Below are 243,793 nucleotides of genomic sequence, written 5' to 3'. Positions count from 1 at the left end.
CAGGAGCTGTATTATTGATACTGCTCCAAACTCGTCCTGCTGATGGGTGAAAAGTGTAGTGGGTTAGGAGTGGATTCACAGTAAGACAACCACCTTCTTTGAAGGGGGAAATGGAGCAGTTGATCATCAGTCTCTGGGCAACCTTTACATAGGTTTTAATGCTTTACAATTATCATTTTGTCATTGCTGTTATGTGTGCTTTTAATGTAGAAATTATTATCCACAGCATGTGATTGCATATCAGCATTTTATTAAAATTGTTATTGCAAATAGATGAATATGGCTGATGCTTCTATTACTTTTAGCTCCTTTTCTGTTTGGGAGCTAATTTAACACAAGACAATCTACATGTACCTGTATCTCTAAGTCTTATCATTCCAGCCTCTAATAATGTTTCTTCATGCTTAACAACATCCAACTATCTGCACACATGACTTGTAAAATGAAGATCAGATAGTTAAAGAGGGAGCTTTAAAGTTACCACAGTAGTTGTTTATTCAGCAAGTTTTTTCCAATCCCCAGTCTGTGCAGAATTAATTGATCTCCCCAGGAGAGCAGTTGTGGGCTGCAATTGGCTTCAGAGTCTGCCTGTATGCATTTATTTTTAAAGGAACAAAAATTAAAATACTTGAACTGGAAACTGATTTTTTTTACAGTAATGTTTCAATTAGGTTAAAAAAGTTTGCTCATTCTATTTACCTTAAGTTTGTTAAAAGAGAGAGTAACAAACAATTCTGCAGTAAAAACCTGCATCTGCTACATTAGTGAAATGAAACCTGGAAGAATCCTGAAGTGTGTGCTAGCTTAATGGAATTGCAGAGTTGCCTTTTTGGGACAGTCTGTGTGAAACAAATTCCTATCTGGTCTTTGTAACACTTGTACTTTTTGCTTCAGATTTCAGTTCATGTGAGTTGGTAGTGATACATACGTATGTTGTAATTTATAATCTTTGCAGTTTTTGTTGAATGTTTCTGATTTGTTCCAGTTTCAGTAAGGTGGTAAGGTTTTGCTGTGGATTTTAGCATTAGCTCCTTCATCCAGTGCAGTTAAGGTATCTCCATTTCCTAATCTGTGTTGAAGTACTTGATCTCAGCTGGGTGGTAAACCATCTTCCCATATAATGAATTGCAGTGACTGTTGTGGCAGTCACTGTGATTTCAGCAACATCTCACAAAATACAATATGATGAATGAGCAGTAAATAAGATGTATTTTGCTGGTGTTGGTGAGGGAGGAATATTGGCCAGGATACTGGGAGAACTCCCTGCATTTCTTCTAGTAGTGTCATTGGATTTTTCATATCTACTGAAACAAGGCCTTGGTTTAAAGTCTCATCTCATGAATGGCACCTCTCCCACCACAGCATTGGAGTGTCAGCCCAGATTACACAGAAGTGGAGTTTGAACTCACATCCTGATTCAGAAGTGACATTGTTATCAATTGGGTCACACTAATAATTTCTCGACCATGTGCAACCCATTGCTCACAGTTGGAGGGCTTGCATCTGCTCAAGGGGATTGGGGAAAGAGGTTCCCCTTGGTTCGAACAAGTTCCAGGCAGAGTTTTATTGTGCACATTGCATTCCAGTGGTGTAGGAGCCCTGCAGGTATATTATGACTGACGATTGCATTTGTAACACTTGCTTATAATTTTTTTAAATACTTACTTTGATTTTACAAAAATACTACTTCCAAGATATGATTGTTTGCAGTCTGCCAATTTGTTTCTCTTCTGTTTTTGATTTGCACCACCAGTATTGCTGAGGAACTGTTCCAATAAATTCTTACTGATGATACCTGCAATGTATGCCTCAAGCCGTAACATTTTTAAATGCAATTCTGCAGTAACTGATATTGGCATATCACTAACTATATGGAGCAATACCCAGAAATAAGTTCATAAATAACTTAAAGGTCTGAAACATTAATGCACCAAACCACACTATCTGAAGAGCAGATATATTAAATCCCTTGCCAAAAGATGGGATTTCTTGTTGTGGTCTATTCCACATCGTATCCTTTGCGAGAAAGATCTTGGCCATAAATAACAAGTTGCATTTATTGTACAGCAGAAGTTTCCTTTTGAAAGCAAACTTCATACATTCACCAATAATTCAACAGCAGAGATGCAATTAGAAAAAAAAACATTTTATATGATATAAAACATCTGCAGTGGTGGAATATTTATAGCTATTCATTCCAAGAGACAATTTTAAAATAGGACTTTTAAAGTAGTCTGGTAGAAGGGGGTCCAAAAGTAAAGTCTGAAAATGTTGGAAATGCTCAGCTGGTCAGGAAGCATTCGTGGAGAGAGGAAGGTAAGGTTAATGTTTGAGCTTCATGATCTGTTGCCAGAACCCAAAAGGTCATCGACCGCAAACATTAACCTACGTTCCTCTCAACAGATGCTGCCTGACCAGCTGAGTATTTCCAGCATTTTCTGATTTTATTTCAGATTTCCAGAATTTGGAGCATTTTCCTTTCAGTTCCATAAGTAAAGTGTGTGAGCTCAACCATACGGAAAGTTTGGGATCTTCAGGTTGACATTTCTGAGCAATGGCTCGATTTGGAGAAGTTTCACCAGTTGGCTGGACTGCAAAGCGAGGCTTTCCATTTTACGGATGGAAACTAATAGAACTTGTCCTGCTCTGGAAAACACACCTCCTCTTACTAAATCCTGAAATGGTACCACGTAGTTTGTGGCCTAGGTCTGTTGCTTCCAAAATTTTGAGTGGAGAACCCCTTGCAAATATTGATACTGTTGGGAACCACCTATTCTAATATCTGAAAGACAGTGTCAACCACACAAATAGAAAATGATAGAGATCTGGTTTCTTTTCCTCAGTTTCTCGGCTGACATCCAGCCAGATTGAGAGGCAGGCTGGCTGTCAGGTGGGAAGGCCTGCGCTAGAAGGCCACAGCCGGGAACCGGAGAGGAGGGAAGAGATCGCGGAGGGAGATTGTTGGGATGGGGTGGGGAAATCTCCAGGCTGGGGTTGGCGGAGTGTGGGACTGGAGGCCAATCACAGCAGGATGGCTTGGAGAGTCGCAGAGAAGCAGCACTCCTGCTCCTCCTGGCCCACAAACCGTGCTATAAAAAGCACTTACCTACTGGATATGGCAGTTCTCTCCTCCCTTTAGCTGTCCGATTTCCCAAGCCCTGGCCCACAGCCGTCAAAATCTAATTGTTTGATCTGAGGCATGGAGCCTCATTAACATATTAAATTATTGATCTGCAATTACTTGCCCTCCCCCCAACCACCGCCCCCCACAGATAAACCAGAAATAGGGGCATTTGTGGTAGGTTGGGGTTGGATTTCAGATTATTAAGAATTTAACTCCCACCCCTCATCCTGAGGGGTTAAAATTCTCCCCAATGACTTTATGAAATGGAGGTCCTATATAGGCTAATTCAGCTCAAAACAAATAAATCCCCAGAGATAGATCATATTTATGCCAGAGTACTGAAAGAGATTAGAGATGAGATTTGTGAAGCATTGACAATCATTATGAGGAAGGCAATGGACACTGGGGAAGGACCAAAAGATTGAAAACCTGCTAATGTGATGTCCATATACAAAATGGTGACAAAACAAACACAGTTAATCACATTCCCTTCTATTCCATGTAAAATAATCAAACTGATTATCGGGAGTAAACCTCAGGATTATCTGTACCGCAATAATCTGGTAAAGAACAGCCAACATAGATTCAGAATGGGAAGATCCTGCTTGGCCAGCCTCCTCGACTTCTTTGAGGAAGAGACAACCCAACTGCACTGTGGTAAGCCCGATGGCGTGATATTCTTGACTTCCGAAGGCATCTGACAAATTTACTGCTACTTTGGTGAAATTAAGCCTGTAAAATTCCTGAAGTGTGTGGTTGTTTTCAGGAATTGTAGAGTGGCCATTTTAGGACATTCAGTGTGAGAAAAAAATCTTGTCTGTAATTTGTAACACTTATATTTTTTGTTTCAGGTTTTGGTTCATGAGAGTCTTTAGTCGCGTATATTGTAATTTCTAATCTTTGCAGTTTTTGTTGAATGTTTCTGTTTTGTTCCAGTATCAGTTAAGTGGTGAGATTTTGCCTTGCTATGGACTTTAGCTTTAGCTCCTTGCACGGTGTACATTGGTTCCATTCCAGCTTTCTTTATGGCAACAGTGTCTTGCGTTGACGGCATCGATCCCGTGTTATTCCCAAGCTTTCCTGTACCATCATCTAGAAAAAAAACTTTCATTACAAACCACAATTTTGAGTATGAATAAAACAGTGTTTTCCCCATCAGTTACTTATTTAGTAAATTAGTTTAGAAGATTTCTTATACTGCCCATTATTACACAGGAAAGAATGTTAAGGCCAGGTGTTCAAAAGGGCAAAACTGAAAATTCAATGAATTGCGATACAATGGAATAGTGTCCAAAAATAGTATCTGTCTGCTGCATTCAGACATTTCACTCCCTGCCCAAATCTTTTAGTAATAATTGTAACCTTGGAAAACAGTTGAAAGTTTTCCCCTTTTCTCCTCCTAAGAAAAAGCACCAATTTTTCTTTACAGTAAAAGTCCATGTGATTCTTTGAATACACTTTTTTCAATGATATGCTGATAAGATATATGGAGCTAGCCATAATGTGCAGCACCTCGAAGAAGAAATGCTCTCAATATGGAATATCATTTTTTGTAGATAAAGCCTTTCAATTGTAACTAAATTGCATGAGACATAATTCTTGTTGATCACAAGAAAGCACCCAGTGTGACGGTTTATGTACGGTGATACTGTTTAAAGGTAAGGAAACCGGATCATTTCTCAATCTTTGGGAATGTTGATTTAATTTATTCATTCTCGGGAAGTGAGCGTAAATGGCAAGGTTGGCGTTTACTGCCCATCCCGAGTTGTCCTGAGGAGGTGGTAGTGGGCCTTCTTTGTGAATTGCTATTCTTTGCAGCAGTTTGATACAACTGAGCAACTTGTTAGGCCACTTCAGAGGGCAGCCACATCAGTATGAGTCTGGGGTCACGTATAGATCAGACTGGGTAAGGACGGCATGTTTCCTTCCCTATTACGAGGACATTAGTGAACCAGTAGGTTTTAATGACAATCCATCAGCTTCATAGTCACTTTTCCTTTATACTGATAGCAACTTTTTATTTCCAGATTTGATCATTCAAATTCTCAAACTGCCATGTGGAATTTGAACTCATGTTCTCTGGATTACTAGTCCAGTAACATAACCATGTTCTCTGGATTACTACTCCAGTAACATAACCACTATACTAAGTTCCTAAAATCAGTAAGATTGAAACCATCCATTCTACCCATGCCGTATCCCTCCCTTCCCCTAACCCACCAAGGCTCCTCCTTTCCTATCCCTGAACCCACATCTTCCTCTAGTTTCTCTTACATCTCCCCTCGTGCCCACTCTGAGCTCATCTTGTCCATGAGGCCCGCCTCTCGATCCTATTCTCACTAAACTGCTGACCACCCAATTTCCCTTCTTGGCCCCCATGATAGCTGATATTGTAAACAGTTCCCTCTCGTCAGGTATGGTCCTCCTCCTTTTCAAATCTGACATCATCACCACTTCCTCAAAAAAAAGACCCTTGACCACTCAGTCCTTGAAAACTACCATCCATTTCCAACATCCCTTTCCTCTCAAGTCCTTGAACGTGTTGCAACCTCCTAAATCCATGCTCACCTTTCCCAAACCCATTGTTTGAACCTCTGTAGTCAGGTTTCTGCCACTGCCACTGCCACAGCACTGAAATGGTCCTAATCAAAGTCACAAATGACATTCTATGTGACTGTGGCCATGGTGCACTATCCCTCCTCATCCTTCTCAACCTGTGTGCAGCCTTTGACACGGTTGACCACAACATCCTCTTCCAGCGCCTTTTTCCATTGTCCAGCTGAGAGAGGTGTCCTCACCTGGTTCCACTCTTACTTATCCAATCATAGCCTGACTCCTGCAATGGATCTATCCTCGGCCCACTCCTATTTCTCATCGACATGCTGCCCCTTGGCGACATCATCCGAAAACAGAATGTCAGATTCTACATTTACGCTGGCGACAACCAGCTTTACCTCAACATCTGCACTGCCTCTGTGTTGTCTGATATTCAGTACTGGATGAGCAAACATTTCCTCCAATTGAACAGTGGGAAGACCGGAGCCACTGTCTCTGGCCCCTGCTACAAACTCCGTTCCCTAACCATCGATTCCATCCTCTTCCCTAGTCACTGCCTCAGGCAGAACCTGAATGCTCGCAGACTCGACTTCCTATTTGACCTGAAGCCGAGCTTCTGACACCATATCTTCTCCATCACTAAGACTGCCTACTTCCACCTTTGTAATATCCCCCATCTCTGCCCTTACAAACATACATATGAACAATGACGGACAGGTAAAGACCACCTGATTCATCGAACCTGTCCTACACAATTGCGATACCTTATGTATCACAACATATGCACTCCATCCTAACCGAAACTATGTGATCTCCATGTGCCTCAACCCATCTGCTGCTGAAACCCTCATCCATGCTTTTGTTACCTCGATTATTCCAATGCTCTCCTGATCGGCCTCCCACAAGCTTGAACTCATCCAAAACTCTGCTGCCGTATCCTAACTCGCACCAAATTCTGTTCACCCATCACCCCTGTGCTCGGTGACCTACACTGCCATCCGGATACCAAATGCTCCAATTTTTAAATTCTCATTTGCGAGTTCAATTCCCTCCACAGCCTCACGCCTCCCTATCTCTGTAACCTCTTCTATCCATACAACCTTCTGAGAACTCTGCGTTTCTGCCTCTTGTCCATCCCCCACTTCCTTCACCCCACCATTGGCGGCTGTGCCATCAATCACCTAGCCCGGAGGTCTGGAATCCCTCCCCGAAACCTCTCTGCCTCTCTCCTCATTTAAGACCCTCCTTAAAACCTACCTCTTTCACTAAGCTTTTGGTCAACTGTCCTTTGGCTCAATGTTAAATTTTGTCTGATAGCACTCCTGTGACGAGCCTTGGGATGTTTTACTACATTATAGGTACTATATAAAGGCCAGTTGTTGTAGTTGTTGGCTAACAGAGGCAGGGGCTGCCAGGACAGTGCTTGAAGTGGACAGAACGTCCGGTCTCTTGTTCCAGGGAACAGCCACACTGGTATCGTAGTACCTTTTAAATCATTTGCTGTTTCCTTCTTACCGGAAACAATAAAAAAGGCATGCTTATCTTACAAGCTCCTTCCCTAATCAGGAAAAATAATTTAACACCAGCCATTCTACATGTATCTCTAATCTGTTTTATCACTGCAGTGTTTGATAATAAAATGCCTTTATTGTTAATGGCATCCAACCAATGTAGATCATATCACTTGAAAATCGAATAATGGAACTTTAAAGAGGAAGATATAAGGTTTACCAATAGCTCAGATTATCCAATGAGTGACTAAATTATACCCACTTCCCAGTCTGTACTGAGTTAGTTCATCTCACTGGGATGAAAGTTGCATTTCTCAATACCAAGGAAAAGGAGGATTAGTCAGATTTATGTTTCAGTGACCCAGCTGAAAGTGCATATGTATGATCATTAGGAGAGGATCAGGCTCCGTTGTGACCGCTGCTTTGGTTGAATAGCCTGCTTGACACACACTGTCAACACTCACAGGTGAATAGTGGCAGCTTGAGTGAGGTATTGAAGTGTGACAGCTCTGATGGAATTGTACTCTGACAAGAAGTAGCTTCCTTCAGGACAGTAGGTGAGTAAATGACTGATAAAAGAGGAGTAATTCCATCAGAAATCTTAAAAAATATAAAATGAACAATGCCTAAGAATTAAGATTACCATTAACATACTAGCCCAGAATTTCCTGGCCCTCAGTGGTAAAAAAACAGTCGTTGTCTGAGTGGGGCACGAAAAGATGAGATAGCACCAGATCTCCACCCTTTTGTGGCGGGGACTGAAGACAATGCTTTCGGTGTTCCCAATGTTTAATTGGAGGAAAGTTTGCCTCATCCAGCTCAACGTTCCCATGAATTTATTTTTGGGTGCGCAGCCCATTCAATGTTTTTCCCATTGAAGAGCGGCTGCACGGGAGGTCGAGAGCGTTGTGCGGCTGCACAATTTAAAGGGAACATTGATCCAGCTCTGCTTCTCCGACATTTCTCCAAAATTTCCTCCAATTAAGCATTGGGAAGATCAAAGCCACTGTCTTCGGCCTCCGCCACAAACTCCTCTGACTCAATGAGTAATGCCATGGGAGATTCACTAACAATATATTAAATCTCTTGCATATAGCATGCATTGTCACACACTTCCTTTAACACTTTGGTGCTTCTCTGTAACAAGTCTCATTCACACTCAATCATAGTCAAATTTAACTTAACCTAGACAATCTTATTTTAATGCACCTCATTGGGAGGTCATCATTCTCATGTGATTGACCCCCAAGCCTTGGTCCCACCAATCCTGATTTCCACTTTCTCAAGAGCTGCAGCAGATAAGATAAACAAAGTAAAACAACTGAAAAGTTCCAAACTTGGTCCTAATGTGGGAAAGTTTAAGCTTTTAAACAATGATTCTTACATTTTAACTCTGCTCTTCAAATGACATCATCGCGTTTGCGATCTGCTAATTTAACCTGAGGCCTGAGTGGGGGAGTAGTGATGGCTTTCCCAACCGGGCTAAACCTACTGGGAACAAGGTTAGTTTTTTAAAATTTTTATTTGTTTCCTAGTGCGCCAGAAAGACCAGGAATGCTTTTCTAGGCATCACAAGAAAGTCTTGGGCCTCCTCTGACCCAGCCCCCCCACCCCCTTTCCTTCCCTCCATGGACCGTGATTCCCTTGTCGAGCCACAACAATCCAACCAACTTGTGCCAGGGACCATTTCCCTGGGTGCCCAGTGGCGGATTCCTGCCATCAGATTTTAACGGCCAGGCAGTCGCTTCCCGCCATCTTCCCGGCTGTTTTGTCGGAAATTCGGCATGCTAATAAACTCTGGCCATTAAGAATTGGCCAAGCCTGCCTGCTACTGTTCCTACACATGCTCACCACTCGCTTTGCTGCATTCCCACCTGGGAGTTAAAAATCGAGCGCATAAGTTCTGGGTGTTTGGATTATGCACAATTGGCTAACTACGTCTGAGTAAGTATTTTCTGCATACTATAATTCACCACCTGTCACCAGTTAGCACTTTCCACTCATTTATTTACTCAGGGGAACTCATTATTTTCATGATCCCTTATTCCTGGATCATCAGGCACATACTCTTCAGGTTTATGAATCAGTTCTACTTTTCTATATTGTCAATCTGTTCACATAAAATTCACAGCTGCCACAACTTAATTTCCAAAACAACATTTCCAGCTGCATTATTATCTCTGTTTAGTTTTTAGATTTGTTTGAAACAGAAAGGAAATCACCAGCAGTCAGATTTCTCTTCGGGTTTGATGTCTTTTTGAAGAGAAAAAAATACCATCTTTATACCCCTTCAGATTGCATAAGTTTTTGGATCAAATTCTGCATTTTCTCTCATTTAACTTCCTTCTGGCCCACGAGATCTTGGTCAATAAACCCAATGTCTGGTTGTTTCTATATTGACCACCTTCTTCACTCCTGTGTCCATTGGAAATGTCTAGCTCAATCCGAGCAAGACTTCTTTCAAAATGGATTCCCGATTACCAGAATGCACAGCATTTTCAGGTTTATACCAAATCAAATAATTATCTATTTAATCTTATTTAGTAAAAATTGTGCGTGACAAATAACTTAAATTGCTGTGCTTGTGGTTACAAAAAAAATTGAAAATAAAATCTGTATATTTGATGGAATCCAGCTATGTAGATACTTGCAGGATTGTATGGCGACTGATTTTAAGCTGTTAAATGGAAATGATTCAGGATTTTAATAAAAAGACATAAAACAAAAATCAGTTTCTGAATGTCACCTTGTTCAATTTTTCTGTCCGTAGAATGTTGCAAAAATTATACTGTCTGCATAAGACAGGATAAATGAAATGCCGTGGAGCATTTAATTGAAACTGAATTTATACACTTGTGAAAGGGCTAATTTGAAATAAATGATAACTGCAATTGCTTGTGAGAAAGTTGGAGTAGATGTAGTTACAAAATTGCTTGATCTGAATTTGCAATGTTGTTTTTCAAATGTGAAAGAACTCTAACTGTAATCTTACTGTCTGAAATTTGTTGCAAAATCCAACCAGTGCAAGTAAGGGTAGTCTAGATTGTGGTCACCTCATGTGCTGAACTGCTGATTTCTGCTAGACTTACATTGTTGGTTAATCATTTATTCAGTCAGGTTGTCTGCTGATAGGCAGCAATCTAAAGTGTCATCATTATTTCAAATCGTTCCCAAAACAGATAACCTTTCCACCCAGTCAAGAGGCAGTGGTGTGCAATCAAATTGTTCCCAAGATAAAAGTCCCTGTGGTGCCTGATCCAAAATATGCAACAAAGTAAAATTCGATTCAATCCCAGGAATAAAGTTGCAATTTTGTTGCAGAACTTTTCCTTGAAATTCAGCAGAAGTGTTGCATGAATGGCTCAGTGAGTAAACGCACCATTCAGTATATTACTGAACCATTGGATATATTCAAGAGGGAGTTGGATATGGCCCTTACGGCTAAAGGGATCAAGAGGTATGGAGACAAAGCAGGAAAGGGGTACTGAGGGAATGATCAGCCATGATCTTATTGAATGGTGGTGCAGGCTCGAAGGGCCGAATGGCCTACTCCTGCACCTATTTTCTATGTTTCTATTACAGACCAGAAGGGTTCAGGCCTCATTCAATACTGAGCCAATCTCAGTCAGGAAGGTTGCTGGGTTCCTCCAGCAATCTGAGCTATGGAACTAAAGAAAGTTAGCTAGGGTTCCTGCTCACGGTCGCTATCCATTGACTGTTACTGGAAAGCGTGTGTGTGCCTGTGCATGTTGTGAACAGGGAAAAGGCTTGTCTATAATGTCCTCTATAGTCAAATAGTCTGGTGACAATGCCTAGGTTCACACATGAATGCCCAACTGGGCAAGATACACACCTACAGATATTCCAGCAGCAATGACTCTTTTTCAATTTACAATATTGCTGTGAAATTGACCAATACTGTATATATTGCTCAATGATATCATGTGAGATTGCCAGATCTGCTCAGCACACTCAGCAATTACTTACATCCTACATGTTATTTCAGCAACATGCTGCCTCGAAAGATGTCCTGTTACAACACTAACATTTGTGTCACAATTTGAACGAGATCTCAGCAGCTATCCTTAAAAGACCTCCACTATTCTCTGGGTCTGGACATTTACAAATTAATATTCCTCTACTCAGAACAGCCAAAAAAGCAAAAGTACCCAGAGCCATCAATTTCAAACATGCTGCCGGGTGAAAGGACAGGTGTTGAATTGCAGTGAAGGGGGAAGAGTAAATTCAGGTGCTCTCATACATCAGTTAGCAACTGGCCATAGAGTTGCATATTACTGGTCATAGAAATATTGGGGCACGGTGGGAGGAGGGGAAATTCTTCTGTTTGAGTCAAGAGTTCCGGTACGGTAGGACTTCCACCTGCCCCTCTGTATTCGCCCCATTTTTCTGGGTCTGGGCATATTGCATATGCATGGTGGGCTTCTGGCAGGATTCCCGCCATGGAAGAAGGAGCCTGTCAGTGTAACCAAGTACTGCAGTAGGAACCAGATGAGGTGGTGAGGGACCTAAAAGGGGCATAAATGCTGCAAAAATCAAAATGAAGGCTCTCACTGAAGATCTCAGCCATACCAAAGCCTTCAACAGTCAAGTGTTTGTGACTACTGGACGGAGCAGAGGCCACAACAAGACCCTCTCCTTTGGGGGCTCTTGGGGTGCTTTGCCACTTTCCTGGGCCTACTGCCATCTTCAGCCTGGAGGCCCTGGGATCCAGCAGTAATTGGGCCGGAAAGGAGAGAAAACTAGGCACCTCGGCCCTGCCTCCACACCATCTGTACACAGTGGGCAGGAAGGGGTGGCCACCACCAAACCCAGTGGAGGGGGAGGGGAAATTCCAGTTGAGGCACTGAGGCAGCAGTAGGCCTCACCATCCAAACTTTTTGACATTTCTCCATCGCAATGGGATTGCGGAGAAAGAAAGAAAGACTTGGATTTATATAGCGCCTTTCACAACCACCGGACGTCTCAAAGCGCTTACAAAGGAGGTACATTCTCTCCTATTACGTCCTCAAAGTTTTATTTTTTTTAAATGAAGGACTTGCATTTATTTAGCACCTTATCATGTCTTTCTGAAACATCTCAAAACACTTTGTAGTGAATTATTTTTAAAGGCAGTGAAGGTAAACAGGACAGCTATTAAATATTCAGTTGATTTTTGTTCCTGTGAGATAGTAGGCCTGGAAAACATTTTCTGGAACTTTTGCCAGGCCCCATTATCTTGTCTCTAAACTTTAACGGAGCTCAGGTGGGATCTGCAGAAACAATTTGACAGAACAAGATCGTTGGCAAAGCTCAGAGTGTATTTTGCTATCATTTGTCCTGAAGCATCGCGGCAATGACTCATTTTGGGGCGTGGTTCCAGAGGAGCTGACAGCTCTCCAAAGTGGCCATTCGCCATTTGTGAGACTTTATAGTGAGTGTCAGCAAACTTTTGGTCTCGATATTAACGCGCACCCCTGCCTCCCCCAACAATGGGTGGGAGATGTTCGGGGGCATTACCTTTGTCGAATCTCCCATCATCAACAACCTTGGGGGTCACCATTGACCAGAAAATTAACTGGACCAGCCACATAAATACAGTGGTAGGTCAGAGGCTGGGTATTCTGCAGCGAGTGACTCACCTCCTGACTCACTAAAGGCTTTCCACCATCTACAAGGCACAAGTCAGGAGTGTGATGGAATAGTCTCCACTTGCCTGGATGAGTGCAGTTCCAGCAACACTCTAGAAGCTCGACATCATCCAGGACAAAACAGCCCACCTGATTGGCACCCCATCCACCACCTTAAACATTCATTCCCTCCACCACTCTCGCACCGTGGCTGCAGTGTGTACCATCTACAAGATGCACTGCAACAACTTGCCAAGGCTTCTTTGACAGCACCTTGAGGAAGCTGGGATATGCTTCCGGAGATCCTATGAAAAGTACTTGATAGTAGAGGTAGGTGAATAAAAAGCATGCAGTCATCCTTTTGATGCTTCATTGTCTTTTTCCCCCCTCCTGATGGTGAAACCCAGTGTTTCGTAGTAAAAACGGGACAGTTTCACCAAAAAGTGGGCAAGTTTTTAAAGCAGTTCTGAGCAATTACAAGAAACTGAATGGTTCTTCAGAAGCTTATCCCAGCAAAATTAGTCAGCGAGCAGGAGCTGCACACAGATATGGGGCTGGTTGAAGAGTGAAAAATAGAAATTATCAATGTTCCCAACTCATAGGGATTGTCGATCTGATAGAACTAAGATATCTTCATGAGCCTGATTAAACAAATTCTAGTCAATGTCTAGTTGGTACGACATCTTTATTGATTACCTGAACAGCAAAGTCAACAGATTGATTGCTGTTAGATCTGTAAAAGCAAATGTCAGATAAGCAGGAGGTGGAATTTCAGTGATGGCTGAACTTTGCTAAAATGACGGACAAATACGTTGAAATTCACCATCAGCATTATTGCCTCCCCATCTGCCCTAAAGGTATTGATTCCTGCTTTGCTACAATTCTATGGGACAAACTATCCTCCAGTATGCAAACAAAGTAATATTCCTCCCAGACACAGAGTATTGGCATGCTATTTTGTAAGCACCATAGCTGAGGTGTGTGGTGTATGTAGCACACAAATCACTGACTCCACACGGTCTGGTGTAAGTCTAACTGCTGTGACCTTCGTCCTTTATTGTTCAGCTCCAGAGTGCCTCCCAGGTGTGGTGGTCAGCCTTATATAGCCCTTGTTACAGGTACTACCAGGGTTTCCCACCACAGCGCCCTCTGTGGTGTGGCATAGTACTTACATTACATTTAAGGTACTGGGACGATACACACATTATTACATAACATCACCTTCCCCCCCCCCCCCCCCCACCTGGACGCAGGACAACGATACACACATCATTACATAACATCACACTTGTCCAACGGAAGGCAGGTGGGCATAGACAGTGCGTTAGTATGGTACATATTATCTGGTACATTAACTGGTTATTGACTGGTAGCGGAACCTTGATTTCCTTGTTAGCCGTTATCATTAATTGTACTTCATCCATTATTTTACACAAATACAGTGGCCATTCAGCATAAAAAAAGTAATTCTTATTATAAATTCACTATCTCACATTAACATAGCTCATTTTATACTCGCTCTGCCAAACAGAAGTTCTTTGTGGGGACCACCTCTTTGTAAGGCCCTTTTAAGACTCCCGGGTGCATTTCCTTTTTAAGGCGCCATCTTTGATGCAGGAGGATTCCACGAGGCTTCTCCTTGGGCGCCGCCATCTTTGATGCTCTGCAGCTCCGACACGATGCCGCCGCCATCTTCTTCTCCGCCGCTCCGGATGCCCTCCGCCGTCGCAGCCTCTCCTCCCCTCCGCTGCCACCTGACTTGTCGCCTCTCCTGCGGCCGTCGTGGCCTCTCCAGCGGCCGCACTTGCCGCGTCCCCCGCGGTCTCCCCTGCGGCTGCCCTGGCCGCCGACCGACGCTACCAGCTCCTCGGCGGGGCCCGCCCAACGGCCTTTTCCTCTGCGGGGTCCTTCCGAACCGCCGGCCCCTGGATCCCTCAGCACCCCGCCCGCAGCGCCCTGCCGGCTCAACCCCCACCTCCCACTAGGCCCCTCTGTGAAGGGCTGCTTGCCTGTGGGGGCTGGGGCTGCAGGGTCTCTGTGTGAGATCCGGGCCTGGGACTTGCCTATGGGGATTAAGGCTGCAGGGTCTCTGTGTGAGGTCCGGGCCTGGGGCTTGCCTGTGGGGAGATTGAGGCTGCAGCTCCAGCTCAGTTGGCGCTGCTCTCTGGGGACCCGGGGCACGGCAGCACCCCAGGGAGCAGCAGCCTGTGGGGTGATGAAGTCTTCCCAGCTACCACGGACCGTCCCCATCCACCTCCGGCCGAGGAGTGTCGGCCCATCGCCTGCAATGACCCACAGAGGTAAAGCGTGCGTCTCGTCCCCTTGGGATACCTGCACCATCGCTCTGCCAAGAACAGGTATTAGTTCCCTGGTGTAGGTACGCAGCTTCGCCATGACTGGGACCAGCTTGGGTCGTGCAGCTGGGTTAATCCACAGTTTATCTAAAGTTCTCCGACTCATCAACGACGGACCATAGCCCGTGTCATAGAAACATAGAAACATAGAAAATAGGTGCAGGAGTAGGCCATTCGGCCCTTCTAGCCTGCACCGCCATTCAATGAGTTCATGGCTGAACATGCAACTTCAGTACCCCATTCCTGCTTTCTCACCATACCCCTTGATTCCCCTAGTAGTAAGGACTTCATCTAACTCCTTTTTGAATATATTTAGTGAATTGGCCTCAACAACTTTCTGTGGTAGAGAATTCCACAGGTTCACCACTCTCTGGGTGAAGAAATTCCTCCTCATCTCGGTCCTAAATGGCTTCCCCCTTATCCTTAGACTGTGTCCCCTGGTTCTGGACTTCCCCAACATTGGGAATATTCTTCCTGCATCTAACCTGTCTAACCCCGTCAGAATTTTAAACGTTTCTATGAGGTCCCCTCTCATTCTTCTGAACTCCAGTGAATACAAGCCCAGTTGATCCAGTCTTTCTTGATAGGTCAGTCCCGCCATCCCGGGAATCAGTCTGGTGAACCTTCGCTGCACTCCCTCAATAGCAAGAATGTCCTTCCTCAGGTTAGGAGACCAAAACTGTACACAATACTCCAGGTGTGGCCTCACCAAGGCCCTGTACAATTGTAGCAACACCTCCCTGCCCTTGTACTCAAATCCCCTCGCTATGAAGGCCAACATGCCATTTGTTTTCTTAACCGCCTGCTGTACCTGCATGCCAACCTTCAATGACTGATGTACCATGACACCCAGGTCTCTTTGCACCTGCCCTTTTCCTAATCTGTCACCATTCAGATAATAGTCTGTCTCTCTGTTTTTACCACCAAAGTGGATAACCTCACATTTATCCACATTATACTTCATCTGCCACGCATTTGCCCACTCACCTAACCTATCCAAGTCGCTCTGCAGCCTCATAGAATCCTCCTTGCAGCTCACACTGCCACCCAACTTAGTGTCATCCGCAAATTTGGAGATACTACATTTAATCCCCTCGTCTAAATCATTAATGTACAGTGTCAACAGCTGGGGCCCCAGCACAGAACCTTGCGGTACCCCACTAGTCACTGCCTGCCATTCTGAAAAGTCCCCATTTACTCCTACTCTTTGCTTCCTGTCTGACAACCAGTTCTCAATCCATGTCAGCACACTACCCCCAATCCCATGTGCTTTAACTTTGCACATTAATCTCTTGTGTGGGACCTTGTCGAAAGCCTTCTGAAAGTCCAAATATACTACATCAACTGGTTCTCCCTTGTCCACTCTACTGGAAACATCCTCAAAAAATTCCAGAAGATTTGTCAAGCATGATTTCCCTTTCACAAATCCATGCTGACTTGGACCTATCATATTACCTCTTTCCAAATGCACTGCGATGACATCCTTAATAATTGATTCCATCATTTTACCCACTACCGATGTCAGGCTGACCGGTCTGTAATTCCCTGTTTTCTCTCTCCCTCCTTTTTTAAAAAGTGGGGTTACATTGGCTACCCTCCACTCCATAGGAACTGATCCAGAGTCAATGGAATGTTGGAAAATGACTGTCAATGCATCCACTATTTCCAAGGCCACCTCCTTAAGTACTCTGGGATGCAGTCCATCAGGCCCTGGGGATTTATCGGCCTTCAATCCCATCAATTTCCCCAACACAATTTCCCGACTAATAAGGATTTCCCTCAGTTTCTCCTCCTTACTAGACCCTCCGACCCCTTTTATATCCGGAAGGTTGTTTGTGTCCTCCTCAGTGAATACCGAACCAAAGTACTTGTTCAATTGGTCCGCCATTACTTTGTTCCCCGTTATGACTTCCCCTGATTCTGACTGCAGGGGACCTACGTTTGTCTTTACTAACCTTTTTCTCTTTACATATCTATAGAAACTTTTGCAATCCGTCTTAATGTTCCCTGCAAGCTTCTTCTCGTACTCCATTTTCCCTGCCCTAATCAAACCCTTTGTCCTCCTCTGCTGAGTACTAAATTTCTCCCAGTCCCCGGGTTCTCTGCTATTTCTGGCCAATTTGTATGCCACTTCCTTGGCTTTAATGCTATCCCTGATTTCCCTTGATAGCCACGGTTGAGCCACCTTCCCTTTTTTATTTTTACGACAGACAGGAATGTACAATTGTTGTAGTTCATCCATGCGGTCTCTAAATGTCTGCCATTGCCCATCCACAGTCAACCCCTTCAGTATCATTCGCCAATCTATCCTAGCCAATTCACGCCTCATACCTTCAAAGTTACCCTTCTTTAAATTCTGGACCATGGTCTCTGAATTAACTGTTTCATTCTCCATCCTAATGCAGAATTCCACCATATTATGGTCACTCTTCCCCAAGGGGCCTCGCACAACGAGATTGCTAATTAATCCTCTCTCATTACACAACACCCAGTCTAAGATGGCCTCCCCCCTAGTTGGTTCCTCGACATATTGGTCTAAAAAACCATCCCTTATGCACTCCAGGAAATCCTCCTCTACCGCATTGCTTCCAGTTTGGTTAACCCAATCTATGTGCATATTAAAGTCACCCATTATAACTGCTGCACCTTTATTGCACGCACCCCTAATTTCATGTTTGATGCCCTCCCCAACATCACTACTACTGTTTGGAGGTCTGTACACAACTCCCACTAACGTTTTTTGTCCTTTGGTATTCTGCAGCTCTACCCATATAGATTCCACATCATCCAAGCTAATGTCCTTCCGAACTATTGCCTTAATTTGCTCCTTAACCAGCAATGCTACCCCACCTCCTTTTCCTTTTATTCTATCTTTCCTGAATGTTGAATACCCCTGGATGTTGAGTTCCCAGCCCTGATCATCCTGGAGCCACGTCTCCGTAATCCCAATCACATCATATTTGTTAACATCTATTTGCACAGTTAATTCATCCACTTTATTGCGGATACTCCTTGCATTAAGACACAAAGCCTTCAGGCTTGTTCTTTTAACACCCTTTGTCCTTTTAGAATTTTGCTGTACAGTGGCCCTTTTTGTTCTTTGCCTTGGGTTTCTCTGCCCTCCACTTTTCCTCATCTCCTTTCTGTCTTTTGCTTTTGCCTCCTTTTTGTTTCCCTCTGTCTCCCTGCATTGGTTCCCATCCCCCTGCCATATCAGTTTAAATCCTCCCCAACAGTCCACTTCCATACTCACTGGGACTCTGTTGATTTTTACTTCACTTATCACTGGGGGCGAATCGTCGGTGCACGTATACAGTCCAAGCACCTCATCTCCTTCTACCTGCTCCTCGCTGAACAGTGGATCATCCCCCATCTCCTCAGCCATACGGTGAGTCCGATTTCTTTTACACATACGCTGAAGGTGGCCTTTAACGTGGCAGGTATTGTACGTATACTCCGCAAACCTGCACTGGTGAGCCCCATGGCTTCCTCCATAGCGCCAGCATGGTGCTGCTTGATTGGCCCCCCTCGGCGGACTCTGAGTTCCAGGATCCCGAGGTCCGTGCTCTCTGCCCCGGGCAGAGCCACCTTCTGCAGTTTTGTCCGTGGTGGGCGCTATCCTGTGGACAGTGCCTGCCGGGTTCGAGACTGTGTGGATTATTTGCTTGGTGCTGCAAGTCGAGGTCATATGTGCCCGGCTGATGGTGATGGCCTTTGTCAGAGTGACTGTGGGTTCCGTGGCCAGCAGCTTGTGAAGGAGGCCCTTGTGGCCAATCCCCAAGACAAAAACGTCCCGCAAAGCCTCGTCAAGGTGTGCGCCAAAATCACACGGCGCCGCGAGTCTCCTGAGGTCCGCAGCATATTTAGTGATATCCTGGCCCTCGGGTCTGCAGTGATGGTAAAATTTGTATCTGGCCGTGAGGATGCTCTCCTTCGGTTTCAACTGGTCACGAATGAGTTCAGTCAGCTCCTCGTATGACTTGTCCCTGGTGCTCCCAGGTGCCAGCAAATTCCTGACGAGACAGTAAACCTCATCTCCACAACTGGAGAGTAATATCGCCTTACGCTTATCTCTCATTGCATTCGTGTCCTCCGTCAGGTCGTTTGCTGTGAAGTATACTCGAGCCTTTCCGTAAAGGCCTCCCAATCATTGCCCACGGTAAAATCCTTTAGCGAGCCCAGAGTAGCCATGGTTGCGTGGAGTTCGTCCGCTTCCTCGTTGCCAATGTGGTGTATGTAGCACACAAATCACTGACTCCACACGGTCTGGTGTAAGTCTAACTGCTGTGACCTTCGTCCTTTATTGTTCAGCTCCAGAGTGCCTCCCAGATGTGGTGGTCAGCCTTATATAGCCCTTGTTACAGGTACCACCAGGGTTTCCCACCGCAGCACCCTCTGTGGTGTGGCATAGTACTTACATTACATTTAAGGTACTGGGACGATACACACATTATTACATAACAAGGTGAATCCAGTTCTGATCCAACTTGCACATAAGAGAATTTTTCAGTGAATGTGATCAAGCGTGGATTCATCTATAGAACATCAAAAGATCAATCCCAGCCTATGGAAATTACTAAAACAGAAAGAAAATAACTTATTCTTCTAACTTGCAGAGGATATTGTGACTATACTTCCAAACAAGAAAATTGGCTGCGAAGCATTTTGGGATTGTTTTGAGGATGTGAAAGGTGCTAGATAAATGCAAGTTCTTTCTTCTTTCTAAATCACCAATAGAAAACAATCTGGAAGCGAGATATTCAGCTAGTGCAGGGAGGGAGAAAAACTGCAAAGTGGGGGGGGGGGGGGGGTGGTGGAGGGAACAGGCGGGAGAGAGAGAAATCAGGCATATGTTTCTATGTTTCTATATAGAGTAACAGAGGAGAGTTGACAGTGAGGAAATGAAATTCAGAAACTTGGGGATGAAAAAAAGTTTAAAGAAGGAGAGAAGTTTAGAAACACTGGAAAATACAAGATCAGACACCGAGGGAAGTTCAGACACAGAGAAAGATGTGGAGTAAGAAAGAGATTTAGACAGAACAAGAGAGAGAGATGCGTTCAGATAGAGGGAAGATTGGGGGGGGGAGAGAGAGAGAGAAAGAGAGAGAGAGATTCAGACATACAAGGGGAGAGGGAAGGAAAAATAACTTCAGAAAGATTGGGAGACCAAGAAGTTCAGATACACAGAAAGAGAGAGGAGTTCAGATAGACAAGGACAGAGAGAAATTTGGATTTATTGGGGGCGGGGCCAAAGTCCAGACACACAAGGCGAGAGGGATCTAGACAGAGGGTGAAATAGTAAGTTTAGGCAGGGAGAAGGGAAGGAATAAAAACACAAATTGCTGGAAATACGCAAGTCAATCAGCATCTGCAACTATAGTAAGCTCCTTTGTAGGGTGGAAGAAAAAAGTTGGTAGGGGATGAAATTAATAGATTGAACGACCTGCAAACGATTTAGTATTTTAGCAGAAATCCATTAAATAACACAAAAAATCATTTTAGTGAAGCAATGAAAAGGTTTTAGAAGAACCAAAGAAAATGCAAATAATTGAAAAGCCCGGGAAAGGAGGTTAGAAGTAAAGGTAGAAGATTGAACAATGCCATCTGAAAAGGAAGACCTGCCAGAAAGCACAGCAGGCGGTGGGGGTAGTTTGTAGTGAAAACATGAGATAGAGCAAAGCTCAGACATACTGGGGAGAGAGAAAGAAAGAAAAGTTCATACACAGAGAGAATGAGAAGTTTGGGTAAGAGAGAGAGAGAATGTTCAGAAATAGTAGAGAGAAAAACTAACAATATGCACAGGGATCGAAAGAGAATAGCCATAAATATAAATTGACTCACACAAAAGGAGGAGATGAGAGAGAAAGCAAGAACCATGGACACTCACAAGGACAGAAATTGATTTTGTTCATTCCTGCCATGATGAACTGGTCATGCCCATCAGCTGCTCGAGAGTGGGTTCACAAAACATGAAAAGTACAACATTTTGGGGCCAAGTTTCGGCCTGAGTTGCTCCTGTTTTTTTGGAGCAACTGGTTTAGAATGGAGTATCTTAGAAATTGCAATTCTCGGCATTTAGTTTGCTCCAGTTCTAGTCAGTTCGAACAGTTTCAGTTTGGAACAGATTTTTTTTTTCAAAGGGGGGCGTGTCCGGCCACTTACGCCCATTTTGAAAGTTTAGGCAGTGAAAACTTACTCCAAACTAACTTAGAATGGAGTAAGTGTAGATTTTTGTACGCTCAGAAAAACCTTGTCGACACTTAGAAAATCAGGCGTAGGTTACAAATCAGGCGTCGGGAATGGGGGGGGGAAGGCTTTAAAGGGAAGTTTACAAACATTAAACACTTCAGTTTTACAAATAAAGAGCCATCATCAATAATAAATGATAAATACATCAATAAATCAACTAATAAATCAATCAAAAAAATTAATAAAAAATAAAAAAATTTAAAAAATCAATAAATAAAACATTTTCTACTTACCGACTGCAGCAGCGGGAGCCCTCCAACCGCATCCTCCCCCCACCCCCCCAGTGTGTCTCTGTCAGTGTCTCTATCTCTCTGTGTGTGTGTGTGTGTGTGTCTCTCTCACTCTCTGTCTGTCAGTGTCTGTGTTTCTGACAGCGAGAGGAAGGAGGGGGTGGAGGGAGTGAGAAGGGAGGGAGGGAGGGAGAGAAGGGAGGGGGGAGGGAAGGGAGGGGGGAGAGGAGAGGGGGGGGAGAGAGGGGAGGGGAGGGGAGGGGGAGGGGGAGAGGAGGGGGAGAGGGGAGGGGGAGAGGGGAGGGGGAGAGGGAAGGGGGAGAGGGAAGGGGGAGAGGGAAGGGGGAGAGGGAAGGGGAGGGGGAGAGGGGAGGGGAGGGAGGAGGAAGGGAGGGGGGAGGGAGGGAGGAGGAAGGGAGGGGGGAGGGAGGGAGGAGGAAGGGAGGGGGGAGGGAGGGAGAAGGAAGGGAGGGAGAGAAGGAGGCTGAACGGGCCGGGCCCGGCCGGGCCCAAGACTTCGGGCGGGGCCCGCCCCCAGCACCGGATGGTGGCGCCACGTCGGGTCAGGTCCGGGGTCTGGGGCGGGGAGGGGGGTGGGAGCGCGGGTCAAGGGGGGGGGGGTGTGTGTGGGTGGGGGAGCGCGGGTCGGGTCGGGTCCGGGGGGGGGAGGTCCAGTCGGGTCCGGGGGCAGGGGGGGGGGTCGGGTCCGGGGGGGTGTCGGGTGAGGTCGCGGGGGGGGCGGGAGTCGAGTCGGGTCGGGAGGAAGCAGGAGCTGGGCATGGGAGGCAGCCTTATCCACGCAGCCCCAGTGAGGCCATTCGGCCAGGGCGAGGTGCTGCGTGCTTCGGGTCCCTCCCACACAGTTTTGGGCGCACTGTAGCGCGCATGTGCAGAGGTCCCGGCACTGTTTTCAGCGCAGGGACCTGGCTCCGCCCCCCACAGCTCGTGCTGCGCCGCACCCAGCTCCAGAGGACCTGCAGGGAGCCGGAGAATAGGCAAGTATTTTTTAGGCGCACTTTGTGGCGCGAAAAATGGGCGTCCAGGTGGGGGCTGCGCCGTTCTAGGCACGGCCCGAAACTTGGGCCCATTACTCCAGAGCTTCAAGATTTTGCTCCAGTAACATTAGCTGTACTCACTCATATTAGGAGGCCACACAAGACAGTAAATCACTTTGTTACAAGTACCTGTACTCCATCTTATGCTGACATTTCTCCTTACTGCTAAAATAACCTTTGCCATTCACCATTTTCCATATTTGCCATTGAGCAGATGAATGAAACTAATGCTCTGCACTTTCCCTCATTCCCCACACATCACCTGTTTCAGTGTTTTTCTGTGGAGTAGATACAGAGAGACTGGGCCCTCCCTCCAACATCTGCCAGATATCTTGAATAGAACTGTCAGCTCCGTAGGATGACATTAGTAGATCTGACTGGGTGGATGGATCGTGTATCATTGATTGGGACTGGCTAGTTTCTGGTACGAGTAGACGTGACTGGCTAGTATCGGAGACTGTGATTTCCTTTGTTTTGCCATTCACAGTTTTTCCTGTTGACGCTACAGCTGGGTCCTGCAAGTCAAAACAGAAAAAAACAGACCAATCAAATTCAGTTCAAAGAATTGAACACACCTTTCCTTTTAATCGCTTATCAATTTTTTCCACTTTCCCATCTGCTGAAGATGTTGACTCCTTGCTGGGATATAGTTCTACGAGCACCAAATACTTTCCCAAATGGCTATTATTTGTGTGATCCTTCACAATGAGTTTTGACAGGCTATTTGACCATTGGAATAATAGCCAAGTCAAATTTTGTCCCATCCTATGTCCACAGCTGTGTATATCCAGCAGGAATACATGAATAGTAATCAAGAATGGGAGCCCTAATTGACTCCTCCTTCCCAACTCCCTAACCCAGGAATGTTGAGGCTAATTGTACTATTGCTACTCCTGCTCTGACTACAGACAAGTTAATTCAGCGCAGACTGAGGATTGAACATGGAACTTTCCTGGTCTGTATGGCTCAGATACTCATGTGTAAACTCACTGAGCCATCAAGCAACCCTTTAAACATACCTTTTCTACACAGTTTAACTTCCAGATCATGCAAGAGGAATACTCTTCTTCGCATGCAGTATATAAATTACTATTTTTTTCTCTACCAATTTATCCCCTTCTCTCTCTTTTTGAATATCAGCTGTGGCTCAGTTGGTAGCACACTTGCCTGAGTTAGAAAGCTGTGAGTTCAAGTCCTACTTCAGAGACTTGAGCACAAAAATCTAGGCTGACACTACAGTGCAGTACTGAGGGAGTGCTGCACTGTCGGAGGTGCTGCCTTTCGGATGCAACGTTAAACCGAAGCCCTGTCTGTTCTCTCAGGTGGACGTAATAGATCCCATGACATTATTTTGAAGAAGAGCAGGGGAGTCCTGGGTGTCCTGGTCAATAGTTATCCCTCAATCAACATCACTAAAAAAAAACTGATTATCTGGTCATTATTACATTGCTGTTTGTGGGAGCTTGCTGTGCTCATATTGGCTGCTGTGTTTCCTACATTACAACAGTGACTACACTTCAAAAGTACTTCATTGGCTGTAAAGTGCTGGGAAGTCCTGAGTCATGAAAGGCACTATATAAATGCAAGTCTTTCTTTTCTTTTTTCTCCTGAAGGCCTTAGCTCCTTAGTGGGCAGCAGCTCCATGGGTGCTGGGTGACATTCTTATTTTGTCAAACTGGCCATTCTTCATGTATGAGCCTAGGTACGAAGTGTTGGAAAGCTATTCCACCATGGGAGCTATCACTGTTGAGCCCAATTTTCTCCTCACCCAATGTTCACAGAACTACCAGTTGTTTTTCCCCTCCCTAACCAAGGGGACACGGAGGCCAAATGCAGTTTGTCTAGATCAGCTGAAAATGGGGATCAATCCTGGGGCCTCCTGGTTTATTTGGCTAAGCTACTCAGTTTTAATCATTTGGGGTGGGGTGGGGGGACATGCAAAATGATACGGCACAGAAGGTGGCCATTCTATATTGTGGAGAGATTTACATAGCAGATTTTATATATTTTTTATTTTATAGATCAGCAAAATGAAAGCAAGCAGAAGAATAATAATCATTTTTCCCTCCAATATTACTGTTTAGCTTGGTAAGATGGTAAGATGCCTGAGGGAGATCAGCCTTGGATTTGTTGACCTGGCAAACCTCTGGGCTTGAATATCCAGAAAGTAAAATTCCAACTTGATACCCGAGGGTTAGTTTTTCAGCATCACGTTTCCCGTACGGAGCCCCGCCCACTGGCTGCGCACATTGGGAATTCTGGTGCATGCAGCGCACAATCTTCTAACCATTGATTTAAATGGTCGGACAATCATCCACAGGAAGCACAATGTCGGAAAAAGACACCTTTGGTTTTTGTGAGCAGAATCCAGAACCACTGCCTGGAATTTCAGCAGTTTCGAACACTGCTTGAAAGAACTTGGCATTTGATGCCATCTATTGGCGAAAGTGGTAACAACATCCAGAAATGGGTGAAACTGCAAGTAATATTATCATGGAATGAACCCAAACTAGATATGGATGAGGATGGCCATCTTAGCTCATCTATTCAAATAGACCGACTGCTTCTTAAATTATTTGAGGATTTTCACCTGCAGTAACCTATCAGGAAATCCATTCCACGTGTTGGCTGTTCCAAGTGTGCAGAATTATCTCGCAGTCAGTCTTGAATTTGCTTATTAGTTTGAATCAGTGTCCCATGCTTTTGTATCATGGGTAGTTTGAAGTAGAGTTTCAGATTTACCTTTTCTATATCTCGTGTACCTCTATGATAGGGTTGCCAAGGCTCCCGGATTGTCTGAAAGTTTCTCGGAATTCAGGGCTGCTCACCCGGACACAGTAGCTAGCCACCTGGGAGAAAAACGGAGCTTTGCGCCTCTGACTCGAGAGGAGAGAAATCCCAGGAAATATTGTCACAAAGAGGTTAAAATCCAGCTGATATGGTGGGAGGGTGGGAATTGACTGGATTTATAGCTGAAAAATTAACCTTCAATCCAGCAGCATTCCAATTCTCCACTCATTTTAAATTACCTGTCCTGAAATAGGGATCGGGCCATATCAGTCACATGGGGATAATTGATAGACAAGGAAAGGAAAGGAGCGGGGCCAGGATATTGGACAAATGCAAAGGCTGGCAGCAGTGAGAAGTGATGGAAAATACAGGTAATGTGAGGATAAAAAAATTTTGGAACAGTGGACGGCTGTCTCCTGGTAGAGAAAAAATGTTCGGCGGTAATCCAAAAACAGCTGAGGAGATGGGTTACCCAGACATGCTTTGATTTATAAATGATCACAATGAACTTTTGTTAATTTTCTTCATCCAATTTACTGTATTATTGCTCACAACTCTCAAGTGCTCCGCAGTCCCTGTTCTATCGTCATGCTTGTTTGACGATGAACTTGTCTTGGATGAACCGTAATGTTCTCCAGCCAAATACTGGGAAGACCAAAGCCATTGGGGTGAAATTGCCCCTTTTTTATAGCACAGTTAGCGCCTCTGGAGAGTGCTATAGGGGTGAAAAGGTGTTTTCGCCCAGGGGAGGAGGGGGGGGGTGCAATCGCCTTGCGCGAATAGGCCCAGAGGTTTGGGGCGCGCTGTTCTGGCAGCGCCGCGGTTAACACCCCGGGCCGGCACGCAACCAGTGGTGACATCATCGCCGTGCACGCCAACCCCTCAACGCCCCACGCCAACCCCTTTCCCGCGGGGGAAAATTGGTCCGCGTGACGGGAAGCTGGCGGGCATCCGCTGCCGGCGCATTATTTAAAGGGGAGGCCTTGGGGGAGGCCTTTAGCACCCCGGGCCGCCATCTTTATTTGTCAGCTGACTCCCGAGTCGGCCCGACATTTGCGGCCCTCGCAACAACCAGGCCGCCATCGTGCATTCCGTTTTGTGTGTGCCCGGTCAAACTCATCCCTGGTGGCCACAAAAGGATCATGCAGCGTGTTCAGCGGCCCTCACCTTTAATGGAAGGGGACGGGCGTTGTAGCGCATTAACGCTACGTGGAGCATCCGCATAGCGCTGGCCTACTCCGTGTAGCTCTAGACTCAGCGCCGCGCTACTGCCCAGGAGCGCCCCTCAAAGGAAGCAGAGTGCCAGAGACAGCGCTCCGCTTCCTTTGAGGGACGTATGGACCAATTCCATTTCAGGGGCGGGACTTTCGGGCCGGACGCAGGAAGTCTCGGCCCAGGAAGGTTATCGCCCCCAATCGGGGCGAGGGGTATTTTCAGCCCCATTGTCTTTAGTCCATGCCACAAACTCTGTACCCTTACCACTGGTTCCATTTCCCCTTCCTGGACAATGTCTCAAACTGAACTGGACCACTTGCAACCTCGGAATCCTGTTTGACTCAGAGTTGAGTGCCCGATCCTATATTCTCTCCATCGCAAGGACCACGTACTTCTACTAACATTGCCTGCCCCCTCCCCTACCTCAGCTCATCTGCCACTGAAACCCTTATTTTTGCCTTTTCCACCTCCTGCCTCAATTATTCCAATGTTATCATCCTCTACCCTCTGTAAAGTTCGGCAATACCCAAAACTTTGCTGCCTGTATCCTATCTAGTATCATGCCCTACTCATCCATCACCCCTGTCTTCGCTAGCCTACATTGGCTCTAGGTCACCCCACACCTCAAATTTAAAATTCTTATCTCTCCATTTCCTCACCCCTTCTTATCTTTGTAACCTCCTACAACCTTCTCACCTCAATTATTCTCCATTGCTCTGACTCCAGCATCTTGCATAACCCCCTCCTTTGCCCGATTATTAGTGGTTGTGCTTTCAGCCACCTAGGACCCATGTCTGGAATTTATTTTCTAAATCTCTCTGCTCTGCTCCTTCAGAGCTCTGCTTAAAAGCCTCCTTTTGGACCAAGTTTTTGATCACGCCTGCTAATCTTTCCTTCTTCAGCTTGCAACCATTTTTCCTTATGCCTTTGTGAGGCAACTTGGGATGTTTTTGAAACCACGGGTGAAGGACCAAGTAAACAGATTTGCTACAACTATGCCTGGGACCAGCAGCTTAGTACAGGAACGACTGTATTGACTGGCTAAAAAAAACTTTTAATATCAGATACAATTTGGACACATGGGCTAATTTACATTGTGCACCATATCTTGTGTTAAATCAACTTTTTGAAGCAATTACCCAATTGGCAAAAAGACTGATGATCTCATTCTGCAGTGTTCTCTAGCACCTTACCGTATTCCTGGTATGTTCTCTTGTTCCAGTTTTCCTATTCTGGGCATTCTGGCCATTTTCACTCTCCGATGAACTCTGCTGCACAGTGATGGGAACTTGTTTGAAGTCTTTCAGCTGTGCATACTGCAACTCCTGAAATCATACAAGATTCCGCTGTGGTTAGTTCTGTATATAAAGACAGCGGTGAACCGATGATGGGAATAACTAAATACTAGACTAAATACAAATGTCAAACAGAACCAGATGCTTCTCAATAAGGAAGGAGGTAAAATTCATGGTAAAGTTACTCAGGCAGCAATTTTATGCCTATTAGTAGCAAGTGCATTGCATGATTGGCAGAGTAGCCATGGGAGTGGTGGGTGGCTAAGGGCACCTAAAGGTTAGCCAAAAATGACAATAAAAAGAGGCGATGGGAAGAGAAGAAAGTAAAATTTAAAAAGAGCAGATTTATGATCAAATGTACGGTAGAGAGGAACTTTATTTCAGTAAGGTAGAGAAACATTACATACACAGAGAACATCATCACCTGGGTAGTGAGTTGGTACTGTAAGTGCTCCAAAGCAGACAGACGATGCTGCGCTTCCTGTGCTAGCTCTCTGGGAGACTGAGCAGGTAGGACTGAATTTCTTACACCAACAGAGGGCTGAGAAGCTGCAAGAGAAAGGCATAGGTACAGATTAAATACAATATCTGAGAGATAATATAAATATGATCATAATATGTACATGGCAGTGAACAGCAGAAAATGATATGGAACCGAGCTGTGGACTTGACATTCTTCTGTGTTGACTGACTTTCTTACATACTACTCTACAGATTATAATTTTTAAAAATCTAAAAGCAATTAGTGATGTGGCTGGTGACGTACCATCTAATCCAGATCTAACCAGTTCTGCACGAAGTCGATTCCCCATCTCAATCAATTGCTGTTTGTCACGGGATAGCTGACTGATGTAGCGAGCTGCCTGCTTTAGTTTGGCTTGTAAGCTTTGCTGTTGTGAGGGGCTGTTACCTAATCGTGAGTGAACCAGTTGCTGTCGTAGTCGGAGAATTTCTCCCTGAAGCTCCTTGACAAGTTCACTCTGGAATAGAAACGAGTAATCACCCACTCATTCATGAAAATACTATAATAGAGCATTTGATGGGATGAAAACAATGAAGGCTTGTGTGTAGGTTTGACATTTTTTTCCTGGTATACTTGATGACCCCATTGCTTCCAAATTATTCCAAAGCAGAAGGATATAACTGGACTTGTACGCCTCAGGACAGATACTTGTGGGAGTCTATCACAGCCTATTGAAAATCTCAATTTCCTAGCACCTTTTACAAAACCCTCTAAACAAGAAACGGAGATGTTTCCTATAAAATACGAAGCGCATTGATATAGTTCAAAAGCATTATAGATCTTCAGTTCCAATAGGCTAAATTGAAAACGAAGGTGAATTGTCAAAGCCAAATAGTGCAGGTACAAGGTTAGAAGAGAGAAAACAAGATTTTAATAAAATCACGAAGTAGAGAGCCTGGGTTTTAAAAGACTTGGGGCTGGATTTTCGGCTTTTCTCATTTCGGGGCGGTAATGGAGGCGGGGTGGGAAAGTTTGCGCCCGGGAAAAGTTTGCGCCTCAGTCAGCAAAATTCGGCAGCTAGGCCCTGAGTGTGGGGTAGAGCGGTAAGGGAGGCACTGCACACCTCACTTAGGGTTGAGCATGCGAAAATCCCATAAACAGCAGGCCTCAGAGGGGAGAAAAAAAAAACTGGAAAAAAACCGCCATAATCATTTCCAATAAATAACTCACACATAAATTGCAAAAAAATTAAACAAAAAACAGTCACACTTACCCGAGGTCAACATTACTTACCTCACTGCAGCCGCTACAGCTCGGACCGCACACTTTCACAGGCGGTCCCAGCATAGCACTTGGGAGCCAAATATTGAGCCGGTGTCACAACCAGGGGCTGCTTTCATCAGGGTAAGGGTATTTATAAGGCTTAAATAAAACATTTAAAAAATCCAAAAAGATGCCTATACATTTTAAATGAGTTTATACAAATATTGGCCCGATTAAGATGTTTAAAATTATTTATCAAAAAATTTAATTTTTATTGAGGTTGATGCACTGAAGGATATGAATAAGGGGGAATGATGCAAGTGGATAAGGGGGAACCAGTGGATGTGGTGTATTTGGATTTCCATAAGGCATTCAATAAGGTGCCACATAAAAATTTACTGCACAAGATAAAAGTTCACGGGGTTAGGGGTAATATATTCGCATGGATTGAGGATTGGCTAACTAACAGAAAACAGAGAGTCGGGATAAACAGGTCATTTTCCAGTTGGCAAACAGTAACTAGTGGGGTGCCGCAGGGATCGGTGCTGGGGCCTCAACTATTTACAATCTATATTAATGACTTGGATGAAGGGACCGAGTGTTAAGTATGCTGATGATACAAAGATGGATGGTAAAGTAAATTGTGAGGAGGACACAAAAAATCTGCAAAGGGATATAGACAGGCTAAGTGAGTGGGCTAAAATTTGGCAGATGGAGTATAATGTAGGAAAATGTGGGAGGTTATCCACTTTGACAGAAAAAATAGAAAAGCAGATTAAGGGCTAGAACCTCCACTTTTTTTGCATGCTTAACGCCCACTTTACCGCTGAAATTACATATAACGCCCATATATCGCCCATTCTGGCACAAAATGGAAACTGATGGGCTTTTTTAGGAGACATATCGCCGAATGTTATTTTCTCAATGGGCTTAACGGCGATAAAAAATCACTGCTCGCCCATTTCTTGGAGGCGGAATCAGCAGAATGGGCGAATTCAACGCCCATAATATCGCCCAGCTTTACTTTTCGAACGGAATTAACGCAGAGATTCAATATTGATGCCCGGAGACTGTTTTTTGTCGTAAAGAGCATATTTACCCAAATTAGCAGCCGTGGAGATCGCCCATCTTCAATTTCACCACCTTGCACACATATCGCCCACAAAATCGTTCGCTCAAAAAAACGCCCACAAAAAGTGGAACTAACCGGAGCGAACGCCAGCAGTGTGGCTGGCATTTGTTAAATCCCACTTTTCTGTGAGGAGCTGATATCAGAAAGATTTGACTGAAAGAGCGCTAATGTGAGTGACAACACGGACACACTGCTGTGTGTGTGCAGCTCAGACATCACTGGTGCCCATCACCTTAGTGCCAGTTAAAGTTTATGTTAATTGATGTTAAGTTGTATTTAACCCTTTCATGGTAAGGAATCACCAGTGTGTAATGGTCCAGCTAGCTCAGACAATGCTCAACAAGGTTATGTTTAAAAACAAAAGTTTAATACCAACATTGGTCTGAAATCATAAATATCACAGCCAATAACACGCAACCCCCACCCACATCCCACTTTTTCCACCATTGACATCAATCACATGTTCAACATGTCCAGCAACACAGAATATAAAGGCAAAGCAGGAGCGTGGTTCCCAGGCCACATACATTGCAACAAATTGCATACACCCAGATGGAGATATAACACAGCCATCACCTGTGCACATGCACCTCACTTTCCTTCCCCCCTCTCCTTCTCCCCACCTCCACCCCTTCCCCTCCTCACTCCACGGCTCCTGACTGAGGAGCTCCTCAGGTGGTGCCTCATTGGGGGGGGGGGATGAAGACAGATGCGTTGGTTGGACGGGTATGGGAGCGGGGGTTGCCAAGGGGGCAACATTCTCTGATGCAGAAGCAGGATCTTGGTCCTTGCTCTCATCTGTCATTTGCAGTGGTGGTGCGGGACCTAGGGGTGGAGTGCCGCGCTCTGGGACCACTGGGAGGGCTGTGGCAGCAATGTTCCTGGCTATCGCATCCAGGGACTCCGCCATGCACGGAATGTACTCATCATGGTGGCCAGGTGGCGGGATATGCCCCCCAAAAGCTTCGATGAGCTGGTCACCAATGTCTAAAGTCCTCCTGGACAACTGTACCATCTCTCTGCTGTCATGTCACGCTCGTGGAACAGACCTGGCGCGTCTACGAGACCTCCATGGGGTCGGTGCCATCCTGGGGACAAATGGGGGGCCCTGTGGAGAAGTGCTTGGGGCTGGCACTTCCAGAGTGCGGGAATGACTGGAAGACTAATAGATGGCCTTGGGGTGGAATGGGTTCTGAAGCATGGTGATGCAGGTTCTTCGAAGTCTGCGCTCTCATCCGTCGAGAACAGACCCAGCGGATTGACAGGTGACAATCGGAGCTCCTCAGCACCAGATGTAGTAGAATCGTCCGCCGACTCCTGCCCCACGCCCCCACCTTCTGGCCTCTGTGGCCTTGCCTGGGGCCACGCTGAGCTGCAAGACACAAATGAGGTTGTTAGAGGAGATGGGGGTGCTAGGCTGACAAGGTGAGTCCAGCGCTCCACACAGCATATGCACGACAAAAGCACCACCGTTCTCTCAATCATCGCAGACATCATATTTGATCACCATCAACACATTGTGCATTGCAATGATTTTCATTCGGCCAGCATTATTTCTATGAAACTTTTAGAAATCATCTATCATATATGATTGGTCGGATATAAGTTGTTGTGGCATCTATTGACTTTGCATCACGCAATGGTATAAGCTTTACTCACGTGGCATCACTTTAGGGTCTGCAGATACGTCCATGGCTGTTCGGGGGTGCTTCCCCACAAGTGCGAGCACTCGCTTCTCCATCTCTGTGATGTCGCTGGGGACTGGTGGCCCCCCACCCATTCGCCTCTGCACGGACCTCATCGTCGATAGCTTCTTCTGTAAAAGGTGACAGGACGACATGGCATGAGATCATTGCGTGATATCATTGCTAGGTACTGTCACAGAGACTGATACAACACATAACCGACAGATGTAATCATGATTATTATGATTATCATTCTTTAACTAAAGACGTTCACCGTGACCGCAGGCTTTGAGTAAAACATTCTCGGTAAAAGTGCAAGACCTCACATCTGCTGAAAGTCACTCATGACTGTTCCAAATCAAATTATATAAATACATAAGTACATGTAAATCAATGTAATACTTACTCTTGCGGATCCCACAAGGTCATTCCATCTTTTGCGGCATTGGTTGCGCTCACGCACCTCGTTGGTCACCGACGAGACCACCTCCGTTATCTCGGTCCATATCCTCTGATAAGCCTTTGGGGTGGGCTTCCCACGACCTCCCTGTGTCAAATCACCCCAGCGTGACTCGACCTCCTGCAGGAAGGAGGCATTTGCCTCGTCCGAGAACCTCCTGGCTCTTTTGCGACCTCCAATGTGCTCCTCTCCCACCTCACTGCTGGAGCGTCAGTCTCCACAGCGTGCTGTGATGCCTCCTCCTCTCCCTCCATTATAGGGCAAATTCGGTCAAATATGTGGTTGGTAACAGCTACTTTTTGTTTGCCTACTTGCTGTGAAGCTCCAAAGTCTCCCCCCTTCCTCCCAAAGCAGCCACACCACACCCAGCCACACCTTCAGTCCCTCTGAGCTCCCTCTCTGTCTCCTCTTCTGCACATGTTATTGTGACCCTTGACTTCCAGAATCACGGAAATCGAGTGTTGCCATGCCGTTGCCAAGGACGGCCACACTTTACAGCAGAAGGTCAAAAAAATTTAACGCTACCGCCCATTTGATATCGCTCGCGGTAACGTCCATTTTCAAAAATGTAAACTAGATGTTTTGAGAATGGGCGAGAAGCTGGCGCTCTGAAAACCCTTTTTTACCACCCACGCCGGAAATAACGCCCATTTTTGGGCAATAACCTCAAAAGTGAAGGGTCTAGCCCTATAATTTAAATGGAGAAAAATTGCAAAGTGCTGCAGTACAGAGGGACCTGGGGGTTCTTGTGCATGAAACACAAAAAGTTAGTATGCAAGTACAGCAAGTAATCAGGAAGGCAAATGGAATGTTGGCCTTTATTGCAAGGGAGATGGAGTATAAAAGCAGAGAAGTCCTGCTACAACTGTACAGGATATTGGTGAGGCCACACCTGGAGTATTGCATGCAGTTTTGGTCTCCGTATTTAAGGAAGGATATACTTGCATTGGAGGCAGTTCAGAGAAGGTTCACTCGGTTGATTCCGGAGATAGGAACAGAAGAACATAAGAATTAGGAACAGGAGTAGGCCATCTAGCCCCTCGAGCCTGCTCCGCCATTCAAAAAGATCATGGCTGATCTGGCCGTGGACTCAGCTCCACTTACCCACCCGCTCCCCATAACCCTTAATTCCCTTATTGGTTAACAAGCTATCTATCTGTGACTTGAATACATTCAATGAGCTAGCCTCAACCACTTCCTTGGGCAAAGAATTCCACAGATTCACAACCCTCTGGGAGAAGAAATTCCTTCTCAACTCGGTTTTAAATTGGCTCCCCCGTATTTGAGGCTGTGCCCCCTAGTTCTAATCTCCCCGACCAGTGGAAACAACCTCTCTGCTTCTATCTTGTCTATCCCTTTCATTATTTTAAATGTTTCTACAAGATCACCCCTCATCCTTCTGAACTCCAACGAGTAAAGACCCAGTCTACTCAATCTATCATAAGGTAACCCCCTCATCTCCGGAATCAGCCTAGTGAATCATCCAGGTGCGGCCTCACCAATACCCTGTACAGCTGCAGCAGGACCTCCCTGCTTTTGTACTCCATCCCTCTCACAATGAAGGCCAACATTCCATTCGCCTTCCTGATTACCTGCTGCACCTGCAAACTAACTTTTTGGGATTCATGCACAAGGACCCCCAGGTCCCTCTGCACCGCAGCATGTTGTAATTTCTCCCCATTCAAATAATATTCCCTTTTACTGTTTTTTTTTCCCCCAAGTGGATGACCTCACATTTTCCGACATTGTATTCCATCTGCAAAACCTTAGCCCATTTGCTTAACCTATCTAAATCTCTTTGCAGCCTCTCTGTGTCCTCTACACAACCCGCTTTCCCACTAATCTTTGTGTCATCTGCAAATTTTGTTACACAACACTCTGTCCCCTCTTCCAGGTCATCTATGTATATTGTAAACAGTTGTGGTCCCAGCATCGATCCCTGTGGCACACCATTAACCACCGATTTCCAACCCGAAAAGGACCCATTTATCCCGACTCTCTGCTTTCTGTTAGCCAGCCAATTCTCGATCCATGCTAATACATTTCCTCTGACTCCGCGTACCTTTATCTTCTGCAGTAACCTTTTGTGTGGCACCTTATCGAATGCCTTTTGGAAATCTAAATACACCACATCCATCGGGACACCTCTATCCACCATGCTCGTTATATCCTCAAAAATTCCAGTAAATTAGTTAAATATGATTTCCCCTTCATGAATCCATGTTGCGTCTGCTTGATTGCACTATTCCTATCTAGATGTCCCGCTATTTCTTCCTTAATGATAGCTTCAAGCATTTTCCCCACTACAGATGTTAAACTAACCGGCCTATAGTTACCTGCCTTTTGTCTGCCCCCTTTTTTAAACAGAGGCGTTACATTAGCTGCTTTCCAATCCGCTGGTACCTCGGGGGGTTGACTTATGAAGATAGGTTGAGTAGGTTGGGCCTATTCCCATTGGAGTTCAGAAGAATGAGAGGTAGAAGATATAAGATAATGAGAGGGCTGGACAAGTTGGATGCAGAGAGTATATTTCCACTCATAGGGGAAACTAAAACTAGAGGGCATAGTCTCAGAATAAGGGGCCGCCATTTAAAACTGAGATCAAGAGGAATTTCTTCTGAGTATTGTAAATTTGTGGAATTCTCTGCCCCAGGGAGCTGTGGAGGCTGGGTCATTGAATATATTTACGGTGGAGATAGACAGATTTTTGAGTGATAAGGGACTAAAGGGTTATGGGGAGCGGGCAGGAAAGTGGAACTGAGTCCACTGAGATCTTATTGAATGGCGGAGCACGCTGAAGGGGTCAAATGGCCTACTCCTGCTCCTATTTCTTGTGTTCTTGTGCTGCTTTTACCAGCTGTAATGAGTTGCGTGGGCAATTGCTGGGCAGTTGTTGGGCAAATAGCCTAACTCTGTGCCAGCAATACTCATTTTTTATGTGGTTCAGATGATCTGTCAAGGTGTACCTTGACAGATAGCAAGTTCCAGATTTCGCACATGCGGAAATCTGGAACTTCCGGAGCCTTTGAAATGGATTACGAAGAATGGAACACGTCGTCACGGAGATCGCAATTTATGCCCCAATATCACTATACATAACGACCAGAACAATTCTACCCCATGGGCAATAGTCTGTTAAACGATTCCATTGCAGGAAGCTGTGTAGAGAGGGAGGGAGGGAAAGGCTCTACTCATTATAGGATACCTTGTTAAATAATAGCAGTGAAATAACCATGTACCTGTTCAACCACTACTGGGGCACGGCCACTCACCAAATCCAGCTTCAGAGCCGAAACCTGCAAAGAAGAAATCACTTTTTAAGATGATATTTTTTTCCTCCCTATCCTTCCAGCACTATTCATAAGTTTCTAGGAGTAAAAGTGGCAGGCAACCTGCTCTCAGGTCCTTCTCAATGGCACTCACAAACCAAACACGAGATGTGCTGTAGTTCATGGTGACTTCTTAAGGAGATACATCTGACATGCATTAAGTACCTCTCCTAACCAAGGTTAGCAACTTTCCAAGAGGGGACCGTGCCTCTGGAATTACAACAGTACCTGTAGTAGGTATTGAGTGGACTTGAAGCACTTATTCCAGAAACAGGAAATGCTCATTCTCTTCCTTGTTGATATTTCAGGACTAATTTTGGCCGACCCAAAGAATAAAAGAACTAACTACCCTGATAGATGGGAAATAGAATCATAGAATGGTTACAGCACGGAAGAAAGCCATTCGGCCCATCAAGCCTGCGCTGAATATTTTGTTTTCTGACCCAAGACAACTTGCATTTATATAGCGCCTTTAAAGTAGTAAAATGTTTCAAGGCACTTCACATGAGTGTTCGATGCCAAGCCACATAAGGAGATATTTGGACAGGTGACCAAAAGCTTGATCGAAGAGGAAAGGACAGAACTTCGTCATGGGCGGTGGCACACAAAACGGGCGATATCGGAATGGCCGCCCATTATGTGCAGTGCCTGATATTCAGTTCTATCGCAGTCAATGGGACTGAATATCAGGTGCTGTGTATAATGGGCAGCAGATCCAATACCGGCATTTGCCTCACCACCAGAGTCGTATTTGTACGCCAGCGGTTTTAAGGAGAAGAGAGAGATAGAGTGGCTTAGGGAAAGAATTCCAGAGCTTAGGGCCCAGGCAGTTGAAGGCATGGTACAAATTATGAAGCGCTTAAAATCGGGAATGTGCAAGAGGCCAGAATTGGAGGAGCACAGAGATCTCGGAGGGTTGTAGGGCAGCAGGAGGTCACAGTGATAGGGAGGGGCGAGGCTATGGAGGGCTTTGAAAACAAGGATGAGAATTTTAAAATCGAAGCCCTGCTGGACCAGGAGCCAATGTGGGTTAGCAAGCAGAGGAGTGATGGGTGAACGGGACGGTGCGAGTTAAGATACTGGCAGCAGAGTTTTGGATGAGTTCAAGTTTATGGAGGGTGGAAGATGGGAGGCTGACCAGGAAAGCATGAGACTAGTCAAGTCTAGAAGTAACATAGGCACGAATGAGGGTTTCAGCAGCAGATGAGCTGAGGCAGGAGCTGAAACAGGTGATGTTACAGAGGTGGTCTTGGTGATGGACGTAAGCTCAGGGTCAAATAGGATGCCAAGGTTGCAAATGGTCTGGTCCAGCCTCAGACAGTGACCGAGGAGAGGGATGGAGTGAGTGGCTGAGGAATGGAGTTCGTGGCAGGGACCAAAGACCATGGCTTTGGTTTTCCCAATAGTTAATTGGAGTAAATTTCTGCACATCTAGGACTGGATGTCAGACAAGTAGCATGACAAATCAGAGACCGTGGAGTGGTCGGGAGAGATGATGGTGAGGTAGAGCTGGGTGCTGTCAGCGACATGTGGAACTTGACGTTGTAATTTTGGATGATGTTGTCAAGGGGCATCAAGCGGATGAGAAATAGGAAGGGGCCAAAGATAGATCCTTGGGGCACTTCAGTGCTAACAGTTCAGGAGCGGGAAGGAAAGCAGTTGCAGGTGAATCTCTGACTACGAGTCGATAAGATAAGAATGGAACCAGGCGAGTGCAGTCCCACCCAGCTGGATGACGGAGGAGGCGTTGGAGGCACATAATAATAGGAAGAAAAATGAAACATGTTTATTTTGGGGTTCACCCAGAGCTAGGATTTACCTCCTTACCTCATTTCCTAAAGCCACTGTTTCCAAGTTTTGTTGAAGATTACCCTTAAAGTATTCGTCTGCCTCTCTGCGTGTTTCTACCAACTGTAACTCCAGTTCAGCAATTCGCTCATTTAGTCTCAATATTTCCATGTTAGTTCGCTGTTGCTGACTGGTTAATTCATATCGCAACTGGTCAATTTCAACCTGCTTCCCACGAGCCTGTGAAGAAGGAGAAACAGTACAGAATTCCACACTTAGCAGGCAGGTAAAATGGGGCAAACTTGGACCTCCATATGTCAATCAGAGCACTACAAGATTCCCCTGCAATATGGTTTGCAATTGACATTGAGTAACATCTTGCACTGCACAGTGGATTACATCATCATCGAAGAGCAGTTAATAACTGTCGGCAGACATAGTAAACCATGAAGTTATATTATCCACCTCTGCTCACGATATCAATAAGACATTTAAAGGTTTATGCCAGAGCATAATGTCACCCCATCATTGGAGCACACAGGTGTAAGCAGGTGCTGAACTCTCTGCACCAGTTTGCAATTGTGCCCAAGTTATGCAATCTCTTTGGATGGGAAGTAAGCACGAGTCCCAATCGTTTGTTCCAGAATCTAACATAAAAAGAACCTAAAGGACGAGATAAAAAACAAACACAAGATAATTCTAGTAACTGTAAGTATAGGAGCAAAGATACTGGGGTCTAGTTTGACTATTGGCAGAGTGGCCCCCATGATTTTGAGGCTCCAGCCTCATTTACATTTGCCAGGCAAACTGTGGGGCGCTAAACAGGTGTTGTGATGCAGCTCCCCAGATTTAGCAAAGGCAAAAGCTACTGCCAGCATGATAAGTCCTGGGAGCATAATCCCAGTGCGGCAGCAGCCCAGATTATGTTTGTGGGCCTCAGACTTACCTTTGGTGGACATCTTCCCTTCCATCGCCCGTAGAACTAGTCGAAGCCTGCACTGCCTAAATTGGCAACTGGGGTCTTATTTAGGTCATAGGGCCACGATTTCCATATTAAATGGAACGTCTCATCTGAAACAGGTGAGTGCTTTGGGCACCCAGAGGTAGGCCCTTTTTAAATGGTATCGGCCACATCACCGGTGTTAACAGGGCGGTAAGGCTACCAAACCTATTTTGAGGCTGTTACCAGCCAGTTTACACCAGGCAAATAGGGTGAAAAGCAACCCCACTGTGTTAGAATTTTGGAGAAAGGAAGAGAGAATTAATCATTCTATGTCAAAAGCACAATACTGCGGATGCTGGAAATCTGATATAAAAGCAGAAAATGCTGGAAATACTCAGCAGGTCAGACAGCATCTGTGGAGAGCAAAAGAGAGTTACTGTTTCAGGTCGATGACCTTTCGCCAGACCTGAAACATTAACTCTGTTTTTCTTTCCACAGATGCTGCCTGACCTGCTGAATATTTCTAGCATTTTCTGTTTTTAATCATACTTTGCGCTATTTTTCAATTTATTACAGTTATTTAACAACAGTAAAAACAAAAATGATAATTCATTGCCTAAGAGAATCAATGGATATGGAGATAGGGCAGGAAAGTGGAGTTGAGGTAGGTCATCAGTCATGATCTTATTGAATGACGGAGCAGGCTTGTGAGGTGGCGGGGTGCATATGGCCTACTCCTGCACCTATTTCTTACGTTCCAATGTCTATGTTCATGCTCACATTCTGTGATCTTCCATTTTGGAGGAAGTCAGATCAACTGTGCAGTCAGTATACGCAGACACAGATTGTACCTACAAATCAAATGGTCAGCTTCATGCCATTCAGTGGCTTTAGTATGGCTCCAGTGCATGTCATTATTTGGCACTATGTCAGCTCCTGCTGCTAAACTAAAGCAGATATGTTGACTTGGGTGGGTCTCAGTGGAATCAACTCAGTTTTGGATTGAGTGGCACAAAATGAGATTTCTGTGCCTCATTTATACCATTCCAAGTGTAAATGTGGCATGAAATCTTAGTATAACTTTTCTTACAATACAACAGCGACTACATTTCAAAAGTACTTCATTGGCTGCAAAGTACCTTGGGACATCCTGAGGTCGTGAAAGGCTCTATATAAATGCAGTGGATGTGGTGTATTTGGATTTCCAGAAGGAATTCGATAAGGTGCCACATAAAAGGTTACTGCACAAGATAAAAGTTCACAGGGTTGGGGGTAATATATTAGTTAGCCAATCCTCTATCCATGTTCACAGAAAACAGAGAGTTGGGATAAACGGTCATTTTTCGGTTGCAAACAGTGACTATTGGGGTGCTGCAGGGATTGGTGCTGGGTCCTCAACTATTTACAATCTATATTAATGACTTGGATGAAGGGACTGAGTGCAATGTAGCCAAGTTTGCTGATGATTCAAAGATGGGTGGGAAAGCAAATTGTGAGCAGGACACAAAAAATCTGCAAAGGCTAAGTGAGTGGGCAAAGATTTGGCAGATGGAGTACAATATGGGACAATATAACTTTAGCAGAAAAAATAGAAAAGCAAATTATAATTTAAATGGAGAAAAATTGCAAAGTGCTACAGTACAGAGGGACCTGGGGGTCCTTATGCATGAAACACAAAAAGTTAGTATGCAGGTACAGCAAGTAATCAGGAAGGCAAATGGAATGTTGGCCTTTATTGCAAAGGGGATAGAGTATAAAAGCAGAGAAGCCCTGCTACAACTGTACAGGGTATTGGTGAGGCCACACCTGGAGTATTGCGTAGGTTTGGTCTCCGTATTTAAGGAAGGATATACTTGCATTGGAGGGTGTTCAGAGAAGGTATACTCGGTTGATTCTGGAGATGAGGGGGTTGACTTATGAAGATAGATTGAGTAGGTTGGGCCTATACTCATTGGAGTTCAGAAGAATGAGAGGTGATCTGATCGAAACATATAAAGTAATGAGGGGGCTTGACAAGGTGGATGCAGAGAGGATATTTCCACTCATAGGGGAAACTAAAACTAGGGGGCATAGTCTCAGAATAAGAGGCCGCACATTTAAAACTGAGATGAGGAGGAATTTCTTCTCTCGGAGGGTTGTAAATCTTTGGAATTCTCTGCCCCAGAAAGCTGTGGAGGCTGGGTCATTTAATATATTTAAGGGAGAGAAAAACAGATTTTTGAATGATAATGGAATAAAGGATTATGGGTTAGGGCAGGGAAGTGGAGCTGAGTCCATGATCAGATCAGCCATGATCTTATTAAATGGTGGAGCAGGCTCGAAGGGTCAAATGGCCTACTCCTGCTCCTATTTCTTATGTTCTTAAGTCTTTCTTTCTATGTTACCATACAAAGCACAGAATTCCATTGTTCACAAGCATTATAAAAACAAATGCTCAGTGGAAAAATAGGTTATGAAGCTTCACTGCAATGTTAATATTACCATGGATTTAAAACCTTAAAAAGATGTTTATAATTATTCCCATTCAAATGTTTGGAGCAAAAAATATATGTTTATATAGCCTAGACATGTGGGGTAGATATCGGACAGCACCCAAAATTGGGTGTGATTCTGGCAGGACGCAGCAGCGGCTGTAGTTTAGCTTGTACAAAGTACTGTAACCTTGTGATCATTTTCATTGTCCACATTGATAGGAGACCTTGTGGACATTCCAGGTATTCTCAAATAATCAATTTAATTGTTAAACCTGGGCTACATTAACTCAATATGCTGAGAGAATAATGACTCGGGTTTCAGTTCATAGGTGACTCCGTGTTTATGGAAACAGTTGTTGAGCTGCTTACCCTGTAAAGAGATTCAAATCTGTGAAAGCAAAGCAAGAATGGTTTATAATGTCACCTCAACTCTAAGATGTATTGTTGGCACAGAATACACTGCAGATCTCCCACAATGGCTCAGCAAGTTTATCCAGTGACATCTGCGTCATACAGGCAAGGAAAGTGCCAAATTCAATCTCTGGTCTGTGCTGAGTTAGATGTTCTCAGCCAGGCTGCACCTGACCTCAGTGTCCTCTGGTTTAGGGAAGGAGAAATGAATCAGCCAGAGTTCCTGATCATATGATCATTATAGTGGTCTTGCTGGAAATGCATGTGACTGAATAAGGAGAGGATTAGGCTTTGCTGTCATGCCCCTGTGTTTGAATGGCCTGCCAACATTCATCAAGACTCACTTATGAATATTGGCCACTTGCCCTTGGAACTATGCCCCAGAAGGGAGAAAAATCAATCTCACTCCAGAGTGTGTTAATCTAAGTAATACATAGAGGGGCTGAAATTGCCTCTTTTTTTGCACCCGGTTAGCGTCTCCGGGAGGCACTAGTGGGGCTAATGCCCTTTTCACCCGGGGGCAGGCGGCGGTAGTGTCTTGGGCGAAATTGCTCCTGAAATTTTGGGGGCGATTTGCCTGTAGCGCCGCTCCCCACGGTTAGCGCCCTGGGGCGGCACGCAACATGCCGTTATGTCATCGTCGTGCGCGCCGACCCCATTGCGGCCCGCGGGGGAAACTGCCCTGCAGGCCGCGATGCTGGTGCGGGCTGACGTCTGCGCCAGCTTTGCGGGGCACTGTCATCGCCCAGGGTGCCACTTAAAGGGGAGGCCGTGTGTGCCCCGGGCCGACATTTTATTTTGTCGGCCAATTCTTCGGTCGGCCCGACAATGATGGCCCTCGCCTCGACCGGGCCGCCATCATGCAGCCCAGCATTCCCTTTTGGTGCCGGTCCACTGGCCCAGTCGATGCATCCCTCGTGACCCAGTGGCGGGAGATTGCGCAGCGGCACTCCCCTTTAGCTGGAGGGGAGAGGCGGTGTAGTGCTACAGCACTAGTTAGAGCTTCCGCGTAGCGCTGACCTCTTCAGCATAGCGCTGAATGCAGAGGCATGCTGACGCCCCGGGAGCATCCCTCCAACGAGGTGGAGCGCCTGAGACAGAGCCCAATTGCATGCCGGCGTGGGCTTCCAGCCCGGGCAGTAAAAGATCCGGGCCCAGAAGGTTTCCGCCCCCAAACAGGGTGTGGGGCAATCTCAGCCCCAGAGACATTGGGGCTGAAATTGCCTTCTGACCGAAAGGGGGTCATCCATGGGGTAGAGAGTAGAGTGAAATTCAGCTCTTTGTATAGTTTTTTTTTTATTCCGGGCGGTGAAGGCAGGTTGCGGCGGGGCGGAAGTCCGTGGGGAGCGGGGTGGATGTTGGCATGTGTCATCAGCGCCGCGCTGATGTCAGTGCGACGCAGACGTCCTGCATCGCGCTGACGCGTAGCAACATCCCTCCCCTTCAGTTAAAGGGGATGGCCGCTGTGAACTTTGCAGCCACGTTAGTGGCACCCATTGGACCACCAGGGGGTGCCGGGCTGACTGCTAGCGGCCCGGCTGAATCCGTGACCTCTGAGTCGGCCGACAATTAAAATAAAATGGCGGCTGCAGCAGTGGGCCCTCCTCTTTAAGGGCCGACTCAGAGGTCACGGATTCAGCCGGGCCGCTAGCAGTCCTGCAGGGGAAAGCTGTCGGGGGCACTGAGCGACCGCCGATCCACTCCCATGGGACAATTTTCCTCGGGACAATTTCCCATGCTGGGCGGAAAGGGGTCACCACCGGTTAGTAAGGGGTCGACGAGGCAGAAACACCGGCAGGCAGGAACCCGCCTCTTCGACCCCTTACTGACCGGCGGCGACCCCTTTCCGCCCTGCATGGGAAATTGCCGCGCGGAAAATTGCCTCGCGGGAGTGGATCAACGGCCAAAAAAATGAGGGCAATGTCACGATTGTCAGCGACTCTGCGCCGACCAAGCGGTGAGTGCTTTCTGCTCTGTCGGTAACAGCTCTTTAAAAAAGGTGCAATTTTGGCCCCTTTGATTTCCTGTCACAAAAGATAGCAAGCATCTGTGATCAAGACAAATGATTTTGTAGGAAGCGATATCAGGAATAGTTAACTTATTAACATAGGGAACTATCATAACATCGATATATTTCAAACCAATAATTCAAATATATATGGAGTAAGCTTAACCAACTGGTGTCAACCTTGGCTTAGTGGTAGCTCTCACCACGAAGTCAGAAGGTTGTGAGTTCAAGACCCACTCAAGAGAATGAAGCACATAATCTAGGATGTGAATCAGTATTATAATGAGGGAGCAGATGAGATTTTAAACCAAGGTCCCTTCCACCCTTTCAGGTGGACATTCTCCTGGTGTCATGGGCAACATTTATTCTTCAACCAACATCACTAAAAATAGATTATCTGATCATTTATCTCATTGCTAATTCTGGGACCTAGCCGTGTACAAATTGGATGTTGCATTTCCCACATTACAACAGTGATTACACAACAAATTTACTTAATTGACTGCGAAGCACTTTGGAATATCCTTGGGTCATGAAAGGCACTATATAAGTGCAAGTTCTTTCTTCCTTTTCTTTAATAGTAAATGACTGTATAGATTTTCACTGGAAGCACTTAAAAGTTATGTTAAAAGAATGTTATGAAGGGGTATAGTCAACATTAAGTATTCTCTTCTTTCAGTTATTCAGTAATTTCGATAACCTCCTATTTGATTACAGAAATCTATTTCTTAAGTTCCCCTTCCTATAACCTTGTGAAGATGCAAAGGGTTTGGAACTGGCTGAATGAATTGGCTTCGACAACACACAGTTAAACTCAGCAAGACTGGGCATCCTTTTCATTCCTGCCAGTGATTCAGAGTGGCGAGTAATTTTAAAACCATGGGCTGGCAGATGGAGAGATTTGTGCATTTGTTTGAAGATAGATTCATTGTATGCTTCCATATGAATTATCAAGCTGTTTGCAGAACATTACCTGCTGTGTGAGTTGTGTTACCATCGAATCTAAATGCACAATCCTGGCTTCATGCTTCTTTGCAGTAGCAGCTGTTGAGACCTTTTCAGCACGAAGGCCACCTAATAGTAAGGAAAGGAAGTGATAGATGAATAAAACACTCTGCAGTACAGAAAGAAATATTACAATGTTTTTAAGGCACATTTAACACAATCAAAGTTGTGTTCTGATATCTTAGTAAAAGGTTATGGCTTCAAGTTCCACATTGGAGAATTTGAGCTCATATCATTATGAATACGCCAATAAGGGCCGTATGAATGTGGAATGCCATTCCGTAGAAAGCCATAAATTCAAAATCAATTGAGGTGTTTTAAAAAGAGTTAGATTCTTTCTTTATAAGTAAGGGTTTTAAGTGTATGAAGAAAGGGCAAATAATTTGGATAATAGTGATAGTGGTAATAATGATAAAAACAATTTGTGATAATGAATTAAGAGTGTCACACAACATCATTATGGACTCAATTTTCCCCAAGACGGTTTTTGGCATACTTGAAGAGTTACATCCATTTTTTTTGGGCCCAACTACGTCAAAAAAAATGATCCAACTTTCCCCGTTTGAATTGTTTATTTTGGCGCCGTCTAAGCCTGTCCTTTAGCTTTGGGAGTGGAGCCAAAGATCTATGCTAAAAACATCAGGCTGCCAGGGTAACGAGAGACACACTGCGGGCTGAGGCTGGAAAGTGAAACATACAACACATTCTGACCAGCTCTCAGCAACCTGCACAAGCACCTTACCCATTACACCCTCATTCCAGCATTAAGTTATTAACGTGTTTATGCCACAAGTCGATCCCCCCCCTGCTGCACCCCCCCCCCCCCACCCCCACTCCCGGTGCTGCTCCTAACCCTGGCCGAAAGGCCCCCCGGTGCCGGTTACCGCTGTTAGCCCTGGCCGAAGGGCCTCCCCCTCCTGATCCTGGTTACCGCTCCTAACCCTGGCCAAAAGGCCTCCCCCCCACCTCCTCCTCACTCTGCTGCTGCTGTCTGGGCCGTGGAACTGCATCTGCTGCGCTGAATTTTTTTATCTGCGCCGATTTTCTTAACTGCCCAGAAGGTTTTTCCCGAACAGTCACACGCACTATTGTAAGAAAAATTGGAGTAAATCGGAGCTGGCCAAACTTGCTTAAATGGTCATAATTGGCGCGGGTGGCAGGTTACGCCCCCAATGACGCAAAAAAAAAACTAACATAAAAAAATCGTAACTAATTGAGTTACACTGGTACACAATCTTTGGGGAAACTTGGGTATTTTAATTTAAGCCAAAAAAAGTGGCGCATGCCAAAATAACGGTGCAGATACTGGGGAAAATTGAGCCCAAAGTGCTGGCTTAACTATGGTTTTCCTTTAAAAGGATCAGTACCAATACACTAAATAAGGCTGCTGGAAAATGGATATATATTGTGTGCCAGTGGATTAGAGGGTCTTTGTCACTAATGAAATTTTAAAAATTGTATCATCTATGATTCTATATGTTCCAAAAAACAGTTTTTCCCATAATATAGCATTCTCACCAATAGTCTCATTCAAAGTACGGATGTGGTTCTGGAGGTAAGCATTGTCTGCAGTAACATGGAGGCCTGGAAGGGGAGCCTTGATCTTATTGGAAGCTTTTGAAATGTCCTCGAGTTGTTCTTCCAACTTTCTGCATTTCTGTTTCAGTTCATACACCTCGCCTTCCAAAGATTTAACATACTCTGCAAATGTACAGAAACAATATTGCACTAATTTCAATCTGAAATACATTGGAACTTTTCTTTCAAAAGAATATTGCATCAGTTTGTTCACATTGATGTACATTCGGGGCAAAAGTAGAAAATTTACCTCAACAAGGTGCTGTTGGTTGAGAGAACATGGAGCGAGCTAGTACATGAGATGTAAGTGGATACGATTCCTGACACAATCTGAGATTTTAGGCAACTCCTCTATCCAATCTATTGACCCAGAAATCGCAGCCTCCCCGGGTCCATATGGAGTTTCTATGGACCCGGCAAGGCATTGCAAAAGCCGGTTTTCGGCGCGCAATGCGCATGCGCTGAAAACCGGCTTTTCCAATCTGTCAAGTTTCTGGCTTGACAGCTCTCCCGCATCTCAGGAGTGAGGACATTCCCACGGCAGAGACTGGGCTATTTGCCCATCTCTTGCCCTGCGAATGTCCTTAAAACTCTTGCACCTGGTGAAAAAGCAGGCGCATAACCTACTTTTACCAGCGTAAGAGTTTAAAAACATATCAAAAACATTAAAATAAAATTTAAAACTACATATTTATGTTAACAACCCTGCCCACTCAGGTAATTTTATTTTAAACCGTAATTAAAACTTTTTTTTTTTAAATCGGCAAATATTTTTTTTTCAAAAACATTTCTATCATCTTTAATTTCTATAGTGTATTTATATGAGATGTCTTTTTAATATTTTATGTAGTGTTTGGGTGTTTTTCTAATTCATAGTAATAGGAGTTTCTGACTTACGAAACTCCTATTATTATGGATGAGAATGTACTATACCTAATTGACTGCCCAGAGCCATGTGACTCCAGCTCCAGGCCTGCGCACATCCCAACGTGCACGCGCTGCGACACGCAGTCAGGAGAGGACTCCGGACCGGGATCTCGCGTGAGCGCAGCAGCTTCAAGCAAGTGCGCTTTTTTCCAAAATCCAGTCGAACGCCCGCGGGAAGGAGAAATCGGGATTTCTGGGCCATTATGTGTAACAGAATTCTACTCTAACTGCTATCAAATCCATTTTGATTTTATTAAGTGGAACAGTAAAATCAGACCGAGATAGGAAATTATCTTGAACCACAATGAATGACTTATAGTGAAAAGCCGCTAAAATCACATCATCCAGACTGGCTGAATTTGTGGACCAAAGAAATGCAAGGGTTTCAGGGCTTCATATCACCTCTCCAGCCCCCACCCCCACCCCAACACACTGTACTGGGCATCGGTCTGTACCAACCGACTTCCCATTCACTGCACTGAGCATCGGTCTGTACCAACCGAGTCCCCATTCACTGCGCTGGGTATCAGTCTATACCTTAAAAGTTTAATATAAAGCAATTTGTGATATTATGTGTATGTGATCCGTTCATTACACAGAAATACCTTCACTGAAACAATATGTTACTGTTGGGACAGGAACAGGCATTGCAACATGATACTGTGATACTGTCTTCAAATTTTAATTGCACTTCAATTGAATTGTTGAAAGGGCTATGTGGTCACAGGGCTAGAAATGTAAAAGCTCCATGACGATAAAAAGGGTACTCGATGTGGAAGTCTTTCGAATATAAAATTCTTCCTCTTTCATGTCTCAGCCATAACTTTTATAAAAATACAAATGTGAAGATTAATCCTTCTTACCAAAACCATTTCACATCCCAGAAAGACAACAATTCAGTGGAACAATTAACAAGTTTAGCTGATGTCTATCAATGACTAACAAATAGGAGATTTATAATCCTCTTTAGTTGAGTTGTTAGGATGTGAGAATTGCAGTGGGAGATGGAGTTTGAATTTACATTGTTCTGAACCTCAGTGGGTAAATATACTGCAAGGTGCGCAACTGAGCTGTGCGTATTAAAAAAAAAAATTCAATCCCTGATCATGGAACGTTACTGATCACGACTGATTTGTGGACTTCTCAAACTGGAAAGCTGCCAAATAGGCCATTTAATCTAGCTGTTTGGGGCAGCAGGAAATCAGGCCTCTTCCAATGTCACAGGATAGTGAGGATTGGATGATTTTTCCTTCCTTGCCCAGAGGAGCTTGAGGAAACTTGTAGTGCTCTTGCTACCAGTCTGGTTGAACAACAACAACTTGCTATATAGCACCTTTAATGCAGTAAAATGTCCCAATGCACTTCACAGGAGCGTTATCAAACAAGGAGAGGTTTAGGGAGGGAATTCTACAGCTTAGGGGCTCGGCAGCTGAAGACAATGGTAGAGCGATTAAAATCGGGCCCATTTAACTGTGCTCAGTTGAGATCATTTAAATCAGCACAGACCAAGAATAAAATTGGGTTCTTCTGATCTGTACTGCTCAGTTATACACTGCTTTATAAACTGAGTATTTGAGAAAGAAGAAAGACTTGGATTTATATAGCACCTTTCATGACCACCGGACGTCTCAAAGCGCTTTACAGCCAATTTGAGGAAGCTATGAAGAATTTCTTTGTATGTTTGCATGTTTAAGGTTTACCTGGAGTATATGGGGTTATAACATCTTTAGATGTCTCTTTGGGGCTCTTGAATGATCCTATGTCGTCAAATGATTTGTCTCTGCTTTGGTTGGCAGGTATTTGCTCACTCAGCATCTCCATCTCTTTCCTCATTTGGGCAATAACTGTACGCAGGTTTAAGTTCTGCTCCTGGAGCTTCTGAATAACATCTGAAGGGAATTCTGCATTATCCTGACCTCCTGTCTCAAGCATTGCAGCCTGTCAGGATGAAGACAAAATGTGGTAATTGTACAAATTAGGTAAACCAAGAAAGACAAACAGATCAAAATCCTCATGTAAAGAAATGCATATATCAGAGGCAGAAGTAGCCCCCTTGTGAACTGACTAAAGTGGCAGCTGGCAAAGAGCGGCTGCAACAGTCTTTGCAATTCATGAGCAATCTCAGCAAATGCAAAAGTATGCTGCAACATTGTATGAATATATTTTAAAGATGCAACGCAGCACGCCTACCACAGTTGTGAATGATGCAAAGTGCACACATGGTACAGATAAACACTCAGACCATCTGCAGTCATTCTGACTGGGCTGGAGAAAGAAAAAGAAGAAATATTGAATGCTAAAGAGGCAAAAGACTGAGGGGGAAAAAGGAGAGACTGGAATTCACAACACTGAAAGGCTAAAGAAAAAAAGACTTAGCAGTAAGAGAAGCAAAGTAATACTTTTGTGCAATTGAGTAATTTTTTCTGTATCTTTTTCCTTCTGTGCTATGCATCTCCTCTTTTGAGAGGACAGGCTGGAAACCTTTAGGCAGGCCGGCACTGATATTGCTCAATCGCCAGCCACAAGATTATTCAGGAGTTGTTTGGGGTGACTAAATTTTTGCAGCATTCTAGAACGCTATTCCCGAAACGGTATCGAACCATCCACACATAAAACACTGTGAAGATGTAATTTCGATTACCATTCCTTCTGGTATTTTGTGGTACATCATTAGCAAATGCAAAAGTATGCTGCAACATTATGTGAATATCTTTTAAAGATGCAACGCAGCATAGCCTACCACAGTTGTGAATGATGCAAAGTGCACTCATGGTACAGATAAACAATCAGATATATGTATGTTTATTATGAATCATTGTGCTATGTTAACTAAAATTAAGTTTCTGTAGAAATTGAAATACATGGAAATTAAAAAGAGTTTGTGCTTGCAAAGGAAGAATATGGATTGCAGCTGCAACAGCTTCCATGAGATTGAAAATAATGAACTGTTGAAAAGTAAGCAAAAGACTTTGAGAATGGTTAAAAATAAGGCAAGGAACAACCATAAAATAGTTTTATTGGGCCTAAAATTAGCCAGGAGTCGCTCCATTTTTTTTGAAGCAATTTGATTTTTCTGGAGTATCTTAAAAATCCCCATTTTGCACATTCAATTTGCGCCCGTGTAAGTGAGTTAGTAGGATTTTTTTTAGTTTAGTTTAGTTTTTTTCAAAAGGGGGCATTTACCAGCCACCTACACCAGTTTTGGCCATTTAAGCCACTTTGGACAGCTAATAGTTGCTCCAAACTAACTTAGGCCAGCGTATGTGGCCACTTGTGGCAGCACAGAAAATCCTTGCGGAGAGTTAAGAAATCAGCGCGGGTAGCCAGAGATAGGGGCGGAAAGGGAAGCGGAGAGGACCTTACAAAGCACAACAACATTCAAGAAGCATAAAAACCATCAAGAAGAAATAAAAAATAAAACTTAAGTCCTACCTTCCTAACTCGGGCCCGGGAAGTCAATGGGCCAGCCGGTGTGAGAGGCCACTCGGCTGGGGATAGGTGCGGGCGGGACGACCGGGCGGGAGAGCACAGAGAACTGACTCTCTCTCTGACTGACTCTCTCTGACTATTCCAGCGATCTGACTCTCTCTCTCTGACTATTCCAGCAGCCATTCCAGGGATCTGGCTCTCTTTGACTATTCCAGCAGCCAGCCCGGCGGCGTTGTGAGGTCACTCGGCTGGGGATAGGAGCGGGACACAGCGGGTCCCACACTGCAGCACGGCTAGGGGCAGGAGCTACTGCTCATGTGCGAAATCTCCAGTGCGCATGCGTTGAGCTGCCGGACTGTTTTTCGCGCAGGGCCCTAGCTCCGCTAATGGACAGACCACGCTGCGCCAAGCAATGGGAGAGGCCACAGAGCGGCCAGAATCCGGGGAGATCTTTTCGGCGCCGTTTTCACCCTAGGAAGTCAGCGCATCTCCGGTGAGTGCACCAAAAAAACGGGTGGGACAAATTTGCGCCCATTAATCCCCCCACATTTTTTTAAATCTTTACCTATTTAACTAGCAAAACTCAAACAAGCAGCCTTTTAGAAATTAATGAGGTAACTGCATTGTTTCAGTGTCTTCCACTTCAATTAATTATAAATGTTTTACTCATTTACCTATGATTTGAATTCTTGAGGTGACATGAATAGCAACCCTTATTCAGATACCATAGCTGAGATGTTCCACAGGGCTAGAAGTGTGGCAGACAGGATTTTTCTTCCCTTGTAGAAGGAATTAGGTTCATATAGAATCATACCTTAAACAAGGCAAGATGAGTCAGGCACACGAAACAAAAGCAAGATACTGCGGATGCTGGAAATCTGAAATAAAAACAATGCTGCCTGACCTGTTACGTATTTCCAGCATCTTCTGTTTTTATTTATTGTACTAAGCAAGTTTCTCACTTACAATGTTGTTGTTGCAATGATCTCTCTCTCATGCTGTGTTAAAATACTTAAATGGCTTATCATCAATGCCTAGGTGGTACGTGGAGCGCTTTGCATCCCTAGCCTCGACCTATTAAGTGTTCCCCTCACTGTCAACTCCACAAAAGCCTTTATGTAACTGCTTGTCGTATGTGCCTGTCATCACACTTTTTATCAGCTGCATGCAGACATCTGTGTTTTACTGCACATCATGGCCAATGACAGTAATTTGGGCCTTTTGTGTAGTTTGGCTCAGTTGATAGTACTCTTGCCTCTGAGTCACAAGCCTACTCATGAATTTGAGCACACAATCTAGACTAATGTTTCAATGATGTACTGTGGGGATTGTGTGCAGGTGTACATTAACATACAAAATAAAGAAAAACGGCATTGCTATCTCTCCTGCAGTTTCTTGTTTGAATCCCTCTAGTCAGCTTTCTGTCCCTTCCCACAGCACCAAAATGATCCTAAGCAAAGTCATGAATGATATTTTCTGTGACTGTGGCACACTATCTTTCCTCATCCTTTTTGACTTCCCTGCAATCTTCATCCACTGGAATATTAATTAGCAGACCACAACATTGCAAGCCACCTAGCAGGACTGTACAAGAGTACTGTCCCAGATTGATGTGGGAATCTGAAGTGTGTCTTCAGAATCGTTATGGTTCGGGGCCCAGAAGGGGTAGAGGGCCCAGGGGCTGCACGGGCCAGTCCACACTGCGATATGTGTGAGCACTAGGTCTGTGCAGCAGAGCTAGTCTCCAGTCGTCTTAGTTAATCCTTGCTACTGGACCAAGTCCTAGCTCTGTCAAGCCCGTGTGGTGACTGGTGTGCAACGGCCACCACATGTTAAAAAAATCCATGCACAGGCATCTTCCACCCTTCAATATGTAGTTCGGGACCTGGAATATTAGGTCCTTCATTGAAACACCTGTGAACTCATCCTTTTTGGCGTGGAAGCAAGTCATCCTCGATATGAGGGACCGCCTATGATGGGAGTCCCTGGCCAAAGACCGCCCTAAGTGGAGGAAGTGCATCCGGGAGGGCGCTGAGCACCTCGAGTCTCATCGCCGAGAGCATGCAGAAATCAAGCGCAGGCAGTAGAAAGAGCGTGCGGCAAACCTGTCCCACCCTCCCTTACCCTCAACGACTATCTGTCCCACCTGTGACAGAGACTGTGGTTCTCGTATTGGACTGTTCAGCCACCCAAGGACTCATATTAAGAGTGGAAGCAAGTCTTCCTCGATTCCGAGGGACTGCCTATGATGATGATGGTCTACTCAATGACAAGTCGGGTGGCATCAATGGGCACCCAAGAGTGCTCAGGTTCCAAACCAGTGTCATTAGGCACTGAGGCAGAGGGTAGCCTTAGTCACTAATCAGCCATCCAGAAACCTGCCTTTGGCTTATGAATAGCGCTGACATTAGGGACTGTTTTAAAACAAAGGAATAACAGTAGCTGCCTGAATAGTTTGCATTCACATGCATAATGAGGTGCTTTGCATTACACACCAGCTGTGCATTGGGAGAATATACTGTTTCCTGCTCAGAAAACAGCTTTTTCAAAATGGGGAAAGAATGGTTTTGTGGGTCTTGTCAATGGCAGCTGTCTGTAAAAAAAGAAATGAATTGGACAGCTCACACAAGCAAGACTTGCTTGTCGCAGTAGTGGAAGCTGATTGACTGAAATTGTAAACGACCCCTGAGGCTGCCTTGCCTGAAAATCGCAAGGTATAGAAAGAAGTGCCCCAGTGACTTTGACATGGTAATGCTGAGTTTCTGGTGTAGGTGTGCACCAGATCCGGGGTAAGCAAGTGGCGGATGCCCCCAATGGTGCCTGATCAGCTTGTCCTCCCCGAGTTTCTCCTCCTCATTCTACAGTTCGTCCTCTTCAAAGCACAAGTATAGTGGAATCCCTAATGGAAAACCATAGGCTTTATGCCTAAAATAATCTCCCCAGCAACTGAGGCAATGCTGACTATTGGTAAACTGGAGAGAGTAAAATCCCCAAATATGCTTGAAATATTTTTAGCAGCAAAGTTTAAACAAGTAAACTATCCAAATAAGAAAAACTTTGGCAACATTTCTGGCTCTCTAACACTACCGAGCAACCAGCAATGCTTCTTTTTTTACAGGCTTTGATTGTTTGAGGCAAATCAAAGGCAGTAGGGGAGGGTAAGCCAATGTGGACTAGTATATTATTTAAATCTGATTTCCATGCAGCAGGTAGGATTTTAGAGGGCACAATCCTGGCACAGGAATATCAAAAAGGGATTTTTTTTGAACTGGCAGGGGACCGTGACCATTCTTGTCCAATTTTCCTCCACCATCCATCCCGAATCTGCCACAAAATGGGCAATAAAATGCAGTAAAATCTGGGTCTACTTCCACCCCAATCAAGTTCAGATAACTCTCTCCACCAGAGGGCATAATCATTCCATGTACTTAAAAGTACAGGGCACATAACTCCAGCATTTAATTTTCAAAATCTGACAATCTGCCACACAATTTTGTTTTTAGGTGTACATTTCCTTCTTCACTAATTTTCTCTTCTCCTGTCCTAAACACACCGACTCCTTGGTGATTTACAGTTCCACGAGCAGCAGGAATTATCCTGGTAACTTGTTCAAGTGGTCACTATTCACGTGTGATCCTTGACTGTGAGTGTTGGCAGGCTATGTGACTGAAAGCGCGCATGAAAGAAACTGCGACATTCTCCGGCTCCTCGGGGCTCGATCTCTGCTTGGCGCGGCGCGCTCTTCACAGCGGGGGGGGGGGGGCGGAGCCAAATACTCGCACCGATTCTGTCAGCAGTGGGGGGACGGGTCTAATTTAAATGAGCCAACGTCATGCCGGCAACCCTGCGTGTGCGCGTTGGAGCGTGTGCGCACGCGCAGTGTCAAACAAACATTGGCACTCGGCCATTTTTAAAGGGACTGGAGAAAAAGTGAAGATTTATCTCTTGGACCCCTGGAAAGGCTTGTAATTTAATTTTTGTGATATTTTTGTGTGTGAGGGAGTGCTTTTAGCAGCACTGTTGAATAAATCACCTGCTGAAATCAATGAGTTCAGCTTTTCACTGCTAAACTTGCAGAACCGGTGCTGCATTGGTGCATGCAACTTAAGGACTGCGTGTTTGGAGAAATAAGAGTGCCAATTCAACTTTGGAATGGATCAATGTCCACCAAGAACAAAGAATTTCTTGTCAAAGTAATTGAGCAGAGATGGCAGGAGCTAGATATAGAGGTCGCATAAAAGTGCCACCAAAAGAAATGAAGAAACGCTGGAACCAAGTTGCAGAAGATTACTGCGCAGTGGTGCATACCAGGAGATCTGGAAGCCAGTGTAAAAAGAAATGGCACGACCTTGGTCAAGTAGTTAGTGTAAGTAATATTTTCCATTTTTTATTTAATCGTAATTGTAACCTGGCTATCTGTTTGTCCCACCTTGCAAACTGACACACTCTGTAAAAAGTTATATTTTACTCTTTGCAGAAGAAATTGGCCCACAACAAAAGGGAGGCAACTCGGACAGGAGGAGGCATGCCCAATCTGCATCCACTGACATCCTTGGAACAAAGGGTAGCTGCTATGATGAGTCGTACATGGAGAAAAGCAATCAGTACAGCACAAGCTGGGCCCACAAGCGAGGAAGAGGATAAGTCCTGAAAATGCATCATGGCCCTTTAAATCAACCTGCTGCCTAACCTGCTATGTGTGAGAGTACTCATGCCACCCATCCGGCCCCCTCCCTTGCTGTTAAACATTTGACTGTTCTGATGTATTTTGCAGAACATGATGATGATGATGATGACGATGTTGCTGCTGCCAACCCTGAGGATCCTGAGGATACAGAACAAGAACCAGTACAACCAGCTACGGACAGTCAGTGCACTACTGTCCGAGCCTGCGCTTCCCTCTCGCATAGGTTCTGGTTCCACCTTCTATGGTTTTGATTCCAACGCTGCGGGTCCCAGTGCTGCTGCTGATATCATGGAGCAGTTTACACCCATTCGTCCAACATCCCAGCCCATGGCTCGCACTCGAGTGCTGTCGTCTGGAACACCGAGCGCCCCACTATCCCAGCCCGAGCCTCTCTCTCTAGTACTGCCGTCTGCAACACAGAGCATCCCACCGTTCCAGCCCGAGCCTCTCCCTCTAGTTCTGCCATCTGCAACACAGAGCATCCCACCGTTCCAGCCCGAGCCTCTCCCTCCAGTTCTGCCGTCTGGAACACAGAGCGTCCCACAGTCCCAGCCTGCGCCTCCCTGTGTAGTGGTGCCGCTTGCAACACCGAGCGTCCCACCGTCTGTGCCCGCGCCTCCCACGAGGCAGACCCAGGCAGAGGAGAAGGAGATTGGAGACACGCTCTACTGAGATGCAGTGTGCAACAGATGCGACTCAGGTTGTGGCATTGGGTATGGAGACCAATGAGCTTACCCGATCATTCATCGGTGGCGTCAGTGCAGTGGGTGAAGAGTTGACGGTCCTGACGGGAGAAATAGCAGTAATGACACGGGAACTTAGGGAGGGAATGTCCGAGGGAGTGCAATCGATGGCACAGGCCATCAGTGAGGGCATGCAAGTGTCGGCACAGGCCGTCAGTGAGGGCCTGGTTGAGGTAGCTGCTGCAATAAGGGCACACAGCCCAGCCAATCAAATGACACCCCCATGAAGAAGTGAACATTCACTGAGATATGGATGAAACATGGTTGCAGCCTTTCTTTGCTGCTTTTGTTCTTGTTCTTGATGTAGCTGTAGTAACGTTTTTCAAATTGAAATTGTTTTGTAAGTTTTGTAACTTTACAACATATAAGTGATCTCAGGGTTTTCAAGTGATCTTATAGTGTAAATGCTCTCACATTCTGTAACTTATTTAATTTTGCATCTAAAAAGTGATCTTGAAGTGTAAGTGATCTTAGAGTGTAAAATTTTTCACATAGAAATTGTTTTGTAACTTTACAAGTTTATAAGTGATCTTCAAGTTTTTAAAGTGATCTTCAAGCGTCATATTAAAAAGTATAGTTTGATACAATAAATATTTTATTACAGTGATGTTAACTTTTCAATAAAATATTTTTTCATTAAAACTGTTTCATGTTCCATTAACACAACACAACGTAGGAACAACTGCAAAGAATAAACATGTCCATGCACAAACGTGATCGCAGAGCCCTCAGGCATCAGTAGTTGAAGCGTTCACGGATGAGCTGCTGGCGCAAGGCTCGAGCAATCGTTAAAGGGGCACGATAAACGGCCCTCTTCCGACCTCGTGCTCTGGCATCAGGCACTTGCATGCTTTCCTGCTCATCATTATCATCCACATCCTGCTCTTCCGTAATACTATTATCATGCACTGGACCCTCTAGTAGGTCTTCTGGTTCCACTACTAGCTCCTGCTGCCTCATGATGGCTAAGTTATGAAGCATGCAGCACACAACAGTGAAGTGACCGACAATCTGAGGAGAGTATAGCAACTGTCCTCCGGAATGGTCCAGGCATCGGAATCGCTGTTTCAATATGCCAATGGTCCTCTCAATGATGCTGCGCATCGCAATGTGCGCCATGTTGTATTGACGGTCAGCTTCTGTCCGTGTCACGCGTAGGGGCGTCATGAGCCAGGAGGTCAGGCCGTACCCTTTCTCTCCCAGTAGCCAGCTCTGCCCTTCTGGCTGCTGGTGAAACAGGTCAGATATAACGCTGTCACGTAGGATGAACGCATCGTGGGTGCTGCCAGGGTATCTCGCATCGACTGACATGATGCGCTGCTTGTCGTCACACACGAGCTGCACATTGATAGAGTGGAAATCTTTCCTATTTTGGTACTGCTCAGAATCCTCCACAGGTGCTCGCAAGGCTATGTGGGTACAATCAATGCAGCCCTGTACCTTTGGGAAGCCGGCAATCCTGAAGAAGCCCACAGCCCTCTCATGGATCGCTTGTGCGGTCATTGGGAAATTGATGAAGTTATTCCTTCGCGCATACAGTGCAGCCGTGACCTTGTAAATGCACGCATGTATTGCACGTTGAGAGATGGCACACACATCTCCAGTTGTAGCCTGAAACGATCCAGAGGCATAGAAAGAAAGCGCAGCTGTTACCTTTACTGCAACAGACAGGGCAATTGGCGTTCTGCTTCTGGGCTGCAAATCTGCTCTCACCATATCACAGATCTCAGTGACAACTTCTCTGCGAAAACGCAGCCTTTTCACACAATCAGCCTCGCTCATGTCCAGGTACGAGCGCCTGGTTCGATATTGTCGACGTGGGTAAGGTCTACTGCCCATCAACCTACGGGCTATGACGTTCCTGGTGCGGTGAGCTCTAATCAATTCTCTCCTATGCAGTGAATTGATGGCGAACCATTGAATAATACGTGGTGTTTGACAATGCAGCACCCATTCTGCAAATTTAAGTATAAAACTGTCGATGTGGCTGCCTCTCCCTGTCCAAATGGCCTCAGTCCCCCTCACAGCTCGAAGGCTGCTGCTGTATCTTCGGCTGCCGGCGAGCCACTGACGCCGCCCCTAAAGCGTGGCCGAATGGCCTCAAGCACCTTAAAGAGCTGCGTCGGTCTGGTGTTGATTCTTCGGCTGCCGGCCAGCCGCTGACGCCGCTGCTATCCCATGGCCTAATGGCCTCACGCCCGTCCGGTGTTGATTCTTCGCGGCCAGCCATTAAGAGAATGACGGCCTGCCTGAAGCACCGCAGCTCAGCTCGAAGGCTGCTTGCTGCCGCTGTTGGGGCTGCCGTCGAGACACTGACGCCACACCCCTGCCTGTCTCCAACATGAAAGGCCTGCCTGAAGCACAGCAGCTCGAAGGCTGCTGCTGTTTCACACAGGTAGGAACATGGTTTATTTAATCTGTTCTTTGCTTATAAATTTTTATTCAGGTTGGATTTATTTGTATAATATTTGTATAAGTATAACTAAGGATTGATTGTAGAATTGAATGACTTTCCTTCCCCTCCCCCCCCCTCGTTCCCTACGCCTGATTTGTAGCCTACGCCTGATTTTCTAAAGTATAGACAAGGTTTTTTCGAACGTACAAAAATCTTCACTTACTCCATTCTAAGTTAGTTTGAAGTAAGTTTTCACTGCCTAAACTTTGAAAACAGGCGTAAGTGGCCGGACACGCCCCCTTTTGAAAAAAAAATTCTGTTCCAAAGTGAAATTGTTCTAACTGACTAGAACTGGAGCAAACTAAATGGCGAGAATTCAAATTTCTAAGATATTCCGTTCTAAACCAGTTGCTCCAAAAAAACAGGAGCAACTCAGGCCGAAACTTGGCCCCATAGTCTGCTACACTGAATTCAAAGTTTCCTAACTCAGTCACTTCATTTGAGTTGTTGCATAATTTAATTTATTTTCACAACTAAATTATCACTTTAATGTGTTGCTTAATTCGAATTATTGATTCGATCAGATTTTTCTCAATGCAACAACTTTGAATTATCAGGGGTGGACAATCCGCACATTTCCACCAGGGGTCATCATTGAATAGAGAAATCAATTAACTCAGTACTGAATGGGGTTCAGAACTAGGGACTTTGCTGATCAATATGATCTGTCTAAATTGAGTTTATCTTCTCTATGTGCTCCTGATTTATCATGTTCCTTGCACCATCCAATTATACTCTGTAGTTTCTCCTCTTCATGGTATTTGAATATGTTATTGCAACCCAATTTTATGCTCTCTAACCACACTGTTCGACTGCCTTCAGCCTAGTTTCTGGCCCACTCTTAACAATGAGATTGCCCTAGTCAAAGTCACTACTGGCATTCTGTGTCCTCCACCTCCATGACACTACCTGGTTCCATGACCTGTTCCAACAAAATCACCTCATCTTTTCCATAGTTTCTCCTCTGAAGCTCATGAGGTCAGTTATGATTTGCTCCAATTTTGCCTCCTACAATTTCTTATCTATATGCTGCCCCTTTTCCACAACCATGGGGTCAGCTTGCACATGAAGGCCAATGACAGTCAGCTTTACCCTCCATTCCATGGCCTGCATGCTGGACCTGCAACTTAATAGCAAAACTAAAATCATCAATTTCATTTCCGCCCAGCAATTCTACACCGCAGGTGCCAATTCCACATGCCGCTCCAACTGCTCTCTCAGATTCAACTGACAGCTGCACAACACTGATGTCCTGCTCAACCCAGGGCTGAGCTTCAAATCCCACACCTGGTCCTCTGTCATGAACTTATTTTCACCTCAACAACATGGCCCATCAATGCTGCATTCCTACACAAACTCTAATATCTGCAAAATTACACAGCTCGCACCCTGTCCCACACAAAGTCCTACAAAGCTATCTTGAGGACCTCCACTAGTCCCCAATTACCCAAAATACCAATTTCAAAATCTTCTTCTTCATCTTCAAATCCCTCCAAAGCCACATTTTACTTTATCTGTACAATCTTCTTCAGTCCTACATCCAATAATATTGGATCACAGAATCGCACAGCACTGGAAGAGGTCATTTAGCCCATTGCACCTGCCCTGGCTCGAAAAAAGAGCAATTCATTTTGTCCCGTTGCCCTGTGTATCCTTTGAAAATGTCCTTTTCAAATTTTTATCCACTTCTCTGTTAAAAGCTATTATAGATTTGTTTCCATTATTATTTCTGGAAGGGCAACCCATGCCCTAACAGTCTCTGAAAAACAATTCTCTTCACCTCTCCTTTTGGTTGTGATCTTAAATCTACACCCTCTAAGTATCAACTCACCGATCCAGTGAAATGGGTTTTCCTGACATACCTTCACAAACCCCCCAATAATTTTGCATGAGATCTCCTCTTAACATTTTTTGTTCTAATGAAAAGAGCCAGTTTCTCTAGTCTCTACTCATAACTAATGCCTCATCCACAATATCATCTCCATGAATCTCTTCTGCACCCTCTCCATAACCTTGAAATCCTTCCAAGGCTCCAAAAGCTGAACACAATGTTCTAACTGCAGCCTAACAAGATTAGTACAGGTTTAGCATCACTTCCTGGCTTAAGTACACTATACTCCTATTTATGAAACCACACAACCTCTGTTGTTCCAACTCTGACCTACTGGGAAACCCTCCCTCCCCTCTGCTCCACTATCAGTGGCACAGCCTTCAGCCCCATGTCCTTGCACTCCAGAATTCTCCTCCTAAAACTCCTCACTTTGCTACCCATCTTCTCACTTTTGAAAAACCTCCTTTAAACTTAATTATTTGACCATGCCTGTGGTCACCTGCTTTACTCGAATTTCTTATTTCCTGCTTGGTGTCCATCACTCTTATTGTAAAGTATCTTCAGATGTTTTTGTACAAAGAAGGCACTATACAAATGTAAGCTGTTGTTGCTGTAGTATCATTTGAGAAAGCAATTTGGTTCAGTTGAAGAAGAAAATGAGTGCCTCAGGGCAGCACAGTGGCCAGACACTGCCAGACATGTATATATATGTCCGACCACAGACGAAGCGACATTTGATCCATACCAATAAAATTGAGCCAAAAATGTGAAGATTGCTGGGATTTTATCTTTTTTCGAACTAGCTTTTCCCTCATTCTTAAGTTTCCCAGCACGTTATCTGATCATGATAGGTGCGGACCTGCTCCTTCACCTCTCTTACTCTGAAACTGGAGGTGCACGGGTATCAGTGATCCAGGGGAATTTTCGTCCTATTCTCCTTCCTTCCGGGTCATTAAACACCTGACCTCTGCTGAACCCCTACACTTGAGAATGGAAAATCCAAGTATAAGACACTTATTTCTAATAGCTCAGTATAAATGTTCCATTTGGATTTTTCTGCCATCATAAAAGTAGTAAAAGTGAGAATTCTGAATCTAAATTTCTAATCACAACCACTGATATTTGCCTAGTTTCTGTGAAATGTTTTGTGCGGATTCTGTGATCAATAAAGTGCAGGAATTTGGTACTGGGGAACAGAATACTTTAAACAAGCTGTACAATTTTAAACAGGGTCAAGTATGTGCATGGTATGAATTAATTTACACCAATATTAAATTAGAACTAGCTCTGAAGCAAATGATCTGGAATCAGGCTGGTGTGGGGAGCCTTGCTTGAAAATCTGCTCCTCTCATGTGAGCTTTGTGAGGAGCTTTGCCAACTTTGCCAACTTACATTAAAGAAGCTGCGGAGAAAGCTCTCTAGTAGTTTCAATATCAAAAGCAAAGTTGGATATAGTCGTGCCCTTTTAAAAAAACGAGAGCGGGGAAGGAAACAAACGATAGTAGGGAAGCATCACTAGCATTATATTACATTAATAATAATAAAAAATAATTTTCACCTGTGACTCCCGCTCTGGAAAAACACCATGCTTCTGCAGTGCTGCTATTGCTCGGTCTCTTTCTAGGGTCAATGCTCGGACTAACATCTCCACCTCCTGTAGTTCACGCCCCTTTTCTTGTAGTTCTGCTGTAACCTACAGAAAATCACATGGCCAGACAATCACTTTCAAAACCTTGCTGAAGAAGCTGGGCCAAGATCTACAGAATGATAAAATTACCCAGGAAGTATCCTTTACTGCAGTAACACTTAGCAGCTGGTCTGATTTACCTTATTTTTCTTGCCAATTTTTTTAAGCCAAATGTGTCCTTTTGTCATCTTCTCCTGAAGGTCTTACCTTTTTACTGGGATACAGTTCCAAAGGTGCTTGTCTCATTATGGTACCTCACCCAAGTTAAACCATGATGGATGTCACAGCCAAGTCCAATCCTGGCCGCACGAGATGTCTACAAGAGCACACTTGCAGGAGCTGTCACTGAATAGCAATCAGGAGGGGAATCCTGGCAAATTTACCCTCCTTGTCCCTGGAGCGCAAAAGCCAATGTGGTACCCCTACTGCCACCCGGCTGAGACCAGGTAACTCAGCACAGAGCAAGAATTGAGCCTTGGGACCTTCCTGTTCTGCACAACTCAGCTACTTATTGGATAAATTTGCTGACTCAAACCAGGAGATCAATACTTCTCTGGCATGACCATAGGTTTTACATATCTATTAGACTTATCAGGGGAAGGAAAAATACTAGCAGAAAAAAATTGGATGTCCAATCTATGGATACCTTCACAATTTGCATCAAAGTTTTTCCCATAATCATCCGGAGATGTACAATTGAAATAGGGTGAGCCACACCCTCAGCTCCCTTTTCATGACCATTCTGCCTCACAGTTTGTGCTACATCTTAAAAAAAAAGACTCCTGATCTTTCTTGCATTTTTTAACGCAACAGATATATCTGATAATCTACGTAAAACAATTATGAGTCGAGCAGCCAGACTACTTATTGCACCACAGAACATTTTGGCTCATATTCAAAGGTTACCCAATAGTTAGGTCTGTAGCTGTTGCACTTTTAACTATGGATACAAGTGTTGATTTCCTTGTCTTGGAATTGATATTGTGAGTAGCTGGGCCATACAGACTATGAAGGCCCACCCCTCCACAAAAACAACCAGAAAAAATATTTTTCTAATCTGAGTAACTCACATGAAAACTGGTTAATTATATTGCAACTGAAGCTGGCAGACTCACGTTGTTTTGATATTATAGAACCACCTCTTGAAGTTTCCCTTGCTAATTAGTCACATAACCTGTCCCCCAGATGCAAAGAGAGAACAGGCATCCAGAACCGTTCATTGTAGCACAAATAACAACAGCGGTGAAAGACCTCTATTTTGCTCAAACTGCTCATGTCTGTCCGCTGTCTCTCCAGTCTGCTGCATGAACACTCAAGTGGATCCAGAAACTGGCAGGAGAATATTACAAAATGAGGCTGACTCCTCTGCAAGGGTACAATTACAGCTTTCCAGCAGCTCGCAGACAAATTCCATTTAGTTCATCATAACCTTTTCCACATAACCTCTCAATAAAGCTCCATGTTCAGGACCAAGAGCTAATCGTTAAACTTCAAAGTCAATCTCACCATCCCTACAACAGTGCCATAACCTAAAAGATATTCAGACATGCCTTCAACTCCCACGCCATATTTGTTTCCCTGTCAACAGACAACACAGACAGCTTAAAGAAGTCTTGGGAATGAGACTCAGAACACTGGATAACAGAGGAGGAACCGAGAGTGGTACTGAGATCTTGCAGTAGAATGCTGAATGGTCAACTCAACATCATATCGCAAATGTTCTGCACACAAAACAAATTCCACAAATTCTATCCCTTGATAACTAATGTACAGTGGAGGGGCTGTGGCCAGGAGGGTGCACTTGCTTGAGCATTTTGGGTATGTTCTACATTCAATGATCTGGACAGCGGTGCAGGAAACCACTAGGTCACAATTCCCACAAAATGAGTCTCATTTCCATGTGTCTGCTTACTCGAGGCAAGACTTCACAGGACACAGCCTAGCACAATACTTCCTCCTCAAAGCAAAGAGGTGTATTCCCCCGCTGAGCTGATAAAACATACATGTGGGTAAACACCTATCATGTGCGAGTCAGACAAGGCCTCATCTCCTGGGCCTTTTCTGGCAGGCTGTGCAGCAGCACCTTTTCAAGATTTCACGATAACCACATTTTCTTATCCTTGCAGAAAGAGGAAAATATATGGTGCAAAAGGGGAGATGTACAAGTGTCAATAATCCACTCAATGCACGAGAGAAAACAATCTAAACCAACCAGAAACATACACCATCACTAGACAGGTTGAGCCCTGGACAAAATGTTTTGTCTTGTAAATACTTGCTTTCTCCCTTGATAGCTCAATGTGTTTATTCCGTGATTAGTTGAGCCAATAGGAAGATCTCCGATGCAATCCCCAGTATATGCAGAGTTGACTGATCTCAACCCAGGCAGAGGTAGCATCAATACTCAAGTCTCTGGATTGTGAAGGGGAAAATTAACCAGGATTAGGGTTCCAATTATTATCAAGTAGCCTCTGCTGGAAGTTTGTGCACACAGACGTAAGGTGAGAACTGTGAGTATTGGGCTCATCTGTAATGCTTTCCCATTAAATAATCTGCTAAAACTCACCATTGGGGCTTCTATATATATGAATAACTACGTTTGCAAGGAACTAGAGAGTCTCATCTGTCTAGGATCCATCAGGAAGGGAGATGAGGAGAGAAAAATGAGCAAGAAAATTAAATGTACACACAAAGCTTTCAAACTATGTACACCCATGACAACAAACTATCAGTATATATTGCTGCAAAAATTGTAAACAATGAATCAACCAAATGTGAAAACTTCTGGGAAAAAAAACTGTACAGTTTAATCCAGTTGATTTTGTTCGTAATGGTATTGCTTGCAACGTTTACGGATTGACGTCCAACCATACAAATTGGAGCTGACACTTAAACTAGACATCCCAAAAACAATAATCTGAGGGAATGGACTCAAATATTTCAAAATGGAATGTTGAAGTGGAGGTCTGGTCTGAAAAACTGTTCTCATGCATTCAATTTTCTGTGACTCACCTGGTCTCTGGCTTGGCTCAGGCTTTGAATAAGATCTTCTGATTTTAGGTACTGACTTCTTTCAAGCTCCTCACAGCGTCGTTGCCAATCCAACTCTCCCTGTACTTTCATTTGTTCCAGACCTCGCTCTCTCTCTACTGCTCGGACAAGTTGCTGTTTATATCTAAACCCAGAACAGTTTCAGTATGAGAGAAATAATAACTTTTGCAAAATAATTATCCATTAATCTATTGAAGACTGTGATTGATGGCTGGCCCTGAATGTGGAACAGTAATTCATCTGCTGCCAATTGTGAATATCTGACAGCATCAGAACTGCTCAAGTGAATTAACTTGAAACTTGTTGCAAGATGTACCAAGCACGGCTTGTCCTTCACCCTTGCCCTTGCTACCCTACATTGGCTCCCAATCCCCCAGGCCTTAAATTTAAAATTCACATCCTCGTGTTTAAGTCTCTCAATAGCTATGCCTCTCCATATCTCTGCAATTTCCTTCAGCCCTACAACCCGTCCATAAACTCTCCGCTCCTCTGACTCGAGCCGCTTGTGCATATTTCCCTCTCTTTATCCTATCACTGGCGACCATGCTTTCAGCTGTTTGAGCCGCACGCTCAATTTCCACCTAGAGCCTTTTGCCTCCACCTCCTTCAAGTGACTCCTTAAAACCCACCTCTTTGACCAAGCTTTTGGTCACCCCTCCTAATCTTTCCTTTTTAGTTAAGAACATAAGAAATAGGAGTAGGCCATTTGGCCTCTCGAGCCTGCTCTGCCATTCAATAAGATCATGGCTGATCATGCACTCAGCTCCACTTCCCTGCCCGCTCCCCATAACCCTTTACTCCCTTATCGCTCAAAAATCTGTCTATCTCCACCTTAAATATATTCAATGGCCCACAGCTCTCTGGGGCAGAGAATTGCATATATTTATAACCCTCCGAGAAGAAATTTCTCCTTATCTCAGTTTTAAATGGGCGGCCCCTTATTCTATGACTATGTCCCCTAGTTTTAGTTTCCCCTGAGTGGAAATATCCTCTCTGCATTCACCTTGTTGAGCCCCCTCATTATCATAAGTTTCAATAAGATCACCTCTCATTCTTCTGAACTCCAATGTGTATAGGCCCAACCTACTCAACCTATCCTCATAAGTCAACCCCCTCATCTCCAGAATCAACCTAGTGAACCTTCTTTGAACAGCCTCCAATGCATGTACATCCTTCCTTAAATACAGAGACCAAAACTGTACGCAGTACTCCAGGTGTGGCCTCACCAACGCCCTGTACAGTTGCAGCAGGAATTCTCTGCTTTTATACTCTAGCCCCCTTGCAATAAAGGCCAACATTCCTCTGTGGTTCCTCAGAGGTTAAGCCTCTGTGAATTTCCTTGGGATATGTTTATACATTAAAGCTGCCATTAAAATGCTGTTTATAAGTTGTTCTACAGTATTTAGGTCAAGCGGGATGAGAAGACAGTGGGATAAGTGAAACTAGGCGGGGAAGGAGGGAGGATGCAGACGAGAGGCAAGGGAAGAACAAGAGATGGGAAGGGAGAGAGATGGATGGGGAGGATAGGTGCAGAGGAGGGAGTGGGGAGAGATGAGGAATATGGAGGCATTGGGGTCGGTGGATGGGGAGCAGGTCAGAGAGGAAAACAGGATGGTGAAGAAAAGTAGGATGGGGAGGGTGAGGAAGGCGAGGAAAGGAGTCAATGATAGATATATTCTTGGTCAAGCCTCCCGAGTCATACCCTGAAACGATGGCATGCATGCGTCCCACACATCGCCCCTCTGTCCTGACTGAAATCTCCCCGGATAACATGCTGAACCCACAGTTAGCAGCATGACTAATACTCAGACCCGTGTTGACCTGCAAGGCCATTGCCCCCTCCCTCATTGAGCTTCATCACTCCTGCAGGGTCATTATTCCCTCCCCCCAGTGATTACAATGGCCAGTACTCGCCCGCCCTGCCATTGATCATCATTGCGAGCATATTACCACTGCCCCCCCAACCCCTCCATCAGGCAAGCAGCATGACAAGTTTTACAGCAAGGTTAGCACCATGCAAGCCTCGCTTCTTCACCGTCTCCTCCTCCCTTTCCTCTCTCCCCGCCCCTCCCTTGTGTCTGTGCGCACTTCCTGTCAACTTTTTCCATTCTACAGTGCCACCACTGACAGAAGGGGGCAATTATAGAGTGACTAATGTACATAGGCATTTTTCATTGAAAATATGGACACAGAAATTTAGAATAGAAATATAAAAAAAGGACAGAATGGATGACTTTAAGGTGGGGACTGAATGCCTGCGAGCATTGGTCCAGCTATTAGCCAGTCCTCCAAACCAGTTCAGCTGAAGACTACATTAGGTTTCAACATTCTCTATGCAAAGTATTTTTTTTAAATTTGTTCCTGGGATGTGGGCATGGCTGGCAAGGCCAGCATTTACTGCCCATCCCTAATTGCCCTTGAGAAGGTGGTGGTGAGCCGCCTTCTTGAACTGCTGCAGTCCTTGTTGTGAAGGCACTCCCATAGTGCTGTTAAGGAGGGAGTTCCAGGATTTTGACTCAGCGACGATGAAGGAACGACGATATATTTCCAAGTCAAGATGGTGTGTGACTTGGAGGTGGTGACGTTCCCATGCACCTGATGCTTTGCCCTTCTAGGTGGTAGAGGCCGCGGGTTTGGGAGGTGCTGTCGCAGAAGCCTGTCCCAGGCGATCAATTAGTAATTTAAAATCTTACATCCACGCTAATTTTCTGTCAACTTTTTCCATTATAAATTCTGATGTCCAAATTCTGAATTTGGACGGTCCATGTAAACCTGTCATGCTGTAGTTACACTCTCCTGCCAATGCTGGCACTGTACCATCTCTCAGTCATGCACCTTCCAGCTCATACTGGAGAAACATGCCAATGTTCCAACTAACTCCACTTCTTTGCTCCCCAAATATCTGTTTTACTATTTAATTATAAATAATAAATCATAGTTGTACATTAAAATAAGAATGGAATATACAACTTTAAAATGGGAACTGAAGTATGCTTGCGTGTCCTGACCTAGTTATTCCCTGTGATCTTACCCCATCACTTGAAGACTATAGTTGATCTTAATTCCCCATCTGCAACCTCACAGGGGATTGATTAGTAAACATTATGCAGGTATTGAGCATTGTACATTATGTACCCAAGGTAGAATACAGCAAAGAAGACTTGAAAAGCTAGTTGTCTCCCTCCCCCTAGACATCTTATGTTTCAATATGTGGTGGCTGATGTGCAACGGCCACCACACGTTAAAAAAAATCCACGCACAGGCATCTTCCACCTTTCAGGATGTAGTTCAAGTCCTTCATAAAAACACCTGTGAACTCATCCTTTTTTGGCGTGGAAGCAAGTCATCCCCGTTTCGAGAGACCGCTTATGATGATGACACATTCACATTCTCCCCAGTGGTGCCACTCAAGATTATACATCCAATTATTGGCAGGATGTTCTCGGTTGTAGACTTTCTCGCAGTGCATCAGTGCCACTCCAGAACTGTTAGCAAGGGTGTAAATCAGGTTTTGTGATGCAACGCCTTACCTCCCTGAGGCACTCAATCTTGCAGCCTCATCCAGAGCTCTTAAAAAAGGCAGGTGTGCTCAAGTGGCAATTTTGAGAACTCTAAATACTCCTTCTGTTTGAGCTTCTGGGCCACCAATCATGGACTTAAAGAAAACCAGAGTTTAAGTTTACATCCTAAAAAGTCCTCAACGGAATAGAATTTCAAATCCCATGGCGCTTTATAAAGCTCCAAGTTTCCACACGCTACAAAACGGGCACCCCTCCGAGCTGGGCACCCGTTTTTCGCGGCGAAAACAGCGCCGGAAAAATAACGCGCGATTCTGGAGCGCCCTGCAGCTCCATGTCTGCTTGGCGTGGCGCCCAGGGGGGCGGAGCCTACCACTCGCGCCGATTTTGTAAGTGGGAGGGGGCGGGTACCATTTAAATTAGTTTTTTTCCTGCCGGCAACCCTGCGCGTGCGCGTTGGACGCGCAGTGTGAAGGAAACATTGGCACTCGGCCATTTTTGTAGTTCTTTGTAGCTGTTTAATTTTTGAACATTTTTTAATAAAAGCACATTGCCATCAGCACTGAGGCTTCTTGCAGCAGTGAGAAGGCTGCAGGAAGCCTCAGAAAGTTGAGGCAGCCGTTTCCCGACGGCCTCCCCGCCCGCCGTCGGGAATGGCTGCTCAACTTCTGAGGCTTCCTGCAGCCTTCTCACTGTCTCCTTCCCCCCCCGCCCGCCGTTGGGAACGGCTTCATCCTCCCCCCCCCGCCCCCCGCGGGAACGAACGGCTTCCTCCTCCCCCCCCCCCCCCGCGGGAACGAACGGCTGCCTCCTCTTCCCCCCCGCCGTGGGAATGGCTGCCTCAACTTGTGAGGCTTCCTGCAGCATTCTCCCTGGCTGAAGCACTTTCACACAGGTAGGAAGATGGTCTTATAAATTTTTATTCAGGTTGGATTTATTGGTATAATATTTGTATAAGTATAAATAAGGATTTATTATAGAATTTAACGACTTCCCTTCCTCCCCCCACCCACCCACCTCGTTCCGGACGCCTAATTTGTAACCTGCGCCTGATTTTTTAATGTGTAGACAAGGTTTTTTCAGTTCTACAAAAATCTTCACTTGCTCCATTCTAAGTTAGTTTGGAGTACGTTTTCACTGTGGAAACTTTGAAATCAGGCGTCAGTGGCCGGACACGCCCCCTTTTGAAGAAAAAATTCTGTTCCAAAGTGAAACTGTTCTAACTGACTAGAACTGCAGAAAAAAAATGTGGAGAATTGCGATTTCTAAGATAGTCCGTTCTCCACCAGTTGCTCCTAAAAATCAGGCGCAAATCATGTGGAAACTTGGGGCCTAAGAAACTCCAGGCCTTATTCCAAAAAAATAACTTAACAATGATTGATCTGCATCTTTTCAAGTGAGCCTGATGTGCCATTTCTCAGCTGAACTATAATGCAGCTTACTTTTCCACATCCTCCTTGAGTCTTGCTAATTCAGCTCTCAGCTTTGAATCCTGGTCCTGCAACATTTTAATTTGAATGTCCTTAGCAGCGGTCTCCTTGGAGATCTGTGTTATGTGACTATCCCAGCCAATCTTCACTGTTGAAAACTCTCCCCGTAACCTAGAAAAACAGAGGACAAAAAAAAATGAAAATTCTGCAAGCTTGTTACAAAATAAAATAAATGATCCCTCTTCAAGCCACTACAAGCTAAACAGCTGCAGTGTGCTGCTCTATTAAATATGCCACTGTGTCCATTCAGCAGCAACTCCAAACAATTAGAGTAGTATAGGACCATTTTCTGTAAATTGCTTTGTCCCGGTTTTATCTCTATTTAAAAAGTGCACTTAGAAACAGGCCCAACTTCATTAAGATAAATGAGGGCTCTTTCCATTCTACTTCATCCTGAGATATATTAATAACTGGACAGTTCTGTTATTCAAAAGCCTGCTTCTTAGCAATCTAAACAATTATTCCATCTGTCAGTCTGGTCTCTGTATAGCTCTGCATTCAAAGTCACAATTAACAAAGAGGTTTCAGAAAACTCCTTTCTCTCCTTGCAAAGTTAATTTTCCCATTTACAACCAAAGGCTCCCAACTCAAATTGACATTTTAGTGGGTAGTAGTATATCATAGGAGGACACTCTTAATAGTGAAGATTTTTTCTTCTTTTGATTTTTATTTAAGTCTCTTGTGTATAATACAGATTTGGTCAAAAATTACATTGAGTCCTTTTTAAAAGAATTTCTAGAAACTCACAAAACAATTATCTTCTTTAGGAGAACTTGTCTCCAAATGATGTGTTTGACAGAATCAAGTTAAAAGCAAAGGATTTGGCAGTGAGCCAAATAACGTATCAAAGGCTACTAATTCAAGGAGTCAGTGATAAATGGATCGGAACTAATTTTTTAAAAAACTTTCATTTTCTCTTGCAGGATTCCACAGGCACCAACAATCAAATGGCCATTCTTCATGTGTGAGCCTGGTCTAGAGTCTTTTCAAGATATTCCCCTAGTCCTCATCTGACATTAACATACCCACACTTTTCCACAGAAGTTACTGGATAGTGATCAGGAGTGGAAATACTATCTAATATTTCTCCTCCCGAGCCCAGGATCAGAGAGGATAACTGTGGTGGCTCTCAAAACCACCTCAGCTGCATGCCAGCTACCTCTGCACAGAAATGGAATTGAAATTGGGACCTGCTGGTCATAATGGGGCAGGAAGACACTCCATGTTGCATTAACCTTCTGAGCCTTTGTGGAAGGGTATTTTTTACACCTACACAAAAAAGGCAGAACATGTGACCATAAAGCAGAAAAATTTAAGGATTTTCGTACGCAGTCTGTAAAAGTAAGGATTTCTAAGAACAAGACTTTATAATGCATACATAAAATCCTCTATACACGTGTATACATTTGCTGCACCTCAAACAGATTCACACACATCTAGAAATTTCCATATGCATTTTATAGTTCTAACCCTCAGTTTTTCTCTCTCTATAATTCTCTCTTCCACTCCCCGTCCCTGGTATCTAATATTGTGAATCACACTGGAGTATTATCTCACAGGTGCAGACAGTCTGCTGGTAACTCACCTAAGTGGCCATTCTACGGGCTCAAGTTTCGTCTCGAGTTGCTCCTATTTTTTTGGAGCAACTAGTTTAGTATGGAGTATCTTAGAAATTGCAATTCTAGGCATGTAATTTGCTCCAATTCTAGTTAGTTAGAATAGTTTCATTTTAGAAATTTTTTTTTTTCCAAAAGGGGGCGTTACCAGCCACTTACGCCTGTTTTGCAAGTTTAGGCAGCGAAAACTTACTCCAAACTAACTTAGAATGGAGCAAGTATAGATTTTTGTATGCTCAGAAAAACCTTGCCTACACTTTATAAATTAGGCGCAGGCAGCGAGAGATAGGGGGGAAGGGAAGTTAGATGGAAGTTAGGTGATTTTACAAAGCATAAAACACTTCACTTTTAACCATAAAGATGCATAGAAACCATAATAATTTTTAAATAACAATAAATGAACATTAAATCAAGTAATAAAAATTAGAAGTCTGACTTTGCCGACTGGAGCACGCACTGGAATTGGCGTATTTTGTACCTAGACATTTATTAATTTAGGTATTTATTAATTTGGTGCTTCCAGATTGCAAGAATTCCAACCAGTACAGAATAAAAGCAGGGCGTTTCTCCCCCAGTCTGGGCACGCTCCCCACGGATGTGGTCTTGAAGTGTCATCTCCTTACTTTGCCGAAATCTGTGGTCGTCAGAGAATGTTCAAAGTCCAGCTCAGAGTCGTCAATATCGGGCAGGTTCCACATCTGAGCTTTTCAGTCACGAGTCCGTATCAGCCAGTTACCTGGAGTGTTTTCTCACAGCCAGAACATAATCTTGTTAAATCGGGCAAGCTGCGTCTGTCAATAGGAGTTGTGTGCGAGTTTTCTGCCCGGTTACAGATCATCATCACAGCGATAATCGGTGTGGGTGTTTCTAGGAAGCCCGAGCCCCGATAACTATTTAAGCACATCTTCAATGCCCGGGGAGCCCATTCGGCCAAGGCTAGGGGAAGCATGCTTCGGACCCCTCCCACGCAGCGTCGCAGAGAGTCGGGCTGCGAGGAGCTACTGCACATGTGCGTACACTCTAGCGCGCATGTGCAGAGGTCCAGGCACTGTTTTCAGCGCCGGGACCTGGCTCCGCCCCCCCACCCCTTGTGCTGCGCTACACCGAGGCCGAAGATGTCCTGAGGAGTGGGGAGAATTAGAAGGTAACTTTTCGGCGCCCTTTTTATTCTAATGAGGTGCGCCGTTTTTACAGGGGGCGGAAACGTGGGCCCTTCATATACAAATGTAGGCATGTTATCTGACTATGTGTCCATCAAAGTAGGAGCCTGCTTTTGTTCAATAGCCAAGCTATTAAACAAAAGCCTACTGTATCTGAATTTGACTTGACAATCAAAGGCGATGGTGTGCAATAAGAAGTGGCATAAAACAACTGAAGAACATTGGAGGATATGATCAGTATTACAATTACATTCTCCCTCTGAATTTTTTTGAAAAAGTACACATTAACTCACATTGGTCATTGGTGTTACCCACGCAATCATTCTGGAGAAAATTACAATAAAAGTTTGAAAGTTACATTTGTTCATACACGAGAACATAAGAAATAGGAGCAGGAGTAGGCTACTTGGCCCCTTGAGCCTGCTCTACCATTCAATAAGGTCATGGCTGTTCTGATCTTGGCCTCAAATCCACTTCCCTGTCTGCTCCCCATAACCCTTGACTCCCTTATCGTTCAAAAATCTGTCCATCTCCACCTTAAATATACTCAATGACCCAGCCTTCACAGCTCTCTGAGGTAGAGAATTCCAAAGATTCGCGACCCTCAGAGAAGAAATTCTTCCTCATTTCCATTTTAAATTGGCGACCACTTATTCTGAAACTAAGCTCCCTAGTTCCAGATTCCCTCACAAGTGGAAACATCCTCTCTGTATCTACCTTGTCAAGCCCCCTCAGAAATTTATAGAAACATAGAAAATAGGTGCAGGAGTAGGCCATTCGGCCCTTCTAGCCTGCACCGCCATTCAATGAGTTCATGGCTGAACATTCAACTTCAGTACCCCATTCCTGCTTTCTCGCCATACCCCTTGATCCCCCTAGTAGTAAGGACCTCATCTAACTCCTTTTTGAATATACGTTTCAATAAGATCACCTCTCATTCTTCTAAACTCCAAAGAGTATAGGCCCAACCTGCTCAACTTTCTTCATGACAAATCCTTCATCTCAGGAATCAACTTCGTGAACCTTCTCTGAACTGCCTCCAATGCAAGTATATCCCTCCTTAAATAAGGAGACAAAAATTTTACACAGTACTCCTAGGTGTGATCTCATGTACAGTTGCAGCAGGACTTACCTACTTTTATACTCCATCCCCTTTGCAATAAAGGCCAACATTCAATTTGCCTTCCTAATTACTTGCTGTAACTGCATGCTAACTTTTTGTGTTTCATGTACAAGGAAGGACCCCCAGATCCCTCTGTACTGCAGCATTTTGTAATTTCTCCCCATTTAAAGAATAATTTGCTTTATTTTTCCTACCAAAGTGGATAACCTCACATTTTCCCACATTATACTTCTTCTGCCAAATGTTTGCCCACTCACTTAGCCTATCTATATTCCTTTGCAGATTCTTTGTGTCCTCCAACTTGCTTTCTCACTTATCTTTGCATCATCGGCAAATTTGGCTACATTAATATAGATTGTAAATAGTTGGGCGGCAGCACTGATCCTTGTGCCACCCCACTAGTTACAGTTTGCCAATCTGAAAATGATCCAACTATCCCGACTCTCTGTTTTCTATCCATGCTAATATATTACCCCCCAACCCCTTGAGCTCTTATCTTGTGCAGAAACCTTTTGTGTGGTACCTTATCAAATGCCTCTCCAGAATCCAAACACACGACATATACTGGTTCCCCTTTATCCACCCTGCTCGTTACATCCTCAAAGAACTCTTGCAAATTTACCAAACATGATTTCCCTTTCATAAAACCATGCTGACTCTGTGTTATGATTTTTTTAAAATGTCCTGCTACTACTTCCTCAATAATGGACTCCAGCATTTTCCCAATGACAGATATTCGAGTAACTGGTCTATAGTTTCCTGCTTTCTGTCTCCATCCTTTCTTAAATAGGGGTGTTACATTTGCGGTTTTCCAGTCTGCTGGGACCTCTCTAGAATCCAGGGAATTTTGGCAGATTACAACCAATGCATCCACTATCTCTGCAGCCACTTCTTTTAAGACCCTAGGATGCAGGTCATCAGGTCTAGGGGACTTTGTCCACCTTTAGTTCCATTAGTTTGCCTAGTACTTTTTCTCTTGTGATAGTGATTGTTTTAAGTTCTCCGTTCCCAATAGCCCCTTGATTATCAATTTTTGGGATGCTTTTAGTGTCTTCTACCGTGAAGACCGATACAAAATATTTGTTCAAAGTCTCTGCCATTTCCCTGTTTCTCATTATTAATTCCCCAATCTCATCCCCTAAGGGACCAATGTTTACTTTAACTACTCTCTTCCTTTTTATATACCTGTAGAAGCTCTTACTGTCTGTTTTTATATCTCTTGCTACTATACTCTCAAAAACTATCTTCTCTCTCTTTATTTTTTTAGTCGTCTTTTGCGGCTTTCTAAAAATTTCCTAATCCTCTGGCCTTCCACTATTCTTCGCAATATTGTGTGCTTTTATTTTTAATTTGATACCATCCTTTACTTCCTTAGTTAGCCAGGGATGGTTGATCCTTCTCTTAGAGCCTTTCTTTCTCACTGGAATATAAATTTGCTGAGAGTTATGAAATATCTCCTTAAATGTTTGCCACTGCTTATCTGCCGTCTTACCCTTTAATCTATTTTCCCAGTCCACTTTAGCCAACTCTGCCTTCATATCTTTGTAATTTCTTTTATTTAAGTTCAAGACACTAGTTTGAGACCTAGCTTTCTCACCCTTAAACTGAATTTGAAATTCTACCATGCTATGATCACTCTTCCCAAGAGGATCCTTTACTATGAGATCATTAAATAATCCAGTCTCATTACACATTACCAGATCTAAAACAGTCTGCTCCCTGGTTGGTTCCACAACGTACTATAAAGGATTGATGTAAAGGATTATTATGGGGTTGTGCATCCAGAAATGCACTTTGTTTTGAATTAGAGTCTCAAAGTTTATTAGGTTTAAATTTAGAGTTCAATGTTTGAGTCAATTTATACCATGTAGACCCATGAACTCCAGATACCTGCACGCGAGCTCCAGTCTGCTCTCCCCATATCTGTCAGAGATGCATCTGACATAGAATCATTCTGGAATGTAAAGATAAACCAAGGCTTCTATTCTCCACTGCTAACTGTGAACCCCTCTCCCCAGTCTCCACCCTCACCTCTGACAATAAGTATGAGGCCGCTCATAGACTTCTTTGACTCTAAGACTGAGACCATCCATTCAGCTGCCACAGCCCTTCCTTCCCCTAGCCCACCGGGCCAAACTTCCTCTAAGGAAGCTCCCTGCCCTAGCCCTGACCTCACATCTTTCTCCAGTTCCTCGCCGATCTCCCCTCATGACCCTTCTGAGCTCATCCTGTGCACGAGACCCACTTCCTGCTCCCTTGACCCTATTCCCACCAAACTGCTGACCACCCAACATCCTTTTCTGGCTCCAATATTAGTTGACATTGTTAATGGTTCGCTCTCCTCTGGTGCTGTCCCCCTCTCCCTCAAATCTGCTGTCATCACCCCTCTCCTCAAAAAAACAACCCTCGAATCCTCTGTTCTTGCAAACTACCATCCCATCTCCAACCTCCCTTTCCTCTTCAAAGTCCTTGAACATGTTGTAGCCTTCCAAATCCATGCCCAACTCTCCCGCAATTTCATGTTTGAATCCCTTCAATCCAGTTTCCAAGCCTGCCACAGTACCGAAACGGCTCTCATCAAAGTCACAAATGGCATCCTTTGTGACTGTGACAAAGGCAAACTATCCCTCCTCATCCTTCTGGACTTGTAATGCGGCCTTTGACACGGTTGACCACTCTATCCATCTCCAACTCCTCTCCACCGTCGTCCAGCTGGGTTGGATTCCACCTGCCTGGTTGCATTCTTATCTATCTAATCGTAGCTAGAGAATCACCTGTAATGGTTTCTCTTCCCACTCCCGCATCGTTACCTCTGGTGTTCCCCAAAGATCTATCCTTGGCCTCCTTCTATTTCTCATCTACATGTTGCCCCTTGGCGACATCATCTGAAAACACAGCGTCAGTTTCCACATGTATGCAGCTCTACCTCAATACCACTTCTCTCGACCCCTCCATGGTCTCTAAATTGTCAGACTGCTAATCTGACATCCAGTTCTGGATGAGCAGAGATTTTCTCCAATTGAATATTGGGAAGACCAAAGCCATTGTTTTCGGTCCCCGCCACAAACTCCGTTCCCTTGACACTGACTCCATCCATCTCCCCAACTCCTATCTGAGGCTGAACCAGAATGTTCGCAACCTTGGTGTCATATTTGACCCTGAAATGAGCTTTCGACCACATATCCGCAGCATAACTAAGACGCCTTTTTCCACCTCTGTAACATCGCTCGTCTCCGCCCTTGCCTCAGCTCATCCGCTGCTGAAAGCCTCATCCATGCCTTTGTTACCTTTTAGATTTGACTATTCCAGTGCACTCCTGGCTGTCCTCCCACATTCTACCCTACATAAACTAGTGGTGATCCAAAACTCGGCTGCCTGTGTCCTAATTTGTAGCAAGTCCCGTTCACCCATCACCCCTGTGCTCGCTGACGTACATTGGCTTCCGGTAAAGCAACGCCTCAATTTCAAAATTCTCATCCTTATTTTCAAATCCCTCCATGGCCTCGTCCCTTCCTTTCTCAGTAATCTCCTCCAGCCCCACAACCCCCCCAAGATGTCTGTTGTCCTCTAATTCTGCCCTTGAACATCCCTGATTATAATCGCTCAACCATTGGTGGGCGTGCCTTCTGTTGCCTAGGCCCCAAGCTCTGGAACTCCTTGCCTAAACCTCTCCGCTTCGCTACCTCTCTTTCCTCCTTCAAGACGCTCGTTAAAACATACCTCTTTGACCACCTGTGCTAATTTCTATGTATGCAGCTCAGTGTCAAATTTCTATCACATAATACTCCTATCACATAATACGCCTTGGGACATTTCACTACGTTAAAGGTGCTATATAAATACAAGTTGTTGTTGTAAAGAAGGAGCTGAAAGCCTCAACTTGCTCATTGTTCCTGGGACCATCACATCTCCTGAGCTGCAGCTCAATCTATTTTCGCATTAACAGAGATATTAAGAATTGGAGTGATTCATTTGAAGACAATTAGGAGAAGAAATTAAGTAGCAGAGGTCTCAAAAAATGACTGCCATCAGACCAAAAACTGAAAGATAGAGAAAACATGTTGTTTTGCTCCCTGAGCAGCCTTCAGGCAAACTGCTCTTTCAAGCCAATGTGAAAAATTGCAGCTGTGAATGGCCTGCAACACAAACAAGCATTTTGTGAAAATTGTAAGGACAGATGTAGGGCCAATGGAAATCTCTACTGGTCGATCTTTCCCTGAAATTAGAACCCCAGGAGATTTTGATTCTGTTGTCCAAAGGCGATTTGAAAGTAAGCATCAACAAAGCTGTCTGAAGGCAGCTAGCTGCTCCTCTGGACAGACTGCCTAGATAATTGAGACAAAGAGCAGTTTGAATTTCTTTCTGTGAAGTTTATTCAGTTGGCTTAATTCCAGGCTTTCGACTGACACTTTGGGCTAACAAAGTAAAATTCCTTTTTCTAACCTGTCACAGCTGCCTGAGCAAATCGGTGACTTTACCAAATATGCTTCTTAGCACAAGGTCCTTGATATGATTCCAAATTTTTTGGCTCCTCACTCAAATTTTAAAGAGTAACCTCAACAGATTTCATGGGCTAAATGGATGTGGTGATGCCCTCGTGTAGGCTACAGAAGGCTGTTTTAGGGTCTTAAATGTATACGGGCAAAGTGTCATGTTGAATAAATATGGAGGAGCCACCTGGAGGGATGAGCTTTGTTCCTTTCCTTTGTTTCGGGACCAGCATTTAGCCAGCACAGAGATCTGGTGCTGCTACTTTATACTCACCAAAATCTTTAGATTTAAAAAAAAACAATTCAACCAAATGAACCATTGCTTAAAGGCCATACAGAATTTGGGAAAAATTTGCTTTTGGAAAATTCTGTAACACAAACCTAAATAAATTACAAAAAACATGGTGAAACAACTACTTAAATAAACTATTAATCATGTGGGAACAGTATTGCTGTCTAACGGTCAACAACAGAGGAAAGTAATTACAGTACCAATTCATGGTTTGATACAATGCAGAATGGAACAAGCAGGCAAGGTTCTTAGCTGAAAACATCTTAATGGCTGCTTTGATGGGTCAGTGAATTTATCCAGTAAGTCGTTCAGCCATAAAGATTGGAAGAGTACCAGACTTGATCCCCAATCTGTGTCGAGTTAATTGTTCTCAGCCAGGATGGTGGTAGAGGCTTTACAATTGGTCTGCGTGCTCATGGGTAAGGGAGAGGGAACAATCACCCAGAATTCCCACTCATGACCAAAGTTCCCTCGAATTTTTTTTCCTCCCTCCGCGGGCCCTTTAATTGGCTGCGCGGTCATTCAAATTTTCGCACATGCAGTTTCTTCAATATGTGCGCGGGACTTCCAGATCGCTGCGTAGGCACACAGCTTCGTGGGGACATTGCTCGTGAGTGCTAACCAGCAAACCTTGCTGGAAGTGCGTGACAATGGATCCCAGGTGAGGACGTGAGCAGGCTTGGCTATTATGGCTCTCAAAGTCAAATATCGAACCAACACTAACCATGGCTGTTCATGTTTAAATAAAGGCCACTCACTTTTGGGCAAGGTGCCAAAGGGCAGATAATATTTATAGAACTGTAACCCAGCAAGAAGCTTACATATTCAAAAGAGGGGAGAAAAAAAGTCTGAAAGGGGAGAGTGCCCCTCACAATCTTCGCAACTGACGGTATAGGCTAATTCCTGTAGTATGTGGAAACTGTTGGACTTAGGAAGAATAAACAAAATAAATGTCACTTGGGCAGCATTTACATGCACTTTGGAAAAACAATGGAAATGACCTTTTGTTCAATTAATGCACAGTGTGTATCTTAGATACTATGCCAGTTGTGCATATCAGAAATGGGTATAATTCAATACATTTAATTATATTCAAAAAAATTAGTTGAAGGAACAGGAGATCCAAACACTATTCTGCAGCCGTCAAAATGTAGTGCTGCACAGACAAAGTGAAGATGCGAGAAACATTGGTTGAAAGAACATTAAACTATACATTACACAATAGAAACCAATTATTGAAAAACTCTCCTGGAAAGAATAGAATGCCTCTTCTATTCTAATCATTCCTATGAAGCAATTTCTGTAGAATGCATGTAGAACCAAACCATGCCTGGGCAACTGCTCTATTTAAACTGATGATTCTATTAATAGGATACCCATCAACAGGATTTTACGGTATTAGGAATATAGTCCACATTGTAATTGGCATTACAATCCTTGGTAGGTCGCACCAATAGACACAGTTGTGGTTCATCATGGGCAGTCCCTTGAAATCGAGGAAGACTTGCTTCCACTCAAAGTGAGTTCTCGGGTGACTGTACAGTCCAATACAGGAATTAGTCTCTGTACAGGTGGGGCAGACAGTCGTTGAAGGAAAGGGTGGGTGAGGAGTCTGGTTTGCCGCACGCTCCTTCCGCTGCCTGCGCTTGTTTTCTGCATGCTCTTTGCGACAAGACTTGAGGTGCTCAGCGGCTCCCGGATGCTCTTCCTCCACTTAGGGCGGTCAGGGATTCCCAGGTGTCGGTGGGGATGTTGCACTTTATCAAAGAGGCTTTGAGAGTGTCCTTGAAACGTTTCCACTGCCCACCTGGGGCACGCTTGCCGCGTAGGAGTTCCGAGTAGAGCGCTTACTTTGGAAGTCTTGTGTCAGGCATGCGGACAATGTGGCTAAAGGAGCAATGACTATTTCTAAGTTTCAAATATTTCATCTGATAAACATTCGCTCTAAATGATCCTCTCTGTTCTTTATCGAACCTCATTTAAGCATACCCTATCTAAAGCTTCAAAGAGGCATTCTGCTTATTCTGGATGCTGGCCAGGATCTAGCTCCTGTCCTATTCACAAAGCTGTCTGCATTTCATTGCACCAAATTTGAAACTTTAAGTTTTTGGCAGACCTTCTGTGATGTCTGTACAGGGCTTCAATGCAAAACTGGTCGTGGTATATCACTGGCAACAGAGGAGAAAACACATCTTGACACCTAGTGCCACCATAATTGTCTTATCTACATTATAAGTCTGTTTTCCAAAGTCAGGACTGCGCTTTCGGCAATGCGAGAATGCAACGCAAGACTCCCATCAAGGACTGTAAATCCTGTTCTACTGAGTCCGAATTATTTTTTGGAATTATAAGTTGCCCATGCAGATTGTTTCAGAGTGATCATAAGATTCACCCTAGGTATAGCATTACCCAAGGGTTTTCTACATGCAATGCGATACCTGTAATACATAATGAATACAACCACTGTGCTGGTGTTTTTTTGCATCATTTTTGTCAGGGATATAGAACCATGGAAGCTTACAGCACAAGAGGAGGCAATTCAGCTCATAATGTCTGTGCCTGCATTTTGCTAGAGCAATCTAAAACTAACCCCACTGTTATGTTCTCTCCCCTGTATCTTATTCTAATTCAAATAGTTATCCAGTTTTCCCTTAAAAGCTACAATTGTCTCTGCCACAACTACTCCTTGTGCAGCTAGACACTAACTCTTATTAAGCTACAATTTATTTTACTAGGCTCCTCATTTTTTCAATCCTTTTGCTTATTTTGGGTACTTACTTGTCTCTTCAAATCTTTATCTCATAAAGTGCTAGTAGTTAAATGCTAGTATACTGTTCAGGTCTGTATGATGGGTGTAGGGACACGATGGAGAGAATTCTCGCAAGGTTCTTTCACTTAACGTCCACAAAAACTCCAGAAATAGCAGTTTTTAGCCATTTACATCCAGAGCTTCTACCAATCTTCTGCTGGAGAACCCCAGCAGTAATTCCAGTGATGCATGTACCTACTGTCATGATGATCCTCATGTATTCTTATATTGTCATGTTATCTCTGTGTTTCTATGCAGGCAGTTGTGGCAAACAGCATATTAACTTCATCATGCATTATGTGCTCATTTTCTGTGACGTGACAATCTTGACTGGGCTCATTGGGCTTAATAACCTTTCCCTATTCCTAAACATTCTTATGTTAAGGTGGTGATAGACACTTTTCAAAATTACAAACTGGTGAGTAATTGTTAGCTTGGCTCAGTTGGTAGAACCCCCATCTTTGAGTTATAAGGTTGTGAGTTCAAGTCCCAATTTAGGATCTGAGCACATAATTATGGTTGACACTCCACTGCAATACTGAGGGAGTGCTGCACTGTTAAAGGTGCCATCCTTCAGATAAGATGTTAAACTGCTTGTCCAGTTTGTAAGAATAAACGTGTTTATTAATGATTAAAATTGTTTCTGTGTATGTAGAAATGTTAAAAGTGTAGGTTATACAGAAAGGCCTGTTTGTGTTGAAACAAAATGAAAGCCCACAGTTTGCCAACGTGGGCTGAGTTTTGAAAGAAACAAAATGAAAGCCCACAGAGCTGCCACATGGGTTTTGTGTATTGGAAAGCCATTTAAATTAATCAAGAGATGGCTGAGCCAGGCCAGACAGCCACATGAGGGAGGAGAGCCAATAAGGAACTGCCCTGGAACCAAGGTCCAATTGCGAGGCTTTCGGAGGGACGATGGCTTTGAGAGGTTTAAAAGAACTCAGCAAAAGACTTTCCTCTCTTTCCTGAACCAGCCAACCAAAGGGAAGCAACGTGTATCACTCTTTATTATAACCTCATTGTATCTGTTGTAACTAAGGTGGATGTGCATGTGTGTATGTGTTTTTTTTAAAATAAACTATTCCAATTGTTTTAAAAGAATTGTCTCGCTGTCAAATTTAATGCCAGAGATTTAGAAATCTTACAAATGGTTTAGCTGGATGCCACCATTCAAGGCAAGGAAATTCTCCTGATGTACTTTTGCAACCAACAGCATCAAAAATTGGTAATTCATCTAAGTGCGGCTTGTGAGATCTTGTGTACAATGCTAAAAGTTTTAAAGGAGTAAGTGAATGTCCTACAAAAAACAGTGATGGAAGTAAAATCCATAATAGTTTTTAAAAGGCAAGTGGATGAATATTTGAAAAGGGAAAATTATAGGTAATTTAGAAACAAAGGCCAGCGAATTGGTAGCTCTGTGAGAGAGCCAGCACAGACAAGATGGGCCAAATTGAAGCATGTGTTGTAAAATTCTGTAACTGCAGAAAACATATATATATATAAAAAATGTTGAGTCATCTCAAGATTGTATTTAACCTGTGGCTACCGCTGTGACCGTGACATTACCAACCCCACCCCTTGATGAGCAAGAGTTCGGCTTCCTCCCCCGAACCAAATTTCAATCCTCCCTTGATCAATAAGATTTTGACCAACCCCCCCGCCCCCGCCTGCTGGATGCATCTTCCAACCCACCCACTGGCTGCCAATTCCCCCTCACAGGCCACCCCATTCCTGCTTCATTTCCCCTTTTACAGTAACATACCTCCTCAACTGCATTTCTCATCTGCAGCAACCCCACCCGCCACTGACTGCATTTCTTCTCCCCCGCTGTTTCATGCCCCAATCCCTCAACCCCTGCTGATCTGAATTCCCTTGCCTTAAGCTCTCCCTTCCATGTCCCCTCTCCTCTTTTCTTTTCCTACTCTCTCCTCCCTCCCCTCATGTCCCACTCTCCTCATCTCCTGTCTTCCTCTCTTTTCCCCTCCCGGCTGCCTCTCCTTTCCCCGCTTCCCGACCTCCTATTACCTTCTTCTCCTCCGTCTATTCCTCTCTCTACTCCCCCACAGCGATTCCATTAGCCCCCACCCTCTAACCCTGCTTTAACTGAAAAATTCAAAATGGTCTTGACTGCCCACATGCAACAGAAGATTATAGTTATGTATTAAATTCTGTACATGGGCTGTGCATTTCACTGAAAACTTTCATGGTAACCATTCCCATATGGGCAAACCCATTATACTGCCTGTAGTAATAGTTAGGCCTGCAGGTGGTACTGCAATAGTTTTTAATAGGATGTGTCTATTTGTATTAACAAAATGACCACCATTTCTCTGATTGGCTCTCCATTATCACATAACCTATTGCTGATTGGTCCCCTTGGAGGATAAGTCACACCCTGAAGTTTCTCTGGAATGTGCAAATGAAACTGCCCAGCCTAAGATGTGACTGACTAAGCAAATTGCAATTTAATCCATTCTGACTTCAGAAACCAAAAAAGGACACATCTCGAACAATCCCGCAAAAGCCACCAAGTTCCAGCCAAAGTCCCTTACCCCAGCGCAAGTGCTGCCTCCCCCATCCGAAGTGCCTTACTCCAGAGCAAGTGCTGCCTCCCCCAGCCAAAGTCCCTTAACCCAAAGCCCTAGTAGCTGGCAATAGCCACTGACCCAAATGACATGGAAATAATGTAAAAAATTTAATGAAATTTATTGACAATAAAAAACAATCAAGTTGAATTTTACAAACTTTCCAAACATGGTTAATATGGTCGGAGGCTCAGCGGGAGGCTCGGGGCTCAGCGGGAGGCTTAGGAGGCTGGCGGCCCAATTGGACAACGTGATCAGTTCAGAATGAATGTGTTCGGGGTCCCACTTCCGGTTCTGGTTTCTGGCGTGAGGCGTCGGGGAGGTTGCGGGGAGGCAGACGGAGTCGGGAGGACACATGCGCAGAAAGCATTAGTACAAATAGTCAACTCGTTTTTAATATCAAGCCTAACCTAGTGTCTCACACATTAGACGTGTCTGTAATGGTAGGGTTTTAAATTGTATTTCTTTCTCTAAAAGGGGAAGGCAAAGTTTAACCTACATCAAACCCTCTCCTCCCTAACTGAAATGTCATGTTGTGGTGATACAGAAGGTCTGGGCAGCTCTTCTCCGAGGTGATCATTTCCCTACCTTTGTTCTTCCCATGCCCCATCTATCCCACCCCTCCCCCGTCCGTCTTCCTTATACCTGTTATGTATATAAGCATTGTAACTGTACAAGACTTGCCACCAGAGGGCGGAACTGTTGGAGGCCCAAGAGTCACCTGCACACCTCGTGCAAGGGAGTATAAAAGGTTGTTTGCCATGCTACTTAGGCACTCTGGAGTTGTATTAAAGAGATTAAGGTCACATCAGTTTTAGCTCACAGTACCCAGTCTTGAGGAGTTCTTCCATACTTAACAATTGGTGACGAATAACAGATTACGAACTTTCACACGGTCATGGTTGCCGTTGGTATTTTAGAGAGATTTGTAGAGGGCGACGATTGGGAAGTCTTTGTTCAGCGTCTCGACCAGTTCTTCGTGGCCAACGAGCTAGATGGGGACGAGACAGCGATCAAGCACAGGGCAATTCTCCTCACCGTGTGTGGGTCCACAATATACGGCCTCATCAAGAATCTGCTAGCACCGGAGAAATCAACAGAGAAGACATATACAGAGTTTTGTATGCTGGTTCGGGAACACCTCAAGCTGAAGGAGAGCGTCGTGATGGACAGGTATCGCTTCTACATGCACCACCGCACCGAGAGCCGTAGCGAGTTATGTCGCCGACCTGAGACGCCTTGCGGAAACTTAAGAATTTGCTGGATTTTTGGGGGAAATGCTGCGGACTTTTTTGTGCTTGGCATCGGCCACGAGGTCATTCTTCGCAAGCTGCTGTCTGCCGAATCCCTAGACCTTAGCAAGCCCAGGCATTCATAACCACGAGCGATAATACCAGACAGATATCTTCCCAGCATCGAAGCTCACCGGCAAGTACTGTGCATAAAATAACGTCGCTAGCAGGCAGAACTGCATATGGCAAAGCCTACACATCTGCAGTTGCAAGACCTAGGATAACTCAGAGTCCGCCATTGGGTGTGAATGCAAATCCATTAGTATCATGTTGGCGCTGCGGGGGTAATCATCGAGCCCATCAATGTCGATTCAAGCACTACGTGTGCAAAGGCTGCGAAACAATGGGGCACCTCCAGCGAATGTGCAAGAGTGCTGCAACTCACCACATGGCAGTGTCGGCAGAGAATGATCGATCCGGCGTGGATCATGCAGAACAAACAAGAGAGGCAACTCAAACCGAGGAAGAAGTGTATAGGGTACACACCTTCACCACCAAGAGCCCTCTTATTATGCTGAAAGTCAAACTGAACGGTATTCCGATATCAATGGAGTTGGATACGGGGGTGAGTCAGTCAATTATGAGCTAGAGGTTTTTGAGAAACTGTGGGGCAACAAGGCACAAAGGCCCAAACTGAGCCCGATTCAGACAAAGCTGTGCACCGATACCAAAGAGCTCATACCAGTCATTGGCAGTGCGGCAGTTAAGGTATCGTACGATGGAGGTGTGCATGATTTATTACTGTGGATTGTACCAGGCGATGGCCCAACGCTATTCAGCAGAAGCTGGCTGGGAAAGATTCGATGGAACTGGGACGACATCGAAGCACTATCTTCAGTGGATGATGCCTCGTGCGCCCAAGTGCTGAGCAAATTTCCGTCGCTATTTGAACCAGGCATCGGCAACTTCAAAGGTGCAGATCCATCTCATCCCCGATGCAAGGCCCGTTCATCACAAGGCTCGAGCGGTTCCATATATGATGAGGGAGAAAGTCGAGATCGAACTGGACAGACTTCAACGAGAGGGAATCATATCGCCAGTCGAATTCAATGAGTGGGCTAGTCCGATTGTTCCGGTGTTGAAAAGCGATGGCATGATCAGAATCTGCAGAGACCACAAGGTAACGATCAACAGAGTCTCGTTACAGGACCAGTACCCACTACCCAAGGCGGAAGACCTGTTTGCAACGTTAGTGGGGGGAGGGGGGGGGGAGTCGTTCACTAAGTTGGACCTAACCTCCGCCTACATGACATAGGAACTGGCTGAATCTTCAAAAAGAGTGACTTGCATCAACACGCACAAAGTACTGTTTATATACCACAGGTGCCCTTTTGGGATTCACTCGGCTGCTGCCATCTTCTAGAGGAACAGTATAGTCGAGAAAGAGGCGTGAGCATGTGTATATGGGATTAAGAAAATGCACCAATATCTATTTGGACTTCGGTTTGAGCTTGAAACCGACCAGAATCTGCTCAATTCGCTGTTTTCAGAAAGCAAAGGTATAAACACCAATGCTTCGTCCCGCATCTAAAGATGAGCACTAATATTGTCCGCCTATGACTATGTTATCCACCACAGACCAGGCACGGAGAACTGTGCTGATGCCCTCAGTCGGCTACCATTGCCCACTACCGGGGTGGAAATGGTGCAGCCTGCAGACTTGCTTCTGGTGATGGATGCTTTTGAGAGCGAGGGATCACCTGTCACTGCTCGCCAGATCAGGACCTCGACCAACCAGGATCCTGTGTTATCACTTGTAAAAAGTTTGGTCCTTAATGGGAGCTGGTTGGCCATTCCCGGGGTGATGCAAGATGAAATTAAGCCATTTCACCGACGCAAAGATGAAATGTCCATCCAGTCAGATTGTCTTTTATGGGATAATTGCGTGATTGTGCCAAAAAAAGGCAGGGAAACGTTTATTCGCGACCTACACAATACCCACCCAGGCACTGTCATGATGAAGGTTATAGCCAGGTCTCATGTTTGGTGGCTCGGCATTGACTCAGCCTTAGAGTCATACGTACACCAGTGCAACACGTGCTCACAACTGAGCAAGGCACCAAGGGAGGCTCCATTGAGTCTGTGGTCATGCCCCTCCAAACCGTGGTCCAGGATCTACATAGATTTTGCTGGCCCCTTTCTCGGAAAGATGTTTTTAGTTGTAGTGGACGCATATTCTAAATGGATTTAATGCATAATCATGTCATCCAGCACATCCACTGCCACTATTGAAAGCCTCCAGGCTATGTTCGCCACCCATGACTTGCCCGATGTCCTTGTCAGTGACAATGGAGCGTGTTTCACCAACTCGGAATTCAACGAGTTTATGACCCGCAATGGCATCAAGCATGTCAGGTCTGCCCTGTTTAAGCTCGCATCCAACGGTCAAGCGGAACGGGCAATCCAAACTATCAAGCAGAGCTTGAAACGCGTGACGGAAGGCTCCTTGCAGACCCACTTATCTCGGGTTCTGCTCAGCTACCGGACACGACCCCACTCACTCACTGGGGTTCCCCCTGCGGAATTGTTAATTAAGAGAACACTCAAAACCAGGCTCTCCCTAGTCCACCCAGATCTAAATGATCATGTGGAAACCCGGCGTCACCGGCAAAACATGTACCACGATCGCGCGGCTGTATCGCGTGACATTGATGTTAATGATCCTGTGTTTGTCCTGAGTTACGGTCATGGTCCTAAATAAGTTGCTGGCACTGTCTTGGCCAAGGATTGGAATAGAGTATTTATAGTCAAACTACTGAATGGATAAACGTGCAGAAAGCATTTGGATCAGACCAAACTGCGGTTCATCAACAACTAGGAACAACCTGAAGAGGACATCACCATCATCGATCCACCAACACACACCCAACCAGCAATCGACCTCGCTATCAATCAAGAGGATGAACCCACCATTCCCAACAGTCCTGTCAGACCAACCGCGCCGCAGTGCAGCAATGGTCCGACCAACTCACCTATGCCAGAGTCTGAACTCAGACGATCAACCAGGGAGCGTAGGGCCCCGGATCGTCACAACTTGTAAATAATTTGTATCAAAGACTTTCGGAGGGGGAGTGATGTTATGTATGTAAACATTGTAACTGTGTAAGACTTGCCACCAGAGGGTGCAACTGTTGGAGGCCCAAGGGTCACCTACACACCTCGTGCAAGGGAGTATAAAAGATTGTCTGTCATGCTGCTTAGGCACTCTGGAGTTGTATTAAAGAGACTAAGGTCACATCAGTTTTAGCTCACAGTACTCAGTCTTGTGGAGTTCTTCCATACTTAGCAATACCCATTCTCTCCAGTCTCCACCACCATCCTCCTCATCTCTCCTTCTTTCCTGAACCTACCCTCTCCTCTGCCTGGGTCCAATTATTCCCCCACCTGAATACTGTACTTGTCCTAACTCCTTATGTGCAATGCCATGAGAGATCGACTAGATCAAGGAAAAAAATAATAATGTCACTTACTTCTCAATGACATCCTCTTTCTCTTTTGTAGCATCTGCATGGCTCCATTCCATCCGCCGTTTCTCCATTTCGACTGTCTCCAAACTTATTTGCAGTTCACGTACGTTGTTCTCCAGCTCCCGAATCTGTTCTGCATGTACTTGCTTTGCAGTAGCAAGCTTTGCATCTCTCTCACGAGCAAAGCGATCCAACTCACAATGTCTAAAGAAATATTAGACCTTTTAATTTTCTTTTAACATAATAAAGCAGTTATTCAAATTAGATGCTTTTCTTCATTTTGAACAATGTGCCCAACATTGTTGAAAACATCTCCCATTTTGTCCACAGTGATTATAGCAAGTTCCTATAGGAAAAACACAATTCAAAACTCTCCTATGTTGTTTGAATAATGCACCTTTAACATTAAGCACAGAATGAGACCCTCTTTATAAACTCTTGTTTCCCAAAGAATGGCTGCCAAATTAGCACTAATTAATGCTGAATATGAAGTTAATTTGTGTTGTAGATTCATATAAAATGGAAACGGTATTGAACTTCTCAAAACTGCTCACTATTCCAGAATCATCCTGGAATGTAACAATAACCCCCAGCTTCTTTTCTATACTTCTTAAACCCCTCTTCCCTGTCTCATCCATCCTCACCTCCAACAAGTGTGAGGAGCTCATGGACTTCTTTGTTATTAAGATTGAGACCAACTGATCAGCTGCCTCTGCCACTTCCCTCCCTTTCGTCAGCACACCGGACCAAACTTCCTCTAGCGATCCCCCCAGTTCTAGCCCTGAACTTGCATCTTTCTCCAGCTTCTCTCCGATCTCCCCTTATGCCCTCTCTGAGCTCATCTTGCCCATGAGATGAATTTCCTGCTCCCTCACTGAACTGCTGACCACCCAATTTCCCTTCCTGGCTCCCATGTTAGCTGATATTGTTAACTTCTTGGTACAGTCCCCCTCTCCTTCAAACCTGCCGTCATCACCCAGCTCCTCAAAAAAACCTTGACCTCCTCCATTCTTGCAAACTACGTCCCCATCTTCAACCTCCCTTTCCTCTCCTTGAACATGCTGTCACCTCCATGCTTGAATCCCTCCAATCGGGTCTCCGCCCATACCACAGTACCGAAACGGCTCTGATCAAAGTCCTATGTAATTGTGGCAAAGATAAACTATCCCTCCTCGTCCTTTTTGACTTGTCTGCAGCCTTTAACACGGTTGACCACTCCATCCTCCTCCAATGCCTCTCCACCATCGTCCAACTGCTTGGGACTGCACTCGCCTGGTTCCATTCTTATCTAATCGTAGCCAGAGAATCACCTGCAATGGCTTCTCTTGTCTGCTCCCATACTGTTACCTCTGGTGTCCCCCAAGTATCTATCCTTGGCCTCCTCCTATTTCTCATCTACATGTTGCCCCTCAGCGACATCAGCCAAAAATACAGCGTCAGTTTCCACATGTACACTGACAACATCCAGCTCTACCTCACCACCACCTCTCTTGACCCCTCCACTGTCTCTAAATTGTCACACTGCTTGTCTGACATCCAGCATTGGATGAACAGAAATTTCCTCCAATTAAATATTGGGGTGATCGAAGCCATTGTCTTCGGTCCCTGCCACAAACTCCGTTTCCTAGTCACCGACGCAATTCCTCTCCCTGGCAACTTTTTGAGGCTGAACCAGACTGTTCACAGCCTTGGTGTTATATTTGACCCCGAGACGAGCTTCTGACCACATAACCGCACCATCACCAAGACCACTTATTTCCACCTCCAGAACCTTACTCAGCTCATCTGCTTCTGAAACCTCATTTGTGCATTTGTTACCTCTAGACTCGAATATCCCAATGCACTTCTGGCTGGCCTCCCATATTCTACCATCAGTAAACTTGAGGTGATCCGAAACTCTGCTGCCTGTGTCCTAACTCACACCAAGTCCCGCTCACCCTTCACCCCTGTGCTCGTTGACCTACACTGGTTAAGCAACGCCTCGATTTTAAAATTCTTGTCCTTGTTTTCAAATCCCTCCATGGCCTCGCCCCTCCTTAACTCTGTAATCTCCTCCAGCCCCAAAACCCTCTGAGACATCAGCACTCTTCCAATTCTGAGCTCTTGCGCATCCCTGATTTTAATCGCTCCACTACTGGTAGCCGTGCCTTCAGCTGCCTATGAACTAAACTGTGGTAGTTCCTCTTCTCTCTCCTCCTTTAAGACGCTCTTTAAAACCTATCTCTTTGACCATGTCTGTCCTAACTTCATCTTATGTGGCTTAGTGTCAAATTTGATTTGCTATGGCTTCTATGAAGCAACTTGGGATGTTAAAAGTGCTATATAAATGAAAGCTGTTGTTGTTTAATGTTATGGGAAGTGATATAGCAGAAGTTTAAAAACAATTTGGAAACACTATCCTGTTCAATCACACATGTCCTGCAGAATAATTGATTTTACATTGACCTACAGAGACCTCAGGATCAGTAGTTGGGTGTCGGGGATTGCTGGGATCAGGTCAGGAGCGGTAATGCGGTAATGCGGATTTGGGGGGGGGGGGAAAGAGGGTCCTGGAGTTGCACTTGGGTCCTTTAATGTGGGGCCAGAAGCAGCACTCCTGTTCCTCCCAGTTCCACATTCCAGTATGTTACTTACCTGTGATGGCGCTGGATGCATCAACAACAACAACTGGTATTAATGTAGTAAAATGTTCCAAGGCGCTTCACAGGAGTAATAAATAAAATAGATTTTGACGCCGAGCCACATAGGAGATATTAGGGCAAATGACCAAAAGCTTGGTCAAAGAGGTAAGTTTTAAGGAGCGTCTTAAAAGAGGAAAGAGAGGTAGAGAGGCGGAGAGGTTTAGGGAGGAAATCAGAGGGAACCAATCTTGGAACGGGCCCCTTATTTGCATATGTAGAGGGCCTGACTCCTGCTTCAGGCATGGGTAAAGGACGCCTCCTTTGTCTTTGCCCAACATGGAGAGCAGCGTTTTGAGACCTTAGGTGTCCAGCAGCTCCTGAAGAACGGGTGCTGCACAATGCAATTTCTAGGCCAAGATATCCATATACAGGAGTGACCACTGAACCCAAAAGAAGGGAATCCCTAAATTTATAACACAGGTATCCTCCTGAAACTATGACTACTGCAGTGACAAATGAACAAACATGTTTTAAGAATTAACTATCACTTCCCTTTGGTAAGTATTACAATTCTTAGTATATATCTCTATACTATAGATTTGCCTGAATAAATATTGGTCTTAGAAACTTTAAATATTAAAATTTTTGTCAGGGACAGCACAATGGCCCCCATTTTCCCCAATGAAAATTTCTGGTGTCCACTTACCTGTACACATGTTTTTCTCACCACCGTCAGCACCGAAAAAAACCCCGCTAGTCTCTCCGAAACGAAAGCTAAATATAGCGCTGCGCTACCAGAGTCCATCTCTGGGGGGCGGAGCTAACAGTGTGCACCTAAAATGCACTGCGCATACACTTAAATTTAAAAAAAATTAAAAACCTCTGCGCATGCACTGTAAAAAAAAAAAATCGGCACGTGTTGGGTCTGACTGGGTCACCAGTGAGAATCCATTGGTGGCAGAGGCGGATTTGCAGGTAGGAAATGCAGCTTCAATCAAAAGATGGATGCAAGGGAAGGGCGCAGAGAAGGCGAAAGGGTCAGAGACGGAGAAGGGGAAGCTGTAAGGGCCAAGAAATTTCTCGCGGAAGAAATTGAGCCCCTGGTAGACATAATTGAGAGTAAATGGGAAGTTCTTGAAAACAAGGGGAGCTTCGGTAAAAAGTGCTCGCAAAAGTTTGAGGCCAGGTCACAGTAGAGTTTAATGCATTGTCCATTGTCCATTATCCCGAGAAGCGATGCACAGCTCAGAAAGAAGTGGCAGGACCTCGGACAAGCAGTGACTGTAAGTAATAATATTAATTTAAATTTATCTATGTTTTTAATTATATTTATGCACTGCAATAACATCTGTAAATGTGATTTGTGTGTGTGTGTTCAGAAGGACCCTCTCTTAAAAAGTTCCATTTTCATCTTTGCAGAAGATGGTGTCACAGATCAACCGAGAATGGTCACAAACTGGAGGAGGTCCAGCAAGTAGGCTGCAACAAACAGCCGTGGAGCAGAGGATAGCTGATATGATTAAATGATTAAAAGGAGACCAACCATCAACGCGGAAGCTGGGCCCAGTTTCCAAGAGAGGGTAAGCCCTGCAAATTGCACAGTCTGGGTTTGCTAAATGTTACGAGCTGCATGTACTGGCTACGTTTCTCCTTCCTCCCTGCTGCTAACCAAGCATCCCTGTTATGTTTTGCAGATGTTGCACATCAGGAGGAGACAGAAGGTGCACCTGAAGTAGAAGAAGAGCATGCTCAGGAAACTGCCATTCTAGATATTCTACATCAGGAGAATGAAGGGCAGCAGGAAGACTTCAACCACGAGATGGTTACATTGGATTTGGAGATGGTGAACCCCTTGAGGATTCCAAACCCTTTCCTGAGCGAATCAACCGACGGGACATTTCTAAGTGTGCCGTCTGAGGTTGCGGGTCCCAGTGTGTCGCAGCAAGCCACACCTGCGAGACATCAGAGGAGGTTGGAAGAGAGAGCTGAAGCAGAAACACAGATGCAGAGAACATAGGACATCTCATGGGGATGAGTGGGGAGAACGTCCAACAATCGAGATTGCTCCTGGAAACCTTCGGCGGGGCAAGGGTAGAATTAGTAGGACTGACACATGAAGTAGCAACACTGGCTGGGGGAATAGGTGAGGTAAGGGGAGAAATTGTGGGACTGTCATTAGAGGTGGCAAGACTTTCTGGACAGATGACAGAGGTAGTAACAGAAATAAGGGGGCACACCCAGGCTGTCATTGCTGCCAGGAACGTTCTAACCCCCCAGACCAAAGTCAGGGGTTGATCCAGAAGCTGAGGATGATTCCAAAGAGGAACCCGGACCTTCCGCATTGACACATGCTAGCTCTGTCCTTGTCATAACCCAACAACAAGAGACGCCCTGTCGGAAAAAAAACAGAATAAACCTTGGGGTAGTGGGCGAGGAAGCAGAAGTCTGTAACAACGGGCACGCGCAGGGGTAGCAGCATCAACTAGGGGAGGAGTGGCGCACAGCGCTAAGGAGGAGGAGAGATGGCTTGTTTGTTTGTTTGGTTGTTCATTTAAAAGTTTGACATGAAATTTATTAAAGTTTTTAAAGTTATTAAAGTTAAAAGATAAGTTATGTTAAGCTAAGTACAACTGTGCTGTACAAATGTTTAATAAACATATTTATTTAGGACTTTTAACCTGACTCCTGCACGTTATTTTTTTTAATCCAGCACTATAAAATCATTTTAGATTATGTCACAGATTCAACATGGCAAATGGCCTCATTCCTTGTAACCTATAAGTTTAAATGAAACAGGGGCAAGTTCCAGTACAAAGGTGTTCATGGATCCTGACTTGTTCTGGGTTACCGAGACAAGCAATGCAGGACAATGCTACATGTATCAGTGACCCTGAACAAGTCAGGATCCATGAACACCTTAGTACTGGAACCTGCCCCTGTTTCATTTAAACTTACAGGTTACAAGGAATTAAGCCATTTGACATCGACATGTTGAAATCGGTAAGAACATCTGATTGGGAATCAAGTTGTCATTAGGCACTTCCTATCGTTAAGGAGCATATCATGCAATACTTTTGCCTATTGAGTCACTGGAGGAACAACAGCAACCGGCTTTTATATTACGCCTTTAACATTGAAAAATGTCTCAAGGTGCTTAACACAAGTGTAATCAGACCAAAATGGACACCCAGCCAAGAAAGGAGCTATTAGGAGGGGTGATCAAAATCCTGGTCAAAGAGATGGGTTTGGGAGGGTCTTAAAGAAGGAGAGGGAGGCGGAGAGGTTCAGTGAGTACATTCTAGAATGCGGAGCCTAGATGGTTGAAGGCACTGCTGCCAATGGTGGGGCAAGGGGAGAAAAGAATGTAGAGTTCTGGGGGCAATTTTAAGGCTGGAGTAGGTTAGAATGCTAGGGTGGCAGAGGTCATGAAGAAATTTAAACATAGGGCTGAGAATTTAAAATTGGAGGTGTTGGTGGACCAGGAGCCAATGTAGGTCAGCAAGTACGGGGTGATGGGTCAGCGGGACTTATGCGGGATAGGATATATGCAGCAGAGTTTTGGATGAGCTAAAGTTTAAGGAAGGTGGAGGATGCAAGCCCAGCTAGAAGAACATTGCAATAGTTGAGTTGGGACATAAAAAAGGCACACATTCGGGTTTCAGCAGATGGGCTAAGGCAAGAGTGGAGACAGGCTTCAATACAAGATACTAAACATACTAATGAGGTTGATCAGATCCTATTCTTGTGGATAAAAACATTTTTATGCTAATTAAATATCCTTTCAAATATATTATTGTTTATTCAGGTCCACCTAAACATTGCAACACTGTATTACAATATTGAACATTTAAGGGGGAATATTTTTTTTTTTAATTCAATGTCCAGTCTTTAATATAATTCACTAATCCTTTCAAATGTGCCTGGAGTGTGTTGCACTGTCTTGTGTGGAGGACCATCGGCCAGGGTTAGCAGCAGGCCGTGTGCGTGAAGGACTATCGGCCAGGGATAGCAACGGGTCAAGTCAGCTGCATTGAAGAGTTTATCTGCTAAGGAAAAGGCTGCCCTGGGTGTTTGCTGAAGGATGCCTCCTCTTGATGTGGTGATTTTGCCTGCCGTTTGTTAGAAGGAGGCTACTCTGCATTTTTGGTGATGTTCCTTGGAGTATCTTTGGCAATTTGTATCCAGTTGGAACTTTGAGGGAAAAGGCGAGTGGGGAAGATTTGTGTATAATTTGCCTGCCTGCAGTTTTCTCAACCAAGGAGGAGCCTTAAAAGTAAGTTTTATTTCAACTAAATTACTTTTAAACTGCGCCGATTTCTTTTAAGTGTAGGTATAGTTTTTTTCAAACGGTATTCAATGTGTCTGTGCACAGTTTAAAAAGAAAACGTTGTTGGGGAAAGTGGCCTTAATGGCCAGAAACGGCACGTAATCAGCTTTTTACCATACACCAGCACCAGAATATATGGCGGCAAAAATTCTAGCGCTGTTAGTCGGCGCCGGCGCTCAAACATCGGGTAAACTTTGAAATGTCCATCCATGCCAGAAAAATCGCTGTGCGCCGAATCCTGGGGAAAATAGGGGCCCTAGTCCCTGTAGCTTATTCCTGCTACCACAATGGCACGTGCACTATAAATCTCAGACAGAGATATGGGACTATTCAGACTATTTATAAATAAATGTTATTAAGTTTAAAAATAGTAGGGGTGACTGGGTTCAAAGTAGAAGGATATTGCCTGCGAAGAATGCATCGGATCTCAGCTGATGAAGGAAAGAATGTATATCTAGAGGACTATTAATAAGTCAGGTTGCAGAGGTGTTTGGTGAAACAGGAAAGATAATAGGTTGCTTATTCAATAATTGTAGACAAGGCTGCAAGATTGATTCACTCCCTAAAAGGTATTACATTTTGGTAAGAACATAGGGCTCAATTTTCCCCAATTATCTGCACTGAGTTTTTTTTGAGTAAATAAAAATGTCCAAGTTTCCCCAAAGTTTTTGCGCCAGCGTAATTCACTGGGTACGATTTTTTTGTGTAATCTGATGTCTACGCCAGTTTTTGACATTTAAGCAAGTTTGGGCAACTTAGATTTTTTTTTTACGACGGCATATGTGAACACTCCCAAAAAACCTTCTGGATACTTAACAAAAATCAGAGCACATAACAAAATCAGCGCAGAAAGACACCATTGCTTTTAGCCGAAATTTTGGAGGGAGTGAAGAAGGCAGAGAACATGCACCATCAATCTTCACTTTATGAAAGTCAAAAGGGAGAGATTGAAAGTGTAATGCAATTCTTGAATTTTAGATTTTTTTTCAAAGTACCACCCCACCACTGAACCTCTCCTCACTGGGCTCGAGGGTCAGAGCGCCAGCCGGCAGAATCGCTCCCTCGCCCGGTCACAGGACCTCGGGGCTCGGCTTCCGTCAATTGCCGCGGAGTCTGGTCGTGTTCCCTTATTGCAGCAGCTACCTCAGACATTCCCTCCCTCATGTGCCCCGACAGCATCTCAACTACCTGCGACATTCCCTCCCTCGTGTGCACTGACCGTGTATCAGCTACCTACAACATTCCCTCCCTCATGTTCACCGACAGTGTATCAGCTACCTGTGACGTTCCATCCCCAACGTGACCAGGCAGTGTTCCCATTTCTCGCGAGTGTGTTGTTACTTCTCCCGACAGTCCCGCTACCTCATCGCCCACCCCACCGATGGTGTCCAGGAGTGATCGGGTAAGGTCAATGCTCTCTCCACTCATTGCCATCATGTGAATCACATCTGTTACATCCTGCACCTCAGGAAAGCGCTGTCGAGCTCGCCTTCCCCTGCTCATCCTGGGTGTGGCTCGCTGCACCCCATTGGGACCGGCAGCCTCGGACGGTGAGGCCCTGGGTGTGGTTCGCTGCACAGCACTGGAACCCACAGCCTCAGACAGTGTGAAACCAGGAAATGTCCCACCACTCAGGAAAGGGGCTGGCACCTCAATGGGCAGCACCAGCACCTCCTCCAGAGTGAGTACAACAGTGGGAGCATCATCTTCCCCCTTCCACCCCCTATGTTCTTGGTCTGGAAGGTGGGATTGGAAGATGTTCTCCTCTTCAGGCTCGCCCGTGTCTGAATCTCCTTCTGCATCGGCTTCAGCCTCGTCACTGTTAGCCTCAAGTTCTACAAAATACAACAGAACAGACAAATGGTCAGCAGCAGAGGAGTGGGCAGGGCGGCATGAGTAGGCTCACACAACGCAGGCAGCAGGCTCATTTGAAGGACCATGATGAATGAAAACATTACATCAACCGAAGCGTAGCTGACGGAGACATCCCCATGAATCGAAGCACGGCTAGCCCGCGCAGTACTTAACATTTAGCAAAGCCAGACTGTGGAATTTGCAAGACTTACCCTCTCCCTCGAGTGCGGGCCCAACTTGTGCAGTGGTGGTTACTTTTCTCCAGGCAGGGCCCATCAAAGCAGCGACCCTCTCTTCCACAGGGGTCAGTGGTTGCACATTTGCTGGACCCCCTCCTGTTCGAGTTCTCTCTCTTTTGCTGTGGGCCACCTTCCTCTGCAAAGATGAAAATATAACTTTTTGGAGAGGATGTCTTTCTGCTGGGAGGGACATTCAGATGGTCACATTTACAATTGCAATTCCAGTGAATAAATGAAAGTATTACTTACACCAACTGCTTGACCAAGGTCCTGCCACTTCTTTTTGCACTGGCCTCCAGACCTCGGGGGTGGGGTCACCATTGCACAGTCATCGTGCGAAAGTTGGTTCCAGCATTTCTTTTGGTGTAACTTTTATTTTACCTCTGCTGGTAACCAGCTCGTGCCATCTGGCCTCAATTACAGTAACCAGGGCCTCCACTTCGTCCTGTAAGAAATTCTTGGTCTTTGAGTCGCGTTGCATATTGCAGTGCCAATTTTTTCCCACTCAGGAGAAAAGTTCTCACACACAACTGACTCTTTAAAAATGGCTGACTGCAGACCGGGAGGTGTACAGGGCATGTGCACCCATACCAGTCACGTAGAAAACGTCATTTTATTTCCCCCGCATGCGCAGAAGGGAGGCCTCCTTTTTTCGGCGCAAACCTTAGGCTCCACCGCAAAACTAAATGACAGGCGGCACGGCGCCAATTCAAAAATTATAGCGGGGAAAGTTTTGCCGTAGTTGGGCCCCAAAAAAAATGGGCGTAACTCTTCAACTACACCAAAAAACGGCATTGGGGAAAATGAGCCCATTGTAGTTTGTACCTTTAAACAGAGAAGGAATTGTTGTCCTTTTTTCAAAGCTTTGTTTACTTAATGTAACTAAGACCACTAATTATTGACTGTGAATAGAGAATTTGAAGTCTGGAATATATTCTCATGTATGCACCTCTTGTACGTTTCTTAATTAGGCTCAATAGGCTTCCACATACTCTCAGCAATAGCTACACTGAATCATTGTGTCAGCTGCCAACATTAGAAAAAAACCCTATATTTTTGAATGCCCTAGAGGACAAGCAACAAAAATTGAATAGAGGTTATCAAGGAAAACAAAATAAACTTAACGGAACCATCTATGACGGTAATAGAGTTTTTATCCTATGAGGCATATTATATAAATCAATTTAAATTTGTGATACTGTCAAAGTAGAGTCCAAGTGCCTCCTTGCAACATTGCAATGGAAAGCAGCAGACAGTGGCCAGGATATTCTGTTTCCACATTCCTGATAGATCGGGAGCACATATGGGAAATTCCGCAACTCAGGCTTTGATTTTCCAATTGTATAGTGCAGAATATTTCGACGTGCACTCCTGGCATGTGCCAGGAGCACTGAAACAGAAAATCCTGGCAGTGTGTCTGTGGGAAAGAAGCAAATGCCTGACTTCAAAAATCAATCAGCTAAAAGTTACCTTGCTTGTTAGGATAAGTTATTTGAATTATGGCTGAGAGACGGAGATGTGATTTCCAGTTGTGATCAGGTATGAAGGCTAATCTGAAGAGAAATCATGGGTTTTCAAGCCATTACAGTACTACCTTTCCTGTCCAGTGTCTGTTATTGCAATGTAACTGTAACATGAGAAAAAGACCTAAATATGCAGGTAAAAAGCAGAATAATGAAGATGTTGGAATTCTGAAACGACCAGCATTGATTAGTATTTTCAGCAAGTTTCTCCAGATCACTGCATGATATTAAAATCTGATCAAAATAAACTTGACCAAAAAAAGTGTTTAGCAAATGGAGTATAACTTATTTAGGAAATCAACACCTCGTAACTAAGACCAGATCAGAGTGAAAGAAGAACTTGTAGTTATAAGTTCGGACAGTAGATAAACATCTCTCAGAAATGTCCTAAAGAGCTTTGCATACAATTATATTGACTGCTGTTAGATAGATAAACCTCGCCCCCATTTTATGTACAGCAGCCCACAAACAGCAATGAAATCAATGACTAGCTAATCTATTGTTGGCAGTGTTAGTTGAGGGGTGAATGTTGGTCAGGACATTATGAGAACAAGTGATCTTTAAATGTCAAGAGATTTTTAAAGTTGACCTGATGGAGCCACAGTCTAACATTCCATCTGAAAAATGGCACCTCCCACAATGCAACACTCAGTGCTGTACTTGCGTGTCAGCTTAGAATATGTGCTCAAGGTGGTGCTTGAACTTACGACCTTCTGCCTCAGAGGTAACAATGCAACCAACTAAGTCAGCTGTCATTTTGAAAAAGCTTCAAGCTAGTGCAGTGTTACGTTCAGAACAATTAGCAAGGTAGAAAGGTAGGTAACTGATATAGTATTAGGCAGTCCCTCGTATCAAAGTGACCCGTTTGCACACCAAAAAAGGATGAGTTCACAGATGTTTCAATGAGGGACCTGATATTCCAGGTCCCGAACTACATGTTGAAGGGTTGAAGATGCCTTTGCGTGGATTCTTTTAGCGTGGGCTGGCCGTGGCTTGACAGAGCTAGATCTTGGCCCAGTGGCAAGGGTTAACGACTGGAGACCAAGCTCTGCTGCACGGACCTAGCATGCACACATAATCCTACTATCCATAGATCACAGTGTGGGCTGGCCTGTGCTAAGAAAAGGCTTAATGATACACGTGACAGTTGTGAGATCAGACAAGTAACCATTCACATTGCTACTACACTATAATTTTACATATATATATATATCATTTTTTTTTAATTGCTGCTTCATTCCCCCACTTTAAATTAATTACCATTCCCCAGCCAAAGGGGAAAGCAGACAACTTGCCTCCACGACCTCTGGCACTAGCAAGCAAACTGCAAAAATACACAGTACAAGCGTAGTAGGTCATGATCATTTACTTATTCATTTTCTTCTGTCCCAGCTCTCTCGGAAGGTAGAGAGCTCAGATTTTCACTTCCCTTTGGCAATATGACCACTCATTAAGTGAATTAAATTACAGACGTCACATTCTACCATTCTGTGATGCAGCACACTTAGAGCATCAAAACAGCACACCATCAGAGTCCAGGTCCTTTCTCGACCTCAGGACATCCCAACGTACTTTACAGACAATGAACTACTTTTGAAGTGCAGTCTTTGTTGTAATGTAGAGAAACATGGTAGCCAAACTGTGCACGGAAAGATGACCAGATAATGTTTTTTAAATGAAAGATAAATGATGGCCAATATACCAGGATAAGTGCAATAATATCTTTATTGTCTACCCTTGAGGGGTCTCGTTTTAACATCTTAACTTAAGACGGCAGCTCCAATAGTGTAGCACTCCCTCAGTACTGCACTGAAGTATCAGCCTAGATAATGTGTTCAAGTCTCAGTGAGGCTTGAATCCATGCCTTTTGACTCAGAGGCATAGACTTGGCTTTTATTTCTTGTCAATTTTGTCCATATTGGCAATATTTTAATGTTTTCTCCCGACCTCTTCTGCTGAAGATGCTAACTTCCTTGCTGCAATATGGCTCCACGGGTGCTGGTCACCTCTGGTACCTCACTTAACTATCCATTAAGGAGCACTTCCAGCATGGCTTGCTGGATAGCAATCAACAGCGAAAATCTGGCTGACTTTACCCTCCTTAGCTTGAGGGGACTGAAGCCAACTGTGTTTATTGCTATAGCTACTCCAGCTGAGATGAACTAACAGCACAAAACTGACTGAACCTAGAGCCTTTCTGGTCTGTATGGTTGAGCTACTCACTGGATAAACTCATCAAATCTCAGGGAGCCCACCAATTCTTTGCTCAGTGCACAAAGTATTTGAAGAGGTTGAGGAGGACAGCTAACGACTACAGCATTTATTCAACTGTCATATGTGATATATTTCTCTCTTGTGATTTCAGTTTTTGTGAAAAATAGTTTTACAGTCACAAAATTAAACATATTTTTTTACAAAACTACTGTCTTATTAAACACATTTTTAATAAAAGTATTGTCCTAGTTTGATAAATTGTTTACTGCATAGTCTTGAAATTATAAAGACAGCATCATAATCTAAATTAAATCTGTAAGCTACTTAACTAATTACCGCTTACATAATACCATATTAAAGTAGATTACTGAGAACCTGAGCTAGTTTTTTTTTGAAGGCCTCAAAAACAAGGTTATCATTGCAGTCACAACAGTCTAAATCCAGTTCAAAAGTAGTGGATTTATTTTTCATTTTTTTGTCCATTCCGATTTTTCTCATTCCTTTCAAACTCCTCGAAAGCAGAGTCAACTGATAACTTGAGTTACAATCCTGTTGATGACTTCAATGCCAACATCGTTCTGTGCACAGCTAATAAGTGTCCTTTTCCCCCTATTTTGAAGTGAGACATTCAGCAACAGATTAAACACCAGCAACCTCAGGGTGTGAGAGGTACTATATTTGTGCAAGGTGTTCCCCCACTTCTTCTTGGATGATATTTCTTATGTTCTTATATGTCAGAAATTCAATGTCACAGCATTAATTATGATTTTTTAATAATTCTATAAATTTGAATAACTCTGGGGTAACATTTAGACCTCACAAGTAGAAACAAATATGTTACACGGAGTGGCATTAAGTATTTTTAAAATTTTGTTCACGCTTACCAGCTGAGAGGGTAAAATACATCATCATCATAGGCAGTCCCTCGAAACGAGGATGACTTGCTTCCTTGCCAAAAAAGGATGAGTTCACGTGATTCAATGAAGAACCTAATATTCCAGGTCCTGAACTACATCATGAAGGGTGGAAGATGCCTGTGCTTAGATTTCTTTTAACATGTGGTGGCCGTTGCACACCAGCCACCACACGGGCTTGACAGAGCTAGGCCTTGGTCCAGTGGCAAGGATTAACCAAGGCGACTGGAAACGAGCTCTGCTGCACGGACCGAGCGCGCACACATATCGCAGTGTGGGCTGGCCCGTGCCGCCCCTGGGCCTTTGGCCCTGAACTCACGCCTCTCATGGGCCCCGATCATATCCCTCCACAGTCTCTCCCCGCTCCTGCTGTATCTGCCCACGCTCCAATCACCAATCTGGACCTTGATTACATCACTCTTCGCTGCCGTGGGGAGCGGGTGGGGAAAATACAGTATGCTCACTAACCACTGCCGATGTAGGATTTATGTTAACCACTAGGAGCTGCATCAAATAGCTCAATATAAAACCTTCAGATTTTACTTCGCTCTCTCTGCAGAGTACCTAGCTCTTTCTTGTCATCTTATCAATAACTTGGCTGACGTATGAATTCACATGGCATAATTTGTTAGATCACGAACACATTGCTGAGCATTAGATAAAAACTGTCCAGGGCCCGAAACACTCCATTCAGGTAAAACAGCGATTTGCTTGTACTTTCAATTTAGTATACTGTATTCGCTGCTCACAATACGGTCTCCTCTACATTGGGGAGACCAAACGCAGATTGGGTGACCACTTTGTGGAACACTTCTGTTCAGTCCATAAGTGTGACCCCGAACTTCCAGTTGCCTGTCACTTTAATTCTCCGCTCCATTCCCACTCTTATCTCTCTGACTTCAGTCTCCTACACTGTTCCAACGAAGCTCAACATGAGTTCAAGGAACAGCACCTCATCTTTCGATAGGTTCAGCCTTTTGGACTCAACATTGAGTTCAACAATTTCAGATCATAACCTCTACCCCCATTTTTTTGGGATGTCAGCTGCTGACGATTCTGCTATTCCCATTTACACCTCTTCTAGACCCATCTTTTGTTCCTTTACTTGTCCCATTACCATCTCCTTTTACCTCCCAGCATCATCCCATTTGTCTTTTAATCTTTCCAGCATCCACCCTATCACAGACCTTCCCTTTTGTTCTTTCCTCTCCTACCCTTTCCCTGCTGTTGCATTTAAAACCTGTTATAGCTCTAACTTTTTTCAGCCCCACCCCATATCTCTCTAATCTCCTTCAGCAGTGGGTGGGGTGGCTTGACCCATCCACCTCCACGGAGGTGTGTGGGGGACCTGACCCATCCACGTCCATGGCACGAACCTGGTATTGCAGTACTTCCAGGAACGGTGCAGTGGCTCTAGGCCTTTTGGCTAAGAGCATTGGCGCAGAGTGATCCTTGAATGGGCCCAAGGTGACCTCTGGCGTTTGTGATTTGACAAAGAATTGGAACGATTGGCTACGAATTTATTTTAAAAAAAAAAATAATAAAAAAAATAAAAAATAAAAATTAAAAAATAAAAATTAAAAAAAAATCACAACCTCCCCAGAGATATCTGCGCTCCTCTAATTCTGCCCTCTTGAGCATCCCTGGTTATAATCGCTCAACCATTGGTAGCCGTGCCTTCTGTTGCTTAGGTCCTAAGCTCTGGAATTCCCTGCTTGAACTTCTCAGCCTCTCTTTCCTCCTTCAAGATGCTCCTTAAAACCTACCTGGCTCGGTGTCAAATTTTTTGTCTCACAATACTCTTGTGAAGCGCCTCGAGATGTTTTACTACTTTAAAGGTGCTATATAAATGCAAGTTGTAATGGGTGTTCTTAAGAAAGGTCATTGACCTGAAACGTTAGCTATGTTTCTCTCTCCACAGATGCTGCCTGACCTGCAGAGTGTTTCCAGCATTTTATGTTTTTATTTCAGATTTCCAGCATTCACAGTATTTTGATTTTGTATTAGATATTTCGAACTTTTTGGTTGCAAAATATTATTTGAGGCTCCCTGATTAGTTAAAGCAATAATTAGCTGAGCCATACAGATCAGGAAGGCTCCAAGTTTAATCTCATGTCTGAGTTCATTCATCTCAGGGATGGGGGAGGGGGGTGCTATGCAATTGGCCTCAGTACCCCTGGACTATGGAGAGGAAAACCAGCCATTGCTATCCAGTGACCTTTGTGTATGTGTGGACATTGGGTGAAGATATGGCATGGCTGTGATAAATGTCACTATCAAACAGCCTGCTCAAACTCACTGACTAGGGTCACACATTAAAAATGAACACTTGGGCGAGATACCAGGTGGTTCCCATTGTCCATGAATTGGTGCCCAGAAAGTACTCAACATATTTACGAACGGAAGAGGGGAGGTCAAAATTGGCAAGCAGAGAAAAAAGAAAATGGATACATTTTTTTTAATCTAAATTATTGTCACAAATCAGAAAAATTAATTGAGTGACAATAAAAGTCACTGTAATATGATGATTATGCAAATATGAAAACTACTTCTAGAGTTGCCAGCCTATGTAAATGGGATAAGCTAACATAACTAATGTTTGAGAATTAGTTGTAATAAGCATCTTGAGCTTCCTCCCTGATCACCATAATTTAGATTTCCACTAGCCTTCTAAGTCAATGATTCGCAATCTTTTTTGGTTGAAGGACCCCTTTCAAATTGATTAGTAATCACAGACCCCCGAAGAACCCCTTTGCAAATTGATTAATAATCATGGACTCCCCATCTAAATTATACTATAATACTCATACTTTGAAAGTTCTGCATGTAAAGAGTGTTTTAATAATGCTTTTAAAAAAACAGGCATTTACTTCCAGATATCAGTGAGGTGGATGTGCCTGCTTCTCACTGCAATCTGTTTAATCTTGGTGTGATGTTTAACAGTTTATTTCTACGCCTCCCTTTGCTAACATCTCTTCAACCCTCCAGTAAGCCAGATGTCACTTGAGCACCTCCAATGACTTCATGGTTAATACACTCACACGTGTGACACTCTTCACAGACCAGGAAGGTCTCAGGTTAGAACCCTGGTCTCCAATGACTTGGTTGGTGTCAAAGAGTGCTGAGGATCGCTACAATTGGTGTCAGCACCCTACCCCAAGAGAAAAGTAAAAGGGGTCAAATTTCCCAATCCTGATTACTATCCAAAGACTCCTGCTGGAAGTGTACTTGTGCGGGTACGGATGAGGTCAAGATCAGCTCAGCTGTCATAGCATGCCAATACTTAGTATCCAGGTCCACACAAAAAATGGACATATGAACAAAGTACCACAGAACAGCCAGCACCAAAACCAATACTCATAGCTTCAGGTCAGGAAGGGAGGAAATTAGGTGAAAATTTAAATCCACAAGTTTTTCTTTCATGTTTCATTTCAGTAGGGCCCTGTTGACGACCTCGTTAGAAAGATTTGTTCATTAATGTCCTCTATCCCTAAGACCGCTATCATCATTCCTTTTGATTTAATTTAACTTGGTTCGCCCTTTAGCTAGATCCCCACACTCACTTCTAAATGCTTGGATTTGTCCACCCCCCCAAAAATAGTTTAATTTCTGAAAAAAGATGTTCCAGTAAATCGGAAATATCAATTCACATACATAAAATTTAATTCCACGATTTGCTTATTTCTGCTTGCTCAACTTGAAATCGAAACAGTTGATTCACCTATTGGAGCAGGCTGCTCTTCAATGGATTAACATTAATTGCGTCAATTTCAACCAGGATTTAGTGAGGTGGGTTGATTCGGAATCACGTGTGGATGCTTGGGAAGATCCAAATTTTATTTAATGCGATTGGAAGGATTACCAGCTGTGTTTACCCCTCCAACGGCGATTGGGCCTCTAGTCCTCCAGCGACGAGCCTTCACCCCTCCAACAGCGATCAGGCCTCTCCTCCACGACGATGGCTGGACCTCTCCTTCCCCACAGGTGACTTCCTCAATGGCGATCGGATCCTCTTCTCCTACAACAGCGGTTGGCCCCCCCTCCTCCTTCAGCGACGACTGGACCTCTCCTACCCCACTGATGACCTGGCCTCTTCTCCTCCTCCAGCACGGGTGAGTACTATGGCTGTGACCCCCCGACCTTCCACTCTGAATCCCAGTGGGCCACTGACCATCCCAATGCCGTCCCCCAAACAAGCCTCGGACCACCTACCATCAAGGGTGCTACTCAGCGCCGAGCCTGCGGTCAACATCTCGCCGTAGGTAACTAGGCCCATATAGCAGTGTCTGGTCTCCAGTTGTCTTGGACCCCTTGCCACTGGATCAAGACCTTGCTCAGCTAAGCCTGTGTGGCAGCGACCACCCCACGCTAAAAGAACTCACGCACAGGCATCTTCCATTCCTCAATGATGATTAGGATCTCGTGCAAAGCTAGAGATGATGTTGCTGCTGTATTTCTCCTCCATACCCTTAGAATAGATACACTTGATGTAGTTTCCGCTGCCGGCTTCTCGCTACATAATCCCTGCACTGCCGCTCGCTACCCTACTGATTTGCCGTTTGCATTCACAGGGTCCCTATGTCAGTCCGTCTTACAGGCCTGAAACCTGCGGCTGGAGTGTTTGAGCGGGCCTGCTGTTGACTCACTGCAGCCGGGTGTCCCCCAGCGGATTCTTGTGCAAACCCCACCGGGAGGGCAGCCACGTCACGCAATTGAATCAGGAAGGTACCGAGGTCACGCTACAAGGTAGGCTGAGGCTACTCCCCCTCAACCTACCTTCACACGCAGGAAGTCCCACCTTCGCCACACACCGATTGGATGATAATCATTAATAACGTGCCAAACAAACCACCAAAGACGGTGTTTGGATAACAGAACCGTCAATCAGCCCCCGACGTCAGGGAATTTCTGTTTATAAAGTTTAGTCGGTGTCAACAGTAAACGCCTCACTCGTGAAGTGAGGTACGAGAAGGGGTAAAAATACTTAAACCCGACCACCCAGCAGAGTGTAAAAATAATATACTGCGGATGCTGGAGATGAAATAAAACAGAAAATGATTGAAATACTCAGCAGGTCAGGCAGCATCTGTGGAGCGAGAAAGAGAGTTAACGTTCTGACGAAAGTAATTGACCTGAAATATTAACTGTTTCTCTCTCCACAGAGCGTTTGCTTTCAGAAGTCAAACTGCAATCTGTAAGCAAACCACTTTGCACTAACTACTTAAAAGTAGGGAGAGAGATAGAAGGACAATTTGTCAATGTTTCGCGTCTCTGCGGACTCCAGTTTGAGAACCACTGCTCTAAGTCGCCTGCCACATGCTAACACTATTAAATTATAGGCAGTGTATTTTTAAACCAGAATATTTGAAATATTTATGGAAATAGAGGATGTTTCCTAAACAAACCTGACATTTCAAAAAGTGCAATTTATTATCAGGTCATGTCTTCTGGGCTGCTACGCAAGGGTTCTGTATTTCACATGATGCACACCTACGTGTGACTTTAGAATATAAATTTTAATAAATGTACTTACTTGCGTTGGAACATTTCTTCTTCTTTTTTCAAGTTAATTTCCATTCTATAGATTTTGTCCTCTAGTTCCTTTATCCTGATAGACAGATAAAGAGAAACTCACAATGTACAAAACTTTCTGTTTCACAGAGATCTATCCAACTCAAAACTTTGCATGAAAATGGGAGCTTCTATTCCACTTTGAAAGGAGAGTAACACTTTAAAATTGCAGCTTACATGACCTTAATGCTGGAGCACTCACAACTCCTTGCAATTTTTTCTATATGATGGAATATAAAGTTACTGCAATAACAATCAGGTCATATTCTACCCAAACAAATAAGTGTGATTAGTTGACAATATGCTCATACACTAACTGAGACCAGCAGACAATGCCCAGTGACTGAAGTCTGCCAGCAACAGGCCACTCCCTGATATTACAATACACAGATATAGATGAACATGGTCAGAAATGAAGTTTTTTTTATTTTTCTTCCCCAATTTTTTCCCCTCTCCTCCTGAAGGCATTGAGCCCCTGCTGGAGTATAGTTCCACTCATGCCAGTTCTCCTCACTCAAGTGGCTATCAAATCTTGTGTGACCCTTGACAGTGAGTGTTGACTGAGCTACTCACCAACGGGGAGGTGCAACGAGACCTGGATGTCATAGTACATCAGTCATGCAGGTGATGAAAGTTGGCATGCAGGTACAGCAGGCGGTGATGAAGGCAAATAGCATGTTGGCTTTCATAGCGAGAGGATTTGAGTACAGAAGCAGGGAGGGCTTACTGCAGTTGTACAGGGCCTTGGTGAGGCCACACCTTGAATATTGTGTACAGTTTTGGTCTCCTAATCTGAGGAAGGACATTCTTGCTATTGAGGGAATGCAGCAAAGGTTCACCAGACTGATTCCCGGGATGGCAGGACTGACATATGAAGACTGGATCGACTAGGCCTGTATTTACTGGAATTTAGAAGAATGAGAGGGGATCTCATAGAAACACATACAATTAACATAGAAACATAGAAGGTGCAGGAGTAGATGCAGGAAGAATGTTCCCGATGTCGGGGAAGTCCGGAACCAGGGGTCACAGTCAAAGGATAAGGGGTAAGCCATTTAGGACCGAGATGAGGAGCAACTTCTTCACTCAGAGACTTGTGAAACTGAAATTCGCTACCACAGAAAGTTGTTGAGACCAGTTTGTTAGATATATTCAAAAGGGAGTCAGATGTGGCCCTTATGGCTAAAGGGATCAAGGGGTATGGAGAGAAAGCAGGAATGGGATATTGAAGTTGCATGATCAGCCATGATCATATTGAATGGTGGTGTAGGCTCGAAGGGCCGAATGGCCTACTTCTGCACCTATTTTCTATGTTACTCGACCCTGGGTAGGAGCAATGGGTAGAAATCGCAATCAAACCCAATCCTGTCTTCACCCAATGTTCACACAAAAATTTCCAGAATATGAATGGCTCATTTTCCTAATGTACAGGCGCCGAGGCCAATTATGGCATACCTGCTGAAATCAGCTAACCCAGCACAGACCGTATATTAATTCCTTCAAGTGAGAGCGGGACCTGTTTTGGGCTGGCCGAACCCGTGGCCATAATTGTCAGCACGACCTGGCAATCGGCTGAAAAAAAAACAACAGGCGTCGCCAGCAGCGACACCTCCCCATTAAGGGTGGCTGTGCCACCAAGCCACAGAGAGTGTACCAACTGCAAAAACTTTCGGGGGCACCGATCGGCGGCGGCACTCCTACGGGGCAATTCCGGGAATGGTGCAATTTCCTGAGGGGCAATGTCGGGAATGCATCGCCGCCGGTCGGTAAGGGGTCAGCACGTGCACACTGCGGTGGGAAAATGGGCGCAGCGGTCCCGTACACCGCTCCAAACCTGAGGAAGGGCAATTTTTAAAATGGCGGCCCCTCTGCAGAGACTCAGTGGCCATTCCTCACCGACCCGTGGCCGCTGCTTTCAGGAGGCCAGAGGCATTATAAAAAGGGGCAATTATCGCCCGTTGGACTTTTCAGCACTGAAGGAAGGTGACTGAGAAGGGACTTTATAGAAGTACAAAGTAGTACAGAACTTTATTTTTATATCCACAATAAATTAAATCTGCTAATCCAGCTCCTCAATTTGTCCAGATGACCTTGAGTGCTGCTGGTCACATGACTTAGTGCCATCAGCAAACTCTATCACTAAACACTCCTGTTTCCATATTATTTACAATTAGAGTAATCAATAAATCCAGAGCACCGTCCTGTAGAACTCAACATTAGTCACTCCACTAAGGCAGAGTATAGTATATTTATCAACACATTCTGCCATCTATTTCCAAACTGACTTTCAGTCTGCCTGGTTAATTTCCCATTAATTTCATTCACTTTCATTTGTTTTTGAGATCATCATGGTTAGGGATATTAGTGCTGGGCAATGGAACTTTTTAGCATCAAGTTCCTTCTGCTCTGTCCCAACAATGTGCCTCAGCTCCAACCTCCGAAAACATACCAACCATGCTGTGGACCCCTCTGAATCATGTTGCCAAGTAGAAGTAAATTAGGGACAATTGTCAGGCCATTAGGAACTGCCCTCTTGAGTATCCCTGATTATAATCGCTCAGCCATCGGTGGCCGTGCCTTCAGCTGCTTGGGCCCTAAGCTCCGGAACTCCCTCCCTAAACCTCTATGCCTCTCTACCTCTCTTTCCTCCTTTAAGACGCTCCTTAAAACCTACCTCTTTAACCAAGCTTTTGATCATCTGCTATAATTTCTTATATCATTACTGTGAAGCGCCTTGGGACTATTTTGCTACGTTAAAGGCGCTATATAAATAAAAAGTTGTTGATGTTGGATAGAGGATGCCCAAACCCACTTCAAGTAGGACCATTATACTTTCAGTCCTTCAGCCTGGATTTGATCTCAGATCCTAGAAGTGAAAGGCCAGTGCCTTACCCACTTCCAAACAACGTTATAACTATTTGAAAAGCTTCATGTACAGAAATGTATAACAAAAATAAGTAAACTACACCCACTAGCTAGTATTTATACATTATTGTCAAAAAATCCAACAGATTATGGCGATGGTCTGTAAGTCATATCTCAAGGGATTTAATAAAAAAATGAAAAATAAACATTTTCACACAACACATACCTGACTTCATTTAAGGCGACTACATCTTTCAATTCCCACTCCTTTCTTTGAAGCTGTTTATCCATTTGACGGTTTGTTTTCTCTGCTGTTTGAAGTGATTCTGCAGCCTTTGCTCCCGCCTCCCTCAGCAGCTCCAACTCTTTTGAGAGAAGCTTCACCTGTAGTGGTCAATTATAGGTCGATATAGAAATGTTTCATTATTCTTCAAGTCTAAGCTGTAGCATTATAGGTGAAGAATTTATATAGACATTACATATAGTGGAACTTCGAATAACTGCACTCTTGAGTGCTCACAAGAATTTTCATGGGAGTCTGGGCCAATGTTCTATTTCGTTTTATTTTTGGTGCATGGTCCCTTTAACGGGCTGCACGGCCCATTCAAATCTTTGCGCATGTGTGGTTTCTTCAATGTCAAAACTGGTGAGCGGCCACACAGGACTTCCAGACTGCGGCTGCGCAGCTTAGCGGGAACGCTGGTCTGGGCTTAGTTAGGCATAAACCAGCAAAAATGCAATTGAGCATTTTTATATGATACAAGTTGATGTCATCTCCCTTTGCCCCTCCTAATCTCTCTCTCCTTCTCTGCTCTCCCTCCTCTCTTATTTTCAATTATCCGTTCTAAAACCAGTTGACCTAAAAACTAAATTTGGTATTGAGTCGAAATGTGCAATGCCATTGGGAATCAACTAGTATGATTTATATGGGGTGGAGGAGAAGGATGGAGGGGTGAAGAAGATAGGCAAGAAGGGAAAGTTGCACACACATTTGCATTGTGTCAGCTCCAGTTGTTTAACTGGAGCTGGTAAAAATATGAACATGCACTTAGGACATTCAAAATAGTTCCAAAGGAATCAGTATACCTTGGTTTTATGCTATGTCACAAATTTGGGTCTGTTGTAGTTACTTTCCTTAGTTCAGTCCCTTAAGTGGTCGGACCATCTTACTTTTATGGGAACTGACTCACGCTGTCCTATATCTACTTATATAAAAGCGTAACCCAACGAGGTTACAATAGCAATGTACGACCTGGATCAGATACTCGTCTCTTTCACTTGTATATTTTTTCAATCTTTCTGAAGGTGTATCGAGTGGACACTTAGTGAGATGATAAGACATGGATCATCAATTTGCTTTATTACCCATCTATCATCTCAGATCTCTTTTCCTTTTATTGGCAGGAACATACTAGGCTTTACAATACAATATTTAAAGTAACTTATTTTTTTCAATCTTTTCGTGGAAAAAGAGTCAAAAAATCCAAAACTGTGACATACTTGCAATTTACTATTGGATTCACTCTGGCATACAATTGACATTTTAAAAGTAATCTTTTAAGTTTGATAAAAGTTATGCCATGACTATAACCAATGAGAACACAAAGCCTGAGACATGTCTGTTAATACATAGTCCACAACCACAGAAATGTAACATTACACTAGACCCTTTCCTGGCTTTCAAGTCCACTAGACAGGTGGGAGGTTCAGAACAATTGTGTTACCAGAACATCAGATAATCTGATCATTCATGATGCCAGGGCCTTCCTCAGTCAGTCACCCATTGTCAATTTGATAAATTCAATAAAAAGTTGATAGACTAACAGCGCAAGGGAAATAGTCTGTTTATGCCAAGCACTTCACTTCAGTTCATGACAGATAACAACAACTTCTTTTTATATAGCGCCTTTAACGTAGTAAAACGTCCCAAAGCCTTCACAGGAGCGTTATGAAACAACTTTTGACACAGAGCAACATAAGGAGATATTAGGGCAGATGAACAAAAGCTTGGTCAAAGAGGTTTTAAGGAACATCTTAAAGGAGGAAAGAGAGGAAGCTATTTAAGGAAGGATATACTTGCATTGAAGGCTGTTCAGAGAAGGTTCACTAGTTTGATTCCGGAGGTGAGGGGGTTGGACTTATGAAGATAGATTGAGTAGGTTGGGCCTATATATATTGGAGTTCAGAAGAATGAGAGGTGATCTTATCGAAACATATGAGGGGGCTCAACAAGGTGGATGCAGAGAGGATATTTCCACTCATAGGGTAAACTAAAACTAGGGGACAGCCTCAGAATAAGTGGCCACCCATTTAAAACTGAGATGAGGAGGAATTTCTTCTCTCAGAGGGTTGTAAATCTATGGAATTCTCTGCCCCAGAGAGCTGTGGAGGCTGAGTCATTGAATATATTTAAGACGGAGTTAAGACAGATTTTTGAGCAATAAGGGAATAAAGGGTTATGGGGAGCGGGCAGGGAAGTGGAGCTGAGTCCATGATCAGATCAGCCACGATCTTATGAAATGACGGAGCATGCTCGAGGGGCCAGGTGGCCTACTCCTGCTCCTATTTCTTATGTTCTTATGAAGAGAGGCGGAGCGGTTCAGGGAGGGAATTCCAGAGCTTAGGGCATTGGCAGCCGAAGGCACAATCACCAATGGTCGGTTGAGCGATTGAAATCAGGGATGCTCAAGAGGCCAGAATTCGAGGGGAGCTGACATCTCGGTGGGTTGTAGAGGAGATGACAGAGATAGGAACGGGCAAGGCCATGAAGGGATTTGAAAACAAGGATGAGAATTTTTAAAATTGAGGCGTTGCTTAACCGGGAACCAATGTTGGTCAGCGAGCACAGGGGTGATGGGTGAACGGGACTTGGTGCGAGTTAGAACACGGGCAGCAGAGTTTTTGGATGACCTCAAGTTTACGGAGGGTAGAACGTGCGAGGCCAGCCAGGAGTGCATTGAAATAGTCAAATCGAGAGATAACAAAAGCAACATACATGCTTTATAGCTGGTGGATCCAAGTGTCAATCATCCAATTTGTGGAAGTTTTAAGTGTGTGAATGTTGCAATCATTAAACATGTTGATCATTAATGAAAAATTATTTTTGAAAGACTAAATTACATCACAAATAAACTTCAGCTGGAGTAACCTTTCTAGAGCTGACTACATATCATTACTGTTCGAAGCAGCTGTTAATCCTAAAATACAATTTTTTTTTGTCTACCCAAGTTCACCCAAAGTACATTGGAGAGCGGGTAGAACATTTTGATTGGAGTCTTTCAGGAGACTTTTACAGTGACTAGAAGCAATTTTCTTTTTTTACATTTAGGCCTTTGTGGGCATAGTCTGAAGTACGTCTGTGTAATAGAGTTTAATATAGCTACTCAGACATGTATGGTAATGGTTAGATTACTCATAATTTTTTCCAGTCTAGATTTGCAGATAGCTTGTCTCTTACTACAAGTGCACAATCTATCTCTCAGATACCTATAGGCACTGAATTAGTGACAAGCCTGTCAGAATAACAGGAACAAAGCAATTAAAACTCCCACAAACCTTCAGTTCACTGGTAAGTACCACATTACTCATTTCATCTGCTCGGAGGGTGAACTCATACTCTCGACCTCTCATCTCGGCATCAAACTCTGCTAACATCTCCTGAAAGAAAACCAAATGCACAAATTGATGCTGAAATGCCAATGTATAGGGCTTTAACTAAAAGCAGTTAAAACTAAGGGTGCAAATCACTTCATATTCTAGTCTTTACATTTTATTGAATGACCTTTGTGAAATTTAAAACACATTACTATCCCATGTGCAATAACAATCTCCAGTGAATTAATCCCGTTTAATTAACTGCCATTTCATTCCAAAAATCTCCAGTATTTAAAAAAAAATACAAGTCCCCAATTTTGTTTGCCTCTGACAATATTTCTTTTTTCTCTGCTCTTCTTCTGAAATCACTGACTCCTACTAAGAAACCGTCCCATAGGCACCAACTAGTATTTCACCCAAGTGACTATTCTTCATGTATTTGACTGCGGACACGTCACACGCCAAGCCCCATTCTATTTTCATATGTCCATAAAATGTATTTTCCAACATGAGGTGTATGAGGTTCCTGTGTGTTTGGGGAAGGGAAGGTAAGGGGCGGGATCTCTGGACATTCCATTGATGATTTGGCCGACCATCTTATAAAGCACTGGGTAGCGCTCTAGAGCAGGAACCCTGGCTGTTAGTTCCCCTCCCTAGCCCAGAGGTACTGAGGACAATTGTAGCATGCTAGCACCAACCTGACTTGAAATCAGCTAGCTCAGCATAAGCTGGGAATCAGAGGTAATCGGGTATCCTAAACAACTCTGTGCCAGTGTCACCAACTACTAATAATCTACTTGAGAAGAGGTTCCACCGGATACTTCCACTACCACTAGTGAAACTACCACCAGTGGAAAAGCCAAATGTCTCCCATTGGCCTTACTTGCATCAAATCTGCCATCTCAATTCTGGCCGTAGGTGGGCAGAGCTCTGGTTCTGCCTGTACTGGCCAGCAAGACGTTTTTGCCACCTCCAACAGTTGGGAATTCAAAAACCACAATGACAAAGTTACACATTTGACTTTGTACTAGCTGCTGCATATGTGCAGTGTTTCATTACTGTTTTGGCAACTCATTTAGCTCATTTAGTTGGTGCCGAGTCAATCTCACAGTGTAAATTGGACAATCTGGCAATAATGATTCAGTTTTAATATAAAAAGGGGACTTCGATACATTTTTAGAAAAAAAGCATTAAATTTTAAAATGCAAGAAATGTTGTTTTACATTTATTAAGTGCAGTGTAAACATTATAGAAATAAACCCTGGCAATCAATTTCAAAGAGTTCTGGAGAAAGCATCATTCGAATGGCTATAATTGTGTAAACTCAGCAGACATTGCATTGGTCCCGTAGCAACTCCACCAAAGTAACCAAGGAAATAGTGTAAATGGGAAGCGGTGACAATCTCCAACATGGTCCACTTTAGACTGCAGGGAAATTATTTAAATTTGAGTGGAATGCTAATTGATGCTTTATGAAGTAATAATTTGGCTTATCTAAGACTACATTTACTCTAAACTGCAGCATTAGTGCAAAGCAAAACTGTTTCACATCGATGCGGCAGTTATAGTGCAAATGCAATCGAAGTCCAGAGTCAGGAGCAAAGCAATAAAACTTCTTGGAGGAGGGAGCATGACTGCTTCACTTCAGAGTCAGTTTACACCTTAACACCCAATTTACACTACACATGCTTAATATTGGTGCAGAACTGAAACTGTTTTGCACCAATGCTATATTTGTAATGTTAATGCACCCTTACTTACATAGAGGAAGTTCTCAAAGAACTGTAATTGAATTTATCATAAGACATTTATTCCTTAAACATTTTATTTGTGCTATGACATCATGCAGTACCATTTGAATAGCTGAGTAAAAAGGTACAGAAATGTTCTGCTTGGATCAGAATTTCAATAGACTACTCTAAAGTCTGCTCTGATGGCTCAGCATTTTGGCCAGTGAATAACTAATTCAGACCAGAAAAGTCCCAGGTTCGTCTGTGGTACCCGATATCAGTTGGGTGTTGGTAAAGTTGCTACCATTGGCTTTTGTGCCTTTGGAATAGGGAAGAGGAAAATCAGCCAGAGTTTGTTCTCCTGACTGCTATTCACAAACCACTTCTAGAAATGCATGTGTGGAAATTGGATTAGGACAGATCAGGCTTGGCTATGATGCCACTGAGGCAGAATAGCCTGCCAACACTCAGCATCAAGGCTCACATATAATTCTTACTTGGACGAGTTACCATAGGGTACCTGGCACCCATCGATCTGTACCCTTGGAAGAAGTCCATGCCCTCAGAAGAGGAAAGTAAAAAGACATAGAATTTGTACTTTAGTTCTTTTAATTACGTGTGTAAATGAGTTTAATTTTTGAATAAAAGCATAGAATATGAACGTGCAGAGATGCTAGAGCATGACTCTATTATGATGTGCAAAGAAATTTACAAACTCAAAGAATATTTCATTTTTGATCCTGAATTTGAAATGCAAATCCACTAGAATCATATTTGGATCAAAAGTGCAGATTTCCAGAACAAATTTTCAAAATATATATATTTTCTATTTTGAGACATTCATCTCAGTTATAAAATATTCCGATTAAATAAATTAATTTAACATTTCATATCGTATCCCAGTTCACTGCCCTGTAAATGCAGAGCTGCCTGTATTTTTTTCCAAGTTTTGTGAAAGGCGAGAATTGTCTGTGACTGTAGCAACCGTTTGGATTTGATTTAGCTCTGGACACTGCTGTAGGTTTGATAAAGTGCAATTCTTCATGTGGGGTAGTCTTTGGTTGCACTTGTATTTTTCCTTTCATTCAGAGACATGTGTACACAAAACGATAGAGGTGCATTAAAGGTGCATTAATCTTGAACCAGTTTTCTCCAAGCTCTTACTGCCCATTTCAGTGGGTTGATTAATTATATTTTCACCATTGTTTTGCTTCAAACATGCTCGAAAGCACTTGCCAAGAACTATAAATAAACTTCAGCATTAGTGTTTTAAAACTTCCTCGATATTTAAATTTCAGTGCTTCAACTTTTCACCATGGAGCAGAAGGTGCCTTTTAGAATCATAGGGCTCAATTTGCGCGTTTTTTCTGGCGTAATTATTTAATTCAAAGTTTTCCCCTGGAATCTGCCCCAATGTAATTGCTTTAGTTACGATTTTTCTACGTTAGGTTTTTTTGACTGTCTGCACCAGTTTTCAGCATTTTTCGCAGTTTGCCCAAAACATTTTTTCCTAGGTCGGCATATCTGGCCACTCTTGCAAAACCTTCTGTCGAGTTAACAGAAAGCAGCGCCACACTGAAAAATCGACGCTGAAAGACACCATTGTTTTTCATCGAAGTTTTTGGAGGGAGTCTCTAACACTTCAAATATCCATAATAAAGTTAAACTTTTTTTTACCTTTCAACGGAGTACATGGAAATTTCTTGGAATTCTTAAGTTTTCATTTTTTTTTTTATTTGCGCGCCACCACCGAATATCTTCAAGCAGGGCTGGAGGGGGGTCATAATGTTGGCTGTCAGAATCGACCCTGCACCCAGACACGTGGGCTCGGGACTCAGCTAGAAAACAAGTCCATGGGGGAGAGGTAGCGATCTGAAGGCTTCTGCACTGAGCCCGGGGGGGAGGGTGTTGAGGTGGCGATCTGAAGGCTTTTGCACTGAGACTGGGGAGGAGGTGCCGATCGGAAGGCTGCTGTACTAGGCATAAAACTGCAATGAGTTTGGGAGGATGGGGGGAGAAGGGGAGAAGTCACAAGACTGCAATGAGTTTGAGGGGGGAGGGGGGGGAAAGGAGGAGAAGTCACAAGACCTGGGTGTGGTCCAACCATACAGACCTTGGGGAGAGAGAACAAAGAACCTGTCCTGCCTGCTGTGTTAATAATGGAACAAATAATGAAAATGATTCAGATTTAATGTAAAATATATTTTATTCAAAAGTTTAACAAACAGTTCTTTGTACTTAACTTTAATAAAATTATTCTTGTATCAAACTTTAAAGTTTTCAGTTCCGATCACTTACAAACTTTAAGATCACATATTAACTTTTAAACTTGTAAATTTACATAACTTACAAAAATCTTTTAATTTGAGAACAGTTACAACAGTTAAATCCTGGTCGCCGTTTTGGAGCATGGGCAGGAACATCGGCAGAGCCCAGGTACAGAGGAGTGGGAAGGTCAGGGCGGATGAGCGGCGAGTGTTTGTGGCGAGAGGTGGTGAATGTTTATGGCGGAGGAGCGGCGAGAGATCGTGGCGGTGGTGCGACAAATGAGGGTACGGGGCCCAGAAGAGCCGAGGGCCCAGGGTCAGCACAGGCCAGCCCACACTGCGATATGTGTGCCCGCTAGGTCCGTGCTGCAGAGCAGGTCTCCAGTCGTCTTGGTTAATCCTTGCCACTGGATAAAGGCCTAGCTCTGTCAAACCCGTGTGGTGGCTGGTGTGCAACGGTCACCACACGTTAAAAAAATTCACGCACAGGCATCTTCCACCCCCTCAATTGGAGTTCAGGACTGGAACATCGGGTCCTTCATCAAAACATCTGTGAACTCGTGGAAGCAAATCATCCTTGTTCGAGGGACCGCCTATGATGAACAATAATAACAGCAGCAAAGAAAGGCTGCACCCATCTCTCCTCCACCTTATTTAAGACCGCCCGCCGCACTTGTTCTTGGTGACTCCACCACCCCTGCCCGCAGGCGGCGGTGTAGTGTTTCAGGGGTTGGTACCAAGCTTATTCTTTCTAAGATCTTAGGTAGTACACGCACTTGTTGGGGGGGGGGGGGGGGGGGCGGCAGGCAGGCAGCAATGTGGAGGGCCCAGGCGACAATGTGGAGGGCCCGGCTTGGGGTTCTTCAGAGACTGGTGTGGGGATTGGAGTGGGAGTGGGAGTTGATTCTGTCAATGGGCACGGTGTCTGGGCGTGTTCCCTTATTGCAGCAGCTAACTCCAACATCCCCGTCCCTCATGTGCCCTGACAGTGTTTCAACCACCTGAAACATTCCCTCCCTCATGTTGAGCAAAACTGTCTCAACTACCTGTGACATTCCCGCCCTCATGTTGAGTAATAGTGTTTGCACCATCTCTGACACTCCCTCCCTGATGTTCACTGACAGTACATCAGCTACCTGTGACATTCCCTCTCTCATGGTCACTGACATCGTTCCCATTTCTCGTGAGATTGCAGTTACTTCTCCCAACAGTCCTGCTACCTCATCACCCACCCCACTGATGGTGTCCAGGAGTGATCGGGTAAGGTCAATGCTCTCTACACTCATTACCATCATCTGAACCACATCTGTTAGATCCTGCACCTCAGGAGAGCGCGCTCGAGCTATCCTTCCCCTCCTCCCCACGGGTGTGGCTCGCACCCCACCACTGGGACCCGCAGCCACGGAAAATGGGGCCCTGGGTGTGCCTCACTGCACCCCCATCACTGGGACCCGCAGCCTCGGACGTTAGGAAACCATAGAATGTCCAACCACTTAAACCACTAGTCACGGCACTAAGGGGCTGGCACCTCAGTGGGCGGCACCTCCACCAAAGTCAGTAAAACAGTGGGGGCTTCATCCATCTCCATTCCCTTCCCCTCACCCCCATGATCTTGGTCTGGAGGGTGGGATTTGAAGACGTTCTCCTCTTCAGACTCGTCCTCGTCTGAATCTTCTTCTGCATCGTCAGGGTTGGCCTCAAGTTCTGCAAAATATAACAGAACACAGACAAATGGTCAGCAGCAGAGGAGGGGGCAGGGTGGCATGAGTAGGCTCACACAGCACAGGCAGCAGGCTGATTTGAAAGACCACGATGAATGATAACACATTACATCAACTGAAGCGTAGCTGACGGAAACATCCCCATGAACCAAAGCACGGCTAGCCCGCGCAGTACTTAACATTTAACAAAGCCAGACTGTGGAATTTGCAGGACTTACCCTCTCCCTCGAGTGTGGGCCCAGCTTGTGCAGTGTTGGTTGCTTTTCTCCAGGCAGGACCCATCAAAGCAGCGACCCTGTCTTCCAAGGGTGTCAGTGGCTGCAGATTTGCCGGGCCTCCTCCTGTTCGAGTTCTTTCCCTTTTATTATGTGCCACCTTCCTCAGCAAAGATGAAAATGCAACTTTTTAGAGAGGGTGTCTTTCTGCTGGGTGGGACATATACAGCTGGTCACATTTACAATTGCAATTCCATTGAACAAATGAAAATATTACTTACACTAACTACTTGGCCAAGGTCCTGCCACTTCTTTTTACACTGGCCTCCAGATCTCGTGGTGGTCAGCATTTCGCAGTGATCTTCTGAAACTTGGTTCCAGCATTTCTTCATTTCTTTGGGTGGAATTTTTGTGTCCAGCTCGTGCCAGCTGGTCTCAATCACAGTAACGAGTGCCTCCACTTCATCCTGTAAGAAATTCTTGGTCCTTGCACCGCGTTGCATCTTGTATTGCTGCAGATCCGATTTTTCCAATGCTCTCACACAGCACTCCTTCTCACACAACTGGCTCTTTAAAAATGGCCGACTGCCAACCCGGAGCTGTACTGCGCGTCCATTGAAATAATGTCAAAAACTTCTTTTTTTGTCGCGCATGCGCAGAAGGTGCAGCATCGTTTTTTCGGCGCAGAAGCAGGCTCCACCTCCAAAGTTTCCCCGATGTATAATTCAAATTTGGCGACGCATGGCGTGTCCAGTCACGGGGAAACTTTGGCAAAATATTTCTGCCGCATTTCTGGCCTAGAAAAACGGGCATAACTCTGGCAATACGCCAGAAACGGGCTTGGGCAAAATTGAGCCCGTAGAATGGTTACAGCACAGAAGGAGGCCATTCGGACCTGTTGAGCCCATGCTGGCTCTCTGCAAAAGCACTTCAGTTAGTCCCACTCCACTGTCCTTTCCTTGTAGCCCTAGAATTTTTTTTCCTTCAAGTACTTTATCCAATTCCCTTTTGAAAGCCACAATTGAATTTGCCTCCGCCATCCTTTCAAACATTGCATTCTCAATCATATCCGCTCGTTGCATATAAAAGCTTTTCCTCATGTTGCCTTTGGTTCTTCTGTCAATCACCTTAAATCTGTCCTCTGGTTCTCGACCCTTCTGCCAATGGGAACAATTTCTCTCTACCTACTTTGTGTAGACCCCTCATGATTTTAAATACCTGTATCAAATCTCCTCTCAACCTTCTCTGCTCTAAGGAGAACAACCCCAGCTTCTCCAGTCTATCCACGTAATTGAAGTACCTCATCCCTGGAATCATTCTTGTAAATCTTTTCTTCACATCCAAGACCTTCACATCCTTCCTAAAGTGTGGTGCCCAGAATTGTACACAATACTCCCGCTGAGGTTAGACCAGTATTTTATAAAGGTTCATCATAAACATCCTTGTTTTTCTACTCTATGTCTCTATTTATGAAGCCCAGGATCCTGTATGCTTTTTTAACCGCTTTCTCAACCTGCCCTGCCATCTTCAATGATTTGTGCACATATAAATAAAACATTAACAAGTAAATCTGATCTCAGGACCCACAAATAAGCTGATGCATTTATTAGTTGCCCGTCTTTACTTTAGTTCACATTTCATTCTCATTAATGTTTATATTATTTACCTTTTAATTGACAAGGCAGCTCACCTCAACGCAGCTTTTACAAGCAGGAGCAAGTTTGAAGAGAATTGCAGTCCAGACAACATTTCTTTGCAAGTGCTGTCCTGTCAGTTACAGTGGATTCATAGTGTAAACTTGGACGACAAATTTAATTTTCAAGGAACTCTGAAATTGCCCCGTAAAACACACACTGAAGCTTACTTATCTCATTCTTGGCATTTGCACAGGCTCTGCTCTGCCAATTTCCCCTCGATAGGAATGGAAAGTCTGCCACCCCACTGGTAACTCCAAATGAGAACTGAGTTTAACATGGCCATGACAAAGACAGAAAACTCTGGTTCTCATGGAATCTCCACTGTGAGCAAACCTATTTTTTTCTTGATATAACCTAGTGAAAGTACTTTACAGCTTAAACAAACAAAACTCAAATACCGCTATGATTGTGTGCACTGACGTTGCAGCTGTTTTCAATGTACAAGGTGCTCAAGTCATTGAGGAATAATTCTTTATTATTTTGCTTTTAATCTGTTGGAACACTGTATAGTAGATTTTTTTTAAATGATTTATAAAGGAAAAAGGTGTGCACTTTTTGATAGTGTAACCCTTTGTTATTTGAATCCTTTTAGACAGATACCAGACTCATCCTTTTTCTCCCGTGAATAGTTTTCAGATGGCAGCTGTTGCTGATGATTCTGATATTCCCATTTACACCTCCTCGAGACCCATCTGTTGTTTCTTTGCTTGTTCCATTACCATCTTCTGATGCCTTGCACCATCATCTCTTTTGTCATTTAATCACTCCTGCCTCTCACAGACCTTCCCTTTTGTTCTTTTCCCCCTCGCTCCTTTCCTGCCCCAGCCCTGCACGAGATAGAAAAGGCCATCCGCCAGCTCAAGAACAACAAGGCAACGAGAGCTGATGGAATCCCCACTGAGGCACTAAAGTATGGCGGAGAGGCACTACTGGCACAAATGCATGACCTCATCTCTCTCATCTGGAAGGAGGAGAGCATGCCGGGAGATCTCAGAGATGCAGTAATCGTAACCACCTTTAAAAAGGGGGACAAAAGTCCGACTGCAGCAACTACAAAGGAATCACCCTGTTATTAGCCACTGGGAAAGTCGTCGCTAGAATCCTCCTCAACCGTCTTCTCCCTGTAGCCGAGGAGCTCCTCCCGAAGTCACAGTGCGGATTTTGTCCTCTATGGGGTACAACGGACATGATTTTTACAGTGCGACAGCTGCAAGAAAAATGCAGGGAACAACACCAACCCTTGTACATGGCCTTCTTTGACTTACAAAGGCCTTTGACACTGTCAACCGTGAGGGTCTATGGAGCGTCAAGCCAGACACCCCACCCACCCTTTCCTTCAATGACGGTCTGTCCCACCTGTGACAGAGGCTGTATTTCCCGTATTGGACTGTTCAGTCACCTAAGAACTCACTTTTAGAGTGGAAGCAAGTCTTCCTCGATTTCGAGGGACTGCCTATAATGACTTGTTTAAAACCTGATATGGCTCCAACTTTTGAGTTCTGACGAAAGGTCATCAACCTGAAACATTAACTCTGTTTTCTCTCTCCACAGATGCTGCTGTGCATTTCCAGCATTTTTTGTTTTATTTCAGGTTTCCAACATCCACGGTATTTTGCTTTTGTATCAGCACAGATTAACATTTGAATCTGAACCCTTCTGCTCTTTCTGGCTTTAAAATAGGCCATGGGAGAAGCTCTGTGTAACTTCAAACATCTCTTTTTCTACAGTCAAAAAACACAGCCTGAACAATAAAAGAAAGAAAGACTTACATTTATATAGTGCCTTTCATGACCACCGGAAGTCTCAAAGTGCTTTACAGCCAATGAAGGACTTTTTGAAGTGTAGTCACTGTTGTAATGTGGGACACGCAGCAGCCAATTTGCACACAACAAGCTCCCACAAACAACAATGTGATAATGACCAGATAATCTGTTTTTTTTGGTTGTGTTGCCTGAGGGATAAATATTGGCCAGGACACGGGGGATAACTCTCCTGTTCTTCTTCAAAATAGTGCTATGGGATCTTTTACGTCCACGTGAGAGAGCAGGTTTAACATCTTATCCGAAAGACGGCACATCTGACAGTGCAGCACTCCCTCAGTACTGAACTGGAGTGTCTGCTTAGATTTATGTATTCAAGTCCCTGGAATGGGAATTGAACCCACAACCTTCTGACTCATACATTGCAACTGTGCTGCTATAGTAAACACTGTTGCGTAAAGAGTTATTCACTTAATTCATAGCTACCAGAAGAGGACAGACTCAGATTAGCTATGGGGAAGTTATCCCTATTTGGAGCAAACTTTCAGCAGAATTTTCTTGGGAGTCCTATATTCATCGTGGAACTAAAGATTTTGACTCTATGGCCAAGTATAAAAGTATCTTATGTTTGGTCCTGCGACACTACCTTACTTAAAGAAACAATGATAGAAACATAGAAAACAGGCCCTTCTAGCCTGCACCGCCATTCAATGAGTTCATGGCTGAACATGCACTTCAGTACCCCCTTCCTGCTTTCTCGCTATACCCCTTGATCGCCCGAGTAGTAAGGACTTCATCTAACTCCCTTTTGAATATATTTAGTGAATTGGCCTCAACTACTTTCTGTGGTGGAGAATTCCACAGGTTCACCACTCTCTGGGTAAAGAAGTTTCTCCTCATCTCGGTCCTAAATGGCTTACCCCTTATCCTTAGACTGTGACCCCTGGTTCTGGACTTCCCCAACATTGGGAACATTCTTCCTGCATCTAACCTGTCTAAACCTGTCAGAATTTTAAACGTTTCTATGAGGACCCCTCTCATTCTTCTGAACTCCAGTGAATACAAGCCCAGTTGATCCAGTCTTTCTTGATAGGTCAGGTCCACCATCCCGGGAATCAGTCTGGTGAATCTTCGCTGCACACCCTCAATAGCAAGAATGTCCTTCCTCAAGTTAGGAGACCAAAACTGTACACAATACGCCAGGTGTGGCCTCACCAAGGTCCTGTACAACTGTAGCAACACCTCCCTGCCCCTGTACTCAAATCCCCTCGCTATGAAGGCCAACATGCTTTCTTAACCGCCTGCTGTACCTGCATGCCAACCTTCAATGACTGATGTACCATGACACCCAGGTCTCGTTGCACCTTCACTTTTCCTAATCTGTCACCATTCAGATAATAGTCTGTCTCTCTGTTTTTACCACCAAAGTGGATAACCTCACATTTATCCACATTATACTTCATCTGCCATGCATTTGCCCACTCACCTAACCTATCCAAGTCACTCTGCAGCCTCATAGCATCCTCCTCGCAGCTCACGCTGCCACCCAACTTAGTGTCATCCGCAAATTTGGAGATACTACATTTAATCCCCTCGTCTAAATCATTAATGTACAATGTAAACAGCTGGGGCCCCAGCACAGAACCTTGCGGTACCCCACTAGTCACTGCCTGCCATTCTGAAAAGTACCCATTTACTCCTACTCTTTGCTTCCTGTCTGACAACCAGTTCTCAATCCATGTCAGCACACTACCCCCAATCCCATGTGCTTTAACTTTGCACATTAATCTCTTGTGTGGGACCTTGTCGAAAGCCTTCTGAAAGTCCAAATATACCACATCAACTGGTTCTCCCTTGTCCACTCTACTGGAAACATCCTCAAAAAATTCAAGAAGGTTTGTCAAGCATGATTTCCCTTTCACAAATCCATGCTGACTTGGACCTATCATGTCACCATTTTCCAAATGCACTGCTATGACATCCTTAATAATTGATTCCATCATTTTACCCACTACGGAGGTCAGGCTGACCGGTCTATAATTCCGTGTTTTCTCTCTCCCTCCTTTTTTAAAAAGTGGGGTTACATTGGCTACCCTCCACTCCATAGGAACTGATCCAGAGTCAATGGAATGTTGGAAAATGACTGTCAATGCATCCACTATTTCCAAGGCCACCTCCTTAAGTACTCTGGGATGCAGTCCATCAGGCCCTGGGGATTTATCGGCCTTCAATCCCATCAATTTCCCCAACACAATTTCCCGACTAATAAAGATTTCCCTCAGTTCCTCCTCCTTACTAGACCCTCTGACCCCTTTTATATCCGGAAGGTTGTTGGTGTCCTCCTTAGTGAACCTCACTAAGTGTAGTATCTCCTTAAATGTAGTATCTCCTTAGTGTCCTCCTTAGAGTAATCACAGAGTGATAAATATTTTAAATAATCTATTACATAAGGCAACAGTTGGCACAAACATTGGCATTATGCAACATACAATTAGATATTACAATAGGAGTGTTAACATACTAAAGGGATGAGCTTTGATTGCTTTTATTTTGTTCCTGCGTGCTTAAATCGATTTAAAAAGTATTAGCCAAACAATGCTGAATCAAGAGGACAGGATTTGATTTGTCTATGCCGCCCCCGTGCAGTTGTATAGTATAATGACTATCACATTTAAGGCTCACATGGCCACTTAGATGAGGGCGACTATTACATATGGAATTGCACCTCACCAAGGTCTAAACCCTGAAAAAGAAGGAAAAAAATAAATGTAATAAAAACTGGGGAAGATAGCAGGGGAGTGGTAACTGATGTTTATGGAACAATACTTAAGCAAAGAGTCACCACCTTCAGGAAAAGGGAATGGGAGTGGGAAGAGAGAAAATTGGCAAGAATTGTTTTCTTCAAAAATGTAATAAACATAAAGACGTAATTTTACTTTGCTTCACTTTTAGTATATGCACACACACCCAGCTCTTCTGCTCAGCCATACCGTCAAGAGAAGTGCAATATTCCTGCTTGCTGTGAGCTTGTGCCTCAGACCCGAGTTGAATTTCCAGAGTCAGAAGCAGTTGAATAATTTTAATCGACTCTCAAGTCTCCCCTCAGGAGTTTACCTGAAGATGCAGGGAATGACTGTGACAGGTCTCAGAGATGGCTTTAAAAGTTGCTTTAAAAAATTTTACTTTTTATAAAATGTGCCTGGACCTCAGGCCCTTTAAAATTTTAATATCCCTCCCACAGCAAACAGCAATGCCGGATATTAAAAGTAATCAGGTGCTCCGATGCCCAATGTTGTTAAATATGCAAATGACAGAATTTACATTAGATTACACATTTTTGTCATTTAGTGTCAGCCATGGCTCAGTGGGTAGCACTCTCGCCTCTGAGTCAGAAGGTTGTGTTTTCAAGTTCCATTCAAGAGACTTGATGACAAAAATCTAGGCTGACACTCAGTGCAGTGCTGAAGGAGTGCTACACTATTGGAGGTGCCGTCTTTCGGATGAGAGGTTAAAACCGAGGCCTCGTGGACGTAAAGGATCCTGGCCAATATTTATCCCCCATTCAACATTACTAAAAAAAAAACAGATTATCTGGTCATTATCACATTGCTGTTTGTGCCGCATTTCCTACATTACAACACAGTGACTACACTCCAAAAGTACTTCACTGGTTGTAAAGCGCTTTGAGATGTCCTGAGGTCATGAAGAATGCAAGCATTTCTTTTTTTTCTTTATTTGCATACCATTACAACATACCTACCTCAATGGGTGTATGGTATTTCACCCATCACTTCCAGCAGGATATCGCACATGTGTAAAAATGGGCATGGGCCCTCCTCTAGTCATTTCCCATCTCCATCTGCCCCAGTTGCATTGAAAAGAAAACTGCAGAAGGGCAGGACATCTAGGCCATAGAGCTTACAAAGGGCAAGAGTATAATACCCAGATAACTCCAGTCATGAGGAAGACTGTTGTAACTCACTTATTTCTGTTTTCCACTGTTACCCATTGTGTAACCTCCACTTCTATTGATCATGCAATTGGTAGGGGTGTGAACCATCTCTTGGTTCCCAGGGTCATCCCTCAGTTTCCTGCATTAATTGTCCTACATTACAAACTGATCCAACATTGTCTCCATTGAAGGGACCTTACTATAAAATATACCACTCATGCACAAAAACAAAAAAGTTTGCCTCAATTCAGGCTGGCCGCAATGAGACAATGCTCGGCATGATTCTTTGCAAAAAGCATTTTCTCCAGCAACAGTGAAAGGACTATTATTCTGGCAGGGTGTCCCCGAAATAGGGTTTTGAAAGTTACAATGCCGGAGATGTAAATTAATGGATAAAAAGTATGGTGATTTGGCTCAACATAAAGCAAATTCTCGCAAAAATGAATGAGTAAACTTTCCAGATAATTAAAATTTAAGTTGGAAAGCCAAATAAATATGCAGATTTATTAAATCAGAAAATGCAAGTTTGGTCAAAAAATTGAGAACCAACAGTTTTGATCAAAGTGAACAGTTATTGAATCTAACAACAAGTACTTTATCAGGAAAGCCCTCAAAATGTAATTATCAAGAATGGAAATACATGATGCCATACACAGGACAGGCAGTTAGGGACAATTTTTTTTTCCTCCAGTGGTTAACTCCAAAATTAACACCATCAAGTGAGTTCTATTGGTGCCCTGCTCTGTGATACATGTGATAATGAAATGTGGAAATGTAAGTGTTGAGAACCACAACACATTCTTAAAATGCTTGAATTAAGTTTTTCAAGCAAGTACTCGCTTCCATGGAGATGGTACAATACCAAATAGTGACGAGTGACAAGGCTAGACACTCCTCATATTCTTCCATGTTGTTAGGCCCCAATGCACTGAATGCATTCAATGGATTTTGGTCAGTTTGCAGTTGTATTTCTGTGTAAATTTATCACCTTAACAAAAATGTGATTTCAGATTTTACAAAGTAAAAATGTTATCACAAGGAGATTTTTGCAGTGTGAATTGCTATGTAATCCTGTTTGTCATTTGGGAATATCAAAAATCTAATATATCAAACAATATGTGAAAACCATCAGCGCACGTACAATAATCCATTGCAGGATCTCTTTTACTTAAAAAAAAAAGCTATATAATATGCAGAAATGTAATGTAAATACATCTTTATTCTTTCATTTGTTATCTTCTCAATAGACATTCCCTACTTTCAGCAATGCAAAGGATGTCCAAGCTAAAAACAGAACACTTTCTATTTCAAGCACTAAGGTCAGAATTTTCCCATTGGAGAGCGTGCGGATTTGGGGACAGGTCGACAGTTAACAGCCCACACATTGACAGCGTGTCGGGAACCTGCCACCATCCTGCCGACTTCCGCCTTTAACTCGGGTGCATTTCGGGGCCCGCCACGGACCCGCTCGGGAGAGGCGAGCATCCTCATTGAGGTACTTAACTGCTTGTTTAGACTCATAACTGCCTTTTTAACATCAGATTTGGACTTTAACTGGTTGTGCGTGCGTGGGATTCACACACACCTCAGGAACCTCGCCTATGAAGGGGAGGCAGAAGCTCAGTGGTCATTGTGACAGCTGGAAAAAGCACATAAATACTCACACTTTACACCCGCTTCCTTGCCTACAACAACAAGTATTTATTTAGCACCTTTAACGTAGCAAAACTTTCCAAGACGCTTCACAGCAGTATTAGGAGATAACATTTTGACACTGAGCCACATAAGTAGAAATTAGCACAGGTGACCAAAAACTTGGTCAAAGAGGTATGTTTTAAAGGCAGGCTCTGGCTGACACCATTTTTTACAGAGATTTGGCTTTCAGGAGTTTTCAGGTCACTTCTGAAACTTCTGAAGCCACTCTCACCACATTGCTAGTCACTCTCACGACATTGGAGGATTGTGCCTCTGATCTCCACTTTATCTGCCATCTATTAGATCAGTATAAGTGCCGCTTATGCTGACTCACTTTGGGACCTCAGAATCAGACCAAGATAAGCCCCAATGCCAACAACCAGCAGCAGCAACAACAACCACACCAGTAGCCTTCTCACCTACCAGCTGATCCACAGGAGGAGATCAGTACAGGGGTGCACCACACCAGAGGCAATACCCCCAACACAAGGTATACAGACAGAGGATGAGCCTCCTGGATATGACTGAGGAGCAGTGCTTCAGGTTGTTGCAGACATTTGTAGCTTACCAGTGCCTGTCAAAATCACCACTGCCCTCAACTTCTTCGCCTCAGGCTCCTTCCAGAGATCTGCTGCAGACATTTGCAGGATCTCGCTTCCGGCCACCCACAGATGGAACACCCAGGTGACCGAAGCCATGTTTCACAAGTCAGCCAATTATGTAAACTTTGCCACTGATGAAGCCAGTGTTACGGGCGCTCAGCTTTGCAGCTCTGGCTGGCTTCCCACAGGTGCAGAGCGTCATCGACTGCACACATACGGCCATGAAGGCACCCCCTCATCACCCAAAAGCATTTGTGAAACATAAGGGCTTCCACTCCCTCTATGTGCAGCTCATCTGCAACCATAAAAAGATCATCTTGCATGTGTGTGCCATATTCCCTGGCAGCTGTCATGCATACACCAAGCCATTCCGGTTACCCAAACCCCATGACTCGAGGTCAAGTAATGTCTCACCATTCACTCATGACTCTTTCGTGCTGTGCAGGTCCACCCTCCCTCAGCTCTTCACACCTCCAAATGGACTTACTGGCTGGCTGCTTGGCGACAAGGGCTAGCCACTGAAGGCATGAATGATGACACCATTGAGGAGGCCAAGGACTGCTACAATGACAGCCACATGTCCACTAGATGTGTCATAGAGCCAAGCAATCGACATGATGAAGATGCACTTCAGATGCCTTGATAGATATGGAGGAGCCCTTCAATAAGCACCAGCCTGGGTCTTTAGAATCATCATCATATGTTGCGCACTGCACAACATAGCGCAGCAGCGAGGATAGGAGCTGCAGGAGGAGAAAAGCGCAGAGCACACAGCCTCCTCGGAGGCGAAGGAGGAGGAACAGGTGGAACACGAGGAGGATGAGGATGAACCTGAGGTGGCGATGTCACCAGCAGCGACACACATTGCCGCCTGGGAGACACGGGATGGCCTCATTATAGCCCGAATTACCCATTTGGCTCCCAGATGCTGTACTAACCTCCCTCTCAACAACAACACCACAAGCAGTCTTACAATGACCAAGCCATTCCTGTTACCCAAACCCCATAGCTCGAGGTCAAGTAATGTCTCACCATTCACTCCAAGTGACAAAGCTACTTCCCAGGTAGCAGGCAAAAATGGACACGACGGAAAAGTAGTGCAAAGAAATACATTTGGTGTGTGCCATACAAAGACTTGAAACTTATTAACATTTTGTCAGACACCCATGTGCACACCCTTGTGTATCTACGATTTTTCCGTTTCCACGTGCTTCTACGATATGCAACCCATGTCTTCAGCGGGGATAGAGGCAGGTTGCTCACTTCCCTGCTGCGTATGCTTTGACACTGTTGGCGGACATCCTCTGAGTTTTGGAGCCTGTGAGGGCCCCTCCAAAGACTGCTTCTCCTGCAAATGTGTAGGGGCAGACTCTGCCATCGGGATCCATAGAAACATAGAAACATAGAAAATAGGTGCAGGAGCAGGCCATTCAGCCCTTCTAGCCTGCACCGCCATTCAACGAGTTCATGGCTGAACATGAAACTTCAGTACCCACTTCCTGCTTTCACGCCATACCCCTTGATCCCCCGAGTACTAAGGATTTCATCTAACTCCCTTTTGAATATATTTAGTGAATTGGCCTCAACTGCTTCCTGTGGTAGAGAATTCCACAGGTTCACCACTCTCTGGGTGAAGAAGTTTCTCCTTATCTCGGTCCTAAATGGCTTACCCCTTATCCTTAGACTGTGACCCCTGGTTCTGGACTTCCCCAACATTGGGAACATTCTTCCTGCATCCAACCTGTCCAAACCCGTCAGAATTTTAAACGTTTCTATGAGGTCCCCTCTCACTCTTCTGAACTCCAGTGAATACAAGCCCAGTTGATTCAGTCTTTCTTGATAGGTCAATCCCACCATCCCGGGAATCAGTCTGGTGAATCTTCGCTGCACTCCCTCAACAGCAAGTATGTCCTTCCTCAAGTTAGGAGACCAAAACTGTACACAATACTCCAGGTGTGGCCTCACCAAGGCCCTGTACAACTGTAGCAACACCTCCCTGCCCCTGTACTCAAATCCCCTCGCTATGAAGGCCAACATGCCATTTGCTTTCTTAACCGCCTGCTGTACCTGCATGCCAACCTTCAATGACTGATGTACCATGACACCCAGGTCTCGTTGCACCTTCCCTTTTCCTAATCTGTCACCATTCAGATAATAGTCTGTCTCTCTGTTTTTACCACCAAAGTGGATAACCTCACATTTATCCACATTATACTTCATCTGCCACGCATTTGCCCACTCACCTAACCTATCCAAGTCACTCTGTAGCCTCATAGCATCCTCCTCGCAGCTCACACTGCCACCCAACTTAGTGTCATCCGCAAATTTGGAGATACTACATTTAATCCCTTCGTCTAAATCATTAATGTATAATGTAAACAGCTGGGGCCCCAGCACAGAACCCTGCGGTACCCCACTAGTCACTGCCTGCCATTCCGAAAAGTACCCATTTACTCCTACTCTTTGCTTCCTGTCTGACAACCAGTTCTCAATCCACGTCAGCACACTACCCCCAATCCCATGTGCTTTAACTTTGCACATTAATCTCCTGTGTGGGACCTTGTCGAAAGCCTTCTGAAAGTCCAAATATACCACATCAACTGGTACTCCTTTGTCCACTTTATTGGAAACATCCTCAAAAAATTCCAGAAGATTTGTCAAGCATGATCTCCCTTTTACAAATCCATGCTGACTTGGACCTATCATGTCACCATTTTCCAAATGCGCTGCTATGACATCCTTAATAATTGATTCCATCATTTTACCCACTACTGAGGTCAGGCTGACCGGTCTATAATTCCCTGCTTTCTCTCTCCCTCCTTTTTTAAAAAGTGGGGTTACATTGGCTACCCTCCACTCGATAGGAACTGATCCAGAGTCAATGGAATGTTGGAAAATGACTGTCAATGCATCCGCTATTTCCAAGGCCACCTCCTTAAGTACTCTGGGATGCAGTCCATCAGGCCCTGGGGATTTATCGGCCTTCAATCCCATCAATTTCCCCAACACAATTTCCCGACTAATAAAGATTTCCCTCAGTTCCTCCTCTTTAATAGACCCTCTGACCACTTTTATATCCGGAAGGTTGTTTGTGTCCTCCTTAGTGAATACTGAACCAAAGTACTTGTTCAATTGGTCTGCCATTTCTTTGTTCCCCGTTATGACTTCCCCTGATTCTGACTGCAGGGGACCTACGTTTGTCTTTACTAACCTCTTTCTCTTTACATACCTATAGAAACTTTTGCAATCCGCCTTAATGTTCCCTGCAAGCTTCTTCTCGTACTCCATTTTCCCTGCCCTAATCAAACCCTTTGTCCTCCTCTGCTGAGTTCTAAATTTCTCCCAGTCCTCAGGTTCGCTGCTATTTCTGGCCAATTTGTATGCCACTTCCTTGGCTTTAATACTATCCCTGATTTCCCTAGATAGCCACGGTTGAGCCACCTTCCCTTTTTTATTTTTACGCCAGACAGGAATGTACAATTGTTGTAATTCATCCATGCGTTCTCTAAATGTCTGCCATTGCCCATCCACAGTCAACCCCTTAAGTATCATTAGCCAATCTATCTTAGCCAATTCATGCCTCATACCTTCAAAGTTACCCTTCTTTAAGTTCTGGACCATGGTCTCTGAATTAACTGTTTCATTCTCCATCCTAATGCAGAATTCCACCATATTATGGTCACTCTTCCCCAAGGGGCCTCGCACAATGAGATTGCTAATTAATCCTCTCTCATTACACAACACCCAGTCTAAGATGGCCTCCCCCCTAGTTGGTTCCTCGACATATTGGTCTAGAAAACCATCCCTTATGCATTCCAGGAAATCCTCCTCCACCGTATTGCTTCCAGTTTGGCTAGCCCAATCTATGTGCATATTAAAGTCACCCATTATAACTGCTGCACCTTTATTGCATGCACTCCTAATTTCCTGTTTGATGCCCTCCCCAACATCACTACTACTGTTTGGAGGTCTGTACACAACTCCCACTAACGTTTTTTGCCCTTTAGTGTTCTGCAGCTCCACCCATATAGATTCCACATCATCCAAGCTAATGTCTTTCCTAACTATTGCATTAATCTCCTCTTTAACCAGTAATGCTACCCCACCTCCTTTTCCTTTTATTCTATCCTTCCTGAATGTTGAATACCCCTGGATGTTGAGTTCCCAGCCCTGATCATTCTGGAGCCACGTCTCCGTAATCCCAATCACATCATATTTGTTAACATCTATTTGCACAATTAATTCATCCACCTTATTGCGGATACTCCTTGCATTAAGACACAAAGCCTTCAGGCTTGTTTTTTTAACACCCTTTGTCCTTTTAGAATTTTGCTGTACAGTGGCCCTTTTTGTTCTTTGCCTTGGGTTTCTCTGCCCTCCACTTTTCCTCATCTCCTTTCTGTCTTTTGCTTTTGCCTCCTTTTTGTCTCCCTCTGTCTCCCTGTATAGGTTCCCATCCCCCTGCAATATTAGTTTAACTCCTCCCCAACAGCACTAGCAAACACTCCCCCTAGGACATTGGTTCCGGACCTGCCCAGGTGCAGACCGTCCGGTTTGTACTGGTCCCACCTCCCCCAGAACCGGTTCCAATGCCCCAAGAATTTGAATCCCTCCCTGCTGCACCACTGCTCAAGCCATGTATTCATCTGCGCTATCCTGCGATTCCTACTCTGACTAGCACGTGGCACTGGTAGCAATCCCGAGATTACTACTTTTGAGGTCCTACTTTTTAATTTAGCTCCTAGCTCCTTAAATTCTTTTCGTAGGACCTCATCCCTTTTTTTACCTATGTCGTTGGTACCAATGTGCACCACGACAACTGGCTGTTCTCCCTCCCATTTCAGAATGTCCTGCACCCGCTCCGAGACATCTTTGACCCTTGCACCAGGGAGGCAACATACCATCCTGGAGTCTCGGTTGCGTCCGCAGAAACGCCTATCTATTCCCCTCACCATCGAATCCGAGGCAGCATGTGAAGCTCTGACTGAGGGGGAGGCAACGGGATGAAGTGGGAGCGCTTTGAGAAAAGCCCCCACTTCCATGTCTCCTCTCACCATCATCCCTCTTATGGGCCACCCACACTTCAAATATTATGTTTTGCTGGGATGTAATATCAATGTATATGTCAAGGTCAAAGAAGGCTGAATTGTAAATGCTGCTTGGCACACCTGTTTTTGTAAGGCAAGTTGTCCCTCCACTTCTTGGACTTTGCGCTCGAGATCTTGTTTTAGTTTCTTATACTCCTCATGTTGCCCATCAATCTTAGAGTCTTTTGAACTGGAATTAAAACAGAAAAAGTAGCAGTTAAGAATCACAAATTATTTTGTAATGACCTTGTTTATATCAGAGCCTATTCCTCATGATAAGAAGCAAGGAAGGTGAGAGTTCTAAAACCTGATGTGAAACACACTTAAAAGTATATAGTTGCACAGTTGGTTACTAGTATTAAGATTACAAAGGACAGCCGCTGCAATCTGTGAACTCTAATCCAGCTTCTAAAATTAAAATTGTTGATACAGTATTTAATTTTTATTGGCATACATAGACAAACAATTAAAAGGCACCAAATGGCTCAATGGGTTTATCCAGCCAGCAGGTGAACCACAATGAAGGTCTCAGGTTCAATCCACAATCCGTGCTGAGTTAGCTGAGGCAGTAGTAGGGTCTTAATGTCCCAAAATTAGGAAGGGGGAACCATCAATATAAATGCACTCGTGTGGACCTCTGTGGAGGACAAGACTGGGCTCTTCTGTGACGCCGAGGTAGTTGAACAGCCTATAAAGCTCAATCTTGAATAAGGCCACTTGGCACGTACTGGCGAACAACAAATGCCCATGCAACCCAACCCCAGGAAGCAGTCACAAACGGAAAGGAGGAAGAATACTGATGAGAAAAAGAACATTAAAATACATAGCACAAGAAATCTAATATTTTCCTTAGTTAAACTCTTCCTCTTAACTAAATCTAGCATTAATTGAAAAGTCATTAACAGTCAAGCTAAGGAAAAATACCTCAAAATGTAGATCCTATGGCAAGGAGAAATACAAGAACTGGGCGTTATTGTTGCTTTCTGTAATCCCATAATGCAGTTCTCTATTCACACCGACTGCAGAAATGACTTTAAATTTCTGTTCTGGAGCTTCCCTTACATTAGGGAAAAGTCCATACAGACTGTACATACCTATACAGAGCTCAGCCTACCTGGGATCAGTAAAACTGACGGCCAATGACACCTATTCACCCTTGCTTTCATCGGCCCTTGGTAGCCTGCCATATGAGCTGGCAACACTATAATATAGCAACAGAAAGTCTGTGTGGCATTGCAGCTTCAAATAGGAGGGCACAAAGATCATTTAAGGGACATAGTGGTTTTTTGTCATTTCAAGTGGGAGCATATGGGGAGCCATAACATTTTAATTTCAAAGGCAAGCTGATAGGTGCTTGGATAGAAGTGTCAGCTGTGGCTTAGAGGGATCAGCTGTGGCTCAGTGCATAGCACCCTCGCCTGAGTAAGAAAGTTGTGGGTTCAAGTCCCACTCCTGAGACTTGAGCACAAAAATTGAAGCTGACACTCCAGTGCAGTGCTGAGGGAATGTTGCACTGTCAAAAGTGGTGTCTTTCAGATGAGAAGTTAAACCGAGGCCCTGTCTGTGTTCTCGGTTGGGTGTAAAGGATCCAATGGCACTATTTAGAAGAAAAGTAGGGGAGTTATCCCCAGTATCCTGGCCAATATTTATTCCTTAAACAACATAATAAAAAACAGATTATCTGGTCATTATCACATTGCTGTTTGTGGGAGCTTGCTGTGCCCAAATTGGTTGCCACGTTTCCTACATTACAACAGTGACGACACTTTCAAAAAGTACTTCATTGGCTGTATAGTGATTTGGGATGCCCAATGGTCGTGAAAGGCATTATATAAATGCAATCTTTCTTTATAGCTGTTTAGGGAGTACTCTAGAGAACACAAAATGGGTTTCAAACAATATTACAATTGCTGATAAACCATAATACTTCGAACATCATAACAGCATTATCCACAAAACGAGCAACTTAAGATTTTCCTTGCCCAGACCATACCTGTGGATTTTCTCTATTTCTAGCTGATGTGCCTTTAGTCGCTGCTGGTACTGGAACTGCAGTTCCTCTCGTGTCTTTGTCTCCTTAGCAACAATTTCTTGCATCTTGTCAATCTGAATTTGCAGATCACTGATCTCTGCCTGTTTGCAGCTTTCTGTCACCTTTAGTTGCGCAAACATGGCATCATACCATTCCAAATCTCGGTCTCGCTCCTCCAGTACTTTTAGGTTGAACATAAAGTCCTCTTTCAGTATGTTAAATTTTTCTCGGTGTTCTTTGAGTTCTGTTTTTGAATCTCGAAGTGCTGTATCTAATGACTGGACGTGTCGTATCTGCAAGTCCTTCCATTCCTGCTCCTTCTGGGCAAGGAGCTCATTAAAATTATCTTCTTGAAGCATTCTGGGAAGTTGGACCTTATAAATATAACACAACAGGTTACTCAAATACAGTAACACTAAGCATTGGATGTTCCTTGCAGTTCCCAAAATAGACAAGTTCCATCCAGTATCTTCAAACATGTTGGTTGTACTGGCCAAAATGTTAAACTGTCTTATTTTCAGTACAGATACTGACTGACCTGCTGTGCGTTTCCAGCTGTTCAGGAGTTTCTAAATAACTTGTTGGGAATGGAATTGGATAATTATTGAATGAGATGATCAATTTATTAAATACTCCACAGGACTCAATGGCTTGAGGCACAGGAAGTAGTTAGTGCCCATAGAGGTTTGTAGCCCATAGTTGGATAGTGGAGATATGGGGATTGATTAAAAATAAAAATATATGTACCTCCCGGCTACATATTCAGGTAAGTATATTTAAAAGAACTTGCCTTTCGGTGCCGGCCTCCAGCAGTCCCTTTAAGGAGCTCTAGTTAGGTCACATCTAGACCACTTTTCCTGAATGGAACCAGCCCGTACCAGGTTCATTTAAGGCAGTCCAATGTGCAAAGGGGCCTCAAACAAGTGTAAAGCCCACCATTTGCATATGCAAAGACTTCTGCTTTTGAGACCAATTTTTTTCCTTTACCATCTCCGCCCCCCCCCCCCCCCCCCACCGCCACCCTCTGGTATGCAATGCCACAATTTGTAGATGAAACTTGAAAAAAAGTAGATGATCATGAGGAGGAGAGCTATAGGCTTCAGGCTAACAGACAGATTGGTGAAATGGGCAGAAGCATGGCAAATGGAGTTCAATTGGAGAAGTGTGAAGTGATGCCCTTTGGGAAGACCAATATGGAAAGACAGAATACTATAAATAGCACGATTTTGAAACGCAGAGGGAACTTGGTGTCCATATACATAAATCCTTAAAAGATGGCAGAGAAAGTTGATAAGGTGATCAAAAATGCACCTATGGTTTACTTGGTTTTATAAATAGAAGGGTAGAATATAAAAGCAAAAGCTTATAAATCACTGGTTAGGCCTCAACTCAAGTATTGTGGGCACCACATTTCAAGAAAGATGTAAAGGCCGTAGAAAGGAGGAGGTTTACCAGGGATGAGAGACTTCAATTATGAGGGGAGGTTGGAAAATTTAGGGCTGTTCTCCTTGTAACAGAGAAGGTTAACAGGTGACCTAATAGAGGTTTTCAAGATGTTGAGAGATTTTGAGTAAATAGGGAAAAAATATTCACTCTGGTCAATAACTAGAGGTCATAGATTCAAAAATAACTAGATCGAGAGGGGAGATGAAGAGAATTTATTTTCACTCAGTTGCCAGGATCTGGAATGCTCTACCTGAAAAGATGGTGAAAGCAGTTTCCATAAATAATTTTAAAAAGGAAGTTGGACAAGTTATTGAGGATGAGCAAATTACAGGGTTACAAACATGTAGCGGGGATGTGGGACTAAGCATGACTGCTCTTTCAAAGAGCCAGCACAGGCACGATGGGCCTCTTCTGTGCTGTAAGTTTCTATGAATTATTTTTTTAGCCACCACATGTTCTCCGTTCCCTAGCCACTGACTCCATCCTTCTCTGTAAATATTGTCTGAGACGGAACCACACTGTTTGCAACATTGGTGTCATATTTGACCCTGAAATGAGCTTCTGACCACATATCTGTAGCATAACTAAGTCTGCTTATTTTCACGTCTGGAACATCATCCGTTTCCATCCTTGCCTCAGCTCATCTGCTGCTGAAACTCTCAATCATGCCTTTGTTACCTCTAGACTTTACGATTCCAATGCACTGCTGGCTGCCTCGCACGTTCTATCCTACGTAAACTTGAGGTCATCCAAAACTCAGCTGCCTGTGTCCTAACTCGCACCCCTGTGTTTGCTGACCTGCATTGGCTTCTGGTTAAGCAACGCCTCAATTCCAAAATCCTCATCCTGGTTTTCAAATCCCTCTATGGGCTTGACCCTCCCGATCTCTGTAATCTCCTCCAGTCCCACAACCCCCCGAACCCCGCGATATCTGCACTCCTTTAATTCTGCCCTTTTGAGCATTCCTGATTATAAAATCGTTCAACCATTGGTGGCCGTGCCTTCTGTTGCCTAAGCTCTGGAATTCCCTCCCTAAACTTCTCCATCTCTCTACCTCTCTTTCCTCCTTTAAGACGCTCATTAAATCTTACCTCTTTGATCTCTTTGGTCACATGCCATAAATTCTCCTTGTGTGGCTCGGTGTCAAATTTTTTGTCTTATAATACTCCTGTTAAGCGCCTTGCAATATTTTACTTCGTTAAAGGCACTATATAAATACAAGTTGTTGTTTATCTGCAAACCCCTCAAGGGAAAACATTCTTAACAAGCCTTTTATACGCCGCCAATTGTTCACACATTTAGACACGAGAGCAGAGCTTTACAGACCAGGAAAATACAAAATGTTATCTTTTAAGCTTTAGCACCCCTGTGTTTGACGCAAGGTTTTTTTTTTTGGGGGGGGGGGGGGCGGTGGGGAGAAAGAGCAGCTAAGCTGTCCTCTACGGATTGTTAACCCTGTTGGAAATGCATCAGTCAAGAATCCTTGATGACCCATGCAGCCAAAAGAGTACACATAATGGTGATTCGGTTACTGTAGCATAGGGTGCCCAAAACCCGCAAACAGTGACCCAACAAGGTACAGGTTGAGCGTCCGAAATCCGGAAACCTCGGGACTGAGGTCGTTCCGGATATTTCCGGATTCTGGAACGTCTTTGCTTGAGTCGAGGAAGGTGGGGTCTGGCAGCCGAGGTAAGGGGAAGAGGGGGGAGAAGGGGTGGAGCCGGGGTCGGGGAGCTGGGGCCGGGTGGAGAAGGGAGCCAGGGTGAGTTCGGGCCGCCGAGGGCCGGCGCGGGCGAAATCGCAGCGAAGATGGGCCAGGGGTTGGGCCAGCGAGTGTCGGGGCGTCGAGGGCCGGGCCGTCGAGGGCCGGGGCGGGCGAAGTTGTGGCAAAGTCGGGCCGGAGGTCGGGCCGTCGAGGGCCAGAGCGGGCGAAGTCACGGCGAAGTCGGGCCACCGAGGGCTGGACTGGGGCGAGGTTGGGCCGAGTGCCGGAGCAGGCGAAGTTGCGGCGAAGTCGGGCCAGAGGTTGGGCCGTTGAGGGCCGGAGGCGGGGCGAAGTCGGGCCGGAGTTGGGCCGCTGAGGGCTTGAGCGAGGTAGGGCCGTGGCGCGGTCGGGCCGAGGGCCGGGGCGTGGTTGGGCCACCGAGGGCCGGAGTGAGGTCGGGCCGCGGTGAAGTCGGGCCGCCGAGGCAGGGGGAGTCCGGATTTCGGAACATTTTCCGGTTTCCAGATGACCCCACCACGAATCGGCCCGATGTCTGGATTCCGGCACATTCCGAATTTTGGAACTCCGGATTTCGGACGCTCAACCTGTATCAACATTTTCAAAAGGGGGTAGAGGAGTTCATTGGCAGACGAAAAATTGATCAGCCTTTTATATTTTCTGACTTGTCTCATGTGGAAGCTTGATAGGAAAACTTTTTTTCCTTTACTGCAGTTGATTAAAAGAATAAATAGGCCATAAAGCAAGCTAACCAGAACGTAATGTAGACGATCTTGTAGTGAAACGGACATGTTCGGCTATTGTAGTTTGTTAAAACCAAAATAAATTGTTGTGTTATACAGGTATAGAACAAAATAAACATGGGACAGACAGTGGGCATTGTTTAATCCACATGTTCAAACACTATGCTTATTTGCATATGTTGTTTTTCCTGAACTTGAATTTTTGCATTTGGTCCCTGCACCATAGCCAAACTAACCAGGCAAAAAATAAAACCAGTGCAGTGATGCCAGCCATATTTTCCCCTGCCTGGCTTCTCAATATACAAATACTAAAGTGCAGTTCAGGGTTATTACTGACCTGATAGTTTTGTATGCACTAAATGTAGATACTTTCATGATAGAATCATATCATTGACTATGGTGGTTGCATCAGCTTTAAAATGTTATCAGTTTTCAATGTGGATGGTATTGACACTATTCAGGATATTGGTTCGAGTGACCTTCAAAAGGAATGTCAGGTTTGCTAGTCTATTCAGGACATACTTTAAAGTATATTTCTTTCGGCTCTTCGTGTCACAAGAGTACAGCCCATAACCTACATGCAGTTATCCTGCTGTCAGCAGCACATCCAAATATACACAATCCACCTTTATTGCCGAGTGAAATTTTCTAGTGTGAGGTTTTTGCTAAAATGTCTCTTTTTGAAAGTTCAGAGCCAAATTCCCCTATTTGTGTGGGAATCTTAGTATCCTGGTTTTCAACAGGTATTTGCAGTGACAACAGGTAAAACAGCAGTGCACAGCAGTGCACAGAAATTCAAGGTTTCCATTTGAGCACCCAGTCCTCCAGAATCCCTGAGCAAATATGTGTTTTTAAATCGCTGGCATTCTGAGTCTTGTACCATCATGTTTTAAATAAAATGAATGGTAATCAGCAGTCTCTAAATAGATCAAATTAGTATTTCAATAGCTGTGTCGAGAAACCAAATTTCATTCTTTTTTGTAGGATTACAATGCATTTTCACTGCCTGCTACCTACCAGAGAAGAGATGATGACAAAGACTGTACAATACCAAAATAATTAATGTACTGGTCCAAGTAAATTAAAATGTACAACTTTCTATTTTTTTTTCCCAACCAGAACACTGGTCAGTTGCTCAGCCGGAGCAAAAAAATCTCAGCGTGTATTTTGTTATCGTTGAAAGTATCTGAATGGCTGAATCAGATGTCTGTATAGGTCCGTGGCATGCCACTGTTAGCTGGCTAGCTACACAATTAAGTAATTAATTAACCGGCACAGCACTAGTGGGAGATTTGATAACACTGGAACACACACCATATACTGCAGATGATGGTAAAGCTCCAATCTTCAGTGCCTTATTTAGCTTCTGGTAATAAAGACTACATGATAGTCTTATCATTTGAAACAAGAGTAACTGGTGGAATGTGGGCTGCAGACAGCAGTTTTGGTATTACTCAGCAGTTTCGGTATTACTCAGCAGTTTCATACACCTTCTTTGATATGTAATGAAGCATGCTGGCTATGTATTCTCAACAATTTCTACAGAATAAGTACAAAACCAACTTTGCCAGTGATTGGATGATAATTTTTTTCCGCAACTATGAGAAAGGTTCACTACACAAAAGGTTTTTCAGTGAAACATTAGCACCGATGATGTCACCAACATGAAGTGTCAGTCATCGTTATATACTTCTATACTTAACTATAATAAAACTGATAAAGACTTACTGAGCAGCAGACATGGGTTTTAATGTGCGACACAAGTCTGACACACATTGGCTGGCCGTTTGCATCTCCACCATCCAATTAGATACTCTATTTATTCAAGGAAAAATTGTCAAAACTGGTACCGTAGGGCAAAAAGAGAAATCAATAGAATAGGTTCTATAATTAAGCACTTTCTTTTCTGGATGCTAAAATGTCTTATGTAACCTGAAAAACTTGAAACATACTATACAATGTGTCAGACAAAGAACCAATGTAATTAGTTAATCATTGTTCATGCTGGGTTTAAAGTTTTTCCAAAATGTTCATCTAGTGCAAGTAGGTGATTACTTTTATGTTTTTATTGTTCATTGTTTGAGTTTGAATGACTCCTCTCCTAGCTCATTTATGCTGCAGTCACGTTAACAATCATTATGAAAGAGTCACTGAACACAGGGACTGAAAACAGGCTAATGTAATTAGTGTCCATCTGCACGAGTGACAAAACAGACAGAGGCAACGACAGACCCAGTTGACTTACTTCAATTTGTAGTAAAATAATGGAATTGATCATCAGGAATTAACTTGAGTACTATGCAGAGTGCCCCAAGATTGATTGTTGGAATCACTTACCATTTCTAATTTATATCAATGACATGGATTCAGATTCTAAAAACAAGTTGGTCAAATTTGCAGATACCTGTAATATGAATGTAATACGAAACTAGGACCTAGGACGGGTAGTGGAATCAAAGGAGGAAGCCTTGGCTCAGTGGTAGCGCTTTCACCTCTGAGTCAGTTGCTTCTGCGTTCAAGTGCCACTGCAGAGACTTGAGCACATAATCTGGCACTTCAGTGCAGTACATAATCTGCAGTAGTGAAGGGGCGTTGGAGTGTTGGAGGTGCCATCTTTCAGATGTGACGTTAAACCATGGCCCCATCTGTTCTTTCAGGTAGATGCAAGAAATCCCATGGTACTTTTAGAAGAAAAGCAGGGAACTTCTCTTGGGTGTCCTAATCAATATTTATCCCTCAACCAACATCAAAAACAGATTATCTGGTTATTATCGGTGGGACCTTGCTGTGCGCAATTACCTGCTGCGTTTCCTTACTTTATAACAGTGACTACATTTCAAAAGTACTTCATTGGTTGTAAAGTGCTTTGGGTTGTCCTGAGGTTGTGAAAGGTGCTATATAAATGCAAGTTCTTCCTTTAATATTCCAGAATGCGTTAAATAAAATGTGGGCAAAGCAGTGGCAAATGAAATTTAATGTAAACAAATGTAAAGTACTGTGCACATGAAAAAAAAATAAACAACACATGCACTCCATGCATGTTGAAATAGCTATGGATGAAGCTGCAAGAAACCTAGAAGTCATAGTAAGCTCAACATGTTCAGCCAGTGCTGAGCAGCAATCAACAAAGCCAACAGAATGTTGAACTACATAGCCAAAACAGTAGAATACAAGTGAGAGCGTGTTGTGATCAAACTGTACAGTGCTCTGGTAAGACCACACCTCGAATACGGTGTCCAGTTCTGGTTGCTAAAAGCAAGACAGATATTCAAGCTCCAGAGGTGGACGAGCAACAAGGCTGTTTTACGAGGAAAGACTGTAGACTTGGGATTTTTGCAGCTTGGAAAACACGTATCTAAGAGAAGACCTTATAGGTAAGTTATGGGAATGCAAAAGGTAAACCCGGAATAATACTTCAAATTAAACTATGAGAGTAGGATAAGTGGACACAGGTTGCAACTGGCAAAAGATAAATTTAGGACTAATATTAAAAAGTTCTTCTGCACACAAGTGATTAATAATTGGAATGCACTTCCAGATACTGCAATGGAGTGAAAACCCAGGAATCATTTAATACACAATTAGATACAACAATGCGGAGCGTTATAAGTATGGGGTCTGAGATTTTCTCTCGGTGGTGTTGGTTAGGGCAGAAATGAGCATCTTATGTTTAGGGGTGTAGCAGTACTGCCAATATCTAATGTTCTTTCTCTCATATGATAGTGTATCCCAGGAATGTAACAAAAGAACTCCATTTGATCAGAATTGAACATGATGTATTTCGCACGTGCTTCGACAATCTTTTTGAAAAGCAGACAGAAACACTTGTGAGACGAGGCCAAATGCGATTAACCTGCTTTATTTCAGACAGCAACTGAAGATACAGAGTATCAGTTAAAGGACATTTACTTAGCTTAATCTCTGTCACTTCTAAAAACAAGGAAAATAAAATAAACCACATGCCCTAACCCTTTTGTGGGCAGACTTACTGTTTCTGGCATTACCTATCTTTCTTCTAACTGTGAAAACTGAGCTGTTTTAAGTTCCCAGTTCAAGAACCAAGGCTGTGTGCCAGTGTCTTGAGAACTCCTGCTGTTCAAGATGAATTAGAACTGGTACTTCACCCTTATAGTTAAGAGACTTATGTTCCTGCAACCGCTCTGGCCTAGAAAGGGAACAACTGAAACTATTCCTGCAGGTAGTAAATTGTTCTTAGAGATTTAAAATGTTTTAAATATTAACTTAAAAAAAAATTCTTACTTTTCCTTTCTGTCTTTTTTCTCTATCTTTAATCCAGTCTTTCTTTCCCTCTCTTTCTATATCTGATTTTACTCTAATTCGCCCCATTTCCTTCTCAGTCAATTCTGTTTCTTTTGCAAACCAAACTGTTGGTCCCATTGTTCACCAAGTTTCCCACGTGCCCCAGGGCCCTCGCCATGCCGTTATCAGCTCGCACTTCCAGAAATTTTTTACAGCTGAAAGGTAAGGGGAAGCGCCTAACTAACGGAGCACACTCCAGCAAATTCTGTGCCAATAAGTTTATTTGTCCAGTCACACTATTGCTCTGGACACTGTTGTACCATATCAGTCAGTATTACCATTCTGGGTTAAATAAATAGATTTTAGTCATATTAATTAACCAAATCCCACATTTTCGAAAACAATTTCTTTAGTCTCCAAAGTGGGTGATGGAAGCCAGGAAGAAGGACAAGGGATTATAGCAAAAAGTTTTAAAAAGCTAGTTGTTTTTAAAAGAAAGGATATATTCCATGTTTTTTCTACATGAAGTAACAAAAGAAGAGAGCTGGGGATAAAGATGGATTGCAGGACAGAGTTAAAACGCTAAAAAAAATTAATTGAAATTATGTTTTAGGAATTTATACTTATTAATAGAATTAATTACAATAATAAATAATCTTTTGACACTTGAGTAGCTTTAGTATTAAGAGTGTTTCAGCATCTAGCTTGAGATCTGAACCTCACAAAACCACCTAATCGTGGGACACATTCATTTCCAGGAACCTGCCAGCAGCCATCAATTCCTCTTGAAAGCATTAAACAACGTTTGCTCTATAAAAAGGAACATACCATCTATCTAATTATTTATTGATTGGTGGGCAGGTTTCTCAAGCCACAGTTAACCAAGTCTCATCTAAATTAGGAGCACTAGCTACATCTTCCCCACTCCCCACCCCCACTATCATTTGACAAAAATAAATATGGTCGGGAAGGTTTTGATTCAATTGATCCTCATAAGAATGGATTATTTATTTAGACTCTAAACTTCACACACCTCTCCTGCTGAGTGGATTTCTTTACTCTATTACAGGGATTCTCAACCTTTTTGTTTTCGAGGCCCCCTCCCATGTTATAAAAGTTCTGTGGCCCCCTTGTAACACAACACAAGTATTTTTTCTATAGAAAAATTAGTTATTAATAGCTCTATTACACCTTATGTAAAGAAGAATTTATTAAGTCCTAAATTTATATAAGCAAAATACTGCGGATGCTGGAAATCTGAAATAAAAATAGAAAATGCTGGAAATATTCAGCAGGTGATGCAGCATCTGTGGTGGGAGAAACAAAATTAACGCTTCATCTCTGACAAAAAAGGTCCTGACCTGAAACGTTAACTCTGTTTCTCGCTCCACAGATGCTGTGTGACCTGCTGAGTATGCCCATCATTTTCTGTGCATGCTCCGACTGGACTAAAATTCCACGCCCTCCATTTTGGAAACAAAACTTCCTGCTTATTCCGATATCAAACTCAAACACGGCGGTGAAAGCCAGTAACTTGAATTAACAGCATTAGTAATGGCAGCGACACAAGAGAAATGGAGAAATATCATCATCATCATAGGCAGTCCCTCGGAATCGAGGAAGACTTGCTTCCACTCGTTGTACAGTCCAATACGAGAACCACAGTCTCTGTCACAGGTGGGACAAACAGTCGTCGAGGGAAGGGGTGGGTGGGACTAGTTTGCCGCACGCTCTTTCCGCTGCCAGCGCTTGATTTCTGCATGCTCTCGACGACGAGACTCGAGGTGCTCAGCGCCCTCTCGGATGCACTTCCTCCACTTAGGGCGGTCTTTGGCCAGGGACTCCCAGGTGTCAGTGGGGATGTTGCACTTTATCAGGGAGGCATTGAGGGTGACTTTGAAACGTTACCGCGGCCCTCCTTTAGCTCGTTTGCCATGAAGGAGTTCCGAGAAGAGCGCTTGCTTTGGGAGTCTCGTGTCTGGCATGCGGACTATGTGGCATGCGCAGCGGAGCTGATCAAGTGTGGTCAGTGCTTCAATGCTGGGGATGTTGGCCTGGATGAGGACGCATCTGTCCTCCCAGGGGATTTGTAGGAACTTGCGGCGATATCGTTGGTGGTATTTCTCCAGCTACTTGAGATGTCTACTGTACATGGTCCATGTTTCTGAGCCATACAGGATGGCGGGTATTACTACAGTCCTGTAGACCATGAGCTTGGTGGCAGTTTTGAGGGCCTGGTCTTGAAACTCTTTTCCTCAGGCGGCCGAAAGCTGCATTGGCGCACAGGAGGTGGTGTTGGATCTCATCGTCAGTGCCTGCTCTTGTTGGTAGGAGGCTCCCAAGATAAGGGAAATGGTCAATGTTATCCAGGGCTGCGCTGTGGATCTTGATGACTGAGGGGCAGTGCTGTGCGGTGAGGACAAGCTGGTAGAGGACCTTTGTCTTACTGATGTTTAGCATAAACAGGGTCCTGAGCAACTTTACCCATCCGACTTCAGCGACATCTTGGGCTAGAATTTCCTACCAACCCACCGGCGCCCGATTGCTGCCCAAAAGACCGTTAAGATTCCCAAGATTTCACCGGCGTAAACACCCCCCCTCCCCCCAAAAAATCAAAAAATCCGTCCAGCGAAAAAAATGGGCATTTCACCCCGATTTCCGCAAAAAAGTGGAAGTTAGGGTCGATTGGGCAGTTCATAAAGAAAATGGGCGATAACATTTTTTAAAAATCACAAAAAATTTACCCTGAGGTTGCGGATTGGGCCGAGGAGTAGAAAACCACTAAAAATATATTTTTTAAAAACATTTAAAAAATCATTAAAACATTCTCCAGACTCTTTTAACCTAAATCACCACAATAGAATTTTAAAATAATGCGTAAAAAACCACTTATTTTTCCTTGAAGAGCTACTCAGCTACCACCCAGCTCCACTGATTCTCGTGGGTGTTTTTTTTCATACTTACCGACAGGTCACCGCTGAGCCAAATATCTTGCCAGGGCGATCTGTGGACGGTGCCCGCCAGCAGTCCGCTCTCCAGCGGTACCGCGAAACCACTGGCGTAACTCAGATGGGGAATTTCTTGCTCACCTGGTTATCGCCCACAATGGCCAATACCGCCCAGAAAACGGGCAGTAAGCTAATGGAAATTCTAGTCCAAAGCCTTCAGTAACAAAGGCAGCCCTCCTCTTTTCTCCTCCCCAACCCTTTCACAAATAGCCAGTGGGATTTCAAAGGACAGAACTGCCCAGATTAGGCCTGTCTGTCAGAGAAGCACATGGCCATGAATATAAAGCTCCGAGTCCGAGGTTTTCTGACCTATTCACCTCCATTTTGTGTCCATCATCCCCATGCCTCACTCAACCATTTTCACAACTTTTTACTCTTTTGCCTTTTTATTGCCTCATTCAAAGAAACAACGGCTTTGGTGGTCAGTGTATTAACTGCTCCTCTGCGACAGGCTAATTTGACTTCCGCCTTGCTGTTCCTTCCCCTGCCGTTTGTTGTGTTTAGTCCTATGAAGTAGTTCATCCCTCTTCGAGTTCCAATGAAGGTTCAACAGCAGAAGCATTCATCTGACTTTTTTCCTTTTCACGAGGGATCAGTGTATTTCATGCATCATACGTTTCTATATTTTTGACTCTTGACCTGTTGAACTCCCCCTCCCCATTGCACTTGATTCAGACCAAGAAGCTGCTTTTATATTGGTTTCTTGCCATTTTAGTTGCTGCCGGCTTCCAACATGTGGGTCCTGTTCAGCCGGCAGTTAAACGTGCTGGATTCACCAAGGCCGGTAGCTGGGATACCGTTTTAAACTGGGTCTCCACAATAACTGGTCTTAGTGTCTTGTCTCGGTGGCTGGCCTTAAGTGCACCTTGAGAGTTGCCACCAGCTGCAGGAGAACCATATGTCAGGAGCCGGCAAGAAAGCAACATAAAAGCAGCTATAGAAGGAACTTGTTTATTTCCCGATACCTAAATGGGGATCCAAGTTGAAACATTAAACAATCTTGTTGCATTCCAAATGCTGACGGCCCCGTCGTGTATTACCAGCAATTTCCACTACTTAGTTTTCTTCCTCCTAGTCAGTAAATCTCCCTCTGGGCTCATCATCATAGGCAGTCCCTTGAAACGAGGATAGAAACATAGAAACATAGAAAATAGGTGCAGGAGTAGGCCATTCGGCCCTTCGAGCCTGCACCGCCATTCAATGAGTTCATGGCTGAACATGCAACTTCAGTACCCCATTCCTGCTTTCTCGCCATACCCCTTGATCCCCCTAGTAGTAAGGACTACATCTAACTCCTTTTTGAATATATTTAGTGAATTGGCCTCAACAACTTTCTGTGATAGAGAATTCCACAGGTTCACCACTCTCTGGGTGAAGAAGTTTCTCCTCATCTCGGTCCAAAATGGCTTAACCCTTATCCTTAGACTGTGACCCCTGGTTCTGGACTTCCCCAACATTGGGAACATTCTTTCTGCATCTAACCTGTCTAAACCCATCAGAATTTTAAACATTTCTATGAGATCCCCTCTCATTCTTTTGAACTCCAGTGAATACAAGCTCAGTTGATCCAGTCTTTTTTGATATGTCAGTGCCGCCATCCCGGGAATCAGTCTGGAGAACCTTCGCTGCACTCCCTCAATAGCAAGAATGTCCTTCCTCAAGTTAGGAGACCAAAACTGTACACAATACTCCAGGTGTGGCCTCACCAAGGCCCTGTACAACTGTAGTAACACCTCCCTGCCCCTGTACTCAGGATGACTTGCTTCCACGCCAAAAAAGGATGAGTTCACAGGTGTTTCAATGAAGGACCTAATATCCCAGATCCCGACTACATCCTGAAGGGTGGAAGATGCCTGTCCGTAGATTTTTTTAACGTGTGGTGGCTGTTGCACACCAGCCACCACACGGGCTTGACAGAGCCAGGTCTTGGTCCAGTGGCAAGGGTTATCCAAGACGACTGGAGACCTGCTCTGCTGCACGGACCTAGTGCGCACACATATCGCAGTGTGGGCTGGTCCGTGCTGCCCCTGGGCCCCTGGCCCCAAACTCACGCCTCTCCTGGGCCCCGATCATGTTCCTCTGGGCTAGTGGCTATGTTAATTACAGAGTGTGTGCCGGAGTGGCTTCATTACAATGGGGTTGAAAGGAAGGCGCGCGCTACCTCGTCCCACACAAAGGGACTTGTCTAACCATACAAATGGTGTCCAACAGTAAAAACCTGAATTGACTGCGCATGCACAGTCTTTATATCGCTGAGACTATTCCACTTGTCTCAATATACAGGGGAGATTACTGATGTTTATGCTATAATCATCAGTAGCCTCCCCTGTATATTGATGGGACAAACCAACTGGCGGACCCCCTGAAATCTTCTCGCAGACTCCGAGGAGGCCATGGACCACCGGTTGAGAACCCATGCTCCAGGACACCACCATGGATTTATTCACATCATGGACCAAAAATATTCAACAACTATATTAACTCTCATACCCACTGTACTTTAAAAAAAAAATCAGTTGGCACTGGAAGTACAAACAATATCCAACTGAATTGTTCCCCACCAGGATAGGGGTAATGAAAGACCCCAAGTTGGGGGCTGACCTACATGTAATGTACATGATGCCTTAACAAAACATTAATAACACACACAACAAATCTGTGGGCCTTTATCAATTTCATATCATTAACGGCCAATATCTCATTCTCAAAGTAGCAATTGTAAAGATGTTCCCATTATCTATGTACTCATGCAACGTTTACTGTGATGCAACCACCCGATTTGGTCAGGGTTTGTGATACATCATTACTTTATTTCACCAGAGTGAACTGACTGGATGTTTCAATTCAGATTTACAAAATTAAAAATCATTCCTTTATTATATTTTTGATTATCATCTTCAATTGCAACAAAGTCTTTTAAGATGCATCATCATCATCATAGGCGGTCCCTCAAACAAGGATGACTTGCTTCCACGAGTTCACAGATATTTCAATGAAGGACCCAATGTTCCAGTCCTGAACTCCAATTGAAGGAGTGGAAGATGCCTGTGCGTGGATTTTTTTAACGTGTGGTGACTGTTGCACATCAGCCACCACATGGGCTTGACAGAGCTAGGCTTTTAGCTAGTGGCAAGGGTTAACCAGGACGACTGGAGACCTGCTCTGCTGCACAGACCTAGTGCACACACATATCGCAGTGTGGACAGGCCGTCTTGCCCTGGGCCCCTCTGGGCCCCGTAACCTCACGATCTCTCGCCGCTCCTCCGCCACAAAAACACTTGCTGCACCTCCGCCACGATCTCTCGCCGCTCCTCCGCCACAAAAACACTCGCCGTACCTCCGCCATGATCTCCCCCCGCACCTCCACACCAAAACATTCGCCAAACCTCCGTCACGATCACCCACCAAATCTCAGCCACGATCCATCATCACTCCTCCGCCCTGATCACTCGTCACAAGTCCACCACGACCTTCTCGCTCCTCTGCTTTACCAGGACCCCACCGATGCTCCTGCCCACGCTCCAAACGGCGACCTGGGTCCTGATGATGTCACCCAGTCACCCACCTCGAAGAACATCTCCGCAAAACGGAGCTATAAAAAGAGTTGGAGCATGCCACTGCAGCTTCCAGCGCGAGCTGACACAAATGTGTTTAAGATGCACCTTTTTGCTGACTTAAGAAATAGGAGCAGGAGTAGGCCATTTGGCCCCTCGAACCTGCTCCACCATTTAATAAGATCATGGCTGATCTGATCTTGGGCTCAGCTCCACTTCCCTGCCCGCTCCCCATTGCTCCCTTATCGCTCAAAAATTTATCTCTACCTTAAATATATTCAATTACCCAGCCTCCACAGCTCTCTGGGGCAGAGAATTCCACAGATTTACAACCCTCTAAATGAGTGACCCCTTATCCTTAAGCTATGCCCCCTAGTTGATTCCCTCACGAGTGGAAACATCCTCTCTGCATCTACCTATGCCCCCTCAGTATCTTATATGTTACAATAAGATCACCTCTCATTCTTCGAAACTCCAATGAGTATAGCCCCGACCTGCTCAGCCTTTCTTCATAAATCAACCCCCTCACCTCCACAATCAACCTAGTGAACCTTCTCTGAACTGCCTCCAATGCAAATATATCCCTCCTTAAATAAGGAGACCAAAACTGTACACAGTACTCCATGTGTGGTCTCACTAATACCCTGTACAGGTTGTAGCAGGACTTCCGTGCTTTTATACTCCATCCCCCTTGCAATAAAGGCCAACATTCCATTTGTCTTCCTGATTACTTGCTGTACCTGCATACTAACTTTTTGTGTTTCATGCACAAGGACCACCAGGTCCCTCTGTACTGCAGCATTTTGTAATCTCTCCCCATTTAAATAATAATTTGTTTTTTTATTTTTCCTGACAAAATGGATAACCTCATAATTTCCCACATTATACTCCATCTGCCAAATGTTTGCCACTCACTTAACTTGTCCCTTTGCAGATTCTTTGTGTCCTCCTCACAATTTGCTTTCCCATCCATCTTTGTATCATCAGCAAATTTGGCTACATTACACTCGGTCCCTTCATCCAAGTCATTAATATAAATTGTAAATGGTTGAGGTCCCAGCACCGATCCCTGTGGCACCCCACTAGTTACAATTTGCCAATTGGAAAATGACCCAATTTAACCCGGCGCTCTGTTTTCTGTTAGTTAGCCAATCCTAGATCTATGCTAATATATTACCCCCAACCCAGTGAGCTCTTATCTTGTGCAGTATCCTCTTATGTGGCACCTTATCAAATGCCTTCTGGAAATCCAAATACACCACATCCACTGGTTCCCCCTTATCGACCCTGCTCATTACATTCTCAAAGAACGCCAGCAAATTTGTCAAACATGATTTCCCTTTCATAAAACCATGCTGACTCTGCATGATTGAATTATGATTTTCCAAATGTCATGCTACTGCTTCCTTAATAATGGACTCCAGCATTTTCCCAACGGCAGATGTTAGGCTAACTGGTCTATAGTTTCTTGCTTTCTGTCTCCCTCCTTTTTTCAATAGGGGCGTTACATTTGCAGTTTTCCAATCCGCTGGGACCTCTCCAGACTCCAGGGAATTTTGGTGCATTACAACCAATGCATCCACTATCTCTGCAGCCACTTCTTTTAAGACCCTAGGATGTATGTCATCAGATCCAGGGGACTTGTCCACCTTTAGTCCCATTATTTTACTGAGTACTTTTTCTCTAGTGATCATTATTGTTTTAAGTTCCCCCTTCCCTATAGCCCCATGGATTATCGATTATTGGGATGTTTTTAGTGTTTCCTACCGTGAAGACCAATACAAAATATTTGTTCAAAGTTTCTGCCATTTCCCGTGTTCCCCATTATTAATTCCCCAATCTCATCCTCTAAAGGACCAACGTTTACTTCAGCTACCCTCTTCCTTTTTATATATTGTAGAAGCCCTTACTATCTGTTTTTATACTGGATAGCGCAAGGCCTGAGGGACTCCCTCAGTAAATCTAAACTTAGCATATGTGGTATTATGACTATTAGTACACAGGCTGGTCTAAATCATAGAATCATACAGCACAGAAGGAGGCCATTTGGCCCATCGTGCCTGTGCCAGCTGTTTGAAAGAGCTCACCCCTCAGCCTTGTTTCAAGAGAAAAGAGACCCAGACTGTTCAGCCTTTCCTGATATGTATACCCTTGCATTTCTATCATCCTTGTAAATCTTCTCTGCAGCCTCTCCAGTGCCTCTATATCCTTTTTATAATATGGCAACCAGAACTGTATGCAGTATTCTAAGTGTGGTCTAATCAAGGTCTGATGCAGGTTTAGCATAACTTCCCTAGTTTTCAATTCTATACATTTAGAAATAAACCCTAGTGCTTGATTTGGCTTTTTTTTTATGGCCTTGCTAACCTGTGTCTCAACGTTTAGTGATTTGTGTATATGTACTCCGAGATTCCTTTGTTCCTCTACCCCACCGAGGCTCTCACCCTCCAAGTAATGTGACCTCCCTACTCTTCCTACCAAAATATAATACAGGTGTGACCTCCCAAATCCGGAAACCTTGGGACAGAGGCCGTTCCGGATTTCGGAACATATTTCCGACATCCCGAATCTGGAAACGCCTGGGCCGAGGTTCGGGTATTTCCGGATTTCGGAGACCTATTTGGCTCAGCAGTGCCCCATAATTGGAAGAAAAAAAAAGCCTGGGGAAAAACCTACGTGGCAGCCCTTGGGTCAGCGGAAGGTATGAAGACCTGCAATAAAGGGAAGTTAAAGTTTTTATTTTTTAATTCTTTTACGATTCAATAGTTAAGTGTCTTATGAATGTTTTGTGTTTTTGCTTTTTTTTTGTGTTTGTCTGTGTGTGGGGAGGTGGGGGGGGGGGGGGGTAGAGAGAGATTATTTACTGTTGTGAAAAAAAAAGGTCCGGATTTCGGAACATTTTTACGGATTTCGGACGAACCCTCCACCAATCTGCGCAATGTCCAGATTTCGGAACACTACAGAGTTTTGAACTCCGGATTTGGGAGGTCGCACCTGTACCATACATTTATCTGTGTTGAACTTAATTTGCCAATTATATGCCCATTCTGCAATGTCCACCAAAAATTATGATTATGGTGATATAAAATTAATTTAACTGTCATGCAGTTTAAACTTGCTATTATGTTGTAGCATGCTGATTGGGCTTTCAGAAGATGTGCTTCCTCCATCTTCAGGACCATGCATTGTATAGAAAACATACATCTTACAAAAGCTGAAACTGTAGTGCAGGCCTTTGAACTAGCTTGAGAGTTGCTCTAGAACCGTTCAGCCCTAGGTAACTGGTTTAGAATACAGGATCTCAGCCTGTAACACAGTTTCCTGAAGTTAGGCAGATAGCGGTCAGCTCTCTGACTGGGTTGAAGTCTTCTCCCTAATGTTTAGAATGGAGTCATCCAGACACACGAGGATCTGTTGGGGATATAGCATCAAGGCAATCTAACAGAGTGGAAACCCTGCCTGAACATTTCCATGCTGGTGAAAAAAATTACATTTTCAAAATTAAAATGTATATCAAAAAATCTCCTGAAGCTAATATTTTCTTCCATTTTTTTTGCAGTACAAAAGGAGCACTTTGAACAAAATTTGCTCCCCTATAATTTCCTTCTTTTTTAATGAATGGGAATGCTGCCCACAATTCACTGCAACCAATTCGGAAAAGTAAATAATAGTGCAGTACAGCATTCGTAGAAGGGCATGAAGCATAATGGTGGCATCATAACTGCAGGATTGTAAAGAAATCTATCTTGGAAATTGATGCCTAGTCATACATTTCCATCAGATTCACAATGGGGAATCCTGGATGATTTTCCCCTCTCTAGCCTAAGGCACTGAAACCAATTGTTTGTACTGCCACCTTCCCAAGTTCAGCTAGCTCTGCAGAAATCAGGGAGTTGGGGTCTTCTGAATTGTATGGCTAGGTTCAAACCGAGCTATTGTGAAATCCTAAGTAATCTTCGTTAACTTTGACCCTTTGTTGATGCGACACAACTTCAGTTGCCTGTCCAGTCTCCAACTGTCACAGAATGCTGCTGTGCCGCCTTCCATTTACGGTTCTTCCTGCTACTCTTCAATTGTTATAAGAACATAAGAATTAGGAACAGGAGTAGGCCATCTAGCCTGTTGAGGGGCTGTGTCCATTCAAACATAATGAAAGTAGAACCCGGATCTTGAAGCCAACAGGTAAGAAAAATAATCTAAAACTTTCATTTTAACTTTTGAATTCAAACTTAAAATCTAACATTCTAATTAACCCAAGAGCTTTAATTTTCTAATTTATTAGAAGCTGCTAGTTGTTTAGTGCCTGAATGATTTATTGGTCCTAACTAGTTTATTTTTATTTAGAAAGTTCCTTCTGGCCAATTGCTAAGTCCTCAGTTTACTATTATTTTCTCCTGTCTATCTCTTTGTCTATCTCTAAGCCATTTTGGACCGAGATGAGGAGAAACTTCTTCACCCAGAGAGTGGTGAACCTGTGGGATTCTCTACCACAGAAAGTTGTTGAGGCCAATTCACTAAATATATTCAAAAAGGAGTTAGATGTAGTCCTTACTACTAGGGGGATCAAGGGGTATGGCGAGAAAGCAGGAATGGGGTACTGAAGTTGCATGTTCAGCCATGAACTCATTGAATGGCGGTGCAGGCTCAAAGGGCCGAATGGCCTACTCCTGCACCTATTTTCTATGTTTCTATCCTGTACATATTCCCCCACACTCTCCCCCTCATCAATGCTCTTCTCTCCCCTCCTTAAAGTGTTGATTAATTGCTAGAATACAGTTCCACGGGCAGCAGGTACCCTCTGGTATCTTATCCAAATGGCCATTATTCTTGTGTGAGCCTTAAATGTGAGTACTGGCAATTTTGCCATATGGTGGTGGGCATCACAGCTGAACGTAATGCTGTCCTCACTCAACACGAGTCACTGAATTGCAGTAAGCAGCAGGAACCCTGATTAATTTTCATTTCTAGCCTAGGGCACTGAGGTCAATTATAATGTCCTTACAGAAATAGCTAACTCAGTAGAGACCCTGGATCAAACCTGGGAGCTTCCTGATCTGTGTGGCTCAACTTCTCAGTCATCAAGAGAGAGGGTTCATCGATATAATTAAGTCCTTCATTGATTTTATTAAGTGTTGGTCCTCTGTATTTTCCTGTCTATGTGCTTCCAAATCTTTTGTCTGGAGCACCCACAGTGCACATATACTGCACTCATTTCTCCCCCCAAAAAAGCAAAAGGGAAGGAGAGAAATTATTTTGATCATTTGGAAAGAACTATTATAGTTAGTTTTTAAATTCTAGGCTAATTGACTGACCAACTGTTACGCCAGCTAACCTTGTGCAACAATTATGAATTTAACCAAGCTATAGAAACAGTCAGTTAAAGTTATAGGTACGACATAGATTGAGTTAAATTTACAAATTAATGCAAACTTTGACATCAGTAACTCACAGGTGGGATACCCGATCTAAAGTTACTTTATCTTAGCCCGCTTACTCGTGCTGCCAGGATATTTATAAGCAAATACTTATCATGACAACAGTCACAGGCAGTGCTGTCAATTTGTCTTCAAGGAAGTAAACAAAGATTGTAATTCTTTACAAAAAAAGAGTTGCATTTATATAGTGCCTTTCATGACCAGCAGATGTCCCAAAGCGCTTTACAGCCAATGAGGTCCTTTTTGGAGTATAGTCACTGTTGTAATGTAAGAAACGCGGCAGACAATTTGCACACGGCAAGCTCCCATAAACAGCAATGTGATAACGACCAGATAATCTGTTTTTGTTATGTTGATTGAGAGATAAATATTGGCCGGGGGCACCGGGGATAACTCCACTGCTCTTCTTCGAAATAGTGCCATGGGATCTTTTACGTCCACCTGAGCAGAGGAGGCCTCGGTTTAACATCTCATCTGAAAAACGGCACCTCCGACAGTGCAGCACTCCCTCAGCAGTGGGGTGGCTTGACCCATCCACCTCCACGGAGGTGTGTGGGGGACCTGACCCATCCACCTCCATGGCACGAACCTGGTATTGCAGTACTTCCAGGAACGGTGCAGTGGCTCTAGGCCTTTTGGCTAAGAGCATTGGCGCAGAGTGATCCTTGGCGTGTGCAAGGTGACCTCTGGTGTTTGTGATTTGACAAAGAATTGGAACGATTGGCTACGAATTTCAAAAAAAAAAACACTGGGGGTGTCAGCCTGGATTTATGTGCTCAAGTCTGTGGAGTGGAACTTGAACCCACAACCTCCTGACCCAGAGGCGAGAGTGCTACCCACTGAGCCATAGCACAACCGTTTTGAGATTTTTTTTTAAACCAGTCACCGACCAGAAACGTTAACTTTCAGTTTCTCTCCACAGCTGCTGCCTGAGCCGCTGAGGTTACCAACATTTTCTGTTTTCATTCCCGGCCTCACCGAAGCTAGCGGGCGTGCGCGACCGAAATGCCACCAATTGCGGTTTACCTCTTTAATCTCCGCAGCTCGTTTTTCCAGCTCACCTCCCTTACGCAGCCCTGCTGCTGTGTTGTAACGTGGGCTGTTTGGGGGGGGGGGGGGGGGTTTGTGTCCAGCTCGCTCTCTCACTTTTGCTGCAAATTTAAGTCTGAAGCCCGTTCAAATGGGCCGCCGTTATGCCACCGTTGCCATGGCGGCGCGGCGGTGCCGCAGTCAATTCCCTCCGGCTGTGGAGTAACCCCGCTGCCCCGAGAAGCTGCACTCAGCGCGGCTTATTCCACAATATCGGCAATTGTGGCGCCGGCAACGCTCTAAGGTTTTAGAGTTTCTTTTAAAAAAAAAAGAAGAGCAGTATTTTTTTTTTAAATGTGCGAAAGCTGGAGATTTGGAATAAAGATACTGGAAATAAACCACAGAGAGAGTGCTGAGAGAACCCATCTCCCTCCCTTCCTTTCTGTTCTCCTTCATTTCCTTTTGTTGATTTTTCATTGGAAATGCATTTTGTTTATTGTTTTATACCTGGCCATCGCGTTTGAGGAGCGTTTCAGGTTGCGGAAATAGTGCTGGATTTAAAAAAAAATAACAGTTTAACACCCACCCCGAGCACAATAAATAACCAGCGGCCTGGAAGGGGAGGAGTGACATAAAGCTTCTCTGTCTCACAATGCTTATATTGAACCACAGGGAGAGCTGCGAATCTGCACGTATCCAGCATGTGACTCCAATCCCTGCATACAAAAAAACGCAGCATTCCTAAAGCAAAACAAAGACCGGTTGATCAAAAAAGCCACTTAATGCAATTAGACGTTTTTTTGGATCCAGCTTTGCAACACTGAGCCCGATTATCCTTACAATAAGCGGCCGGTCCATAAGTATTTGAAATCTTAGTGAAGATTGCGTGAGAAACCAGCATCGGCTGATTTGTATTCGTCCGGTGTGGTCTGGAAGGGGACTTACAGAACTAAGATATTATTTCTCACTTTGTGAATATATATATACACGTGGAATAAGAGTTGCACATGTTACCCACACACCACTAAAGCCAGGTCTCTCAGGAAATAAATAAAAAATGCGTATGTGCGAACTCTTAAGATGCTCAATGTCTGTGGTCACCATCTATCATTAAATCTCAGACATAAAACAGACAATAAATACTGCGGTCAGGCAGCATTTGTGAGGAGAGAAACAAGAGTTAAAGTCTTTTTTTCTGAAAATCTATGTTAAACATGCAGATTTCGGTTCATTTTACACGTCTGAGGAAAAAAGAATTGAAAGAAAGTGCCTATCCGGTTTTAACTAGTCGTTATTGCGATAGTTATTGGTTGAGTCATAAAAAGGGAAAGGGAAGGGTAGATTGTCACGATGAGTCACAGTTCAATGTAATTTCTTTTTACCGTAATTGGTGTACAGAAAGTCATCGCCATCAATATAGGATAGGGGTGGGGGGTTTCCTTCCATCAGTTTTCTAGAGTGCAGTTAGTAGCTTCATTCCTTTTTCACAATAAGAAGGTCGAAATGAAGAATGAATCGACAAGCGAGCAATCGTGGGAATTAATTGCATAACAGGGGCAGGCAAAGTTAAAAGCTAGCTTAAAACTAGTGAAAGTGAACAATATAACAGACGAGGAAGACCAATAGAAATACAAAAAAGTGTAGGGAGGAGTTGGAAGATTTTAATAAGAAACAACGTGTAGTGAGAAATAGAGTTACAAAGAGAGAAAAAATAGGAAGAGTGGCAAACATAGAAAAGATGAGATGATTAGCAAACCAAGGACACTGTCCAGAGAAAAGGGTGTCATCTACAGAAACCTTTTGCTTCAATCTATATGATGAGGGGATTGCCCTATGAGGAGAGATTGAGTAGACTAGACCTACATTCCCTTGAGTTTAGAAGAATGAGAGGTGACCTAATTGAAACATTCTTAAGGGGCTTGACCAGCTTAATGCTGAGAAAATGTTTCCTCTGGCTGGGGAGTCTAGAACACGGGGTCATCCACGCCAGGGTGTCCCTGGAGATGGAGCACACGGTGTCCACCGGTACGCTCGCGGCCTTCCGCGAGAGGTGGGCGCCGGAGGGGCTGGAATGCATCGTTACCCCCGGCAACCAAATTTTAATTTGATTTTATATGTTTTAAAGTTTAATTTGTTTTAATTGCCGGATTTTAGTGTCCCCCTCCCCTTTTATAGGGGGCACTTGTAAAATATACGATTTTAATGCCCAAAAAAAAAACCCAAAAAACTACAAAAATACAAAAAAAAAGGGCATTGGAAAAATTTCTAGAACACGGGGTCACAGTCTCAGACTAGCAGGTCAGCCATTTAGGACTGAAATGATGAGAAATTTCTTTACTCAAAGGGTTGTGAATCTTTGGAATGCTCTACCCCAGAGAGCTGTGGATGCTCAGTCATTATATTCAAGACAAAGGTTGATAAATTTTGTGGAATTAAGGGATATGGGGATAGTGCAGGAAGGTGGAGTTGAGGTAGAAGATCAGCCATGATCTTGTTGAAAGGTGGAGCAGACTCGAAGGGCCAAATGGCCTTCTCCAGCTCCTATTTTTTATGTTCTATATTGTTTAACATGATTCAAAATCACTGCCTGAAACATAACACATCATAATGTACAGATAAAACTAAATAATTTGCATATGTTTGTATTTGCAACAAGAGCCATGTTCCAGAGGAAGGAAAGTATAAGTTGTGTGACAAAAGTAACAAAAAGAAAGGGGTAAATAGGTGTCAACCTTGGTTCAGTGATAGCTTTTTCTCCTATGAGTTAGAAGATGTGCCTGTGCTGTCTTTTGGACGAGGTGTTAAACTGTCCCAGGCCCAATCTGCCCTCTCAGTGGATGTAAAAGGTATAAAAGATCCCATGCCACTATTCGAAGAAGAGATGAGGGTTACAAATTGCTCCCGCCCGAAACGGGGCGCTCCCACCTCGTTTCGCTGCTTTTTTACTGCAGCTGTGATTCAAGTCGACTCTTTTGCTAAATTGCGCTCTATGGTTTTTTTTGTTTTGATCCGGAAGTCGTTATAAATGGGGGCAGTGTCAACACCTGAGAGGGCAGAGACGTGGCGGTCACAGCAACTGAGGGGCGGAAGCTGCGGGCAGGTGCAGATACCTCTGCGTTAACGTCATCACGGCACCGCATCACCTATTGATGACCCGGCCGAACCCGGGGGCATAGTTGTCGGGCCGACATAGCAGTCGGTTGCAGCGGCAGCGAGCCCTCCCCTTTAAGGGAAGCCGCACTTCCGTTGCAGAAGGCCACAGATTCACTGGACCACCGGGGAAAAGGTTGTTTTAGGACCGGGCCGGCCGAATATTTTCCATGGGGAATGTCTCCAACGAAGGTTAGATCAGCGGTGCACATGGTGATGACGTGCTTAACACTAATCGGCAGCAGCAGAGTGGTAAGAGAAGGATTGGGGCACCGCCGGGAAAACTCGGGAGGGTAATTGAGCTAGCAGCAGACATTCCACCAAAAGTCAGCAGCCACTCCACTCTGAAGCGTGGCCACCGATTTGCAGTGGTAACAGGCCTTAAGGAAAGGGACATTTTCGGCCCCGGGGAGTTTACCTGGCCAACATTGTTAAAAAAACAGATTATCTAGTCATCATCTCGTTGCTGTTTGTAGCAATTTAAAATTGGAGGGAGCAGCGTGTGGTGGCCCGGCCCGGAAATCGTCGCGGTCCCGGCCTGCAAGACCATCAGCAGGCCGGAGCCATTGGAGGGAGCAGCGTGCGGCGGCATACCACTGCAGGGAGCAGCGCGTGCTGGTGCAGGAAGGCGACGGCTGCGAAGCCAGGTCGCTGATTGCAGTGCGGGCAGGCACAGCAGGAGGGGCGAAGGAGTGGCAAGAGTTTGTAGATGGAAGTGACCGGGGCCCAGGAGAGGCGTGAGTTTGGGGCTCAGAAGAGACGAGGGCCAGGGACAGCCCACACTGTGATATGTGTGCGCGCTAGGTCCATTCAGCAGAGCTAGTCTCCAGTCATCTAGGGTAATCCTTGCCACTGGACCAAGACCTAGTTCTGTCAAGCCCATGTGGTGGCTGGTGTGCAACGGCCACCACACGTTAAAAAAATCCACGTGCAGGCATCTTCCAACCTTCAAGATGTAGTTCAGGTTCTGGAATATTAGGTGCTTCATTGAAACACCTGTGAACTCATCTCTTTTTGGCGTGGAAGCAAGTCATCCTCGCTTCGAGGGACTGCTTATGATGATGATGCTGTTTGTGGGACCTTGCTGTGCGCAAATTGGCTGCACATTTCTTAGAGCACAACAGTGACTACACCTCAAAGGTACATTTATTGTAAAGGCTTTGGGCATCCTGAGGCTGTGAAAGGCACTATATAAATGCAAGTTATTTCTTTACTTCTTTAAATAGATTGTTGAATTATTCCAAGGGTATTGTTACTTTGTCAATGACATATTGTGAATTTATTTTATATAGGATAGCATAAAAAATTAAAGCCAAGAGCTTCCCCAACTCACTTGGTAAAGGCAGCGTATACCTAAGCCATACAAACTAGAAGATCCCTGGTTTTGTTCCCACTCGGTGTTGAGCTCATTGATCTCGAGTGGGGTATGCTACAATTAGCTTCAGTGCTTCTAAACTAGGAAAGGGGAAATCAGACAGAGTTCCCAAGCTTGGTCACTAGCCAGGGTTCCTTGCTGGAATGTATGCAGGTTTGTATATTGGGTGAAGACAGGATTGAGTTTAGCTGATCAAATAGACTGCCAACACTCAATGCCTTGATTCACACACGAAGATTGTCAACTTTGACAAAGTACTCGAGAGCGCTTGTGGAACTATACCCCAGCATAGTGGCTTCAAAAGAACAGAATTGTAGGAGGTGGGCAGTCAAGCCAAGAATTTCCCTTTTGGTGTTACATTGTATTTATTTAAGTTACACACAAAATAGTGAATTGACATTTTTTAATTACCTAAATTAATTTTTCACTTGGTAAAAATGTTATTCAAATGTTAATCATTAGTAGTTAATTAAAAAAAGGCATAGAGTGAATGATTGGTGCAGATAAAGCATTAGGGAGAGCTGGCACTTGCCATAAGGATCAGATCCAGCAGGAAAAGCATCTAAAGCAACACTAAAAGGCTGGCAATGCAAGGAGAAACACTAATGTAATTTGGAAACTATCCAGCTACTTTGTTATTAGTCTGATCAGAGCTGGAAAATAACATTGTAAGCTAGGTAACATGTGGAATTCCCAGCCCTGTCCCTTATAGTTTTGAATAGTATAAACAAAGTCGAACAATATAATGCCATCTTCCTTTGCGGTATGATGCAGTAGCTCATAGAATGATGAGGTGTGGGTTGGCAACCAAGATTTCCCCGTGTTGTGAGTTATTGATGTTAGCTGTATTGTGAAGCAAGAGGCAAATGGAAACCAGCTGTTTCCTGACAACGAGAGAAGGAGTGATTTAGTCAGGTGTACATCTCAGCACTCAGTTCCAGTGTGGCTAGGTGGAATGGTGCCCAAATTTGTAGACAATACTAAAATAGGCAGCAGAGGAAATAATTCTGAAGATCAAAGGAAACTGCAAGGGGGTATTGCTAAGATTGTGGAATGGGCCAAAAAAGAATTTCATGTCACTGAGTGTGAGTTGGTAAATTTTGGTTAAAAAATTATCCTTTTAGTGGGAGAAGGCTGGTTTATGTGGAAGAACATGGGGATTTGGGACTTCAAATTCACAAGATATTAAAGGCACCACCTCAAGTGGATGACATAAAAAGCTAATGGTTTACTGGGTTTTATAGCAAGAGGTATAGAATATAAAATAAATAATTGACTCTATATAAACCTTAGTAAGACCACAATTTTATAGCTGCACAGTTTTGTGCTCCACATTATAGGAAGGATGCTGAGACAATAGCGACTACAGTGCAGATTCACTTGGATGTTGCTTGTTACAAGGGACGAGAAGTATAAAGAAACATAGAAAATAGGTGCAGGAGTAGGCCATTCGGCCCTTCGAGCCTGCACCGCCATTCAATGAGTTCATGGCTGAACATGCAACTTCAGTACCCCATTCCTGCTTTCTCGCCATACCCCTTGATCCCCCTAGTAGTAAGGACTACATCTAACTCCTTTTTGAATATATTTAGTGAATTGGCCTCAACAACTTTCTGTGGTAGAGAATTCCACAGGTTCACCACTCTCTGGGTGAAGAAGTTTCTCCTCATCTCGGTCCTAAATGGCTTACCCCTTATCCTTAGACTGTGACCCCTGGTTCTGGACTTCCCCAACATTAATAAGAACATAAGAATTAGGAACAGGAGTAGGCCATCTAGCCCCTCGAGCCTGCTCCGCCACCCAACAAGATCACAGCTGATCTGGCCGTGGAATCAGCTCCACTTACCCGCCCGCTCCCCGTAACCCTTAATTCCCTTAATGGTTAAAAATCTATCTATCTGTGATTTGAATATATTCAATGAGCTAGCCTCAACTGCTTCCTTGGGCAGAGAATTCCACAGATTCACAACCCTCTGGGAGAAGAAATTCCTTCTCAACTCGGTTTTAAATTGGCTCCCCCGTATTTTGAGGCTGTGCCCCCTAGTTCTAGTCTCCCCGACCAGTGGAAACAACCTCTCTGCCTCTATCTTGTCTATCCCTTTCATTATTTTAAATGTTTCTATAAGATCACCCCTCATCCTTCTGAACTCCAACGAGTAAAGACCCAGTCTACTCAATCTATCATCATAAGGTAACCCCCTCATCTCCGGAATCAGCCTAGTGAATCGTCTCTGTACCCCTTCCAAAGCTAGTATATCCTTCCTTAAGTAAGGTGACCAAAACGGCACGCAGTACTCCAGGTGCGGCCTCACCAATACCCTGTACAGTTGCAGAAGGACCTCCCTGCTTTTGTACTCCATCCTTCTCCAATGAAGGCCAACATTCCATTCGTCTTCCTGATTACCTGCTGCACCTGCAAACTAACTTTTTGGAATTCATGCACAAGGACGAGAGGTGGGCACCGGAGGGACTGGAGTGCATCATCACGCCCGGCAACCAAATTTTAATTTGATTTTATGTTTTAAAGTTTAATTTGGTTTAATTGCCGGTGCTTTTAGTGTCCCCCTCCCCTTTTATAGGGGGCACTTGGAAAAATGTGATTTTAGCGCCCCAAAATAAAAAAAAACAAAAAAAAAAGAAAAACAAAAAAAAACACAAAAAAAGGAAAAAAAAAAGGGGCCTTGAAAATGTCTGCTGTGTCACCCAGGCGGGTGGCACGGTTTAATGTTTATGTTTTTTTTCAGGTAAACTCAAAAGAGTTTCATGCACAAGGACCCCCAGGTCCCTTTGCACTGCAGCATGTTGTAATTTCTCCCCGTTCAAATAATATTTCCTTTTACTGTGTTTTTTCCCAAGATGGATGACCTCACATTTTCCGACATTGTATTCCATCTGCCAAACCTTAGCCCATTCGCTTAACCTATCTAAATCTCTTTGCAGCCTCTCTGTGTCCTCTACACAACCCGCTTTCCCACTAATCTTTGTGTCATCTGCAAATTTTGTTACACTACACTCTGTCCCCTCTTCCAGGTCATCTATGTATATTGTAAACAGTTGTGGTCCCAGCACCGATCCCTGTGGCACACCACTAACCACCCATTTCAAACCCGAAAAGGACCCATTTATCCCGACTCTCTGCTTTCTGTTCGCCAGCCAATTCTCGATCCATGCTAATACATTTCCTCTGACTCCGCGTACCTTTATCTTCTGCAGTAACCTTTTGTGTGGCACCTCATCGAATGCCTTTTGGAAATCTAAATACACCACATCCATCGGTACACCTCTATCCACCATGCTCGTTATATCCTCAAAGAATTCCAGTAAATTAGTTACACATGATTTCCCCTTCATGAATCCACGTTGCGTCTGCTTGATTGCATATTCCTATCTAGATGTCCCGCTATTTCTTCCTTAATGATAGCTTCAAGCATTTTCCCCACTACAGATGTTAAACTAACCGGCCTATAGTTAACTGCCTTTTGTCTGCCCCCTTTTTTTAAACAGAGGCGTTACATTAGCTGCTTTCCAATCCGATGGCACCTCCCCAGAGTCCAGAGAATTTTGGTAGATTATAATGAATGCATCTGCTATAACTTCCGCCATCTCTTTTAATACCCTGGGATGCATTTCATCAGGACCAGGGGACTTGTCTACCTTGAGTCCCATTAGCCTGTCCAGCACTGCCCCCCTAGTCATAGTGATTGTCTCAAGGTCCTCCCTTCCCACATTCCCGTGACCAGCAATTTTTGGCATGGTTTTTGTGTCTTCCATTGTGAAGACCGAAGCAAAATAATTGTTTAAGGTCTCAGCCATTTCCACATTTCCCATTATTAAATCCCCTTTCTCATCTTCTAAGGGACCAACATTTACTTTAGTCACTCTTTTCCGTTTTATATATCGGCAAAAGTTTATACTATCTGTTTTTATGTTTTGCGCAAGTTTACATTCGTAATCTATCTTCCCCTTCTTTATTGCTTTCTTAGTCATTCTTTGCTGTCGTTTAAAATTTTCCCAATCTTCTAGTTTCCCACTAACCTTGGCCACCTTATACGCATTGGTTTTTAATTTGATACTCTCCTTTATTTCCTTGGTTATCCACGGCTGGTTATCCCTTCTCTTACCGCCCTTATTTTTCACTGGAATATATTTTTGTTGAGCACTATGAAAGAGCTCCTTAAAAGTCCTCCACTGTTCCTCAATTGTGCCACCGTTTAGTCTGTGTTTCCAGTCTACTTTAGCCAACTCTACCCTAATCCCACTGTAGTCTCCTTTGTTTAAGCATAGTACGCTCGTTTGAGACACTACTTCCTCACCCTCAATGGTATTACAAATTCAACCATACTGTGATCACTCATTTCGAGAGGATCTTTTACTAGGAGATCGTTTATTATTCCTGTCTCCTTACACAGGACCAGATCTAAGATAGCTTGCTCCCTTGTAGGTTCTGTAACATACTGTTCTAAGAAACAATCCCGTATGCATTCTATGAATTCCCCCTCAAGGCTACCCCGTGCGATTTGATTCGACCAATCGATATGTAGGTTAAAATCCCCCATGATTACTGCCGTTCCTTTTTCACATGCCTCCATTATTCCCTTGATTATTGTCTGCCCCACTGTGAAGTTATTATTTGGGGGCCTATAAACTACGCCCACCAGTGACTTTTTCCCCATACTATCTCTAATCTCCACCCACAATGATTCAACATTTTGTTCATTAGAGCCAATATCGTCTCTCACAACTGCCCTGACATCATCCTTTATTAACAGAGCTACCCCACCTCCTTTCCCTTCTTGTCTATCTTTCCGAATTGTCAGATACCCCTGTATGTTTAATTCCCAGTCTTGGCCACCCTGCAACCATGTTTCTGTAATGGCCACCAAATCATACCCATTTGTAATGATTTGTGCCATCAACTATTTACTTTATTTCGAATGCTGCATGCATTTAGGTAGAGTGTTTTAATACTAGTTTTTAAACCATGATTTTTAGTTTTGACCCCTCCTGCAGCCCCTTTATATTCATACATAGTGTCCCTTCCTATTACCCTGTGGTTTACACTTATCCCAGTGCTACTCTGCTCTGTTGCCTCCTGCCTTTTGCATTCTTTTTTGGGGTTCTGTTCATCTGAGCTCTCACCCACTCTAACTAGCTCAGAGCCCTCTCCTGGGTTCCCATCCCGCTGCCAAGCTAGTTTAAAGCCCTCCCAACCGTACTATCAAAAACACCCGCGAGAACATTGGTCCCGTCTCTTTTGAGGTGTAACCTGTCCGACTTGTACAGGTCCCACCTTCCCCAGAAGCGGTCCCAATTGTTCAGGAAGCTAAAGCCCTCCCTCCTACACCAACGGGAGAGTGGAGAGCACCAGCTCCAACTGTCACAGGAGAGAGAGTGGAGAGCACCAGTTCCAACTGTCACAGGACAGAGAGTGGAGAGCACCAGTTCCAACTGTCACAGGACAGAGAGTGGAGAGCACCAGCTCCAACTGTCGCAGGAGAGAGAGTGGAGAGCACCAACTCCAACTGTTGCAGGAGAGAGAGTGGAGAACACCAGTTCCAACTGTCGCAGGAGAGAGAAATTGGGGCTGCTTTTGTTGCAACAGGGGAGATTATGAGGTGATCTGCTAGATTTGTTTAAATGAATTGAATGAACTTTACAACTAATAAATTACTTTTGAACTGCAGTCACTGTTGTTATGTAGGCAACACAGCAAATGGTGCAGTTAGTTGCGGGAGGAATGTTAGCCAAGACATAAGAAGACCTCCCAATTTGGCAATGCTGGTGGTGTAATTGCTTATATTGCGATTCTACCACCCATAAGCTTTCAAATAAAACTATGTAGTCATGTTACCCATCCAGGTGCAATATTGCAAATGAATATCAACTGCAGACTGCGGTTGTACACTACTGCCCACTTGCACCTAGCCCCATTTTCAGGCAGTTCACGAGACAGTGACAAACACAATAGACTCACTGGGGTAGAAATAGGACCTCATTGTGCCCATTTTATGGGTGTAAAATTAGCGCAACGAGGCCCAATTTTGGGGACCAATATACTGTGCCTTAAGGACACCTGCAAAATATCCAACCCAAAACTAGGTCACACCATTTTTCAGACGTCCCTGGCAGCTACCTAAAGCAGGCATTATGGGTGTCGCTAGCAAGGTCAGCATTTATTGCCCATCCTTAGTTGCCCTCGGGAATGGTGGTGAGCCTTCAGGAAAGCATAAATATTCAGGGACATGGTGACCTTGATGGCCATTGGTAGTGTTGTCTGGGTAGCAATGTTGTCTGGAGGCTTCATGTAGGAAATAGCACAACTGGATCACAGTCTCCCTGTAAATATTGGCATCCTAAGGCACTGCTCTTCAGTCAAACCCAGGTAGCTCTGCCTGGGGTGGTACCCACAATAGGTAGCATAGTTGTGGGTACAGACAGTATACTTTGGTGCCACCATATATATATTTCTGCCACATCACAAAAGAAAAATACTGCAGATGCTGGAATCTGAATTAAAAACAGAAAATGCTGGAAATACTTAATAGGTCAGGGAGCATCTGTGGAGAGAGAAACAGAGTTAACGTTTTGGGTCGATGACCCTTCGTCAGAACTGGAAAAAGTTAGCGACGTAACAGGTTTTTGAGCAAGTGTAGGGGCAGGGAATGGGGGGAGGGGAGGAAAGAACAAAAGGGAAGGTCTGCGATAAGATGGAAGGCTAAAGAAATTAAGAGACAAAAGAGATGATGGTGCAGGGCAAAAGGAGATGGTAATGGGACAAGTTAAAAAACAAAAGACAAATCTAGATAGGGTGTAAATGGAGATACCTGAATCATCAACAGCTGACGTGGGAAAAAATGATAATAAAACAGAAAGGAAATAGGGGCAGAGGTTATGATTAGAAATTGTTGAATTTAATGTTGAGTCCAGAAGGCTGTAAATTGTCTAACCGAAAGATGAGGTGCTGTTCCTCGAGCTTACATTGAGCTTCATTGGAATAGTGTAAGAGGCCGAGGACAGAGAGGTCAGAGTGGGAGTGGAGCGGAGAATTAAAATGACAGGTGACCAGAAGCTCGGGGTCATGCTTGCTGACTGAATGGAAGTGTTCTTCAAAGCGATCACCCAATCGGCCTTTGGTCTCCCCAATGGAGAGGGGACCACATCGTGAGCAATGAATACAGTATACTAAATTGAGAGAAGTACAATAAATCACTGTTTCACCTGGAAGGAGTGTTTGGGGCCCTGTACAGTGGGAAGGGAGAAGGTAAAAGGGCAGGTGTTGCATCACCTGCGCTTGTATGGGAAGGTGCCGTGAGAAGGGGAGGAGGTGCTGTGGGTGATTGAAGAGTGGACCATGGAATGCTGAAAGGGGAGGGGAGGGGAAGATGTGATTGGTGGTGGGATCACGGTTGAGGTGACGGAAATTGTGGAGGATGATCCATTGAACGTGGTGACTGGTGGGGTGAAAGGTGAGGTCAAAGGGAACCCTATTGTGTTTCTGGAAGGGAGGGCAAGAGATGAGAGCAGAAGTGCGGGAAATAGAGTGGACACGGTCGAGGGCCATGTCAACCATGGTAGAGGGGAATCCTCGGTTGAGGAAAAAGGAAAACATATGGGAAGCACTATTATGGAAGGTGGCATCATCAGAACAGATGAGACGGAGAAACTGGGAGAATGGAATGGAATCCTTACAGGAAGCAGGGTGGGAAGAAGTGTAGTCCAGATAGCTGTGGGAGTCAGTCGGTTTGTAGTAACTGTTTGTCAATAGCCTATCACCAGAAATGGAGACAGAGAAATCAAGAAAGGGAAGGGCTGGAGATGGACCACTTGAAGGTGAGAGAAGAGTGGAAATTGGAAGCATACTGAATGAAATCTTCTAGTTCAGGGTGAGAACAGGAAACGGCACCGATACAGTCAACGGCACAGATACAGAAAAAGAGGTGAAGGAAGGGACCTGAGTAGAACTGGAACAAATAATGTTCCACATATCCCACGAAAAGGCAGACATAGCTAGGACCCATGCGGGCTCCCATAGCAACACCTTTAATTTGGGGGAAGTGAGTGGAGTTAAAGGAGAAGTTGTTCAATGTGAGAACACGTTCAGCCAGGCGGAGGAGGGTGGTGGGGGTTGGGCCTTTGCTCGAGGAATAAGTGGGGCACCCTCAGGCTGTCCTGGTGGGGGATGGACGTGTAGAGGGATTGGACGTCCATGGTGAAAAGGAAATGGTTGGAGCCAGGAAACTGGAAACAAAGTGGCGGAGGGCATCGGAAGAGTCGCGCGGACGTAGGTGGGAAGAGACTGGACAAGGGGAGAAAAAATAGAGTCGAGATGGGAAAAAAATCAGTTCCATGGGGCAAAAACAGGCTGAAATAATATGTCTACTGGGGCACTCCTGTTTGTGGATCTTGGGAAGGAGGTAGAAGTGGGTGGGCTGTGCAGGGATGGGGAACTATGAGGTTGGTGGCCGGGCAGGGAAGATCTCCAGAGGAGATGAGGTCAGTGAAGATCTGGGAAATGATGGCTTGATGTTCTGTAGTGGGGTCATGATCCAGGGGAAGGTAGGAGGAGGTGTCAGAGAACTGGCATATATTTCTTTAGATCTTCCTTAGGAAAGTCGAGTTCTAGGGGTTCTCTGACCGGCTCAGATCTTTTACTATGTCAATGAGCTAAGTTAATACAAGCTGTTGTTGTGGTGCAGTATTTGGGATAGTTTATTGGCAGCTTCTGAAGTTTTTTTTTGCTCGTCCACTCAAACATATGGCCTTCGTTCGTTGTTAACAAATGCTATTATTACAAGGACACCCAATATGATAAGCAGCACTGGAAATAAAGGTTTAACATGGCGGACACTAAGACCCAGCGGAGCCAGTTCTGAGGCCAGCGGCTGACGTACATAAGTCTGAATAAGAGCAGAGCGTGGTTGAGCGTCACAGGATACCTCTGAACAAAATCGGACTGGTACCAAGTCATTCCAACGAGGTAAGGATCTACAGACTACTAATTTATATGGCGAGAATGAATTGTGAAAACCTTGACATAATTTTAAATTGCTTTAATATGGGATATATTGAAAACATGATCACCATTGTAATTAGCCTCAAATTTCTGTAATTTCCTTCAGAATTTGAAATTAATGTATTTTATATGTAAATACCAGAAGACCAGATTTGTACATTTTTGGTGAGATGTGAGAGATTCATTCATTTTCACTTTAACAATATTCCACTTGTTAATTTGCCTGGAGCAGCATTGTGTTCAATTACTGGTAGAAGATGAAATGCCATTGTCCAGAGGCATCGCATTCAGCAGCGTGTAAGGCTAGATGTGGATTCAGGAAATAAAACTGTGACCGGGTCGAGGCTATATTTTAATGATTACATTCAATGTGCACCTTTTTGAGTTGTAAAGCGGATGCTTCTTGAGGGATGAGCACGATGAAAAAGCAACGCATGGAACGTGTGTGCGAACAGCAAATGGCGATAGGGTGCTAGCGACACAGGTTAATGAAAATCTCCCACACTTGTTACAACTATCCGCCTGTATTGAAGTGAGCAAACTCTGGGGGTTTATCCGGGGGAGAGCCAATGGTGAAAGATACAATAAAGTTGTACTGAGGAGAAATTGTCCGAAACGCTCACTTCCTTTCAATTTCATCATCTGCAACACTGAATGATGTCATGCCTGCCCAGTAGTTTCCCTGTAATGAACTGTGAAGCGTTTCTCGGCACACTTTAAAAGTATTTACCTACACCGCTACATGGACGTGATTCTCTCCAAGGACATGGGTTGCACTGAAGACCCACGACCAGCAAAAAATAAAACTTCTGAATAAACCTACCCGTGTTTATAATGTCTGTACCCGGCGATGCCTTAATGAAATGAAGGGTTTCAGATTGGATTAGCAAATTGAATCTTCTGAGGCATCTATAGTCGTGTGTTCTACTGATGACAAATTATATGCAAATGTTTTGAGTGCAGATGGCGCTTTTTGTAAAATGGTTACTTTTGTATCTAATCTATTATTTTCTTTTGATTATAATGAAACCTCGTGAATGTTAAACCATCTGATTATTGGATTAACGAAACTCCATCATCACCTGCTTTTAACCAAACGCTGCTGCTTGGGCCACATATTCTGGTCAGAGTAAGATGCGACGCGTGTAGTGAGTTAGACCATTCTCTTGGTAGGTTTTGTTTGATTTGGATTTGAAAGATTCCAGGTTTGATTTCCCCGAGTGGCCCTGGGTGTTGCGAGAGAAGACAAAGCCTCGGGGAAGGAGGGGAGCGAGGGCCAGTGGTCATTGGGCGTGAATCCCTCGCCTCGCCTCGCCTCAATACTTTCGGTTTCTTGCTCAAATTTCCCTGCACTCGTTCGTCATCGTTGTGGGCGATTCTAGTGAGAGGACGGGCACTTTTGACGCGCTTCGCAGACTTGCTCTCGGGTCACGTCTCTCACGTACTCTTGCAGTGGCATGATGCTTTTGTTCCACCTACTTCCCCGCCGCCTCTCTTTTCTGACACCTGGTCACCCGAGACACAGGGCAGCATTGCACAAACTCCAGCCTCGGCTATTTGTGAGAGTGGCGAAATAAAAATTGATGCTGTTCACACACCCCACCAATTATCCTGAGGATTAGTGCATTGTTACCTGGGCAGACTTGCAGAAAACAGTTTTTTTTTATCGTACAAAGGATTGGGGGGCCGCTGAGCAGTCGGAGTAAAATCCATGAAAGAGAGACTTGCCTATTCGAAAGCTTCCTGATTTTAAAAGGTAGAAACGAGCCCCTCCCCACTCAGTGCCAAATCACACCCGGACCCAGAGATAATTTAACTGGACTGGGTATTCATGCTGAAATTTTGTTTTAACATGCGAACAATAGGATTTCTATATTTAAAGTTACGCCAGTACAACATGAAGATCAATTGTAAAGAAAAGAGGGGATTTATAACAGTCAGGCCACATTTGTATCATGAAGTCTAATTGGCTGAAGGTTATTCTCAATGTAAACTGAGACAATTTTTGTGGTTCGGCTGTATACACAGTCCCATCTATTCAGCTGTGGATTTGGCTTTGATCGACCAGCAACAATAGAGTACGTGTGTATGTCTTGCCAGTTGTAGGATAGTTTGGCTAGCTTACATACTCGACCTTGGTCTCGTCCTTCTGTCTTCGAACCTGTTTTGTGAGCCTAGACGGTAGTCTCACATGACAGAATTTTATTCCTTTTGGCATTAGTCCTAGATATAGGGGTAGAGTTTCCAACAACAATACACATTCAAAAGTGAAATACTGCTAATGCTAGAAATACTCAGCAGGTCAGACAGCATCTGTGGCGAGAGAAACAGGTCGATGGCCGTTCGTCACAAAGAGATGTAACAGGCAAGTACGAGGGGAGGAAAGAACAAAAGGGAAGGCCTGTGATAGGGTGGAAGGCAAAAGGAGATGGTAATGGGACAAGTTAAGAAACAAAAGATGAGTTTAGAAGGGGTGTAGATAGGAATGGCAGAATTAACAGCAGCCATGTGGGGGAAAAAAATGGATTATCTGCAACAACTTTTTTGTGTCCTTCTGGGCATGCTTGGACTCTGCCCCCCCCATGCGCATGCGTGCATTTTAGCAAGGCCTAGCCGTGCATGCGCAGTATCCCGCAGTTGCGGGTGCAGTGTGGCCAACCATGCTTTGTTCTGTTCTGTGGCACAAGGCCCCTCACTGGATCTGTGATGAGAACAGCAGGATCGAAAGGGAGAATGGGGGGAGAGAGAGGGAGGAGATCAGAGATGGGGGAGGGAGGAGATCGGAGCGAGAGAGGGGGAAGATCAGGGAGAGTGGAAAGAGGAGGGAGATCAGAGAGAAAAGGACATTGGGGAGAGGGGAGGTCAGGAACTCGGGTGGGGGGGTGTAAAGAGTGTGGAGAGCACAATGGGGATGGCAGAAGAACATGATTCAGGTGGTTGAGAGCATGATCCAAATGGCAAGACTGGACGAAATCCAGAAGTCATGACACTATCACTATTCACGTCGGGGGGGGGGGGGGGGTTGCAGGAACTTGGGCTGGGATGGGACAGTAAATTGGGCTGGGGGGGTGGGGTTGGAGCAGGAACTTGGGGACCAATCAGCAATCATGTCATGTGATCAAGGGGACCCAATCAGCGCTTTTCAGTGTTACAAATAAATGCATCCAAAAAAATAAGGGCAGAGGTTATGGTCTGAAATTGTTGAACTCGATTTTGAGTCCAGAAACCTGCAAAGTGCCGAATCGAAAGATGAGGTGCTGTTCCTTGAAGTTACGTTGAGCTTTATTGGAACAGTGTAAGAGACTGAGGATGGTGAGGTCAGAGTGGGACTTGAAGATATCTGTAATCCTGCGTGGATTCAAAACATGAGTGCTGGAATTTCAGTTGGAACAATACAAGTTGTTGTTTCTGCTTTGGGCACAGTTGGGAAATTGGACACAAACTGTGCTTGAAATTGCACTGGTCAGGTTGCACTTCAAGGCCAGATGTTTCTGCGACAATTCATTTGCGTGATCATAAATGTAAAAGGTTTTCCATGAACCAACGCAATTGATCAGCACAATAAAATGTAATCATTTATGTTTTGTTTGCATTGAAAAATATTCACTGATGCATTTAAGTATGGGGACCTGGTGCAGTTTTATGTATACAGTTGAAAATGGGTTTATCACAAAAAGTGAACATTTTTAATAAGTGTCTAGTCCACCATCTGTGAGTGACTTGATTTTAAATCACTGAAAATAATTTTTTTTAAAAACTATACTGAACCATTTTTATTGGTGTACACTATTCAGTTTCTTACTAAATTCAATATTTTTTATTATGTAAAACTTTTAAAAGGTGCCTACTGGTGCCTGTGCACCGAAGAAAACCAGCTCAATTTGAAGATGCTCCCATTCAGGGAGCAATCAGCAGAAACTCACCGACCCCATTATTCCGATCTGGGGTGTGGGCTTTGGGTGAAATGATTTTTAAACCAGCGTTAAACATACGCAATTTACGCTTGATGTAAATTATGCTCGAGTTTCCGTGACCTTTTGCGCTGGTTTGGCTGAATTCACCCGGATTGTGACGATTCAACTAGCGCAAACTCTACCCCAAAGAAACACCCAGTCTGTAAGATATGGCAAGACAGTAATAGGTTTAAAGAACAAGTAGTTTACCAATGCCAACTTGGAGATATTTTACTGTCTTGAAGTACCAAAGTGTGCTCTGACTTGTCATGTATAGAAACATAGTGATCTTGCCATTTTCCTTAGCACGAAAAGAAAATACTGGCAGTAATATATAGCATCTCTCATGACATTGGCTGTAAAGTGCTTTGGGATGTCCCAATGAAGTACTTTTGAAGTGAAGTCACTTGTAATATAGGAAATACGGCAGCCAATTTGTGCATAGCAAGCTCCCACAAATAGTAATTAAATAAATGACCAGATTATCTGTTTTTTGATGTTGGTTGAGGGATAGATGCTGGCCAGGATACCAGGAGCAAACCCCAACTCTCTTCAAATAGTACTGTGGGATTATTTTCACACACTTCATCACCACCTCTCTTGACCTGTCCACTGTCTCTGAATTGTCAGTGCTTGTCTGACTTCCATCATGGATGAGTAGAAATTTCCTCCAACTAAAATATTGGGAAGACCGAAGCCATTGTCTTCGTTCCCCACCTCTAACTCTGTGTTCCTGGGCCATCAACTACATCCCTTTCCCTGGCATTTGTCTGCGGCTGAACCAGACATATTTGACCCCGAGATGAGCTTCTGACCACATATCAGCGTCATCATTAAGACCGACTATTTACACCCCGTAACATCGCCGAACTCCACCCCTGCCTCAGCTCATCTGCTGAAACCCTCATTCATGCCTTTGTTACCTCTAGACTTGACTATTCTACTGCATTCTAGGCTAGCCTCCCATCTCCATCCTCCGCAAACATGAGGTCATCCTGTTGTGTATCTGTAAAGCATGCACTCCCATGTTCCGCCACCAGGGAGTTCATCCCCTGAAGTCCCAAGGGATCCCAGCATCCCTTGGGAGCACTGTATATAAGCCGGCCCCAAAGGACTGTTCCTCACTCTGGAGTGTCTTAATAAAGACTGAGGTCACTGTTACTTTAACATCCTTGTGTGCAGTCTCATCTGTGTTAGGAACACAATAACTGGCGATGAGAATACGGATCCAACGCAAAGATACAGCAAACTGTGGGCATCCTGGAGAAGTTCTTGGAGGGTGAGGACTGGGAAGCCTATGTCGAATGGCTAGACTAGTACTTTGTAGCCAACAAGCTGGACAGAGAAGGAAGCGCTGCAAAAAGGAGAGCGGTCCTCCTCACAGTCTGCGGGGCACCGACCTACAGCCTCATGAAGAATCTTCTGGCTCCGTTGATAAGTCGTTTGAGGAGCTGTGTACGCTGGTTCGGGAGCATCTTAACCCAAGGGAGAGCGTGCTGGCGGCGAGGTATCGGTTCTACACGTGCCAGCGATTTTGAAGGTCAGGAAGTGACGAGCTACGTCGCCGAGCTAAGGCGACTTGCAGGACAATGTGAGTTTGATGGCTACCTGGAGCAAATGCTCAGAGACTTTTTTTGTACTGGGCATTGGCCATGAGACCATCCAACGAAAACTTTTGACTAGAGACACCGACCCTCAGTAAGGCCATTGCGATAGCACAGACGTTGATGTCCACCAATGATAACACCAAACAAATCTCTCAGCACACAAGTGCTAGCAATGTTCATAAATTAACTGGAACTGTGTTTGCGAGCAGAAATGTACAGGGCAGAAACCACGAGTCTACAACTGTCAGCAGACCTCAGGTGACCCAGATGACTCAGAGTTCCCAACAAAGGATAAATGCAAGGCAATTCAAGGTGTTGTGGAGGCTTCCATTCAGCCTATTCATGCTGCTTCAAAGGGTATGTTTGTAAGAGCTGTGGACAATGGGGCACCTCCAATGAGCTTGCAAACGAGCTGCAAGCTCTGCAAAACCTGCTAACCACCATGTGGCAGAGGAAGATTGATCCATGGTGGATCAAAGCAATTTCGAGCCTCAGAGAAAGGAGGCAGATGCTGAAGTACACTGGGTGCACACATTTTCGAAGAAATGTCCACCTATAATGCTAAATGTAAAATTGAATGGCTTACCCGTAGCCATGGAACTGGACACTGGCACTAGCCAATCCATCATGAATAAAAAGATGTTTGAGAGACTGTGGTGCAACAAGGCACTCCGACCAGCCCTGAGCCCCATCCACACGAAACTGAGAACGTACACCAAAGAGCTCATCACTGTCCTGGGCAGCGCCATGGTCAAGGTCACCTTACGAGGGCACGGTGCATGAACTGCCACTCTGGATTGTCCCGGGCGATGGCCCCACACTGCTTGGAAGGAGCTGGCTGGGCAAAATCTGCTGGAACTGGGATGACATCCGAGCGCTATCACATGTTGATGAGGCCTCATGTACCCAGGTTCTTAACAAATTTCCTTCACTTTTTTGAGCCAGGCATTGGAAACTTTTCCAGGGTGAAGGTGCCGATCCACTTGGTTCCAGAGACACGAACCATTCACCACAAGGCGCAAGCGGTACCTCACATGATGAGGGAGACAGTGGAAATCGAGCTGGATAGGCTGCAATGCGAGGGCATCATCTCCCCAGTGGAATTCAGCGAGTGGGCCAGCCCGATTGTTCCAGTCCTCAAAAGTGATGGGCACGGTCAGGATTTGCAGCGATTATAAAGTAACTATTAATCGTTTCTCGCTACAGGACCAATACCCGCTACCTAAGGCAGACGACCTATTCACGACCCTGGCAGGAGGCAAGACGTTCACCAAGCTTGACCTGACTTCGGCCTACATGACGCAGGAGCTGGAGGAGTTTTCGAAGGGCCTCGCCTGCATCAACACTCACAAGGGACTGTTCATCTACAACAGATGCCCGTTTGGAATTCGGTCGGCTGCAGCAATCTTCCAGAGAAACATGGAGAGCCTACTCAAGTCGGTACCACGCACGGTGGTTTTTCAGGGCGACATATTGGTCACGGGTCGGGACACCGCCGAGCACCTACAAAACCTGGAGGAGGTCCTCCAGTGACTGGATCATGTAGGGCTGTGGCTGAAGAGGTCGAAATGCATCTTCATGGCAACAGAAGTGGAGTTTTTGGGGAGAAAGATTGTGGCGGACGGCATTCGGCCCACAGATGCCAAGACAGAGGCTGTCAGGAATGCGCCCAGGACGTCACTGAGCTGCGGTCGTTCCTGGGACTCTTCAACTATTTTAGTAACTTCCTACCGGTGTTAAGCACCTTCTTAGAGCCCCTACATATGTTATTGCGTAAAGGTGAGAACTGGGTATAGGGAAAAAACAAGTAATTGCTTTTGAGAAAGCCAGAAACATTTTGTGCTCCAACAAGCTGCTTGTATTGTATAACCTGTGTAAAAGACTTGTGCTAGCATGTGATGAGTCGGGTGTGTATTACAACAAGCTAACTTGCGGGGAAGTTGCAACCTGGCACCTATGCCTCCAGGAGCTTGTCTAAGGCCGATAGGGCCTGCAGCATGATTTGAGAAAGAGGCATTACCGTGTGTGTTCGGGGTAAAGAAAATTTATCAGTACCTGTTTGGCCTCAAATTTGAGCTGGAAACCGATCACAAGCCCCTCATATCCCTGTTTACTGAAAACAAGGGGATAAATACTAATGCCTCAGCGTGAGTGCCCACCTTTGAATGCAGGCTATCAGCATATAACTATACCATCCGCCACAGGCCAGGTACCGAGAACTGTGCGGATGCTCTGTCGGCTATCATTGCCCACCACGGGGGTGGAAATGGAACAGCCTGCAAACTTGTTGATGGTGCAGCCCGCAGACTTGTGGATGGTCATGGAAGTGTTTGAAAATGATAAAATCACCTGTCACGGCCCGCCAGATGAGGACTTGGAACAGCCAAGATCCTCTGCTGTCCCGAGTAAAAAAAAAAAACTGTGTACTGCATGGGAGCTGGGCCAGCATCCCCGTTGAAATGCAAGAGCTAATCAAGCCGTTCCAGCGGCGAAAGGACGAGCTGTCCATTCAGGCAGATTGCCTGTTGTGGGGTAACCGCGCAGTGCTACCCAAAAAGGACAGGGAGACGTTCATCTTGGATCTCCACAGCACACACCCGGGTATAGTAATGATGAAAGCGATAGCCAGATCCCACGTGTGATGGCCCGGTATCAACTCTGAATTAGAGTCCTGTGTACGGCAATGCAGCGTGTGTGCTCAGTTGAGCAACACGCCCAGAGAGGCACCACTAAGTTTGTGGTCCTGGCCCTCCAGACCATGGTCAAGGATCCATGTCGACTATGCGGGCCCGTTTCTCGGTAAAATGTTCCTGGTGGTGGTGGTGGATGCTTTTTCAAAATGGGTTGAATGTGAAATAATGTCGGGAAGCACCGCCACCGTCGCCATTGAAAGCCTGAGGGCCATGTTTGCCACCCACGGCCTGCCTGACATACTGGTCAGTGACAACGGGCCATGTTTCACCAGTGCCGAATTTAAAGCATTCATGACCCCCAATGGGATCAAACATGTCACCTCTGCCCCGTTTAAACCAGCCTCCAATGGGCAGGCAGAGCGGGCAGTACAAACAATCAAACAGAGTCTTAAACGAGTCACCAGAAGGCTCACTCCAAACCCGCCTGTCCCGGGTACTGCTCAGCTACCGCACGAGACCCCACTCACTCACGGGTGACACCGGCTGAGCTACTCATGAAAAGGACACTTAAAACAGACTTACTTTCGCAGATTCACCCCAACCTGCATGATCAGGTAGAGAGCAGGCGGCAGCAACAAAATGTAAACAATGGTCGCGCCACTGTGTCACGGGAAATTGATCTGAATGACCCTGTGTATGTGCTAAACTATGGACATGGTCGCAAGTGGATCGCGGGCATGGTGATAGCTAAAGAAGGAAGTAGGGTGTTTGTAGTCAAACGAGACAATGGACAAATTTGCAGAAAGCACCTGGACCAAATGAGGCTGCAGTTCACAGACTGCCCTGAACAACCCACAGCCGACACCACCTTTTTTTGAGCCCACAACACACACACCCAAAGGATCAACGACACCACCCCGGACCAGGAAATCGAACCCATCACGCCCAGCAAGGTCAGGCTCACCCAGCAGCCCTGCAGGGCCAACAACACACCAGAACAGACATTTGTACCGAGGCGGTCCATCAAGGAAAGAAAGGCTCCCTACCGCCTCACCTTATAAATAGTTTTCACTTTGACTTGGCGGGGAGGGGGGAGTGATGATGTGTATCTGTAAAGCATGCACTCCCATGTTCCGCCACCAGGGAGTGCATCCCCTGACGTCCCAAGTGAACCGAGCATCCCTTGGGAGCACTGTATATAAGCCGGTCCCTAAGGCCTGTTCCTCACTCGAGTGTCTTTATTAAGACTCAGGTCACTGTTACTTTAACCTCCCTGTGTGCAGTCTCATCTGCGTTAGGAATACAATAATCCAAAACTCTGCTCGTGTACTAACTCACACCAAATCCCATTCCCCCATCACCCCTGTGCTCTACATTGGCTCCCGGTTAAACAATGCCTTGTATATAAAATTCTCAGCTTAATTTTCAAATCCATTTATGGCCTCATTTCTCATTATCCCTGTAACCTCCTCCAGCCTTACAACCCTAAGAGATATCTGTGCTTCTCCAATTCTGGCCTCCTTGAGCATCCCCGATTTAATCTCTCCAGTAGTTCCCTCCCGAAACCCCTCTACACCCCTCTCCTCCTTTACAATGCTCCTTAAAACCTGCCTCTTTGACCAAGCATTTGGTCATCTGCCCTAATATCTCTTGTGGCTGTGTCAAATTTTGTTAATGCTATGTTAATGGCACTATATAAATGCAAGTTGTTGTAAGGTCTCCTGCCCCTGTCTTTGACTCTGTTAGGCTGCAAGTGGCAACTTTCCTTTCTCGTATACAATATATTTTCTTGATTCATGCCAGTAAGGTGAAAATAGTCTCTCTAAATATTGATGGCATTGAGGATTGATCAAGAATCAATCCTCTGACTTTCCTGAACTATATTGCTCAGGATCACTGGCTGTTCCATTTACCCACTGAGCGATCGGAAGTCAAAGGCGCAAAACTGATGATGTCAGATCAGTTGCCGGTTATGCGCAATGCCTGATATTCCGTTCCATTGACTGCATACTGCCCATTTTGAGCCACCATCTGAGATGAATTTCTAATCCAAAGTCTTAAAACATGAAAAATTCTAAACTAATGTGTGCATGCATCTCATGAACCAAGGACAATGAAGAATTTTGCATACTACAACAAAAACAATTATGGGAGTTTAAAAAAAAATACACAGCATTTCATACATTATCTTATTACATTGTTCTAGAATTTGTTTGTAAATTCTCCTCTGTAAAGTCCTCCATTCCTATCATTAGCATGTCATTGGCAAACTGCACTGCCCCTTTATCCAATGAATTAATTTCATGTTTTTCATCTTTTTACTCAAATCTCTCCATGCCCTTGCTTAACCCTGTCTCCGTGGTGTCTCACCATAACTAGCATGCACCCGCCATTAGTAATTTTCACCACTTCACCATTGTTAGTACTTGAAAGAGCATCCATGTACCTTCCCTCTGGAATTCTCATCCTAAACGCCACATTCTTGCCATCTTTCCTATTTTCAAAAGCCTCCTATAAACTCTCCTCTTATGTTTTTGACCCCTAACCTTTCTAGTTCCTTTCTATCTGGTCCCCACCTTTACCCTCTGCCCTATGAACACTTTGAGACATTTTTCGGTATGTGAAAAGCACTAGAAATACCAGTTGTTGTAAACTTTTTATAGATCAACTCTTGAATGACGAAGGCAACATGTTACACAGGAAATAATAAATGGGTGACTGCATTACACATTAGTACTGTAGCAATCCCATGGATTTTGGCAGCATAAGAGGAGCTAACAAAAGGTTACATAAATAACAAGGTATTCTTTGATTAAGGAGTTCCAACATGATCACAAACCAAGTGACTTATGGTTTACAGCCTTCACCCAGATCAAAAGGTAAGGTTATAGCCTTGCACATACTCCCAGAAGATTAACTGATGTTTTTATTATACTACACTCAATAGGGTTTTTTTTCCAATTCTGGCTTCATTTTGTTGATGGTGGCGGTTCTTGCTGTGGATACAAATGGTTATTTCACTCCATGTTAATGCATGATAAAATCATGTTGAAGGATTAAATGCTGATTCCCTGATTGGGTGCTTCCAGGAAGGAGCAGCACTCAGAGCACTGGTTGGAAAATTGCTGGCCTACTGACCTTGGGTTCCTGCCCATTTAAATTATTGGATGGAAAATTAGGGATTGTGGGTCCATTATTATCCAACCAGAGCTGGATAATCATGGCCCCGGTGTTCGATAGTAAGCATTGCTCCTCACTGAGAGTGCCTGATTGGAGAAAGAACTGAATGACACAATCTCCATGTTTTATAGTTGGAAATGATATATGACTAGTATAAGTATATACAGAACATAACCCAACAACTGGCAGTTTGCTTCTATGTAATGCTTTACACGGCACTGATACATTGAGTGGCTTAAGGTAATATAAACCATAAGACTAAAAGCTGAAGTGCTTTAGCAGCATTATCTAAATCTTGAAATGTGTCACTGCCATTAAACAGCCCAGGCTGTGATACTTCTTCATAATAGTTACAATTTTAAGAATTCTCACATTTAAAGTATATTTGTTATAAGTTGTTAGTACTTAGATTTGAAAATTGGATAGCTGACTTGCACACGTTTTGATTAGAAGTGATACCACCCAATTTGATCAGCTGAGATTTTATGTTTTATTTCACTGCACTTAACAAGAAAGTCAGTAACTCGCCTCTGAGTTCTTGATGATGACATTAAAAAATAACAATCCTGCATAGATATTCTACTCGCATGGAAAATTATTGTGGAAATGGGGGATTCTTTAGCAGTAACACTGAGCTTTAGGAGTGTTGCCATGAATGTGAAGGGCCTTTTAATTACTGACAGCAAATAGAAAATGTTTCTTTAGATTAAATTCCATATTCAGTGGAGAATAAATCTTTACACCCTTCTGGGGAGAATGTTATCCTCTGGGAATTATAAACGTGATAATTTTAATATAACCCAGTCGACGATGAGCAAGCCCTTTATCCAAATCAATTAAATAAAAATGTATCCTAATTTAAAATCCCCAAACAAATTAAGCATATGGTATAAACGGGAAACTACGCATTAAAACATTTGATAACGTTTTAAATGTGATTACATTAGGGTAACCACCGGAATTGTTAGTTATGTGGTCAGCTACTTTTGTCAAACACGTTCAGAATGGCAGGCAGTGTCTAGTGGGGTGCCGCAGGGCTCAGTGCTAGGACCCCAGCTATTTACAACATACATTAATGATTTGGATGAAGGAATTGAGTGTAATATCTCCAAGTTTGCGAATGACACTCTGCTGGGTGGCGGTGTGAGCTGTGAGGAGGACGCTAAGAGACTGCAGGGTGACTTGGACAGGTTAGGTGAATGGGCAAATGCATGGCAGATGAGGTATAATGTGGATAAATGTGTGGTTATCCACTTTGGTGGCAGAAACACAAAGGCAGAATATTATCTGAATGGTCACAGATTAGGAAAAGGGGAGATGCAATGAGACCTGGGTGTCATGGTACATAAGACATTGAAAGTTGGCATGCAGGTACAGCAGGCGGTGAAGAAGGCAAATGAAATGTTGGCCTTCATAGCTAGGGGATTTGAGTATAGGAGCAGGGAGGTCTTGCTGCAGTTGTACAGGGCCTTGGTGAGGCCTCACCTGGAATATTGTGTTCAGTTTTGGTCTCCTAATCTGAGGAAGGACATTGCTATTGAGGGAGTGCAGCGAAGGTTCACCAGACTGATTCCCGGGATGGCAGGACTGACATGAGGAGAGACTGGATCGACTGGGCCTTTATTCACAGGAGTTGTGAAGGATGAGAGGGGATCTTATTGAAACATATAAAATTCTGACGGGACTGGACAGGTTAGATGCTGGAAGAATGTTCCCGATGTTGAAGTCCAGAACCAGGGGACACAGTCTAAGGATAAGGGGGAAGCCATTTAGGACTGAGATGAGGAGAAACTTCTTCACTCAGAGTTGTTAACCTGTGGAATTCCCTACCGCAGAGAGTTGTTGAAGCTAGTTCATTGGATATATTCAAGAGGGATTTAGATATGGCCCTTGCAGCTAAAGGGATCAAGGGGTACTGAGGTGAATGATCAGCCATGATCTTAATGAATGGTGGTGCAGGCTTGAAGGGCCGAATGGCCTACTCCTGCACCTATTTTCTATGTTTCTATGTCCCAATTTGTACCCTTGTGCGTAATCTGTTCCTCTATATACGCAGGACACTGTCTCCGTGTGGTGAAATACTTCCTCAAATGGTGATTCTTGCTGTCTCCCACAAGTTATGAAGTTATGTATCTATTGCATAAGCCCAGAGTAATTATAAAAATAATGTAAATAATAATTGGACTCATGTAACCTAGAAATGTTAGAACTTTAGGTATGTTTATATTTTTTATTTACTGATTACATTTTTCTACAAGCACATGCTTTTGTAGTGTTGTAGCAGTACCAGCCTTGGCCAGTGATGTGCTGAGATGTGCACTATTGATTTGTATTAAACGATCTTGTGTGATGTGGGGTTACACCAACCCATAGACTTCTTAATATTAATTAAAATGATGCTTTATCATAATGCTGCCAGCTGCTCACAGACACCTGAACTAGCACGCTCTGTATTAGAGATTGTATCACTCGACTTTGAGTAGCAGTTGTACTAATACCATGGAGATTGAGTTATCTAAACTGACATTCAATGTCATAAAATTATTACACTCATAAGGACTGCATTAAGAAAAGTTGATGCTCAGATTTTCGGCATTATTTTAAATGTTCATGTTGAAGTTCAAAACAAAACCAAGTGCTTTTTTAAAATTAATTCATGGGATGTGGGCATTGCTGGCAAGGCCAGCATTTATTGCCCTTGAGAAGATGGTGGTAAGCTGCTTTCTTGAACTGCTGCAGTCCGTGAGGTGAAGATACTCCCACAGTGCTGTTAGGGAGGGAGTCCCAGAATTTTGAACCAGCGACAGTGAAGGAACAGATATATTTCCAAGTCAGGATGGTGTGTAAATTGGAGGGGCTTGCAGGTGGTGGTGGTGGTCAGAGGAGCCAGCTGGTGCAGGGACAAAAAGTTTAAAAAAAAAATCAAAATCAAAGTGTGATGTCACAGCCAAGCGGATAAGTGATTGGCTGGTGTATTGGTGAGTAGTTTTTCTTTTTCCTTTTCGGTAGGAAACCTTTTGGCATTGTTGCCAAATTAAGTTAATTTAAGGGTTAAGTCGTGGCAGGAGAGCTCAGACCCGTGCCATGCTCCTCCGGTGCTATGTGGGAAATCAGGGACACTTCTAGCGTGTGGGAATTGTATCCAGCTGCAGCTCCTGTCAGACCGCATTGTGGCACTGGAGCTGCACATGGATTCACTCTGGAGCATCTGCGATCCTGAGGTTGTGTATAGCATGTTTTAATGAGTTGGTCACACGGCAGGTAAAGGTTACAAAGGCAGATAGGGAATGGGTGACCATCAGGCAGAGCAGGAGTAGGAAGGTAGTGCAGGGGTCCCCTGCGGTCATCTCCCTCCAAAACAGATATGCCACTTTGGATACTGTTGGGGGAGATGGCTCATCAGGGGAAGGCAGCAACAGCCAAGTTCATGGCACCATGGGTGGCTCTGCTGCACAGGAGGGCAGGAAAGCTATAGTGGTAGGGGATTCAATTGTAAGGGGAATATATAGGTGTTTCTGCAGCCACAATTGAGACTCCAGGATGGTATGTTGCCTCCCTGATGCAAGGGTCAAGGATGTCTGAGTGGCTGCAAGGCATTCTGGAGGGGGAGGGTGAACAGCCAGTTGTTGTGGGGCATATAGGTACCAACGTAAAAAGAAGGATGAGGCTCAAAGGTAGTAATCTCAGGATTGCTACCAGTGCCACATGCTAGTCAGAGTAGAAGTAGCAGGATAGTTAAGATGAATACGTGGCTTGAGGAATGGTGCAAGAGGGAGGGATTTAAATTCCCAGGATATTGGAACCGGTTCTGGGGAAGGTGGAACCAGTACAAACCGGACGGTCTGCACCTGGGTAGGACTGGAACCAATGTCCAAGGGAGAGTGTTTGCTAGTGCTGTTGGGGAGGGTGTAAACTAATATGGCAGGGGGATGGGAATCTATGCAGGGAGACAGAGGGAAGTAAAATGAGGGCAGAAGCAAAAGATAGAAAGGAGATAAGGAAAAGTGGAGGGCAGAGAAATCAAAGGCAAAAGTCTCAAAGGACCACATTACAACATAATTCTAAAAGGACAGAGGGTTGAAAAAAACAAGCCCGAAGGCTCAGTGTCTCAATGCAAGGAGCATTCGTAATAAGGTGGATGAATTAACTGCGCAGATAGCTGTTAATCGATATGATGTAATTGGGATTACTGAGACATGGCTCCAGGGTGACCAAGGCTGGGAACTCAATGTCCAGGGCTATTCAATATGCAGGAAGGATAGACGGAAAGGAAAAGGAGGCAGGGTAGCATTGCTGGTTAAAGAGGAGATTAACACAATAGTAAAGAAGGACATTAGCTCAGATGATGTGGACTCTGCATGGGTAGAGCTGCAGAACACCAAAGGGCAGAAAACGCTAGTGGGAGTTGTGTACAGACCACCAAACAGTAGTAGTGAGGTTGGGGATGGCATCAAACAGGAAATTAGGGATGCGTGCAATCAAGGGACAGCAGTTATCATGGGTGACTTTAATCTACATATAGATTGGGTTAACCAAACTGGTAGCAATATGGTGGAGGAGGATTTCCTGGAATGCATAAGGGATGGTTTTCTAGACCAATATGTCGAGGAGCCAACTAGAGAGCAGGCCATCCTAGACTGAGTGTTGTGTAATGAGAGAGGATTAATTAGCAATCTTATTGTGCGAGGCCGCTTTGGGAAGAGTGACCGTAATATGATAGAATTCTGCATTTAAGATGGAGAGTGACACAGTTAATTCAGAGACGAGGGTCCTGAACTTAAAGAAAGGTAACTTCGATGGTATGAGACGTGAATTGGCTAGAATAGTCTGGCGAATGATACTTAAAGGGTTGACGGTGGATAGGCAATGGCAGACATTTAAAGATCACATGGATGAAATTCAACAATTGTACATCCCTGTCTGGTGTAAAAATAAAACTGGGAAGGTGTCTCAACTGTGGCTAACCAGAGAAATTAGGGATAGTGTTAAATCCAAGGAAGAGTCATATAAATTGGCCAGAAAAAGCAGCAAACCTGAGTACTGGGAGAAATTTAGAAATCAGCAGAGGAGGACAAAGGGTTTAATTATGAGGGGGAAATTAGAGTATGAGAGTAAGCTTGCAGGGAACGTAAAAACTGACTGCAAAAGCTTCTATAGATATGTGAAGAGAAAAAGATTCGTGAAGACAAATGTAGGTCCCTTGCAATCAGAATCAGGTGAATTTATAATGGGGAACAAAGAAATGGAAGACGAATTGAACAAATACTTTGGTTCTGTCTTCACTAAGGAAGACATAAATAACCTTCCAGAAATACTAGGGGACCGAGGGTCTAGCGAGAAGGAGGAACTGAAGGAAATCCTTATTAGCTAGGAAATTGTGTTAGGGAAATTGATGGGATTGAAGGCCGATAAATCCCCAGGGCCTGATAGTCTGCATCCCAGAGTACTTTAAGGAAGTGGCCCTCGAAATAGTGGATGCATTGGTGGTCATTTTCCAATATTCTATAGACTCTGGATCAGTTCTTATGGATTGGAGGGTAGCTAATGTAACCCCACTTTTTTAAAAAAGGAGGGAGAGATAAACTAGGAATTATAGACCGGTTAGCCTGACATCGGTAGTGGGGAAAATGTTGGAATAAATTATTAAAGCTGTAATAGCAGTGCATCTGGAAAGCAGTGACAGGATCGGTCCAAGTCAGCATGGATTTATGAAAGGGAAATCATGCTTAACAAATCTAGAATTTTTTGAGGATATAACTAGTAGAGTGGACAAGGGAGAACCAGTGGATGGGGTGTATTTGGACTTTCAAAAGGCCTTTGACAAGGTCCCACACAAGAGATTAGTGTGCAAAATTAAAACACATGGTATTGAGGGTAATGTATTGATGTGGATAGAGAACTGGTTGGCAGACAGGAAGCAAAGAATTGGAATAAATGTGTCCTTTTCAGAATGGCAGGCAGTGACTAGTGGGTTACCGCAAGGTTCAGTGCTGGGACCCCAGCTATTTACAACATACATTAATAATTTAGACAAAGGAATTGAATGTAAAACCCCAAGTTTGCAGATAACACTAAGCTGAGTAGCAGTGTGAGCCATGAGGAGGATGCCAAGAGGCTGCAGGGTGACTTGGATAGGTTCGGTGAGTGGGCAAATGCATGGCAGATGCAGTATAATGTAGATAAATGTGAGGTTATCCACTTTGGTGGAAAAAACACAAAGGCAGAATATTGCCTGAATGGCAGCAGATTAGGAAAAGGGGAGGTGCAATGAGACCTGAGTGTCATGGTACATCAGTCATTGAAAGTTGGCATGCAGGTACAGCAGGCAAATGGCATGTTGGCCTTCGTAGTGAGAGGATTTGAGTATAGGAGCAGGGAGATCTTACTCCAGTTGTACAGGGCCTTGGTGAGGCCACACCTTCAATATTGTGTATAGTTCTGGTCTCCTTATCTGAGGAAGGACATTCTTGCTATTGAGGGAGTGCAGCGAAGGTTCACCAGACTGATTCCCGGGATGGCAGGACTGACACATGAAGAAAGACTGGATCGACTAGGCTTATATTCACTGGAATTTAGAAGAATGAGAGGGGATCTCATATAAACATATAAAATTCTGACAGGATTGGACCCCGATGTTTGGGAAGTCCAGAACCAGGGGTCACAGTCTAAGGATAAGGGGTAAGCCATTTAAGACTGATGATGAGAAACTTCTTCACTCAGAATTGTGAACCTGTGGCATTCTCTACCACAAAGTTGTTGAGGCCTTGTATAGGAAAGGGGTACTGAGGTGAATGATCAACCATGATCTTATTCAATGATAGTGCAGGCTTGAAGGGCCAAATGGCCTATTCCTGCACCTATTTTATATGTTTCTATGTTCCCATGTGCCTGTTCTCCTTGTCCTTCTAGGTGGTAGAGGTCGGGGTTTGCTCGGTGCTGTTGAAGCCATGGTGAGTTGCTGCAGCACATCTTATCGATGTACTCACTGCAGCCATGGTGTGCCGCTGGTGGAGGGAGTAAATGTTTAAGGTGGTGCATGGGGTGCTAAACAAGTGGGCTGCTTTGTCCTGGATGGTGGCGAGCTTCTTGAGTATTTTTGGAGCTGCACTCATCCTGACTTGTGCCTTGTAGATGGTGGAAAGGCTTTGGGGAGTCAGAAAGTGAGACACTTACTGCAGAATTCCCAACCTGCTCTTTTAGCCACCGTATTTATGTGGCTGGTCCAGTTAAGTTTCTGGTCAATGGTGGCATCCAGGATGTTGATGGTGGGGATTCAGTGATGTGGAGAGGTGGCTAGACTCTTGTTGGAGGTGGTCATGTCCTGGCACTTGTGTGGCATGAATGTTAGTTACCACTTGCCAGCCCAAGCCTTAATGTTGCCCAGGTCTTGCTGCATTGTGGAGTTGCGAATGGAACTGAAGACACTGCAATCATCAGCGCACATCCTCACTTCTGACCTTCTGATGGAGGGAAGGTCATTGATGAAGCAGCTGAAGATGGTTGGGCCTAGGAGACCGTCCTGAGGAACGCCTGCAGCAATGTCCTGGGGCTGACATGATTGGCGTCCAACAACCACAGCCATCTTCCTTTGTGCTAGGTCTGACTCCAGCCAGTCGAGAGATTTCTTCTTGATTCCCATTAATGAGTTGAACCCTAAAAAACACATGATTTTTCCAAAAATTATTTGCAAAATTCAGCAGCACATTAAATAATTAATTAAGCAATAGTGAATTCAAACTGTGATGAGTAAATATACATTAAAATCTTTCTTTGCCACATTACTGGACATTAGAATTCCTAGTATAAGTGGCTTGGTATCGCAAGGTGCTGCATATGGAATGGTAGGGCACAGATTTGTGTCAGACATTTGCATTTGCAAAGTTCCTGATCTTGGAATCATCAGTGGTTGGTTGCAAATGAATGAGCAGTTCACCACACAAAGTGGGAAATTTAATGGGTGTGACAGTTTAGTTGGCTCCAGCACACACCTCTGTCCACTTACTGAACAGAATTGACAGAGGCCATGAAGCAGGTTGTATCTTTGTCTCCGCCAAGATATAGGGAGATTGCCTTGGATTCAGCCCAGCATGTGCTTGGTCTCTGACAAAAGGTTAGCACAGTTCTTACTCCAAGAAGGTGTAGACTTCACGTTCCATCTCTGGTCCACTACTCCTACTCCTACTCCTACTCCTACTCCTACTCCTACTCCTACTCCTACTCCTACTCCTACTCCTACTCCTACTCCTACTCCCCCAACGCACGCACTCATTCACGCCTGCCCCAAAATAAAGACTTGTATTTCATCAGCATAGGCAGTCCCTCGGAATCGAGGAAGTCTTGCTTCCACTCCCAAAGTGAGTTCTCTGGTGGCTGAACAGTCCAATACGAGAGCCACAGACCCGGTCACAGGTGGGACAGACATTTGTCGAGGGAAGGGGTGGGTGGGGCTGGTTTGCCGCGCGCTCCTTCCGCTATCTGCGGCTTGACCTCTTTGCGTTTACATAGTGCCTTTCATGACCACTAGATGTCTCAAAGCACTTTACAGTCAATGAAGTACTTTTTTGGAGTGTAGTCACTGTTGTAATGTGGCAGCCAACTTGCGCACAGCAAACTCCCACAAACAGCAATGTGTGATGATGACTAGATAATCTGTTTTTGTTCTGTTGATTAAGGGAAAAATATTGGCCAGGGCACTGGGGATAACCCCCCTGATCTTTGTGGAATTAGTGCATGGATCTGAGAGAGCAACAGGGCCTCGGTTTAACGTCTCATCCGAAAGATGGCACCTCTGACAGTGCAGCACTCCCACAACCTTCTGACTCGGAGGCGAGTGTGCTACCCACTGAGCCACAGCTGACACTGGGACTTTTATGAATGTCTGGATGAAAGTGTTCTATGGGTGGATCCGGCCCATACGCTGTACATTTGACCTACAGGGAATGGTGCCAAAAATTGTAGATGAAGCAAATATAGAAGGTATTAATTCTTTAGAAGACCAAAGGAAGGTGTAAAAGGATAAGGTGGGGAAATGGGCTAAAAAGTGGCTGATGGAATTCATTGTCAGTAAGTGTGGGGTGCTGCATTTAGGTTACAAAAAACAAAAGTAATGATGCTATGGAAGAACAGCGAGATTTGGGGGTACACGTATCCTATCTTGCACCAAGTCTCATTCACCCATGTGCTCGCTGACCTACTTTGGCATCCAGTCTGGCAACGCCTCTGTTTAATTTAAGAAAACATTCTGATTCCTTTGTTCAAATTCCGTCATGGTCTTGCCCCGCTCTATCTCTCTAACCTCCTCAAGCCCTACAACCCTCCCAGATCTCTGTGCATCCCCGATTTTCATTGCTCTACCATTGGCAGAATCGTGAATGTAGGTGGGAAGAGTCTATACAAAGGGAGAAAAAAATAAAATCGAGATAAGAAGAAATAAGTTCCGTGGGTTGGAACAAGCTGAAACGATGGCTCTACCAGGAAAGTCCTGTTTGTGGATCTTGGGAAAGAGGTAGAAGTGGGCAGCGTGGGCACTAATAAATTGGAGGCCATGGGCAGAAGATCTCCACAGGAGGTGAGGTCATTGACAGTCTAGGAACAGTGGCTTGATGTTTAGTGTGGGCACATGGTCCAGGGGAAATAATGAGATGTCAGAAGGATGGCGTTCAGCCTCCGCAAGGTAGCGTTTATTTTTCGTCCGACAACAACAGCACCCCCCTTGTCAACAGATGACAATGTCAGGGTTAGACCTGAGAGAACGGAGTGCTGCAAGTTCAGAGGGAGATAGGTTAAAGTATGAGAGGGGAGTAGAGAAATTGAGATGGCCAATGAAAAGATTGCAAGGGTGTGAGGTCAGAGGGTGGTGGCCAGGTGGAATGAGAATTCTGAAGATCGGTGAAAGGGTGAATGAAGCCTCCTGGCCAAAGAAGTGGGCACTGAGTTGAAGGTGGTGGAAGATGTCGAGTTTGAAATTCGTTGTGGCAGGGTGTAAGGGGATAAAGCTGAGGGCTTTGCTGAGGACTGATCGTTTGGGGTCAGAGAGCGGAAGGTCAAAGAGCATCATGAAAATGTGACAACGGGCGATTGGAAGGAAGGATGGGGTCAGAAGGAGGTGAAGGGGAAGAAGGAACAGCAGGGGAGTTGGTATCTAAGGCCCCCCCCCCCCCCCCCCCCGTTAAAGGCAGAATCTAGCCCAAGATATTTGTAATAGTGGCAAATGAGAATATATCATGGTTTTTCATTACATGTTGTTAAATAATTAATTGGTGATCAATTAATAATATTGTCCAAGACTTCAAATCCTCTTATCAATGCATATTTTCATGTAATATGTTTAAAAAACAGTTAAATGCTTGTTAAGTGGTAATTAGTGAAAGCAAAAATACTCAAGTGATTATTCTGTGAACTGACTTTTGTAATCTGACAAACAGCAGGCTATTTTCCAGAAGTTCTGACTTGCATCATACACTGTATTTACATTGCACCACATATTAATGTGTCCCATTTATTGAAAATGTATTGCATCATTTTTGTATCTGTACATAAAATCCCAAATAGTTGTTGGTGCGTAATAAGACTGCATGTGGTCCATCTTCTTTGGTTTTACCCATTCACTTAATCTGTCTCTCCCTTTGTAACCTCCTACTCGAATCCACAAAATGGGCAGTGCGCATGGTGATGACGCATTTAAGACGGATTGGCAGCAGTGGCGTGGGGGGGGGGTGGGGTCGGGGGTGGAGATCGGGGCACCACCGGGAAACCTCGGAAGGGCAATTGGGCTAGCAGCAGCCATTCCACGAAAAGTCGGCGGCTATTCCACTCCGCAGTGGGGTCGCCGATTTGCAGTGGTAACAGGCCTTCAGGAGAGGGGCAATTTTGGTCCCACAGTTGCTTGCCCTGTTCACACACGTCCCAGATGCCCTCTTGAGGGCGCTGTACTTTTTGGCTGTTTGGCTGACAGGAACTTGCTGTGCAAAACCCCATAGAAAGTCTATTGGCAAGGGCAAGTCTAATAAATGGCTGGCCCCATTCGTTTGCCGCTATGAGCAAAATCCCACCCAATATTTTCCTAAGCAAGTGACTTGTATATTAAAAGGGTACAATGGAACAATTCTGATAGTTGAACTTGTGATATATAAGTTAGTGAAGGAATCACTGGAGAGTGGATACTGGTGATCATATCAAGGTCAAGAAATGAGTGTAGTTAATTCTTTAGTAGATTATTTAACCATTCTAAATTAGTCTTGTTCAAATTATGTTAAAGAACCCCTTCATTTAAAAAAAAATCAAATCATGATTATTGCATGAATAACCAGAACCATTTTAAGTTAATCTTGAGGGTGTGAAGTTGTATGCCTCTATTAATTGGAATTAATCACTGTTCCTGATATTTAAGCATGTGACCGATTTGAACGTAACAAACTATTTGAAACTGATCTTGAAGTGGCTAACATTTAATCTTCAAATAGATTGTGCAGCTATCACTCTTTCTGCAGTTGTTCTCTGACAATACAGATACACTTCGTCTGGAAGAGCCTTTCCAAACCACAGCAGTCTGAATGTCATGGAAAGGTTAAAAATTTCAAACATGTTACTTGCAATTTCGTACAGTGCTTGTAACCTTTTACTGTTGCCTGTAATTTAATCGTCTTTTAGAATCCCTGGAGAAATGGCACATTTGCTTTCTTTTAACCTTTTAAAGATCTTGTAACTGGTGTAGACTTAGAAGGGCACAGCGGCAACCCTTCTGTGTTGACCAGAAATATGTTCCTGTTAATTGCTTTTTTTAATTGACCAGAAAGCTTTCAAAAGAGTCAAATATAAAATTTACAGAATAAAGATTTAAAAAAAGAAAATTGGTATAAATTTGTATTTAAAAACCGAAGATGCGGAGCAGGTCACTCAGTATCTGAAAGAGGTTAACTTTCTGGGTGCAACACAACTCGTTCTGCTGGAAGGGTGACTCCTGATGTGTTAACCTGGCATTCTGTTTCAAATGCTGACCAACCTGTTCTGCATTTCCACTTCCTATATTGCAAAAAATTTACTGAAAGTACTTTGCTGTGAAGGTTGCACCTTTCAAATAACTGAAAAAGTCCTGATCATATCCTTACTAACCTGTCATGTTGCAGATTAGTTTCTCATCCAGTTACAAATTAATTTTGACAGCATCTCAAATCCTATTACACCTCTATATTAAGGAGCAAATTTTTTCAGATAGCAACAGGGACGAGTAGAACTACCAAGCAAACCACTAGAGCTACAGCTGCACTGAGATAGTTTTGTCTCTTCAAACACACCCGGGATCATATTAAACTGTCACATTTTTGTGGTGGGCTTTAAGATTTCAAAATGTGTCAACTGAGTTTAAACCACTTCTTGGCTGCAGACAGTTTTGGTTCAGTTATCCCAAAGATCACTCCGTAACATGAGCTTTTCTGTATATAAAACTGTTATTTTAAAAATGTTATTGAATACCTGTTTACAAATCCCTCCATGGTCTTGCCTCTCCCTATCTCTGTAATCTATTTCAGCCTCACAACCCCACGAAATGTCTGCGCTCCTCAAATTCTACCCTCTTGAGCATCCCTGATTATATCTGCTCAACCATCGGCAGCCATGCCTTCAGCTACTGGGGCCCTAAACTCTGGAACTCCCTCCCTAAACCTCTCCGCCTCTCTACCTCTCTTTCCTCCTTTAAGACGCTCCTTAAAACCTACCTCTTTAACCAAGCTTTTGGTCATCTGTCGTAATTTCTTATGTGTGAAGTGCCTTGGGACGTTTTACTACGTTAAAAGCACTTTATAAATAAAAGTGGTTGTTGTACACAGTGTGAACGTACCATGCAGTTAGTGCACGGCTAATTCTGCAACTGTAACTCTGGAGTCCGTGAATCCGCGCACCATTGCACCTGTTGATACTGGAACATTTCTGGTGTCCTATGCTTAACACATTTTGTTGATTGAATGAAGACATAGAGATTAGGTCATCCACTGATACTGAAATCACAGTAGTGCAGGAAGGCTCTTAACAACCAGCATTAGAATAGAATAGGTTAGTTGCTATCAATTTCTTCTAAAACAGTGCAGCTTTCATTTAAAAATCCATACAGCTATTAATGGTCCCATGACACAGTGGTTAATTCTAATTAAACACAGTTCCTGTCTCTGATAATTACAAACATAATGTTGTGTTACCCGGTACCATAAATTATTACTGAAGTACGATAATCCATAATAAAGTTAGTGCAATGTAGTATTTGCTTCATGGGTTCTTTGCTTGAGAAATCATAGCAACACATTGCTACTAAGAACTAGTTGGTTTATTAGCAAAAGGTTTAACAATCACACTACACTACCAGATCATCCACCAGGCTCACAACCACCTGCCCAATCGTGGATTCCCCAAACCCAACTGGCTGGGGTTTTATTCAGTCTTGTGAACATCACATGACTGGTTAAGCCAATCCCAACTCAACAACTCCACCAACCTGTGAGCATCCTTGCATACGTTACAGTTGGTAATTAAAGCTGTATACTAGAACCATTAGCACTGACGAACTGACTTCCTCACCTGAGCCGTCAACACCTGCAGATGACCACTCAACTCTTCCATCCTTACCTGATGGAGAATGGATAATGTATGCAGAGATAGGGAGACATGGCTTTGTTCCCATAAGTTGGTTCCACGGTGAGTTCCTGGTCTTGGCCAGGTTCTTGTGATGACATCTGTACTCCGCAAGGAAACTTGTCAGACCAGTGATCCCACTTTTATCACATCCTGACTCGAGTGAGAGATGGCGCCCTTGGAGGCAGTTACCTACCCACCTTCTTGGCCAAGGAAGGACTCTTGTTGTGAGGGACTTAGTCGAGGATCTTTTTAAACAAAAACATATGCACGCAGTTTGTGTTTTAATAAGGGTGCTAGCATTGAAATAGCTATTTTAGCAAAAATCATAACCTTTTTTTAAAGTGGGTTAGCATCTCTGTTAACATAGAGCAGTGGGGCCAGCAGCCATGGATACAGAGTTTAGCCATAGACTCCTAAAAGCCATGACCCCAGTATTCTCTTTCTCTTTATAGAAATGTAAGCTTCATGGCTGCTTCCTGAATAATGGTCAGTGAGGTTTCTGTGATCAGATACAACCTGAACATCAACTGAGTCAAACCACTGCTGTTCATGTAACCCATTGGGTTTGTTGAAGGCCCAGTGGCAAGGCTCCCTGCTGAGAGCAAGAATACAGAGCATTATTGTAAAGGACTTTTACCAGATACTTTCATCTCCCTCAAGAAATCTAGTGAGCAGGCCAAGTCTCAGAACTTCTGTGCACCCATTTAAATGGGTGAGATGTACGCTTTGGGTGGAGCCTGAAGTTCGTTGTGGGTCCAGGTTTGTTTCATTTATTTTTTAATGAGGGCCACGCCATTTTGTAGTGGGACCGCTTGGTTGTTTTTGTCCCAGATTGGCTGCGGCAGAATATGGTGGACTGCTAATTGGGGATGTGATGTCTGGCCTGATTTTCGAGCCCTACCTGCTGCTGGTGAGGTCCCACACATTGCTGGCGGGAGATGTACAAAATCAGCCCAAGTGGGGGTGTGCTACACATGAATTTCTATCCTTTACGGACAGAAAACCATGGAGACCGTGCCTGCGATTTCCTGATGCACACTGCTGGTTGGCAAGGCTCCATGCTAGGAGCACACGTTTGGAAAATCACCTTGTAGTGTAAACTGGTTTTAAAAATCACGTTTTATTTTTCAGTTTTAGTCGCCAAGATAAAAAGCAGTGCTAGTGACTGGGACTATGCAAATAAACTGGGTGTAGTTTATTTCGGTGGTGTCCAGTGTGATTTTGCATTCAAAAGCACCAGCATAGCATAAGCAACATAGAAACTCGAGTCCAATAATTAAAAATGTAGCCCAAGAACGTTTCCAATTGTATCCTATTTGGTCATATATAGCATCACCTCATACAGCTCACCTTGTGTATCACACACAGACAAAATTGCTTCGTGCTTATCGAAGAGAGCTGGCTTATACTGAGAGTCTATGAACAAAATTTATCTATATACAGTACAGAGACCATACACTTGTGCCTTTTGAAAATAAATACTGCCCCATGACAGGAAAAATAGTTTTCGGTGTCTGACAGCTTGTCAACGAGAGTTGCCCTTCACTCACAGGCTACAGTATTCACCTCCTTAGATACAGGGTACTGCAAAAATGTCACACTTGGAATACCCAGCACAGTAGGAAATGTCACACTGGTTAAAGAATCTTATTCTGGGAGGTGAAACCTAGGTCAACTAGGCAGTAAAATCCTGCAGCAAGTGCTAGAATGAAGCTCGAGTTCAAGGTGGTGACAGGGATGGCTTTACTAAAATGTATTACTGTACTAAGTTCTCTGCAGTTTAAATTAATAGACCAATATGAAACCCTAAAAAAGCTACTGCTTTTTGTAGAGGCTTTAATTTCCTACCAGTTTTCAGTATCTCCACCCCACCCCCCCACAAGTTTCCCTCTTTCCACTCTTCAATATTATCATTGTGATTTTTGATCTCCCTTCCTAAGAAAATAGGTTTGACAATGGGTGGAATATTCAGGTTGTTTGTAATAAGTAAGGCCTTGGTAAATCAGACAAAACTTTTCAAATTTATACACCGTTTAAAATTTATTGCACCATCATTCATGCACACCAGGCACAACATGTTTAAGAACCTGCCATTGGGGAAGCTTTTCAATTGTGAATGTGACTTATCCTTTGCCATAAAAATCCATTAAAAGAAACCAATAATACAGAGCAGGTCTTGGTGAGGATATATATATATTTTTAAAAGGCTCAAAAAATTGTAATTAAAATTGCAATGTTGAAAGGTCCCACAAGATGAGTGTGGTCGGAAGATCCGCACTTTTGAGAGTTAGGGGCTCGGCTAGTTTTGTGGGCGGAGGTTCGTTTGGACGGAAGGTTTGATGGACACAAGATCGAGGCAACTTGGGCGTATCGTAGTTACAAACATTTTGGACGAAAGTTACGTGTGTATCATTTAATTTTTATTCGAGCTAGTGATGATTCAATTTGACTGAAAATAAGTGATAATTTCAATAGTTGCTAAACAACCACAAGGCCAGTGTGAAACCTCCTGCCACTTGGCACACCTAACTTCATAACATGCACAATGTTACCATCCTGAGCACAACTCCTTAGACCACCCTATAGTGCATGATACAACAACCACTTCAATCAGCCTATCCCAATATATATTGGGTATTCAGACCACAGCATTGTAAGGTATGTAATGCAATCTGACATCGGCGCTTCATGAATAAAGATATATCCAGATGCAGAGTCCCAGTTTGTTGCAGTTATTCCTTGAAGTGCAGATAACTAGTACAGGAATTTGAATACGATTCAGAAAGCTGTGTGGAGTGGCTGTCAGAAATCCCTCTTGACCGACAAGAGGTTGCAGTTTATAGCAAGTTATCAACAACTAAGAATAGTGCCAGTTGCATTCCAATATAGGCCTGACCTCTTGCTGTTGTGGATAAGAATGCCATCTGTAACATCTTCAAAGCACAGTGCATTGCATCTGAGGTCAATCACTCCTTACAAATTACTACAGTATCAAGATAATTAGAATAACCGTACGACTTCTTTCCATGGGACATGGGGTTATTTTGCAGGCTGCCTTCATGCAGTGGTCTAGCCAAGTTCCCTCCCATCCAGAGCCTTATGCTCATGCGAAGAAGTATTTATATTCAGGACCATCATATGTTCCTCACCACTACCTCATCACGATGCCCCCCTCAAGCTAGGGCTGAGGAGCTGTCAATTCCACTGCAATTGTGGACTCAGTGACATGCTCTCCATCGGGGGATTGATTCATCGGTGTTTGAGAATGGTATGCAGCAACAAGCCATTCCATTCCTTAAATGATGATAGAAAACTAACTTTGTGGTTGATTATCAGGTGTCCTATCTATTGTGTTCTTAACACAGATGAGACTGCACATAGGGAGGTTTAAGTAACAGTGACCTCAGTCTTTATTAAGACACTCCAGAGTGAGGAACAGGCCTTAGGGGCCGGCTTATATACAGTGCTCCCGAGGGATGCAGGGATCCCGTGGGACTTCAGGGGATGCATTCCCTGGTGGTGGAAATGGGAGTGCATGCTTTACAGTCACATAACATCACTCCCCCACAAAGTCGAAGTGAAAACTATTTACAAGGGGAGGCAGTCGGGAGCCTTTCTTTCCCTGGTGGACCACCTTGGTACAAATGTCTGTTCTGGTGAGTTGGCTGTGCCCTTGCTGGGCTGAAGTGTTGTTGGCCCTGCAGGGCTGCTGGGTGAGTCTCGCCTTGCTGGGCTGTTGGATGTGATGGGTTCGATTTCCAGTCTGGGGTGGTGTCGTTGATCCTTTGGGTGTGTGTTGTGGGCCCGAAAAATGTGGTGTCTGCTGTGGGTTGTTCAGGGCAGTCTGTGAACCGCAGCCTCGTTTGTTCCAGGTGCTTTCTGAAAATTTGTCCATTGTCTAGTTTGACTACAAACACCCTACTCCCTTCTTTAGCTATCACCGTGCCCGCGATCCATAGTTTAGCATATACACAGGGTCATTCGGATCAATTTCCCATGACACAGTGGCGCGACCATCGTTTACATTTTGTTGCTGCCGTCTGCTCTCTACCTGATCATGCAGGTTGGGGTGAACCAGCGAGAGTCTGGTTTTAAGAGTTCTTTTCATGATTAGCTCAGCCAGGGGCACCCCTGTGAGCGAGTGGGGTCTCGTGCGGTAGCTGAGCAGTACTCGGGACAGGCGGGTTTGGAGTGAGGCTTCTGTGACTCGTTTAAGGTTCTGTTTGATTGTACTGCCCGCTCTGCCTGCCCATTGGAGGCTGGTTTAAATGGGGCCGAGGTGACATGTTTGATCCCATTGCGGGTCATGAATTCTTTAAATTCGGCACTGGTGAAACATGGCCCGTTGTCACTGACCAGTATGTCAGGCAGGCCATGAGTGGCAAACATGGCCCTCAGGCTTTCAATGGTGGCGGTGGCGGTGCTTCCCTACATTATTTCACATTCAATCCATTTTGAAAAAGCATCCACCACCACCAGGAACATTTTACCGAGAAACGGGCCCGCATAGTCGACATGAATCCTTGACCGTGGTCTGGGGTGGCCAGGACCACAAACTTAGTGGTGCCTCTCTGGGCGCGTTGCTCAACTGAGCGCACACGCTGCATTGCCGTACACAGGACTCTAAGTCAGAGTCGATACCGGGCCACCACACGTGGGATCTGGCTATCGCTTTCATCATTACTATACCCGGGTGTGTGATATGGAGATCCGAGATTAACGTCTCCCTGCCCTTTTTGGGTAGCACTACGTGGTTACTCCACAACAGGCAGTCGGGCCTGAATGGACAGCTCATCCTTTCGTCGCTGGAACTGCTTGATTAGCTCTTGCATTTCAACGGGGATGCTGGCCCAGCTCCCATGCATTACACAGTTTTTTACTGGGAATAGCAGAGGATCTTGGCTGGTCAAAGTCCAATCTGGCGGGCCGTGACAGGTGATTTATCATTTTCAAATGCTTCCATGACCATCCACAAGTCTGCGGGCTGCGCCACCATTAACAAGTTTGCAGGCTGCACCATTTCCACCCCCGTGGTGGGCAATGGTAGCCGACTGAGAGCATCCGCACAGTTCTCGGTGCCTGGCCTGTGGCGGATGGTATAGTTATATGCTGATAGCGCGAGTGCCCACCTTTTTGTATGCGGGCTGAGACATTAGTATTTATCCCCTTGTTTTCGGCGAGCAGGGATATGAGGGGCTTGTGATCGGTTTCCAGCTCAAATTTGAGGCCAAACAGGTACTGATGCATATTTTCTTTATCCCGAACACACACGCTAATGCCTCTTTCTCAATCATGCTGTAGACCCTCTCGGCCTTGGACAAGCTCCTGGAGGCATAGGAGACAGGTTGCAACTTCCCCACAACGTTAGCTTCTTGTAATACACACCCAACTCCGTACGATGATGCATCACATGGTAGTACAAGTCTTTTACACGGGTTTTACAATACAAGCAGCTTGTTGGAGCATAAAATGTTTCTGGCTTTCTCAAAAGCAATTGCTTGTTTTTTACCCCTTACCCCAGTTCTCACCTTTACGCAATAACACATGTAGGGGCTCTAAGAGGGTGCTTAACACCGGTAGGAAGTTACCAAAATAGTTGAGTCCCAGGAACGACCGCAGCTCCGTGATGTTCTGTGGCCTGGGCACGTTCCTGATAGCCTCTGTCTTGGCGTCTGTGGGCCGAATGCCGTCTGCTGCAATCTTTCTCCCCAAAAACTCCACTTCTGTTGCCATGAAGATGCATTTCGACCTCTTCAGCCACAGCCCTATGCGATCCAGTCGCTGGAGGACCTCCTCCAAGTTTTGTAGGTGCTCGACGGTGTCCCGACCCATGACCAATATGTTGTCCTGAAAAACCACCGTGTGTGGTACCGACTTGAGTAGGCTCTCCATGTTTCTCTGGAAGATCGCTGCGGCTGACTGAATTCCAAACGGGCATCTGTTGCAGATGAACAGTCCCTTGTGCGTGTTGATGCAGGTGAGGCCCTTCGAAGACTCCTCCAGCTCCTGCGACATGTAGGCCGAAGTTAAGTCGAGCTTGGTGAACGTCTTGCCGCCTGCCAGTGCCGCAAATAGGTCGTCTGCCTTAGGTAGCGGGTATTGGTCCTGTCGCAAGAAACGATTAATAGTTACTTTTATAATCGCCGCAAATCCTGACCGTGCCATCACTTTTGAGTACTGGAACAATCAGGCTGGCCCACTCGCTGAATTCCACTAGGGAGATGATGCCCTCGCATTGCAGCCTGTCCAGCTCGATTTCCACTCTCTCCCTCATCATGTGAGGTACCGCTCGCGTCTTGTGGAGACTGGGTCGTGCCTCTGGGACCAAATGGATCCGCACCTTCAGCCAATGCCTGGCTCAAAAAGGGAAGGAAATTTGTTAAGAACCTGGGTACATGAGGCCTCATCGACATGTGATAGCGCTCAGATGTCATCCCAGTTCCAGCGGATTTTGCCCAGCTAGCTCCTTCCAAGCAGTGTGGGGCCATTGCCCGGGACAATCCAGAGTGGCAGTTCGTGCACCCTACCCTCGTAGGTGACCTTGACCATGGCGCTGCCCAGGACAGTGATAAGCTCTTTGGTGTACGTTCTCAGTTTTGTGTAGATAGGGCTCAGGGCTGGTCTGAGTGCCTTGTTGCACCACAGTCTCTCAAACATCTTTTTACTCATGATGGATTGGCTAGCGCCAGTGTCCAGTTCCATGGCTACGGGTAAGCCATTCAATTTTACGTTTAGCATTATAGGTGGACATTTCGTCTCAAATGTGTGCACCACATGTACTTCAGCATCTGCCTCCTCCTCTGAGGCTTGAAATTGCTTTGATCCACCATGGACCGATCTTCCTCTGCCACGTGGTGGTTAGCAGGTTTTGCAGAGCTTGCAGCTCGTCTGCAAGCTCATTGGAGATGCCCCATTGTTCCACAGCTCTTGCAAATATACCCTTTGAAGCTGCATGAGTAGGCTAAATGGAAGCCTCCACAATGCCAACAAGGTGTGAATTGCCTTGCATTCATCCTTTGTTGCGGACTCTGAGTCATCTGGGTCACCTGAGGCCTGCTGGCAGTTGCAGACTTGTGGTTTCTGCCCTGTACATTTCTGCTCGCAAACACCGTTCCAGTTAATTTATGAACATTGCCAGCACTTGTGTGCTGAGATTTGTTTGGTATTAGCACAGGCATTTATGTCAACCAGTGATATCACAATGGCCTTACTGAGGGTCGGTGTCTCTACAGTCAAAAGTTTTCGTAGGATGGTCTCGTGGCCAATGCCCAGTACAAGAAAGTCTCTGAGCATTTGCTCCAGGTAGCCATCAAACTCACATTGTCCTGCAAGTCACCTTACCTCGGCGACGTAGCTCACCACTTCCTGACCTTCAGGTCACTGGCACGTGTAGAACCAATACCTCGCCATCAGCATGCTCTCCCTCGGGTTAAGATGCTCTCGAACCAGTGTACACAGCTCCTCATACGACTTATCTGTGGGTTTCACCGGAGCCAGAAGCTTCTCCATGAAGCTGTAGGTCTTTGCCCCGCAGACCGTGCGGAGGACCGCTCTCCTTTTTGCAGCGCTTCTTTTTCCGTCCAGCTCGTTGGCTACAAAGTAATGGTCTAGCCATTCGACATAAATTTCCCAGTCCTCACCCTCAGAACTTCTCCAGGATGGCCACAGTTAGCTGCATCTTTGCGTTGGATTCGTATACTCGTCGCCAGTTATTGTGTTCCTAACACAGATGAGACTGCACACAGGGAGGTTAAATTAACAGTGACCTCAGTCTTTATTAAGACACTCCAGAGTGAGGAATAGGCCTTGGGGGCCGGCTTATATACAATGCTCCCAAGGGATGCTGGGATTCCTTGGGACTTCAGGGGTTGCACTCCCTAGTGGCGGAACATGGGAGTGCATGCTTTACAGATACACAACACTATCCTCCTCGCAGAAGTATGAGAGTAAGTTGCACTTGTGAGAAACAAATCATGATATGAGTGCATATCCCATTTGCCATTTTCCTCCTTCTCCTCCTTCTTCTCATCCCAAGTTAAAGAGGTTACATAGTAAGATAGAAAATGCACTAAGGGAGATAATGAAGAAAAAGGGTTATTGACATGGGAAGCTACTAAATCCATATTGTTTTCTGTTGTCAATGCTCTTACACAAAAATTACCTTTTGTACTGATAGCCAGTTTTTTTTTGATATTTTAGCCAAATACATAAAGCATTGATTCATTACACACTTGCATCATTTTCTCATAATTTCAATTAGATATTTAAAAAAAAATCCTTGCTCTGAGCTTGTTTTCTGAGTTGTCAGCCACAACTGGCATAGTCTGGATATGTGTGACACTCATTACAATTACAAACACAAAACTAATGATCTGAGGTCAAGAAAAAAACAATGTGAACTGAGATGTGCACTTTATCCGTGCTGATTCTACATACACTTTCCTTTTTTTATTAAAAGCAAACTAGTGGCCTCTCTCATTGGGTAATTTCCTTTGCAATTCAGAATATCCTTGATTTTTGGATTAACCAGACAAAGAATGTTTTTTTATATTCATGTTTGGAGGGGGAGGTTGATTTTCTGTGCCAAAATCAGAAAAATGGCCACAATGTTAAACTTGATTTATATATGAAAACAGCCCTATGAAGCACGACTTTCCAAAGTCCTACAGCTGACCCAGATACAAATGTAATGACTCGAAGAGAAATGTGAAAAAGATTTGCTTGCTTTATATTCTCAACAAGTAGCCTGGAACCATCAGCTGTATACATCTCCATCGGAGATGCCTCTCCTCTCTCAGAGTGCTGATAGCTTTGAGCTTTTACAGCTGAGTTTTGGCACAAAACAAGTGCAAAAGTTTGAAAGGGTCTGAGAGAATAAATAGTGATGGATTATTTCCACTAGTTGGTGAATAAGGATGGGGCGGGGCGGATAAACGCATGATTAGTACTGAAGCATAGCAGTTAGAAGAAATGTTTTCACAGTGGGTAAATTAGAGTATGGAATGTATTACCATGAGTGGTAATCAAAGTTAAGTCGATCACATCATTGGAGAGAGGGACAGAGGGAGGGTGTATTTGGACCAGGATGTACCCATGTTAACCCGATCGTAATTTTAAAGTATGCATTCTGTCATTTTTATAATTCCATTATAAATTCTTGTGTGCACATTTAATTTTTTTTTAAAAACTGCCCATGTAAACACTGTAATTACATCCTTGCGTGTAGTGACATTTACATGGACAGGTTCCAGTATAACTGAATGTAGCAATTTATAATGGGAAAAGTTGATAGGAATTGTGCACAGATGTAAGGTTTTTATACATATTAATAAAATAGATAGAAGGGGGGAATTCCCTCCCATAACTGGCGGAAGATTGGCAGACCCCCCACCCCCCCCCCCCAAAACCCAGAGAAATCATATAAATGGCTGCATTTAGCTGCTCACAATTTCTCCAGGGGGTCCTCCAACTTTGTACTAAAGTTAGACAGGAGATCGGGAGAAACCCTATGGAAATTACATGTGATAGTTTGTAAAAGTGCTGGCTTATTCTTTGAATTAAGTGTAGGACATGTTGTTCCAGAGAATGGCAGGGCAGGACACTAAGAGGTTACACATTCAACTCAACATTACAATAAACTTCACTGACGTGTCTACAGAAGACCCATTCAGTACTAATGTTCTTACCAGAATATGTCCATGGCAAGTGTATTTTTCAACGAAATATACAATTTCAATATAATCCTTTCAGGAATGTATTTCGGCATTGTGGAATTTTAATCCATTGACCAATACTTCATGCGTGATAATCTTAAATATGCTAATAGGTGATCTCTTCTCAGCAACATCCTCTCTACTTTACAGGTTGTAGCCTGAACCATGGGAGCAGCAGTGGAAGATGCTAGCCCTACAGGAGTGAAGGCCCCTGATGGAGGCTGGGGTTGGGCCATTCTCATTGGATGTTTCGTCATCACTGGATTCTCGTATGCTTTTCCTAAAGCTGTTAGTGTTTACTTCAAGGAGTTAATTAAGGAGTTCCACGTTGGGTACAGTGATACTGCTTGGATCTCTTCCATTCTGCTTGCCATGTTGTACGGAACAGGTAAGCATTTATTGTGTCGGAAACATAGCGTGTAGTTAGTCTTTTGTTAACGAACTCCATCTTCATCCTTTACATTACAGCATTCCATTTATAGTTATAAACTTCTGATTTTCCAGTATTTACTGATTTAGGTTCTTCATCATCATCATCATCATAGGCGGTCCCTCGAACGAGGGTGACTTGCTTCCACAAGTTCACAGGTGTTTCAATGAAGGACCTGATGTTCCAGACCTGAACTTCAATTGAGGGGGTGGAAGATGCCTATGCGTGAATTTTTTTTAACGTGTGGTGGCTGTTGCACACCACACGGGCTTGACAGAGTTAGGCCTTTATCAAATGGCAAGGGTTAACTAGGACGACTGGAGACCTGCTCTGCTGCACGGACCTAACGCGCGCACATATCGCAGTGTGGGCTGGCCTGGACCCTTGGCTCTTCTGGGCCCCATACCCTCATCTGTCGCACCTCCGCCACGATCTCTCACCGCTCCTCCCCTGTAAACATTCACCGCATCTCGCCACAAATACTCGCCGCCCCGACCTTCCCACTCTCTGTACCTGGGCCCTGCCGATGTTCCTGCCCACGCTCCAAAACGGCGACCAGGGTTTTGATGACGTCACCCATCTCAAAATCGTCTCGTACTTGGAGCAGCCCGCGCTGGAGGTTGAAGTGGTATGCCGCTCCAACTCTTTTATGGCCCGACCTGCGGAGCTGTTCTCATGTAATGCATTTATAACCAATGTAAAACCCTAATAATAGACTTTACATTTCTAAGTACCGGGTACACAGTCAAACAAGATTTTTTTAAATGTTGTTCTCTCCCTCCTGAAGGCACATTCCCTCATTGTGGAATGGTTCCACGGCAACAGTTGCCCTCTGACCCCTTGCTTGAGTGGCCATGATTCACGTTGAGCTTTATGGTGTGTGCTGATAGGCGGCAGGCACTGCTGAATAGTGATCAGAAACATGAACCATGCCCGCCCTAACTCCTCTAACTGCCGCCAATTCTGATGCCTATAGCAGTACTCTGCCAGAGATCAGTTACCTTAGCACAGTTCAGGGATTGAAGCTGGAGCTTTTCTGGTCTGTGTATTGCAGATGATGTCTTTTACCTCGAGCGATTATGGAGCCCAAACAGTTTCTCTTCTTTCTATATTAATTCCCTGAATCTTCATCAGAGGGAGGATGATCAAGTAATCACACGCAATTACGTTTTGACATCACATCACCGTTTATATTTTTTAAAAGTAAGCCCAGGTGACCATGTTTCATTTGTGAATCTGAGCAGTGAATGACCCAAGTAACAACACTGACTGCACTGCAAAATAATTTTTTCGCTGTGAATGACTTTGACACGTCCTGAGGATGTGAAAGACTTTGCAAATGGAAATTTTTCTTTAATTTAAAAAAAAAAAATGGTGTCACTTTATATTGAATAAAGAATTGTTTTTAACACAAATATTTGAGAGGGGGTGGGGGGAGGGCAGATTTTCCTGCGTCTGGCTGTTCTGGATCACCTGGGCACACACAAAAATAACAATTTGGGAAGGGTCACATACCCGGAAGGGAATCCAGCTGATTTTCCTTCCATTAATTTAATTGGTTTAGAAAATTAGATGGGCTCCTTTTACAGGCATGCGATCATCCACACTTGATTCTTCTCTTTCTTCCACCTCGGAACAGGAAAATCTACCCCTAAAAACACCAACCTACCGCCCTGTTCACGCTGATAAAATGGGGCGGCAGACAGCTGAAAACTATAAAACAAAAATCTCCTGCCCAATGGTTGCCTCGATTTCCAAGTGGGCCTCGAAGTAGGTGGCCAGCACTCCTGCCTGAAACAGGTGGGAGATTATTTCAATGCTGTGCCAGTTGTAGAACCCGAACACGTGCTCCTCCTGGCTCCACAAAAATCTTCCTGGCCTCTGCTGGTCCTTCCGTGATTGCAGAAGCCCCCCTTTTAAGCATGTACTTCTTGCTGGTATCCACAGTGCTGTCAGCGCTCAATGTGCACACTGATATTATGTAGATGCTGCCCAACTGTTGAAAATAGTTCGAACCTCCCACCGGTGCCATTGAGTAGGATTAACAGACCACTGCCCACCTTGATGGCACCGGAGTTAAAAATAGCCCCAAAGAAGTATACTGTAAAACAGTTTATACTCATTATTGCCTTCAACTTGAAGGCATTAACCTGAAACTGCGGCTGCCATGGCAACATGTGGTAAGTAAATATATAACACAGGATGTATAACCAGCAGCCTATCTGATATGAGATATAAACCACACCTAAAGGAAACTAGCCTCTGATCATTTAACTAAAAGGACAATGTCGTCTTGTTTATAGACTCGCTCTGTGCCAGGGAAGGCTTGGATGTGGGTTTGGGCTGCAATTCATATGCAGCAAGTGGGGGAGAAAAATATTTAAAATACGATATAACTTAAAAATAATTTTCCATATTTGTATTAAACTATTAAGTAAGTTTAAAATTGTCTAGCTCGTGCTGATATGTTGAAACTGAGACAAACTAACAGATCAATTTTAGGATTTACATTTTTTTGCTCAAGCCACTGAGGTTTGCAGCTTGTGCAAAATAGCGACTTTGTACTACCTGTTAAACTGCAGCGTTTCTTGCTAACTGAATTGCTGTGCATCACTGATAGGACAAGCTGATGGTATCAGTGAGAAACAATATATAACTAACTTCCTCCTTTTCCTCTGCGGTACCTCTGCTTATCAGTGACACAGAAAACACACTCCCATGAGGCAGTGAGGGAAACAACTTTACAATAACACAATTTGTCAAGGTACCTTTTTAATTTTCTTAAACACCTGATGGCTCAGCCACTTCATCCAGTGAGTAGCTCATCGTGAGGGCTCCAGCTTTGTTCCCTGGCCTGTGCTGAGTATGCTGATCCATATTTGTATTAAACTATTAACTACTTAGTTTAAATTTGTCTAGCTCTCGCTTTGTCTTAGTTTGTCTCAGTTTCAGCCGAACAGATCAATTTTAGGATTTAAGTTTTTTGCAGATTTATGGATGCTATAATTAGTCTCAGTTTCCCTCAGATAGGGATGGGAAAATCGGCCAAGGTTCTTGCTCCTGATGGCTATTCAGCAATTCCCGCGGGGGGTGGGTAGGGGGACATTCATTAAGGGCTGGATAGAGTTCAGCTATGTTGCCCCGATGGTCAAATTGCCTGCAACATTTATTTTCAAGACTTGCACATGAGGGAAGCCAGGCCTTAGCAAGGAGTCAACGGGGCTGAAATTGCCCCTTTTTTTAAGGCAGTAAGGCCTTACCCACTGGGGGCAGGCAGAGGGTATGACCTATCCCGGGCCGGGGACGACAAACGGGTTTCTGCCACGCCCTGACTTTCCACCCCGACCGGCGCTCCGACTCCTTGTCGGTCACGTGCCGGCCTCTTTTCTGCCCTGCGGGGGAAATAGCCCCACGGGTGCACAGCTGCCGCCGGTCGATGCCGCTGATCGCTTTGTGAGGTGGGAAGCTGCCGGTGGCTGGGTGGTGCAGCCACCCTTAAAGGGGAAGGTGCACTGCCGTGGCTGCCATTTTCTTTTAATTGTCGGCTGACTCAGTTGGCCGACAATGGCGACCGCGGTTTTGGGCGGGACGCCTATAGACAGCCCGGTGGTGGGTGCCAGGCCGCTGGCCCGGCTGAACCCTTGCCTGGTGGCCCAATGGGCTCTATAGAGGCCTCGCCTTTAACTGAAGGGGAGGGACGTTGAAACGCGTCAGCGCAATGCGGCATGTCTGCGTCGTGCTGACCCGTACCCGTCTCTACACTGTCTCCAACAGCGCCCCAAAGCATTGGGAGGTGGTGTCGCAGTTAAAGAGCCAAATTTTCCGCCTCTTCCCTCCGACTTCCGCCGAGCGGTAATAATTTGAATATGGGGCGGAGGGCAATTTTGCCCCCAACATCTCCAGACGTAAGCAATAGACTTGCTGTTGTATACTTCTGGTGCAGCTGTGATGCTGTGTATAACTAAAACCCTCTACAAAGACAAACTCTGCCGTTGAGGCATTTGTTCTAATTACAACGTGACAATTGAAAGCCAAATGCCAATACCACTTGGATACTTGTAATCTAAATTTCCTCACATAGAAGACCACCCTTTGTTTTTCACCATGGCGCATTAGCTAGTGCCAAGCACCGATTTTCAGTCGGCCTTATTTGATTTGCCACTCTGTGTGCAATTGCAACTGTACCCTGAATTTTGCCCTCGGTTATATTCCACTTGCATCAGGAAACAGGTAAAATTGTTGTCTTATTTCTCATAATTATTGTGGTATGATTCCACTGCATTGATACTTATTAAGTGTAGATTTGTTATATCGATCTTGTCAAATCCATTAGAAAATTCAACCATTATTTGATTTCTTACGGCTCTAGGATTCCAGGTAAGCAGGTTCATAAGTTGCGCTTTTCCCAGTGGCTAGGTACATGTCTTCTTTTAAGAAGGATCCTCCATACCTTGCTACCCAACCACCCCCACAGGTCTGCAGCATGCATTCATGTTTTTTTCTTTGGCTTCAGTTTCTTTTGCCAGATAATCATCTCAGCCCCAGGACATTCCTTAGGGCAGTGTCTGAGGCTCAACCATCTTCAGCTCCTTCATCAATGACTTTGCCTCCATCATAAGGTCAGAAGTGGGACTGTTTGCTGATGATTGCACAGTGTTCAGCTCTATTCACCATTCCTCAGTTAATGTATCAGCCCATGCCCCCTTGCAGTAAGACCTGGACGACATTCAGGTTTGGGCTGATAAGTGGTAAGTAACATTCACGCCACACAAATGCCAGGCAGTGACCATCTATAAGATGCGCTGAGCAGCTAAGAAATGTCCTCAAAGGTGACTCAGTACTGGCTGTTGCCATCCCAGCCGAAATCATCTGCAATTTCCAGCACACTTTCTGTACAACGCATCTGCTGGAAGAGGAAATATTGTGGTGAAGCAAGTAAATGTCACAATTCAACCCAAACCAAATGACTGGCATTTGTCTAAAATACCATTTAATACAGATTGGCCTGGACATTGCTGTCTAAATAATGTGAGGCGAATTATTTATTTATTTATGCGCAAATGGTACAGCAACTTCAGGTGAGCAGCAGATAAACTCAAAATATCCAAAAGTTAGTGTCCAACTTGCGCCGCTCCATCATTAGCGTTGCAAAAACAGCATCTTGCTGTCGTCTCACCGTTGAAATGCATTGACCAGCGTGACGTTGCTGTGTTTGCGCGGTACATACATGATCAGTCTTAATTACTGCCAGTCAACGTCTCTGGCACTGAAAATGATCTATTTTTAGTGTGGAGTCTCATTCCTTCAGCTTTTAATTGCTGTTGGAAATTAAAAAAAAAAAAAATTTAAACATTCTTTTTTACACTCTCTCTCTCTCTCTCTCTCTCTCTCTCTCTCTCTCTCTCTTTTTCCCTCGCTGTGCCGTTGTCAGTTCACACTTTCCGCAATTTGCCACGCAAAAAAACTTAAAACCTAAAAACGGTAGATTCAAATCTGAATCCCAAAATTGCAGAAATGCAAAAAAACATTTTCAGTGCATTGTAATATAGCCACTGAAAATGATACCACATAAAGTAAACTAATGACTTTTGTACTTTTGCCAATCTTGTTTCGCTGAGATCAACCCTTTTCTTGTGCTGTCAAATCACTTTCTTTCACATTTTTCTCTACTTTATCAACACTTCGACTGTAACGTGTTCCTACCCAGCACGTCAAAATTGCAAAACTCCTTCCCTCTCTCCTCCTATCGACAAGCTTGTTAAAGCCAAGCTTAGCAATATATAACTATAGCGAGAAGCGCTCCTTTCATCCTTCGTATCCGACACAATTGGCCTTTGCCCTTTACCGAGGTTAATAAAAGTCTCAATGTAATCGCCCACAAACTGACCCTGCAGATAGTGATTGTATGGCCAAATATATCACTTACAATCAAGAACTTGGTTTGTAGCTCTGTAATATCTGATTACGGATCTTTGATTTGACTTGAGGTTTGCTGTGGTGACGCCGTCTTCCACGAAAGACTTAAATTGACTCTTTTTATAATTTCTTAATTCTGCACTAATCACCTGACCAACTTTTTTTTTTTCTCCCCTGTCTTGCTCAGGTCCTTTGTGTAGTATTCTGGTAAATCGCTTTGGCTGCCGTCCTGTTATGATGGTGGGAGGCATATTTGCATCATTGGGTATGATACTAGCATCCCTGGCCACCAACATAATACAGATCTACCTGACTGTTGGTGTCATCACAGGTAAGAAATCCCTACAGTCATTTGTTTTTTTTAAGTAGAATACTGTGGATGCTTCAAATCTGAAATAAAAAGAGAAACTGCTGGAAGTGCTCAAGCAGGCCAGACAGCATCTGTTGATAGAAACAAGAGTTAACATTTCAGGTCGCTGACCATTCGGCCTTGTGACATGTGTAAGCTATCCAATTAGTCCCACTTCCTTGCTCTTTCCCCATAGCCCTGCAACATTTTCCTTTGCAAGTATATATTCAATTCCCTTTTGAAAGTTACTGTTGAATCTGCTTCCACCACCCTTTCCAAATCACAACAACTCGCTGCGTAAACAAATTCCCATCTCCGCCCTGGCTCTTTTGCCAATTATCTTAAAATCTAGTTGAACATGGTATCCAATTTTGCAGGTGATGTTGGGACCTTCAACTTGAAAGACACTGCCATTTATTTTGTTTGGGTTACATTTTGAATGTATGCTACATAAACTTTAGCTCAGCCAACATTCTGCTGCCCATAATCCTAACTTGCAGGAAGTCCTGTTCACCCATCAGCCCTGTGCTCGCTGACCTACATTAGCTCCCGGTCTGGAATTGCTTCGATTTCTAAAATTCTGATCCTTATTTCCAAATCCCTTCATAACCTTACCCCTCCCTATCTCTGTAACCTCCTCCAGCCTCACAACCCCTTTCCCCCGCCCCCCCCCCCCCCCCCCTGCCGAGATGTCTGCACTCCTCTAATTCTAACCTCTTGCTCATCCCTGATTTGAATTGCTGCACTATTTGCGGCCATGCCTACAGCTGCCCAAGTCCTAAGCTCTGGAATTCCATCCTTAAACCTCTCCGCCACTCTACCTCTCTCTACTTTAGACGCTCCTTAAAACATACCTCTTTGACCAAGCTTTTGATCATCTGTCCTAATATCGCTTTCGGTGTCAAATTTTATTTGTTGACACTCCTGTGAAGCACTTTGGAACATTTTACCAAGTTAAAGACGTTATATGGTGTATTTTCGAGGAATATTGTTTCAGTACATTTGGGATAGTAAAAAAAAAAAATCTCTCAAAGATCTTGGGCTGGAATTTAGTGAGCAATCCCGCCGGGTTTTTTGGGTAGTATTCTTCATTTTCAGCAGAAAACCACCCAGTGGGAATTTCATCAAAGAGTTCCGCCAGAGGTTTCGAAATACCTCTGGGGAGCGGACCGCCGATTTTTAAAAACTGCTGCCGCCCACGTTTGGTCACCGCGGTGATCCGTAGGTGGGGAGAGAAAAAACGCCCACGAGAAACCAGCTGGAGCTGGGCGGTAGGTATGAAGCCCTGCAAAAAAAGGTAAGTTAAAGTTTTTTTTAAATTATTTTACAGCGATTCAGTTGAAAAAGGTCCTGTGAATGTGTTCCAATTTTTTTTAATGTTTTGTTTTTTGGAAAAATATTGCGTGTTTTCCCCCTTGCCTAGGCTCCTTCCCACCCCGCCCCCGCAGCCTCGGACTAAATTTTGAGTAAGTACCGCCCAATTTGGCCAGGATCGCGTTTTCTGCCGAGAATCTGCGTGTAAGACCCACTTTCCTGCCGGGCGAAATTTTTTCCTTTTTTTGATCCATTTTTCGCCTGCGTTACTTTAATAATCTTAGTGATTTTTTGGGGGGTGGGATCCGGCGGTGGTGGATTTTGATCAAATTCTAGCCCATCGTCCTGAAATTATGAGGAGACAATAATGTACAAATGCTTAACACCTTCACCTAAAACTTTGCTCTGCTATTTTAGTGAAGGTGTAGACCTGCTTATTTTAAAGTGGTTAATAGGAACAGGAGTAGGGCATTCAACCCCTCGAGCTTGTTCTGCCATTCAATTAGATCATGGCTGATCTGTAAATTAGCTCCATTTACCCACCTTGATTCCATATGCCTCCCTTATGTAACAATAATCTATCCATTTCAGTCGTGAAATTTTCAATTGACCTAGCCTCAACTGCTTTTTGGGGAGAGAGTTAGATATGGCCCTTGCGGCTAAAAGGATCAAGGGGTATGGAGAGAAAGCAGGAAAGGTGTACTGAGGTGAAGGATCAGCCATAATCTTATTGAATGGTGTTGCAGGCTCGAAGGGCTGAATGGCCTACTCCTGCACCTATTTTCTATGTTTGTGTCTCAGCGTGTGATTTCAGAACCCTGTCTTCATGGAAAGAAGGTGCATGATCAAGCTTTTTCTGTTTTTGCAAATAAGACCACACAATCTAATTTGACTCTTTGTGGCACGATTGGTATCATCATATCTGCACATTATATCCCATCCCATGCGCGAGGCACTGAAGGAATGACCGCTGCCCTTCTGGAGGACACAACCAGCACAAAGTTCTCTCAATATGTGGCCACCAAGTCAAAACAAAATGTGTTCAACCTTTTATGTTTTGTAATAATTAAATAATCTCTACCATGTATTTTGATTTCCACTCACTGTGCCCCCCCCCCCCCCCCCCACCATCTTCAAATGTTCAGTTTAGAAGACATGTTTTATTTGGAGGTCACTGATTTCAAGTGTGGAAATATAGGGTCCATTTTGGCCCACCCCTTTTTTCGGCACACTTACCGGAGATGCGCCACTTTTTTCTGTTCAGAAATGCGTCGAAAAAATTCCTCCCCACTTTGGCTGCTGTCCGGCCTCTTCCCTGTAGTCGTGCAGCATGGCCAGTCGAGTCGTGGGTGGAGCCAACGTCCTGCGCCGAAAACAGTGCCGGGGCGTCTGCACATGCGCAGTGGAGTGTCTGCGCATGTGCAGTAGCTCCTTGCCCCCAGCCTCTTCGTGTCTTGCTGTAGCAGCTGTGTGGGGGACCCGATGCCGGACAAATGTTGTGAGTAGTAGTAGTTGATTTGAAGCTTTAATCATCTAGAAATTGCACCGGGCGGCCATTCGGCCTGGGATAAGGGTGGGCGGGCAGGAGAACTGAGTGCTCCTGCCTGGATGATATCAGTTCTCCTGCCTGCCCGCCCTTATCCCAGGCCGAATGGCCTCCGATGTACCTACCTGCGCTGATTTCTTAACTCTCCGCAATGGTTTTCTGAAGTGGCCATATACGCTGGCCTAAGTAGATTTGGAGTAACTGTTAGCTGCCCAAAATTGCCTAAATGGGCAGAACTGGCATAGGTGGCTGGTTTTGAGGAAAAAAAACAAAACTAAAAAATCATAACTAGCTCACTTACACTGGTGCAAATTGAATGTGCAAAATGGGGATTTTTAAGTTACGCCAGAAAAACCAAGTTGCTCCAAAAAAGAAGGGAGCAACTCCTGGCCAAAATTGAGCCCATATAGAGCAGGTCCAAGTAATGAAACTCAAATGTTTTTATCCATTTTAAAATTGAAAAAAACAGTCAGAGAAGCTGCACTATTTTGACATCCTCAAAGTACAAATTTTCCAATTCTGAGGACAAGATGAGAAACAGATCGACTTTATTACTGCAAAATAAGATTTGTTTAAAAAAATAATAATTTAAAGTTCTGATTTTAGCTTGGCGACTGTTGGATTCTACATAATTGATGCTGGAAAAATCATCAGTGTCCCAGGATTACTGAGTCATTGTCTGAGAACAAAGGGCTTAATGGCACAATCACATTGTTTGCTTAACTGATGGTGTATATATTTTTTGCTGCACATACATTAAAAATGCTTTTCCATATTGACTGTGCTTCTGTTAAGAAAATCTTAATGCGGGGTGGTTATGGGCGTATTGGAGCCGAATCAAACTAGTAATGTTGCTTCTTTTGTGACAAACACTGGAAGTTGGTAGAAAGACTCAATCTCCTCCTTCACACAACACCCCACCCCCTCCGAGAGACCATTTATATTTTTAAACATAATTGGAATATATCCCATCGCAAGGAAGAAATATACTTTCATAATTTCACAAAACGATTGTGGGGATGCACTAGGTAAAATCTCGTGGCTGGAATAAACTTCCACAGATGATATGTCCAAGTCCCTTTCTAGCTCGTTGTCATCAAAGTGTTGGAGGATAGACGTTCTTCCTGCTCCTGGATGCTAATGACAGCACTAACATGCAAGTCAAAGACTCAGTAACGGCACTGATGATGCAACTAGTGGACAGTCACAAATGGGATTATTTCCTTTGCAAGATATATTCGGTCATTTTTTTTTAGTAGAATGTCACTTTACCGTTCCAAAACAATCCCCTTCAAACAATTATTTTCCTCCATGGTCAAGTCCCTAACCCACACTGTGCTCATATGGAAGGTTAAAACTAGCCTGCAGATGGCCTAGCTCCTTGATTTGAACTAGAGGTGTACTTTAGTTGTGCAGGAGATGCAACCAACCACTTTCCTCTTTCTCTTTCCTCGTCTTTTCACCTCCCAGCAATCTGCTATGACAAGAAAAGTAGAGGATGGAAACTAGGATTTTAACTTTTGCTGCTCCGCTATTAAATGTATCTGTGTCCTGTGTTTGTTGTAAACATGTTATTTCATTTAATTGTAAATAGTCTCTCCTCCCCTCCACAAAAACTTAACCAAATGAATCACCTTTTTGTTTTCACTGCAGGTCTAGGACTAGCCTTGAACTTTCAACCATCTCTCATCATGTTAAACCGCTACTTTGACAAGCGACGCCCATTAGCAAATGGCTTATCTGCAGCTGGGAGTCCTGTGTTCCTGTGTTTCCTCTCTCCATTAGGTCATTTCCTGTCTAAGCAGTATGGATGGCGAGGGGGTTTCCTCATTCTTGGAGGCCTCCTGCTGAATTGCTGTGCATGTGCAGCACTGATGAGAGCCCTGACACCTAGCCCCAAAGAAAAAGCAAAAATAGAAGAAGAAAAGAAAGCAAATGCCGGGAAGAAAACGAAGCTGCTGGATTTCAGTGTCTTTCGGGATCGAGGCTTTGTACTATACACAGTAGCAGCTTCCATCATGGTCTTTGGGCTCTTTGTTCCTCCTGTGTTCATAGTGAACTATGCAATAGACATAGGAATACCGGATACAGACGCTGCTTTCTTGTTGACTATCTTGGGTTTTGTTGATATTTTTGCCCGGCCTCTTTGTGGTATTCTTGCTGGGTTGAAGCAGGTTCGGCCTCGGTGTGTGTACCTTTTCAGCTTTGCTATGATTTTCAATGGTATTACAGATTTAGGTGGCTCTTTTGCCAATGATTATGGTGGACTGACAGTGTTTTGCATTTTCTTTGGAATATCCTATGGAATGGTGGGAGCGCTGCAGTTTGAAGTCTTGATGGCGATTGTTGGAACCTCTAAGTTCTCCAGTGCCATCGGGCTTGTACTGTTGGTTGAAGCTATGGCAGTCTTGATTGGTCCTCCAGGAGCTGGTAAGTGTGTGTGTGTGTGTGTGTGTGTGTGTGTGTGTGTGTGTGAGATTGTGTATAGGCATGCCTGTGCACACACACATGTATATCATTTTGGAAAGAAACTTGTTTGAGCATACTCAACAGTCTAAAAGTAAGAACCAAAGGTGGATAGAATCACTTTTTTTTTTAAAGTCTTGAATGCCAGAAATGCCAACATGTCAGTGAACCTGGGAAAAAGAGGAACTGGTTTAAGTTTTCAGTGTGACTATTCATTAGAACTGACATGGTCAGGAATGGAGCCCTTTATAGCACTGACCAAAGTAATGAGCAGAAAGAACAGAAAGCCTTGTACCAGGGAGAGAAGGGCAACATCGGGTCCTCATTTACAACACTTTGTGGAGTGCTGTACTGTGTCTGCAGCTTGGAGTTACAGGCAACATGAGGGTTGATCCTGGATATCTGGTTTAACTGTGAACAGAGTAATAAGTTTTGGCCTGAAAGAAAAAAAAAACTTGCATTTATATAGCGCCTTTCATGACCTCAAGACGTCCCAAAGCATTTTACAGCCAATGAAGTACTTTTTGAAGTGTAGTCACTGTTGTAATGTAGGAAACATGGCAGCTAATTTGCCCACAAACAGTAAAGTGATATTAACCAGATTAATCTGTTTTTGTTATGTTGATTGAGGGATAAATATTGGCCAGCACTCCAGGGAGAACTGTCCTGCTTTTCTTCGAAATGGTACCGTGGGCTCTTTTACGCCACCAGAGAGAGCAGACGGGACCTCGGTTTAACGTCTCATCCGAAACATGGTACCTCTGAAAGTGTAGCACTCCCTCAGTACTGTACTGGAGTGTCAGCCTAGGTTTTGTACTGAAGTCTTTGGAACTTGAACCCACAACCTTCTGACTCAGTGATGCTAACTATTCACATGACTGTTGGATCGTGTAAGATAACTATATTGATTTTCTTTTCCTATTGTACCTGTTACAGGAAAATTGTTGGACGCAACAAAGAATTTCAAGTACGTGTTTTATTTGGCTGGGTCTGAAGTGGTCCTGTCTGCCCTGGTACTGGCTATTGGAAACATTCTTTGTATAAGAAAAAAAACTGAGCCACCTGTGAAAAAGCAAAAGGAAAATGTGGAGGAAGGAGAGCGGCAAAATGAAGTGGAAGCTGTGGATTCTGTAGAGGTGGAGCAATTTTTAAAAGATGAGACAGGAAAAAATGGTGAAATTTTACCAACACCAGAAACAAGTGTATGAAGATTTCAGGAAGAAACGTATTGTTTACAAAAGGTCAAGAGAAACAAGTTTGTATATTTATTTAGAAATGTGAGGAATCTCCATGTATAATGGTAAGAATAGTCTATTTAATTGTGCAGAATATTTTTGTGATTTGTTTTTGTTTAATTTGCTGCCTTGCATTTGTCATTCATGTGTGTCTTTCACAAAATGTGTTTTTAAAACAATTGTTAGGATATTTGTTGAAAGTTTAGAGGTGCTTTAAGAACATTCTGAAAAATCAAATCTACAGCATTGTGATTCCATAAAAGAGGATGGGGAAGGAGATTCGATGCACAAAGTACACTCCGCTAACAGCATTAGTGATGACACCTGCAGCTTACGACATTGGCCATAAATGATGGTTTCCACAATTTGAGAGTGGCAGATGCATACTAATAGCAGACCCGCATGGGTTAAATACATTTGTTAAAGGAAGCAGATCTGTATCCGTTACAGCTCCATCTTAACAATACTTTCATTGAAGTTGTAACCCTATTGTACAAATTTAACAATTAAGGAGGTAGCCAAGCTGCTCGCACATAGTGAACTTAAAAGGTAATGAATATAAATCTAGATCAACCTTATCAAACTGCTAGTTGTTGGTATTGGCCTGTTGCCACTGAAGAATGTTCCTACTATGATTTATATAGTTTAGTACTCAAAAATGACACAGTACTGGAAAATGAGACTGATCCACACATGAAGATTTTCTATTTCCAATTATATTTCTCCTTCTGTATTAAAACAATATTTCAGTTTCTTGCCAAATTAGGAATGTCTGGCTAAATAATTGCTTTAAATGGATTCTTCATGAGGCCTGCAGAAAAGTGGCCTTTTAAAAGATTTCTCTCCACGTTGAGGATTGATTGGGCACATGCCGGAGGAGGAGCTCAAACCAGTGTCTCACTGTGGGACTGCATACTGATGCTTGAACACACTACACCATACTGTCCTCGAAGGCAATTTTAGCTTAATTACATAAAAAGTAAACAAGATGATCAATGCTTTCTACTAACGGTCACACACAAACACTGATTTTATGGCATCACTATATTTTCAGCAGGCAAGACCACAGCTTATTTTTTGTAGAGATACTTGAGTTTCCTGTGGGGATATCATTGATTTTGACTCTTAATTAAACCTTCCATTTTGTTTACCACTGGTTATGCAAGCAATAATTCTAACATGGCCAATTTATCAGCATTCAGCCTCGAGATTGGATCACCTTTGACTTTGAAATCAAGTACATCAACCACTTTCTCCCCCCCCCCCCCCCAAAATAAAATCCCTTCCAATTGGTTCATGTTTAATCTAAAAAGGAGGTGGTCCACTATCAGGTTTATTGGTCAAGATAAAGGGAAGACTTCTGAAGGTTTTGCACAAGCTTGCTTGTGGATTGCAAATGCATTGGCCATGTTACAGACAGAATTGAGTATTGCCAAGGAAGTTACAAATGGATTGAAAGTCCAATCCCTGGTGAGATTAAAAGTCCCTGAGATGGTCTGAGAATTACAAATAGGTATTTTAAAGGGGGTGTGTTACACACATGTTTATCCCATAGATATTTTAAAAATAGTTTCAATGTTGTCAAGCCATTAGAACTGGGTAGACTTGCATATCAAAATAAGAATTTTTTTTTAACCTCCTAAACTGGCTACTTTTCTCCCATGAAGTTGGACACTCCCGCTGTTTGTTGACAGTGAAGGTCTTCTGAAAATGGCACAGCATATAATGCCTTCGCCCCTGTTCAGTATTTTAATTCAGAAGAACCAATGTAGTCTTCATTGACATTTATGTAGAATGAGCTGATTAATGTGAAATGTTACATTTTCATTTTATTCATCGTGTTTTAAGTCCAGTCCCGAAACCAAGGTTTTTGGGCTCTGATTGATTTTAAAAACTGTAAGGAGCTACTCATTGTTTTGCATAAAATTCCATAGATTAACTTTAATGTGACAGGCCAGGGAGTTAATATTTATTCATAGATGTCTACTCTCTTCTTTGAATCAAATAGATTGTCACTTTCCATAATGATAAAAAGTGTTAACGTTTATTGTAAAACCTGCTTGTACACTGATTGGAGTGTTTATATTATGTGTTAGTATGTAAAGCAAGCAAAATGAATTGATGTTAGAAAAATAGGGCAGGCAACGAAACCAGGTCCTTGCTTTTCCCCCACAGTTAAGATCAGGATTGTAGCTGTGGAGCATTGTAGACGTGTGCCAATATCCCACCATTGTATCTTGTGATCTAGAAGTACTTTTGAAGGGTTGATTTAAGAGGTTCTAAGTTGTCCAAAGGCTTTCATTTGCTACTATTAACAACTTTTTGAACAGTTTTAAAAGTGCATGCTGTATAGAAGATTGTATTTTTAATTCGTCAAGTATTACTGCTGCAGAGACCAGACTCCAAATCTGTTCTTGTGGTGGAGTGTCAGGTCTACGCCAACATTGGATTTACTTCATTGGCTTGTCTCTCAGCTGTTTGTATACTCATGCTGGCTTTTTGTCTCTCTCTAATGTAATTGTTTGTAACTTTCTCAGAAGCTCTGGTGGGGATCTCTGGATTTTGTCAGTAGATGATTCAGCTAGAGCAACAGTGGGGTTGCTAAAATTGACCTTTTTGATCTAGGGAGGGGGCAAGGAGTGAGCCAGCAACTCTCCCTAGAAAGTGCATGTGTGCAGATATCTGTGAAGGGCTGGATTAGGCATGGTGTGATGGCCTCAACATAGCTTGACAGCATCCATTGCCTAGGCTCACATGAAGAACAGCAGTTTGGGTGAGATATCGGAGAGTGCTGGTGCCCATGGAATTGTGCCCTTCCATGAGTCAACGCTTCCAGGAAGTAATGGGGAAGAGGAGAATCAGTGTTGGTATTAGATTTCTCACTGTTCCTTCAGAGTATCCAGCCTACAAAGGAGGTGGTTAATGTAAGATGGAAAAGATGTTTAGTTGGTACTATATTTGCTTTTTTAAAAAGATTCACATCTGTTCAATTTTGTGTCATTTTATAAAGAATAAAAATGACACTTTTTTTTTCTTGTTTTCTTTTAAACTGTCAAAGGAACATTGGCATCAAATCACTAAAACCTAGTTACATATTTCAAGGCTATTAAACAATATTGTAAGGGTGGTGATGAATTCATAGCTGGCCAAAAGAGTCAAAGTGCTCAAAGGACTACAGCTGTGAATTATTCTTCACAAGTGATTGTAACGTTACTAATGAAATATCACTTCTTTGTTGAGCATACAGTTTCTGCAGTATGCTATGTGTTGCATTAAGTACAAGACTGACGCACATGGCTGACCCATTGGAGCAATGGGATGATGAAAGAATTAGTTGCATGTGTGAGGAGGTGGAAATGAATACCCAATGAAATTGATGGGGTCGATTTTAACCTTACTCTCCCAGTGGAAACCAGGCTTAAGGGCAGTTAAAACGAGCAGGTTACTTACCTGCTCAGACTCCGGCCGTTTCCAGTTTTGACCTGCAGGGTTTTGCAGGTGGATTAGGTGCATACCCAAAGCAGGCAGTGACCTATTACATCTGTAGGACTCCGATGCAGTTTTAACTGGGGCCTGAGCGGGGAAAATTAAAACACAAGAGTCCAAACCCATCATGGAAAGTCACCAGGATGAGAATCTGCAAGGGCCTGGCTCAGATTAAAACTCTGAACTTGGGTATGCTGGAAAAAGATAGTTTCAGACATTCAAAGTTGTAGATTTCAAGACTAATAAATAATCAAATCTCCACATCTTTGCTATTCTACCCATCTCCGCACTGCAAGATCTCTACTGGGGTGAATTTTGACTTTGGCGGGGTGCAAAACAGATGGTAACAAATCTGGCTGGCCATTGTACACCATGCCTGATCTTCCTTGAATGTATAACAGACGGCTGATTCGCTAGCACCCAATTTGCACTCTTGCTGAAGTTGAAAATCACCTCCAATGCACCTAAATTCTTCCAAACTACTGCATTGTCAGTAATCTTATTGTAAGCTTGGCTAAATGAGTGGTGGGATATAATAAATGAAAGCTTGGAAAGGTCTCGGTAAGAAGTGGCTAAGAAAACACTCACTAACTAGTCTGTGCATGTCTGTTATGGTGTCACTGTGGAAACCATTACTAGCTGATATATAGCCCAAGTTTGCTTAAATTGCACCTTTATCAAAACTAAAGGGAGCTTGTTGAGCACTCCTGTGTGCAAACTTTTACAAATAGGAAAAGGTAGATTTGATTTTGGATAGTTCTTAATTGCTATCTCTAAGTGAATCAACGCATGGAGGTTAGATTTGCAACTTACCCCATAGGAACCAGCTAATTTTTATCTTCATTGGGTTCATATTCTACAACAGGCAGCTGATCTGCAATGCCAGATTACTGCCTGGGCGGTAAGTTGAAAACCTACCCCGTAGAGCATCACTTGCACACTTTGAGGACTACCAGAGCATCTCTGCACCATGTTCTTGCAATACAATGTATATATGTAGAATATTTGAGATATCATAGGCTAGGTTTTGAAATGCCTCCGATTGTCTTTGTTATCATACTCTCATTCATAACCATCCATTTTCTTGTCAACCTGGTGAAAACATTCTGATAACTGAATTTCCTGAGTGTTTTCTTCCTCTGAATTATACCTCTCCTTTTTAAAAAAAAAAAAATGTTTTAAAATCCGTGGAGTTTTGCCAATAAAATCCTACAGGATTCTATTCAATGGATTGAAAATCCTATCTGATTTCAAACTGGTTTTGGGCTATGCTGTAATAGAAAGCGGTTAGTGTTCCTGGGATTTCTGCTTGTTTTATGGATTCCCAATCAGTTCAACTCGTAGCCTGTAAGAACTCAATTTGAAACACGCATCGATGCAGAAATGGGGAGGGGGGTGGGTGAAATTCAACTTGTGAGGTCACAAAGCAGGCATTAGTGGATTGGCCGGCTGTTGTACACCTCACTTGATTATCTATTCCATTGAGGTCCATGGAAAGGAAAATCAGGCGGGTTATGTAACGGCCATCGATCCAACAATACCCAATTTGCACCCCCTCCAAACTCGAATTTCACTCGCATGGAGTCTGTTGTCATGTCTGGGCATTTTGGTTTAAGTACTGCACATGTCGCAGAATTAATGCTTTAGCCTATTCTGGTTTGAAGAGTCAACTATTTATTAATAGTCTGTTAACTTAATGTTTTACATAAGAACATAGCATAAGAAGACAAGAAATAGGAGCAGGAGTAGGCCATTTGGCCCCTTGAGCCTGCTCCGCCATTCAATAAGATCATGGCTGCTCTGATCCTGGCCTCCGCTTCCCTATCGTTCAAAAATCTATCTATCTTCACCTTAAATACATTCAATGACCCAGCCTCCACAGCTCTCTCAGGTCAAGAATTCCAAAGATTCACGACCCTGATAAGTACCTCAGCTGTCCCTGGCTGGCCTGCCCTCAGGGAGATCAGCATTTTAGAGAAATGTAACTTTTAGTATGTTTTTGTATATGTGTGTGTGCGCACGGTAAGACTGGACCGTTCTATAGAAAAGTCTGCAAACCTGTCAGCAGCTTTTTGGTGGTGGTTTTTTCAGAATTGCAATTCTTGCATCAGAGGATTCTATAATCTTTAGTCTCAAAAGAAAAACTACCTACAATCTTTTACGTGGTTGAAAGGATGGGTGGGGCACAGACTATTCTGGTTCGGACACTTCCTCTACACTTGGTAGGTCACCGTCCTTATAAGGGCAAATGAAAAGGAAGTTCACCACATCGGAGGAGTTGCAATTCAAAATATTGTACAGGTGTTTTTTTTCACCCAGACAGACCAAAACTGTATGTTGCAGTATTGTGAACAGTAATGTAATGTGGCAAGGTAACAATCAGACATGAGCTAGCTGATGCCTGCCAGCCAGCAGTTAGGGGCTACAGTTAGCCCCACCACCCATGAGGTATGGAAGGGAAAAAGAAGCCAGAAATTCCCACTGCTGGCCATTGTCCTGTGACCATTGCTGGGAAGCCATGCATATCAATGACGGATCAGGACAGGATTGGATTCTAAATGTTGCCCTTTACAGTCTAATAGCCATTTGACACTTGCTGCCTGGGTTAATACCTGAAGAATGGACCCATGGTACTGTACCCCAGGAAAACTCAGCGCCCTCAGGTTAAGAGGGATGGGAGGAACAATACTCAGGCATGTGAAGGGAGATTTCCTCTGTTTGCTCTTTGTGGCAAAATCTTAAACATAAACCTACTTTTTTTAAGTAATTGGTTGAAAGGTTTAGAGGAGATTTGAGGAGAAATTTCTTCACCCAGAGGCTCGTTCTGTGCTATAAATTCCTATGATTTCTATAAATATAAGAACACAAATGGTGAAGAGAGGAAGCCTTCTCCTATAGTCTCCCAAGTGTCACATTCATTCTGTTATTGTTTTTTTGATGCCCGGTTTAAAGTAAGGTTTGCAAATGTAGGAAAGTGGAATCCACTTTTTAAACACTTACATATATGAGACAATGGAGAACATGTAAATTTGCAATGGGAATGCTGTCCTCAAAGGGTTAAAGCGACACTTTAGTAAATATTCACAAAAATTGGTCAATAATCAGTTTGAATGCTGGGAGTTTCATTACATTCAGAGTATTTTTATAATGCAAGGTTTTACCACGTGTGAGTAATTGTCATTAGCACTGATACTGGCCGCCTTTATAACCTCAACTGTAAGGAGGCAACTAACCAAACATTTTAAATTCGGTGTCTGTAAACTCAGTGAATCTGTATTACTGTATGTACTGATGTCTAACCTAATTGTGTCACTTTCTGACAGCAATTCTTCATGTTCCAGCTGACAAATTTAAAGGAGAATCCAGTTTCTAAAGGGTTTTATCGTGTAAATATATTTCTGATGTCTTTATGGTCAAACCTTGAGAGCCATTATTGCTTTGAGCCAGTGTCTCAGACACTTAATTAGACCAAAGGTATTCACGACGGAGGGTTGCGATTGACACTGTCACTGTGATATCTCCAGCCCAGAGCCTTTGTGTGTTTATTAACAAATGCAAAGAGGAACAAAAAACTACTATTGTACAAATTGGGGTGGGCAGGTATGGTATTGTTTCTATACACAAAAAAACAATGAAAAAATGTTCTAAATTTCATAGTAAGTGTACATGCTCTTCTTCCGTATCAAAAACCCACATAATGATTTCACCTCAGTGATTCTGATTGCGATGAGCGCTGCGTTAAATTTAATGATGCACACTACTTGTCTCAGGCTCGGTATTTTTTCAAACCAATGAAATATCGAAACTAAGACTACTTTTCTAATCATAAGACCTGGAACTTGTGAATTTACTGTATGTGTTTGTATAACCAAGGAATATTGTCACTTTGTTCAGGCATTACAAAGGCTTGCTTGAACATAAATAAGTATTTTGGAAGCAGTACTAAAAAACATTGATGTTGGCACTGTTATACTCAAAACCCACTAAGATCACCGTTTGCTTCAGATTGCAGCTTCATTCTGTGCTGATGACTTGATCTTACTGGGTTTTCACTGTTTTATCTGTATGGACTTATTCTGATACCTTTGCTGAAGTATTGCTATTTTTTGAAGCTTGGAGTGCTTTGAGGAATATTTTTTGTAGTTACATATACATGGTGGATTTGTATAAAAATATATTAAAAAAACCTTTGTGAATCTTTGTTCAGTACTTTAAAGTAATTCTCCAAAGACAATTGAACATAGTAACCATAAACTTCTGATACTCTACCAGTGGATGACATCATCATCATCATCATCATCGACAGTCCCTCGGAATCGAGGAAGACTTACTTCCACTCTAAAAATGAGTCCTTAGGTGGCTGAACAGTCCAATATGAGAACCACAGTCCAGAGGGAAAGGGTGGGTGGGACTAGTTTGCCACACGCTCTTGCCGCTGCCCGCACTTGATTTCTGCATGCTCTCGGCGATGAGACTCGAGGTGCTCAGCGCCCTCCCGGATGCGCTTCCTCCACTTAGTGCGGTCTTTGGCCAGGGACTCCCAGGTGTCAGTGGGGATGTTGCACTTTGAGGGTGTCCTTGTAATGTTTCCTCTGCCCACCTTTGGCTCGTTTGCCGTGAAGGAGTTCCGAGTAGAGCGCTTGCTTTGGAAGTCTTGTGTCTGGCATGCAAACAATGTGGCCTGCCCAGCAGAGCTGATCAAGTATGGTCAGTGCTTTAATGCTGGGGATGTTGGCCTGCTCAGTGGATGACGCAGAGCTTAAAATAAAGCGGCCAGGGACAGGAAATTGAGTCTGCAGCCATGTACCAGATCTCCTGACCAGCAGTGAAATTGAGGCCACACTATTGGTATGTGAAGGACTCATTTAAATAAACACATTTATTTCAAGGAGCTTTTTAAAGGTAGGCAAATATATTGATGTTAGGAAATCTTCCATGTGTCTCAGACATTTTTTTAAAACTACCTTTTGACCCATGTACTAGCTGCTTTTGCTGTGAATTCTGCCTTCTGTTCATTTTTGCTGCCAGGTATTCTTGGTTGCTGAAAGAAAGATTTGCATTTATATAGCGCCTTTCACAACCACCGGACATCTCAAAGCACTTTACAGCCAATGAAGTACTTTTTGGAGTGTAGTCACTGTTGAAAGCTCCCACAGACAGCATTGTGATAATAACCAGATAATGTTTTTTTTGTAATGTTTGAGGAATAAATATTGGCCAGGACACTGGGGATAACTCCCCTGCTCTTTGAAAATAGTGCCATGGGATCTTTTACGTCCACTTGAGTGGGCAGACGGGGCCTCGGTTTAACGTCTCATCCAAAAGCCGGCACCTCTGACAGTGCAGCACTCCCTCAGCAATGCACTGGAGTGTCAGCCTAGATTTTTCGCGCTCAAGTCCCTGAAGTGGGACTTGAACCCACAACCTTCTGACTCAGAGGCGATGGTGCTACCCACTGAGCCAAAATTGACACTTTTATGTGGTACCATTCAAAATGCTGAGCATGGGAACTCCTTGCCAGCTTCCATCTGGAATGCTTCAGAGGGAGAAACGAGAGACCACCAAATGCAACAACACTCGTGGTATTTGGTCTGCACCTGTACCTCTGCTTAGGCCGGGGAGCTGCATTCACAAACCCATCGGCATGTATTCTGGAGTCGGAGGAGGAGACCTGTCTTTGCTATTACTGCTTCACAATACGAGAGTCTGTAGATAACATCTGAGCTGCCCGGATGGGAGAAGTGAAAGTTACTATAACATGGCAGCTTCTATCCTTCCATGCCAGACCTGGGACATTTCTCCATCTGGCTGTTTGCAGTGCACATCTATATCAAATAGTTAGATAGAATTACAAAGCCATTTGGCCCAACCAGCAGTAGTCCTAATCTCATGTACCTGCCCTGTTCCAGTATCCCTTTGTTCCCCCTTCAACCACCTATTCTTAAATGTTGACATCTCGGCTTCAATTATTAAACCCAGTAGTACATTCCACAGCCTCAGTCATCTGTATTTTAAAAATAACTTTTCCCTGCTCTCATTTTTGATATTTAATCCCCTCCTTCCATTTGCACCCGAATAATGTTCGGGGGGTACCTGACCACAGAAATAGTGCATCCATGTTAACAGCTATTGGACAAGAAGCAGCCAGCCACAGAGCAGCTGCATTTTTGAAAGGTGAAGAAATACGTGAGGGGGCTGGGGGAATGGCTCAAGGAGACCAGCACTAGACATTCCCTCAGCTGCTCACGCTCCGTAGCTGCGACGTTGCCAGGAATCCCGCTTGCGCATAAATTTCAATCCTGGATCTTCCTTTTGCATCCGTGGCCATTGATCAGCAGGAAAGGGCTTTAGGCTGGAAAACTGAACATATGCTGTTCCACGTACAGCACCACCAGTTGCAAGAAAAGCCTGCTATCCCACTTTGCCACAGTGAAAGAGAGTGTGTAAAACAACAACAACTTGTATTTATATTGCATCTTTAACATAGTAAAATATCCCAAGGTGCTTCACAGCAGTATTATGAGATTAAAAAATTTGACACAGCCGCATAAGGAGAGGTTAGGACAGGTGACCAAAAGCATGGTCAAAGAGGTAGGTTTTAAGCAGTGTCTTGAAGGAGGAAAGAGAGGCGGAGAAGTTTAGGCAGGGAGTTCCAGAGCTTGGGGCCTAAGCTACAGAAGACACGGCCACCAATGGTTGAGCAATTATAATCAGGGATGCTCAAGAGGGCAGAATTAGAGGAGCGCAGACACCGGGGGGCTGCTGGATGAGATTACAGAGATATGGAGGGATTTGTAAAGCAGGATGAGAATTTTGAAATCGAGCTGTTGCTTAACTGGGACTCAATGTAGGTCAGCGAGCACAGGGATGAGTGGGACTTGGTGCAAATTAGGTCACCGGCAGCTGAGTTTTGAATCACCTCTAGTTTACGCAGGGTAGAATGGGGGAAGCCAGCCAGGAGTGCGTTGGAATAGTCCAGTCTAGAGGTAACAAAGGCATGAATGAAGGCAGATGAGCTGAGGCAAGGGCTGTTACGGAGGTGGAAATAGACGGTCTTAGGCAAATGGTTGTCTAAAATGTTGATGTCCATTAACCTTTTATAGACCAGAGGTTGTGGATTCAAAATTTGTTTTGCATCAAATAGAACAGTGTTACCTACATGTCTCTGCTGTGCCATTCTGATCAATTTCTCCACTTCTGTGTTCCCAGCACAATTTCCCAGTTAAGGGGGAGCTGCAGCTCTTTAAGAGTCGCAGTATCAACGCATTTTCCAATCCACAGCCAAGACCAACCTCTCTGGGAAAGCTCTTTTCTGTGCCTGTAACCGAACCAATTTAGGGAGAAGGGACCCTGAAGGCTTGGCAGGGCTCATGATGTGTGGACCAGATCTATCCCATATTTCCCATTATTGAAAAATCAGGGCTACCACCTCATCTTCAGCTGCCTTGCTCACTGCAGTTTCATTGCTATGTAAATGATCGGACCCCAACTGACATGAATTTAGGAGGCTCCTGCGGAGTCGGGTCGGTAAGTCAACCACCCGGAAAACGGCTGTGCGGCAACAATTTTGCGATAGGTGTACCGCTTCCATTTTAATTCCTATTAAAATTCCCCCTGTGGTGTGTAAATCATACATTTACACGGCTTTTTATAACTTGTCAGTGTGAGACATCAATCCTTCGCTGTTCCAGCATCTGAAGTAAAATTTCTCCACCACCATTAGAACTAGAGGGCATGATCTTAGAATAGAGGGCTGCCCATTTAAAACAGAGATGAGGAGAAATTTCTTCTCTCATCCAAGGGTTGTAAATCTGGAATTTGCTACCTCAGAGAGCTGTGGAAGCTGGGACATTGAATAAATTTAAGACCAAAATAGACTGTTCCTTAAATGATAAGGGGTTATGAGGAGCGGGCAGGGAAGTGGAGCTGAGTCCATGATCAATCAGCCATGATCTTATTGAATGGTGGAGCAGGCTCGAGGGGTCAAATAGCCTACACCTGTTCCTATTTCTTATGTTCTTCTGAACCAAGAAGGTGGACTCAGCCTTCCACTTGTGCCCCATAGAATGCTACTGGTATCCAATAGATACAGACAACATTCCACTGATAAGAACATGAGAAATAGGAGCAGTAGGCCACTTGGCCCCTCGAGCCTGCTCCGCCATTCAATAAGATCATGGCTGATCTGATCATGGACTCAGCTCCACTTCCCTGCCTGCTCCCCATAATCCTTTACTCTCTTATTGCTCAAAAATTTGTCTATCTCCACCTTTTGAATATATTCAATGACCCAGCCTCCACAGCTCTCTGGGGCAGAGAATTCCACAGATTTACAACCCTCAGAGAAGAAATTTCTCCTCATCTCAGTTTTAAATGGGTGGCCCCTTATTCTAAGACCATGTCCCCCAGTTTTAGTTTCCGCTATAAATGGAAATATCCTCTCTGCATCCACCTTGTCGAGCCCCCCTCATTATCGTATATGTTTCGATAAGATCACCTCATTCTTCTGAACTCCAATGTGTATAGGCCCAACCTACTCAAACTATCCTCATAAGTCAACCTCCTCGTCTCCGGAATCAACCTAGTGAACCTTCTCTGAACAGCATCCAATGCTAGTATATCCTTCATTAAATACAGAGATCAAAACTGTATGTAGTACTCCAGGTGTGGCCTCACCAATACCCTGTTCAGTTGCAGCAGGGCTTCTCTGCTTTTATACTTTATCCCCCTTGCAATAAAGACCAACCTTCCATTTGCCTTCCTGATTACTTGTTGTTCCTGCATACTAAAGTTTTGTGTTTCATGCACAAGGACCCCAGGTCCTTCTGTACTGCAACACTTTGCAATTTTTCTCTATTTAAATTATAATTTGCTTTTCTATTATTTCTGCCAAAGTAGATAGCCTCACATTTTCCAACATTATACTCCATCTGCCAAATTTTTGCCCACTCACTTAGCCTGTCTATATCCCTTTGCACATTTTTTGTGTCCTCACAATTTGCTTTCTCACCCATCTTTGTATCATCAGCAAACTTGGCTACATTACACTCAGTCCCTTCATCCAAGTCATTAATATAGATTGTAAATAGTTGAGGACCTAGCACCAATCCCTGTGGTGCTCCACTAGTCACTATTTGCCAACCGGAAAATGACCCATTTATCCCAACTCTGTTTTCTGTTAGCATGGATAGAGTATAGGCTAACTAATATATTACCCCCAACCCCGTGAGCTTTTATCTTGTGTGGCATCTTATCGAATGCCTTCTGGAAATCCAAATACACCACATCCACTGGTTCTCCCTTATCCACCTTACTCGTCACATCCTCAAAAACTCCAGCAAATTTGTCCAACATGATTTCCCTTTCAAAAAACCATGCTGACTCTGCTTGATTGAATCATGCTTTTCCAAATGTCCCACTACTGCTTCCTTAATAATGGCCTACAACATTTTCCCAATGATTGATAGATGTTAGGCTAATTGGTCTATAGTTTCCTGCTTTTTGGTCTGCCTCCTTTTTTAAATAGGGGTGTTACATTTACGGTTTTGTAATCCACTGGGACCGCCCCAGAATCCAGGGAATTTTGGTAGATTACAACCAATGCATCCACTATCTCTGCAGCCACTTCTCGTAAGATCCTAAGATGTAAGCCACCAGGTCCAGGGGACTTGTTCGCCTTTAGTCCCATTATTTTACCTAGTACTACATCATTAGTGATAGTAGTAAGTTCCTCCCTCCCTATAGCCCCTTGATTATCCACTATTAGGATGTTTATAGTGTCTTCTACCGTGAAGACAGAATATTTGTTCAACGTCTCTGCCATTTCCCTGCTCTCCATTATTAATTCCCCAGTCACATCCTCCAGGGGACCAACATTCACTTTAACCACTCTTTTCCTTTTTATTTACCTGTAGAAACTCTTACTATCTTTTTATATGTTGTGGTAGTTTACTTTCATAATCGATCTTCCCTCCTTTAAACATTTTTTTAATCATTCTCTGCTGGCTTTTAAAAATTTCCCAATCCTCTGGCCTCCCACTAATCTTGGCCACATTGTATGCCTTTGTTTTCAATTTGATACCCTCCCTTATTTCCTTAGTTAGCCACGGATGGTTATCCCTTCTCCGACAGTCTTTCCTTCTCATTGGGATATATTTTTGTTGCGAGTTATGTAATATCTCCTTAAATGTCTGCCACTGCTCATCAACTGTCCCATACTTTAGTCTATTTTCCCAGTCCACTTTAGCCAACTCTGCCCTCATATCTTTGTAGTCTCTTTTATTTAAGCTTAGGACCCTGATTTGAAAACCAACTTTCTCTTTCTCTTCCCCCCCCCCCCAACTGAATTTGAAATTCAACTATATTATGGTCACTCATTCCTAGAGGATCTTTTACTACGAGATAATTTATTAATCCTGCCTCATTATACAGTACTAAATCTAAGCCTGCTCCCTGGTTAATTCTGCAATGTACTGTTCAAGGAAACTCCTCCTCAAGGCTACCCTGACCAATTTGCTCATCCAATCAATATGAAGGTTAAAATTTCCGATGATTATTGCCATTCCTTTTTTACAAGCCTCCGTTATTTCTTGATTTATACTCCGTCCAACCGTGTATTGTTAGGGGGCCTATAGCCTATGCCCACCAGTGACTTTTTCTCTTTATTATTGCTTATCTCCACCCAAACTGATTCAATATCTTGATCCTCCGAGCCAATATCGTTTCTCACTAATGCACTGATCCCATCCTTTATTAACAGTGTTACCCCACCTCTTTTTCTTTTCTATATGTCCTTCCGAATAATTAAATACCCCTGAATATTTAGTTCCCAATTCTGGTCACCTTGCAATCACGTCTCTGTAATAGCTATCAGATCATACCCATTTGTATCTGTGCCGTCATCTATTTTATAAAATAGGAACAGGAGTAGGCCATACACCCCCTCGAGCCTGCTCGGCCATTCAATAACATCATGGCTGATCTGATCATGGACTCAGTTCCACTTCCCCACCCTCTCCCCATAATTACTTATCGTTTAAGAAACTGTCTGTTTCTGTCTTAAATTTATTCAATGTCCCAGCTTGCATAGCTCTCTGAGATAGCGAATTTCACAGATTTACAACCTCTGAGAGAAGAAATTTCTCCTCATCTCAGTTTTAAATGGGCAGCCCCTTATTCTAAGATTGTGCACTCTAGTTCTAGTCTCCCCCATCAGTGGAAACATCCTCTCTGCATCCACCTTGTCAAGCCCCCTTATAATCTTGTACATTTTGATAAGATTACCTCTCATTCTTCTGAATTCCAATGAGTAGAGGCCCAACCTACTCAACCTTTCCTCATAAGTCAACCCCCTCATCTCCGGAATCAACCTAGTGAACCTTCTCTGAACTGCCTCCAAAGCAAGTATATCCTTTCGTAAACATGGAAACCAAAATTGTACGCAGCATTCCAGGTGCAGCCTCACCAATACCCTGTACAACTGTAGCAAAACTTCCCTGCTTTTATACTCCATCCCCTTTGCAATAAAGGCCAAGATTCCATCGGCCTTCCTGATTACTTGCTGTACCTGCATACTATCCTTTTGTGTTTCATGCACAAGTACCCCCAGGTCCCACTGTACTGCAGCACTTTGCAATCTTTCTCCATTTAAATAATAACTTGGTCTTTGATTTTTTTTTCTGCCAAAGTGCATGACCTCGCACTTTCCAACATTATACTCCATCTGCCAAATTTTTGCCCACTCACTTAGCCTGTCTATGTCCTTTTGCAAATTTTTTGTGTCCTCCTCACACATTGCTTTTCCTCCCATCTTTGTATCGTCACAAACTTGGCTACATTACACTCAGTCCCTTCTTCCAAGTCGTTAATATAGATTGTAAATAGGTGGGGTCCCAGCACTGATCCCTGCGGCCTCCAATAGTTACTGGTTGCCGACCAGAGAATGAACCATTTATCTCGACTCTCTGTTTTCTGTTTGTTAGCCAATCCTCTCCACGCTAATATATTACCCCCAATCCCATGAACTTTTATCTTGTGCAGTAACCTTTTATGTCATCATCGTCATCATAGGTGGTCCCTTGAATGAAGATGACTTGCTTCCACATGAGTTCACAGATGTTTCAATGAAGGACCTGATGTTCCAGTCCTGAACTCCAATTGAAGGGGTGGATTTTTTTAATGTGGGGTGACCGTTGCACATCAGCCACCACATGGGCTTGACAGAGCTAGGCCTTTATCCAGTGGCAATGATTAACCTGCATGACTGGAGACCTGCTGTGCTGTACAGACCTAGTGCGCACACATATCGCAGCGTGGGCTGGCCCATGCTGCCCCTGGGCTCTTGGCTCTTCTGGGCCCCGTACCCTCATTTGCCGCACCTCCGCCACGATCTCTCGCCGCTCCTCTGCCACGATCCCTCGCCGCTCCTCCGCCACAAACATTCGGCGCATCTCTGTCACGATCACCTACCGAATCTCAACCACGATCCATCATCGCTCCTCCGCCCCGATCACTCGTCGCAAGTCCGCCACGACCTTCCCGCTCCTCTGCCTTACCAGAGCCCTGCCAATGTTCTTGTCCATGCTCCGAACAGCAACCTGGATCACTGGTTCAAATCCCACCATGGCAGCTGGGAAATTTAAATTCAGTTAAATAAATAAATTTGGAATAAAATGTTAGGGTCAGTAATGGTGATACATGTAACTTCCGGATTGTCATAAAAAACCCATCTGGTTCACTGATGTCCCTTTAGGAAAGGAAACCTGCCGCCCTTACCCGGTCTGGCCTTTATGTGACTCCAGGCCCACAGCGATGTGATTGACTCTTAACTGCCCTCTGAAATGGCCCAGCGAGACTCTCTGTGTTGTATTCAAAATGGCAGCTCACCACCACCTTCTCAGGGCAATTAGGGGATGGGCAATAAATGCTGCTTGTGCCAGAGACGCCCACATCATGAAAGAATGGAGCCACTGCAGCTTCCAACACGATCCACTCCAAGTGTGCGCTGGCTTCGAGGTAGGCGACTGCGTGATGTCATCAGGACCCAACCTTTTATGTGGCACCTTGTCAAATGCCTTCTGGAAGTCCAAATACACCACATCCACTGGTTCCCCTTTATCCACCCTGTTCATTACATCCTCAAAGAATTCCAACAAATTTGTCAAACATGACTTCCCCTTCATAAATTCATGCTGACTCTGCCTGACTGAATTTTGCTTTTCCAAATGTCCTGCTACTGCTTCTTTAATAATGAACTCCAACATTTTCCCAATCGCAGATGTTAGGCTAACTGGTCTATAGTTTCCTGCTTTTTGTCTGCCTCCTTTTTTAAATAGGGGCGTCACATGTGCAGTATTCCAATCCAATTTTGTTACAAATGCAACATCCATTTAGATAACGAGCTTTTAAATTTGTTTTTTTTACCCTTTTTTTCTGCTTGTTTCCTCTGTCTTTCAAACTCACTTTCTACATTTTTGCTTTCTAATTCCAGCTTTACTCCCCTCCCTACTGTATTCTCAGGTTCCCATCCCCCTGCCAAGCTAGTTTAAACCCCCTCCCCAACAGCACTAGCAAACCACCGCCCCCCCCACAGTGAGGATATTGGTCCCGGCTCTGTTGAGGTGCAACCCGTCCGGCTTGTACAGGTCCCATCTTCCCCAGAAACAGTCCCAATGCCTCAGGAATCTAAAGCCCTCCTGCCTGCACCATCTCTCCAGCCACGCATTTATCTGCTCTATCCTCCTATTTCTGTACTCACTAGCTCGTAACACCGGGAGTAATCTGGAGATTACTACCTTTGAGGTCCTGTTTTTAATCTCTCTCTTAACTCCCTAAACTCTGCCTGCAGGACCTCATCCCTCCTTCTACCTATGTCATTGGTCCAGATATGGACCACGAACTCTGGTTGTTCACCCTCTCCCCCCAGAATGCTCTGCAGCCGCTCAGTGACATCCATGACACTGGCACCAGGGAGGCAACATACCATCCTGGAGTCATTTCTGCGGCCGCAGAAACGCCTGTCTATTCCCCTGACTGTTGAATCCCCCAGCACTATAGCTCTTCCATTCTTCTTCCTCCCGGCCCCTCCCCCCCCCCCCCCCCCCACTTACACTAATGCCCAGGGTTTTAATAAAGAAAGAAAAATACTCACCAATCAACCAGCTTGGCTGTGACGTCACACTTTGATTTTGATTCTTTTTACTTTTTGTCCCTTACTGTTGTCACTGTTGCAGCTCGCACCTCCCGATCTCCGGCTCCTCCCGAACTCAGGCTCCTCCCGATCTCTGGCTTCTCCCGATCTCGGGCTCCTCCGAACTGCCGCCCACCTTTTGTACTCCCTCGCCCGCTCAGGTCTCACGATGCTGGCCGCTCCTCCCGATCTAATTCTCTGTGCATTACACACATTGTTCCATGATCAGGAATAAGCACAATGTACCTGCAGGCAAATAAAAGAATAAATGGAACATTGCCCTGTTACAAATGAGCTGCAGCATTTTAAACTTTCCCACACAGTTTGAAATATTTTTACATCCTCTCCCCCAGTTTTTCGGTCCATCACTGGCACCCCCACCTCCTAATACCAGAGACCATTTTTCAGCCCAGAGAGTGAGCAGGTGCCCTCCATACAAGTCCGTGTGAGTGAAGGGAATAAAGGGTTATGGGGAGCAGGGAAGTGGATCTTATTGAATGGCAGAGCAGGCTCGAGGGGCCAGCTGGCCTACTCCTGCTCCTATTTCTTGTGTCTTATGTTCTTATGATTTCAGCCTTCAGATTTCACCTCCTTACCCGATAGGACGGACTCCGCCTGAAGATTAAAAATCACTGCGGGAAAGTGGCTGCGAACTTCTGTCACACAGGAAATGGGGACATGTTCTCCATCAGATGACCAGGTTACACCACATATTCTCACCTTACCCGGCAACAGTGACATACTGCCCCTACATCATTTCCTGTGAAAATGCAGAGCGATTTGACCTGATCCAAATTGAACGATGAAGAAGTTGGAGAAACTACACTAGATCGTTAACAACAACATCAACTTGTACTTATATAGCGCCTTTAATGTAGTAAAACGTCCCAAGGCGCTTTGCAGGAGCGTTAAAAATAGTTATTTTCTTTGAAATGCCAGCAGAATAAGCAACTAACGACTGGCAGGAAGCCCCTCCCTTCCGCTGGAACTCTTGGCAGCTCCACCCCACCAAATGGTATTGTACATCAGTAGGAGGGGCTCAGACTCTGGGTTGTGCAGCAACCTTTACTTAAACGCAGTCACTATTTGTACTAAGTCTCCCTTCTGTGCAGGCGTCTAAGTGAGAGTTAGGACAAATATCACCGACTCCGCCCCCCCCTCCCCCCAGCGCAATTCCCACTAACCCTTTTCTGCGCATGCGTCTAACACCACGTTGTCTCCACTGAGCAGCCGAACGCATCCACCGAACCTCCCGCAGTCCCGAGAGGGCCCCGAACCTCCCGCAACCCCGAGAGGGCCCCGGGCCTCCCGCAGCCCCGAGAGGGCCCCGGGCCTCCCGCAGCCCCGAGAGGGCCCCGGGCCTCCCGCAGCCCCGAGAGGGCCCCGGGCCTCCCGCAGCCCCGAGAGGGCCCCGGGCCTCCCGCAGCCCCGAGAGGGCATCGAGCCTCCCGCAGCCCCGAGAGGGCCCCGAGCCTCCCGCAGCCCCGAGAGGGCCCCGAGCCTCCCGCAGCCCCGAGAGGGCATCGAGCCTCCCGCAGTCCCGAGAGGGCCCCGAGCCTCCCGCAGCCCCGAGAGGGCATCGAGCCTCCCGCAGTCCCGAGAGGGCCCCGAGCCTCCCGCAGCCCCGAGAGGGCATCGAGCCTCCCGCAGTCCCGAGAGGGCCCCGAGCCTCCCGCAGCCATGAGAGGGCCCCCAGCCTCCCACAGAGCCAGGGAGAGCGAGAAGCGGGGAGAGAGAGCTTTGGGGAAGGCGGGGAAAGAGAGCTTCGAGGGCGTGGGGGGGAGCTTGGGGGGTGCGGTGGCAGAGAGAGAGCGCTTGGGGAGGGGGAGAAAGAGCTTGTGGGGGCAGAGAGAGAGAGCAGTGGGGGGAGAGAGAACTTAGAGAAGGGGAGAGAGAACTTGGAGGCAGTGAGAGTGAGCTTGGAGAAGGGGAGGGAGAGCGAGAGCTTGGGGGGAAGAGAGCTGGGGGGGAGGCAGAGCGAGAGAGCTTGGGGGGGGCAGAAAGAGCTTGGGGAGCAGAGAGAGAGAGAGCTGGGGGCGGGGGAGAGAGAGCTTGGGGGCTGAAAGAGAGAGAGCTTGGGGAGGCAAAAAGAGAGAGCTTGGGGTTAGAGAGAGCTGGGAAGGTGGGAGAGAGGAGGCCTGGGGGGTTGGGAAGAGAGAGAGCCGGGGCGAGGGAAAGAGAGAGACACAAGTGGGGGGGGGGGGGGCGGATTGGAGGGAAGAGAAGGAACTCAGAGTAGACGGATCACGTTCTTCCTACCCCCTGGTCGTGCAAACTCAGTGCGTGTGTTACAAGGGACATCATTGGGGTGGATGAAATCCAGAAGTCATGACACTGTCACTATTCACTTCATACCCCAATAAACCAATAAACATGTTAACAATCTGCACACAATGCCCCATCTATGTGGGGGGGGGGGTTGGTAAGGTCTTGAGCTTGGGTAAGGGTCTTCAGTTGGTGGAGGGATGCACTTACGCTGGGGTAAGGGACTTCGGCTTGAACTTGGTGGTTTTGGGGAGATCTATCCCCTGTGGCTTCTGAAGTCAAAATAGATCGAATTACAAATTGGAAATTCACTCAGAACTTGGGCTGGGCGGAACTTCAGGGTGTGGCTTATCCTCCAAGGGGACCAATCAGAGAATGGCTGCATTTCAGTTAGTACAAATAGACGCATACTTTCTTAAATACAAGTGCATCAGAAACCATTTGAATTGAGCCCAAATTTAGGGTTTTTTACAAATATTTAAACCCTGCCCTAAAACTGTCTTTGAGTACAGCTTGAGTAATGATCAGTGCTATACATATACTGTTTGGCACATGGTTTATGGATTACAGTGCATGAGTGGATAGATTATTGCAAAGGACAAATCCACATGGCTGTCAGTGCAGGCCTAATGCCTGATAATAACCCTACATTGCTACAGTAGGTTTAGCAGATTAATAATAGCTCTATGTGAACTTCTAAGCTGCCAATATTCTGTCTCTGCTAAAGGTCAGAGTGTATGTTTGAGTGTCTGTGATGCTGGAGATTTGTTATGCATTATTAAAATTAACGCAGTTTTCATTCATTTGATGTGAATGTCCTATAATTAATGTCACAGAATAATATTCTACAGTATCTCAATAAATTACTTTAGTTGTCATGTCCTAAAAGAATCTTAGCATTTAAATTGCCTGTGACCACAAGTGTGTGTAAGTATCGGGATTGATTATACTGTTTAGGGAATTGGATTCACGAGACTTGAATCTTGCTGTGGAAGGACAGCTGAAGAGTGGATGGCTCAATGGAATGCACACTGGCTCTTTTGAAACCAATCTATACTGCTGGGATGAACGTCTCCTTTGCATGTCTGGCCGGTATCAATCCAATTCTTAGCGGGCTCAAATTGACAATGGGAAAAAAAATCCTACTTCAAGGCTAAATTGGTCTTACTGAGGACTGGTGTGGGAAATGGAAAAGAATACAGTAGGGAGTGCTCTTCGAGGTTGGCACTAAGGCAAGTTGTTGGAGCAGAGTGGAGGCCTTTACTCTGCATTGGTTTCATTTTCCAGTTCTAACATCTTTCGCCTAGATATGCACAAAGATATTGACACAGCATCGTGTCTTATCAAAGATACTGAAGTTAACAACTCTTACTCATTATCATCACCCAGTGGCGAGTTTATGTTTTGCTGGACAGTAATAGTTATAATATGCTTTCAGTATAGTCATTATTGATGTTGTACCTCACCTGCAAATTTATTGTCTGAAAGACCAAGGAATTGCAGACAGTTTATTCACTATTGTGGTCAGCAACACACTTTACAGTGTCCAACCTGGAAATTAAACCGCATAATGTACATTTTATAGTGAAGAAGTCAATTAAATTATTTTGTGATGTAAGGTTAACATCTGAAAATTTAATAACGATTAGTTTGTGAGCATTTGCTCAAGGCAGTAAAAATAAAAACAACCAACAGCAGTGATCCCTCTTTTCGATAGACTGAACAAAATATTTCACTATTTTAACAGTGAATTCATAGAGATCATTGCACTAGTAGTGAATATCAATAGGTTTACCTCACAAGTGTGAAAGATAGATATTTCACAAATTATATAAAGACAAATTCACATTTTCCTCCCACTCCCTCACCCCCTAAATTTCTTCCTGTCAAATGTACTGACGCATTCTGGGACACAGCCCCATGGATGCTGTCAGTCCTCCAATGGATCCTTCCCCTAAGGGACATTCTTCAGGCACAAGGGTTGACAGTGAGTGACGACAAGGTATTCAGGTCTCCCAATGTCTCGGTTAATATTTCATCCCACAACCAACACCACCGAAATAAATCAACTGGTCATTTATCTCTTTTATGCTGCTGCCATCTATGTATGCCTACATAGCAGTTACTCGATCTCATTGGCCGCGAAGCACTTTGGAACATTCCAAGGACACGAAAGGCACAATATATTATTTATATATATATATATGTATATGTATATATATATGTATATGTGTGCAAGTTCTTCATTTATCAAACTGTACAGGTTCTGGGTTGTAACACATCCTGGGATTGGCATTGTGCTTTTGTGATTATCCCAGTGCCTGAACTATGTTGCAGCTTACACCGTACTCAGTCATTGGCTCTTCTGTCCAAACTGCCATAGACGTGACATTGCCTTTTTTAAGTAATTTCTTTATTTTCACCCCATTCTTCTTTGGGGTGTCCCAGAACCACACACCTTCCCTGCTCAGAGAATTAGCTGGAAGCCTAACATGACCCAGCAGTGGTACAACAACAACTTGCATTTATCATCATCATCATCATCATAGGCAGTCCCTCGGAATCGAGGAAGACTTGCTTCCACTCCTGAAGTGAGTTCTTTGGTGGTTGAACAGTCCAATATGAGAGCCACAGACTCTGTCACAGGTGGATGGGGCAGGTTTGTCGCACGCTCTTTCTGCTGCCTGCACTTGATTTCTGCAACTTGCATTTATATAGCACCTATAACATAGTAAACCATCGCGAGGTGCTTCACAGGAGCATTATCAGGCAAAATTTGGCACAGAGCCACAAAAAGAGATATCAGGACAGGCTTGGTCAAAGAGGTAGGTTTTAAGGAGTGTCTTAAAGGAGGCGAGAGAGGTAGAAAGACAGCGAGCTTTAGGGAGGAAATTCCAGTTACAGCCACCAATGGTGGTGCGAAGGAAATTGGACTGCGCAAGAGACCAGAATTAGAGTAGTGCAGTGATCGCATAGGGCTGGAGGAGTTTACAGAAATAGGGAATGCAAGACCATGGATGGATTTGAACACAAGGGTGAGAATTTTAAAATGGAGACCTTTTCTGGACCAGGGTCGAATGCAGGTCAGCGAGCAAAGTGACCTATTGCACAATGTGTGTGAACAACTGCTCTTGATGCTCCAGCAAGACTGATAATCGTTATGTGAACAGAGTGACTGCAGGCTTTTGCTTCGAGGGAGCTGACATGTTAACTGTGACTATTGATCCCATGTAGTTGTTAATGCAGAAACAGACAGTTGTACACTGAAATCTCAACGCAAGATATTAAAAGCCTTATCTTTAAATGCACTTGTTTACCTGACCTGTACCACAAATAAATCAGCTTACAACAGACAGTAGCAAATGACTCATCCCATAATTTCCAATTTGTTTTACTTTAACTGGAGGGCAGTCTCTGCTTGCCACCTATCCAGAAAGCGTAGCAAAGATGTGGGATTTATCACATGACAAGCTGCT

At 44.2% G+C, this 243,793-nt stretch overlaps 2 protein-coding genes across 4 annotated transcripts; one reads left to right on the top strand and one right to left on the bottom strand.

Moving 5' to 3' along the window:
* Window positions 1–324: 324 nt before the first annotated feature.
* Window positions 325–159,460, bottom strand: ccdc57 (coiled-coil domain containing 57). 3 transcript variants are annotated; one of them, XM_070857664.1, is made up of 21 exons: window positions 159,383–159,460; window positions 143,318–143,404; window positions 137,639–138,051; window positions 135,727–135,835; window positions 114,881–114,982; window positions 111,552–111,709; window positions 108,423–108,497; window positions 89,201–89,401; window positions 70,316–70,474; window positions 65,317–65,479; window positions 62,176–62,310; window positions 49,173–49,410; window positions 46,486–46,668; window positions 44,936–45,036; window positions 38,166–38,366; window positions 36,249–36,305; window positions 28,773–28,986; window positions 28,431–28,555; window positions 27,905–28,036; window positions 22,969–23,221; window positions 325–4,216 (listed from the first exon to the last, which is right to left on the bottom strand). In XM_070857664.1, the coding sequence occupies exons 2-21, from the start codon at window positions 143,363–143,365 to the stop codon at window positions 3,996–3,998; spliced, it is 3,288 nt and encodes a 1,095-aa protein (XP_070713765.1). In that variant the 5' UTR covers window positions 143,366–143,404; window positions 159,383–159,460; the 3' UTR covers window positions 325–3,995. The 3 variants fall into 3 exon arrangements, with proteins under 3 accessions (XP_070713765.1, XP_070713764.1, XP_070713766.1); XM_070857663.1 differs by lacking the exon at window positions 159,383–159,460 and adding an exon at window positions 158,873–159,061; XM_070857665.1 differs by lacking the exons at window positions 143,318–143,404; window positions 159,383–159,460 and adding an exon at window positions 158,873–159,061.
* Window positions 159,461–172,307: 12,847 nt separating this feature from the next.
* slc16a3a (solute carrier family 16 member 3a) lies at window positions 172,308–221,140 on the top strand. Its single transcript, XM_070857662.1, has 5 exons — window positions 172,308–172,377; window positions 207,273–207,510; window positions 213,656–213,799; window positions 218,331–219,107; window positions 220,080–221,140. The coding sequence occupies exons 2-5, from the start codon at window positions 207,288–207,290 to the stop codon at window positions 220,349–220,351; spliced, it is 1,416 nt and encodes a 471-aa protein (XP_070713763.1). The 5' UTR covers window positions 172,308–172,377; window positions 207,273–207,287; the 3' UTR covers window positions 220,352–221,140.
* Window positions 221,141–243,793: the final 22,653 nt, after the last annotated feature.

The sequence above is a fragment of the Pristiophorus japonicus genome, chromosome 16 (assembly GCF_044704955.1).
Source record: "Pristiophorus japonicus isolate sPriJap1 chromosome 16, sPriJap1.hap1, whole genome shotgun sequence".
Taxonomy (NCBI): domain Eukaryota; kingdom Metazoa; phylum Chordata; class Chondrichthyes; family Pristiophoridae; genus Pristiophorus; species Pristiophorus japonicus.
The sequence above is the reverse complement of the archived record's forward strand: the minus strand, read 5'-3'. Positions and strand labels throughout refer to the sequence as shown.

Bases quoted from the DNA above. Each gene is read 5' to 3' on its own strand.
- ccdc57 (XM_070857664.1), bottom strand. From the start codon at position 143,365: ATGTGTGTCAGACTTGTGTCGCACATTAAAACCCATGTCTGCTGCTCA. The intron at 135,836-137,638 runs GTATGGTCTGGG...TTTTAATTCCAG, and splicing joins GAAATAGAGAAAATCCACAG to TTCAAAAGACTCTAAGATTG. The intron at 4,217-22,968 runs GTGATGTGTGGG...TTTTTTTTCTAG, and splicing joins ACAGAAAAACACTGAAACAG to ATGATGGTACAGGAAAGCTT.
- slc16a3a (XM_070857662.1), top strand. From the start codon at position 207,288: ATGGGAGCAGCAGTGGAAGATGCTAGCCCTACAGGAGTGAAGGCCCCT. The intron at 213,800-218,330 runs GTAAGAAATCCC...TTTTCACTGCAG, and splicing joins GACTGTTGGTGTCATCACAG to GTCTAGGACTAGCCTTGAAC. The intron at 219,108-220,079 runs GTAAGTGTGTGT...TACCTGTTACAG, and splicing joins GATTGGTCCTCCAGGAGCTG to GAAAATTGTTGGACGCAACA.